The sequence below is a fragment of the Pelophylax lessonae genome (genome assembly GCF_965119305.1).
Source record: "Pelophylax lessonae genome assembly, chromosome: 4".
Classification (NCBI taxonomy): Eukaryota; Metazoa; Chordata; class Amphibia; order Anura; family Ranidae; genus Pelophylax; species Pelophylax lessonae.
Window position 1 is genome coordinate 197,238,920 of NC_138771.1, and position 288,358 is coordinate 197,527,277.

The following is a 288,358-nucleotide window of genomic DNA, read 5'->3' on the forward strand; positions in this document are numbered from 1 at the left end:
GTAGCCTCTAAGGCCCTTTTCACACTTGTGTGACCTAAAAGTCGTGCGATTGTGCCTGATTTTTACTGGACTTGAAGCAATGCTTATGTCTATGGACCTCAAAACGCATCAAAGTTGGACCAAAGTAGTGCAGGGAATACTCTGAAGTCATTGCAACTTGAAGTCGCACAGATATGAACGGTACTCATTGGAAAATATTGGAGTACGACTTGTCATGTGACTTTGCAGCTCCAAATCGCAGGACAAGTCACACAAGTGTGAAAGTCAATAACCTGAAAGAAGAGCAGACATGAGGAAGTGACACCTCTCCAGCTCTGCTGTCATTGCAAGGTATTGAGGACAGACATAGCCAGGCTAGAAGCATTTTCACAACGGCAGCAGCTATGACTGAGACTGTCACACGTCTATACAGGGATCACACTCTCACTAAACCCCGCCTACACCATGGGACGGAGCTACTCCTCTGACACACGTGACTAGAGACGGGAAGAAACTACAAGTCCCGGCATCCTCTACGAGCTGACACACCCCCATGCGCCTGCGCAGCCGGTGAAGTCCTTGATCCAGGGGAGTCCAGGCTGGGAGGAGAGTGTCAGCTACGAGAGGAAAATGCAGAGCTGGAGCCGCGTGTGCTGTACTTTGGGCAAGGTAACCCGGCACACCGGGGGAGGAGGGGGTGGGGCGGACAGAGGCTTTATTACAGTGTGATAGGAAACACTTCTCCTACTATAACACACTGGGAACACCAAGCCTGGGCCTAGAACAACGAGCAGTGCCAGGACCTGAGGACCTCTCACATGACACTGACCTTCATCACACCTGTGGAGGGAGCACTCTGCACTTCTCTCCATGGCAGGATTTACTACAACTGTGCATGGTAGCCAATCAGATTCTTACTTCAGTTTGTTCAACTAAGCTTTGACCAAAAACCCTGGAAGCTGATTGGCTACCATGCACAGCTGCACCAGATTTTCCACTCTCCAGGTTTAATAACTCAACCCCAAAGCTCGCCATCTACTGCAGGCTGCCCCCCCCTCACATGTGCTCCTCATCACCTAATCCCATCATCCTTCTACTGGGTGATAAAAACTTCTCCAGTGACCACCATTAGCCCCTCTAAAGCCCACATTCTCAGTCAGGGGTCATCCAAAGACTGTTAGGGGTTCCTCCAGCTACTTCTACCTCTCTGATAAGTAATCACTGACACCGGACATCTTTAAAGTTATGTGTAGGGGGCAGACTTCGCTCTGACCACCAATGTAAGGGGGACTTTTCTACTGACCGCCATTGCAAGGAGGTCGGTCTTCTACATAGATCACTAACATAAGAGGGCCCTTTTCCACTGACTGCCTGCTGGGGGGTCTTCTCCACTGACCACCAATGTAAGGGGGTATTCTACACAGATCACATGTAAGGAAGTCCTTCTCCACTGATCACCAATGTAAGGGGGTATTCTATACAGATCACATGCGTAAGGAAGTCCTTCTCCACTACCCACCAATGTAAGGGGGTATTCTACTCAGATCACATATGTAAGGAAGTCCTTCTCCACTGCCCACCAATTTAAGGGGGTATTCTACACAGATTAAATGCGTAAGGAAGTCCTTCTCCGCTACCCACCAATGTAAGGGGGTATTCTACACAGATCACATGCGTAAGGAAGTCCTCCGCTACCCACCAATGTAAGGGGGTATTCTACACAGATTAAATGCGTAAGGAAGTCCTTCTCCGCTACCCACCAATGTAAGGGGGTATTCTACACAGATCACATATGTAAGGAAGTCCTTCTCCACTGCCCACCAATTTAAGGGGGTATTCTACACAGATTAAATGCGTAAGGAAGTCCTTCTCCGCTACCCACCAATGTAAGGGGGTATTCTACACAGATCACATGCGTAAGGAAGTCCTCCGCTACCCACCAATGTAAGGGGGTATTCTACACAGATTAAATGCGTAAGGAAGTCCTTCTTCGCTACCCACCAATGTAAGGGGGTATTCTACACAGATCACATATGTAAAGAAGTCCTTCTCCACTACCCACCAATGTAAGGGGGTATTTTACACAGATCACATATGTAAAGAAGTCCTTCTCTGCTGAGCAACAATGTAAAGGGGTATTCTACACAGAACACATATGTAAGGAAGCCCTTCTCTACTACCCACCAATGTAAGGGGGTATTCTACACAGATCACATGTAAGGAAGTCCTTCTCCACTGTCCACCAATGTAAGGGGGTATTCTACACAGATCACATGCGTAAGGAAGTCCTCCGCTACCCACCAATGTAAGGGGGTATTCTACACAGATTAAATGCGTAAGAAAGTCCTTCTCCGCTACCCACCAATGTAAGGGGGTATTCTACACAGATCACATATGTAAGGAAGTCCTTCTCCACTGCCCACCAATTTAAGGGGGTATTCTACACAGATTAAATGCGTAAGGAAGTCCTTCTCCGCTACCCACCAATGTAAGGGGGTATTCTACACAGATTAAATGCGTAAGGAAGTCCTTCTCCGCTACCCACCAATGTAAGGGGGTATTCTACACAGATCACATGCGTAAGGAAGTCCTCCGCTACCCACCAATGTAAGGGGGTATTCTACACAGATTAAATGCGTAAGGAAGTCCTTCTTCGCTACCCACCAATGTAAGGGGGTATTCTACACAGATCACATATGTAAGGAAGTCCTCCGCTACCCACCAATGTAAGGGGGTATTCTACACAGATTAAATGCGTAAGGAAGTCCTTCTTCGCTACCCACCAATGTAAGGGGGTATTCTACACAGATCACATATGTAAAGAAGTCCTTCTCCACTACCCACCAATGTAAGGGGGTATTTTACACAGATCACATATGTAAAGAAGTCCTTCTCTGCTGAGCAACAATGTAAAGGGGTATTCTACACAGAACACATATGTAAGGAAGCCCTTCTCTACTACCCACCAATGTAAGGGGGTATTCTACACAGATCACATGTAAGGAAGTCCTTCTCCGCTACCCACCAATGTAAGGGGGTATTCTACACAGATCACATATGTAAGGAAGTCCTTCTCCACTGCCCACCAATTTAAGGGGGTATTCTACACAGATTAAATGCGTAAGGAAGTCCTTCTCCGCTACCCACCAATGTAAGGGGGTATTCTACACAGATCACATGCGTAAGGAAGTCCTCCGCTACCCACCAATGTAAGGGGGTATTCTACACAGATTAAATGCGTAAGGAAGTCCTTCTCCGCTACCCACCAATGTAAGGGGGTATTCTACACAGATCACATATGTAAGGAAGTCCTTCTCCACTGCCCACCAATTTAAGGGGGTATTCTACACAGATTAAATGCGTAAGGAAGTCCTTCTCCGCTACCCACCAATGTAAGGGGGTATTCTACACAGATCACATGCGTAAGGAAGTCCTCCGCTACCCACCAATGTAAGGGGGTATTCTACACAGATTAAATGCGTAAGGAAGTCCTTCTTCGCTACCCACCAATGTAAGGGGGTATTCTACACAGATCACATATGTAAAGAAGTCCTTCTCCACTACCCACCAATGTAAGGGGGTATTTTACACAGATCACATATGTAAAGAAGTCCTTCTCTGCTGAGCAACAATGTAAAGGGGTATTCTACACAGAACACATATGTAAGGAAGCCCTTCTCTACTACCCACCAATGTAAGGGGGTATTCTACACAGATCACATGTAAGGAAGTCCTTCTCCACTGTCCACCAATGTAAGGGGGTATTCTACACAGATCACATGCGTAAGGAAGTCCTCCGCTACCCACCAATGTAAGGGGGTATTCTACACAGATTAAATGCGTAAGAAAGTCCTTCTCCGCTACCCACCAATGTAAGGGGGTATTCTACACAGATCACATATGTAAGGAAGTCCTTCTCCACTGCCCACCAATTTAAGGGGGTATTCTACACAGATTAAATGCGTAAGGAAGTCCTTCTCCGCTACCCACCAATGTAAGGGGGTATTCTACACAGATTAAATGCGTAAGGAAGTCCTTCTCCGCTACCCACCAATGTAAGGGGGTATTCTACACAGATCACATGCGTAAGGAAGTCCTCCGCTACCCACCAATGTAAGGGGGTATTCTACACAGATTAAATGCGTAAGGAAGTCCTTCTTCGCTACCCACCAATGTAAGGGGGTATTCTACACAGATCACATATGTAAGGAAGTCCTCCGCTACCCACCAATGTAAGGGGGTATTCTACACAGATTAAATGCGTAAGGAAGTCCTTCTTCGCTACCCACCAATGTAAGGGGGTATTCTACACAGATCACATATGTAAAGAAGTCCTTCTCCACTACCCACCAATGTAAGGGGGTATTTTACACAGATCACATATGTAAAGAAGTCCTTCTCTGCTGAGCAACAATGTAAAGGGGTATTCTACACAGAACACATATGTAAGGAAGCCCTTCTCTACTACCCACCAATGTAAGGGGGTATTCTACACAGATCACATGTAAGGAAGTCCTTCTCCGCTACCCACCAATGTAAGGGGGTATTCTACACAGATCACATATGTAAGGAAGTCCTTCTCCACTGCCCACCAATTTAAGGGGGTATTCTACACAGATTAAATGCGTAAGGAAGTCCTTCTCCGCTACCCACCAATGTAAGGGGGTATTCTACACAGATTAAATGCGTAAGGAAGTCCTTCTCCGCTACCCACCAATGTAAGGGGGTATTCTACACAGATCACATGCGTAAGGAAGTCCTCCGCTACCCACCAATGTAAGGGGGTATTCTACACAGATTAAATGCGTAAGGAAGTCCTTCTTCGCTACCCACCAATGTAAGGGGGTATTCTACACAGATCACATGCGTAAGGAAGTCCTCCGCTACCCACCAATGTAAGGGGGTATTCTACACAGATTAAATGCGTAAGGAAGTCCTTCTTCGCTACCCACCAATGTAAGGGGGTATTCTACACAGATCACATATGTAAGGAAGTCCTCCGCTACCCACCAATGTAAGGGGGTATTCTACACAGATTAAATGCGTAAGGAAGTCCTTCTTCGCTACCCACCAATGTAAGGGGGTATTCTACACAGATCACATATGTAAAGAAGTCCTTCTCCACTACCCACCAATGTAAGGGGGTATTTTACACAGATCACATATGTAAAGAAGTCCTTCTCTGCTGAGCAACAATGTAAAGGGGTATTCTACACAGAACACATATGTAAGGAAGCCCTTCTCTACTACCCACCAATGTAAGGGGGTATTCTACACAGATCACATGTAAGGAAGTCCTTCTCCGCTACCCACCAATGTAAGGGGGTATTCTACACAGATCACATATGTAAGGAAGTCCTTCTCCACTGCCCACCAATTTAAGGGGGTATTCTACACAGATCACATGCATAAGGAAGTCCTCCGCTACCCACCAATGTAAGGGGGTATTCTACACAGATTAAATGCGTAAGGAAGTCCTTCTCCGCTACCCACCAATGTAAGGGGGTATTCTACACAGATCACATGCGTAAGGAAGTCCTCCGCTACCCACCAATGTAAGGGGGTATTCTACACAGATTAAATGCGTAAGGAAGTCCTTCTTCGCTACCCACCAATGTAAGGGGGTATTCTACACAGATCACATATGTAAAGAAGTCCTTCTCCACTACCCACCAATGTAAGGGGGTATTTTACACAGATCACATATGTAAAGAAGTCCTTCTCTGCTGAGCAACAATGTAAAGGGGTATTCTACACAGAACACATATGTAAGGAAGCCCTTCTCTACTACCCACCAATGTAAGGGGGTATTCTACACAGATCACATGCGTAAGGAAGTCCTTCTCCACTGTCCACCAATGTAAGGGGGTATTCTACACAGATCACATGCGTAAGGAAGTCCTCCGCTACCCACCAATGTAAGGGGGTATTCTACACAGATTAAATGCGTAAGGAAGTCCTTCTTCGCTACCCACCAATGTAAGGGGGTATTTTACACAGATCACATATGTAAAGAAGTCCTTCTCTGCTGAGCAACAATGTAAAGGGGTATTCTACACAGAACACATATGTAAGGAAGCCCTTCTCTACTATCCACCAATGTAAGGGGGTATTCTACACAGATCACATGCGTAAGGAAGTCCTTCTCCACTGTCCACCAATGTAAGGGGGTATTCTACACAGATCACATGCGTAAGGAAGTCCTCCGCTACCCACCAATGTAAGGGGGTATTCTACACAGATTAAATGCATAAGGAAGTCCTTCTTCGCTACCCACCAATGTAAGGGGGTATTTTACACAGATCACATATGTAAAGAAGTCCTTCTCTGCTGAGCAACAATGTAAAGGGGTATTCTACACAGAACACATATGTAAGGAAGCCCTTCTCTACTACCCACCAATGTAAGGGGGTATTCTACACAGATCACATGCGTAAGGAAGTCCTCCGCTACCCACCAATGTAAGGGGGTATTCTACACAGATTAAATGCGTAAGGAAGTCCTTCTTCGCTACCCACCAATGTAAGGGGGTATTCTACACAGATCACATATGTAAAGAAGTCCTCCTCTGCTGAGCAACAATGTAAAGGGGTATTCTACACAGAACACATATGTAAGGAAGCCCTTCTCTACTACCCACCAATGTAAGGGGGTATTCTACACAGATCACATGCGTAAGGAAGCCCTTCTCCTCTACCCACCATTGTAAGGGGGTATTTTACACAAATCACATGCGTAAGGAACCCCTTCTACACTGATCACCACTGTAAGCGTATTTTACGCAGATTACATATGTACAGAAGTCCTTCTCCAATGCCCACCAATGTAAGGGGGTATTCTACACAGATCACGAGTAAGGAGGTCCTTCTCCGCTGACCACCAATGTAAGGGGGTATTCTTCACTGATAACATGTAAGGAAGTCCTCCTTCACTGATCACCTGTGTAAGGAAGGCCTCCTCCACTGATCACATGTGTAAGGAAGGCCTCCTCCACTGATCACATGTGTAAGGAAGTCCCCCTCCACTGATCACATGTTTAAGGAAGTCCTCCTTTACTGATCACATGTGTAAGGAAGTCCTCCTTTACTGATCACATGTGTAAGGAAGTCCTCCTTTACTGATCACATGTGTAAGGAAGGCCTCCTCCACTGATCACATGTGTAAGGAAGGCCTCCTCCACTGATCACATGTGTAAGGAAGGCCTCCTCCACTGATCACATGTGTAAGGAAGTCCTCCTCCACTGATCACATGTGTAAGGAAGTCTTCCTCCACTGATCACATGTGTAAGGAAGTCCTCCTCCACTGATCACATGTGTAAGGAAGTCCTCCTTTACTGATCACATGTGTAAGGAAGTCCTCCTTTACTGATCACATGTGTAAGGAAGTCCTCCTCCACTGATCACATGTGTAAGGAAGTCCTCCTCCACTGATCACATGTTTAAGGAAGTCCTCCTTTACTGATCACATGTGTAAGGAAGTCCTCCTTTACTGATCACATGTGTAAGGAAGTCCTCCTTTACTGATCACATGTGTAAGGAAGGCCTCCTCCACTGATCACATGTGTAAGGAAGGCCTCCTCCACTGATCACATGTGTAAGGAAGGCCTCCTCCACTGATCACATGTGTAAGGAAGTCCTCCTCCACTGATCACATGTGTAAGGAAGTCCTCCTCCACTGATCACATGTGTAAGGAAGTCCTCCTCCACTGATCACATGTGTAAGGAAGTCCTCCTTTACTGATCACATGTGTAAGGAAGTCTTCCTCCACTGATCACATGTGTAAGGAAGTCTTCCTCCACTGATCACATGTGTAAGGAAGTCCTCCTCCACTGATCACATGTGTAAGGAAGTCCTCCTTTACTGATCACATGTGTAAGGAAGTCCTCCTTTACTGATCACATGTGTAAGGAAGTCCTCCTCCACTGATCACATGTGTAAGGAAGTCCTCCTCCACTGATCACATGTGTAAGGAAGTCCTCCTCCACTGATCACATGTGTAAGAGAGCCCTTCTCCACTGATCACATGTGTAAGAGAGCCCTTCTCCACTGCCCACCAGTGTAAGTGGGAATTCTACACAGATCACATACAGTATCTCACAAAAGTGAGGACACCACTCACATTGTTGTAAATATTTTATTATATCTTTTCATGTGACAACTCTGAAGAAATAACTTTGCTACAATGTAAAGTAGTGAGTGTACAGCTTGTATAACAGTGTAAATTTGCTGTCCCTTCAAGGTAACTCAACACACAGCCATTAATGTCTAAACTTCAACAAGTTTGCTGAAAGTTCTCCAAATGCTTTTTCAAATCTTGCTATTCATATTGCTCTTATACAAGGTGAAGCCCACGTGAAACAGCCTTGAAGTCTAGATCCATCAATTTTTCAGATGGATCCATACTGAACCACAATGAATGTCTCTGGCCTCTTTCACACTGACGCCTTCCATTCCGATCAGCAGATGATCTGTCCGCTGATCCTCTGCCGATCACAGGGGGTGCAGATAATCGGTTTGTGTCTGCTCAGTCTCTGCAGAGTGAGTGCAGACAGGCCTCACTCTGCTGTGTGAATGCCTGGAGTAAAAGGGCTTCGCTGTCTGGTTTACACCTGTCTACCTCTGATCTGATCCACACAAATGAAAGAGGATGCTGTTGTCCTCTATTTTTTCTGTAGTAGCCTGGTTGGACCCAGAAGTAGGCGGGAGTAAACAGACATAAGTCAGTTTACACGGGCTGGTCCATAGAAATGCATGGACCTTCCAAATAAGTCCGCCTGAAAAGCTGACTTGATCGGATTGCCCATGTGAAACGGCTGTATGGTTGGGTGGGTGTAAACGCATGATCATCCCTGTCCATTCCCGGTCCCCTTTTTTAAATGGAATGAGGCTGCATTCTATTCTATTCAGACAGATCTGACTGGATGTACACGGAAGCCATCGGCTTCCATCGGTTTAATTTAGATCTGTTTTTAGGCAAGAAACATTTTTTTTTTTTATACTTTTGTAACCTATGATTGGTCTCTGCCACAACTTAGAAAAAAACAGCTGTAGACTGATGTAAACTGATGTTAATTAAATTTGTTTTCTTTCAAAAAACATGACTGAACGGATGACGTGAAAGGAGCTTTAGGGTCACTTCTACACTGATTACCAATGTAAGGGGGTTTTCTCCATGGACCACCACTGTAAGGGCCACTTCTACACTGATCAGTGTAAGGGGGATCCTCTCCACTAACCACCAATGTAAGAATGATCCTTTCTACTGACTAAAAATGTAAGGGGACACATCTCCATGGACCACCAATGTAGGGGTCACTTCCACCGTGATCACCAATGTAAGGGGGATCTTCTCCACAGGCCACCAATGTAAGGGGGATCTTCTCCACAGCGATCACCAATGTAAGGGGGGTCTTCTCCACAGGCCATCAATGTAAGGGGGATCTTCTCCACAGCGATCACCAATGTAAGGGGGATCTTCTCCACAGCGATCACCAATGTAAGGGGGGTCTTCTCCACAGCGATCACCAATGTAAGGGGGATCTTCTCCACAGCGATCACCAATGTAAGGGGGGTCTTCTCCACAGGTCACCAATGTAAGGGGGATCTTCTCCACAGCGATCACCAATGTAAGGGGGGTCTTCTCCACAGGCCACCAATGTAAGGGGGATCTTCTCCACAGCGATCACCAATGTAAGGGGGGTCTTCTCCACAGCGATCACCAATGTAAGGGGGATCTTCTCCACAGCGATCACCAATGTAAGGGGGGTCTTCTCCACAGGTCACCAATGTAAGGGGGATCTTCTCCACAGCGATCACCAATGTAAGGGGGGTCTTCTCCACAGGCCACCAATGTAAGGGGGATCTTCTCCACAGCGATCACCAATGTAAGGGGGGTCTTCTCCACAGCGATCACCAATGTAAGGGGGATCTTCTCCACAGCGATCACCAATGTAAGGGGGGTCTTCTCCACAGGCCACCAATGTAAGGGGGATCTTCTCCACAGCGATCACCAATGTAAGGGGGGTCTTCTCCACAGGCCACCAATGTAAGGGGGATCTTCTCCACAGGCCACCAATGTAAGGGGGATCTTCTCCACAGGCCACCAATGTAAGGGGGATCTTCTCCACAGGCCACCAATGTAAGGGAAATCTTTTCCACATATCGATACTTCTACATTGAACAGCCTTGTAAGGAGGATTTTCTTCACAAACTACCAATGTAAAATGGGTCTTACCCCCCCCCCCCCCCCCCCCACAGATCTCTAATGTAAAAGGGCCCTTCTCTACTGACCACAAAAGTAGGGGGATTCTACAATTCTCTCTGGATTTTGCTGGATGTCCGCCACCATGAAATGGGGTGGGCTCCATTTGACTTTCTGCAGCTTGTGATGCACATTATGAGAAGCTCACAGTGTACAGTGAAATCAGAGTAAGCAATTTCAGTATAGAAGTTGGGCCTGTACAACTAACTGTAAGGCTGGAATTCAACTTTCGAGTCTTCCGTGGCTAGTTCTGCAAAGAAAGGTGAGCTAGAATTCTTATACAGCCATGTATAAAACAGAGATCAAATTTTAGGGTGAGTTTGGCTGAAGCTTAAAGTGGAACTTTAGTCAGTCCTGCTATATGACTTCAGGCTGGCCCCTTTTGCAGGTATAGCTACGTAGAGCAAAAAATAAGTCCCTATACTGTTTAAAATCCAGCAATACACGGTTCCACATTTCTCTGCACATGCTCAGTTGCTCCCCATTTTTGGGCACTGCTGAGATTATAGAGGCCGATCTTAACCCTCCTATCCTTACAGCAAGGAAGCTGCTTCTGTTTGAACTGCAGCTGCCATGGTGCTGTACATGTGATCAGGTATGATAACAGCCATTTGGTGGTTTGACAGTTTGGTTGAGGAAACAAGCAAATGTGACAGTTACATTCCTGGAATCCTTGGATTGCTAACTGTTTTTTTTTAAACAAACAGCAAAATGGCAGCCTCCAGCAAGAAGAAACCGGAACAATGTTAGAGACAATTTACAGCACACACTAATGTTGGTAGCATAATTATTATTGTGGAATGTATGAACAAACCTTGCTAAACAAAGTTATTTTCTATCAAGTTTTTTTATGGGTAAAGTTCCGGCTTTAAGATGATACGTCCTTCAGTGTAGAATAGCAATGACTTTCTTACACGTTGCCAGCAAAGTGGGATATATTTTTGCTTTGAATAAATCATGTAATTTAAAGGGAATCATCCCTAAGCTTAAAAAAACAATGGGAAATATTGCAGCTGTTCCATAATTTGATAAAAGCATTGTTTTTTTAAATGCCTTTTCTAATTAAAAAAAAAAAGTGATTTAATTTAAATGTATGGTTCTGTGCAATTAAAGCATTTGACTTTTTTGTTTTTATTATTTAGAAGGCTCACATCAGTCATCTCACCCCTGGACTGAAAAGAATATGTGCTGTGCCACTCCGTACCTATGCAGACCAAGCCTGTAAGTTATGTTTCTTTCTCCTTAAATGTTTGCACATATTGTACTTTTATAGCTGCTAGACTCACAATTTTACGTCTTTGGAAATCTAATATCACTCCTAACTTATCTTAGGTAATAGTCTGAATGCCCAAGGTAATTTTGAACTAACACTAGCATACAAAACGTATAAAATTAGTAGTGAAAAGTCCACAGAGGGACAAGGGGGGGGGGGGGGATTGGGACTATGTGATATCAAATATAGAAAATGTAATACAGAGTAAATGTAAATATTGAAAATTATTATTCTAAAAAAGAGATTTTTTTATTGATCCAAAACGCAGTAAAATACATCAATGAAAGATCATTGTCGGGTAAAATAAAAAACCATGAAAGCATACAAGAGGACTATATATATATATATATATATATATATATATATATATATATATATATATATATATATATATATATATATATATATATATATAATCTATATCTCAAAAGAGATAACCATACAACATTTAAATGGAAAATAAAGCAACAATGATAAAGCAAAATACGACATCCCATCAAACACTACTTGCAGTGAATAAATCAACATATAAAGAAATCTGTATATATGTTCAGGAAACCAACTGTGTCTCAGAGACTCCAAGAGGACCTCAATGGGATGATAGCCAGGGTTCCCAAAACCGCATAAGGGATCAAGAAGCAAAAAGACGACAGGGTCTCAAATTCTGGAAATTTAAAAATTACAAAAAAAAAATGATATATTGTAGTGCACAAAGGAGGCACCAAAGGTGTCTCAAATATGAACCAAAACCTCTATGAAAAATAAAACTGCACCAAATAGAAGCCAAAACCTCTATAAGGGGAAAAAAATATTTACATTTCCAATCTATTACATTTTTTCTTTATTTGGAATTGCATAGTCCCAATTCCCCCCTTGGCCCTCTGTGGACTTTTCACTATATTTTCAGCTACCCCCCCCCTTTTTTTTCGTATTAATACTTTCAAATTTTGGAACCTACTGTAGCTTTTTGGATTATAAAATTAGTAAATGTAAAGCACAATGGCAAACATGGCTTTCTCATCCTAAGACTGGCAAAACATGGGTTGAATTTCGAAAGAATTTTCTTGCAAAAATCTTATCTAAGAATCATTTTTTCCAATTTCACACCATTAGTGGGCCACAGCAATGGCTAATTTTCGTGCGGTCATCGAATTTGAGTGATCAGGCATGTTGGAATTATTTTGAAAAACAAACGATTTTCTAATCAATGCTGGGAGAATTGTGTGAGAAATATATTCGAAAAAGAAATGCGCACGAGTGCAAGAAAAAAGAAAATTCCCAGAAAGAAAGGAAGATTACCAGCCACAAAAATTCTTTTCTGTATCAATATGAGGTGAAATTAAAGGCTTGGTCAAATTTCAAAATCAATGGTGGCACCATCGAATCACAAAACACACAATTTCTGATTTTCGAACTTTGACCCATGTATGGCCAGCCTAAAGCCTCGTACACACGCACCGATGTTGGCCGACCGATCGGCCGTCTTCTGTCCGGTGTTGTTGTGTTGGTTGAAATGTGCTCTAGACTGCACACGAATTTTGTCGACCAACAACAACCAACTGCAGAAGTGATGTCATGTGCTGGTCTACTTTCCGTGTGTTTTTTCTTCTCTGAGCATGCCCAATCTTGCTCATCTGACTTTTGTCGGCCGAAATCTGTACTGACTGACGAACAATTGGCCGTTCTGGTGACGGCCAACAAAAATTTTATAGCATGCACACCAGATTTTGTTCGGCCGAAAAGTCGCAGTCGGTTGTCGGAAGCATCATACTAACAAGCCGATAATCGGACGTTGGCCGAAAATTTACGGCCAACAATCGGTGCGTGTGTACGAGGCTTTAGGCGTTAAAACAAGTAAGGCCTCATGTACACTACAGCTGCTAAACTGAAGTTCAGGAGCAGTTGGGCGTTTTATTTTTGCAGCCCCTGAACTCTCCTCTGTTATCTTAGGCCCCTTTCACACAGGCGGACTGTTCAGATCCGCCTGTCTGTTTTTCAGGCGGATCTGAACGGACGCCCCATGCACCTCTATGGGGCATCGGATGTCAGCGGTGACATGTCTGCTGACATCCGATCCGTCAAATCTGGATGGATTGGAAACCCTATTTTTTTATCAGTCCTGCGGATCGGATGAGAACGGACAGACGGTCCGTTCTCATCCAATTCCCTCATAGAGAACAGCGGAGGCCGGACAGCTGTGTCTCCGTCTCCGCACACAGCTCGGAAAAACAGCTGCCATCCGCCTGCTCAGCGGGGGAGAAAAACGGAGTTCGCCAACGGACTCCCCTGTGTGAAAGGGGCCTTAGGCTTCTTGCACACTGGTTTCTTGTAAACGCTGTTTATCCTGACAGGAGAAAATCGACGTTATAAACTCACCTCCACTGCATTTTTTTCAAAACAGTCTAGGTGAGTTTATCAGAGTTAAAGAGTTTGAAGTTTATTCATTTCATTGGCCAGATTTTTAATTTTATTTTTGCCATTGAAATAAACACTGAGGTGCTAAACGTGTCCAGATTTTGAGAGTTCAGCGGTTTTTGTGGTCAGAAGATCTGCTTTTGAACGAGTTTTTAGGGTGTTCAGACAACAGCCCGTAAACTTCCCTGCTGATAAACTGCTAAAAACATCCATGTGAACACATAGGGCTAACACAGAGGGCTGTTAAAAAACACTCAAACTTACAAAACCATGACATAACAGCAGCAGTGTGCATGAGGCCCTATGTGTACATGTACACTCAGTCATTTATAGTAGTTTAGAGGCAGTTGAGGTTACAGGCTTTTTTTTTTTTTTTTTTAAAAAGCAGAAAAATCGCGTTCAGCTGTAGTTTACCAGCATTTCAAAAGTCAAATGCTAGTAAACGGGATAAACCGCGTTTATGTGCGTTTGCATTTATAAGTGTTTTTTAAAGGGGAAAACATTTGTGGTTATTTTTTAACAAAAATGTTAAAAAAAAAAACACAAATTTCACCACTTACTTTTAACCTGCATCAATGGATGAGTCCAGGAGTGACAAACTCTGGTCCTCTTACGCAATTTTCAACGTCTGGGAGCAATGTCGGGAGCATTTCCTCACATGGTCATGATGGGATCCATAGTGAAAGCACAAAAAAATAAGACCGCTATTTACAAACACACTGTTCTCACAATGGCTGAAAGGGTTAATAATTTTCATGCATTGTGTGGATTTGGGAGGGTCTCCTGGGGATTTCTTTAAAAAACGCTTCTAACCTCAACTGCTACTAAAATCGCATAAACGCAGTATGTAAAAGCTATACTGTAAAACGTACATTTTTCACTGTCAGTTTTCAGCGCTCAGAAAAGGTTTTTAACTGCCCTGTGTGCTTTAAAAAACCTAATCTTACTCTTTCACTGCTGTTTATTGATGGTGAATTAATCTTCCATTGGGATTTTGTGTGGCTCTTCTACTGGTTATTCTTTGTATGTGAAATATCACTTTTTGTATTTCTATATTTTAATAGGGTACCTGTTACAGTCTGAGCCCTACTGGGGTAGCGGATATATTTTTTATTTTTTTTCTGATCTGCTTATCCCTGTAAACCTGTTGGTTACTAACATTGGATTACTTTTTCATGTTTGTTTTGATTACAACATTTAATAAAAACTTTACTGTATATAAAAAATGTATTTACAAATGGTTTCCTATGAACAGCATAGCTTGAATCAAACTTTTTGAGGAAACCTAGATGGTTAGACAGAAACGTGAGTGCTTTGCTTTTGGTATACTGTGTGAAACACATCCGGCAATACACTAGAGCAGGGGTGGCGAACAAGTTCGACAAAAGGAGCCAAAATTTTAAACTGTGAGAGTCAGAGAGCCACACCACGCAGTGACCTGCCAAAACAGACAAACACACATAAATGTCCCCCATCAGAGACCCCCACACACATAAATGTTCCCCCATCAGAGACCCCCACACACATAAATGTTCCCCCATCAGAGACCCCCACACACATAAATGTTCCCCCATCAGAGACCCCCACACACATAAATGTCCCCCATCAGAGACCCCTGCACAATAATGTCCTTATCAGAGACCCCCACACACATAAATGTCCCCCATCAGAGACCCCCACACACATAAATGTCCCCCATCAGAGACCCCCACACACATAAATGTCCCCCATCAGAGACCCCCACACACATAAATGTCCCCCATCAGAGACCCCCCCCTCCTCACCTGCTGCTGTTGATATGCGCAGGGGAAGATGTCAGCGGGCGGCTGTCTCGGCTGAGCTGAGCTCTCGTCAGTCACTCAGACACGTGACAGGCAGCTGAGGCGGGAGGGAGACACACGGGTCCCCACGCTCTCTGGCCCGTGCAGTGTTGGGAGATGGGAGACGTGATGTTGCAGCCTGGGGGCGGGACTACGCGCTTGGAGATCTCTCCTCAGAGATCCCGCAGCATCCAAACTTGGCAAAGACTACTAGAGCCACAGTATACCAAATAATAATGATAACCAAAGAGCCGCATTCAGTTTGGCCGGGAGCCGCATGCGGCTCGAGAGCCGCGTGTTCGCCATCCCTGCACTAAGGAATGCTAAATCTGTGACCAGCTGAATCCGGCAAGAATAGGTTTGGTTCACCTCTGAGTATTACTGGTTGTGATTCACATAGGATAGACTTTAACTCAAAATAGGACTCCTCTTAAGAAGTATATAGGCCTCCATGCATGTATACTATGTAGCAGTTATTTATGTACCTTAACTGATGGACTTCTCTTCTGGATAACTGGAATCCTAGTTAGTACCTGCACACAATATCAGTTTGTTTGCAGAGCGCCTGTGTAGGCTGAAATCCTGTGGTACGTTAGAAATTGGAATCACAGCTGGCATAGTTGCTATGACCATTCATACTTTTAGGTGCAGTTACTCTTAAAGAAAACCTCAATGGTTCAAGCTCTCTGCAAAGAACACATATAAGTTTGCTTTAAAATGGTTGTAAAGGTACAAGTTTTTTTTTTTTCCTTTCTATGCATGAAGGTAAAAAAATGTCTGTGTTCAGCAGCCCCCCTAATACCTGAGCCCCCTCTCAATCCAGCAATATGCACAAGAGCATTGCCTCTCTGGGGACTCACACCCCTGATTGGCTTTTGGCTGCAGCAAGAGCTATTGGCTCCCATTGCTGTCAATCATCTCCAGTGAGCCAGTTAGGAGATGGAGGAGGTGGGGCCAAGCCATGTCTCTGTGTGTGAATAGACACAGAGCCGCGGGTGCGGAGCATGCTTCCATCGAAGCAAGCAGTTTGCTGTGGGGGCACCCGGCAGGAGGAAGGAGCCAGGAGCACCAACGTGGAGCCCAAGAAGAGGAGGATCCAGGCAACTCTGTGCAAAGCCACTGCACAGAGCAGAAAAATATAACAGGTTTTATTTTTTTTAAAAACAAGGCTTTAATAGCGTTTAGGAGCTATCCATAATATATGTAAGCACTGCAAACACGTTCACATTCATTTCTGTTGTTCAGCAAGTTTTATGATGAATTTAATAATTTTAACTTGGTGTTTTATTCTTTATTGAAGTGGATGCTGATATCACTGTCGTAGGCTCTGGTCCTGGAGGTTATGTTGCTGCTATCAAAGCTGCTCAGCTGGGCTTTCAGGTAAAGTTTGGCTCTAATGTGTAAATTGATATTTGCATTAGTGGTGCACCAAAATTAATTCTGTATCAAAACTGAAAATTTAGGATGCACTTTGCCAAAAAACAAAATAGACAGGTTTTTAATAAAATATATATATTTTTTTATGTATAAATTGTATTCAACTCTTAATCAATAGTTTAAAAAAAAAAAAAAAAAAAAAAGCTCAAGAAAAATGCTTTCATTAAAATTTCTATGTATTTCTTCAAAAATCGCCGCAAAATGGTGCTTGTTTTTCTGTGGCCATTATTGGCACCTTTTTATGATTTTTATTTAGCAAAACGCAGATCACTTTTTTTTTTTCTGCTGATAAATATTTGCCGGCTGATAAATCAAAATCAAAAACAAGTAACAATATAAAGCTTCCTTTAGAGCCCATTCACACTAGCACGACTTGTGAGGCGACTTGTGTAGCCCCAGGTCGCTTGACATAACAAAAGCAATGTTAATCAATCAGTGCCGTCTTAATTGGCACTACTGAAGTCGCTCCGACTTCAGAAGGGTCCTGTACTACTTTGAGGCGACCTGTGATCCGACTTGTCCCATATACTTCAATGGGAGTCGCCTCCTTATCTTAATTGACACGACTTGTTATCAGACTATCCAGGAAGAAGAAAGAGATTAGCCAGGCATTCCCCATTGACAAAGTAGCCTGTCTCTTCAAAGTAGTGCACAAGTCTCTTCCAAGTCTCTTCAAGTCACGGGGCGACTTTCTGGTCGTGGTAGTGTGAACCGGCTCTTACTTTGCCGAAACTAGTAAAGTGTTTAAATAATTGGCTTTTCTTGGTGGTTATGAGTTTTGCATGCTCTTTTAAATCGAGCACCAGCAATATTTCAAATTTTGGTAATTCACATAAAGCAGATTAGTATAGGCATTGTGACAGACAGGTGGTCTGTCACTGTGTAAAAGCCCAGCCATACATGGATCGAATCTCAGCCAGTCCCTGCTGAACTGGCTGAGATTTGATACCTGTATGGGCAGACTGATTTTACCCAAGTTGATCCATTAATCGACTTGGGTACAACCAGCCTGTCACATTTTTTACATTTGATTACTGCCGACGGTTATAGTCGCTACCAGTGATCGTGTTTCTCCCCCCCCCCCCCCCCCCATTGCTGCTGGCAGAACACAATAGCGCTGCAGCTATTAGTGACATTGGAGGAAATAGGGATTGACCCAAGAATGATCCAACTAATCCAAAAATGATATTAAATAGAGAGGACCAATCTCCCCAATAGAGACACAGACAGCAATAAAACCCTGGCAAGCATTCTAATCCTTCTCAACTCTATCCACAATTTAAAAAAGAATAAGTTTTGCCTTTTAGTTATACATTAAATTAAATATATCACCCCTAAGATAAAGTATGGAGACCTAGATGGATGGGTGAATTTGCTTTGTGTGGCTGAGCTGTGCTGTGTGTTTCTATGCTGAGGGGGCACACATAGGGAAGGAGGAGCAGAGAACACCAGGGGGATTCCAGGAGAGGTGGTGACGGAGCAGATATGTATAACATAGAAAGAAAATTCCTGCGAGCAACCTCCCTATAACGGATATTTAATTGCTGCAAACACCTCACTTCTCATATAAGTGTAATGGTAAATGTAAAATATAATTGTGCTGCACAATAAAATACCTTTTAAAATAACTAGTGATCCAATGGTAAAATTACAGTGAGGGATATGTGCCAAGTGTATAAAAATTATTCATAAAAAGCACAATTATAAAATGTGAATATAATTATGTGAAAAAATGAATACTACAATAATCCATAAGATAAAATAGAAAACGGTACAAATGAGCAAATGAGTGCAAAGTGCAAAAATGGATAAAACCAATCAATAAAAAAGTCCAAGTGTTCAAAAAATATCAATATGTGCAAAAACAGATCCAATATCTGTCTTAGTGATAAGAAGTGCAAACAGCACACAGCAAATATCTTCTGTAAGTGCTCAAGCCACCTGCATGTGGCTGGTGTTTCCCAAGATAAGTGAGTGACCAGAGTGTCACAGATCAACAACCACTGTGCACCCCCTTGTGAATGGGTGCTCACCTCAATATAGACTCAATCAAGCATGTAAGCAGGGGATCTCATGGATAGCCCGTCTGGATGTCTCCACTTGAATTGCTCAAATCGGGTCAGTACGTGTAATCAGCCAACGTGATATGTAGACAGAAAAGGCTTGCAATAGTGCTTATACCTTTAAAAACTTTTATTCAAATGAGAACAGAGAATTCACACTCACATGTATCGGTGCATCCATGCACCTTTAAACCGCTGTGTATTACAGCTGCCAACCGCAGAGAAACCGTGGGGGTGTAGCGGGAGACCCCGCAGCCCTGTACTTCCTTCTATGCTGAAACAGCCCGACAGCCTCGCCACATTTGATCAAATCCCCCTGATGAAGACATGTGGTCCCTTGTGTCGTCACGCGTAGGGGAGGGGCAAGGATGGACGGAGCGCTTCGCTGTTCCATTGGCAAGACTGAAACTTCAGCTGCCTATATTTTTTGATATACTGATTTTTTGATTCTTGAATTGCACAGTATATGCCTGAAGAGTAACTCCACTTTTGTGGAGAAATAAAACCTTCCCTTCCAGGTGATCTATGTACATTGCAAGGATTTTAACAAACTTTGTTGCAGATTCCTGCCTTTTGTTGTTCTGAAGAAACCTCTGTGTGTTTCTGTGTCCGAGTGCACAGTAAATCTGTATGGTAGTGGTTTTATAATTCTCTCCCTGCGGCTGCACCTGCAGGGCTCTAATGAGGCTGGGTCAGCATCCCTTTTTATGATGGCCATACACCTATACAAAAAATCGTTCAAACTTATTTTCGAAAAACAAACACTCGGCTGTGAGAGCAAACAATAGTGCTATCATGTAATGACCGATAAATCGTTCAATGAGCATAAAGGAATAATTTTTTTCACATATACCTAGAGCAAACAGTTTGGATGAGAAACACATTAACTGTTCAGTTTATCGTTCGTTCTGCAGAAAATTTCCAGACTTGTCCTTGCTCAAAAACATCACAACCCATTACTGATTTGTGCCCATTAACTTGCCGAAAAACGAACAAACTATCCAAATGGCTGAATTTCGGCTGATTTTTCACATAGTGTATAGCCAGCATTAGACGTGATTTCCTGTTGGGAGTTTCTCACCAAAAATGACATTTATGTTGCAGGGGATGCCAGAAATCTGATTTTTATCTTAGTGTAGACTATCAGTGAGCCAATCACACAAGCAGGAAAGGTTTCTGGGGGGCATTCTGTGTACAGAACAGCTCCAGGTAGCCATATTGCATTGCATTTTACACAAAATAGCAGATTGATAATTAAAAAACACCCTTTCTTTTCAATTACAATATGACCTGTGGCTCAATTGTATACACTATATTCTTTTTTTTTTTCTTTATTTGCCATTTTTTTGCCCACAAAAGTGGAGTTACCCTTTAAACTGAATTGGATAGATTTTCTGTTAGACCTGCACAGTATTTGAGGACTTTATTCTAATAAAAGTTTAATCTTGCTTCATTAGGGTTATGCTAGAAAAACTGTGACATGGTCCTACTACTTGAATTTTGTTAAGAATTTCGGGTGCTTCCATATTTCATACTGTTCTGCTAGGTATTAATCTAATTTTGGGGCCTACTGTAACACTTTAACCCCTAGGTGCCGATGGTACATAAATTTGTGGCCTTGGCACTGAGAGGCTGCACCAATTTGCAGACAGCTATGTCGGGAGCGTGCTCCCAATACAGTTACTGGCGGGTAACGGAAAGCTCCTGATCATGTCTCTGCTGTGACAGTCAGTCCTGGCGGTCACATGATCATAAACCCGCCCTGCCTCCCAGCATCTGAAGCCCTTTAAAGGGCCGGGAGGCACATGCTCCAAGGGGTAAATAATAGCATAGGAATGTTTCATAGATGTGCTTGAAATCCTTTAAAATAGATACAGTTTTAGTTGGCAAATGTTAGTTATCGATGTAGTCTTGTAAAATCTTTTGTATGCTGTGAGAATATTGTTTTGCACAAGATTTTAAACTGCTTTCCTCTGAGTCCAGGCAACTTGAGTATATTTTAGGCTCGCAAAACAGGCCAGACCATGTTTGAAACATCGCTTTCAGTAATTTGGCCATTGCTGCTTTCCTTAGCAGCAATATTGGGCATCTCTAGCATTTTGTGTCTTTACCCTTCTGTGTAGAGAACAAATTAAGAAAATATTGCAGTGCGCTGCTATCACCACTGTGGGAAAAATCATGGCCGCTCCTGGTGCTGTGGTGGCGTGCTTGTAGATAAATTACTCTCTTCTCACATGTTGTTCTTAGAAATATATCTAGCTCACTTGAGGACAATCGGATATTTTTCTTCCCTTAATTTCTATAGAAATATTGATGAAAACGTGTTTTTTTTATATATATATATATATATATATATATATATATATATATATATATATATATATATATATATATATATATATATATATATAATATATATATATATATACATATATATATGCTTCTCAACAATTTTACTACTTCTTCTTTTTTTTTCTTTAGACTGTCTGTGTGGAAAAAAATGACACTCTTGGTGGAACCTGTTTAAACGTTGGCTGTATCCCCTCTAAGGTATGTAAAAATAAAAAAAAATAAAAATTATTAAAAATACACTGCAGCCGGGCATCAGTACATTGAAACGTGTAGTATGTAAATTGTGTTTTATTTACCAATATATTTGTGAAATTTTGTGTTTTTGTGTCCCACCACCTTTTCTTCTCTGCCGGATGGCTGCATGGCCCAAGGAGGAAGACAGCAGACTAAGCCTGCAGTTTTAAAGAGACTATGCCACCGCTCCTCTACCTGCCCATTCTATGCCCCATGAGTGAACACTCAGTGCTTTCTTCTCCCACTCAGCCTATGACACAAGCACTTCTAGTGCAAGCTGATTTCCTGCTTTCAGACAGTGTGATGACAACATATTACAAATATACTGACTAAAATAATTAAAATGCTAGTAAGCTCCTCCGATTGCTATTACAAGAGAGCTGACCACCAGCTATTAACAATGATACCGAAGGGATGCCTGCAGGCATCATCCCGGTACTACCACCAACATTCCAGTGACGTACGGGTATGTGGTAAGTGGTTGAAGGGAATATATCTATGAACTTTACCCGCCTTTTACTGCATTTTTTTTTTTTGCTGTGCACTTAAAAATTGGTCCCACGTTTTTTCTGAATTATTTTTAGTACTTTATCAGCACAGTGAGGGGTAAACGTAGAAGATCAATTTTTATCCAGAGTGTCTTTCAGACCAAGAAAATACGGGGGTTTTCAGCATATCATAATGCCATCAAATGATCAGTCCATATAGAAGGATCACTGAATACACCATGTAAGGGAAGTCTAATGGTCAAACTTCCTAGTCCTTCACCACACCACGTGCAGCCTCTCCCAATGGTCACACACTCACCAGAAGATAATGGGTTAAAAGCCTGTCATTTCCACATGATGTTACTTGGAACTCACTGGCTGGACCCTGGAGTGAAATACACTCAGCAGGATGGGATACACTCTCCTGGGCTTATCACCAATCTCCAAACAATCCCCTTCAAGCAGGTAGTTTAAAGAAGGGCTCCAAGATCTTTATCCCCAAGCTGGATCACACACTACACCAAATAGCATGGATCATATAGCATGCAAAAAGGGGAGGGAACAGCTCCTAGTGTAGTAAGCATGAACTTTAATAATTGCCAATTAACCACCCTTCATACAATGCACTTACACAGATCATAAAATCAAAGCACTTTAAAATAGCCGTAGTGTCGGCGGGACCTAAATCACCCGCATCTCTCACCCAGCCACTGGCCCGCAGTGTACCGATGAGGAGAAGGTGATCCTGAACGGTCCGTAGGTGTAACTAGAGCCGCGCAGTCACACCCTTCTGATAAAGAACGAAAAACTGATGTTGACTGAAAAAAACCGATGACAAAAAAACGTGACTGAACTGATGAAACGAACGGTCCCCGTGTCTGTGTGTGAAAGGGGCCTACAGCTTTGACAAAAAAAACCTGGAAGCTGATTTTGTTTCTTTGCAGAGCTGCACCAGATTTTGCAGTCCCCAGTTTTAGTAAATCAACACCATTGTGTCTACTACGAATGAATCAATGTGTGGACAAAGAACAAACCTCTTTTCTCATAACGTGTATATCTATAGGTATGGCTAGAAAAGGGGTCACACGTAATGACATCACTTCCTATTGTATGGTGGCACATTGCTCCGTATGCGGGAAGTTATATTCTGTCTTAAGATAATTTTCATATTGTTCGTAATTTACCCTTGGGTCCGATATGGTAGGGCTGGCATTCAAAAAAGACAATCTTTCGTACGCTTTTCTCATTGTGTGTACTAGACTTTAGGGAGATTCTCCCTCCCTCTCTCTCTCCTGTTTACTGTTATCACCAAAAGTGAGAAAAAATCCTCAAAGCTTTCGTGGTCACCAGAACAGCAATAAAGAGAGGTTCCAATGGAATCACTAATTTTGGTGACCCTGAAGACAAGAAGGGGTTCCCTCGTTTTCGTAGGATTTTCTTTCACTTTCTGTTTTGGTTATGGAGCAGGAAGTGAAGGAAAAATGTATACCAGTAAGACACAGAGGGCAAACAAAATACAAAGTTTGTACAGGGGTTATGACCCTCCGGTGAGATATGTTTGTATTCTGATCCTTTGATATCAGACAGCCATGGCTCCTTCAATAGATACAGTACATTCTCACCCCGGCATAGGAAGTGTTAAGGCTCGTACACACTTGACGAAATGTCCTTCAATTTTTCTCTCTCATGCTCAGCGGTCATAACCGTTTTTAGTTGACAGTGCATAATGTTCACGAAATTTCTTGTCCATTTTTTTCATTTTTTTATTTTGTGCCTAGACTTCCGTGTCGTCGGCAACTTCAGATCATGCGCGGTCTTTCGTATCTGAATTTTCGCGGACGTACTGCATACACATTAAACAAAAATTGGTCGTGCTGGGGACGGACGATAAAAATTTTGGTGTTTGTCCCTCCGTTTTTTTTTTTTTTGTTGAAAATGTCGCCATCGGCTGCTGAAAGTTGTGTACACACTAGCCGAAAATCGTACAATTTTACCTCGGATGGGAATTTTCGGCAGATTTTCTACTAGTGTGTACCCCACTTTACTGACAAGATCACCACGTGCAAATACAAAGGTGAAAAAAAAGCAAAAGCCTCAAAGGAGAGTACACCACAACTGAGGACTGGTAAGCCGCAACCTATTTAAACGTTTGATACTCGCCTGACATCTATCTAAATGTACATTAATTTCATTTGCTGCAACATCAGTGCTCCAGACCTGTATGTAAATCTGCAAATGCATGCAAGTTCTATTCTGTAGCTCTGTTTAAGAACTGTTGTATATGAAATGAAAACCCCCATTGATGCAGCTCCTATAAGTAGTAAATAGACTCTTGAATTTGCTTAAATGGAGTCAAAGTGGGTGAGCAGAACAATCTGAGGAATGCCTGTGATTCATTATATATCATGTCTGCTTTCTTTTTAACAACCTACTGTAGTGCATAAATGATACTTACACCTGCCTGACGGAATGCTTTCCTTAGTTGCATTTTCAATTATTTGTAATATTTTTAACTGTGCGGTTTCTGTCAATTTCTGCTTACAGGCTTTGCTGAACAACTCTCATCTGTACCATTTAGCTCATGGAAAAGATTTTGCAAGCAGAGGAATCGAAGGTAGGTGCTATTGTCTTTGTTAATTTGTAATTGGTTTATCTCTCGTGGTTTAGTTTGTGTTGTCTGTGAAAATGGGCTTCTCCATCCAAAACGGATAGATGACTACTTAGATTTAATGACGGCTGGCAGGGGGAATGACTGCACTACCTGACACATCTGAAAGTGCTGGATAGCCGCTGCACCTGTAGCTTTGCAAGAGGGCGAAGAAGCACCCAACAGCGCAGTATTCAGCATTTTTCTAGCTTACATTTGGCTACTGGATTAAGTTTTTTTTTTTTTTTTTTTTCCTAATACTAGAGCCAATGTTACTTTGAACTATTTTTTAAAGCTGGTCTTTGGTTGCAAATATCCAAGCATGTGGTGATAGGTAAGCAGCTTTCAAAGGATGTGTAGGGAGTAGAACATTAGACAGCTTTGCCTGAAACATTGGGGAGTAGCAGAAAGTAGCTTGGGGTTAGAGTGCACTTTAGGTCTGCCTTAAAGGAGAAGTATAGCCAAAGCTCTTTTGACCATACTGATGTAGGTCACAGGAGTACACTTAGTTCTGCTTTCCTGTGACCCAGATTCAGCTGACAGCAAGTGGCTGAGAGCCTGAGCCAGCTGCTCCCATCCCCTGCACTGAGCGCTGGAGGGGCAGAGCAGAGAGTGGTCACTACAGAGCAAACTCAGGAACTGAGCAATCGGCAGTCTTTGAGCTTTCAGTTCTCTGTGTAGAGACTGCATGGGACAGCTGCAGCTTCCGATTTATGCTGCATCTACCTAGATTAGTATATGTGTGTGTATGTATGTATGTATGTATGTATGTATGTGTGTGTATGTGTGTGTATATATATATATATATATATATATATATATATATATATATAATTTTTTTTTTTTAAGCTGATCTTAATGCTTCCTGTCATCTTAAGTAGTTTGTTTGAAACAAGTTGGTCCAAACAAATGATTTCCCTCAATAAGAGCTGCACTGGCTCTAAGCACTGTATGTAGCTTCAGCTGGGTTCCATCTGTGAGACAGACTTCCAGTCTAACACCCGAAACAAAATAAGAATCGGTCCCAGCGACACTCAGCCATTCATAGGCAGCTTTGTATTCTGGGATTGTCTGAGTCGGAAAGCATGATGTCATCCCGTCCTTCCAACTCACCAATCAGAGGAAGCTTTGTATTCATTCCCAGAATACATAGCTGCCTATGAATTGCTGAGGGCCGCGGCTAAGACCGATGACTCTGTTCTGGATGTGAGACGGGAAATTTGTCTCATAAACAGGACCCAGCACTCTGTACTGTGTGTGTATGTATGTATATATATATATATATATATATATATATATATATATATATATCCCGAAGCTGCATACAGTGTTTAGAGCCAGTGCAGCGCTTCGTAATGGAAATGGCTCATTTGGACCAGCTTGGTCCAAACAAACTATTTAAAGTGACTGGAAACATGAAGCTTTAAAAGATAACTAAAATGAAAAACTATATACATTGCAGAGTACTGGTCCCTAAATCTGGTGGCTGCATTCAATTTCTTTTTCAGGTTAAGAATGTTTTCAGTAAGTATTAGTAAACTGCTAATCATCACCTATGTAATGGAAATTAACAAAGACAGACATGTTTGCCTAGCTTGCAGTGGTGTTCCCTATAGCTACAGCAGAGTGAGTGAGAATAGACATTTAAGGCACTTTTCCACTGCAAGTACCGGCTCGGCTCCACTCGGCCCTGCTTGGCTCGGTTTGCTTTTCCACTGCTGGTACCGCATGGTACGGTACGGGTTTCTTTTCCACTAAAGTAAAGTGGGTGGGATAACAACGATTCTCTGACCAATCAGTGGCTAGTAGTGACAAACAGTCAAGGCTGCATGCAAAGGATTGTGGGATATGGTACCGGTACGGCCCTCTTGGAACCACAACCAAGGTGGTACTGTTTAAGCGAGCCGTACCGTTCAGTTCCATGTAGTGGAAAAGCGCCGCCGTACTGTTTCCGAACCGTTCCAACACCATACCATGCGGTGCCATGCAGTGGAAAAGTGCAAAAGCGAGCTGAACCGTTCGGTTCCATGCAGTGGAAAAGCGCCAATAGGGTCAGGAATTGTTTTTATTTGCAGGGTTACCAGGTTAGAATTAAAAGTAAAAGAAGCCTAAAATAAAACTAGTTTGGTTTATGTTTTGGATACGCTTTAAATGAGTGTTTGTTTTTTTCCTGGCTTAAAGAGGAAGTAAACCCTCCTCAGGAAGTTGTACCTATAGGTAAGCCTATGTTAAGGCTTACCTATAGGTACTGTAAATATCTCCTAAACATGTACCGTTTAGGAGATATTTACATTTGATGCAGCCAGTGACGTCACTGGCGCATGCGCTCTGAAGGAACGGCAGATCGTGCCGTTCCTTCAGAGCCCTGTGCCGTGACCGTTGGCTCCCGCGCGCGTGCGCGGGAGTGACGTCACCGCGGCTCCGGCCAATCAGATGGTCGGATGCCGCGATCCCGGAAGACGGGCGACTGTTCATGTCGCCCGTCATAGAGGTAAGAGAGCGGCGCGGCGAGGGCTCGTTCTAAGGTAAGTATTTGATAATAAGCTAGTATGCGATGCATACTAGCTCATTATGTCTTTATCTTTCAGGATGTAAAGAAAACAAAAAAAAAAAATTATCGGTTTACAACCTCTTTAACCACCCTCCTTCTTTTTTTTTTTTTTTTTTTTTTTTTTTTATTTATTTCTTTTTCCTAATAGTGACTGGCCTTCACTTAAATCTAGAGAAGATGATGGAGCAAAAGAGCGGTGCAGTGAAATCTCTTACAACTGGTATTGCTCACCTGTTTAAACAGAACAAGGTCTGATTTTACAGCATGCGTTTGCACTTGAATACAGGTCAAACATTATGCGCACTTTCCTGTGTCTTATTTTTTTTCCAATGTATATGCTGTCCTGTACTACATACTTTGTACCTTTTTTTACTTTCTTGCAAGTTAGATATTTTGCTAATTTCTATCTTTTTAGCCCCGGTTCACACTTATGCGATGCAGGAAGGCTGCGAATTCGCAGCCTGTTCCTGCATCGCAAACGCACCCCTGGCAGTTCACACTGCCATATGCGATACGCTAGGGGTGTCAATGTAATCTTAACGACACCCCCAGTTTGATCGCATATCGCAGTGCGATCTTGCAGTTCGCACAGGATCGGATCGCACAAGTGTGAACCGCTGTGGGATCCGATCCTGATGCGGCTGCAAAAAAGGGTCCTGTGCGTGTTTGCTGCGTGTGTGGTGCGAATTTAGCCATACAAATAGCCATACAAAGTGTATGGCTAAACTCGCACCGCACAGCCGATCGCATGTAATGAAGGAGCAGTGCGCTCCGACATTACATGCGATCGCCGCAGCCGCATCTCAGTGTGAACCGGCACTTAGTGAAATTGTAGTAATTGCTTGGTTTTCAGTTTACAATGGTTTCACCTATTACAAGGTTTCCGCTTATATTTATAGTATACTTGCTGCCTGTTGTCATGATGAGCGTTACTTCTGTGTTGTGTGTTGTTTTTTATATTTTATGAATTGACTATTATATATTTTATGCTGTTGGGTTTTACAAAAATTAACGCCAAGGGCCGCAAGGCTCCAAATATAAATAAAAATATCACTTTTGACTAGACTAGCCCTTTAACTACATACATGACCATAGCAAAAAAAAAAAAACCTTTTTGAAGGTCCATTTCTTGCATCCAGCCTTGTGTGCGCAATATATCTGTGTAATGTAAATGTGTTTAAAAAAATAAAGTTAAATTCGTTCCTGTTTGGGGGTCAGTACATGTAGGCACAAAGAAAAAAAAAACTCTGGCTGTTAGGATTCAGTGAAAATTGTGTTTTGCGTGTTTTTTTTTTATTTATGTAGTGAATGTAGAATGCTTTTTGCACAGGTTGTGCATGTCCAAGGCTTTGGGAAGATCACAGGGAAAAACCAAGTAACAGCAACAAAAGCAGATGGAAGCACACAGGTCATCAACACTAAGAATATCCTCATTGCTACTGGTTCTGAGGTTGCCCCTTTCCCAGGAATTGAGGTAACTTGGTTAAAATCCTGTTATTTCCTGTCTAGTGGTTTTTTGTTTTTTTTGATTTAGAGATACAGTGGTGTTTGAGGTAATTAGAGCTGTATCAGTGCACTTGGAAAAACAATTGAGTACTGTCCATGGACACTTTTTTTTATTTATTTATTTTTTCTTTTTTTTGCACTAACATCCAATATTTTAGCACAAGCTTTCAGGTTATGTCTGCTTCTTCAAGGTCCAAGCAGATAGTGGTGGAATGCTTAGAACCCCTTAGATCCATAACACAGGAGTGATTCAACTATATGGCTCAATCCTAACTTCAGTTTTCTATTGAGTTTTTGGCCATTTAAAGAGGCCGTACCTAAAGTCCAAGAACTGAAAGAGTTTGGATCATATGAATGCCCCTGAAAATACTGTTTAAAAGTAATATGGCATATTTCTCTGTTTTGATTTAATGAAAGCTCACCTTTTTAGTAGTAATTGCTGGAAAAATCTTATATATTTTTAAAGTGTACTCAAATTGGGTTAACATCTCCTATCTATGGGTGAACACAGACTGAGGATTGACTGGGCAGGTTAAAAATATGGTTTAATTTCTGCTCTTCCTTGTTGCTCTTCCTGCCATCTTAGCGCCTTTCCATTGATGTGAATGTGTGTTTGATTCATGTCTATAGATTTGAACATTCTAGTTATTAGGTTATTGTTCATTTATCAGTGATATTAAGACCCCGTTCACACTGGGGTGACGCTACTTGCCGGGGCGACCTCACAGGCGGCCTGCACAGACTTCATATCATTGAAGTCAATGCCGGTCGCCCCAAAGAAGCTCCGGACCCTTTTTCTAAGTCGGAGCGACTTGTGTCGCTCCTATTAGAACGGGTCCACAGCTTCTCTATGCCAGGCGACCTGTCAGGCGACCAGGTCGCCTAACAGGTCGCCCCAGTGTGAACCGGCTCTAAAGGTGTGTGTTTGTTTTTTTTTTTTTATATGATAAACATGTTATACTCCCCTGCTCTGTGCAGTGTTTTTGCACAGAGCAGCCCAATCCTCTTCTCGGGTCCCCCCCACTGGCACTCCTGCACCCTCTGCCTTGTCGAGTGCCTCCATAGCAAGCCTCTTGCTGTGAGGCCACTTGTATGTTCTCGCTCTTGAGCCGCCTTTGTGTCTGTAAGGCACATAGAGCATGTCTCGGCCCTGCCTCTAATCCCTCCTCATTGGCTGTGTTTGACGACAGTTGCTGTATCCCAGCTATATAGGAGGGAGAACAGCTGCTCCCATGCACATTGATGGATCGAGATGAGGCTCAGGTAAGAGTTGGGGACAGTGGGCTGGGGTAGTTGGTGCACATGGCAGGTTTTTTACCTTACTGCATAGAATGCATGAAGGTAAAAAACCTTTAGCCTTTACAACCACTTTAATGTCTGACTGCCTCTTAATGTCCATGGCCATTAGGGGTTCAGAAAACCCTGTTTCCGAAAACTGTATATATTTGAGAGTTTGTATTGCATATGTTTAGATATTATTATTTTACTATGCAGGTTTTTTTGTCTGTTAATAAATATGAAACCTAGGCATTTATGATCTCATGTATTTATTAATCTAATTCCAGATAGACGAAGACACAATAGTTTCATCCACTGGTGCATTGTCTCTGAAGAAAGTGCCTGAAAAGATGGTGGTTATTGGAGCTGGTGTAATTGGTGTTGAATTGGTAAATCATTTGTATGTTTTTCACTCGTTTCTCTAAAGTATATATTGTTTCATGTTAAAATGTGGACTTGCTAGTATACATTGATATAGATAGGTAAATGTTTCCTTAGATTTACATAGTACAATTATAAGAGCTGAACTAAGACTCTACCAAACCTTCTTTATGGTGCCTAAATGCTTTATAACTAGCTAAAAGTGTCAAACATATTTGGTATAACTTATCGTTGAATGCATATTGAAGGAGTTTAGAAAGCTAAGGCTGGTAGCAAGGGAGCCCAGCTTTTATTCCAAGCTTGATGCATGTCACAGCTACTTTAGGGTGATAAATCTCTACGTTTGGTGCTCTGGAGAGGAGTGCTTTTTTAATTAAAACATGTTGTAGTGTTTTTTTTTTTTTTTTTTTAAATGTATTGATAATGCTGACTTTTTTTTTTTTCTCTTGTCAGGGATCTGTGTGGCAGCGGTTGGGATCAGATGTTACAGCAGTTGAATTCTTGGGCCATGTTGGTGGGATGGGCATTGACATGGAAATATCAAAAAATTTCCAACGCATACTTCAGAAACAAGGTCTCAAGTTCAAACTGAATACAAAGGTCACTGGTGCAGCCAAGAGGCCAGATGGCAAGATTGATGTTTCGTATGTATTTTTTATTTTTTTTTCATTGATTATTGCATGCATTGTTTAACCACTTGCCGACTACGCGCCGCAGATATACTCCGGCAGGCTGGCTCGGCTGCATGAACCGCAGTACCTGTACAGCAGTTCGCAGGAGCGCTCCTAGGGGTGCGGGTGCCCGCCCCCATTAGGCAGGGGGGAAGCTAATCCATGGGCTGGCGGCCGCGATTGCCCCCCCCCCCCCCCTCGTGAAGATAGAACGCCGGTCTACTTTTGTAAAAACAGCAGACCAGTGTTCTCTCTGGAATTAACATAGAGCGCCTGTGATCCTCCTATTTAGGATGACGGGTCTCTGTGTTGTTTCCTCACGTCCTTCTCCCATACAGTTAGAAAACACTCCCCTAGGCTCACACTTAACCCTATGGTCACCCCTGGGTTAACCCCTTCCCTGCCAGTGTCATTATTATAGTAACCATGCAAATGTTTAGTACTGATTACTGTAGTAATGTCACTGGTCCCCCCCAAAAACGTGAGGTCCGATCTGAGCAATAGCTTTTGTGCGAACCAATCAAAATACGCTTATTGGGATTTTTTTTACCCAAAATATATAGCAGAATACAAATTGGCCTGAAAGGGTGAAAAAATTAGATTTTAGATTTTTTTTTTTGTTTATAGTGCAATAAATAAAAATCCCACAGGTGATCAAATACCACCAAAAGAAAGCTCTATTTGTGGGGAAAAAAAAGGACATCAATTTTTTTGGGGGTACGGTGTCGCACAACCGCGCAATTGTCAGTTACAGTAACGCAGTGCTGAATATCAAAAAATGGCCTGGTCATTTAGGGGGCAAAACCTTCTGGTCCAGAAGTGGTTAAGGACTGTAGAAAGGGCACTTAGGTTATGTTTATCTGGGCATTCAATCCCAGGCAGGGTAGGCAACTGAAGTACGTAGCTCAATACATTGAGTTATTATTGCGAACAATATACAGGCTGGTGTAATGCAAAGCTTGGCCTGGAAATGAATGCCTTTCAGGATTCCCCAGCCTAAAATATGACAAGGAGAATGGATGAAGTTTCTATTGTATGTATTATTTTGCCTGCATTTAGGAGATGTTGTGGTCTTGTAGAAGTTTTAATCGATTCATATAATACTTAAAGTGACACTGGTTTAACAAAAATCTGTTAATGTATGTATTCTTAACTCCACAAAGTACCTTCTGTTACTCTCAGCCTCCTCCAAACCTTCAAATTCCTGTTTATTGCTGGTTTGATTTGCCTTTCTGTTAGGGAGTGTCTATATATTCAAGCTCCATGATTTCACTGTATGAAGGAATGTAGTCACCCTCTCTTGCTGTCCCCCCAAAATGGACTAGGGCTGTGAGATTTGTAATGTGCATTGAGCAGTGCATATGACTGAAAATAAATGCGCACTGCTTGTTTCAAACAAACCGAAGTGAGGGGTAAAAGGAGAGTTCAGGAGTTTACTGAGAATGTTACAAAGAGACCTAAGAAACAATTTAATTAAAAATTGATTACAAGACTATTTATTGATGTTTATGGATTATTTTTGGAGAATAAGGGTAGCATTAAATCTCACTTTAAGTGCAGCATAAAATATTAGCAAGAATATTACTGCATGCTTTATGTGTTGTATTCTCAAATGGAGTTGTTACAAAAGTGAGCATTGGTTTTCCTCATGTAATTTCTATCTTTGTTGACAGTATTGAAGCAGCAGCTGGTGGCAAGGAGGAGGTAGTTACATGTGATGTCCTGCTTGTATGCATCGGCCGTCGACCCTTTAGCCAAAGCCTGGGACTGCAGGAACTGGGAATTGAGCTGGACAACAGGGGCAGAATACCAATCAACAGCAGATTTCAGACAAAGATCCCAAAGTAAGCCGTGCTTGATATTAAAAAAAAAAAAATATCAGCATACAATATTATGTCTAAAAATTCAAGTCTGTCCATTGGTGAGCACATGCAAATGCGGTTCCTTTGCAGCTTACCTGTCATTGCTAGATTGGAACTTAGGCAGATAAAGTATTTGTGCTTGTATACCCAGACTTCAGTAAGAGGAGTTGACCTGTTATTTGTTAAAATATTTCTAAATGTGTTTTTTTTTTTTAAAGCGAGACGAACTCGTGTGTGTGTGTGTGTGTGTGTGTGTGTGTGTGTGTGTGTGTGTGTGTGTGTGTGTGTGTGTTTTTTTTTTTTTTTTTTTTATACTCTTCAATGTAAAGAGAGGGTGTATGTCTGTTATGTCTTTATTTACAATAAAGATAATATAGATCTCTCTGGGCTTCTAGTGCTTTCAACTTTGAGAGCTTTCCATAGAAGACATACTGTTTTTTATTTGCTCCTCCTCTCTCCTTGCTCACTCATAGAACACGTTCTGTGACGCATTTACAGAATACAAGATGTCCTGTGAATGGACAAGAGGCAAGGAGGGATGGACAAACATCTCATTTTCTGTGTATGAGAGCCATAACTCTCCGACCTGAATGAAACAAACTATTTAGGGTGTAACATATTGCTAGGAACCACAACCCACCCCCACAGGGGTCCGGCAGTTTGTGTACACATTGCTAGGCACCGATGGAGTGTGTGCCATCCTGCAATGGTGCTATCTGATGCACGCATACGCATTACAGGAAATGGGCCAGATGCCAGGGTCATGGAGGCCAGTGACGCCGGTGTAATGCCAGACTCGGGGCGGTATTATCATACATACCGTCTATGAAATATCGCAGTAAAACAGGCCAAATAAGTGTAGGACATGATGCAGGAGGTGACTAGAGTGTTAAAAAAAGGAGAGGCAAACCCATCCGACTACAAAAAAAAAGTAAAAAATGAAAAAAAAAAAAAAGTGTGAAAAATTTAAAGAAAGGAAGAAAAAAATCAGAAATTAAAAGGAAAAATATCAAATGAAAAGTGAAATTAAAAAATAAAGATAGAAAAGAAGACAAAAGGAAAAATTAAAAAAACAAAAAAGAGGAAAAAAAATGCAAAGGAAAAAGAAAATAAGTAGACCAAGAAACAGAAAAAACGAGAAAAGAGAAAGTAAGCAAAGGAAGAAATCTACAGGCAAAAGAGAGGACGAAAGAAGAGACAAAAGGAGGTGTTAAAGGGCAAGAATATAGAAAGATGGCGAAACACTGATTGGAGCTCCAAATGTTAAAAGCGAAAAGGAAAATGGTATTAAAAAGGGGTTTGGGAGAGAGTGAGGAAGGAAAAGGGAATGATAGAGAGTGAGGAAGGAAAGGGGAATGATAGAGAGTGAGGAAGGAAAGGGGAATGATAGAGAGTGGGGAAGGAAAGGGGAATGATAGAGAGTGAGGAAGGAAAGGGGAATGATAGAGAGTGAGGAAGGAAAGGGGAATGATGGAGAATGAGGAAGGAAAGGGGAATGATGGAGAATGAGGAAGGAAAGGGGAATGATGGAGAATGAGAAAGGAAAGGGGAATGATGGAGAATGAGAAAGGAAAGGGGAATGATGGAGAATGAGGAAGGAAAGGGGAATGATAAAGAAGAGAACTGCAGTGGTGCATGAAAAAATGAAAACAAACTGTATACAAATTTATCCTAAAGATGTCTTGTTCACCAAAATCATCTGTCAAGTAAAGGACAAGTTGATGTTCAGGCCTCCTATGTGATCGCTGAATAAAGCTTTGGACCCGTTCTGGAGATCCTTGGTGTGCTGGTGACCTTTCTCGCCTTCAGAGCCCCCCATCTCCCCTAGTTATAGCTGGACATTCATTCAGAGATCTTGGAATTTAATAAAAGTCCTGTCTGCTGCAGTTATAGGTATCAAAGGAACACGAGTCAAGGCACTGGCAGTCAATTGAAACTTCCTTCATTTCTCTTCCCCGCAACTTCTGTCACTTTTAAAATTGTTGGGAATCTGACCGCACAACCACATCGTTCATGCACACATTTCTGTGAATGAATAAGCTGTAAGTCCCGTCTGCCACCGCAGTGGGATGCACTTGTATTTCTCAATGGAACACGTGTGCAGTATTCAATGCACTCATAGTCTATAGACTCTTCCTCTAACTGAAAGCCCTACAGAGGTATAGACAGAGAGCTTGATATTGCACCCCCAAACGGACAAAAATAAATGCACATACTTTTCCTGCAAAAATGTGTGCATTTATTATTTTCTTAGGTAAACCACCTTTAAGGAGGCTTACCCCTCATAAGACTTTTTATTTTTACACTGCCGATTTTTTTTTTTTTTTTTTGTCTGGAGTTCTTCTTTGAAAGCGGTTGTAAACCTGAAGGAAAAAAAAAACCTGCAAGACAAAGGCATAATGAGCTAGTATGCATTAGTAGGCGTTATCCGTTTGAGGAAGCCCTCCTTAAGAAATGGACAGTACCACCGGTGGTGGATTCACCAATTTCTAGATTAAATAAAGCCACGGTCATTCCATTGGAAGACGCTCCGTCTTTTAAGGATCCGGTGGATCGCAAGATAGAAGCTATGTCTCGCGCCATGTTTTCCTTGATTGGATCAGCTTTCAGACCAATAATTGCTATTGGGCTGGTTTCGCAGACTGTAACTGAATGGACCAAGTGGTTACGCCGGGACTTAGAAGATGTCCCTCAGGCGGTATCAGATTTGTTGGAACAGATGATACAAGGGTTACAGTTTGTTTGTGATGCGGCGTTAGACGCCACTCCATTTTTGGCGCGAGCATCAGTTTCAGCAGTGGTCCTCAGGCATACACTGTGGCTAAAATGTTGGTCAGCTGACCAAGGTTCCAAAAAAGCATTTGCTAATCTTCTTTTTCTAGGAGAGCGTCTATTCGGAGCCAACTTAGATGAGATCATCAAGGATCTCACGGGGGGGAAAGAGCACTTTTTTACCACAAAGTACTAAGGGTAAAGGACCTCGTCAAAGACGGGGGCCTTCTTTCTCCGCTCATAAGAAATTTTTTCGTCCACGGGTGAGAAAACAAAGTCCTCCAAAGCTCCTTCGGGAGGTTTCAGGGGACGCTGGTCGGGCAAGCAAAAGTCCGATTCTTCCAGACCTGAAGATAAGACTACTAAAGCCTGAAGGTGCGCCCCCACCCATTACTGGGGTGGGGGGACGTCTTCGCCGGTTTCCGGATCCATGGCTTTCCAGAATCTCGGACAAATAGTTCGCGAGGTCATACGGTCAGGTTACAAGATTGTATGTCAATCTCTCCCAGTGCGATTCCTCCTTTCCAATATTCGACTATCCCCGGATCGCTTAAGAGCTTACGGGGGGCAGTCACGGATTTAATGCAACAAGGAGTGGTGGTCCACGTTCCTTGGACAGAGCATTTTAAGGGTTCTATTCAAACCTTTTCACAATACCCAGAAAAGAGGCAAAGTGCGTCCAATTCTGGACTTAAGAGCACTTAATCTTTTTTGTCAGGGTACAAAAATTCAAGATGGAGTCCATTCGCACAGTAGCGTCCCCCCGGCATCAGGGGGATTTTCTGGCGTCCATAGACATCTAGGATGCCTATCTTCACTTTCTTATTTATGCAGGACAGCAGCGTTTCCTGCGTTTTTCCGTAGAAAGAGTATTATTATCAGTTTGTGGCGTTACTCTTTGGTCTCGCCTCGACTCTCCGAGTCTTCACAAAGGTGATGGCCCCAGTCTTGACGTTGTTACGACAACGAGACATATCGATTCTAGATCACCTAGACGATCTTCTGCTCCGTGCGGCTCTATTACTAAACTTAGAGATCACCATGACCTCTTTTACAAGAGTTCGGGTGGCTGGTGAACCTGCAGAAGTCATCTTCGGTTCCCACCGAGAGACTGGAATATTTGGGTCTAATTTTAGACACATCCAGGCTTGCATGAGGGTCCTGGGTTTGATGGTGGCTTCCTTTGAAGCAGTACCATTTGTCCAGTCCCATATCCGAATCCTTCAAGGAGAGATTCTTCTCAAGTGTAACCGGAATCCAGATTCCAGGACTATCGGATCCGGCTGAGCAAGCGGACCAGGGAGTTCCTGGTCTGGTGGCTTCGGTCTCCGATGCTCAGCCAGGGGAGGTCATTCCTACCAATATTTGGACGCTTATCACCACGGATGCCAGTCTATCCGGGTGAGGAGAAATTCTCGACTCGGGGGCTTGGGTCCCTGGAAAAGTCCAGGTTACCGATAAATGTATTGAAACTGAGAGCGATCAGACTTTGTCTGACTCACTGGACCGAGCAGCTCCAGGGCAGCCCGGTTCGGATCCAGTCGGACAATGCCACAGCAGTAGCTTATGTCAATCATCAAAGGGGCACCTGGAGTGTCCTGGCGGCCATAGAAGTGGCCAGCATTCTTCGTTGGGCGGAACGATTGTTCCAGCTCTCTCTGCGGTATTCATTCTGGGGGTGAATTGGCAGGCAGATTATCTCAGCCGTCAGATTCTGGATCAAGGGGAATGATCTCTTCATCTAGGGATATTCCACCAACTGTGCCTCCGTTGGGGCACCCCGAATGGGAGCTGTTGGCATCTCAGCTCAACAGGAAAGTGCGGAGGTTTGTGGCTCGCTCCCACGATCCTCTAGCAGACATGCTGATCACCCCGGGGGGGCAGTATCAGCTACTGTATGCCTTCCCTCCTCTCAAGTTACTGCCGAAGCTTCTTCGCAGGATAGAGGTGGAGGGAATCCCAGTTATCCTGGTAGATCAAGACTGGCCTAGTCGGGTCTAGTACGCCGACTTGGTCAGGCTGGTCGCAGACGTTCCTTGGCGACTTCCTCTTAGGGAGGATCTGCTTTCGCAGGGACCGATCTTCCATCCTGCTTTACGATCGCTGGCTTTAATGGCCTGGCTATTGAGACCCAGGTGCTGAAGGACCAGGGATTGTCAGCTTCAGTTATTCCTGCTCTAGTTAAAGCAAGGAAAGCGACTTCCAGAAAGAGTTATCATCGCACATGGAAGTCTTATATTGCGTGGTGTGAATCCCTTGGGTTCCCTCCACGTTCTTATTCGGTGGCCCGAATATTGGTTTTTCTGCAACAGGGAGTTGAGCAGAAGCTGGCCTTGAGTGTTATCAAGGGTCTGTTTTCAGCATTAGCTATCTTCTTTCAGAAGTTTTGGCTACTCATTCCTTGGTGCGGAATTTCATCCAGGGGATGCGACACCTGGCTCCGCCAGTGCGTGCGCCGTTACCATCCTGGGATCTTAATTTGGTGCGGTCGGTTCTTCAGACACCTCCCTTTGAAAATATCAGGGAGATTCCCTTGCTTACTTTATCCCAGAAGGTGGCCTTCTTGGTGGCTATCACTTCTGCACGCAGGGTGTCAGAACTGGCTGCATTATCCTGTTGTTCCCCAGATCTGGTGGTTCATAGGGATAAGGTTGTTCTTCATCCGAATCCATCCTTCCTTCCTAAGGTGGTTTCAAAGTTTCATTTGAATGAGGACATTGTATTGTCTTTCCTATGTCCTAAGCCCTATCATCCTCGAGAATTGCGTTGCATTCTTTGGATGTAGTTCGGGCGATCAGGATATATTTGAATACTACGGATTCATTTTGTAAGACGGATTCACTGTTTGTGATCACGGATGGCCCTAAGAAGGGGTTGCCTGTTTCTGCCGCGACCATCTTTAGATGGATCAGACAGATGGTGGTATAGGCTTATTCTATCTAAGGGCCGGGATCCCCCGTTCCCTGTTAAGGCGCATTCTACTCGGGCGCTTAGAGTTTCCTGGACCTTCCGCCATCAGGCGTCAGTGGTTTAGGTTTTCAAGGCGACTACCTAGTCGTCGGTTCATACCTTTACAAGATTGTATAAGGTTTATGTGAGGGCATCGTCAGATGCCTCTTCTAGCCGCAAGGTTCCTGCAGGCCGCTGTTTGAGGAGACTGTTGGTCTACCTCGAGGGTTTGTTGGGTAGGTCTCATCTGTTTGTTCGATGAGTCCTTTGATACTTCTGGTTGGCTCCGGTTGGGCCTTCTAGATTGGATTTTGATTTCTGTCAATCCCACCCCTCATTTGTGGCACTGCTTTGGGACGTCCCTATTGATGAGAATCAAAGAGGACTAAGTCTGTCAATGAGCGACAGAGAAAATTGGATTTTCGTAAGATCTTACCGTAAAATCCTTTTCTCTTAGCTCATTGACAGACGTAGTACCCGCCCCTCTATCATTGAGTTGGGTTGGGTTAAATTCTCTGACACTGCTTTGTGACATAACTGACATCCTGTAGCAGAGAGAGGGAGGATATACCCTCTGGGACTGCCCCTAGGGTGGAGCCAGAACATTTTTCTTTCTGCCTAGTCCTACTCCTGTGGAGGCAGCATAACCCTATTGATGAGAATCAAAGAGGACTACGTCTGTCAATGAGCTAAGAGAAAAGGATTTTATGGTAAGATCTTACAAAAATCCAATTTTTTGACCAGATACATCCCTTTTGTGGAAATGATTAAATGGCAGTGACCTTTTTCAGCAGAATAATGTACTCTGCCACACTGCAAATATGGTTCAAGAATGGTTTGAGGAACATGTGTCTGAAGTGTTGAATTGTGCTCCAAATTCTCCAGATCTCAGTCTAATGGAGCCTCTGTGGGATGCGCTGGAAAACCAAGTCTAAACCGTGGAGTCCCCACCTCACAATTTACAGCACTTTAAGGATCTGCTTGCTGATTGCTTGGTGCCAGATATAACCGCAAACATCCAGGGATCTTGTGGAATCAATGCCTCAATTGGTCAGGGCAGTTTTGGCAGCAAAAGGGGGACCTACTCAGTATTGGGCTGGATGGGTGACCAGTGTGTGTATGTATGTATGTATGTATGTATGTATGTATGTATGTATATGTGTGTGTGTGTGTGTGTGTGTGTGTGTGTGTGTGTGTATGTATGTGTATATATATATATATATATATATATATAATTAGGGCTGCAACGAACTATTATTTTCATAATCGATTAGTTGGCCGATTTTATTGTTTCGATTATTTGAATAAAAACCTAAAAAAAAAAAAAAATGCTGTATAATTTAGTTAATAATCTTGAATATCTATATACAGTGGTAAATATTTATCCACTCTGGGACAGATGTATGTATTATTGGAGGTTTAAATGTGGTACATATCAGACTCGGATCAAATTTTTTTTAAATTTGAAAAGACCTAAAACACTGTTTTTGCAAATTTTCAGACCAGATGTTTATATAATATTAATGTTCGACTCCCTTGTAATAGGCAGGTGGCTTGATACAAGTTTCCTGCCCCTGCTGTCACTTATGCTGGCCATACACAAACTAATTTTTCTTTTAGAAAATTTTTAGGAACATTCATCCGATTTTCTAACCATTAGTGGGGTCCATTTGGTGTTCGTTGTCAACCACGGTGACAGGAAAATTCGAAGGCGCAGAATAGAAAACTTCTCAATCAAACCAATCTTCAAATAGTATATGTGGTTTTTGCTCAGAAGTTATATTCATTTTTTAAAATTGAATGTTAAAAGCAAGTGGAATTTTCAAACACCACTTGTCCATTCAATGAACATACAAATAATTTTTGTACAAATATTCTTGTCCAAAAATCAAAACATGTACGGGCAGCATAAGACATTTAGTAGCAGCATGCTTTTTATTTTTTTATTTTTTTTTATTATTATTACTGGTCATGATGGGGTTAAATAAAAACAAAAATAGCCCTTTATAGTGCAAAAACAGCAGATCACTACTATAATATATTTTATAATTTCTACTGCGAAACAGTGAAAGTATTGTATTATAGCTTGTATCAGGTGTATGTATATAATAAATATGCCCAAAAGTCGGATATGAAGGGTATTTTATTTATTGTATTGAAGGGTGGAAAATACATTTTTATATTAAAGTAGTACTAAAAGCTTAAACTTTTTTTATTTAATTTTTTTTTCCCATGGATATTGTTTTAAATATAATGCACAATACTGGCAAACTTTTACTGTAAATGTAATTGTAATGCCTTATATCACCTCTAGTCTATCAGCCTCCACCTTCTCTGGGTTCAGATGCTGATCTTCCCTGCACAGAGCCCTTAAAGTGATTGTAAACGTTGGAGATATATATATATATATATATATATATATATATATATATATATATATATATATATATATATATATATATATATATATATAATATAATATAATATAATGTGTATATATCTCTATGTATATTTATATTATTAACCACAAACTTGTCATACTTACTCGCTCTGTGTAATGGTTTTGTGCAGAACAACACTGATTCTCCTCTTCCGCCCTCCCACGGCACTTCTGGCTCCTCCTGCCTTTAAGTTCCCCTCTGCCTTTAGAATCACTTGGTTCCTTCTATTGCCCAGGACTAAATTTCCCATGAGGCATTGCTCCTCACACATTCACAAGTTCTCTGCTATCTACTGACATTTATAGATGCTGTACTGAGCTGTATGTGCTCACTGTATTTTTTGATATGTAAACAAATAATGCTTTCTGTATGCAGGACAACTAATCGGCTGACCAACTAATTGATTATGAAAATCGTTGACAACTATTTTCATAATTGATTTTTTATTTCAGCCCTAATATATACACAGTGCATCTGGAAAGAATTCGCAGCGTTTCACTTTTTCCACATTTTATGTTCTAGCCTTATTCCAAAAAGGAAAAAGATTAAATTAATAATTTTCCTCAAAATTCTACAAACAATACCCCATAATGACAACGTAAAAAAGTTTGTTTGAAATCTTTGCAAATTTAATAAAAATAAAAAATGAAAAAATCCCATGTACGTAAGTATTCACAGCTTTTGCCGTGACGCTCAAAATTGAGCTCTGGCATCCTGTTTCCACATATCATCCTTGAGATGTTTCTACAACTTGATTGTTCACCTGTGGTAAATTCAGTTGTTTGGACATGATTTGGAAAGGCACACACTTGTTTATATAAGGTCCCACAGGTAACAATGCATGTCAAAGCACAAACCAAGCCATTAAGTCCAAGAAAATGTCTGTAAACCTCAGAGACAGGATTGTATCAAGGAACAGATCTGGGGAAGGGTACAGAAAAATTTCTGTCCCAATGAGCACAGTGGCCTCCATCATCCGTTTAAAGAAAGAAGTTTGGAACCAAAAGGGCTTTTCCTAGAGTGGGCCGCCCGGCCAAACTGCCCAATCGGGGGAGAGAGGCCTTAGTCAGGGAGGTGATCAAGAAGCCAATGGTCATTCTGACAGAGTTCCAGCATTTCTCTGGAGAGAGGAGAACCTTTCAGGAGAACAACCATCTCTGCAGCACTCCACCAATCAGCCCTGTATGGTAGAGTGGCCAGATGGAAGCCACTCCTCCGTAATAGGCACATGACAGCCCATCTGAAGTTTGCCAAAAGGCACCTGAAGAGAACAAAATTCTCTGGTCTGATGAAAAAAAAATGTAACTCTTTGGCCTGAATGGCAAGCGTCATGTCTGGAGGAAACCAGGCACCGCTCCTCACCTGGCCAATGCCATCCCTACAGTGAAACATGGTGGTGGCAGCATCCTGCTGTGAGAATGTTTTTCAGCGGCAGGAACCGGGAGACTAATCAGGATTGAGGGAAAGATGAATGCAGCAATGCACAGAGAAATAATTGATGAAAACCTGTTCCACAGCTCTGGACCTCAGACTGGGGGAAGGTTCATTTTACAACAGGACAACAACCCTAAGCACACATGCAAGATAACAAAAGAGTTTGCTGCATGACAACTCTGTGAATGTCCTGAGTGGCCCAGCCAGAGCCCAGACTTGAACCCGATTGAACATCTCTGGAGGCATCTGAATCTGGCTGTGCAGCGACGCTCCCCATCCAATCTGATGGAGCCTGAGAGGTCCTGCAAAGAAGAATGGAAGAAACTGCCCAAAAATAGGTGTGCCAAGCTTTTAGCACCATACTCAGACTTGAGGCTGTAATTGGTGCCAAAGGTGCTTCAACTAAGTATTGAGCAAAGGCTGTGAATACTTTTTTTTTTTTTTTTTTTTTAATTTTTACATTTATTGTTTTTTTCAATACATTACATATTAATTACATAAAATCCACCAAACATACATCAAAACCTACAAACAATACTCTCAAAAGCATATAGCAGTACTCTCCTGGCCTCCCCCTCCCACCCTCACCCCCCCCTAAAAAAAAAAAAAAAAAAAAAAAAAAAAAAAAAAAAAAAAAAAAAAAAAAGTGAGTTAATGAAAAAAATTACTACTTCTATGATCCTCACATCTTGAGGAAGTTACCTTGCATCGTGAAAAGAAGAAAAAGAAAGAAAAAAAAAAAAAAAAAAAAAAAAAAAAAAAACCCCAAAAAAAAAGGTGAATTAATGAAAAATTTACTACTTCTATGATCCTCGCATCTTGAGGAAATTACCTTGCATCGTGAGAAAAAAAAAAAAAAAAAAAAAAAAAAAAAAAAAAAAAAAAAAACCCCAATCGTGTTACAATTCCTTCCATTGTATTCCTCCTGCATATATATATATATACTGGAGTTATTAAATTATTGTGCTCTGTGAGAGAAAAAAAAAAAAAAAAAAAAAAAAAAAAAAAAAAAAGGAGAAAAGGAAAAAAAAAGGGGGGGTAATCCCCCCCCTGCACCATCTTAAGTGACATAATTATTATGTGCCACATCATGATACTCCCCCCTACCCTCCCCATCCAAATTCAAAAACACACATATAAATTACTTAACATCCCCCCCCCACTTCATGCCAAAAAAAACACAATACACAGGCTGTGAATACTTATGTACATGGGATTTTTTTTTTTTTTTCATTTTTAATAAATTTGCAAATATTTCAAATAAACTTCTTTCACGTTGTCATTATGTGGTATTGTTTGTAGAATTTTGAGGAAAATAATGAATTTAATCCATTTTGGAATAAGGCTGTAAAATAAAATGTGGAATAAGTGAAGCGCTGTGAATACTTTCCAGATGCACGGTGTATGTATGTATGTATGTATATACAGTTGTGCTCATAAGTTTACATACCCTGGCAGAATTTATTTCTTGGCCATTTTTCAGAGAATATGAATAACACAAAAATATAAACTTTTCTTTCACTCATGGTTAGCGTTTGGCTGAAGCCATTTATTATCAATCAACTATGTTTACTCTTTTTAGATCATAATGACAACCAACTACCCAAATGACCCTGATCAAAAGTTTACATACATCTTAACCACTTCACCTGGGCTCACGTCATATGACGTCATCGGGTTTAAGTGGGGATATCCTAATGATGCCTGCAGTTGCAGGCATCATTCAGATATCATTTTTTTCCCTTCGCCATAAGAACAAGCAGAGGCTGAACCACTGCTTGATCGTTCTTACAGGTGGCGGGAGGGGACGTCCCCCCCCCTCCCGCCGCCCTCCGGTGCTACGATCGGCGAGCTGTAGAAGGAATCGGCCACCAGGAAGAAGTGTACCATAGAGACTGCAAGGACCAGATGGTGTGATGTGATGACGTCACGCCTGGCCTGGCAGTTTCAATACTGCACTGATCTTGGCAATATAAAGAGGACCTGTCATTCACTGATCCTATTACAAGGGTTGTTTACATTCCTTGTAATGGGAATAAAAGTGATCAAAAAAAAAATGTAATGGAAAGTATAAAAATAAAATAAACAATAAAAAAAATCCACCTGTCCACATTTAGCTCGCACGCAGAAGCAAACTCATTACGTCGCGGCCACATATGTAAACGACGTTCAATCCATACATGTGAGGTATCGTCGCAAACGTTAGAGCGAGAGCAACAATTCTAGCCAAAGACCTCCACTGTTACTCTAAACTGGTAACCTGTAAAAAAAATTAAAGCGTCGCCTATAGAGATTTTTTGGTACGAAGTTTGGCGTCATTCCACGAGTGTGCGCAATTTTAAAGCGTGACATGTTGGGTATCTATTTACTTGGTGTAACATCATCTTTCACATTATACAAAAAAATTGGGCTAACTTTAGTGTTTTGTTTTCATTTTCATTTACAAAACATTTTTTTTTCCCCAAAAAACGCTTTAGAATAATTTCTGCGCAAATACCGTGTGACATAATAAGTTGCAATGACCGCCATTTTATTCCCTAGGGTCTCTGCTAAAAAAAATATATAAGGTTTGGGGGTTCTGAGTAATTTTCTAGCAAAAAAATTATTTTTACATGTAGGAGTGGAGTGCCAGAAATCGCCTGGTATTGAAGTGGTTAATACTGTGTATTGCCCCCTTTAACATCAATGACAGCTTGAAGTCTTTTGTGGTATTTGTGAATGAGGCTCTTTCTTTTCAGATGGTAAAGCTGCCCATTCTTCCTTGCAAAAAGCTTCCAGTTCCTGTAAATTCTTGGGCTGTCTTGCATGAATTGCACGCTTGAGATCTCCCCAGAGTGGCAAGAAGATTGCCAAGACCCTGAAACTGAGCTGCAGCACGCTGGCCAAGACCATACAGCAGAATAACAGGACAGGCTCCACTCAGAACAGGCTTCATCATGGTCGACCAAAGAAGTTGAGTGCACGTGCTCAGCATCAAATCCAGAGGTTGTCTTTGGGAAACAGACGTATGAGTGCTGCCAGCATTGCTGCAGAGGTTGAGGGGCTGGGGGGGGGGGTTAGCCTATCAGTGCTCTGACCATACGCAGCACACTGCATCAAATTGGATTGCATGGCTTTCATTCCAGAAGGAAGCCTCTTCTAAAGATGATGCACAAGAAAGCCCGCAAACAGTTTTCTGAAGACAAGCAGACCACTGACATGGATTACTGGAACCATGTCCTGTGGTCTGATGAGACCAAGATAAACCTATTTGGTTCAGATGGTGTCAAGCGTGTGTGGCGGCAACCAGGTGAGGAGTACAAAGGCATGTGTGTCTTGCCTACAGTCAAGCATTGTGGTGGGAGTGCAATGGTCTGGGGCTGCATGAGTGCTGCCGTCACTGGGGAACTACAATTCATTGAGAGAACCACGAATGCCAACATGTACTGTGACATACTGAAGCAGAGCATGATCCCCTCCCTTCGGAGACTGGGCCGCAGGGCAGTATTCCAACATAATGACCCCAAACACACCTACAAGACGATCACTGCCTTGCTAAAGAATATGAGTGTAAAGGTGATGGACTAGCCAAGCATGTCTCCAGACCTAAACCCTATTGAGCATCTGTGGGGCATCTTCAAATGGAAGGTGGGGGAGCGCAAGGTCTCTAACATCCACCAGCTATATGATGTCGTCATGGAGGAGTGGAAGAGACTCCAGTGGCATATGGTGAAACTCTGGCGAACTCCATGCCCAAGAGGGTTAAAGCAGTGTGGGAAAATAATGGTGGTCACACAAATACTTGGCACTTTGGGCCCAATTTGGTCATTTTCACTTAGGGGTGTGTGTTGAGTTATTTTGAGGGGACAGCAAATTTACACTGTTATACAAGCTTTACACTCACTACTTTTACATTGTAGCAAAGTGTAATTTCTTCAGTGTTGTCACATGAAAAGATATAATAAAGTATTTACAAAAATGTAAGTGGTGTTCTCACTTTTGTGAGATACTGTGTATGTATGTATGTATGGATGTATGTGTGTGTGTATGTATATGTATATATGTATATATGTGTATATGTGTGTGTGTGTGTGTGTGTGTGTGTGTGTGTGTGTGTGTATGTATGTATGTATGTATGTATGTATGTAAATATATATATACCTAATTTTTTTTTTTTTTTTAGTATATAGTAGGGCAGGAGTTGGAGGGAGATTTTTTCCTACATTTGTAGTATTGATGTTTTCCTAACTAAATAGAAAGTAAGGGGAGGTCCAAATTTTAGAGTTGTGCCCACAGGTAAGGAGACATTTTACAACGAGGGACACTTGTTCCAGGAACAACTGTCTCTAGGCTGACAATTCCCCTCACTTTGGAATATTTCCACGAATTGTTGCATCTCTGGGACAGGAAGTAAAAAAATTATTTTCCAATGGTACACCGATGACAAAAAAAATAACCTGGCAGAGGTTTTAACCCTTCCCTGCTCTATCACAAATCTACGTTTTGGCTATGCTTACATTTTTATCAGAACCATTTGAAACCAGAGTATTTTGTTGAATGGTAATTTTTATATTTTAATAAGTGTATGTGTTTTTTTTTTTTTTTTATAGTATTTATGCTATTGGTGATGTAGTGGCTGGGCCTATGTTGGCACACAAAGCAGAAGATGAAGGCATCATTTGTGTGGAGGGAATGGCTGGTGGAGCTGTCCACATTGACTACAACTGTGTGCCATCTGTGATCTACACCCACCCTGAAGTGGCCTGGGTGGGAAAAACAGAAGAACAACTAAAAGAGGAGGTATAAACATGGCTCTCTTGTGACGTTAAAAAAAAAAAAAAAAAAACACCTTTCTCTAAAATGATGTAAGCTGCTAATAATCTGGTTATTGAGAATTCAGTTCAATAAATGAATCAGGTCTGTAGCTAGTGGCATTTTTGGTGTGTGTCTAGATAACACTATCTTTCTATGAATTATGCAGGGTGTGGAGTATAAGGTTGGGAAGTTTCCATTTGCTGCCAACAGCCGAGCCAAGACTAATGCAGACACAGATGGCTTGGTGAAAATTCTCAGTCATAAGTCTACTGACAGAATGCTTGGAGCTCATATCCTGGGAGCAGTAAGTTTTATCACCTTTTTATTACTAGAAATGTATAGCGGGGTATACTTTCTTTATTATGGGAAAAAAAAAAATAATAATTTTTTAAGATGTGTAAATATGAAAAAAATTAGCATTTGTTATCTAGTCTTCAGTCTGGCCACAGGTTGAGCTCTAATCTAATTTTCACATAATTTGCATAAGTTCTGGCTGTGTTTAAATGAGCCTGTTTACAAAACACTGATTTAGGCATTGATGTCTGCCTTATCGGAGGACTAAAGCTGGGTATGCATGTAAAAAACTTGTCCAGTTCAGCAGGAACTGGCTAAATTTTGATCTGTGTGTAGCCCTTTCTGTTCAACAAAAGACAATCGCTAGACTGTCTTTTGTTAAATGGTCCTGCTGGGAAAAAACGCATTTGATTAGTTGCTTGGGGGGGGGGGGGGGGCCACCACTATCCCCACTGTTAGAATGCAATAGTTCTGTGAGGAAAGATTCCTGCATCCACACAACCTTTTATAATGGTGGACCAATGTGTTTCAGGTAGGAGGAGCCTATCTCTCAGGTGCTGCCCTGGAAGACGATTTGAGAAAAAACGCATTTGATTAGCTGCTTGGGGGGTGGGGGGGTCCAGAGGGAGAGTGTGTTCAGCCTAAGCATGCTTGACGGTGGTGTAGGTGGTAGAATACCAGGCTTGCAGTTGTGAGGTTGTGGGTTCAAATCCCTTGGCCAGCAGGTAATTTTATAAATGGAATTCTATAGTTAATAATACATTGCTGGCAGGGAGAGAGATTTTTGCTTTTTTACAGTTTGTTGAGATCAGATAGTGCAGTGTATACCACAAAGTTTTTTTTATATATATATATATATATATATATATATATATATATATATATATATATATATATATATTCAGTTTATATCAGTATTGCTGAAAAAAACGGCGTGGGATCCCCCCACCCCTCGAGTTGAGTGCTCAGGTGCAGTGAATAAAGTACATGACGTCAGTAATTTGTTTACTGCACCTGGGCAGTGCATTGTGGGGTGGCTTGTGACGTCAGATCCCTAATAAAAGAGCTGTCAAACTCAAACAGCTCATTAGCACGGGAAGCGTCAGAAGAAGCAGGCGCTTCTTTCTTTCTTTTTTTTTTTTTTTTTCGGGCGGGCGAGCAACTGATCATCGGGGGACACTTTTTATTTTTTATTTTTTTATAAAGGACTTGTCCAAAACTGGCTTTTGTCTTTGTTCTTTTTGTACATTTTTTTGGTGAATGGTTAGGGGTACAATGTACCGGATATCCATTCACATGGGGGGGGGGGCCGGGATCTGGGGGCCTCCTTGTTAAAGGGGGCTTCCAGATTCCGATAAGCCTCCCCCTCCCTGCAGACCCCCAAAACCACAGCCCAGGGTTGTGGGGAAGAGACCCCTGTCCCAATCAACATGGGGGCAAGGTACTTTGGGGTGGGGGGGAGGGGGCTGAGCCTTTCTGCATAAAATGCAGGCAGTAAGGTAAAAACCTGGCATTACAACTACTTTAACCACTTCAGCTCTGAAAGGTTTTATCCACTTAATGACCAGGCCATTTTTTTTTTTGCGATTCGCCACTGCGTTACTTTAACAATTGCATAGTTGTACAACGCTGTACCCAAATACATTTGATTTCTTTTTTTTCCCCACACATAGAGCTTTCTTTTGGTGGTATTTGGTCACCTCTGCGGTTTTTAGATTTTGCGCTATAAACAAAAAAGTGACAATTTAAAAAGAAAAAAAAAAAATAAAAATATATATATATATATATATATATATATATATATATATATATATATATTATAATTTTTTTTATTTGTTTTTTTTTACTTTCTGCTATAAAAGATTCCCAATAAAAAAAATTTAAAAAATCAAATTTTTTTTTATCAGTTTAGGCCAATTTGTATTCTGCTATATATTTTGATTAAAAATCCCAAAAAGTGTATATTATTGGTTTGTGCAACAGTTATAGCGTTTACAAACTACGGGATAGATTTTTGGACTTTCTTTTGTTTTTATTAGTAATGTCAGCGATCAGCAATTTTTAGTCGACTGCGACATTGCAGCGGACAGATCGGACCCCTAACTGACATTTCTGACACTTTTTGGGGACCGGTGACAATGCATTAATCAGCCCTAGATAGTATGCAATGTTACTGTATAAATGACAGGGAATGGGGTTAATACTGGGGGTGATCAAGGGGTTAAATGTAAGCCTAAATGTGCTTACCAACTGGGGGGGCTCTGTGACAGGCACACAAAGATCGGTGTTTCAGCTTACCTGAAACACACTCTCACTGTGCATGTGTGACAGGAGAGCCGCCTGCTTTGTTTACAATCAAGAAGGACAGATCCTGCACATGCTGATATACAACAAGTACAAAGAGGAGTACTTCACCAGCCCATGGCGCTGTCCATGTATTCACCACCTGAGGAAGGAGGCTCCGCCTCCGAAACGCGTTGTCCGTAGTAACAGCAGAGGCAGTGCACCCGTGTCTTGAATCTCCCACCTCGCAGCTCCGTACAACTTGTGGCTCCGGCTTTGGCTGAGGCTCTCCTGAGGCGCCGTAGATTACGTTGGTATAGTGCGCAGGCGCACTAGAACCGGCATCCGGTGACCAGGCAACACAGGAAGTGAAGGAGAGTGGGGAAACAGCGGCGGCAGCCGCGAATGAGGAGACCGCAGAGTCACCATCTGGAGGGACAGGAGGAGCGAGTAGCTCCTGTTGGAATGCTGTAAAGCGATTGTCTTAAAGGAAAAGTGTGAGTGCAATTCCAATGTACTGTGTTGTTGTCCTTTATTAAAGCGTTATTGCCCGAGGTTGCGTGCGCTTTTCTTTACAGATTTGAATTGTTTTGATCTGCTTTGTTTACATCCTGTCAGATTCCCCAAAGATCGGAGGAGGCCAGCGGCTCCTCCCGCGGTCTGACTTCCGCTGAGACTAATCGCGTGCACATAATCACATAAATCTACATGATTATGCCCTGCTGCTGTAAATCTGTGTCGGCAAGTGGTTAAGAGCCAATTTACACCATAACCGCACAGAAATATGCTATGCGTTTCTGTGCATTTCACACTGCATTCAAAACGTAGTCCATTTGTAATAATAGGTTAATGACATCCAATACACAGTGCGTTTGCCCACACCAGATCGGTTGGTACAAAAGCACCATGCGATCTAATTGCAGTTTGTTTTTTTAAAGTAATGCATGCACTACTTTTGGTGAGGTTCGGTTTTTACCCCATTAAAAAATGAATGAGATGAAATGGCACCACACAGAACCGCATGTGAATCGCACAGGGAAGCACAGAGTGCTCCTGTATGATTCCTGTGTGGGTATGGTGTGAACTGGCTCTCAAATGTACCTGTACTGAAAAAAACGAAAGCTTACCTTCCTCATTGCCAGCTCTTTACTGAGCCTTCTAAAACTCTCATTCAAATACAGCATTTCTGTTAATTAGGCAGTAGTAGCGATAACTGGTTGCTGTGGACACATGTCAGTTTAGCATCTGCTCCTTTGTTCAGGTAAGAACAAAAATATGGTAGCAGCCATTGCTATTTTTTTTTTTTTTGCATGGTCCTGGGCTGTCATCCTTGTTTTTACAATGCAGCGAATCAATGAACAGGAACAATCATGGAAGATAGGAGTTTAGCCTAACTATATACTTATAGGGCAGTGAAGCCGCTTCCGTATATCTGTCCTCACAGGTTCAATTTAAAATATTAGTGGAAAGTGGTTTTGTATTTATCAATTTGCCTGAAATTCCTGTTTATTTCAATCTACTTGTGTCTTAGCACAGAGCATAATAATATGTTAAATGTTTGTATATAAATTACAGAAGCAAAAAAAATTCCCCACGGTGTTTAGCTTTTATCATAACGTATTCTTAGTCATTTTTTTTCTAACCCGCAGGGAGCTGGAGAGATGATTAATGAAGCCACTCTTGCCATGGAATATGGAGCATCATGTGAGGATGTAGCCAGAGTATGCCATGCCCACCCTGTAAGTACTGTTCAGTTCTTTGCTGCTTACATGTTTCTATGTTTTCAGATGCTCATATAATATATATTTTTTTTTTTTTCGTTTAATCCATCAGACTGTATCAGAAGCCTTCCGGGAAGCAAACTTGGCTGCATCATTTGGAAAAGCCATTAATTTTTAAGTGGAAAGAACAATGCCTTGTGTGTACATAGTTATCTTATAAGGATCTGCACCTGTCACAAAACTGATTACTACAGAATTCAGCGGGACTGTTTGTCAAATCCAGCTATTTAACATAGTGTTTGGGATGTACAGGACTTAATATGTACTGCAACTGTTTAAATGCTGGCTGATACTCTACCTTTTCGTCCGAAATGTTATTTTGGAAGCCAGGTCTTTTAACAGAATGTTCAAAACAGAAAACTCTGTAAAGTAGCCATGCTATCTGTGATTTGTCTAAAGGAGATACATTCATACTTCCAGCTATTGTTTTTGTCTTTTTTATTTTTTTTATTTTTATATATTTATTTCATTTTCTTACTCTATTGGTGTTTTTTTTCCATTTTCAAACCTAAAGAAAATTGGGCAGGAAGACTGTGGGCTAGACTCCTTTTTGATCCTAAATATTGAGTACGCAGTGCAACATTCCTTTTGGTTGCTACAGAAACCAGTGGGGGGCATTTTATCAATTCTGTTGCACAGCAATGCAAGTAATCAAGTATAAAGTTATGCTGGCCATACACTATGCGAAAAATCATTCAAACTCATTTTCAAAAAACAAAGAACACTTGGCCGTGAGAGCAAAACGATTGTGCCATCATGTAATGACCAATAATTCATTCTGCCGAGTGAACGATAAATTGAAAGGTTAATGTGTTTCTCGCCCGAACTGTTTGCACTAAGCATATGTGACAAAATTAACGAAAAACTGATTCATTTATGTCCATTGAACAGTTTATCAAAATTCGGTCAATACTTGATGACACGATCGTCTGCCCTCATGGCCGCGTGTTCATTTTTCGAAAATGACTTCGAACAATTTTTCGTATAGTGTATGGCAAGGATAACTGTGAGCCAGATTTTACCGCAAGGCTTTAGCTTGATTTAATGCAGTACTTCAACAGAATAAACCTGACCCTGACCACTAGTTTAACCACTTCCTGCCCACCCTGGTTTCCTTGTTAAATCCTGGAACGGTTCGGCACGCTTTTGTGCTTTTCCACTGCTGGTACCGCATGGTATAGTGTCGGAACGGTTTGGTATGGTACGGCGGCGCTTTTCCACTGCATGGAACCGAACGGTACGGCTCTGAAAAAACAGTACCTACTCGATTGTGGTTCCAACAGGTACCATAACTGGTACCATATCCCACAATCCTTTGCATGCAGTCACTACTAGCCACTGATTGGTCAGAGAATCCCACCCACCCTGTTGTTATCCCACCCACTTAACTTTAGTACTACTTTAGTGGAAAAGCAAACCATACCGAACCGTTCCAACACCGTACCATGCGGTACCAGCAGAGGAAAAGCAAACCGGGCCAAGCAGGGCCTAGTAGAGCCTAGCCGGTACTTGCAGTGGAAAAGTGCCAATTGAGGCTACTTTGAAATCATGCTACTTCACCTGAAGTAGCATGATTTCAAAGTAGCAGGTCAGTGTGATTTCAGGTGCTACTTGAAGGACATCTGTGTGGTTTCATGTACAGATGTCTATTGAAGTCGCACCTGAAATCGGCAACAGTAGTGCAAAGTCGACATCACACCGATTGGAACGGTGCCTGTTGTCCTCTGGCAATAGGCTGCGGCTTGTAATGCGATTTTACCTCTCAAATCGCTCCAATGTGAACAAAGTCTAAAGGTTCTTAATACCCAGGGGGCTGGGAAGATCAGCAATCAGGACTGCTGTGATTGGTTGGCTGTCGCATATTTTTTTTCAGGAGGGAAAGCAGTTTTCAGCATCTTGGTCTTTGTACAGGAAGCATGCTCCCAGCACATAAACATTTCCCGCCCAGCATGTGAATGGGTAGTGTGTGAGTGTTAAACCCCAGCTTTTTGTCACCGCATATACGGGTTACTGGAGCATAAAGGGGTAATTGTACTTCTGTTTAGAATAAAAATCTATTTCGTCTTCAATGATATATCAGATGCATTTGGCTACCCAGGATTACAGGCCTTACAGGGTGGCAAATACACAGTAAACCTGTTGCATAGGCTATGCTAAAACAGAAGTGATCTGATTTGCATCTAATTGTCAATAATTTGCTTGATAAATGTCCCTGTGATGCCAATACATGAACAGGAAAAGGGAGGATACAAGCACTGCCTTGAGATATAAAAGTATGCTAATTTCAAAGTTAGAAGTACAGTAAAACCTTAGATTGCGAGCATAATTCGTTCCGGAAGCATGCTTGTAATCCAAAGCACTCTTATATCAAAGCAAATTTCCCCATAAGAAATAATGGAAACTCAGATGATTCGTTCCACAACCATTTATTCATAAATCCTTCAGTTTGTAGTCCATATAAAAATATTATAGCATTGCGATAGGTTATATAACCATAAAATGTCCATCCACAAATAGCCGCTTCCACAAGGGGATTAGAAGCAAAATCCAGCAGGAGATACAGAGTATAAAAGAGAAGAGAGGCGCCTCTAAGTGTAGCAATATGGTTCCATTTAATGAAGGTACAACATTTAGCAACTCACATGGTTGATGAATAAAACAGGCAGGCAGGCATGCAAAAAAAGTATGCAGGCATCCGGGGTAAAGCTGTCCACATAGACTATCTTCTGCACCGCCGGCTGCCAGTCTGTAATCCTGACAGGTAAGACCACCCTGCAGCGATCTGAAAGCGAGGGGCAGCATGGAAGGGATGATGTAGATGGCGGTGCAGAGGATGGTCTATGTGGACAGCTTTAGCCTGAATGCCTGCATCCTTAGATGTGCCTGTTCCAATCAACAACCATATGAGTTGCTAAATGTTGTACCTTCATTAAATGTAACCATATTGCTACACTTGGAGGCGCCTCTCTTCTCTTTTATACTCAGCTGTGACTTGAGGCTACTTGTATATCAAGACATCGCTTGTATATCAAGTCAAAATTTATTTGAAAATTTTGCTTGTCTTGCAAAGCCCTCTTAAACCAAGGTTTCACTGTATTGTGTTCCTTTAAAAAATAGCAAAGACTAGTTGTAAGTAACTACCCCAGTTAAACTACTCAACAAGTCGAGAAACCATATATTTAGTGATATCCTTTACTAACCTCCACAACACAATTGACGTTTGCAGCAATTTAGGGGTTACACTATTGCAGAGAAAAAAACACAAGGTGATGAAGAGGCCAGTCTCCACTGTATAAGCTGCTTGGAACCCAGCTTTTTTCTGGTGATGAATCGTGTTCTGCAATGGTGGATCAGTCCTGTTATACTGCATAACCGATGAAACCTGAATTGCAAGTGTGACTCGCTTTCCTGGGCACAATTACTAGAATTACTTTGAAAATTATTAAAATAGTAAATCCCAGAACACTGGGAATTTCGTATTGATGACTACTTGAGTTATGCTGCCACTTTCAAGTGAATGGACACTGGCAAAAGAAAAAGCAAAAATTCCCCACCTATGCATATCCTCTCCCAGCTCAGAAAAGCCTCTGTTTTTAGCTAGTTTCCTTGGGTGATGGATGTGCCTACAGGTGTATGTTAGATCTCCTTTTGTGGGCTTTAATCCTGTACTTTCTGGCCTGCAGAGCCAGGGTCACTGTCTGTTCTGATATCACTGGGGGTTATTTACTAAAACTGAAGAGTGCAAAATCTAGTGCAGCTCTGCATAGAAACCAGTCAGCTTCTAGGTTTTATTGTCAAAGCCTTATTGAACAAGCTGAAGTTACAAGCTGATTGGCTACCATTTACAGGTGCACCAGATTTTAAGAGCTTCAGTTTTCTAGTAAATTCTCCCCATTGTCTACACACTATGACTTATCCACTTTGTCTTTCGTGTGCCACCTCAAAGCTGTAGCTACCTACAATCAATTTTGGTGGCTTTACTGCAATTAAAAAAAATCAGAGTTGGCTATGGTTTGGAAATGGAAAATCCTTAATCATTAGTGAGTTGCCAATTGATTGACTTTTGTGGGAAGATTCTTCATTGCATGTCTCAGTGCCAGAGCTGACAGTTCTAAGCCCGATGACCATGTTTCAAACGTGTTCCAGTGATTTCATAGATTAAGCATAGCTTTTGTACTTTTCAAACACTGGAGACCACTAAGCAGGAAGACATTGCAAGCAAACTGTGGCTTTTATCCAGCCCTTTGGGCACCATTCCTTCCACTGCTATGAGGCACTATTCCTCCTACTGACACCAACGAGGAGGCACCATCCCTTTTAACTTACACCAACAGTGTGGCATAATTCCTCCCACTGTAAATGGTAAGGCACTATTATTCCCACTGACAACAGTGTAGCATAATTTCTCCCAGTGGCACCAATGATGGGGCACTATTTCTTCCACTGACACCAATGATGGGGCGCTATTTCTATTACTGACACCCAAGGATGGGGCACTATTCCTTCCACTGATGCCAATGATGGGGCGCTATTTCTATTACTGACACCCAAGGATGGGGCACTATTCCTTCCACTGATACCAATGATTGCACTTTTTTTTACATTTTTTTTTTTTTTCTCCCACTGATCCTGGGACATTTTCTACTCCCACTATCTGTTGTCCAGCCTAAAGTCTACAGAATAATGAACTGGCCATTTGATTATAAAGTTTGTAGACTCCTTTTCTAGCTCATAGCTCAGTATACAGGTACATTGCAAAGTCATACTGACTTTCCCATGATATAATGTGCTAGGCAGTATTTTAGGTGGCCTAAATATTAGCCTAGGGTAGACATCCTACAGCATTCCAGGTGTTGGCATTTTAAGACTGACAGCCAAAACCATGACTCCCAGAGGCAGACACATGATGGGATTTTTGGTTTTACCACAACTGGCAGGCTGATTGTTGCCTTCCTCTGCCTTGGACAAACCACCGGGTTAGTCTATTGACCTACATTTTCTGTACTGGGGCAGGCTTAAGACCTGATTCACACTGATGCATTTTTTTTCAGTGCGTTTTTAGTTTTGCAGAAACACACTATACTTGGTTACCATGTACAGGTGCACATGGTTTCCTATGGGTCACATTGACATCTGTGCATTGTATGGAAAGGGGCAGGGACTTTTTTCTGGTTTTTCTTTCCATAGACTTCAATGGATCAAAAATGTGTATTGAAAAATGCACCTGAAATATGCAAACTGCAGCTTGCGTAGGTGTGAACCAGGCCTTACTCTAGCTCACACAGCTTCACCAGAAGCATTATGCCTGATTAACCCACTGCATAAATATTTTTAGCAGTAAAGAGCTTGAGTTCCACATCCTCGGGTCTGGATGCTTCACTGCTTTTGGTAATCTGGCCATCCCACCAAGATCCCAGGCAGATTCCTTTTGGCCTTTCCATAAAACAATGAACATGCAACACCAGTGAATTTTTTTTTTTTATAAACAGCATTGCTCTCTGACACCAAGAGATGAAATCTATGACAGGTAACCTTATCAAAGTCCTGCATCATCACTGCTCCTACCTGTGTTTAGACAGGAATAATGCTCCTATACCTGCCACATGGCACAGAAAACCACTGAAGAGTTGTGGTAGGGCTGTACTGCATTAAATATACATCCTGTCCCATTTATTTGGCAACAGAGATCATTTAGCTTAAGAAACCTAAGCTGATAAAAATGTAGATGTTCTAAAAATGCTAGTTCCCTTGCTTTCTCTGGTGTAAAATTCGCTCACCTGGAACTAGTGTGTAGGTCAGGAAGGTCTAAGTCGGAAGACCTAATTTGCATACTTCTGTGTCAGTAATTTAGAAATTACTGAAAACAATGTTTCACTCTCATTCTATAAAAGCTAGCTCCCTAATTTTCAAGGTATATGTAAACATAGCATTTTTTTTTTATTTGCTCCCTTTCTTCTGTTAAATATACAGTACTATTGTAAGCATTTGATTAAATCTGTTTCATAAGTGAAATGATCCTTGTTCATCTGCCAAACATCTATTGAGTTTGTGATTAGCCGTAGTAAGCTGAAAGTGGTAATAAACCCAAAGCCAAAAATGTAATATATTGCAACTTACCAATCATTAGATATTGTGGCTGCATTTGCTTTTTTGTTTTCATGCTTTTTTCCCTTCTATTATCACTTGAGGACTGGGACTGTAACACAACTCTTGTATTAGAGTTCCCTTGCTGTGGCTGAAGTAGCATAGGGGGAGAGCAGCATTGTCAGTCTTGGGGGGGGGGGGGGGTTAGATGTACTAGCAGATTTAAATTCACTAACGCATTGAAGCCAAACTCCGGCTCACACTTTCTACTTAGTGACAGAAAACTGTTTTATTCCTTTTTGGGTAAAGATCTCACATGAATAAATAAAATCTGATCATTGTAAGCACCCTTGCAGTGTTAAATTGTTTCTCATCACTGTAAATTGATACATATGGAAGAGAGCTTGTTCTTTTGAAAAACACCAGACCTACTGGCTGGATCACCAAATGAAAATAGAAGAAAGAAACTCATGATTTCCGCAAAGGACAAGCTTACCCAACAACCCACCCTAGCTCCACCGCACTGTGGGAAGATAAAGAGCTAAGTGTCGGTGCTCTGGCTGAACGTCCAAACCAAATATTATATGAATAAAGCCGGCACACGAAAAGGTTTCTTCCAAGTAAAATTCTTTATTCCAGCATGGAATAAATAGTACGAGGAAGGCGTAAAGCCGAAATGCGTCAGCATTTGTCATGTGGTTATCGCTATCCATGCTGGAAAAAAGAATGTTACTTTGAAGAAGCCTTTTCGTATGCCGGCTTTATTCATATAACAGTCTAGTCCATTTGTAGAAGATACCATCGGTATCAGTACTAATACATTGATTCATCCTAAGGTCAAGCTTCTTAATCTTAGGTAATCTCAGCTCCTGGGTTTCATACCCTGTTGTACAGGTGATGGACATCAGAGAAGGACTCTGTGTCTCCCTGGGCTTTCTGTTAGTCTCCTGCAACAGGCATCCTCTGTTTTGAACTGGGAACAACTTAAGGATAAGTTGACCTTTACAAAAAAAAAAATAACAAATGCATTTTTTTTTTTTTGTTGTTAGGCGCTTGTAAAGCATTGCACCCTCGATCAGCAGATGGTGGGTGTAATGCCACAAACTTGCAGACTATTAGCTCTCTTCCTGTACCTCTGATACTGGCAGAAAGCTCAATGAACTACCTAGAGTACTCAACAGCTCCCTGTTAGTCCAATGAGAACTACAAGCCGCAAAACCGAGAAGATCTCCCGCTCACTGTCAAACGAGGGATCTGGGGGGGCCGGTGCATCTGTAACACTTTACCCATAACAACTTAATAAAAAAGAATGTTCTTTGTCAAGGAACATACAGACCACGTTAATAATTATGCTACCAAAATTAGTGTGTGCTGTAAATTGCCTCCAGGTTTTCTCCCGTTTTTCTTCTTGTCAGAGGCTACCATTTTGCTGCAGCCCAGAGCCCCAGCAGTAAATCATAAAACGGAACTAAACCCTCCTTGGTCAAAAAAAAAAACAAATGCTTATATTCTTGGAATGCTGGGACTGCTAACTGTCCCATTTGCTTGTGTCTGCAAACAAACTGTCAAACCATCAAATGGCTGGTGTCCTAACTGATCACTTGCGCAGCACCATGGCAGTTGCAGATTAAACAGAAGCAGCTTCCTTGGCTGTAAAGGATAGGAGGGTTTAATTCCGCTTTCAGGCTGTCAGCAGATCAGCCTCAACAAACTTGGCAGTGCCTAAAAATGGAGAGCAATTGAGCATGCAGAGAGCAGGGTGAGACAGTGTATTACTGGTTTTTAACCAGTATAGATCCTTATTTTTAATGATATAATGTTCTATACCTGCAAAAGGGGCCTGAAGTGATCTAGCAGGACTTCATTTCCCGACCAAAGTTCCATGTTAAGTTTTTTACAAGTGGAATTATTTTCTTTAAAGTGAATACAAACATTGCCATACCTAACATTTTGTGCTCTTTCATTGCAGTATAATTGTCCATATATATTTGTTTTTGTATAAACACAGATTAGCCATCTGTAGATGCTGAATTAATTGAAAGAAGCAGCAGAGAGCATGCATACTAGGCATAATCACAGACTGACAGTTATGAGAAACGGTTGATTAGCATCCTTCATTTTATTCAAGTATCTGGCTAAACTACATATTCAGATTATTTTGAAACTCCTTTGGTTTGCTAGACAGGTATACAATGATAAAGCATGCAATTTTTTGAGCTAGAATAGATATGAAAATGTAGCCAGTCCATTCAGTAAAAAATAATGCAAATAACACAGCTGGATAGTATTGTGTACCAGCTAATCCAATGTTCTTGTTCAGCAGTTAACCATTTTCTGGATAATTAAAGCTGTGGATTTAAAGCGGAACTAAACCCATCAATTTAACAATTTCAAAAATAGCACAACTGTCACATTGGTTGTACTCTTAACCAAACTGTCAAACCATCAAACGGCTGGTGTCATAACTGATCACATGTGCAACATCATGGCATTTGAAGATCAAAATGAAGCCAGGATGGCAGCTTCCTTGGTTGAAAACAATAGGAGGGTTTAGTTCTGCTTTCAAGCACTTGTCTCTTTGGAAAGGTTAAAATGGCAGGTATTCACATTTGCTATAAATGAATTGCCTTTCACAATGTTGTTATAATCTTAGTCTGCTATTTTCTGTCTTTTTGCATATAAGAAATCTCTACTACCAATGTTCAAATGAAGCATGGCTACGAGTAGAGAACCTTCTAATAGCAGCATCACACAGATTTAGGAGCCTAGGCACTGCTTTCCTTATGTGACTGGTTCTTGGAATGGAAGTGGTTTAGCCCATAAAACGATCGTTGTCTCTACAAAATTTGATAAATTCACTTTACAGTGAACACGAGTCTTGTCCACATATAAAGTAAGGCATAAGATTGTGTTAGAATGTGCTAAGTCTATATGTAATGTAGTGCAAATGGGTTAACAAAAAATACAAATACAAATTGTTGTACTAAATACAAAAGGCTTATTAATGAGATAAAGTGTAGATGGTTTTGGGTTAGAGAATAGAACACTTCATTTATTCCAAGTTATTTATTACTTGTTCATTTCTTTTGTAATAAAATAGACAATAAAAAAAGATCTCCAATAAATACAGAACTTTTGGTCCCGTTGATCAGATTCCCATTGGAGTGACTTGGTTTACAAGCATGTGCTGTAGACTGCTGCCTTCTGGCTGATAGCTTGTAGAAGTGTCCGGACTGTTTCTTCTAGATTCACTAACTGTTTTGCCTTCTCTTCTAATATTCTCTGGTTGTCTTCGTATGTCTTTTCTAATTCTGGATTTAAAACAGAGAACATGCTTTTCAATGCCAATACAAAAGAAATTGATTTGTAATGTATTAAGAGATAGTGGCAGCAATTTCAAAAACTGTCATGTTTAATTGACTACTATGCTTCCTCTAACTTTGCCTTAAAGCGGAACTTCACTCTCACTCAATCAACATTGCCTATTTTTTTACACCTTATGCTGTTGGCAAGAATAAATAGATAGGAAGGCACAATTGTATTTAAAAGTTTGCATACCCTGGCAGAAATGGTGACATTTTGGCATTAATATTGAAAATATGACTAATATTGCTAAAAATACACTTTAATTTAAGTATAGTAATCATATGAAACCATTTATTATCACATAGTTGTTTAGCTCCTTTTAAATCATAATAACAGAAATCCCCCAAATGGCCCTGGTCAAAAATGTACATACTCTGGAATATTTGGCCTTGGTACAGACACACAAGGTAATACACACAGGTTGAAATGGCAATTATAGATTCATTACCAACATCTGTGGCTTTTTAAATTGCAATTTGTGTCTGTGTATAAATTGTCAATGAGTTTGAGAGTTGGAAAGTTAGCTCTTACGTGAATGCACTGAGCAGACTAGATACTGAGCCATGGGGAGCAGAAAAGAAATATCAAAAGACCTGTGTAACAAGGTAATGGAACTTTATAAAGATGGAAAAGGATATAAAAAGATGTCCAAAACCTTAAATTTGCCCAAACCAACACCTCAAACTTGTCATTGTGTTCCTTAAATTCTTGCAGTGTAGCGGGATGCATTCTCCTGCTGAAAGAGGCTACAACCATCATTGAACACTGTTTCCATGAAAGGCTTACTTGGTCATCAACAATGTTCAAGTATGTAGTATGTGTCAAGGAAACCCCACATGAAGGGCAGGATAAAAGGTTTCCCAGCAAAATGCTGTCCAAAGCATCACATTGCCTCCGCTGGCTTGCCTTCTTCCCATACTGCATCCTGGTGCCGTCTCTTCCCTAGGTGAGTGACATACACATGCACCTGGCCATCCACATGTTGTAAAAGAAAACATAATTCACCAGACCAGACCACCTTCTTCCATTGCTCTGTGGTTTAGTTCTGATGCTCTCAATGTAAACGAAAAGAGGTTTGACCGCACTCCAGTGGATAAAGAAAATGATCCTTTATTAAGATTGTGAATCCATTTATGATTAAGCGTTCTTGAATCGTGAAACGCCTCCACTGTCTGGCTTGATTGTCTTGTTTTGTTGGATTTACAATCCAAATAAAGTATAATTTTATCTTCATCCACTGGAGTGCGGTCATACCTCTTTTCCTTTACAGTGAGTGAATCCAGACCAAGGACTGGACTTGCACCTAGTTGTTTAAGAGTTGGATTGTCCTCACCTGGAGTGGTGTACATTTCCTTTCAGTGAACCAGTTCTGATGCTCACATGGCCATTGTAGCCACTTTTGGCTGTGGATACGGGCACCCTTACTGGTCTGTGGTGTTGCAGCCCCAAGCTGTAATGCCCATTTTTTCTGCTCCCAATACATCAGCTTCAGAGACAATATGCTTGCTTTCTGCCTAATATATCCCATTGACTTTCAGATGCCCTTTTAACAAGGTAATCAGTGATCATAAAGTTATGACTGATGTGTGTATGCTCCAACAACAACTTTCTAAAATGGAAACTCCCTAATTTTGGAGAGATTTTTCTAACTTCCTGTTGTGTCTCCTATACAGGAAAATAGGGTATCTTTAGATCTCTGATGCATAACCTGTGGTTTGAGGGCCACATGCGGCCCTTTGGTGTTTGCACTGCTGCCCTCGGAACCCGGTAGTTGGTAATTGAAGCTTTGGTTTGTAATAGGGCTGTGATCACTTGTGATCACTTGCACTTTCATGTGACCCGTCTCCTACGGCATGATTCTAATCTCCAACCATTTATGTAGCAAATCTCCTCTAGTAAGTCTTCAGTCTTTTGCATCATTACATATTCTATATGGCCCCATGGTGATATCAGGCCCATATACCTTCTAAGTTTACAACCACTACTGTAGAGCAAGACACAGACAACGCAAAATTACCTGATAGGGATTTAACCCTTCCCTTTTCTATACAAAACTAAAAGAAAAACATTTTTTACATGCATACATTTTATTATCATTTTGTTGAAGTCTAAAATATAATATATATAGATTGTCATTTCCTTACCTTTTAGCAAGTTTAGTTTCTTGTTTGCTTGTGTTAACAAGGCTTTCGCTTCTTTTTGAAGTTGTTCTGCTTTCTTTCTGGCTTCTGAAGAATCTTCAGCTTTTTTTGTTATCAAGTCTTCAACTTCCTTATATTTATTACTAAGTTCGTTGTCTAGAACCTGCAGTATTGAAGGGAACCATTAGGGCGCAGCAATAGCTTGTTTAACAACACAAATACAAACCAAGAGGTGACTTCTTGGAAATGCATTTAAACACGTGAAAACTGATGCCACGTCTTACTGCAAGTAAAAGATCATAGACTTGAATAGATAAATGTAAAAACTGAAGTTAAAAACATAACTTTTGCTACTAGCGTGCTTTGGTGACGGCAGCCTGCAATCAATTAGCCCTTACTGCTTCAGAAATATTAAGCTTTAGAAAGATAGGTAACTGGCTTCAGAGGGGGGAGATTGCCAGCATCACAAGTCACATGACCAGTGCAGGGCTAGTTCATCAGTTCAGCATTCTTTATTGCTGAAAAATGAATAGGTCACATGGAATGGACTTTTTATTTATTTTTATACCCAAAGAACAGGATTGCCTATCACTTGCATAGTTGCATAGTAGTTGAGGTTGAATAAAGACAATAGTCCATCCAGTTCAACCTTTGTAGGTGTGTGTGGCCATAATCATTTCTCATACCCCTTAATGTTCTCATCCTTGAGATGTATGTTCAAGAGTCTTTTGAAAGTAGCCATACTTCCCGCAGTAACTACCTCTTGTGGTAGAGAATTACACAATCTTGTAGCCCTAACAGTAAAGAACCCCCTGCGTTGCCTGAGGTTAAAACGCTTCTACTCTAATCGCATTGTATGACCTTCGCGCCCTTATGCAATCCTTGTGACTGAATCGTTTTTTTTCTATCCTGAGATCACCATTGAGGTATTTGTAAATTGCTATCATGTCCCCTCTCAGGCGTCTCTTCTCCAGGGAGAATAAATAAAGCGATTGTAAACGCTCTTCATAATTAAAGTCCTCCAATCCCCTAATTACTTTTGTTGCCCTTCTCTGGACTCTCTCCAGCTCCAACACATCCCTCCTGAGGACTGGTGACCAGAACTGGACAGAATATTCCAGATGCGGTCAGGCCAGTGTTTTATGAAGTGGTAGCATTATAGTTTTATCTCTGGAAAACATCCCCTTCCTTATGCATGCTAATATTCTGCCGGCTTTGGCAGCTGCATGCTATTGCCTAGTCTATCCTCTACTAAGACTCCCAGATCTTTCTACATTTTTTATTCCCCCCCTAAAGTGTATTGTGCTTTTATGTTTTTAGTCCCCAAGTGCAAAACCTTACACTTCTCCACATTAAACCTAATTTGCCATTTAGTTGCCCACTTTGTTATCTTGTTCAGGCCATTCTTTAAGATATCTGCCTCATGTTGTGAAGTTATTGCCCTGCCCAATTTTGTGTCCTCTGCAAAAACTGAGATTGAGCTAATGATCCTGTCCTCAATGCTATTTATGAATAAATTGACTTAGGTTGGTCCCAGGACTGAACCTTGGGGGACCCCACTTACCACCCCAGACCATTCTGAGTATGCGTTATTTATTACCACCCTTTGGACACGCCCTTTTAACCAGTTTCGTATCCAAGAGCAAACCTTGTGGTCGATGCCTACAGACCTTATTTTATAAATTAGGCGCTTGTTGGGAACTGTATCAAACACCTTCACAAAATCCACAACCACTGGTCTCCCCCTCTCTAGCTCACAGCTCACCTCCTCGTAGAATGTCAACAGATTGGTTTGACAAGAACGCCCATTTGGTAAACCCGTGCTGATTATTGCTGATGATGTTGTCTTTAGCAAACTCTTGGATATAGTCCCTTATCATCCCCTCCAGAAGTTTACATACTATTGACGTCAGGCTGACCGGCCTATAATTTCCCGGGATATGCCTCTGTCCTTTTTTGAATATCAGTATCACGTTAGCTTTCCTCCAATCCCCTGGTACATACTGTCCGCAAAGATCAGGAACAGTGGTCTAGATATAGTTTTACTAAGTTCTTTGAGTACTCTCGGATGTATACCATCCGGGCCTGGTGATTTATTTGTGTTAATTTTATCCAGCCTTTCCCTGATTTCACCCTCTGTTAGCCATAGCGGCAAGTCCTGTGAAGTACTGCTAACCATACAGTCATGGTCAGTGTACCCCTCCTTTTCCTGTGTAAAGACTTATTTTAGTTTAGTGTAAACTTATGTGCGAACCACTGTTAAACTGTTATATCACATCTTTGTCCCTTTTTTTTTTTTGTGCATAAGCTTTATTTTAAACAAACCTTTTTCACTTCATCTGCATCTGCTTTCACATCTGCAACAGACTTTTCAATCGAATCTAAAGACTCCGCGTTGGAAGTAGACTTCTTCATTAGATCTCCCAGATTCTTTTCAAGTTCGCTCATACGTTCAGTGGCATTCTTTAATGTTTCTTCTGAGACTGCTGCTTCCGACTCAATCTGTGGGAAAAAAAAATAGACTCTTACAATGAGCCAAAGGAAATGACAAGGTAAAAAGGTCATACACATATTCATCAGTTTTGAATTGGAACTCCTCCAACTCTAGACCTTCCCTGTCCCCAGTCAACCTCACCACCTCTGGAATGTCCTTCTTGCATTTATTTATTTTTAAACATTTTATGGATACTTCTCTTTCTCAGTTGTCTTCTATGACGTCAGTGCTCTTCTCTGCAGCTTTGCACGCTGAGCTGGGGCCAACATGACAGAACACTCTAAGAGGATGAGTCCAACATACCCCGAAGCTCACTGAAAGAGGGTTGAATGATGATGGGGGCATCATCCAGCCAAGAATATTAACAGCACTGGACCACAGTGGAGTAATATTTTGGGTAGATTGTTAAGTGCAGTATAGTTAAAGCGTTTGTTACCCCAACACTTCATATTCCTGATATATGCCTGCTGTACCATGTACTTGTATGAGAAAGTATTCTGATCCCTTTGTATTGCTTCCTTTGTGTGAAATCCGTGGTGTTCCCACAAGTCCCCTTGCATTCCTTTTAACCACTTCCCACCGGGAGGACGTTCATGGATGTCTTCTGGTTTCAGTGGTTATACCAGAATAATGCCTGCACCTGCATGTCATTTTTAGCCGATGATTCTGTTTCAGGCAGAAGTGTCCTGAGTGGCTAATTAGCCACTCGATCTGCGGGTGGCGGAAGGGGGCCCACCCCTCTCCTGCTTCTTCTCCCAGGCTCTACCAAACGATTGCAGGGCCCAGGAGTCATGCGGGCAGCGGCAATGGCTGCCCTGAACATGGAACTGACATTGTTCCTCTCTCTCTGCAACCCCGGGAACAGTGAGTGACGAGTTATGTTGTCACTTCTCTTTGTTTACCTGGCCACCAGCAGCCAGGAAAGCAGCCGATCAGACCAATCTGTGTCTAATTGGCTGTATTGAGGCAATGGGAGAGATTTGGGGTCTAATAGACTCCAGATCTTTCCATAAAGAGGACCTGTCATGGCCCATTCTGTCACAAAGGATGTTGTTGTGATAGCAATAACATTAACCTATATAAAAACGTTTTGTATAAAATAAATATAAAAATCCATTTTTTTAAATCGCCCCTGTCCCACCATGCTTGCGCGCTAATGCGTTACTCCCACACGCATATTTAAACAATATTTAGCACCAGACCTCCTGTGCAACTCCAAACTGGTAACCTGTAAAGGCATCTAAAGCATCGCCTATGGAGAATTTCAAATACCGTAGTTTGCCACCATTCCACCGGCAGACGCAATTTTAAAGCGTGACATGTTAGGTATCTATTTACTCACTGTAACATCATCTTTCACATTATACAAAAAAATTGGGCTAACTTTAATGGTTTAATTTTTAAAAGTGATTTTATTCCCAAAAAAAAAAATACATTTGAAAAACCGCTGCGCAAATATTGTGTAACATAAAAAATGGCAACACCCACCATTTCATTCTAAAGGGACCTCTGCTAAAAATATATGTATATATGTGTGTGTGTGTGTCTATATATATATATATATATATATATATATATATATATATATATATATATATACAGTGGGTACGGAAAGTATTCAGACCCCCTTAAATTTTTCACTCTTTGTTATATTGCAGCCATTTGCTAAAATCATTTAAGTTCATTCTTCTTCCTCATGAATGTACACATAGCACCCCATACTGACAGAAAAACACAGAATTGTTGACATTGTTGCAGATTTATTAAAAAAGAAAAACTGAAATATCACATGGTCCTAAGTATTCAGACCCTTTGCTGTGACACTCATATTTAACTCAGGTGCTTTCCATTTCTTCTGATCATCCTTGAGATGGTTCTACACCATCATTTGAGTCCAGCTGTGTTTGATTATACTGATTGGACTTGATTAGGAAAGCCACACACCTGTCTATATAAGACCTTCCAGATCACAATGCATGTCAGAGCAAATGAGAATCATAAGGTCAAAGGAACTGCCTGAAGAGCTCAGATACAGAATTGTGGCAAGGCACAGATCTGGCCAAGGTTACAAAAAGATTTCTGCTGCACTTAAGGTTCCTAAGAGCACAGTGGCCTCCATAATCCTCAAATGGAAGACGTTTGGGATGACCAGAACCCTTCCTAGAGCTGGCCGTCCGGCCAAACTGAGCTATCGGGGGAGAAGAGCCTTGGTGAGAGAGGTAAAGAAGAACCCAAAGATCACTGTGGCTGAGCTCCAGAGATGCAGTCTGGAGACGGGAGAAAGTTTTAGAAAGTCAACCATCTCTGCAGCCCTCCACCAGTCGGGGCTTTATGGCAGAGTGACCCGACGGAAGCCTCTCCTCAGTGTAAGACACATTAAAAGCCCGCATGGAGTTTGCTAAAAAACACTTGAAGGACTCCAAGATGGTGAGAAATAAGATTCTCTGGTCTGATGAGACCAAAATAGAACTTTTTGGCCTTAATTCTAAGCGGTATGTGTGGAGAAAACCAGGCACTGCTCATCACCTGTCCAATACAGTCCCAACAGTGAAGCATGGTGGTGGCAGCATCATGCTGTGGGGGTGTTTTTCAGCTGCAGGGACAGGACGACTGGTTGCAATCGAGGGAAAGATGAATGCGGCCAAGTACAGGGATATCCTGGACAAAAACCTTCTCCAGAGTGCTCTGAACCTCAGACTGGGCCGAAGGTTTACCTTCCAACAAGACAATGACCCTAAGCACACAGATAAAATAACGAAGGAGTGGCTTCACAACAACTCCGTGACTGTTCTTGAATGGCCCAGCCAGGTCCCTGACTTAAACCCAATTGAGCATCTCTGGAGAGACCTAAAAATGGCTGTCCACCAACGTTTACCATCCAACCTGACAGAACTGGAGAGGATCCCCAAATCCAGGTGTGAAAGACTTGTTGCATCTTTCCCAAAAAGACTCCTGGCTGTATTAGATCAAAAGGGGGCTTCTACTAAATACTGAGCAAAGGGTCTGAATACTTAGGACCATGTGACATTTCAGTTTTTCTTTTTTAATAAATCTGCAACAATGTCAACAATCCTGTGTTTTTCTGTCAGTATGGGGTGCTATGTGTACATTCATGAGGAAGAAGAATGAACTTAAATGATTTTAGCAAATGGCTGCAATATAACAAAGAGTGAAAAATTTAAGGGGGTCTGAATACTTTCCGTACCCACTGTATATATAAAATGTTTGGGGGTTCTAAGTAATTTTCTAGCAAAAAAAAGTAGATTTTTATATGTAGGAGCGAACTGCCAGAATTGGCCCAGATGGCAAGTATTTAAAAACTGATCACACTAAGCAGGAGAGCACTGTGTGGTCAGTTTTCTAGCTTTGCTGGGAAATCAGTGTGCTCTCCTGCAATGATCAGACTTGTCCTGACACGCCCCCCGCTGCACAGCCATTCACTGATAAGCTCAGTGGGCTGCTGCTGCTTCTTCTCCCCCCAGCTGTTATGCAGCTGAGATTAGAGGGAATGTGATCATTTATAAAAAAAAGAAGGGATAAAAAGGTATTTATATATTTGTTTTTTATATCTATACAAAAATGTTTTGCCTTTTATTGCTATTTTAACCTGAATGAGTTGTTTTACAGGGTGATCGTTTACAATCAGAGTACTGCGAAAGTACAATGAAATATGCTTTTTTACTTTTCAGAGCTGCTGGACAACTTAAAAATAACTGAATTGGTTTTCTTCACATTCTATTTTTTTACTCATGCTTTTATTTTTGTAAGATGGTTTCCAGCCTTGATTTTCTCCCTGCCACTGATGCCCCATTCTCTGCCACTGATGCGGAGTTTCTAACTGAATGACATGAAGCATTCCACAGCTTTCCTGTCTGGTCTTAACATTATTTATTTCCCCCTGTAAACCTCCATGCTGCAGGGGTGCTATAACAACAACCATGACACCACAAGGGGGCGTTACTATTGGTGAAGTAATACCCACTAACACAGATATACAATTAGGCTCGGTTTCCACTAGTGCGACTTGCGGTGCGACTTGACACATGTCAAGTCGCACAGCAAGTCAAAACCCATTGTTTTCAATGGGGCACGTTTCCACTGCCGCGGCTTCAGTTGCCGCGACCTCAAAAGTAAATCGTGTATTACTTTTGAGCGCGACTTCCCTCTATATATGAGGGACAAGTCTAACTGAAGCCGCGGTTTACTTTTGCTACGAAGTCGTGCTAGAAGTAGCACGACTTCGTAGCCGCACTAGTGGAAACCTAGCCTTATTCTCTCTAGCCTAGGTGTGTCATGAGTGTTAGTAGCAGCAAGAGTGTAAAACCCTTTTCAGCTAGAAGTGCAAGAAATGATCATTTACAATTGGAAAAAAGGGGGCTTAATTGTTGTTTGATGTCTGGAGTTCCATTATAACTTACAGAAGTCAGCAGATCGTTCGTCCCTTTGATGTCATCATCTGCTTGCTTAATAGCTTTTTCAGCAGCACTCTGGGCTTTGCCTGCTTCCTGTAGAGCTTCTTTCACCATATCAGCTGTAGCCTTAACATCTGATGCACTCTGGCTGTAATGAGATAAAAAATAAAACATTTGAAGGGAATATTAACTGGACATAAATTATAAATACTTTCTACAGTCATGCCCTATTCTTTAAATCCTTTGGCAGTGATAAATTATGTAATGCTAGATCAGTCAATGAAAAATTGCAGTGCTAGATTGACTGTATTCTGTAATTACAATAAAGCAGTTACAGAAAGTCAAATGAATACAGCAAATACTGCAGCTCATGTCACCCTTAAACATAATCTATAAAAATGTACCTTTCATGGCCAGAGTTGAGCAAACAGTTCGAGTTTTTCCCAATCAGGGAACAGTGAAGAGCTGGTTGTTAAACCAACCAACCTAACAACGGATGAGTCATCAGCTGTCAAGGGCTTCTCTGCTGACAGTTGAATGGAAAAAAAAAATACAAAATTGCCAGCAATAGAAAAATGTTGAAAAAACAACAGTGTGGACCCCCCCCCCCCCCCCAATCCACACCAGGCTCTTTGGCAAGGGCCTCTTCCCCACAAACCTGGACTGCGGTTGTGGGGGTCTGTGGACAGGGGAGCTTATTGTAACCCAGAAGCCCCCTAACAGTGGGGCCCCAGTTCCCGACCCTCCCCCATGTGAATGAGTATGGGGTACATTGTACCCTTACCCATTCACCAAAAAAAGTGTCAAAAAGAGATAAAAACGCAGACAGTTTTTTACAATATTATCCTTTATTAAAAAAAACAAACAAAAAAAAATGCCCCCTGATGTAGATCTATCATCAATCACGACGCCCGCCTCCACTGCTGGACCAGAAAAAAAGGTCCGCCCACAAAGTTGGCTAAACTTCCGACTGCAGGCTCCGCTGTTTTGGCAGGATTTTTAGCCTACTTTTGTAACAAAGCTTTCTTTTAACTACCTCCCACCCGGCCATAGTATATATACGGCCGGGCGGGAGTCTCGTCCTTCTGAATGGACGTTCCGGAACGTCCTTCAGAAGGAGAGAGATCGTGCCGCCGCGGGCACGCGCAGCGGCGCGATCTCGATGTGCCTGTGTCCCTCGGACACAGAGCGACATCATTCGGCAGGAGGGCCCTGTGATTGGCCCTCCTGATCACATGACGGCTGTGTCCAATCACAGCCGTCATGTAATGTAAATAGAGCCGTTGTAACGGCTTCGATCTCTTCTTCTTACTGACAGATCCTGTCAGTGAGGAGAAGATCAGAGGATCGGTGCTGCTGCGGGGGTGATCAGTGAGTATTTCTAATTACTCACTGATCACAGGGGGGGTCTGTGCTGGTAATCAGAACATTGATTACCAGTGCAGCCCTGGGGGGGAGGGGTGCCACTAAGCCACCAGGGATGCCCACCCATGACCACCAGGGATGCCCACTATGGCCACCCGGGGATGGCAAGCAGGGCTCAGAGAGCCCCCCAGTGCCCTCCCTATCAGTGTTGCCCACCAATGGCATCTATCAGTGCTGCCCACCAGTGCCATTATTGCCATCTATCAGTGCCGCCCACCAGTGCCCATTATTGCCCACCAGTGCTGCCTATCAGTGCCCATCAGTGCCCCCCATCAGTGCCGATCAGTGCCGATCATTGCTGCCCAACAGTGCCACTATCAGTGCCCACCAGTGCCGCCAATCAGTGCCCATCAGTGCTGCCTATCAGTGCCCACCAATGCTGCATATCAGTGCTATCTATCAGTGCCACATATCAGTGCCCATCAGTGCTGCATATCAGTGCTACCTATCAGTGCCCATCAGTGCTGCATATCAGTGCCACCCCATCAGTGCCACCCCATCAGTGCCTGTCAGTGCGGCATCATCAGTGCTCATCAGTGCAGGAAAAAACATATCTATTTACAAAATTTTATAACCTAAACAAAAAAACTTTTTTTTTTTTTTTCAAACTTTTCAGTCTTTTTTTATTTGTGCACCAAAAAAGAAAAAACCTGACGGTGATCAAATACCCCCAAAAGAAAGCTCTATTTGTGGGGAAACAATGACACAAATTTGGTTTAGGTACAGCGTTGCATGACCGCGCAATTGTCATTCAAATTGCAACAGCGCTAAAAGCTGAAAATTGGTCTGGGAAGGAAGGGGGTTTAAGTGCCCTGTATTGAGGTGGTTAAACAAATGTTGCATTGATACTCTTCCCCCAGGGCAGTACATGGGCCCCCATACCCTTTCTATGGCCAATAACTTTTGTGATGTTTGGGAGTTATGCATAAACCAAACCGGGGGGTGTTCTGCCTAATTCTATTTATGGCATAAAAGTCTTCTTAGGTGGCCATTGGCTTTGAAGAGTCTAAATTAACAGAAACACTACGCCTAATGCTCATGACCTGTAGACACTCCATTTCCTTATGTAAGTAGTGTCCTAGGTTATAAACCAAAATTTGGACATTACTAATTGGGAATAAAGCTAATGAATAGACGTTATCTAATTGCTCTGAAAAGTTGTGTTGGGTTTCAGAATATGCAGTTTGTCCTAGGTAAAGCTTACAGGAATTCATATCTCATCCTTAACCTATTAAAACATAGTCTAAGAAGTGTAATGTAATAGTTACCTTGATTTTTTAGCTTCATCCAGCAGAGACTCTGCTCTAGCAATGTCCCCAGCACTTTGTTGAAGGATGTTTTCTACATCAGAAAGGCTTTCCACTCGTCCCCGTATATCCTCAGTAAGAGCCTGCAGCTGCTCAGGAGTAGTGGGCATCTCCATTTTCAATACCTCACTAGCAACAGCTTCAATACTATCTAGATCTGCTCCATCCTCTTTGTAAATAAAAGAACATCATGTATAGAGGATATATCATGCACAGCATTTTTAATTTAGACTTTAAACAGTCAAAAAGTATGTGTTTAATGGTACAAATTATTAATATAGGCAGAAACAGAAAACATTTTTTCAGTGATTCTTCCATAGAGAAAATAGTGTAGCGCAGCAGAAGAGAAGCAGAAACAAAAGGAAGAGGGACTTTGCCCAAACAAGCCCATTATTGGTTCTCTGTGCATTAATCACTTTAGTTCTGAAGGGATTTCTGCTGCCTACCCCATTCTTTGCTGTGATTCTAATATAATGTACAATCACAATCATAATTGTACAATCATAGGAACAGCAGTAGCATGAAGAAAATAGACAAAAGACCATTTCAACTAACTAACCGCTTTTCTGAAAAATCTGATATTGTCAGGCAGAGAACAAATGGTAACAGTGTAGTATTCGTGGTCTTTTTTGTGTGAGTGAAATATCCATTGTGCCGCATTGGAGGTGTTATTTACTGATCTTCAGATCAGTGATTTAGACCCCATGCAAGCTTTATTCTATAAAGAACACATTTTGAGTTATTTTTTCCATCATGTGGGGTGGAGGCTTTGCAGGCTAAGAAGTATGGCAGCAGGTAAATATTGCTTACAGAGTTGGCTTTTTGCCTTGGCTCAATATTAAAGGTGGTGTTACCCTATCACTATACTCGGACAAAGAAAATCCCACAGCAGCAGGAGGGCTTGAACTAAGAAACATTTCTTAATATGTATATAGCCCAGTGCATTGCATTCTTTACTTAGGAAAGCAAGTTCAGCACAGAGAAGCGATACCATTATATTGAAATGCATACTTCACCAGATTTGTATTCTCTTCCCCTCCCATAGGGGGTTGAATATAGTCATTATTCTGTTATATAAAAAGGCAGGAAACTCTATACATACGCATTAAAAAGTCCCGGATTTGCTTGATGAGATTTCTTAGGTCTTCATTGCTTTTGTCAACTTTTTCTTTTGTTGAGTTGGCTTTATTTAGAACACTTTGGGCACTTTGTTTTGCTTCTTCTGCTCTCAGCTTTGATTCAGCAACCTTGTAATAGGGATAAAAGAAAAAATTGTAAGCTCTCCACTATGCTACCCTAATAAATCCTCCAAATAAGATGTCTTGTTCCGTTTTGTTCTTGAACTGAGCCTAAAGCTGGCAATACATGGATCAAAGTTTGGCCATACGTGATCCGTGTATTCTGAGGGGGGGGGGGGGAGTCTCCCAGCTGTCAGAATACAAAGGCTCAGCAGGGAAGATTGCCCCATCCACATCGAATGTGTGGATGGAAAAAAAAGTAATTTTTTTTTCGATTCAACCCGCTAGTTGAAAAAAAAAAAAAAAAGGATCTCAATGGGTGCTTTAGTAAGCTTTACAGAAATCTGCAATCTATAGTTCACTGAAACTATTTGTGAAGTTCACATGGCTAATTCAACACTTAATAAAATCCTGTTGGAAATATTATTTATATATATATATATATATATATATATATATATATATATATATATATATATATATACACACACACACATATATTTAAATTGTATAGTATGTTTTTCAGCAGTCCCGATCTACGTTTGGCTTCTGTTGAACCAGGAGGGCCACACACAGATTGAAATTTGGCAGGTCAGTGCTGAACTGTCCACATTTTAATCTGTGTGTATCCAGCTTTAGAATTCAGCTATATGAATACAACAATATGTCATTTCAATTGTCATAATTACCAGCTTAGAGAGCTCCTCCACTTCTGTCATTGCACTCAGAATTTCTTTATCAAAATTCATAGCTGTTTTCCATGCACCGTTTGCTATGTCCACCAAGCCATTGCAGCCATCTCCTCCACATTTTCTCTTGCCATCCTCTGTTAAGCAGCCAAGTCCTCCACACGGTGAAACATCACATGATGCACCAACTGGTGTTCCACAAGTCTGGAGAGGTAAAAAATAAAAAGAAGCTTTTTAGGTGAATCCTTCTTCTGTCAGTACTGATGTTAGAAAAATGCAATTTTTCACTGTAACGAACGATCTCAGATTTTTCAATGAACTAAAACCAGAACAGTAAAACTGTATTTCTGATTTATTACGAAGAGTAACACTGGTCTTTCTACTAAATAGTAATTCACTAAACTTTCAGGTTCAGTGGACATAAATGCAATTTACAATTCTTCATTTAAAAACCAGAGGGGAAGACCGAGCTTGACCCCACTCCCTCCCCAAGCTCCCTATTGGTTAGTGAGGCCACTCATCATCATAAAGGTACAGCTGTGAGGTTCATTGGTAGAGCCAAGTTCAACATTTAGGCCTCATGTACACTGCTGTTGATAAATGGACGTTTAGGAGCAGATGGGTATTTTTTTCAGCAGCCCCCTGAACTCTCCTCTATGTTATATTATCTGTCCATGTACACTGAGACGTTTATAGTCTTTAGAGGCATTTGAGTTTAGTGTCTTTTTTTTTTTTTTAAAGCAAAAAAAATGCATTCAGACAGAAGCTTATTGGCATTTGAAATGCCAAATGCTTGTAACAGCGTGCAAATGCGTCTAAACGCGTTTATAAGTGTTTAGTTTAGAGGTGTTATCAATGGAGATACATTTCTAAACATTTTACAATATAAAAACACTTCTAAATGCAAGTGAAAAAAAAGTGTATCCAAACTGTGCTAACTAAAAATAATTAAATAAATGAATAGTGAGCTGCTGATACACCAACTGACATCATTGTCTCAATGCAAGGGGAAAAAAAAGTGCAGCGCTAAAAAATCAAATAGGGTATAACACAATAAGCGTATATATATGGGTGCTTTCAATATATATATATATATATATATATATATATATATATATACACTTATTGTGTTATACCCTATTTGATTTTTTAGCATTGCACTTTTTTTCCCTTACTTCTAAATACAAACGCCGCTAAACACGCATAAACACTGCATGTAAACGTAGCAAGACGAACACTTTTAACCGTCGGTTACTGGCTGTCAAGTTCCAGCATTCAGGTTTTTAAACATCCCATGTACATGAAGCCTTATAGGAAAAGTTGTAATTTACAAGTACCTAGTTGCCTATACCTACAAATTGGTTTGATATTTGCTTTTCACTGAAGGTAACCTGTCATTGCACGTTTTCAAGCTCAATTTGAATTGCTCTGGCTTATGAAAGCTTTACAGCTGTGTACAACATTGGACCATTGTGTGCTGGTTTTTCATAAACCCTTTGAATCTGTGTGCTGTAGAATTTACTGATAGTTTTAGCAGATCATTTACAATTTTAGAAATTCAAACTCCAAATAGTATTTTAGTTACAAAAATTGGCAAAGAGTTTTGGTAACATTATTAACCACTTAAGCCCCCGAAGATTTTACCCCCTTCCTGACAAGGCCCTATTTTGCGATTCGGCACTGCGTGACTTTAACAAACAATTGCGCGGTCATGCGAGGCTGTACCAAAACGAATTTGACGGGTTTTTTTTCCCCACAAACAGAGCTTTCTTTTGGTGGTATTTTATCACCGGCGCGATTTTTTGATCATGCGCTATAAACAAAAAAAAAAGCGACAATTTTGCAAAAAGAACAATATTTTTCACATTTTTTTATATGAAATTCCCCCAAAAAAATGTAAAAATCAAAATTTTTTAACATTTTAGGCCAACTTCTTTTCTGCTACATATGTTTGGTAAAAAAAATTGCAATAATCGTATTTTGATTGGTTTGCGCAAAAGTTATTGCGTTTACTAACTAAGGGAAAGATTTTTGTCATTTTTATTGTTTTTTTTTTTAACGAGTAATGGCGGCGATCTGCGATTTTTTTTGCGGGACTGCGACATTGCAACGGACAGATCAAACCCTTGACTGATATTATTGACACTTTTGGGGGTACCAGTGATATTACTACAGTAATCAGTGCTATACATATGCACTGTTACTGTAAAAATTACACTGGCAGGGAAGGGGTTAACTTTATTAGAAAAGGAGGGGTTAAATGTTTCCCTAGGGGCGTGGTTCTAACTGTTATGGGATGTGGCTGTTTGTGTAACTACAGAGATATACGATCCTACATAGCAGGATCGTATGATCTCTGCACTTACACAAGGGAAAATGACAGGCGGCTTTGTTTACATTAGCCGTCTGCCTTTCTCCCTCTGTACCGGACGATCGAGCGGGGGCGGGTGCGTGCCTCCGGCGGCGCGAGCTCGCCCCCTATTGGCTCGCAGGCGAGTGACGTACCCATACGTCACTTTGCCTGCACGGGGCTGACCGCCGCAGTATATGTACTTGCGGCGGTCGGCAAGTGGTTAAAGTTGTATGAAAGGCAAAATCAAAAATGACATATGATGTAATCAGTCACTAGCATTAACATAGCACTCTTTGTTTTTCTAGATCCCTTCTGAAACTTCATTTTTTATTGGTTGATTCTGCTGTTTTTTAATACTTCAACAGACCAAGATTTTCAGCAAAATAGGCAGTTGAAGGATTGAGACAATCCATTTAACATTGAAACGGGGGCTTACAATGATCAGATTTGATTAAATTATGTAAAACCTTTATTCCCAAAGGGGAAAGAGTTTCAGTAACTGCTTTTAAAAATTGTTAGCTGGAGTTTGTCTCCTTATTAAACAGAAATTGGTCTAACAATCTTTTGAACAAGCTTGTTTGAAAGCTTTTCGATCAGCAGCTGCAGGCACTGATCAGTGTGTTTTGACAGTAGAGAGTCCCTGCTGTCAGAATACATTGAGGTTTATCTGATAAAACTGGGTAGTGCAAAATCTGGTGCAGCTGTGCATGGTAGCCAATCAGCTTCTAACTTTAGCTTGTTCAATTAAGCTTTGACAAAAAAAAAAAATGGAAGCGGATTAGTTTCTTTGCAGAGCTGCACCAGATTTTGCACTCTCCAGCCTTAATAAATGTCTCAGTAGGGGGAATTGTTCTATCCACCTCGATAGTGTGGTTGGAGGAATCCATTTGTTCAGCCAGCAGATTGCTCTGAACACACAAACTAGGAATCTAAGACCTAGTAAGCTGCAAAATATGAAATTTTTTTGGGGGGGTTAACACCGCTTTAAAAGCATGCATCTATAGGTAAAATGATTCCCATTACTTGCACATTATAATACACAGTCTTTTGTACTATTCTGGTGTAGGAAGCAGCTCTCATGTCACTGCATAACATTTCATGTAAAAATATTTGGTATACTGGGATGCTTTTTCTGAATCCTTTTACAGTTTTAAGAATTTTCTTGGAATTTATTATAGCCTCAGGTGTTTCAATCAGGAAGCCAAGATGTTGTTTTCTTACAACATTTCCACATTCCTTTGGCCCGTAGAAGGAAATGTTGGACATTTTACATAACAAAACCAAGGACAGACAACATAACAACACTGGATTTAAACAATTATGTACATTAGGAAATAGTTAAAAGCATCAATGAAAGAAAAAGAATATTCCAAAAGAATGTGACTATGCACTTGGTGAACCAGATTTTTGCATGTCACAATACAATGAATAAAAAAATCTACCAAATAAATCTATAACAAAAACTGTAAAAAGTGTCCATATATTAGATCAGTCTTGCACAAGCTTAGGCTCCAGCTTTCAAGGTGACTTAAGCTGGCCATACATGGATCAAATTCTGCTGAACCAGCCAAATTTCAATCAATCTATAGCCATTCCTGTTCACAAAAAGTCAAATTATAGATCGACTTCTCACAAACGGTCACACTCAAACATTTTAGTTTGATCAGTGCTTGCAGTCAATGGGCTGCATCTTTGAGCAATGTATTCTGATGGTGGGGAAGTCCTGCTGTCAAAATGCAATGACACAGCAGACAGGATTCCCACATACACATCAAATGTGTGGATGGGGGAATCGGGTCAGTTTTTGTTTTTTGTTCAACCCGCTGGCTGAATGAAAAAAAAAAATTGGCTCATATATGACCAGCTTGGTATGATCCCATCATACTCTGTCAGCCAGATCATGTTTTGCATTTACAAAAGCAGGGGGCAAGATAAAGTGGAAAGCAACAGATTGGAGAGGACTGCACCAAGATGTTAATTGCTTTATCCAGCCAGATTACTAGAAAAATAGCATAATCCCACAGAAGATCATTCTCAGGTAGAAAACGTAATACATTTTCCTGACTCTTGCTGTTGTTCCCCATAGATAAAAGTTAGAAGATATCTGCTTAGAGCATAGTCATGTATGTTAGGATGATATGTAACACACCAAGACAAATCAGTGGTCACTGATTCTCATGGAAAGTTGAGAAGTGCTCTGCCATTGCTCACCTCTACTCTTGGAAATAAGAGCTTGACAGTCTTGCTGATCCTCTAACAAATAGTTTTTAGGTCACTTAAGTGGGGTACACACTAGTAGAAAATCTGCCGAAAATTCCCGCCCGATGTGAAATCGTCCGATTTTCGCCTAGTGTGTACACAACTTTCAGCAGCCAATGCCGACATTTTCAACGAAAAAAAACAGAGGGACAAACACCAAAATTTTTTTCGTCCGTCCCCAGACGACCGATTTTCGTTTAATGTGTATGCAGTACGTCCGTGAAAAATCGGATACGAAAGACCGCGCATGATCTGAAGTTGCTGACAACCCGGAAGTCTAGGAACAAATGTGCCAAAAAAAAAAAATCGGACGAGAAATTTCGTGAACATTTACACACTGTCAACGAAAAACGGTAATGAACACTGAGAAGACAGAGAAAAATCGGAGGATATTTCGTCCGATTTTCGTCAAGTGTGTACGGACATGGAAGTCAACTCTGACTTGACTTGTGGCATCTTTGCTCTGGGCAAGTGACTCAAAGCACTGAAGCCAGACACATTCAAACAGCACTTTCAGGTGAGATGAGCACTTGCAGTCTACATATTTTCTTTCCAGTATATATTTTTCCTTTAAATATCTTTGTGGTTTTTAATGCAAGTGGGCATAAATGGGTCTATGCTAAGCTTGAAGACCATAAGTTCTTTTAAGGGTTGAATTATTAGTAGCAACTTGTACCTGACTGAGGAGCATTTAATGCCTATGGACAACTTTAACCTTTCATGTCGATGTACTGTAAGTGAGGTCAGCATCTTAAAAATTAACTCCAGGCATGATATTTATTGCATAAATACTTTGCTACAGGCTAGTTCAATGCAAGTATGCATATCTCATACCCAAGGGACCACTGGATGAAGTTGACAATCACTGTAGAAGTTGGCACTACTACAATGATAGCTATGATCTTCTGTGTTCCACTCAGATGCCCCATTGAACACTGGCTAAATTGGGTTCCTTGCTTGGCACTGCTGCTATTCATAGATTGCCTTGTATTTTTTTTTTATAAATTAATACCAGGCATTCTCTGATTGAACAGTGTGGAGAAGGGGGTGGTGACATCACAATCCCCACCTCACTCAGTCAGAGAATGTCTTGTATTCATTGAAAAAAATACAAGAAGTTCTTTGACTGGTAGCAGTGCCTATCAAGCAACCCACTGTGGTCAGTTCAGCTTGCATAGGACTCAGAAGATTGTGTCTCTCACTGTATTAGCACAGTAGTTATGCTTACTTACATTGGTCAAAGCTGGACAAATGTAAGTATGCAATATTCATACCTGGAATTTAGCTTTAGGTTATTATTCTAAGAGATCATCTTTAAATGCAGTAATATCTACCAATCAAAATTCACAATACTAAAAGTCAGACTTGTAAAATAGTAACTCTAGACACTAATGGGTTTTGGCACTTACACATTTCACATGCATCATTTTCTTATTTTCTAATATTATTTAAGTTGGAGGGTAAAGCTCTGTTATTAGCGATTTTTCATACCTTTTCAGACAGCAATGAAAGATCCAAATTCTGGACCTCGCCAGCAAGTTCATCTAGAAATCGAGACTGCTCCTCTTGTCCTTCTTTAAATGCAAGATATTTTTCATCTATGAGATCTTCCACTTCCCGTCGTGTAGACCCTGAGTGTTCAAGAATGCTATCTGGGTTCACAGCGGAGGCGTTGACCTTCTCTTCTGCCTCTAGAGACATCTGGAAGTATTTATTGATGCTGTCCATAGCTCCTATAAACACAACATGAAATGTTTGTTTGTAACCATGTGAGCAGTGCTTAAGAATCTCTCTCAATCTTTCTTGATTCCATTTCTTTTTTTTTCCCCTCTACTTAGCACACAAATACAGTATCACAAGGACGAATATATGTGATATGACATATCAGACAAATGGGCAGATTATAGATTACAGATCTATGGACACAACAGAGAACCAAATTAGCAAAACAAAAAACTAAAGGGCCATACACACTATAAGATTTTCTGAAGAAATTTTCCTTCAGATTTACCTTTTCTATGTAGTGCAAGGGCCTGCCAGATTGCATACAAATTGAAAGTGTTTAGGTTTGACCTCATATTATATGGTTTTGGTAAGTCTAAAGGAAAAAGTCTTCAGAAAATCTTATAGTGTGTATGGCTCATAAGACTTAAGCTGGATACACACTATACAACTTTTGTTGATAGATTTCCATTAGATTTACCTTCAACTATGTAGTGCAAGGGCCTTTCTGATTGCATACAAATTGTAAGTGTTTAGGTCTGACCTCATATTATATGGTTTTGGTAAGTCTAAAGGAAAAAATCTATAGAAAATTGTATAGTGTTTATCCAGCTTAAGCCTCTAGGAATGCAAACTCAAAAATGCTCTTTGGGTACCATGTACTATGAATTAGCAATCACATAGATGTGTGCAACATATCTCTTTCACTATTCAGTCATGTTTTCCTAGTTACAGTTACACTGGTGACAAACACACAGTCACTTCTATATTTTCATCGATAGGTGTGCGCAGGGGGGGTTTCAAGTGTGCCTGGGCACACCCGAATTACCCTGTGCAGTGCCAACTCCCCCTACTGCCCCGACTTCCCCTCATGTTACCCACAACCACCCCCACAGTGTTTCTTACTTCCTTACTCTTGCTTTGGCTGCTGCGGGCGATGTTCAGGATGGAGAACAGAGGAAAAGAGCTAGTCAATATGTGATTTACTGGCTACTTCCTTTTCTAAATGAGCAATGTGAACACACTCACTCACTGTGTTCATTCATAACTGAAGCAGGTCTACTATTCTTCAGTTAGTGAATGATCAGGAAGCTGCTCAGCAGAGGGGCATTTCCCATTCATTTACTGTCGTGTGCAGCTGAGGCTGCCAAGAAAGGCATGTGTGTTTGAGCTTTGGGGTGCACACCTATGTTTTCATCTCAGGAGACAAATGTCACACTCAAGAAAGAAAGCTATGTCAAAAGGTAGGGCAAGCAATTCAGCAGAAATGGATGTGTTCTATGACTTAGTGTAAAACTGATTTTCCACCGGCTATTCTGTGTTTTTTAAAAAAAAGCCTTTTCTAATAAGGAATGGGAAAAACTTGTCTTTATCTGTACTGTAGAAATAGTTACAGTCATCACGTGAGCGCATTAGTCATGTGGTTTGATATCCAATTGTGGCCTGCTGAACATCACTTAGTATTGACAACTGTGTTTCATCAATGCTAATTTAAGTTTTCAGTCCTGTCACCAAACCCCAAGGACCCAAATCTTTCCTTTTCAAACAATTTTATTGAAGCCAAAATAAACTTGGTACAGTAAAATGCCAGTGTAAAGGAAAAATACATACCATATCAAAACAAGTCACAGTGGAAATACTATGGAAGAACATGACAATCATGTAATAAGTAACAGTTTGAGTTGAAAGAGAGGGTGGTCCTGGTACCTTGCTGAACGCGCTCAGATATCGAGCAGAAGGTATAGGAGTGGTCCAGGACACAACCCTTGCAGGTAGACATGAGTAAAACAAGGGAAGGAAATCTAGCCACAGTAAAAGAGCAAAACTAGCGCAGGAGTGCCAGAGGCACCTTGGAGGGAGGAGGGGGCAAGGAGGAAACCGGGGGAAACAGGAGGGGCCGAGGTAGAGAGGTGGTAGCAGTGGAAGTAGTAGATGCCCGGAGAGAGTCCCGAGCCACCAGTGGGGGCCCATGAGGGTACACGGGGAGAGAGAGTAAATGCATTTGGTCAAGTGAGTACAAGTGTGTCATCAAGGCCGGAGGACCCAAATCTTTATGTTGCAGTAAGACAGCACACATGTATGGCAAGACCCCCACACTGTAGCGCACCCTTAAAAACATTTATAACTGCATCAAATCATATGTTCTTAAATTAATAGATTACCAAGATAAGGGAGAGAGGTGGACTGGTAAATTACAACAACGTGTGGACAAAAAAGATATGTTGTTCTCTCTATATGCATAGTAAGGGCTTCTTTTTCAGTATGGACTGGAGTGTGCCTTTACAAATTAGGTATTTAGGGAATTTTATAATGTGTAGTCAGTTGTATAAGAGAAACACTACAAGTTATAAACTTACCTCGGACATTAGATATCTTCATGAACTCTAGTTGTTCTCCAAGCTCTTTCAGTGCTTTGCTAACACTATCTGCATCAGCCTGTAAATCATCCAGTTTGACTGACCCGTTAAGGTTAATTTCAGCTATCTTCTTCTCCACTGCTTCAACCTTTTCCCAAACTTCTGATTTCAATTTCCTAAAAGCAAGCCATACAAATAAAAAGTATTGAAAAGTGGAACCCCAGACAAACATTCAAAAAACACCTTTGTGTATTTAGTAGAAAATAAGCACATGCCTTTTTAAGCAATGCGTAAATGGCGGTCTAAAATTTGCTTCTCTAACAAACATTTAGGATAAGAATAGGAATGCTAGCACAATAAGGGTTTTTGTGCACTGTACACATCATCCTAACATGTTTCCATCATTGTGGCAGGAGGAGAGGATAAGGAGCGCACACCGAGGCTTCTTTTTTTATGTATTTCTCATTTACAGTCCAGTAAGCAGATGGGAAATTAATATATAAAAAATGCATATATTTAGATATATTGTAGCCTTTTGGATGTAGTACCAATCTAAATATTGCACAATCCAGCCTTCCTAATAAATGAAAAAGCTCAGCTGTGCTGTAACCAATGCCAACCATGATTACATTTCAGCAGCTTAGTGTGGGCTTGCTTTTTGATTGCTACCAGTTGGTTTAAACCGCTATATAGTTAGGAATACCCCAATCTGTTCTAGACCGGACTTGTTGAAATTATTTCAGCTTGTATTGGTGTTGTGAAAATCATTCTGTTAACAACGTTTAGTTCAAGCCTTGTGACACAAATACTAAAATACTGCAATAAATTGATTTTTCACAGTGTAACAGCACATCAAATTAGACTTTCTATACTGTCACACTCCTGCTAAAAATCTTTAAAGTTTATCTATACCCAAATTTTTTTTTTCGTTTTGGGTACAGTAGAAAATGGTTAAAATCCCTGTGTCTGTTAGTGGGATTTCCCTCACTTCGTGCCCTGATGACACAACAAAAGAAATCTCCACAAAGTGAAGGTGAAATCTCATTTTAAACCACCAGAGCATATTTCAGCTTGTATTGGTGTTAGGAAATACCTTCTGATATATGCAACTTGTAGTTCAAATTTAGTAATGACATCAATACATAAATATGCAATAAATAGATTTACAGTATAACTTTGCACAGCAATAGAATTCTATTTTATACAGTATATGGTTACATTCCACCTCAAAATCCTTAAAGTATAGCTATACATGAAATCTCTACAAAGTGAGAGTCCTTCCCCTCTTAGATTGACTAGATTATATGCCCTCATTAGAAGATTTCCCCTCTATCCTTGTTCTAGTGACAACCCTAGCATTTTGGATTTTCCATCACTTTTTCCTTTTTCTCCTTGGGGGGGGGGGGGGGGGAGGTTTGTCTTTCTAAACTTTCCTTACTCTATTTTGAACCGCCAAATCCGGCTCTCCAAGCCTTGTCAAGTGGCCCTTGCACCCAGTTTTGCAGCAAGAACTTGGCGGAACTTCATTCCCCCATTTCCGGCTCTCACTCTCTGCTCCCGCTCCCCACTGTCACTTGTAAACACAGAAGCCTTCTGTGTTTACAAGGGAAAGCTTTGCTCTCAATGACTCCCGAAGCTAATAGATCTGTGCACGCACTCACGGCAGGGACAGATCTCCAGAATCTGAGAGAGAGTATGATCTCCCTGCAAGATAAAGCAGAGCCACCTACACAGGGAGGTACTAGATCCAGACAAGGTAGGAGAGAGAAATATGAGGAAGGTTAAGTTTGAAAACTGTGCATAGTGCACCCCTAAAGCCTGCACTCTTCACACAGCTCACCCCTAAACCCTGCACTTTGTAAACACCCCTGAACCCTGCACTCTCTACGTAGCATAATTCTGAGCTCTGCGCACTTTATGCAACGCAGTCCTGAACCCTGTACTCTATACGTAGCACACCCCAGATAAAACCGGCCCTTTGAGGCCTACCATACTGCTAATGTGGCCCAAAATGAAATTGAGTTTAACACCTCTGCCCTGGTAGTACTACATAGCTAGTTATGAGATACTATCTTATCTAGGATATAACAGACATAAAAATATTTCACCGTGACTTACTCAGCCTCATCAAAAAGTCTGTCAAGGTTTTTGAGTGGCTCAACAGCAGGATTCTGGGAGATAATGGTCTGAATTTCCTTAAGTGTTTCCTGGACTTTGTCAATGATTTTCTGGTATGGTCCAATAACTCCAGTGATTTTCAGAGCACTGGCACGGTCCAGCAGTCTGTTGGTCCTATTGGACAGCTCTTTGATGATCACATCCCAAAGGGCAAAGCACTTGTGGCAAGGAACACAGTTTGGGAAAATTCCAGAATATCCTCGGGCACATTTATCACAACGGAATCCTTCTACACCCTCGTTGCAGATGCAGTGGCCATCTGATCGATCACACTGAGGTGTCTGTATACCCCTCGAGTCACAATCACAAGCTTAAAAAAAAAAGACACAATGAAATTTAAACTGAACAAACACTGGTGATTTCCTGAAGATGCAGTGTGTAAAAGGTTCAAAGAAACAATTACATAAATGTAATACTGAGTCAGGGTAACACAGCTTTAATACATTGTTTTATACAGTAGGTATAAGCATAACTCCAGATAATGTTATATGTAAAATAAAAACATAAAAAATTGTGTCTATTGCTTGAAATTGTAAAGAAATATTTTTTCAAAACATATACTGTAATTAACATTGTTTATTATTGCTTTGGAAGCTAATGCCCATTACATACTTTTGTAGGGGTACAGGAGGCAACAGAGCTCAGGCTGGGTGTTGGCAGAAAAGTCATTCAACCGCAGTTTAAAAAGCAGGCAGGAAGTGGGCACTTAGCAAGTGTCAACAGGAACAAAATAAAAAAAATAAAAATGATGTATTGCTACCCCCAAAGGAGCTGCTGGTTAGGGTGGAATTCCTGGCCTTGACCTTTTTAAAGATCTCAACCTCTCCCACATACATACCAGGCTGATTGCACTACACACAATATCACCAGAACTCACTGACAATAACTTTAAGTACCCAGCAATGATGCAGTTTCACAGAAATAGGCACCAAATCAGTTAGAGAAAACCTAATATTTTGCCACCCAATAAAGTTGATAACAAGATAGTAAAAGGAAATAGGATGACATTTGCTGTCCAGATCAGCATAAACAGTAACACCACCACCTGAAGTGCAGCAGTGAGCCGTAATGAAACTTGATCTGCAAACTACTGCGCCTATACTGCCAGACTGCAGTAGTGATGGCTATGCTAGTAAGCACTGTATATGAAACAGAGGGGGTTTGTGGACAGGTTCAGTAATAGGGGCAATCCTTAAGGTGTTTCTTCTGCCAGCTATTGTTGAGGTCCTTTAAGAAGCGTTGGTGCACTTAATGACGTTTCCAGTTAACCTGCATGCAGTATAGGTACAATAAAGTCTCATATAGGTACAATGTAGATGTAGTTCAGATGTGGTAAGGTTCAGTTTAATAAGATATAGGGTTGGTATAGGTGCAGTGTAGATGCGGGTCAAATGCAGTGACAGTTCAGTATAACTGCATTATTGGGTTGATATAGGTGCACTTGGTGATCTGCTCTCAGTGGCTCAGACTCCTCAAAGTCTACTGGGATCTGTAATCATCCCTGGGCTGTTCAACTGTCCCTCCACAAACTACACGTCCCAGCATCCCGTGCAACAAGTCCAAGTCCTCTTTCCTTACTGCTGATTGGCTCTTGATGCTGTCAGGGAGGGGGGTGAGAAATCCACTCAGAACTTGTTCGAATTACAGAAGCCCGGCCGGGGGGGGGGGGGGGGATGTGAACAATAAACCATATTATCTATTATAAAAATTAGGGCATTAAAGATTAGCTCTACCCTCCTTCCCTACCAGAATTTATGTCTGCTTTCATATTGCCTTTGTTTGGATATATTTTACATGGTATGAGCTTTTTTATGACATTACATTTTTATATGCAATGTATCATGAACTAGGATCTATTTAAAAGGATAACAAACTATACCACACTTGTCCCCCATTAGTCATCTCTCACTTACCAACTTACCTAGAACATCTATAGAAAACATTTTATAAAGAAGAAAGGGGGCAGAAAAAATTGTAGAATGTAGAAATATTACTGCACTTACTGTCGTTTTGAAATGTCATCCACCTGTTCAAGAACACATATATCCCATACACCCAGGTTTACCAATTTTCAAAATAACTTGCTCATCAGGCTAATTAGTACATTTAAAATGTTTTCATATATCTATATATACATCTACATATATAGATCTGTCCAGTATGCATAAAATCGACCAATTCTTCACTTTTGCCTAGAGTCCTAATTTTATCCTTTCTTTCAGATCAGACAAATCTGCATTCGAAAATACAATTACATACAGAATAATAAGGGATTCTCTTGAATAATTCATCACTATATTCATTACTATCACATAGCCAAAACAGGAAGTAAGAGGAAATCCTAGGAAAATCCCTCCAGGTCACCCTAACTAGTGTCCCTATTGGTAGATTTTCCCTCTATTAGTTTCACTTCCAGTGATAATGGTAAGCAGAACAAATAGGGTGAATCTCCCGAACGGGGATACAGATAGCATCAAAAGCCCAATAGGTGTTCTCATCCCTCTCCACTCTGTCCAAAACAACAAAAAAACGTTTTACCTTTAGTTATACTTTAAGTAAAACAATGCAAAGTAAAGTAAAAATGTGTAAAGTGTGATGCCATATTGACAATTAATTATTATTAATTATATTGATTAAGTTGTATAGTTTGCAACAGAATATTCCTTTGGACTCTCAGCTGTATAGTGAAGTCAAACTGCTTTTTCCTCTGGATATATAGCATGAGGTTTTCAAATGACTCCAGGACATGTTGAAACTTCACACAAGTGCTATATATTATACAAGAATCATATGCAAATGCTATGACTAGTGGAGTTCATTATATGCTCAACAATCCAGATCTCTTCCTTTTACTACAAAACCCAAAGGTCTGTGAACAAAATTCAAAGTGATTAGGCTTCCCTATGGTGGCTTTTTGAAAAGGGTACATTTCTTTTAGAACACAACAAAGACACTTGTCCAATGAGGGTCATTTAAGCTTCCTTTTAGATAAGGATCAAGACAGGGAGGGCCACCAAATACAAAGACTATTAAGAACCACAAAGAAAGGAATGCCAAGCTAAGATTAAACATACGTGATCTTTGATCTTTAGAAGACCCTAAAGTTCTCTTTTCAAACTCATGTTTGCAATTCTGGATAACCAAACAAGATAAAAAACAGATTTCCATCCAAAAGGTGAAATGCTATACTTCTTGGATTACTTTTAAAAGCAATCTGAAAAACAAATTGCTCTGAGTGATCTATAATATTACTGTGTGACAAATGTTAAGAATTGAGTCTGCTTTTTTGGGATGAAGTAGAATAAATATATATAGAGATTTGGAAATAGCCCAAATAGGAAATGAATCCTACAACTGCAATTTGATGTAATATATTTGCAATTATCTTGCCTTTCATAAAATTTAACTATGAATTATCATTAATATAGTCTTTGAAATAATAATTGTGATGTTACAAATTTGACAGTATGCAATAAAACACTCAAAAAAGAGACAGCAGTTGTCTAGGGCTAAGGGTACACAAGCACTGGGAGCAGACGGTACCTGTGTTTTAAGCAAGAACTCCACCCCTCCTCTACCAAAAATAAATGTGGCCAAGCTGCACTCTTCTTGCCCCACCTTTCTCCTCTATCTACCCCCTAGAAATGGGCCATCCTGAAGGCTGTGCTCACAGTACTCCCAGACTGAGCAGTGATCACACACCATTATGTTAGGGCTGTACAGAAGGCCCACCTGCCTGGGTTGGAAAAATTCACTCAACCAGTGCCCATGAATGTAGCCGGTTGAACGAACGAAAATTAATTGATTCCTCCATCCACACTTTTAAAGTGGATGGGAGAATCCATCCTGCAGAGCTATTTTATTTTGACAGCAGGGAAACTTCCCTGCCATCAGAGTACAATAGATCTGTGAGATGGATTCTCCCATCCACCTCAAAAGTGTGGATGAGAGAATTGATTTGTTTTCTTTCGTTCAACCTGTTGGTTGAACGAAAGAAAATTAATTATGTATAGCCTGCCTTAGAGGTGCGGGTTTTGGGAATATGCATTTTGTCTATTTTATCTAAATAATTATCGAAATAATATATTATTGAAAAACTGCATCTGTTTTTGTTTTTTTTTTTTGTGCTGAAAATGTATGCCAACCTAAAACAATTACAATCCATTTTTGCTGCAGAAAAAATCCTTCCAGTTTGTAGTAGTATATATTTTTTTAAATAAGGTAATGTACCATATTTTAAAAAAGGTCTTCATTTAACCAATTTCATTCTCTTCAGGAGTGCAGTTTGCATTTTAAATATATTGAAAAGAGTTTGCAAATAATATATACAGCAACACTAGGCCAACCAAATTATATATTAAAGACCTTTTCATGGAAACTGCAAGATGACCTTTACTCCTTCTCTAATCCAAAATAGATAACTTCAACTGTTGAAGTGTGCTGTGTGTGTCATTATCATAAAGAATTTGATACAGAGCAACAATGGGCTATTAGCTGATGCGCACATTTCAAATCTATATGTAATATTTAAAATCTCTAGCATGCACATCAAATAAATAGCAACATTCTTCTGAAGTCTATTCCCCCACTCATTATTGATAAAAATAAAAAGCCCCATTACTAAATGAACAGTTCAGACTTTGTTTCAACTTGGCATGTCTTCACTGACCGCTCATTACAAAGCTTTATCTGTTCAGCAATGTGTAGGCAACAACAGTACACAATGACTTCAATTATCATTGCTAACTACTTGACTATAATTAAACGCAAGATGAATTTTATACAGGCAAGCATGCCAAAATGAAAAAAAAAAACATGCTATGGCCGGCTTTTTAAAGGGTCTAAAATCAATGAAATCTACAACAAACATTTACTTCCTGGAAAAAAGTCCCATCATTCAGGAGATGTTTTAATAGATCATCTACTTGAGTGCATTTCCATAGAGGGGATTAATGACTTGTTTAGTTAGTAATTTAAGATGAGACTTGCATAGAGAGGAAAAAAAAAAAAAATAAATTGAAAGGCTAATGAAATGTTTGAGTTAAATAATTCGGCTTTGTATAAGAAATGTGAGTTTTTGTTATACTAGTTAATCCTTAGTGAATATGATTGAAAATCTTCATTTTTTACAACTAAGCTCCCATTTGATAAGATGCTTTGATCTTTCATTCCTGTGTATAGGCTATGTGCATTAACAGTAAACTTTTGGTGAAGGTTTATATAAGTTAGTTGGCAGCAGACATTATGAGCTGGTCATACTTGCGTCCATAAAATCGGACAGCTGAAAGATTTTTTTTTTTGGCTTATTATTTGTACCCTTGAATTGTGGAGTGTTTGCCTTAAATGAAGCATGACACACACCCAATCAATTTAGAGAGCAAATGATGAAAAAAGAAAAAAATCCAGAGATTAGGCTTCTAAAAACATTGCTTTTAGCTGCAAATATACTGCCTGGCCAAAAAAAAAAAAGTCGCCACCTGGAATTAACTAAGCAACTAACTAAACTAACCATGCAGTAACTATCCTTTTGGATAGTTACTGCATGTGCCAAAAGAATGAGGTCAGCTGACTACCTGAATATACTGAATGACCAGGTTATTCCATCAATGGATTTTTTCTTCCCTGATGGCACGGGCATATTCCAAGATAATAATGCCAGGATTCATCGGCTCAAATTGTGAAAGAGTGGTTCAGGGAGCGTGAGTCATCACCCATGGATTGGCCACCACAGAGTCCAGAACTTTACCCCATTGAGAATCTTTGGGATGTGCTGGAGAAGGCTTTGCGCAGTGGTCCAACTCTCCCATCATCAATACAAGATCTTGGTGAAAACTGAATGCAACACTGGACGGAAATAAATCTTGTGACATTGCAGAAGCTTATCAAAACAATGCCATAGCGAATGTGTGCCGTAATCAAAGCCAACAAAATATTAGAGTGTGTAACCTTTTTTTTTGGTGGCGACTTTTTTTTTTGGCCAGTGTATTACTCTTGGTCCTACTCCCTTCTACTCCCCATAATTTTGCATTATTTTTCGTAGATGACATGGGACAGTTTTATTGACTGTAGAGTGGCACTCTCAGGCTTTAAGACTGCAGAGGTATGGTTAACTAATGACAAGAGGACCAGTCTTTGCAAGCACAGATAGCATCACTGAATTATCAGTCCTTCTTCCTAGAGGAGGCGGCAGTGAATGACATGTAATGGTAGAATTAGGTAAGTAATAAAAGGTGTGGGATTCATGAAGGGTTTACGTTTGCTCAAGGACGAGCTTTAATATACTAGGACTAGTGATATAAATGAGATAATGATTTAGTGCCTTGCACCTCAGTGATGTCACTAGATTATGGCATGTTCTAATCTTAAAAAAATTGGGCAAGCTTGCCAGCATGCAATGGATTAATTTGTCATCTGGAGTGTGAGGTTTTACCTCATTCAGTTTCCTGCATACATTAAAGAACTATCACCGGAAGAAGAAAAAAAAGCGAGTTAAATACCCCAGGGCTCCCTGTGCACTTAGCACTTGTCCCATTACAATTCAAGCAATTAAATAAAATATTTATTTTCTCATTCTGGCTGTATTTCCAACTTCCTGAAGCCTCAAAATATATGCATTCCCATGGGAGGTTACAGATAGCATTGAGCCCTGCTCAGTACCATGCCTCCCTATCTCTCCTGTTCAGTATACACACTGAGTCGAAACCTGTCAACAGCTATTCGTGGGAACAGAGTATATACTGTCAGCTTATGTCGTCAATGATTGCATCTGAAGAGGCAGTCTAGTGTCTGAGACAGTCTAAAGTAGTAGCCAATGTGGCGCTGTTGCCAGCTTGTGTTTTTGTAAATGAAAGCGCTCTTCTCCCCCACAATCTTTCACAACACCGGCTGCTAGTTTATACTCTGTCTTTGTCCTGAATAGTTGGCGGGGGTGGCAGGTATGTAGTTAATGTACACTAAACTGGAGAGAAGAGGAGACAGCACTGCAGAGCAACATCCCATCTGCCAACTTGGGGGGGAAGTAGGGGTGGGCTCTGTGTGAGCTGTCAGTAAGAAATCCATCTCCTTTAATTTGTGTTGTTGGACTTGTTTTTTCCCTGTGTGTGAGGGTATAGTAGCAAATAGTGCCATATGTACAAATGCTTTAAAATGTGACTGCATGGATAAAAATTCAAAACCTGCAGGGCATGTATTGATGTAATGGAGGTGAGACAAAGAGGTAGAAATTTTGTGATGCTGGAGACAGGAATGCTAAATCCTGCCAAAATATAATTTACTTTTCAAAAGAAACAAATATACACTGCACCACTTTGTAAATGACTGTCAGTACTGGTTTAGAAATGCTTATACCCAAAATCATGAAAAAAAAAAGGAGAGGGGCATAAATAATTGTATATTACCTTGGCATTCCAAATCCGGATTACCCCAGTAAAGTTCTTGGCATTCACTGCAGTTCCTCCCTCCAAAACCAGGCATGCAATGACACTGTCCAGTGAACTATTTAAAATGTTATGAGAACAGTTATACACTCAAAATGCTTCAGAAAATTAAATTTTAGTGTCAACATTATTTAATATTTGGAATTTCTAATGTTTCCAGATGTGTACCTCATTACAAGATGGTCCCAGAGAACGGCCTGGATCACAACCACATGGCTCACAACCATTTCCACTGGCTAAATTCCAGGTGTTTGGTGAACAGTGATCACAGCTCTGTCCAACTACATTCTTCAAGCAAGGGCATTGACCGGTGGTTATATTACAGTGGCAATCAACATCTCCCTGACAGTGCTCCTGTTCCGTGCCCAGGTAATTACAGACACACTCTAGAAGGATTAAACAGCAAGATACATGTAAGATGGCTATCTAGCAAGCGGTATACCATTATGGTTTGAACAGTTTGTTACACAGGTACATAATAAAGTAGAACATTTCATCAAAAGATAAATGAGAATACCAGGATAACTTTTTGCATGAACATTAAAGTGAAGGGGAAATTTGGACAATATCCTGCTATTGAGACAGAAAACATTGAGGCAAATTATCTAGGAAAAAAGTAAGAATCATTTTTGATGCAGTATCAAGGTTCTGTGCTGCAAATATATGGTGGTTCTAATTTTAATATCTTCCCGTACTTGATTAAAAAAAAAAAATAATGTGTACATAGCAAACTGTTCTAAACATGCATAGCATATTAGTATTCTTTTTTTTTTCCATTCAGCATGAATGCTACCTTATGCATGGTAAGGATTTGTTGCTGGTAAGGATTTGTGGTTTCCGTGTGAATAGATACAACAAAAGCTACTGTAACAGAAGAATCCTGTACTGAAAAAGTATGGAGGCTATTGCTTACCTATTTCTAAAGAAGTTATTTGCCTGGCTGTCTTTAGTCTCAGTATAGAACCATATCAAAATGCTTATCACAAAACTCAAATTGAATTCAGCGCTACTAAACTGCATAGCCATCAGGTCAACATGACAAACGGGCAACTAGCATTTTCAGAAGTATAGGTCAGTAGTAGCAGTCTATACTTCCCCAGTACACAGTTTATTTAACCTACTGTATACAGATAAAAAAATATGTCTTTAAATGCTCTGGGTTTTGCTCTTTTGCAAAACACTTTTTGGTTCATTTTTTAAAATGGATGCTCCAATGGTATGGGTGTCGTGACCCTATGCTTTGAAGATAACAAGGAGTTCATCTTGACAGAATATGTTTATTTACTACAGAATTATTAGGATGGTACACCCTGTGATTGTGATTTTTATCTAATTTCCTTTGGCATACCCAACAGGTTTTTTATTGGGAATATTTGACTAGGTTGTTAAGCAGTTGATCGAGCTGTGCTATGTTTCTTAATAGGACTCCTATACCTGTAACACACTTTTTTACTTGTTCCAACCTTTGTATGGAAACCGAAATGAGGCAATACCATTGTAATTGTGTTTTTATATGTTCTGTTTACCAAAAATGTATTGAAACAAATAAGCTCTGGACTTTGAAGCCAAATGCAATAGTAAGTTGAAAACTTACTTTTACAATCCTGATGAATGGCACTGCCATAGTATCCCAGCCTGCACTGTTGGCAGTTTTCACCCTCTGTGTTATGGAGGCACTTTAGACATACTCCTGACTGTTTATCACAAGCCAATGGATCAGACATCTCTATGTTATTATTGCAGTTACAAGGCTGACAGACACCACCATTCTGTTCTGGGTTTCCATAATAGCCAGATGCACAACTGTCACAGCGAACACCTACAAAATAAAAAAGAACCGCATTAGTTCTATATAGAAATATCTAAGTGACCACTTGCAGAACATTCAAATATAATCAATAGTTTTTCTGACCTTAGAATTAAAAAAAAAAAAAACATTAAATGGCGTAAACAACTGTTCTTGTATCATATTAATTGTCTACTTACCAGAATATTATATTATACTTTGGTAGTCATTCCACTGATCATTAGTGACCTATTATTGAGGTTAGTGTATACATCTTTAACACAATACTTACAGACTTACTGTACGTTTACTAAGCGACTAAAATATAATAAAGACTTACCTGTATAACCTTTATTACATGTACATATAACATGCTCAGATGTAGGGTCTTTATAACATCCACTAGCGAACTGGCGTCCACTTCCGGGTCCATCTGGGCACGGGCATGGTCTGCAATGATCACCCGAACCAAGCCTGGGGTCTCCATAATAACCAGCTAAACATCTAGAAAATTAAAGAGACTATGAAGTAGCCCTAAACAATAATTAAGAAATAATACCTCTGCGCTGCCTCTGTATAGAACAAATTCACAGTGTATGAACTAATGTGTATAATAAGAAACTCAAACTATATATATATATATATATATATATATATGCCAAGTGTGGTTACTGGTGTTCCCACCAGTAATGAAAGAATAAATATGAAGTTTTGCGCATACCAGAAAAAATGAACTGATACTGTAAAACAAATAACCTCAAATAGTTCAAAAAAAGTAAAATGCACGTGTGCTAAAAAGGGAAGTGTTTAACTATTCTAATGCACTGAGTGTGAATTGATTTCATTTGATGATTTGATATATTTTTATCAGGGATCATTTGAGATTATTTGTTTAATAGTATCAATTAATTTTTTTTGGTACGTGCAACACTTATTCATATTTATTAGCTCTAGACAATAGTGCATGATCAAAACAACATTACACTAATTTCTAAACCAGCTGTATTTTATTTCCTGCACTTGCCCAGTTATAAATGCCCCTATAAAAACAGCATTAACAAAAAAGAAGAAAGAATTATACTACTGATAACTATATAGTGGACAAACTAAATCTACCTTTCACAGCTGTAACCTTCAGTGTGATCTCTGCAGCTGTTGCACTCTCCAGTAAGGGCATTGCAGTCATCAGTATGTCCATTACATTGGCACTGCTGACAGTTTGGGAATCCCCAGTAGCCAGGTAAACATGCGTCACATTGTCTTCCATAGGCACCATGGATACATGGACACTGGCCAGTCTCAGGGTGGCAGAAGGAATGAGAAGATCCTTTAAGATTGCATTCACAAGCTAAAAAAAAAACAAAAAACAAAGGTAAAACTATTGTGTATAGATTGAATATAATTTAATAACACATGTCCTACACAAACTTGGCATCCAAAATGAAGTGCCATCTATCTTGCGCATTGTAAAGAAATTGCTACTGTAGGGCATCTCAAGAGAGCCTGCCAAACATTAATCTTGGCATTTACAAATGTTGTGACGTGGCAGACTAATTATCAGCTGGAAATTGCATACTGCCAGGGTGTCCTGTAGGAAAGGAAAGCCACAGACTTCTATTATGTGGTGCCTAAGCAAATAAGTTTAGTTTGCAGTAGCAACAAATGTACTTTACATTTGGGAAACAAAGACTTTCAAGTTTAAGTCCAAATGATGACATACGTTTGCATCCACTAGGTCCAAAACCATAAGTTCCAGGTGCACATTTATCGCAATTCCGTCCAACCACATTTGGCCTACAATCGCACTGCCCTCCATTTGGGTCGCAAACAGCACTTAGAGAGCCTTGAGGGTCACACTGACACCCTGGATAAGAAATAAAAGATAAGAAAACAATGAGAATGCTAAATGGGAACAACAATATAAAACAGTATGATGTATAAAATAAGAACAAGACCACCAACAACAACCACCCATGTCAGCAAATGTTTGTTCTTCTAAAGCTGTTAAAATGAATATACCAATTCAGATAGTTACAATATATGACCAGTTTATCAGGAAGGATGTAGTTACACATTTTATTAAAGATACTAAATATATTGAGTTTTAGAGTTTCTTCATTACAAAATACTTTTCTTTTGCAGAACATGTTTATATTGTACTAATAATAAGTGTATTCTAGAGGGTCACACTAGTTTGATCTTAATTAACTCCTCTATAAAATGGTCCAACAGTCCTTCTATATTCCAATAACAAGTAAAATGTGCTGATGTAAAATAAAGTGTTGAAGCAGTAAAATGGAAGCACGATGGAATCCACAAAACAAACAAGCCTAAAGAAAGTGCCAGTCTGTCCACTTTGAAAAGTGACCTGAGCTACCAAATCCATTGATATCTACCTATACCAGTAATAGTAGTGAAACAAACACTTACCCAGGGCCCCCTCGTGTAGCAGGGCTGAGATGCTAAAGAGGAAGTCTTTGCAGACATCTGTGAGAGGAGTTTTCACAACACTTTGGCTGTTCTCTGTACATCTGTATCTCTGGAATGTCAGCCAGGCATTGCTGACATCATCTCCTGACCCTCCGGAGCTGAAAATGTCCAGGGACTTTACATGAGGAAGCAGGACAATCTGTAAACATAAATTGATATCTTCAAGCCAAGAGAAGGTAAAATACTGTACATCAGAGAAAAGAAATGTAATTGTGGAAATAAAGGTGCAACTATTATACGCAGATCAGATAAAACAGAACTAAGAGGTTATAAGAGAACACAAAAGCCTTAAACCACTTAAAATGAGGAAGCATCTAAGTAAAGACTTTATCCCTGACAAAATATAGGTTACTTTAAAACCTCGGCAAACAGTATACTTAAAAGTAAATCACAGTAAGCAATTTCCACACTAAGAGATGTACAAGTAGAGCTGTAAGTATAGAAATGAACAGTGACCGTAAAATCCCAACACAGTCATTTAAGAAAAGGGTATGGTGGCATGATCATATCACACATGGGATCCTACCCAAGTCCTAAAACACACTTACAAATTGAGATAACAATATCAATATGCAAAATTTTTTTAATTTTATTTTTTCAAGAAGACTAAAAGAAAATTCCTACCTGTTTCAGCACTCACAAAATACACAGGCTTAATTTTGTAAATGACCAAGTGGAGAATGAGGTGTGGACACAACCTCAGATCATTCAGGGCTAGGAGACCTGCAATGCTTACACCTGAGTTGTTGGAAGCACAGTGAAAGCTGTGCTAACCTCTGCATGTAGCAAAACAAGCAGTTTTGTGGGATGTAGAAGAAAGCGTAAATGAGAGGAGCTATTGAGGCAATGGAGAGTATAACAGCTTTAACCCTGTGCTCAGATTTGGGCTTCAACCATTCTTGTAATGGGAACTTATATCCAGTCCCTCAAATCCCAAATGGGACACATTGAAACAAACAGATAACATATTTGCCTGTTTTAAAGCTACTAAACCTAAGAATAAAGAATAAACTTCTGAGATCTTCTAGCTAGAAGTTACACAAGATTAATTAGCTATTCGCTTTTACGCTGCATAAATCAATATAGTAGAATACATGTTGCTCTGCCTCTACATCGGTCTTTTACAGCTAATGATTTTAGAGCATTTATACAGTGCAGTATTGGTGTCAAATATTTACTTACAGAATCAATTAATGTGTAGGGATTTTCTACATTAGAGTTAACTGAATACCGTGGCAACTCCAGACGTATGGTGTAATTCAGACCTTTCTCAAAGCATATAGGACGAGGGAGAACTATATACCTGAAAGTACAGTACATAACATGATTTATAAACTGTCCCACTTGTGGATCCAAATCACTTCAACACACAATAATCCTCTATTTTATTAACCTCAATAAAAATATTGATTTAATATGTTTTATTTTCAGGATTTTTTGACTGGTACGTATTAAAAAATGATTAAAAAGTTTGAAAAAGAGAGATTTTAAACAATTTCTACAAAACCCAGTTCAAAAACAACAGATACAAAATACAAACTCAATCAGTAATAATTAAGGTACATGTGCCACTGTATTAACATCAATATGATCAATATTTTATATAATCAATATATAATCAATATGATCAAGATTACAAACTGTTCATTTTGAATACTACTTTTCAGTGGTATACGTAGCATTTAATCACAGTGATCAAGTACAAATCACAAATATTCTATAGCTCTTAATTCCTGATCATGCATGATCTGTACAATCTCTTTATTTTTCCAATTACCTAGATCCTGGAGGTAATGCTACACTCTGGTTGTCATCACTTGGGATGGTATTACCACATCTACTGCTTGTGGGAATTTTCCCTGGACGAATAACTGTTAGCACTGCTTCTTCCCATTGTTCTGGGAGCTATGGATGACAGAAGAAACAAACATTCCAAATAAAACATTTAACCATTCCCAACGGATTATCACTGTTCACAGGAAGAAAAGTATGATGACAAAATTATTAATATTATACAGGATTTATATAGTGCCAACAATTTCCGTGAGTTATATTTTCATAGACCCGCCGTCGCTTTTACATTTTGGAGCCGAGATCAGGGAAGTCAGAGGGGTTGGAGCAGAGATGATTTAATGTTGCAGTGGAAATGATTTAATGTACCCGCGGCAACAGCTGATGTGGTGTAATGTTACAAAGCCCTACCCCGTGAAAATCCCCTACCCTCCGGAGCTGTGATCATGCGCAGTGGTAAGCGGCTCAGCTGTTCCATGACGTATGTGCACAGGAAGTGACGAGGGTAGGGAATTTTCACGAGGTAGGGTTTTTTAACGTTACACCGGCATTGCCAGGTTTAGCAAATAGATTGTTCAACTGACTTTAGTTTGTTTACAGAGTCTTTCAGATAATTGTCAGATGAACAGTTGCTATATCCATTCAGATGCAGGCACTGTGCGGGTATTCTGACAGATACACCGGCTGTCTGAATACAATAGCCTGAAAGGGGAGATTATATTAGCCTGCAGGCTGAGCAAACAGAAACTTATATGTGTATGGGGAAGGGGAGAAGAGGATGAAGTTCTTCTTTAAGTTAGGGGGTGACCACTGACATATAGAGACAAATTAGGTACCATCCAGCATAACAATAACTCATTATAACACAATACATGTTTTAACGTTTTGATTGACTAACCTGTGGTTCATAACGGATTAAAAGATCATACTCCATTGAGACTGGAATATTTTTAATGTGAAACTCCAAGTATCCGCCTTCTGGAACATGGGCAAATCCAGGTCCTGTCCAAGATGGGGTGCGATCCTGAGGGTGCATGCGTTCAATAGTTCTCACACCCTATTATTTAAAAGAAAAAAAAAAATTATAATTCACAGCTTGTAAACTGATATTATTAGTGATAAAGATAGAAATTCACAGGATACTGTAATTAGTGATAAAGAAAGAAATTCACAGGATACAGAAAAGTACTTACAGGGCCAAAATCTGCATCCTCTGCTTCATAGATGTAATGGTCTAAAGAGATGAAATAAAAGCCAGACTCCACTTCATTGCACTGACGACCAATCATGTGTGGCCTACAGCGACATTGGCCTGACTCAGGAGAACAGCTGCAAGGTGAATAAAGCAAGACAAATTTATTAGCCATGGTTCTATTATCACTAGAAAACTATGCAAGATTAAACAAGTGGGTTTTAGCATTTGGAAACTATCATATTATGGCAATGGAAATTGTTTTCTTTATTCTTTTGTTCTTCCATAAGACAAATGGGTACCCATATTCAGAAATGTAATTATTATAAAGAAATCAAAGATTTACCCTGGATGCCAAAGAAAAATATCAGAAATACTTAAAATATTTCTCTTTTCTGTACTAACAATAAAATCCATGCAGAAATTAGGTTTGAGGGTGTTGTGGATATTAATAAGCATTCTAAAAATCCACATAGGTATTTGATAGTAAAAGGGAAAAGTAAACCTATGGCTTACATGTTATCCAGTGCTCCACCACGGTCACAGTCACAAGGTCGACATCCATCTAAGTCATTGCTCAAACCCCAGAATCCGGGCTGTTTAAAAAAAAAATCAAAGGTTGGATGTTACCAGAATAGTTCCACATTCCTAAACATTCAGCATTAGACATGGACCACTGTGTTTTTAGCAAGGCATACAAAGCAATAGAATGACGTGTTTCTAGCCACAAGACCTACAGTAAGAGGAAACACAGTATGTTAAATACCTACTGCAACTTTTGTACAAGGGAACCTATGTGGATATGAAAAAAAAGAGCTGGTGTGGCTCACAGGGCAAGCTTCATGACTGTAATCGGATCTAGAGTCTAGTATGAGTCTATAGTATATTGCCATGAGCAATCATGTAGGAGAACAGTTTCAACTTTTCACACTACCTTGTGACAAAGTCAAGGATTTACTAGGTAGTGAAGCTTGGAGAGGGCAGATAGTTAAACAAGATTCTCTAAAATGTTGCATGCAACACGTGGGCCTAATGGTAAAGAGCACTTCAATTTCAAGCATAATGTAAATTACATTTTTAGAGAATCAGGATTAGTGGGGCTAGGTTTCTTTATGGCGACTACTTTTAATAACTGGTCAGCAGTGGCAAATACCAGATTTCTATCCCTTCTGAGTTGTATATTACAGGCCAGGCATCATTAAGTTTATTTGTACATGTAAATTGGCATTCAGTTTCATAGTACAGAGCCTAGGAACTCTGTCTAGCTGTCTATACTATAACTAGGTGTCTCTGTCTGTCTGTCTATACTATAACATCAAATAATTTTTTTTTTTCAATTTTGATGATATTGCATAATGTTTTTTCTTCTTGTGGAACATATTTGACAAGTATGTGATTATTACTTAAAATATTTTTTATAAGCTGTACTCATTGTACAGATTTTTGCTTCCACAATGATCCAACCTAATGTATTTTACAATGTGTGCTGCTTATTCAGTATTTTGTTATTCTTTGTTTTAGTGAGCAGTCATTGATATGGCATCAAACAAGGGGATTTAATGCAGTATATGTTGGTTTCCTCCACTTGCTGCCCTATGTTATTTATGAAAAAATAATTGGATTTAAAAGACCAAAAATAAAAAGCGGTCATTCAGAATATTTTTACTACCATGCATTGGTCGCACTGCTTCCCCATCACGAAACGCTTGCAATAACAGTTTCCGTCTACTGAGTCACATGAATTGCCACCAGGAATAGTTCCTAGAGGATTGCATCCACAAGCTATAAGACAGAAAACAAATACAGACGTTTATCAATTGTTTAATAGGATATCATCCAAGTGAGGGACATATTGAAAGAATTCTTACGCTGGCATCCATCTGGATCTTCTGCACTTAGGTCATAGTAGCCTTCCTTGCATCGGTCGCATCGCTCTCCCTCTATATTTGCCTTGCATCTACACTGGCCAGCAATAAGTCCCACAGAGAAATCTGAATAACGATCACATATGCCACCATTTTGGGATCCAGCTGGGTCGCAATTACAAGCTGGAAAAAATGTTGCCAACCAGTAACATTAGCTTTTGGTCAAAATCAGTTTTCTAGAGTAATACAGGTCAACAGATTTCAAGATCATGTTAAATTGCATGTATTTTGCAGATTAACCTATCGAATAGCAGTTTGCAGGCAGTTCATGTTTGACATTAGCATTTTTTTTTTTCATTAGGAAAAAAAATGAGAACGGCTCTAGGAAAGCTGAAAAGAACAGATCCTTATAAAGCCATATAGCACCTCTCTCCTAAGATGTCAACCAAATAAGACAAACAATAGCTGCTGTGAGTAACAATATGGAGGGCTGCCAGAAAAACAGACCAAAAGAAGTTTTCTTTTAAAGCATCATACTTACGTTGACAGATGTTTGGGTCACGTATGTCTTTGTCTGGATGCTGATAGAAGAATGGCTTGCACTGCTCACAGTTCCGTCCCATTGTGTTATGCTGGCAATCATCACACACTCCACCACTTGTATTTCCAGTTGACATGTATACAGCCATGTCAAAGTGACATTTTGTAGAATGCTCATTACAGTTGCATTCTGTAGGAAGACGATGCAGTTTAATGAGCAAAATGTTTAAGGGCAGACACAAATAAAAATAAAAGTGACAAAAGAAGAGCCAAGGAAAGCTGGTGATTATAAAGTCCTGTTGTTGGAGATGTGGTCTTTTAACAAGTGATTAACTGTGAAATTTCATTCTATTGTTAGTCAAAGGGGATCAAACTCCAAGAAAAAAAAGGTATTTCAGTGTAAAAAGTTACTAGATGCCATCCTATGAAAAACAAAATTTATAATCTGTGAACTCACTTTTACAAGCATTGCTGCTACGACCTTCTGCTGGTCTCCAAGGCAAATCATGATAAAAGTCCATACACAGTTCACAATTTAAACCTTTTGTGTGATGTCTACAAACACAGCGTCCATGTACCTAGAATGCAAGGTTAGAAAGAAGTGCTTATCTACATTCAAGCTTTTCATAGATCATTCTATATATTATTTTAAAAAATGGCCATTTTTAATGTCTGTGTTTAAAGCGAAAAAACATTTACAACACTCTCGTCTTTCAAGCTATAGGAATGCTTACTTATTTTAAAGTTTGAGACCTACACCACAGCATCTGGCATCTTTACAGCAACAGAGGATTTACTCTGTACATGCAAGCGTAATTTAGATCTTCTTGACTGAAGCTTGTAAACTGAAGAGTCATACTAACTTCACAAATAGAAATGCTGGGTTCTGCAAGTCCTAGAACAGTGGTTTGTTTTCCCACATCAAAGCTTAAGATACTCAGACATGAAAAGATGGTTGCTCACTCTGCTTTACTTTGCAATCTCAATTATGTGGGAATTACCAGAAATCTCATGAATGGCCATTTCCATTTTTTGTAAGGCCGGTTTCAGGAGTGCCTGAGAGGGGGATTCTCATTCTCTAACCAAAACATGGACATACATACCTGTCATGTTTATTGAGCTTATAGAAGATGCAGCAGCCCTAATGGGCCATACACACTATAAGATTTTCTGAAGACTTTTTCCTTTAGACTTACCAAAACCATATAATATGAGGTCAAACCTAAACATTTTCAATTTGTATGCAATCCGGCAGGCCCTTGCACTACATAGAAAAGGTAAATCTGAAGGAAATCTAACCACAAAAGTTGGATAGTGTGTATCCAGCTTAAGGCTGGCCATACAAAAAGCAAATTTATTTCCTGCAACTACAGGTTGCCACTCGATTCCCCCATCAACACAGATAGTGCTGACAGGGAAAATCAGCAGGGGGCAGGGGCATGCGGCAGAAGCTGTTCCTGCTGGCAGAAGACCGCGATCATCGCTAGCGGCTATAGTGGCTGCTAGCAATAATCACAAGAGAATCCGGCAGGCTGGTTGTACCCAAGTTGATCGATCAACTTGGTACATTCAGCGTGCCCAATAACAATTTGAATTTTGGACGGTTCAGTAGGAACCATGTATGGAGAGCCTAAGTTCTCACACATCTGACTCCCTTCTATTGTCTCTGGGCAGTGTTTAGTTTACAACAATGGATGATATCATTTTTAAAAACCAACTCCAAAATGATCGGCCAATTTAAACAATGCATATCTAGGAAAGAGAAGAAATTCCTTTAATGTTTGTTCACTTAGCATTCAGAAATAAAATGAAAAATGAGGGTCTCTCTTGAATAATTTTGGTTTAACACCACAACATCCTGGCAAACAAAAGGTTTATGGCCAGATCAATGCCTTGTGATTAAAGCCCTCTGCATGTCAGTAAGTCATTGCTTGGAACTTTTTTGATAGAGATGCTTTCCACTTTATAATACAAAAATGCAAAGTAAACATTCAGGAGTTCAGTGGAGTACAAAATATACGAAAAAAGCACTGACTTTGTTCTTTGAGAGCATTTTTTGAAGTTCTAAGTTTTTATTCAAAATGTTTGAGTCTTGATGTTTTATGCATGTAGAATCAGAAGCAGTATAGGCAAAAAAATAAATTTACAGCACGTTTGTTCAGTCATGCTCTATGATATGACTGTAAGACTGAATACTTAAAGTGATTGTAAAAGGTAAAAAAAAAAAAAAATGTAACAAACACGTCTATACTTAGATGATCTATGCAATGGAATTGCGCAGAGCGGCCACAAACCTCCCTTTTTTTATATCTCCCTCCGGCACCCCTGGACCCTCCTCTCTGTCCAGATACACTCGTGCGTGCTCGCACCGAGCCCTGCTGCTGAGTCCATTGACACAGGTAGTGGGACTCGGCCATGCCCTCTGCTCCCTCGTCACTGGCTTTGATTGACAGCAAAGCCAGTGAGACCCAGAAGTGTGGGGAGAGAAGAGCTGCAGACATGCACGGTGCTGGAATAAATGAGGGCTCAGGTAAGTAGAAGGGGGGGGGTGAGGGGGGACGCTGACACCTATACATTTTTTACCCTAATGCAAGGAATGCGTTAGGGTAAAAGATGTTTAGGCTTTACAACCACTTTAACAGACTTTAGTTTGTCCAGAATTTTTTTGTGTGTGTGTTTTGCACCCTGTTTTTTGAATAAAGAGTATCTTAGTAGAAAATCACACACCCAAAACTACAAAGTATGCTAAAAGTAGATCTATCACCCTCTTGAAAGTCCTGGCGAATGATGGAGTAATCTGCCCAGGTTCAATTTACTAAGGGTTCCGAAAATCTTGTTCAAAATTTGGCAAACCTAAACTTAGAGGCACATCCACATGGGGAAACTATTGTCTCAAAAAGACATCGGAGGCTGGGCACTGCCATTGGGGACATGTATCAATTTAAAAAAAAAAATACTGTAAAACAGAGATGGAGTCTTTACATGGCTTGGCTTTTTTTTGGGCAACAATGAAAATAGAAAAATCCTTTAAATAGGATTCTTGAGGAATGCCGTAAAGCTGTTCATGGTGTTATGGAACAGTGCAATTGTCATGGACAGTCTTGGCAACAGCACACACTGGCAGCACATACATGGCTGTGGCTGATTTTTTTTTTTTTTTACAATTAGCTTGACTCCCATAAAGCAGCAGTGCCCCGATCTCATTCTTTTCAGTTTGAAGAAAAAAAAAAAGATTTTTGTTTTAGGTAGCTTTAGCAGCAGCACCCGCATTTTCATCAATATGTGATAAATCTGCATTGACCTGCTGATAGAAATTGTCCAGTAGATCACTGTAGCTGTCCCTGTTCTCCTGCAGCTGCACAATTTCTATCAAGCCCTCATTAAGGGGCTGCAGATGATACACCAGTGTAAGGCTTGATTCCCACCTCTGCGTGCGGCTGCGGGTATCGCAGCATTTCGCACACCCACAACCACCCGCAGTAAAAAGGCTCTGTGAAAAGAAACTACTCTGTAAAAACATGCAGGGCTGCCATACATTCTGAATAGCAACCCCCACGCATGGAAAAAAGCAGTGCATGTTCAGGAACCTCAGGGAAATCGCATAGTCAAAATAGCCATGTGATTTCGCTTTTGAGAAAGGTGCATGCACCCTTTTCTCTGGGAAACGCTACCAAGAAATGAAATTTTCATTTCATGAAATGAATGGGTTGCCATGCCCGCGTAAATGCAGCCAACAGAATAGCACATATGCAAACCTAGGGTAAAAATGGCCAGTGGCAGGACATTTTTAATGAGAGAGAATTGCCTGAAATGTACTAGAGAGGCAGGTGTTTTACACAGCAGTTTCAAATTGTCCTGCTGCTGGCAAATTTTAAATAGCAAGCCTTGGTCTACATTTTACAGAATTCTACTACAAGAATTAAGATACTGTAGATAATACAAGTTGGCCAGCCGCAGGACAATTTTAAACATCAAGGCTAGGCTCAAATTTACTAGAGACAAAGAGCACAGGCTAGGGGTTTGTTACAAGAATAAAGATACTGCAAAGATTACAGCAGTGTAAAATTAGCCAGTAGCAGGACTTTTTTTAATTAGGAACAGTAGGCCTAACTGGCATATGCAGTGAATGTGTCCTTAATAAAAAAAGGAAGCAAAAAGGGTTGATTGCCCAAAGAGCTACTAATTAGAGTTAAGATGCAGTGTCCTAACTGAACCCAACCTCTCCCTATGCAGTTTTTCTTGAGCTTTCCCTATGATTTACCTGCAACAGCCCTAAATTCACTGACACTATGCCTGCTGGCAATAGTTCATAGACAATCAGTGCATTATGGTTTGAAAAAATATTCTCGCATCCTAGGTGACTACATTCGCCTAGGCTGCCAGACTCAAACCTGGGAGGATTTGCCCCTGGACCCTTGTAGCGGTGAACCTGAACCTCATCCCTAGTCCTGGCTCAAAGTAGCCAATAGAAGGAGTCTGCCATTACCTTTATTAACTTGATCTAACCCCGCCAATCATTGGCATGCTGCAACCAAAAGTGCTGTTGTATTATAAAAGAATGCATGTTGCCTATATCAAAAGCTGAACCACAAGCAAAAGATTCACATAAGATTGTTTTAAGGTTGATAAAGCAGATAGGAAGAGCGTTATGATGTCTAACTCTTCCCCGCTCTATCAAAAAAAAAAATTTAGTTTAATACCTTTGTGCTAACCAACCCTGGACAATACTAATATTAGAACATGTCATAAAGATAAGAGAAGAGCAAACTGTAGGCTGTAATTACCATTCCTTCCACATTGTCGGAATATCCATTTACAGGTGCGCATTCACTAGCGTGTCCATAGCAAAAACAGTTCCCACGAACAATCATATCATAAATGGCATAGTAGTACTTCTCTTTTATTTCAACTCGTGAATCCAAAAGGTTATCACCCAAAGTGTGGAGCTTTAGAAACTTTATTCTTAAGTTTGTAATTCTTAACAAGCCTTGGAAAAATAGAAAAGGAAAATGAAAAAGATGGTCATTAGCAGAATAAAATAAATACGAAAGGCAATGTTACCAGCATTTTGTTTATTTACATTGGCCCTGCTTTATTTTGCAATGTAAAAAGAAATATCTGCTAGAATCTGAGGGTCATAAGCAAGTTTAGGAATACATTTAGGAATATATAAATAAATATTTTATTATATCTTTTCATGTGACAACACTGAAGAAATGGCACTTTGCTACAATGTAAAGTAGTGAGTGTACAGCTTGTATAACAGTGTAAAATTGTTGTCCCCTCAAAATAACTCAACACACAGCCATTAATGTCTAAACCGCTGGCAACAAAAGTGAGTACACCCCTAAGTGAAAATGTCCAAATTGGGCCCAATTAGCCATTTTCCCTCCCTGGTGTCATGTGACTTGTTAGTGTTAAGGTCTCAGGTGTGAATGGGGAGCAGGTGTGGTAAATTTGGTGTTATCACTCTAACTCTCTCATACTGGTCACTGGAAGCTCAACATGGCACCTCATTCCAAAGAACTTTCTGAGGGTCTGCAAAATAGAATTGTTGCTTTACATAAAGATGGCCTAGGCTATAAGAAGATTGCCAAGACCCTGAAACTGACCTGCAGCACGGTGGCCAGTACCATACAGCGGTTTAACAGGACAGGTTCCGCTCAGAACATGCCTCGCCATGGTCGATCAAAGAAGTTGAGTGCACGTGCTCAGCGTCATATACAGAGGTTGTCTTTGGGAAATAGATGTATGGGTAATGCCAGCATTGCTGAGGAGGTCGAAAGGGTGGGGGTCAGCCTGTCAGTGCTCAGACCATACGCCGCAAACTGCGTCAAATTTGTCTGCATGGCTGTCGTCCCAGAATGAAGCCTCTTCTAAAGATGATGCACAAAAAAGCCTGCAAACAGTTTGCAGAAGATGAACTGTAGCTCTCTAGTGTGGGCAGCACTCATGCAGCCCCAGACCATGACAGTCCCACCACCATGCTTGACTATGGGCAAGACACACTTGTCTTTGTACTCCTCACCTGGTTGCCACCACACACGCCTGACACCATCTGAACCAAAAAGGTTAATTTGGTCTCATCAGACCACAGGACATGGTTCCAGTAATCAATGTCCTGTGGTCTGATGAGACCAAATTAACCTTTTTGGTTCAGATGGTGTCAGGCGTGTGTGGCAGCAACCAGGTGAGGAGTACAAAGACAAGTGTGTCTTGCCTATAGTCAAGCATAGTGGTGGGAGTGTCATGGTCTGGGGCTGCATGAGTGCTGCTGGCACTGGGGAGCTACAGTTCATTGAGGGAACCATGAATTCCAACATGTACTGTGACATACTGAAGCAGAGCATAATCCTCTCTCTTTGGAAACTGGGCCACAGGGCAGTATTCCAACATGATAACGACCCCAAACACACCTCCAAGATGACCACTGCCTTACTAAAGAAGCTGAGGGTAAAGGTGATGGACTGGCCAAGCATGTCTCCAGACCTAAACCTTATTGAAGCTGCATTTTTTTTAAAGGACTATCAGCTTGGGAAGATGTGAGTTTCGGATCAGCACATGAACTGGTAAATTGTGTTTGTGTCTAAACCCTATTGAGCATCTGTGGGGCATCCTCAAATGGAAGGTGGAGGAGCGCAAGGTCTCTAAAATCTACCAGATCCGTGATGTCGTCATGTGAAAGAGTGGAAGAGGACTCCAGTGGCAACCTGTGAAGCTCTGGTGAACTCCATGCCCAAAAGGGTTAAGGCAGTGCTGGAAAATAATGATGACCACACAAAATATTGACACTTTGGGCCCAATTTGGACATTTTGACTTAGGGGTGTACTCACTTTTTGTTTCCAGCGGTTTAGACATTAATGGCTGTGTGTTGAGTTATTTTGAGGGGACAGCAAATTTACACTGTTATACAAGCTGTACACTCACTACTTTACATTGTAGCAAAGTGTAATTTCTTCAGAGTTGTCACATGTAAAGATATAATAGAATGTTTACAAAAATGTGAGGGGTGTACTCACTTTTGTGAGATACTGTATATATATATATATATATATATATATATATATATGCACAAACACACACACACACATGCATGTGTTTGAGCTTTGGGGTGCACACCTAAATGCATTAGACACACCTATGCTTATATGATATGTGGAGCTCAGAAGAAGACAAAGAAAACTTTCAGTCTAGAATATTATTTCTGGTAGGATATTTTATATGTGATTTTAAATTACTTAGGAGTTATGGTAGAAGAAAAGGTAAATAATGAAACCATATTGCACTTCGTTTTATTCTAATACAAGGATAAGGGAACACTAGCAGATTAAAGTTAATACCCTATTATACCAGTGTCATGCTATCCAACCACAATTTATTTAAATATTGTCCACTTTAATTCCTGTTAAAAAATGCATTAGTAGCAGCTTTTCTCCTGAACGGGATTACTGGCCTTTCAGTTAAATTTAAAGTTTATTGCCTTTAAGTTTGTTGTCCTTTTAAAGTGAACAGTTCAGAACCAGCCAAAACGTTCACAACCTTGAGATCAAGGAATTATTTGGGCAATGGATATTCTAGTTTTACAGGTAAAGATAATCTATATGTTGGATGGCTTACTTTTAATCCTAAGACTGTATGGATCATCTATACGAAAAGCTGGATCCAAGACACGATATATAACCTGTGATACAAGTAGAGATGAGAAAAAAAAGTGTGTCAATTTAAGTTAATGTCAATAACATACTTAAAATTAAAAATAAAAATACCTCTCCCTCTGTAGAAGGTTCAATGTCAGAATATCGAGAGTCACAGATGACATCATCAACTTTTTTCATTGGCCCAACAGAGACTCCAGGAAATGACGACTCACAATCATATGCAAAATATCTGTAGACGTTCCATGTTTTACCAAAGTCGGATGATCTTTCAATTAACATTGCAGCTGGCCGGAAAGTCTACGGAAATCAAGATGTTTTCTATTAACATAAATATCTGCTTGTAAAACTTAAGTGTGCATAGTTTGACCACATAATAATACTTCTGGCAAAACAAAGTCCAACATGGTTGCCTGCCAAAAACACAAGAGTATTGCTAAACTATACTGTGCCTATAATGTAGCATAGGATCTACGAGCCATATGTTAATTCCAGACATCTGTTTGGAAACCAGACAAAGACATAACTTCTATGTCCATAAACAAAGAATGCTTACATAACAGATTGTCTGAAGTCAAATCAGATATACAATTAAATATCCTGCATCCTTTCCTGGGTATGTGAAAAAAATTACACAGTTATCGGTTTTTCACGCATGTCTACATTGTAGCTTGAATATTCTCATTGTATATTGTACAGTGTCCCTAACAATGGACCCTTCTATAAGCTAATTACACACTGGTAGCAATTGTGTTTGCTAGGGGAAGTCATGGATTCCTAACCTTAAAGGTCATGATGAGATGAGTGAAATGGAATTCTGCTTCAAGATCCAGCTGGATTGTGACATTTTCCACACCTTCATAAGAAAGAGAAAAAATCATTAGTGTCTGTTTTATGCCTTCTAAACCTGAATAAAATTGCTTAGTTTTCTTCTATCTATAATGAATCGTATTCAAAATTGAATATTAAAGTGGGGACTTGCCCCATTTCTCATTTATTTATTACATGTGTCTATATAGCACAACAAATTTACACAATACTTTACATATATTGTACATTCACATCAGTCCCTGCCCTCAAGGAGCTTACTACCTGAGGCTATGTTCACACTGATCTGACATGGAAGTTGCAGGACCTCCGATCCGACTTTGCCCTGCAAAGGATTGTGACTTGTCCTTTGACTAATTAAAACAAATCCTTTGCTTCTGGTATGGATGAAACCTCACACAAAATATATATTTAAAAAAATGGCGGGGGGTCCCCCCAAAATCCATACCAGGACCTTTGAGTCTGGTATGAATCTTGAGGATGAACCCCACGCCAAAATTTAGAAAAAAATGGCGTGGGATCCCCCCCAAAATCCATACCAGACCCTTATCCGAGCATGCAGTTTGGCAGGTCAGGAAAGGAGGGGGGATGAGTGAGCACCCCTCCTGAACCAAACCAGGTCACATGCTGTCAACATGAGGGGTGGGTGCTTTGCATTTGCTGTGGATGTTGATGGGGACAAGGGCCTCTTCCCCAAAACCCTGGCCAATGATTGTGGGGTTATGTGGGCAGGGGGCTTATCAGAATCTGGCAGCCCCCTTTAACAAGGCAGCCCCCAGATCCCGCCCCCCCCCCAATCTGTGTGAATGAGTACGGGATACTCCTACCCTACCCAATTTGAAAATTTTAATTAATCAGGAAATCTGGGACAGGGTATATGTCAATGAAGAGTTTTTCTTTCCTTTTTCAACTCAATACTAGACCAAGTAATTTAGGATTACCCTTACTGAATGAAAGTAGAAAAAAATAGAAAAATAATACAACAATTTGGGGATTAAAAAAACTCTACTTTATAAAACCAAGTCTTACCATTTTCTGACTGCCACCACAAATTAAAGCGATTCGGATCAAAAGTTGTGACTACGTTTTCAATAAGATGACTTTCTGTATTATCCACAGCATTATATAGTGCTCGCGAGTCACACGTGAAACATTTCTTTTCATCCTGGGAAAAGATAGACACACGTTTCCATGTTACTAGAAGCTAAATATAAAGACAGATCATTGGTCAATATTGTAGAACAACTCCACTTACCATACGCTGACAATGTGGGGCTGATTTACTAAAACTAGAAAGTGCAAACTGTGCCTGGTAGCCAATCAGCTTCTAATGTCATCTTGTTCAGTTAAGCTTTGAAAAAAAACACCTAGAAGACGATTGGTTTCTATGCAGAGATACACCAGATTTAGCATTCTCCAGTTTTAGTAAATCTACCCCCTTGTGTACTTCCAACCTCATATAGATAAATTATGAAAAAACAAGTACCAAAATATATAGCAAGAATAAGTGAGATACACCCAACTCTGAGAATAAAATCAACATCACCAGAAGGGCCCTGTCCTGGGAAATGGCCAGGTACTTGAATACACGTTTTGTCTTATTCTGTAATGTGTGTTTATACTGATGAAAGCAATGTTAGCAGGAAAACCTTTATGATATATGTGGTATTACAGTGCAGGAAACATTCATACTCCTTGTGAGTGGGCATCTCTTATTGCTGCTACTTGGCATTCAGCGGCCCTTCTACTTCAGCACATAGGATTAACTTTACTACCAAGATTCAACAGAAGATTTCACATTGTATTTCTATAATAGGTCAAGACCTTGAAACAGCAAATCCGCTCAATTTTATCTTTTCACAATTGTTTTATATCCAAAATTGTACATAAGTAATACTAGCAGTAATATTGCATTGTAAATACACTATATTGTCAAAAGTATTGGGGTGCCTGCCTTTACACGCACATGATCTTTAATGGCATCCCAGTCTTAGCCTGTAGGATTCAGTAAGGAGTTGGCCCACCCTTAATAGCTATAACTGCTTTAACTCTTCTGGGAAGGCTGTCCACAAGGATTAGGAGTGTATCTATGGGAATGTTTGACCATTCTTCAAGAAGCGCATTTATGAGATCAGGCACTGATGTTGGACAAGAAGGCCTGGCTCGCAGTCTCTGCTCTCATTCATCCCAAAGCTGTTGTATCTGGTTGGGGTTAAAACTCTGTGCAGGCCAGTCAAGTTCCTCCACCCCAAACTCACTCATCCTTGTCTTTATGGACCTTGCTTTGTGCACTGGTGCTCAGTTATGTTGGAACAAGAAGGGACCATCCCCAAACTGTTCCCAAAAAGTTGGGAGCATGAAATTGTCCAAAATGTCTTGGTATGCTGACGCCTTGAGAGTTCCCTTCACTGGAACTAAGGGGCCAAGTCCAACCCCTGAAAAACAACTCCACGCTATTACCCCCCGTCCATCAAATGATTTTGACCAATGCACAAAGGAAGGTCCATAAAGACATGAATGAGCGAGTTTAGGGGGGGAAAAACGTGACTGGCCTGCACCTCATCCCATTAGTACACCTTTGAGATGAATTTGAGCGGAGACTGCGAGCCAGGCTTTCTTGCCCAACATCAGTGCCTGACCCCACAAATACGCTTCTGGAAGAATGGTCAAATATTTCCATGGACACGCTCCTAAACCTTGTGGACAGCCTTCCTAGAAGAGTTGAAGCTGTTATAACTGCCAAGAGTGAGCCAACTCAATATCGCAGGGTCTGCTTCCCTTTAAATGTGATTTCCTATTGGGAGTATCTCACTAAAAATAACATTTTTGTTGCACGGAATGCCTGAAATCTGACTTGTATCTTAGTGTAGACTATTGGGAAAATCAGTGAGCCAATCACACAAGCAGGAAATTATGTTTCTGGGGGGCATTTTGTATACATTCTGTGCACAGAACGCCTCCAGGTAGCCATATTTCATTACATTTTTCAGAAAATTACAGAGCTGCAGATTGAAAAGAAAAGGACATTTTTAATAACATTCAATTACAATATGACTTGTGTTGCTAATGTATACGCTATATTATTATTCTTTTTTTATTTGCAATTTTATTTTCCCCAAGAAAGTGGAATTAAAGTCAGATAGGCTGTTTACGTTGCAGGGGAAGTTGCCCCAGAGCTTAGTGAATGAGGTGAAACTCTGCTGACTTCCATCATCCAATCATGTGCATGCAAAAATGCAATTTTTTTAAATTTCTCCTGCGCCTGATTGGGTATTCTTTCTTTCACTTCATTCACTAAGCTCTGGGGAAAATGATCTTGCAAAGTGAACAGACTATTTGCCTTTAGTAGATCCTATTGTTATCGACTTGTCTACACTTCAAATTAAGCCATTGGTTATCCATTAAAAAACACATTATTTCAGTTTTAACCATTTAATTTGTATATAAAGAGGGGCATACAAAGTTAACTTGGACAGGCATTCATCAAGAGATATGAGCATATGAAGAAGGACAAACAGCACCATGCTTAGTAAGTCATCAGATTTCATCAGTTATTGATACTGAACTTAAAGTGGAGTTCCACCCTATTTTTATACTTACCTCCATCTTCTCGCTCCGGGTCACCTGAAAAATAAATGGATAATCGCATATTTTTTTTTTTTTTACTTACCTCGTAGCGAAGAAAATATACTTACCTTACTTCCTTCTTCCTCCTTCCTCGGCCGCGGCCCGTCGTCACTTCCTGGCTCTGCAATGATTCCTGGGAGCTGAACGTCATAGCTCCCAGGAATCATTGCGCCTGCACCGGCCCCGACGTCAGTTCCGGGTCGCGCGCGTCATCCCCTTCTAAACAGCTTCTGGGCATGCCCAGAAGCTGTGGAGGGGTGACGCACGCGACCCGGAAGTGACGTCGGGGCCGGCGCAGAGCATCGTGGGACCACAGAAGGCGGAAGAAGACGCCGAAGAGGACGCGCTGGCTTCAAGCTGCCCACATCTGAGATGGCAGCGCTGGACAAGACGTTTGCAAGGTAAGTATTTCGTCTTGCAGGTAAGTGCAACCCGGGACAGATCAGAGGCTAGCCATTGTGGAATGCACTAGCCCTGACTGTCCCGGGGGTATTAAAAAAAAAAAAAACAAATCCTGGGTGGAACTCCGCTTTAACCACTTGCCTACAGTGCACTTTCACCCCCTTCCTGCCCAGACCGATTTTCAGCTTTCAGCGCTCTCACACTTTGACTGAGAATTACTCAGTCATGCAACACTGTACCCATACAAAAATTGTGTCCTTTTTTTAACACAAATAGAGCTTTCTTTTGATGGTATTTGATCAATACTGGGTTTTTTATTTTTTGTGCTATAAATAAAAAAAGACTGAAAATATCGTGAAAAAACGCATTTTTCTTTGTTTCTGTCATAAAATTTTGCAAATTAGTAATTTTTCTTCACAAATTTTGGCCAAAATTTATACTGCTACTTATCTTTGGTAAAAAAAAAACAAATAAGTGTATATTATTTGGTCTTTGTGAAAGTTATAGAGTCCACAAGCTATGGTGCGAATCATTGAAAATTGATCACACTTGATCACACCTGATGTACTGAAGGCCTATCTCATTTCTTGAGACAATAAAAGGTCAGGAAAGTACAAATACCCCCCAAAATGACCCCTTTTTGGAAAGTAGACATTCCAAGGTATTTAATAAGGGGCATGATGAGTTTTTTGAAGTTGTAATTTTTTCCCACAATGCTTTGCAAAATGAAGATTTATTTTTTTTTATTTTTTTTTTTTTACAAATTGCCGTATTAACAGGTTATTTCTCTCACACAGCACATGTATACTTGCAACTACACCCCAAAACACATTCTACTACTCCTCCTGAGTATGGCGATACCACATGTGTGAGACTTTTTCACAGCCTGGCCACATACAGAGGCCTAACATCCAAGTAGCAGCGTCCGGCATTCTAGGAGCACAAATTACACATATCATTTCCTGACAACCTATCGCACTTTTGAAGGCCCTGGAGCACCAGGACAATGGAAACCCCCATAAAATGACCCAATTTTGGAAAGCAAACAGCCCAACGTATAATTTTTGAGGCATAATGAGTCTTTTGAATATGTCATTTTTTTCCACAAGTTTTTGGAAAATGTGGAAAGAAAATGAAAACACATTTTTTTTACACAAAGCTGTCCATTTATGCAATATTTCTAACACATCGCATGTACATAGCAAAACTTGCACCCCAAAATACATTCTGCTATTCCTCCTGAGTATGGCGATACCACATGTGTAACACTTTTTCACAGCCTGGCCACATACATAGGCCTCACATCCAAGTAGCGCTTTACACAAAGTTGTCCATTTATCCACCTTAAGACTGGGCCTATTTTTGACACTTGGTGTTTACAAGCTAAAATCATTTTTTTTTGCTAGAAAACTACTTTGAACCCCCAAACATTATATATTTTTTTTTAGCAGAGACCCTAGAGAATAAAATGGAGATCGTTGCAATATTTTTTATCACACCATATTTGCGCAGCAGTCTTCCAAATGCGATTTTTTTGAAAAAAATTCACTTTTTTGAACTAAAAAATAAGAAAACAGTAAATTTAGCCCAATTTTTTTCCATAATGTGAAAGATAATGTTACGCCGAGTAATTAGATACCCAACATGTCATGCTTCAAAATTGCGCATGCTCACAGAATGGTGCCAAACATTGGTACTTAAAAATCCCCATAGGCAACATTTTAAAAATTTCTGCAGGTTACTAGCTTAGAGTTACAGAGGAGGTCTAGGGCTCAAATTATTGCACTCGCTCTAACGATCGCGGCGATACCTCACATGTATGGTTTTAACACCGTTTACATATGTGGGCGGGACTTGGTATGCGTTTGCTTCTGCGCGCGAGCTAACGGGGACAGGGCGCTTTAATTTTTTTATTTTTTTCCTATTTATTTTATTTATTATTTTTTTATTTTTACACAGTTTAAAAAAAAAATGTTTTGATCATTTTTATTCCTATTACAAGGAATGTAAACATCCCTTGTAATAGAAATAGGCATGACAGGTCCTCTTTATTGTGAGATCTGGGGTCAAAAAGACCTCACACCTCACAACTACACTAAAAAAGAAAAAAAAAAAAAATTGTTGAAAGAGGAAAAAAAAAAAGCAAAAAAAAAAAGCGGCCCTTTAAACCGGTTGCTAGGCAACATCTTTTGACGTAGCTCCGGTCCTCCAAGACCATAGAGTTGAATGAGGGCCATTTTGCCCTCACTCGACTTCCTGTCTCTGACGATCCGGGACCGGATAGTTTTCCCCGCTGCCGGCGGGTCCGGTAAGCTGGGAAAACGTCTGGGACGTGGCAGGAGGGGGGGGGGGGCACCTCTTCCCCTGCACCGTAAGGGTAATTCCGCGGCGAATCCGCCACTGGGACCACCCTTATATGAAAGCCGACCGCCCGCCGTTTCAAAAAATACCGGGGTTATGGGGGCTATCTGCTGCCATAACCCCAGTATTTAGCTTTTAATGGCCGACGCATATAGTCGTTAGGCGGTCAGTAAGTGATTGCATGTATATGGCAAACAGGTGACGATGACTGACGGGGTGACAGGTGACGATGACTGATGGGGTGACAGGTGACAATGACTGATGGGGTGACAGGTGACGATGACTGATGGGGTGACAGGTGACGATGATTGATGAGGTGACAGGTGATGATGATTGATGAGGTGACAGGTGACGATGATTGATGGGGTGACAGGTGACGATGATTGATGGGGTGACAGATGACAATCACTGACGGGGTGACATGTGACGATGATTGATGGGGTGACAAGTGACGATCACTGATGGGGTGTCAAGTGACGATGACTGATGGGGTGAAAGGTGACGGGCGATGGTCACTGATGGGTGACAGGTGACGGGCGATGGTGCACGGCGGTACTGATGGCAGTCTCTGGTGACCGGTGAACTTTAGGCTATGTCCACATGTGAGCGTAGCGATCACGGGCAGAATCACTGTGATTCTGCCCGTGATCCAGAAATCATTGCAAATCGCTGGACACCTGTGCGTTGCCCGTGATTTGCAATAGCACCCCAAATGATGTGCGATGTTGCTGCGATTTCCGCCTGCCGAATCGCGGTAACATCGCGCAAACAACGCATGACGCTCCAAAGAAACTCTTGTACCTTTTTTGGGCGTCATGCGATGTTTGCGCGATGTTACCGCGATTCGGCAGGCGGAAATGGCGGCAACATCGCACAGCGTTTGGGGTGCTATTGCAAATCAGGGGCAACGCACAGGCGTCCCGCGATTTGCAATGATTTCCGGATCGCGGGCAGAATCGCTGTGATTCTGCCTGCGATCGCTACGCTCACATGTGAACGTTATGGGTGTCAATTTCTGGGCACTGATGAGGTGACTGTTGGGTGACAGGTGACATTGGGGGGGGCTGAGGACTGTGTGGGGACCTTTATTAGTGTGATTTTTACTTTGTGACAGGTGTACAGAGCAGTAACTCACTATTTCTAGTTCTTCTCCCCTCATACTGGAAACTGTATGAGGAGAGAAGAGCTAGTAACACTGAGTTACTGCTCTTTGTTTACATTTTGTGATCGGCTGTGAATGGATTCACAGCCGATCACATAGTAAACAGTCACTGTCAGTGACTGTTTACTACCGCCGGTGACAGCTGTGTTCCTACGGAACACAGTGCCACCGACATGACCGCGCTGCGCGCTCCCGATCGCGCATGCGCGGTCATCTTGTGGGCGCCTTCATTGTGATCGGCTGTGTCATTGGAACACAGCCGATCACGTGGGAAACGGCCACGCCCGTTGGCTGTTTCCCCCCTGCCGGTGACGGGGGGTGTCCCGGGGACACCCCGACACCGGCAATGCAGGGCGGCGCGCACGCGATCGCGCGCCTGCCCTGCTTAAAGTGGCGCCGTCATATGACGGCGGCCCAGGATAATGGTCGCACCGCTCCGCCGTCATATGACGGCGGGCGGGCGGCAAGCGGTTAATTTGATTCCACCATTACATAGTTTTGAAGTTCAGATCTTCCTCGCCTTGGTAAACCACAATCAAATTATGAAAACAACCCACTATAGAAAAAGTGTCACAGTAAAGTGGGGTACACACTATAGGAAAATTGGGCGAACGATCTTTCCGATTTTCTTCATTGTTTCACAGCAAATTGTAACCGATGAACGAAAATTTGTATGAAAATTCTCCTACAACAAAGGCTTATTTTTTGTTGTTTATTGTTTCTGATCACGCGCAGTCTTTCTTTTCTGATATTCTTTTACAAATATCATACAAAAACAATACACATTAAACGAAAATCATTAGTTTTTTCCCGTACAAGAAACATTTGTTTGTCCCTTAGAAAATTTTCGTACAAAAATTTGGAATCGGCTGTCGAAAGTATGCACACACTATAAGAAAATCGTACAAAAATTACTTGGACTAAAATGTTCACCCAATTTTCTAATAGTGTGTACTAGCCTTAAGGGTAAAAATCAGTCTAAGCTACAGAAAGCCTTGAGAGAGCTTTTTTATCTCACTTTTTGCTAGAATAATGAAACATGTTGTACCACGTGACCATGGGTTACTGGGTCATGAATAATACTCTCCCTCCTATGTAGATAATCTAATGACCTCTCCACCGAGCTGCACTGTTTCTTCCCAGCTCACAACACCATGACCTGGTTTATCACAATAGCACATTTCTAGGTTAACTTTCCAATGAAAGGCGGCACATAACAGATATGGGTCTAACGGAAAGCAAGCAGTACACCATTTTAAGCATTTTCTTACTATTAAAAAATACAATGTAGGGTGCATTGTGTATAACATAAATGGGAGTTACAAGAGCATGACTGCAAATGTTTTTGGCTAAAAAAAATAATAGTTTGTGCTGCTGGGACACAAGATGAAAAGAAATTTAAGGATTTTCCACTTAGTGAAAGAAAGCAGTCCAATGTTAATTGGCAGAACTCTTCCTGTTTGGAATTCACTACTAATCAGTATAAAAACGCACGCTGTCTAGCGGTTTAGGTGAAGTTTATTGGAGTCTCCAACAATAGATAATAAAAGCTTCTTCATGCCATTTAACATAGGCTGGGTACACACGGGCCGAAAATGGTTGGTGTGGCAGGAACTGGTTGGCTTTTGGACCACGTGTACAGCTCCCCGTCCAACAGAAGCCGGTCACACGACTGGCTTCTGTTGAATGAACATGCTGGAAAATCAGCATCTGATCAGTGCTTGCAGTCATTGGCCACTGTATTCTGGCAGGAGGGGAATTCCCCCTGTCAGAACACAATAGCTCAGCGAGGAGATCGCCGCAATAACATGGTTGGTATGGCAATCTGTAAGTTTTTTTTTCATTTAGCCCACTGGAATGGAAAAAAAGCCTATAGTGTGTACCCCACAATAGCCACACTAGGTGCTTTACCAGCTTTCAGGCTGGGTTCACACATATACGATGCGGTAACCAGTGCGATTCTAGTGCCAGTTCCCGCATCGCATGTCTTTGCCAGGCAGTTCACGCAGCCCTATGTGAACCGCTGTGGGTGTCAATAAAAAGTTTATGACACCCCCAGATCGGCTCACAGATCGCAGTGCGAACTGCCAAATGGTGCATGAATCAGATCGTATAGGTGTGAACATCCATTTGATCCAATTCCAGTGCGGACCAAAAAAAGGGTCCTGCACCATTTTGGTGCGAATGTGATCCTAAATCAGCCATAAAATCTGTATGGCTGAATTTGCATCGCGCACACATCGCATGTGATCTGCACAGCAGTGCAGAGAGAATCACATGCAATGTCTAACATCACGCCAGTTTGAACCCAGCCTCAAACTGCTTTTTAAAGTGGTTGTAAACCCACTTGAAAGACTTTTACCTATAGGTAAGCCTATATTAGGCCCCTTTCACACATGCTGTCCGTTTGTCCGTTTTTCATCCATCCGTTGACGGATGAAAAACGGACATCAATGCATCTCTATGTAAAAACGGATGACAACTGATGATCATCAGTTAACATCCGTTTTCATCCACTTCCGTCAATGTCCGTTTTTTTGAACGGATGAATGCCCTATTTTTCATCCATCAAAAAAACGGATCGGACGAAAAACGGATGACAATGGATGAAAAACGGATGTCAACTGATGACAACGGATGAAAAACGGACGACAACGGATGAAAAACGGACGACAACGGATGAAAAACGGACGACAACGGATGAAAAACGGATGAAAAACGGATTACAACTGATGAAAAACGGATGACAACTGACGAAAAACGGATGAAAAACGGATGAAAAACTGATACATTTGACGTGACTGAACTGATGAACTGAACGGACCGTATGTGTGAAAGGGGCCTTAAGGCTTACCTATAGGTGCTATAAATATCTCCTAAACATGCACCGTTTAGGAGATATTTACAGTGCATGTAGCCGATGATGTCATCAGCACATACGCTCTGAAGGAACGGCCACCCGTGCTGTTCCTTCAGAGCCCTGTGCCGTGAACAGCGGCTCCCGCGCGCATGCGCGAGAGTGATGTAATCGCGCCTCCGGCCAATCAGATGGCAGGAGGATGCGAACCAGCAAGCAGGACGGCCGACCATGTGGGCAGTCCTGTCGCTGAGCGGGTGGCACTGCAGGGGCTTCATTTTAATTTAAGTACTTCATAATGAGCTAGTAAGCTATGCATACTAGCTCATTATGCCTTTGTCTTTACAGGTTTTTTTTTTCTAATTTTTTTGGCTGAGTTTACTTCCTCTTTAACCATACAAACAGTAAATTAGATGTGGTTTAAAGTGAAGGGATATTTTTACTAAGTATCGGACTACAAGTCCAGGGGAGTCAATTTTCTTCTTGAAAGTAGAAAACTCCTTAAAAAATAAGACATTTTTTTATTGTTGAGATCTAGTTGGGTTGTAAAATCTAAGAAACCATTTAATTTGCTACATCAAGAGGTGGAATGACATAAACATTTCCTTGAAGACATCAGCTGTAACACAGCTCAAGAAAATAGAAAGTGGTTATAATTAGAACTAATTAGGAAACTACATTTAGTTCAAACAGAAGCAAAGAGCTATGGAAATTCTACTAAACAAAGGACTATGGACAGAATCTCGGGAAGATAGTCACGTATTTATATGTGGAAGACAGTGAAATTTATAGTAACAGATGGCCTCTACAGGCAGTTTTTCATTTTACTGTTGAAGGGGCCTAAAGTCAATAGTATTACTCTGGTCATACACTGTTAGATTTCTTTTGTTCAGTCTGTGGACTGAAAGGGAAAAAGTCTAAAACTAGATACACACTATGCAAATTTTTTTTAGATTTTTTTCCTTTAGATGTACCAAAACCATATAATATGAGGTCAAACCTAAACACTTTAATTTTGTATGCAGTCAGGCAGGCCCTTGTACTACATGGTTGAAGTTAAATCTAAAGGAAATTGAACAACAAAAGTTGTATAGTGTGTATCAAGCTTTAAAGCTGTTCATACACTGATCGAAATTCAGCCGGCTCAGTAGGAGCAATTTGTATTCCAATCAGCGAGTGGCTTTCCCTGCTTGACTGAACTCTATCATTTGATTGACTTCTGTCAAAATGGCATGCTAGAAAACTTCTCCCTGTTGCCGCTGATCAGTGTATCAGTGTATTCTGACTACGGAATTGTCCTAATGGGGATTTCTCCCTTCACCTATTTTGTGTGGATGAATTTTTTTCTGAGATATATATATATATATATATATATATATATTTATATACACACACATACACGCCATTTTTTTTGTGGGCTGAATGAAAACAGTGTATGGCCAGCTTTACAGGCTACACAACATGGACAGACAACACCCCTGCTGGGCTATTGTATTCAGCCTGCCACTGCCAGAATACCTGAACACCTGAACCGCTGTTTGTTCAAAAATTTCCAGCAGGCTCCTTCAACAAAAATTGATTTAATGATCAACTTTAGTCAAATGAAGCAGGGCCATACACTGCTCATATTTTGTCCAGTTCTTCTGGAACCAACCAATATTTGCTCAGTATTTGGCCATCCTAAATCCCTCCAATTGGTTTAAAACTTTAGAGAACGAGTTTACGATTATTTAATACAGATATTTATGGAAATATATATATATTTATTTATACATTCACATTAGTTCCTGCCCTCAAGGAGCTTACAATCTAAGTTCCCTAACTCACATTCATACACACACGTAGGGCCAATTTACCTATGTGTGGGGGGGAAACCGGAATAACTGGAGGAAAGCTACACAAGCACATGGAGAACATGCAAACTCCATGTGGTAGTGTTGTATTTGGGATTGCTCCTTAAATGCAGTCTGAGGCCTGCTTAAAATGTCAAGCAAAAAAAGTTTTCTCAGTTTTGGGTAGGAATGGGGAAGAGTTACTGCCCCTGCTGAGATATCCAGGGACACAGTTTATCCTCACTGTCCCGCTGACAAGGTTTTACCAGACAGGAGGTGGATTAGCTAGAACCTCTGTCAGATTTGGATTTTGGATTTTGTCCTTGCAGGTACACTTTACATCAACAGCGATCGCCCATGCTTGTGCAAGGCCCCATTCACACAGGGTGATTAGTTCCGTGGCACATGCAGGTCCGTATTCTGCCAGCACAGGAATGCACAGGGTTTGCGTGCATCCATGTGCCAGCAGTCTATAGATGTGTTTTGGGACAACCGGCTGCACAGACAGAGTCACTGTGTGTCCCAATGTAACATTCGTGTGGGTGCATGTCCCTGAACCCACTCTGGGTGTGTTTAAGGCTGTGCACCCCCACCCATACAGATGTCACATTCGGGCACAGAGACTGTGGCCATGCAGTCGTGTAGGGACAGGAATACAATGTAAATCACATGTAACTGCATCCATAGCCACCTGCAAGCAAAACACACTGCTCTTTAGCATACATGCAGGGTGCCATCAAAGGCAGTAAACTGTAAAAAAAAAATTAGGCCTAGGGCAGTCAAAGTCATAATGTGCTAGTATGCATCGCATACTAGTACATTATGACAGACTTACCTACAAACAAAGCCCTCCAGCTGTGTGCTGCCACCACTAAAGGAGCTTTCAACTTTACTTGTTCAGTTAACCACTTTACCGCTGCTCACTAGAGCTCTACTGCGGCAAAGTGGTTCGACCTACATCGCCAGACATGCCCCTCTCTCGGCGGCGGAGGCTCGCTCCCGCTGTATTCAATCACAGCGGGAGTCGGGCCAGGGGAGGAGCGGCGGTGATCACCGCTGCTCTTCCCCGATCGTCGGGGAATCGAGTGTGGAGATCCGCCCGCTTGTGTAAACAGAGCGGGCGGTTCTCCTAAGTGACAAACAGTGACAGATTGCAGGGTTCAGCTTAGCTGAACCTGCGATCTGTCCCTGTGTCACTCAGTCACCTCCCCCCACACATGTCAGTAAGCACCAGGCATACATTAACCCCTCCCTCTCCAATAAAATTAACCCCTTCCCTGCCAGTGTCATTTTTACAGTAACAGTGCATATGTATAGCACTGATTACTGTAGAAATGTCACTGGTACCCCCAAAAGTGTCAAAAATGTCAGTCAAGGGTCCGATCTGTCCGCCGCAATGTCGCAGTCCCGCAAAAAAATCGCAGATTGCCGCCATTACTCGTAAAAAAAAAAAAACACCAAAAACAACAGAAATCTTTCCCTTAGTTAGTAAACGCAATAACTTTTGCGCAAACCAATCAAAAACGCTTATTGCGATTTTCTTTTACCAAAAATATGTAGCAGAAAACAAATTGGCCTAAAATGTTAAAAAATTTTGATTTTTACATTTTTTTGGGGAATTTCATATAAAAATATTTGAAAAATATTGTTATTTTTGCAAAATTGTCATTTCATTTGCGTACAGCGTCGCACAACCGCGCAATTGTCCATTAAAGTCACGCAGTGCCGAATCGCAAAATAGGCCCTGGTCAGGAAGGGGGTAAAATCTTCCGGGGCTTAAGTGGTTAAACTTTGAAAATGAAAGCTGATTGGTTGCTATGCAAGCTCAGTTTTGATAAATTCCCTTCATAGCTTTGGATAGAAGGAACATGCTAATTGTATGTAAAATGTAAAGGTTGAACAAAGTTAAAGAAAACATTCTTGTAGAGTGATGGCAGGGACGGAGGAGATAGCAGATGCTATTTTGTGTCTTTGTGGAAAACACAGAGTTAATCCAGAAAACAGAGGGCTGAAAGCAGTGTAAACATGGACAGGAAACACTATGCAGATGCAACTGTTCAAACAATGCACATGTGTGTGAATATTCACATTACACCCAGCCTCCTCTGCCAGATGTTTTTTGTTTAATGGGGAATGTTGAGGGGGAGAGCTTCATCCCTGCCTGGGAAGATTTGCAGATCCCCCTTAGGATTTGAGTGCGTCCATATTCCCTTTCTCAAATTTCATGGGAAAAAAAATCCTTACAAAGTGTGTGGGAAGGGAGCAGAGAAAGAAGGTTGTACCTGGAGATGGCTAACAATACAGAAGGAGTCCGGCTTCTGGAGACCACATGTAGAAGATGCACGGAGTTGCTGAGCCCGTCCGTTCAGCAGGTCACCAGTGGCTGGGTAGCAGCTGCCTTCGGCACATCCATGGCTGAAATCTGGTTCTTGAGAATGGGCAATGCCAAACAGTACGACTAAGTAAAAAAAAAAAAAGTTAGAAATTCTATTAGCGCACATCAGAGATTTAACTTAATTCAACAAGTTGGTATCAAGAAGACATCTGACTTACTACATTATTATTATTATTATAATGCAGGATTTCTATAGCGCCAACCAGGGGCTGACTGGCAACTTTCGGCCCAGGGGGCAAGTACAATCCAGAGGTCCCTGGTGCAGCGACTCGGCCCCCCTCCCACTCTCCCTCTTCCCGGCCTCCTTTTGACCCCCATTCCAAGCTAAAGCTCTGCTCTAGGTACTCTCCAACCCCCGGCCGAATCCAGGTTTCCAACCTGGCCAGCAGGGGGCGGTTGGGGGGAGCTGGGACAGCTTGGTTGGGGCTGGCCAGAGGAGAGTCTCCAGTGGGGTATGGAACTGGCCTCTGACACAGTTTACACCATCCATGCTGGGGGAAGGGGGCTCTATCCTTGTCTTCATCTTGCACGTAGTAGGTCAGCAGCGGAAATTTTTTTTTCCCTTCACCAGGAATAATTTAGGCATGCCTGTGGCAGCCTTTCAAAGTGGCCCAGGGGGCAATTGCCCCCCTGCCCCCTGGCCCAGTCCTCCCCTGGCGCCAACAGTTCGCGCAGCGCTTTACAACATACAACAAATGCTAAAGTTCAGTAAACCAGATCAATCAAATAAATGTATTATCTCTTGTCATGCATGGCATTAATCTCTGATTGACATCTGTATCTCATCCTTAACATAAGAATTTAAATTTGTGTAGATGAGCTAATAATCTGATTGATTGCTGAGACTGCCGCATGTTGTTCACCATATTTGTTCTTTGCTCTGCTACATTTATTTTTAGATTACATGTATTTATTTACACAGCACTTTACATAGTGAACCTTCACATCATTTTTTTTTTTTAATCAGATAATTTTTATTGAAAACTTTTTTGCACAAACAATAAAAAACAAGACCAAACAGAAAGAGAAAGAAAAAGCTGGTCAACAACTTGAGATAAAGCATCACTTACGTATGGTAAACAATGATACAAAGGTACAGGGGAGAGCATATTCATCGGTACATAGGGGTGTAAACATGGACCATGAGTCACCAAGGTGATCTAAATCATAAATGGCACGTAACACATCATCTTATCCCATTATGGTGGGTACTAAACCCAGCCTGCCCCATGTACCAAGGTGGTGATGGCATCTCAAGTAATACAGGATATAATAGGTGAATACCGATGAAATAACCAGTGGAGTTAAACAGCATTGTATTTCCCACAGCACAGGTATTTGCTACCTAGTAAACCTTCACATCATTTTTCTCCCGTTAGGCCCCTCTCACACTTGTGCGACTTGTCCTGCGACTTGTGACTGCAAAGTCGCATGACAAGTTATACCCCATAATTTCCAATGAGTACCGTTTATATCTTTGCAACTTCAAGTCTCAGTGACTTCAAAGTAGTCCCTGCACTACTTTTGACTTAAAGCGGAGTTCTGGCCTCAAAATCGACAAAATCGATTTTGGGCCATCCGCTTGCTGAGTGTCACCTGAAAAACAAATGGATAATTACGATTTTTTTTGTTTACTTACCTTGTTATTGAAGAAAATATACTCACCTTTCTTCCACTTCCTTCCTCTGCGGCCGCGGCCCGCGCCGTCACTTCCTCCTTGCATTGATTCCTGGGAGCTGAACGTCATCGCTCCCAGGAATCATTGCGCCTGCACTGGCCCCGCTTGTCAGTTCCGGTGCAGGCGCGTCATTCCCTGCTAAACAGCTACCGGCATGCCCAGAAGCTGTGGAGGGATGATGCGCCCGCACCGGAAGTGACGAGCGGTGCCGGTGCAGGCGCATTCTGAGAGAAGAGGACGCAGAAGAGGACGCGCTGGCTTCAGCTGCCCACACCTGAGATGGCAGCGCTGGAGAATAAATTTTCAAGTTAAGTATTTCTTCTAAAAGGTAAGTGCAACCCGGGACAGTTCAGAGGCTATCCATTGTGGAATGTACTAGCCCTGACTATCCCGGGGGTATTTTTATCTAAATTTCATCCCCGAGGCCGGAACTCCACTTTAAGGTCCTTAGACCTAAAGATTACACAGGCATTGCTTCAAGTCGCATCAAAGTTGCACAACTTTCAGGTTGCACAAGTGTGAAAGGGGCCTTAAAGTACCTTTATACAAAATGAAAAAAACATGGTATACTTACCTGTTCTTTGCTATGCTATTGCACAGAAAAGCCCTGATCCTTTTTTTTGTGGGGTCCCCCCGCTGGCACTCCAGGCCCCTCCTCTTCAGTAAATTCTCCCATAGGAAGCCGCTTTCTATGGGGGCACCTGTGCGGGTTCCCTCCAGAGCCTTCCTGTCTGCGTCTAATGATACAGACTGGGCAACTTGGCCCTGCCTCCCTCCCCCATCATAGGCAATTGCTCTCGCTGCTATCAATCTCTCCAGTAAGGAGGGACACAGCGGAGAGAGCTGCTGCTTTCCTGCACATTGCTGGATCCGATTGGGCTCTGGTAAAAATAGGGGGGGGGGGGGTGAATCCTGCAGCAGAGAAGGTTTTTTACCTTAATGCATAATGCATTAAGGTAAAAAAACCTGGAGACTTCAGAATCATTTTAAGGAGTTTACAATCTAAGGTCCCTACCTCACATACTTACACATACTAAGGCAATTCCTTGCCCACAAGGAGTGAACAATGTACTGGCGGCCAAGCATGCTTTGATAAATAATCAATTTCTTTCCGATCGATCTGTTCCAATAATTATTGATATATAACAAACCATTCAACTGATATTGTGCTTTGTGTGCTACACAGAGGAAGTGGATTGTGATCAATAGTTGGCTATAATTGTAAATTACCAATTGCATTTCTGTTTTCACCAAAATCTCATAATCTGACCGAAATACTGTTGTATTCATGAACAAAGCATCTAAATGCTGCAAACATATTCCACCCTGGCCGAACGACTCAAGTTTGATTGAAATGGAGTGTAAATTGATCAAAAGGTAAGCTATGTGGATTAGATCATGTTTATCGAATTAAAAAAAATAAAAATTAAGTCCATGTGGTCACCATGGGGGTCCTTGCCATTCCTTGCCCTCAAGGAGCTTACAATCTTTGCTCCCTAACACATGCATACACATTCTATGGACAATTTAGACAGGAAACATGTCTGGAGCAGGAAGAACATGCAAGCGTCATGCAAGTAGTGTCACGGTTCATATATGAACCAAAAACCACAGCTCAGCAAGGCAGGAATGCTGGCCACTAAGCCACTGTGCTGCATTTAAAATCATATATTTTATGTGCATTTTCAACACAGTAAGGAGAAGGTTCACAGCCAGTCCAATTATACAGGTCGACAGAAGCAAGAAAGGGTGGTGTATTGAAGAGCGTTAGAAAATATTACAGTCTGACAGTTACAGATGTTGTAAAATTCCTGGGTGGGTTCACAATTAAGTACCTTTAATTGCTGCTAGTCACACATACACAGACAAAGAGCACTCTAACACATCCCCTGCAGCAAGGAAATCGCACATAAACATACACAAAGGAAACAGTAAAAGGGTAAAATAAAAATGTTTAATTGTCACATAAACCCATCCGACACACACAAATTAGACACAATAGGACAATTCAGGACAACCAATAGGATCATTTGCTGTGTGTTGGTACTACGCCAACACAAACTGTGGTCCAAGATGTGTAATTAGGCAACTAATGTTTCTGGCAAAAAGTATTCCTCCTTATATATCATCACACAGTATAGAGAGGAATGATGTGCACTAATCTGAGAATATATATATATATTTCTATTGAGCATCGCCCCTTATAAGGAATTCACTATACTTGTTTGCCTTATTTGTAGCACAGCTACACACATTCCTATACTACTAAAAGCTTGATGCACACATTTGTGTGGATTAACAAAAAGTAGAGCTAAAGCCAACTTCTTTTTTTTCAGTTTGGATAGAGTAAGGGAAGTTTATTTCCATCTGTCAGTTTATTGCCATCTGTGCCCTTTGGCAATATATTTCCCCATCTGTGCCCCATAAGTACAACAGGAAAAAAGAGGAAATCCCTACACAGTAAGGGAATTACTGGTTGTCACTAGAACTAGTGTTCCCATTGGATGATTTCCCCTTATGGTGACAACCCAAAATTTGGGATTTTCTTTCACTTTTTGGTGGAACCCGTAAACAGGAAAAACAGAAGACGACGAATCTCCATAACGAGGACACAGACAGCTATAAAACCTGACAGAAGTTCCAATCTCTCTCCACTCTAAAACTGCCAAAACAAAAAGCCCTCACATCACCTCCAGGACTTCTCCAGAGCGTCTCCTTTCCTCTGGAACTCCCTACCCCAGTCTGTCCAGCTAACACCTACTCTACTCACCTTTAGGTGATCCTTGAAAACTCATCTGTGCTTTAAGGAAGCCTATTCCACCTCTAATGGTACTTTCACTTTTCTATCACCTCATCCCCCACAGTTATTACATTTTAAATCACTTGCACCTCTCTTTAGACTGTATGCTCCCATGAGCAGGGCCTTCCTATATCGAATTGTATTGTAACTGTACTCGCTTCCTTATTTTGAAAAGCCCTGTGCAAACTGTTGACATTATATAAATCAAGTATAATAATAATAATAATTAAACCTAGAAATGAAATTTTGTTGCAAAAGGCCTTGTTCACATCTGGCATTTGGGATCTTTGGCAGAAACTCTGCGATTCTGCCCTTGATCCCAAATTGCACTGCAATAGTGGCAAAATGCACCATGTGTGTTTGGGTGCCCTCCATTCTTAATGGTACATAAACGCGGTTCGGATTGCAAACCTCATTATGCGAAGCTTGTCACCCAAAAAGGAGAAGGAGCTTGAAAATGAATGGCACCCAAACATGCGTGGCGTGTTTTGCCACTATTGCAGTGCCGTTTGGGATTGGAGGTAGAAGCGTGGCAATTCTGCCGGAGATACCAAAACTACAGATTTGAACGGGGCCCTAAAATACTGAACAATGTCAATGGGCCCTACATTGTTAAGGGCCATACACACTATAAGATTTTCTGAAGACTTTTTCCTTCAGACTTACCAAAACCATATAATATGAGGTCAAACCTAAACACTTTCAATTTGTATGCAATCTGGCAGGCCCTTGCACTACATAGAAAAGGTAAATCTGAAGGAAATCTAACCACAAAAGTTGGATAGTGTGTATCTAGCTTAAAGTCTGCAGTACAGCAATTGTACCTTGCTTTCCATGAGAAATATTTGTAGAATGGTGAGGTCAGACAAGCACATAGCACTTAATTAGAATAGAAATAGGCTGCGTGTTTCCCTCCAACTGGGTTTAGAGGGTAGTTGAACACAGAAATGAATAAGAGGATCGGGCTATTGCCTAAACAAACATTATGGAGAGTGATCAACTTCATAAATCCTACATGTGTAAATTGGTCTCCGGGAGGGATCACCACTCATCTCTTCTGCCCAGAGTAAGGAGGGACCTAACAATGCATGCCCATTAGCTTATCAGTAGAGCAATAGGAACTGTACAAAATGTTGGCCAAGAGTCACGCTGGTGCTAGATGTATGACCATGACTGCACCTAACCCATGTACGTGTTCCTGTTCCAAACGTTTCTTTGCCACATACAGAATGGTTCCTATTCATTAGAGGTAGTGGTGATGCCTTTTGATGGGAGGCTAAAGCTAGGCAACTTCAAACACAATGTTCCCTTCAAACCTTATCTACAAAGCAGTTCAGACTTGCAGAGCTGATATTGCTTTTCTTTCCTACCCCCCACTGTTGGGGTAATTAACCATTTTAGTTCTACAGGATGTTAAGCTCTTTTGTTAAGCTTCTAGTACCCAAAAAAGGAAATGAATCATGTTTGAGCTATTTTTTTTTTAAACGGTTTGTAGTATATATTGTTAAAAACTACAGTACGCAATGTATGTACCACAAGAACAAAGAAAAGTACAATTTACGCAAAGTTGCACAAAGTTTATCAAGATAGAGAAAATACTGAAATGACAGGATCAAAGGACAACCCTCAGCTCTCCTTTCCTTCAAATGCAAGTCATTAAACTAGATGCAGTATTGTTTCATGTGGAAATTAGCTTAGCAAATTCCATAGGGAGTACCCCTGATAAAGTGGAGAAGTTCAGCAAAAAAAAAGTCCTAACACAGATTTATTGTATGTGCCTATACCATAAGAATGACAGATCATGTTCTTCAAACAGCAGTCACAGTTCACTGGCTTTGAAACTGAAAACTTAAAAGGACATGCTGAACTTAGTAGTTCCATAAATAATTCCAAAGACAACAATGCCCGTACTTGTCTGAATGTGAGCTATGAACTAATGTATAACTGTTTCTCATGGTGAAAATTAACTTTTCTCACTCTTTTCACATAGCTGAGATTGCTTCATGCATAATAAGAGATTCAGTTAGTTATTAACTCAGGACGCTGGGGTATGCATTTTACACAACTTAATTGGGAACAGACCCCTGCCTGACACACCCTGATAGTTTTCCTTTAATAAAGACCACCTGAAACCTCTCCGTCACACATGGAAGACAAGATTCATTTGCTTCATTATTAAAAAAATTCAACATCTTACAGTAACATTTAGGAAAGAACATTATTATTATTTCAGGTACTTATATAGCGCTGTCAATTTATGCAGCGCTTTACATATACATTGCACATTCACATCAGTTCAAACCAAAAACAGTATACAGTATATACTTGTTTGCATACCATCTAGGTAGTGCAATCACAAACTACATTTAAAATACACATTTCACGCAATACAATAAAGATACTGGGGTTAATTTACTAAAACTGGAGAGTGCAAAATCTGGTGCAGCTCTTTTGCAATGAAGCATTTTTTTGTCAAAGCATGACGAGCTGAAGTTAGAAGCCCATTGGCTACATGCACAGCTGCACCAGATTTTGCACAGTTTTAGTAAATCAACTTCAGTTCCTATCCTAAAGGTCAACCTAAAAGTCTTAAACTTATGAGGCTTACTGTAATAACCGAATTCTGTAAGCATCACAGTACAGTAGTTCTACATACTCTTCTAAGTGAGTCAAGATCACCTTCATTCAATACACACATATTCTACTGTCATTACCTAGGAAAAGTCCCGGCACCTGGATTAGCACCATTGTCCTCCTTGGCTGAGGACACACAGGGGAAATTTGCTTGATCAGCTATCTTCTGTAAAAATAAAGGGAAGATTAAAAAACAGTTTGTGAAGTCACAAAGCCACTATGTAATAAAGAGCATATTTGCCTTGTGAGCTGTGCTTCCTCCTGTGCCTCTTAGATGACTGTGGAATTTCTTTTTCCCAGACCAAAAAAAAAAGCTGGAAGTTGAGCTTCATGCACATGCTCAGTGCACATTACATGATAGCAGTCCCACACCTCCCTGTGCCTTACTGGAGTCCCACCCCTAGAGTGTGGGCTCTGCTCCGCTCATAGGAGGACCTGAACATCAATGAAATTCATGGACTATATGACCTTACCCTCACCCTGCTGAAATGTCATGTTTTGTGTAGAAAAAAAGCTTTACTTTTACAATAGCTTACATTCTACATGTACTCCTAAAAAGTACCGTAGTTTAAACTTTAAATCAAAATATAATGATAGAGACAAAACATTAAGCTGGACAAAGACTAGTAGAAATCTGTTTGACAATTTTCAAACATCTATTCCATTTTCTAATTGCTAGTGGACTCAAATTGGCAATTGTTTTTGACCGTAGCGATGAGAAAAGTTGAAGTAAGAGGATGGAAATTTTTTCTCACTTGAAACTAATTCTAACCATGGATTGTCTAGACACAAAAAGAAATGTGTTTAATATGCCTGGGATTCCATTCAAGGAGCAGGTCTGGACAAAATTTCAAGGACTTTTGTACAAAATTAGTGTGCTGAGACTAATGCTTAGTACACACATCCAAAGCTGGGTCCGAAAATCGTCCAGTTTACCCTCCGACTTTTGTCAGTGTGTACAGCAGCAGTCTGTCCAACGAGCACTGATGAGTGTGTTCTGGCGGGGCGGGGGGTTAGCATGTTCTGGCAGCGGGTGGGAGATCACCACACTAAAGCCTCGTACAAACGCATCGAAAATCGGCAGGGAATTTTCGTCCGACAACCGATCTGCCGATTTTCGGCTTGTTAGTATGATGCTTCCGACAACCGACTCCGACTTTTCGGCCAAAAAAAATCTGGTGTGCAGGCTATAACATTTTTGTCCGCCTTCAAAACACGGCCGATTTTCGTGCAGTCAGTACAGATTTCGACAGGGAAAAATCTAATGAGCAAGTCTGGGCATGCTCAGAGAAGAAAGAACACAAAGAAAGCAAACCAACACATGACATCACTTCTGAAGTAGAATTTTGTCGTGCGAGAAAATTTGTGTGCAGTCTAGGCACATTCCAAACAACAAAACACCACTCTGGACAAAAGACGGACGATCGGTCAGCCGATAATCATTGCGTGTGTACTAGGCTTAACATTGTGTGTGTTGGTATGGCACCCTGTCACTGGCTTGAATGAAAAAAACTGACAGTGTGTACCAGACTTAACAGGGAGGTGAAACCTCCATCAACCACTATTTAATGCGCATAAGAAAAAAGTGCAGCGCTATACTATGAATATTTCAAACAGTACTAAATCATACAATACCACAAAAAGCCACTCATGAACAAAAATGCTTGCTCTGAGCATACAAAGTGAATGGGGTCTACCAATACACTGATTATGCACAATGCAATCAATATGAGATTCCAGGTGTATAAAAAAGTTCATGAAATAAAATTATTATTAATATTATTATATTATTATACAGGATTTTATATAGCGCCGACAGTTTGCGCAGCACTTAAAAAATGAAGGCAGACATTACAGTTACAATACACTTGGTACAAGAGGAGTCAGAGGGCCCTGCTCATTGGAGCTTACAATCTAGGAGGGAGGATCAATGGATACAAAAGGTAATAGCTGTGGGGGATGAGCTGATGGAGAAAGTAAAACAGCGTATGAGTTAGAAGCAGGATAGGCTTCTATAAATAGAAGGGTTTTCTGGGATTGTCTAAAGATTGATAGATTAGGAGACAGTCAGACAGATTGGGGTAGGGAGTTCCAAAGGATGGGGGAAGCTCTGGAAAAATCTTGGAGGCGAGCATGGGAGGAGTTGACAAGGGAACTAGAGAGCAGGAGGTCTTGGAAGGACCGAAGAGAGCTGCTTGGTTGATATTTTTAGATCAGGTTAGTGATGTAGCTGGTTGGTAAGGTGGATGAGTCTTGCAGCAGCATTCATTATGGACTGAAGGGGGGATAGTCTATGTAAAGGTAATCCAATGAGGAGGGAGTTGCAGTAGTCGAGGCAATAGATAACCAGGGAGGGAATTAGACGCTTGGTGGTGTTGTTAGTTAAAAAGGGGCGTATTCAAGAGATGTTATGGAGGTAAGGTGGCATGATTTGGACAGGGATTGGATGTGAGCCTGAAAGGACAGTTCAGAGTCCAGGGTTACCCCTAGCACCCTGTGTGAAAGGACTAATAGTTGTGCCACGGGGGAAGGGGCACTTGGGGGAGGAATTATTATGAGCTTGGTTTTAGATAGATTCATTTTGAGAAAGTGGTGTGACATCCAGGCTGGTATGTGTGTTAGTAAATCAGTGATGTGTGAGGAGACTGATGGGGTGAGCTGAGGGGTGTCATCAGCATAGAAATGCTAGTGGAAGCCATGGGAGGCTATACGCTGACCCAGGGAGAAGGTATGGATCGAGAATAGAAGAGGTTCAAGGACAGAACCTTGGGGGACCCCAACAGTAAGAGGATTTGGAGAGGAGTAAGTGGAGTTGTAAGTGACACTGAAGATGCGGTGAGACAGGTAAGATTCGAGCCACGGAGGCCAAGCAAATTTATTTTTTTGAAGAGGAGGGGGTGGTCAACTGTATCAAAGGCAGCAGAGAGTTCTAAGAGTATGAGTACGGAATAGTGACCATCAGAGCAGCCATCAGAAATTTTGGGGCCCCTTAGACAGCTTTAGGCCTGGGCCCCTCTGGGCCTGACAACCAATATTCCCCAGGACCCGCCCTCTGGCCGTCCCACTGAGTCCTTTAGTGCACACAATTTTATTTTAACACTCTTACAACTTAACATAGGAAAATTATTCCAATCCAGCAAACATACAGCCCCAAATATTCAGCAAAGAGACATCCCAATCCATCAAAAGATGGCCTCAAATATTCAGCAAAGAGAAAGCCCAATCCAGCAGACATCCCTTTGGCTGCATCGGTTTACTCTGCCGCCCTGCTTTAGCAATTTCTAGTTACTACAACAACAACTCAATCTCGTTGGTTGGGGCCTGGGTGGCTGGGCCCCTCAGAATCCCTGGGCCCCCTACATGTGTATGGGCTGTCCCCCCCTGATGGCAGCCCTGGTGACCATTGGGTTTTGCTGTTAGTAAGTCGTTTGTGACTTTTAGGAGAGCAGTTTCTGTAGAGTGCTGTGGGCGAAATCCAGACTGAAGGGGATCAAGAATTCTCAATGAAGTGATCGCTCAGTCAGTTGTAGACTAGACGTTCAAGGAGTTTGGAGGTTAAAGATAGTAAGGAGATAGGTCTTAGGATATTAAGATTGGTGAGGTCTAGTTGGGTCTTTTTTGGTATGGGAGTGACTAGTGTATGTTTTAGAGGGTTTGAGAAAATGCCAGTGGAGAGAGAGAGGATGAAGATGTGAGTTAAAGAGGGTAGGATAGAGTCAGGAGGTGACTGTAGTATTTGAGAAGGAACAGGGTCCAGGGGGCAGGATGTTAGGTGGCCTTAGAAAAAAGTTTAGTGACTTCCTCTATAGTAGCTGAGTTAAAACAATAGTCCAATAATGAAAAGCATAATCTCCCACGTTATATAGATCACACTCAAGCTTCTTACTAGATTAAAAAAACTATACAGAACATAAAGGATAACTCAGCACGGGACTGTGTGTAGTAAGACAAGAAAGGTGTTCCCACACCAACATAAAACACTCCAGCTTCCTACCAGATCATGTAGAGCATTACTATTATTAAAAAAGCATAAAGGGTTAATCTTACCCATCAGCTGATATGGTTCATGCAGAATGGGAGCCACCAAAGTACTCGAGGTCCTGCCAGTTCCTTTCTTTCTGTTGCAAACTGAGCATGCAAAGCACGAAAGCAGACCTAGAGTTTTCTGTTCAGAGGTATGGGACTCTATGCACATATAAGAAAAAGGGGGAAATGAAACGTTTAGAAGGGAACTGAAATTGGAGCATGCCCAATATATGTGGCAATGGCAGGTCTACACAATTTCAGGCTGCAGCGGGGACACAGACAAGGAGGAAGAGACAGTAAACATAATGTAATATAGCATGCTATTAAAAAATATAGCATGTACTGGCAGTTTATAATGATTTGGGTTTAATAATACTCAATACAAGTTGAGGCATTTTTTAGCTGCAAAAACGTTCTTTGGATGTTACCCATCAAATGTACTTTTTTATCCGTGTGTTTGTCCATTTAAATACTTCTCATTGTAGTCTGTTTTCTGATCTTTGCCCTCCTTCATGTCAAATACCTGGTTGATCCTGCCAGTGATATAAACTGACAATGCCAAGAACAGAAGCGTATTCATGGTTATTTTGCATCTATTGGCTTGCTATTGGGAGGTACAGAATGCAGTGCTCACATATAGCATGCCTGTATCTCCAATAGTCTGTTTACCCACCATGCCTCCTTGACTAGCCCTAACCTGTTGATTCACAAGGGCTCCCAACCACAGCCTCACTGTCAAACCACAGTATCAGCCTGTAGGAACATGATCACCCAAAGAAAACTCCTTCTAAAATGCAATGTCAGTCCTTTGGAACCCAGCATACACAGTGGGGAACGTACTCCCCTTCTATGGATGACTAAACATAGTACCCAAAATACATAACATAGTACTCATGCTATCAGGAAGAAGTACAATTACGGCTATCATGTGACCACAAAATAAACCTACAAAAAAGGCACTTTATGTAATTGTGATGTAAGCACACTATTTACTATGTTACCATATGATATAATTTATGTGCATTATGTGCACATTTGACATACAGTATAACATAGTGAAATTTCCCCACTTACTTAGTGAAAAACACAGTCTGGCATTCTAAAACAGAGTGTGTTTGCTTGTCTCACTTCCATCACAGATCTAAAAAAAAAAGATTTATTCCTAATTCTAGAATAATGGGAAGGACCATACAAATAATTTCTTTATTCCCCTATGGCCAAATGTAAATCCAGATTTATAGTACATATAGCCATTTGGCACTATGGGCATAAATAAATTATGGGCATAAGCATGGCCCCACCCACTATCTTAAAATGAGGAATAAACGCCTTCTTTTTAGGATTTGTGGCGTAGGTGAGACAAGCATGTATCTCATTATTATTATTATTATTATTATTATTATACAGAATTTATAAAGTTCCAGTCTGTGCAGCTCTTTACAAAAATGAAGGCAGACATTACAGTTACAATACAATTTGGTACAAGAGGAATCAGAGGGCCCTGCTTGTAAGAGCTTACAATCTAAGAGGGAGGGTCGAGTTATACAAAAGGTAATAACTGTGTGGGATGAGCTGATGGAGAAAGTAAAACACAGTGTATTAATTAGAAGCAGGATATTCTTCTTTATAGAGAAGGGTTTTCAGGGATCATCTAATGATTGATAGGTTAGGAGACAGTCAAACAGATTGGGGTGGGGAGTTCCAAAGGATGAGAGACGCTTGAGAGAAGTCCTGGAGGGGAGCATGGGAGGAGGTGACAAGGGAATTAGAGAGCAGGAGGTCTTGGGGGGACCAAAGAGAGAGGTTTGGTTGATATTTTGATACCAGGTTAGTTATGTAGATGGGTGCAGAGTTGTGGATGACTTTGTAAGTTGTTGTTAGTACTTTGAATTTTATTTGTTGGGTGAGTGGAAGCCAGTGGAGGGATTGTCAGAGAGGGGTACTAGACATTGAATGGTTGGTAAGCTGGATAAGTCTGCCAGCAGCATTCATGAGGGACTGAAGGGGGGATAGCCTATGTAAAGGTAATCCAATAAGAAGGGAGTTGCAGTAGTCGGGGCGAGAGATGACCAGGGAGTGAATTAGAAGCTTAGTGGTGTCAATAGTTAAAAAAGGGCGTATTCTGGAGATGTTGCAGAGGTTAAAGTGACATGATTTGGACAGGAATAGGATGTGGGCCTAAAAGGACAGTTCAGAGTCCAGTTACCCCTAGCACTCCTGCATGTGAGGAGGGACTGATAGTTGAGCCATTGATCTTGACAGAGAATTTAGGGTAAGGAGCACATGGAGGAGGAAATATTATGAGCTTGGTTTTGGGTAGATTCACAAAGAACAGAGTAAAGGGATTTTTATGTGGCAGATTAATGTAACCTACTACATTATATTTTAAAAACCATATCAAATTTTATTAGATACATGTTAAAAATATATTTTTGTCAGAAAAAGGTTTGAATATAGATCACATAAAATCCAGGTATACATTACAGTGATTTCTGCTCAACAGGTTTCGCCAACAGATGGCTTCTTCAGGAAACTTTTGAGTTACTGTATAGGATATTCACTACAAACAGTGAAAATATGCATTTAGAAACAACATCATATAGGCTTAAAGCAGCCCTGTTGTGTATAGCTGTACATAATCAATATCATACACATAGTAGACTGTTCTTATCCTGGATGTCAAACCAAGTAAATGTGTGTCAGTGCAGAAGCCACAACTCCTGTCATACAGATATCAGTGTGTTATATGAGGACTACAACCTCATAACAAGAACCTATAAAGAACATCAAATATTGTGTTGAAGGAATCAATATGAATTCTCCTACATGGTAAATGCTTTCGTCATTGATGTGAGTTCACCAGGTTCCAACCTGTCATAAGAGTGAGGAACCAGATAACAAAGATCTTCCAAGGGTAAATTAAGAATCGGTTTTGGATAGATTGAGCAAGTGGAGTGACATCCAGTCAGATATGTCTGTCATTAAATCAGTGATACATGAGGAAACTAATGGGGTGAGCTGAGGGGTAGAGAGATAGATTCGGGTGTCATCAGTAGTGTCACCAAATCTTTTGTTTTAGAAAAGCTTTGCTGTGCTTCTCAATATTTAGTGGGGAGCTTTTTAGTTCATTTTAGCCCAGGTCACTGTATAGTTGTTCTATTGTGTCAGTCCACAAACTCAACTCCAAAGAAACCATGTTTTCCAAATACTCTATTTATGAGGGGCAACTAACCCAAAACAGCCATATCAAGTTTGAAACACATGGCTCTATATTTTAGGCTGTATCTGTACTATGTAGTCCTGGTATCCTGGATTTATATCGACCACGGGATAAAAAAAATGATTTGCATGGCTCTACCCATTATCCTAAAAAGATTTTGAAAATCCTTATTATTTAGATTTGTGATGAAAGTTGGAAGCAAATACCTTCTGTTTTATGAAAGCCATATTGTGGTTCTTAACTGAACATCACATCATCCATTTAGAACAGGTTTAAAATAAACTTGGTGATCTTATGCCAAACTGCAAATATTGTGGCTGAAAATCAATACATACAGCATACAGACATGGTCAAAGATTCTACCCAACCAAAGCTTAGAATGGAGAAAACTGCAAAGTGACAGTGATCATACAATAATTTAACTTGCTAAATATGGTGTCTGCTGCATCACAGAAACTGCTGACATTTATGGGATTTTCAAATGCCACAGTCTCCAGAGTTTACCAATAACAGTGAATAAGGGAAAAAAAAACAGCGATTGGCATTTCTTTGGACAAAAACAACTTGCTAATGAGAGAGGTCACAAAAATAATGACCAGGCTTGTTTGTAATGGGAGGTAGTGATCTCTGAATGATCAGCATGTCAAACAATGGAGAAAATGTGCTACAGCAAGTTAACTAAGAACCCAAAAGTGATGCTATATTTGGCACAGGATCACCAAAACTGAACATTTGAACCCTGGAAAAGTGGTGCTTGGACAAATCTCTAACTGCCTGCTGTGACATGCATATAGTGGCTCATAACTTGGCAATAACACAAGGATGAACCCTCTTACACTTACCTTACACTGGTTCTTATCTCTCATCTCCAGCCCCAGTGTTACATGGCTTGTCTGTAGCTCAAGGTGGCACCTGTATAGGGGCCTTGTATCTATTAAGCTGGCCATAGTTGGATCGAAATTCGGCAGGTTAAGCAGGGACTTCTGCACAACGAGCCTGTCCATCTTTTTTTTACTCGATCAGTGCAGTTGGCTTTAGCCAGCAACACTGATCATTGTATTCTGATGGCGAAGAATGCATCATCTATGGCCTGCTCTAGGATGTCTGTTCCTGAGCAGCCAGTCAGTAACACTGTCTTGGACTGCAGTAAAAAGTTGGGAATGGAGTTGGATTTTGCCCTGTGTTATGTAACTGTATGGAGGTGGGTCATTTTGGCACCTTAGTTTAAATCGAGTAAGGAACATTGGAAATGGGCTAGGGGCAGAAATGGGTTTAGCAGTACCCAGTACATTGGCCACTGAGTGTAGAAAAATGATCCACATAGAACAAAACTTTACCTGGATAGGCCTGATTTATGGCTCACACTTGTCTGGCAACCTGCTGGAGAATCTGCCAGTCCATTAATCATTTTTCCTTTTTTGGTTGTATTTTGCAATAAAACTATTACGGGCATGCCTGCTTGTGGAATGATTAAAATAAAGAATGGAGAAAGACGTTTGTACTTTGAATAATCAAGCTGCCATTTTCCTATGACCAAATATATTCATCATTATTTTACTATATACATCAACAAAAAATGAATGAAGGCATCTCTAGATAAATGCTTGTGGTGCATTGTGGTACTGAAGGTCATTTGCTGAAGCACAGGTGACACTGGACACGAGCCAGACTCAGAAAGCGTTAGATAACTTTTACTGAACTTTAGTAGCTTGAAATCATTTCAACCAAAGCAGATAGGAAACAATGGGAACATTGTACAGTAATTTTGTCAGTTTAGTGCCTAATAAAGTACCAGAAAATGGTATTCCACTCCTGCTGCTGACCTTTGTAGACTGTAAAAGGTATTTCCCATGATTCTAAAAGAGGCATTTTACATGAGTTCTTCATGGTTCAGTAGAGTCACAAGTTGTCTCCACACTTTGCACACCTGGGAATGTCTTCCATTTGGGTAGCCTCTTGCTTGTTGCTCCACACCAAACCTGGTGACCATTAAAGGAGTTGTAAAGGCAGAAGGTTTTTTTTTTATTGTAATGCATTCTTTGCACTAAGATAAAAAACTTTCTGGATGTAGCAGCCTCCCCAGCACCCCCTAATACCTACCTGAGGTCCTTCTCTGTCCAGCAATGTCCATGAGTCCCTGGGCACCATTGGCTCCCACGGCTGTCAAGTCAATTAGCCAATCAGGAGAGAGAGGGGGGTGGGGCTGAACGGCAGCTCCGTGTCTGAATGGACACACGGAGCTGCAGCTCGGCATGGGTGCACTCACAGCAAACTGCTTGGAGGGAGGGGCCAGGAGCAGCAAATAGGGGCCTGAGAAGAGGAGGATCCAGGCTTCCCTGTGCAAAACCAAAAAGATATCCCAAAAATCAAAGTGAAAAAATAATGCAGCAGGCTAGTCCATTTTGTTGAAATTTCAATGCAGCAACTTAAAATGATACTCAGTAGTTTGTATGGCCCCCCACGTGCTTGTATGCATGCCTAACAACGTCGGGGCATGCTCCTAATGAGATGAGAGATGGTGTCCTGGGATATTTCCTCCCATATCTAGACCAGGGCATTACTGAGCTCCTGAACAGAGTGAGGTGCAACCTGGAGGCGTCAGATGGACCAAAACATAATGTTCTATTTGATTTTGGTCAGACGAGCATGGGGGCCATTTATTGGTATCAATTCCTTTATCCTCCAGGAACTGGCTGCATACTCTTGCCATATGAGGCCAGACGTTGTCAAGAACCAGGAGGAACCCTGGACCCACTACACCAGCGTAGGTCTAACAATAGGTCCAAGGAGTTCATCCCGATACCTAATGGCAGTCAGGGTGCCATTGTCTAGTCTGTAGAGTTCTGTGCGTCCCTCCATGGATATGCCTCCCCAGACCATCACTGACCCACCACCAAACCGGTCATGCTGAATGATGTTACAGCCAGGCAGCATAACGTTCTCAATGGCTTCTCCAGACCCTTTCACGTATGTCACATGTGGTCAGGGTGAACCTGCTCTCATCTTTGAAAAGCACAGGAGGCCAGTGTCAGGCCTGCCAATTCTGGTGTTCAATGGCAAATGCCAATCGAGCTCCACAGTGCCAGGCAGTGAGCACAGGGCCCACTAGAGGACACGGGGCTCTCAGGCCACCCTCATGAAGTCTGTTTCTGATTGTTTGGTCAGAGACATTCCCACTAGTGAATGTAGGGTTCTGGCAGTGCTTATCCTGTTCCTCCTTGCACAAATGAGCAGTTACCAGTCCTGATGATGGGTTAAGGACCTTCTGCGGCCCTGTCCAACTCTCCTAGAGTAACTGCCTGTTTCCTGTATTCTCCTCCATGCTCTTGTGACTGTGCTGGGAGACACAGCAAACCTTCTGGCAATGGCATGTATTAATGTGCCATTCTGGAGGAGTTGGACTGCCTGTGCAACCTCTCTGTAGGGTCCAGGTATCGCCTCATGCTACCAGTAGTTACAATGATCCTAGCCAAATGCTAAATTTGTCAGGAAAAAAAGAGTAGGTAAAAAAATGTCAGTGGCCTTCACCTGTAAAACCATTCCTGTTTTGTAGGTTGTCTCATTGTTGCCCATCTATGCACCTGTTGGTAATTTAATTAACACCAAAGCAGTTGAAACTGATTAACAACCCCCTTGCTTAACTGACCAGATCAATTTCCCAGGAGTTTAATTGACTTGATGCTACACTCTGATTAGAAAGTGTTCCTTACATTTTTTTGAGCAGTCTATAGTTTTTTTTTTACTTTTAGATAAATTAGAGAAAGGTTAGAACCCAGTCTGGTTTTTCTGCTACCTGGGACTCAGTTAAAGAGATTTCCCCTTACTTCCTATGACAGTGACAACAGTTCAACCAGACAGGAAGTGAGGGATAATATGAAACAGGGACACAGACAGTAAAACAAAATCTGACAGGGGTTCTAGGCTTTCCTTACTCTACTAAAGCAAATCACTTTTATTTCTGACTTTGTTACTACCTGCTTGGTGAAACCATTGTCATTGGGACAGAAAGGGAGCCAAAATCTCTAAAACTAGGTATACACAGTTCTATTTTTTTTTTCCTGTTGTTCAGTCTACAAACCTTTCACTGCAGCTTTTGTATTCTGACTGTTTACATCAACAGCTGTCAGTATACCTAATCTGCTGACAGTATTCAGTTGAAAACCGGGTACACATTATTTTGTTTTTGGATTAAACGAAACAAAAAACCTGTCAGCTCTGGTTGAAGCCGCTGTATTAGCCATGCAAGGTTAGTTCAGCGATCCCCCCCGCTGGGTGGCTGTGTTCTGACAGAGGGGTTCCCCTCCCCCCTGCCAAACCCTTCAATCAGCGCTCTCTGTCATTGGCTGAGAGCGCTGATCGGGAGTAGGTTGGCTGCTGGTTTTCCAGCATGCTCGTCTGACAGAAGCCGGTGTTCTAAAATGTCGTCGGACCCATGAAAATTCCGGACCCTCGTCACTTACGGTCACGCTACGTCATAACCCAGCTGATGCGAGCCCCGGTGCGCATGTGCACAAGGCATTTTCAAGGTCCGATAAAATTCTAAGACTTACGAACAGCTGACTGAGAGGAGGAGGGGCTGAGGTGGGACGTGCAGAGCTGACTTAGAGGAGGCGGGAAGGAAGTGAATACTCATACTAAATAGTCATGATAAAAAAAAATAATAAGAAATACTAAACATTTTTTATCATGACTATTTAGTATGAGTATTCACTTCCTTCCCACCTCCTCTAAGTCAGCTCTGCGCGGCGGTGTTGTAACATTTTCCCGCAGCGGTGTGTGCGTCCCACCTCAGCCCCTCCTCCTCTCAGTCAGCTGTTCGCAAGTCTTAGAATTTAATCGGACCTTGAAACTGCCTTGTGCGCATGCGCACGGGGGCTCGCAGCAGCTGGTGGTGACGGAGCGTCCCCGGAAGTGACGAGGGTCCGGAATTTTCACGGGTCCGACTAAATTTTAGAACACCGGCCAAATGGCTGGCTTCTGTTGGACAGACCGACATACACACAGGCTGTTTTTTTTTTTTTTTTATGAACCGCCCGTTGTCTTTTAACATTCAGCTCGTGTGTACCTGGCTTAAGGATATTGGGTGGGAAGGTAATGACCAGGCCGTCCACAAACAAAATTTATATAATACATGGCCAGCTGAACAGAGCTCCAGATAATAATAAAAGCACAGCAGGGGGTTTAACACATTCCTACTCTATCCAAATGTAAACAGAAATGTTTTGGCTGGACAAAAACCTTAAGAAGTTTAGGCAACACTATTGTAGTAGATAGTCTGACCTGTCCCTAATGCAAATCTACAAATCTCTAGATTTAAAGCCTAACTCTGGGGAAGTTTTAAAACTACCATTATAGTAGGGACCACCACTCTGCAAAGCTTAAATACTTGTTTTTTGTCTGGGGCACCAGTAAATATCTTATCTGTTGTTTCAAAAGGTTTCCTCCTTATTGTGCCACAAGTCCACTGAAGTTGCTTCTCTTTTGTGCCCAATCAATTGCAAGTATTCTGACATGATCATTTACAAAGAAGGACCAGCAATCCTACATTGTAAAGTGGGGTACACACTAATAGAAAATCTGCCGAAAATTCCCGTCCGAGGTAAAATCGTATGATTTTCGGCTAGTGTGTACACAGCTTTCAGCAGCCGATGCCGACATTTTCAATGGAAAAAAACGGAGGGACAAACACCCAAATTTATATCAGCCGTCCCCAGCACGACCAATTTTCGTTTAATGTGTATGCAGTACGTCCGCAAAAAATCGGATACGAAAGACCGCACATGATCTAAAGTTGCTGACGAACCGGAAGTCTAGGTACAAAGGTCCCAAAAAAAAAAATTGGACGAGAAATTTCATGAACATTATGCACTGTCAACTAAAAACGGTTATGACCGCTGAGCATGAGAGAGAGAAATCGGAGGATATTTTGTTTGATTTTCGTCAAGTGTGTACGAACCTTAAGTAAGGACACTGAGGGCCAAAACCACAGCCTGGGGGAGCAATAGATAAGACAAGTAAAGTGGGGTACACACTATAAGAAAATCGGGTGAACGATGGCCCGATTTTCCTTGTTGTTTCACAGAAAATTGGAACCGATGAACGAAAATTTGTACGAAAATTCTCATACGACAAAGGCTTTTTTTTGTTGTTTATTGTTTCTGATCATGCGCAGTCTTTCTTTTCTGATTATTCTAGTACAAAATTCGTGCGAAAAATGGTACACATTAAATGAAAATTGTTTGTTTTGTTCCCATACGTGAAAAATTCTGGAGTCTGTCCCTTTGAGAATTTTCGTACGAAAATTTGGAATCGGCTGTCGAAAGTTGTGTACACACTATACGAAAATCATACGAAAATTCTTTGGACGAAAATGTTCCCCCGATTTTCTTATAGTGTGTTCTAGCCTTAAAACTGCTTTTTAAAGTTACTATAAACAAAAATGAGTGCTTTAAGCCCTGATTTCTATCCATGTATGGGAAGGGAAGGATGTATAGAAATCAGCCTACCAATTGACTTCCACCCTGTTGGATTTTCCCTGCTTATTAAGTGATCAGTGTATTCTGATGGTGGGGAAGCCTTCCCTTATGCTGGTTAAACAATAAAAACATATCCAACTATGGGCTGCTTTACCCTTGCAGTGCAGGGGGAGCACCACTAAAAGGGTCATTTTGAAATCCAGCATAGTTCAGCTCTAATAAAATAACAAAATCTTTATTAAAGTAAGTATGTAGAAATGTGAAAATCACACAAAACTACCTTCATGTAGCCACTGAAATATCGCAAAATGTGTGCTCACTGAAAATACACCATGCTTTATATATAAAAACTACAGCAATCATGTGATTTGGTGGAATATCAAAATGGAGATTTTTGTTAAATGAAATGTGAACTTTCACAGAGTCTGTCTAGCCTAGTCTTTTTGAGACCACAAGGAATGTGGCACCAAACATCACATATATAAAATAGTCTGGTCTTCTCAGGTGGGGGCAGGGAGCATGTAAGGGAACATTAACATAGTTCTGTGGGACTAAAGGTGCTCACAAACATGAGGTGTAAGTGCCCTGAAAAATCATTCTTTGGGACAAGCCATGCGTGTCAGCCAAGGTGCATAGATAATGTACAGATACCGCTCATACAATTTCAGGAAAACAGTAATGATAGGCTAGGAAAATTCTGGCAGGTCAGTGAATTCTTCCACCGAAATCAGTTTGTTAGGAATAATACTTATCTTATAAATATGAGCACCAGTTTACATTCTTTACAATAGCTGCTCTCCTTTATTCTGGTTAAAATTGCATTCAACTATTCTCTCTTAGGTATGTATATTACGCCTTTCCAAAAGTAACTAGAAGTTGTTTTTTACAGCCATTCATTTTTTATTACTGATATTATAATTAGCCTACAGGATTTATATAGCACTAAACATGCTCACAGCACTTTAAAATATAAAGGTAGACAGTACAGTTATAATACAAGACAAGAGGGTTAGAAGGACTTTGGTTGTGTAAGATTATAATCTAATAGGAAAGGGCAAGTGGTGCAAAAGTTAGTAAAGCAGGCCATAGATGGAGCAATTTTCCTGCAACCCGTGGGAAAATCACTCAATTCCGCCATCAACACTGACTGAAATCTCTCCCACGGGGAGGGGAAGGGAGGGGTGCGCAGAAAGCTGTCCCTGCCAGGAGAACACACCGTGATTATTGCTGTCAATCAAAGACAATTAGCCAATCAGGAGAGAGAGGGGGTGGGGCTAAACCGCTGCTCCATGTCTGAATGGACAGTCTGAGCTGCAGCTTGGCTTGGGTTCCCCTATAACAAGCTGCTTGCTGTGGGGGCACTCAACAGTAGGGAGGGGCCAGGAGCGCCAGCGAGGGACCCAAGAAGAGGAGGATCCAGGCCACTCTGTGCAAAACCACTGTACAGAAGGAGGTAAGTATAACATGTTTGGTATTAAAAAAAAAAAAAAAAAAACAAGACTTTACAATAAATTTAATGCTAGGCTGTTTGTTTGCGAGATTTTGTTTTCTATGGATGAATGGGTTACCCAATAATAAACACTGAAGTCTTATTAAACCATTAAAAAAATATATATTTTGTGTGTGTGTGTGTGTACTCATTTTAGGTTTACTATAACTATTGTTATTTGGGGCTCCCGTGTTTCATACCATGGCTGTCATGCAAAGTTTAGGTTGTGGGGGTTTTATCGCTGTGTTCTTTAGTAAACACTTTTATATCTTCCCCATCAGTAGGGAGTGTGAAATGGGTGGAGGGTGCATATGCTGGTATTGTTTGTATGTATGTATATGGATAAGGTGACATAAGTTGTCCTTGCAAACGTCCTCTAGCCTTTTCCTCTTGTTTTTATACGTTATTTTGTCACATTTATGAGCAAGATTTACAAGATTGTAAAAGTGCCAGAGCAATGAATAAAAATATAAGAAAGGCTGAAAAAAATGCATATGCTCTCTTACTGAAAATTAATACATTTTCCTAAAAATTATTCACTGGTTTATTTATTTTTTTTAGTGATATTAGCCAGTTTGGCACATTTCATCACTATTACCTATCCCTCATTTGAAGGGTTTGTCCCTCTTTTGGAGCCCAACTCTTCTGTACCTCTATCCTTTCGGATGTCCCTCTTTTGGAGCCCACCTCCTCTGTACCTCTTTCCTCCTCAGATGTCCCTCTTTTGGAGTCCAACTCTTCTGTACCTCTTTCCTCCTCAGATATCCTTCTTTTTGGTTTGATATTTAGTCCTCTCTAAAATAATGTACTATTTAAATACAAGAAAAACGTATATACCGTACTTCAGGAAACCTTTCGCCTCGTTTCCACTGAGCGGAACGGTTTGGGTCGGTACAGTTTGGAAGGGTTAAAATGGTCCGGCCTATTCAGGTGAGCGTTTCCACTGAAAGTCGGACCACCAGGGACCATGCTGGGTTCACACCAAACGTGGTGTTTGTTTTGTGCTTTTGTTTGACGTGAGCATTAACGTTTTCCTGTCCACCAATCAGTGGAATGTATTGTGTTACGCCAGTAGCTCCGCCCTAACCGCACCATACCATTTCCTATGGCCCTACATCTGAAGGAGGACCAGGAATGGTGCGGTTTGGTTCAGTTGTATGGGCCACTTTCATAATAAAAACGCTCAAAATAGCGTACTGTACCGAACTGACCCGAACCGATCCACTCAGTGGAAACGAGGCATTTGTGAACCTATGGGTATAACCAATGTGTTTTACATATTAGATTGAGGCTTTTTTAGGATTTTGGGATAGTGTTTGAGTTCACTATGCCATACTATGAGCCAACATTCAATGTATTTTTTTAAACTTACATGAATCCCCCATATAAAAAGTATTTCAAGTGTATTTTGTGTATGTACCAGAACCATATCATTGCTGTACTTACAATGGAAGAATGAATACAGGAGCATCAATTTGCATGAACTTGTAATTACTCTTTCTGTTAAAGATCTCAGGTAATACCTGCACAATGAATGCTGCAAATCCTTCCACAGCAATACAAATCATTTAATTCTGTCCGTGATACTTTTTTTTATTTGCACTAATACTTACGTTTTCAGGACAAATTTTCACGGAACAGAATCCAACCTCCTCAAATGAAAACGAAAATACCTGCACCTACACCGCTCATTAGTTGCTTCAGAGAATGGTCCAATACAACAAAGGATTACATAAAGAGGGTTGTTTTTTTGATCTGCTAATAGACACTGACTCTTCTTAATTTGTATTTATGTGTGAGTTGTCTTGTCTGTGTCCTGAGACAGGCAATAAAAAAGCAGTAAAGGAGAAGTAGTTATGTCAATTGCACCGTGGGAAAGGTTGTCCAAAGATGACTTAAGCTGGCTAGACATGGATGGAAATTCGGTTGGTTCAGCATGGACTGGCAACATTTTGATCCATGTATGGTCAGGGAACAGAAGTCAATCTACTAATCAGCATTTGTAAAACAGCCCTTTAGGATTATTCTCCAGTCTCCCTACTGTAAGAATACAATAGCTCAGTTGGAAGGCTTCACCACACCCCATCAAGTGTGTAGATGGGGTTATTGAGTCAGTTTTTTTCATTCCACCAACTGGTTGAACGTAAAAAAAAAAAGACTCATCTATAGGCTGCCTGAGTGTCTTTAATATGCAAATTGGCTGCAAAGGCAACAGTTGAAATTAGTTTTTTCGTAGAGTAAATCTAATCAAAATATCTGCATGAACCTTTTAAGTATACCACCAAATATTGTTACTTGTGCACTCCGATCAAAAAATTGAAAATGAAGCTGATGTGTTTATTAGTTCGGAATGCACCTTCTGTTGATGATGCTAGAACACCCTTCGTATAAGACTTATGTAAAAAATGCTAGTGTGAATACCATTTGTGATGGAGGAATTTACACAGCATGGGCTTTAGGAAATTTCTTCTGCCCTTCTAGTAAGGTACTGTATTTGGGTCAATGGAGTGTGCCAAGCAGTTCATGGGGTTCTGATCCACCAGCATTGTGGCATTTATTTTAGGGCATTCAGTTAAAGCGTTACTCCACCTTTGTTGAGAAAAAACAATCCCATCTGGGTGATCTCTGTACATTACATAGATTTTAAAAAAAACTTTGTTGCAGATTCCTACCTTTTGTTATTCTGAAGAAATCATTGTTTGTTCCTCTGTGCTGAGTGGGTCAAATGGGAGTGGTTTCATAATTATCTATCAGCTTTGGCAGCTGCAGGGCACTAATGAGTAAATATGCTGGGCCTACATCCCTTTAGAAGTGTTCCTATTGGGAGTATCTCACCAAAAATGCCAGAAATCTTACTTGTATCTTAGTGCAGACTTCAGAAAATTGGTGAGCCAATTAAACAAGCAGGAAATTATTTTTCTGGGGTGTGGTCAGTACACATTATGTGTACAGAACAGCTCCAGGTAGCCATATTGCATTGCATTTTCAGAAAATTACAACAGCTGCAGATTGAAAAGGAAAGAAAATATTTAAAAACATTCAATTACAATATGATTTGTGTCGCAATTGTATACACTATATTGTTTTTTTCTTAATTTACTATTTTTTTACCCCACGAAAGTGGAGTTACCCTTTAAGAAAGAATGCAGTTTAGAGCTGTATCCAATTATTTGTAACCAAAGTAAAACAGTAAATTAGTTTGCTATCTAAAAAAAATTGCATAGTTATGTTGGATAGCAGGTTCTATACATTTTGTCAAGTGAATTTGTTTGTAGAAGTACTGCCTATGCTATATTCTTCTACACTTCTACACTGCATTTACTTATGCAGCACAGTCAGTGCACTGTATATAGCCTCAGTTACAGTGAACTGTATATAGCCTCAGTTACATATGGTATACAGTAGTGATCGACCGATATCTTTTTTTGAGTGCCGTTACCGATATTTTGGTCATCGGATATCGGTATCGGCCGATATTGGCCGATATTTAAAAAACATTTTTATTTTTATTTTTCACAGGTACTGTTTTGGAGGGATCTGGGAGTCTAAAAGACCCCAAACCCCTCCTCTGCACTTAAAAGCATTCAAAACTGTCACAACATCACTTCCGGGCTTTTACATGGAGACCCGATCAGAGCCGAATGCGGCTTTGATCGGGTCTTCTCTTCGTCGGCGGTGGAGGTAGGATACCCAGGTCTCCTGGTGGGACGGGAGACAAGGGTGAGCCGCTGAAGGCAGGGGGAGGGGGGACGTCCCCTCCCGCTCCTTGTAATTGCAGCCAAATGGCTTCTCAGCCGCATCGGTTGTCATTACAAGACAGCCGACCGTCGGCTACGGACGCCAGTACTAGCTGCAGGCATCACTCCGGTACAGCACTTTCCTGGAATATCGGCAATATCGGTAACCTCAGGGGCCGATTCCGATTTATCGGGGAAAGTGCATATCGGCCCCCGATATATCAGCTTTGCCGATAATCGGTCGATCCCTATTATACAGCACTGCATTTCAGCAGCAGGATGGAGACTTCCTGTCCCACTCCTGGAACAAAACTGAGTCAGATTGAGGGCTGCTCAGCCATTCACAGGAAGTTTTGTATTTTCTGAATGAATACAAGGCTTCCTTTGATTGGCTGAGGTGAAGAGGTGGGTGGATGAAATCACAATTTCCACCTCAGAGAATCAGAAGAAGCTTCATATTCATTCGGAAAATATTAAACTTCCTGTGAATGGTGTAGTAGTGCTCAGTCTGATTTGATTTTGTTCTAGGAGCATGATGGGAGGGGTGCTGGAATACAGCAGTGTAAACTATATGTAGCTGGGGTTACATACAGTGTATAGAGGGATGACAGCGGGTGCCTCGGTTAGTTCATTAAAACATAGAGTTAGACTTTAACATCGGTCTAGAGTTCAGCTTTAACCCAAACCATAAAATAAATCTAATGCCATTTAAGTCTAGGGGTAATTTAAAATTGAGGAATACTTACCCTATTCTTTCAGCAGGCAGAACCCTCCTCTGCTCTCCTTTCCTGGTATGTGAGTGGGCTCTTGATGACCTCAAGTTTAATGTAAGACCAGGGCTGGGACAAGGGGTGGGCAGGAGGGGTGGCTGCCCTTGGCGCAGTTTGGCATCTTTGCCCTGGGTGCTGGATGACTTTGTCCCTGCACTGTGTAAGACGTATAAATGTTGAAGGTGAGTGGCTTTGTGGAACCAGTCATACAGCGAGAAGGAAGCCTGCAGGAGTAAATTCAGCCATACATATATCCAAAATCCAGCTGGTTCAGTGGAGATCGGCCAAATTTTGATGCATGTATGAGCACTGTAGTTGTTCAGAAGTCGATATATCAATCAACAGTGGCGGCTAGTGATAACATTTTTTGGAGGGGCGCAAAGCCCTCCAGGTCCCTACCTGCCTATCCTGGGCTGTCGTGGCTCCCGATACCCAGCGACTTCCGGGTTCCATCTTCAGCCTCTTGATTGGCTGGGACGTGAAACCGGAAGTGACGCTATGGCGAATTCTTATTCTATATAGTCAAAAGTGGGAGGGTTCGAGTGCAGTGCTCTGTGCCCCGAGCAGAATGTTAAACAAGACAATTAGAGCCTCAGGCTCTAATCACATGCTTGTTTTTGACAGACCTAATAGACTTCTATTAGTCCGGCGCCCCGTAGTGCACTTGCACATCCTTAGAATGATTTATTTTTTACTTTATTTATTTTTTATTTTTTTACTAACTTTTTTTTAACTTTAAGATGTTAAAAAATGTTATTCATATTATTATTTATTTAAAAATAAATAGTCTATGAATAGCTTTCCTATTGGTCAAAACTTTGGGGGCGGGGGAGCACCCCTGCACCCCTTATGGACCGACCGCCACTGCCAATCAACCTCTGTACAACCGCTCTGTCTGATTTTCCCCGATTGATCAGCACTGCAGGCTATAGCCTGTAACTCTGATCAGTGTATTCTGAATGCAGGGAAGGCTCTCTGTGGTCAAAATACAATAGTTCAGTCGGGAGGATCCCCCATTCGCATTGAGAGCGTGGATAGGGGAATAAAGTCTTTTTTTTTTCCTTCCAGCCAGCCGGTTGAATAGAAAAAGAAAAAAATGGACTCCTCGATGCTCAAGGAACAAGGTGTTTCTACTTATTCTTTACCTGTAGAATACATATGCACTCACAGTTTGCTATTTCAGCGTGTGTGTGGGGGGGACAACATATTGATTTTTTTATTGGCTGACCGGATTTTAGCTTTAAAGAGGAAGTAAACCATGCTCAGTTTTTTTTTTTTAAACCCTGCAAAGTAAGGGCATAATGTGCTAGTATGCATAGCATACTAGCACATTATTAAATACTTACCTTAGAAAGAAGCCCTTCACCGCCGTGCTGTCAGCTCCGAGAGATGCTTCCATCTTCAGCCGGTCTTCCTTCTGGGTTTGCGTCCTCTGGCCGCCTGATTGGCCGCATCGCGATGACGTCACTCCCGTGCATTAATGGCCAGCAAGATCAAAGCAAGAAAACAAATGCAAGCACCACACCTTAGGATTGGGAACCTGCAAAGTAGAATTTTATTATTATTATTAGTATTAGTAATACTGCTTCAATCTAGTTGCCTATATATACAGTGCCTTGCGAAAGTATTCGGCCCCCTTGAACTTTGCGACCTTTTGCCACATTTCAGGCTTCAAACATAAAGATATAAAACTGTAATTTTTTGTGAAGAATCAACAACAAGTGAGACAAAATCATGAAGTGGAAGGAAATTTATTGGATATTTCAAACTTTGTTAACAAATAAAAAACTGAAAAATTGGGCGTGCAAAATTATTCAGCCCCTTTACTTTCAGTGCAGCAAACTCTCTCCAGAAGTTCAGTGAGGATCTCTGAATGATCCAATGTTGACCTAAATGACTAATGATAATAAATAAAATCCATCTGTGTGTAATCAAGTCTCTGTATAAATGCACCTGCACTGTGATAGTCTCAGAGGTCGTTTAAAGTGCAGAGAGCATCATGAAGTACAAGGAACACACCAGGCAGGTCCGAGATACTGTTGTGGAGAAGTTTAAAGCCAGATTTGGATACAAAAAGATTTCCCAAGCTTTAAACATCCCAAGGAACACTGTACAAGCGATAATATTGAAATGGAAGGAGTATCAGACCACTGCAAATCTACGAAGACCTGGCCGTCCCTCTAAACTTTCAGCTCATACAAGGAAAAGACTCATCAGAGATGCAGCCAAGAGGCCCATGATCACTCTGGATGAACTGCAGAGATCTACAGCTGAGGTGGGAGACTCTGTCCATAGGACAACAATCAGTCGTATACTGCACAAATCTGGCCTTTATGGAAGAGTGGCAAGAAGAAAGCCATTTCTTAAAGATATCCATAAAAAGTGTCGTTTAAAGTTTGCCACAAGCCACCTGGGAGACACACCAAACATGTGGAAGAAGGTGCTCTGGTCAGATGAAACTAAAATCGAACTTTTTGGCAACAATGCAAAACGTTATGTTTGGCGTAAAAGCAACAAAGCTCATCCCCCTGAACACACCATCCCCACTGTCAAACATGGTGGTGGCAGCATCATGGTTTGGGCCTGCTTTTCTTCAGCAGGGACAGGGAAGATGGTTAAAATTGATGGGAAGATGGATGGAGCCAAATACAGGACCATTCTGGAAGAAAACCTGATGGAGTCTGCAAAAGACCTGAGACTGGGACGGAGATTTGTCTTCCAACAAGACAATGATCCAAAACATAAAGCAAAATCTACAATGGAATGGTTCACAAATAAACATATCCAGGTGTTGGAATGGCTAAATCAAAGTCCAGACCTGAATCCAATCGAGAATCTGTGGAAAGAACTGAAAACTGCTGTTCACAAACGCTCTCCATCCAACCTCACTGAGCTCGAGCTGTTTTGCAAGGAGGAATGGGCAAAAATTTCAGTCTCTCGATGTGCAAAACTGATAGAGACATACCCCAAGCGACTCACAGCTGTAATCGCAGCAAAAGGTGGCGCTACAAAGTATTAACTTAAGGGGGCTGAATAATTTTGCACGCCCAATTTTTCAGTTTTTTATTTGTTAAAAAAGTTTGAAATATCCAATAAATTTCATTCCACTTCATGATTGTGTCCCACATGTTGTTGATTCTTCACAAAAAATTACAGTTTTATATCTTTATGTTTGAAGCCTGAAATGTGGCAAAAGGTCGAAAAGTTCAAGGGGGCCGAATACTTTCGCAAGGCACTGTATATATATATATATACATACATTTTTTCCATGAATACATAACCACATTTTATTTTTTTTTTACTTTAAAAGAAAAGTATAGCATTTTTTTTTTTCCATATGCATACTTACCTAGGTGGATGTAGTATCGATCTAAAGCTGCATCTGTCCCCTGGCACCTCTACACTGAGAACCGAGTGATCCAACACCGCTGATCGCTCGGTTCTGACAGCTCCCCCAAGCTCTGTCCCCTCCTCGCTCATTGGTCGCTGGGCTGTGGTGGGGTGGGGCGGGGTGCGGCTGGCTCAGCCTCTCAGCGGCTCGTGGATCCGCGGATACCGACTTCCATTGTCATGATGACGTGGTGCCTGGACTGACTTCTGTGACGTCAGCAGAGAGCGGATCTCAGCCTGCTCTCTGCTGAAAACGGGTCACAGGAATGCAAAATGAATTGCACTCCTGCGATCCATAGGAGATGTACAGTCAAACTAGCTTTGGCTGTACTTCTCCTTTAAAGCGGAGTTCCACCCATTTTTAATAGGTTGGAATACATAGATCTTTGTAATCCCCTTTAAAATGGCTTTTACCAATGGAAACTTTTTTTTTTTTTTTTGCTAGTAAATACCTTAATTTTGGCTTTATTCCTCCTCTCCTCACTTCCTGGTCCGATCGGCGATGACGTCATTCGGCGATCCGCAGTGTCTGCTGGGATGTATTCTACTTGCAGTAGCTGTATCTGTACTGAGCCGTGCCTGCCCCGCCTCCGCCCCGCCTCCTCTCATTGAATTGCATTGTATGAATGTATTAAGGCCGTTCTCTGCCCAGCCTCCGCCCCGCCTCCTCTCATTGAATTGCATTGTATGAATGTATTAAGGCTGTTCTCTGCCCAGCCTCCGCCCCGCCTCCTCTCAATACAACTCAATGAGAGGAGGCGGGGCGGAGGCTGGGCAGAGAACAGCCTTAATACATTCATACAATGCAATTCAATGAGAGGAGGCGGGGCGGAGGCTGGGCAGAGAACAGCCTTAATACATTCATACAATGCAATTCAATGAGAGGAGGCGGGGCGGAGGCGGGGCAGGCACGGCTCAGTACAGATACAGCTACTGCAAGTAGAATACATCCCAGCAGACACTGCGGATCGCCGAATGACGTCATCGCCGATCGGACCAGGAAGTGAGGAGAGGAGGAATAAAGCCAAAATTAAGGTATTTACTAGCAAAAAAAAAAAAAATTTCCATTGGTAAAAGCCATTTTAAAGGGGATTACAAAGATCTAAAGTTCCAAAAATGGGTGGAACTCCACTTTAAGTAACTAGGATTCGGATTTGGAACCATCCTTTAATACAGATTTCTCTACCACGTGCAGTGAAAGTCATCAAGAGAGTGAGCAAAGTTTGCCGCAATGTCTGGGAAGCTGCTCATTACACGCTTTCAACAATATAAGCAAATTCTATAGTTGGAGAGAGTCCAGAGAAGGGCAACTAAACTAGTTAGGGGATTGGAGGACCTTAATTATGAAGAGCGTCTGCAATCGCTTGATTTATTCTCCCTGGAGAAGAGACGCCTGAGAGGGGACATGATAGCAATTTATAAATACCTCAATGGTGATCTCAGCAGAGAAAAAAAAGATATTCAGTCGCAAGGATTGCATGAGGATGAGAGGACATACAATGCGATTAGAGGAGAAGAGTTTTAACCTCAGGCAATGCAGGGAGTTCTTTACTGTCAGGGCTACAAGATTGTGGAATTCTCTACCACAAGAGGTGGTTTCTGCGGGAAGTATGGGTACTTTCAAAAGACTCTTGGATATACATCTCAAGGATCAGAACATTAAGGGGTATGAGAGATAATTAGGGTCACACACATCTACACAGGTTGAACTGGATGGACTATTGTGTTTATTCAACCTCAACTACTATGTAACTATATAGCTTGTTTATAAACTGAGCTTCTATAAGGCCCTGTTCACACCTGAGCGTTTTTCAGCTCGTAAAACACTCATCTCTGAAAACTCAAAATGCCCAACAAGCAAAATCCCATTCATTTCAATGTCCCCTGTTCACATATGAGCATTTTGTCGCCTGAAGCTCAAAAAAGTACAAGAGCTTCTTTTTTCACAGATTATAAGGGTTTATTTTAGATGTCAATGCTTGCCTCCAAACACCTGCAAAAAACACCTAAAGAACGCCTGAAAAACATCTGAAATAAGCCCAAAAAACGCCTTAAAAAGCTCAAAGAAATGCTTCAATACGATACGCTCAGGTGTGAATGGAGCCTAAACCACATTTTAATTTGTAACGAAAAAGGACAAACTAGACATGACAAAGCACAACGTTTAGCAAGTAACCTGAAACGTATTCTTCTATCCTGCCATTTTGTGAGCTCTTATGTGATTAAGTGCTTGGAATTTACCTCTTACATCTAGTGATTTCTAGGAATGTGCTTTGTGTCTTGCATCATCTCTTGATCTTATTGCAACAGAGCATTTCATTAGTAAATGCTGTTCCCAAGTTTAGTTTTATTTCGTTTTATTATTTTAAGCTTGAGCATTCCTCATATTTCCTGATCAGTTAATCAGTAATTGTAATGGAGAGACAAGTACATAGCTGTGATAGGAAGACAAGGCTATAGCTGTCCATAGACTAGCATAAACAACCATTTAATCAAGAGTCACCTATTGATAATTTTGGGTATCGTAATTTTACGCTATTTTCAGTTTTGAGGCTTGACATATTTGGTATTTCTATGACAACACCACCCAATGTCTTATTTTTATTGTGTTTGTGTGCACTAAATTTTATTTCAGTGTATTTGTTTCTGAAAAGTAAATTTTTTAAAAAGGTTTTGCAAATATTTTGTGACATAAAAAATTGCAACTACCATCATCTTATTTTACAGGGCCCCTGTGTTCAGAAAATATGTAATGTTCTGGGTAATGGGGGTTATGCAATTTTTTAGACAAGTTGCAGATTTTTTTTTTTAAGTTGCAGATTTTAATATGGATGCAAAAAATAAAAAAAAATTCCAGAGGAGAAATAGGTAAAATACATTAATGTTCTAGATAAATCTTTAAAAATCCAGCAATGTCCTTTTCATTTAAACAGGTCCTGCAGTGCTTCTTTTTATTCTTGTTGAACCTTAGCTGAAATATATTGTATTACATACTTTTTACATGGAAGATTGTGGGCACTAAATACAATTACTGTATACCAGCAATGAATCACCAATTTATTAAATAGAAGCAATGTGAAAATACCAATTTGATATTACGTGTTATTATTCCAGAGATACTGTATATATTAAGGGGGTTCTAAAGGCAGAAGTTTTTTTTAATTACCTTAATGCATTTTATGAATTAAGGAAAAAAACCTTCTGGGTGCAGCTCCCCCTCAGCCGCCCCCCCCCTAATACTTACCTGAGCCTCATCTCTATCCAGCAATGAACATGAGGTTCTCTCTCTCCTCATTGGCTCACACACCAGTGGAAGCCATTGGCTCCTGCTGCTGTCAGTCACAGCCATTGAGCTAATGAGGAGAGGCCAGGGGGCAAGGCCAAGCCGCGTTCTGTGTGTGAATGGACAGTGTGGCTCAGGAGCGAGCATGCTCGAGTGCCCCCATAACAACAGGCTTGCTATTGGGGGCACGCAGCAGGAGGAGGAGCTAAGACCACCAGCAGGGAATCAAAAAGAAGAGAATTGGGGCAATGGTTTTTCACAGAGCAGGTAAGTATAGCATGCTTGTTATAAGAAAAAAGAAGTGGTGTAATGGTTAGCACTTTCACCTAGCAGCAAGACAGTCACTGGTTCAAATCCCAACCATGACACTACCTGCCTGGAGTTTGCATGTTCTCCCTGTGCCTGCGTGGGTTTCCTCCGGGTGCTCTGGTTTCCTCCCACACGCCAAAGACATGGATCCTGTATATAAAAAAAAAAAAAAATTTGGCCCTACTGTGTATGTATGTGAGTTAGGGACCTTAGATTGTAAGCTCCTTGAGGGCAGGGACTGATGTGAATGTACAATGTATATGTAAAGCACTGCATAAATTGACAGCGCTATATATAAGTACCTGAAATAAAAATAACTTACCCCCTAGATCAAATAATTTATTACCCATGAGAGGCTTGTATAATTTGAATTAGATAAGATATAGAGTAGTGGTTAGCATCTGTGGATATATTTGGACAATGTTGTCCTATTTTTTAATGGATGAGCGAAAGGTGGTGGTTTATTTTGTTTAAGATGCTAGTAATTTAATAAAGTTAAACATTTCTCTGGGAATGTTTAAACTAATGCCTCTCTTTCTAATGTCTCTGTATCTTCTTTTTCTAATATATTATGTATTTCTTACATGAAATGATGGCGCCTCCTCTAAATTTGTTGGATAAGAGCCCTGTTTTGAAATGAGTGAGCCTCATCCAGCTTTATTTCATTACGTTTGACAGCAGTATATTTCTGTAACATTTTTCTTTGCTTGCTCATCAGTATAATGCACAAAATGATTAGTAGTGGAGGGTGAATCTGTGTTTCAGTCACTACAGAAGTCATAGGTGTGTTATTTTTGCAGTAGCTTTTGACTACATTTTGCTAATTCGCTAGCATCCTGTCCAGATTACAAATCCTGGCCCGGGGCTACACAGATGTCACTGCACAGGCAAGTGCTGGATGTCTGGAACTCAAAAGGGAAATATGTCTAACATGATTGCTCTGGTATATGGATGATCATAGAGATAAAAGCATCCATCAGTTCTACAGGGGTGGCGGGCAGATATTATGTCTTCTCCAGGTAGAACTTCTGTTTTTAATGACAAGATAACTGAACAGAAAAAGCTTTGTAGAAAAAAATGATGTCTCAGGCACGTACGATTCAGAGTTTATTTTACTACCTGCAAATTCCTCTAACTGATGAAACTTTTCCTTCTCTTTGATGTGGATTTAGATGAAAAAGTACATACAGTAGTAGTCAGGCTCATATAGGTTTTTGAACATTTATAGAGCCCAGGGGTAAAATAAAACTTTCGGAGTGTTAAGCCCTAGGGAGTGATAAGACATGAATAATATTCTTATCCTAAATATTATTATCATAGCGCCTGATTGAGAGCCGGTTCACACTACCACGACCAGAAAGTCGCCCCCATGAAGGAGCGACTTTTTAGCAGAGACTTGTAAGAGACTTAAATGATAGGCGACTTTGTCTGTGGGGAATGCCTGGCTAATCTTTTTCTTCTTTCTGGAAAGTCTGATCACAGTCGCTTGAAAATAGATAAGGATCCGACTTAGAGGCGACTCCCATTGAAGTCTATGTGCATAAGTCGGATAGAGGTCGCCTTGAAGTAGTACAGGAACCTTTTCTGAAGTCGGAGCGACTTCAGTAGTGCATATTAAGACGGCTCTCATTCATTTACATTGAATTTGTAATGACAAGAGACTTGGAGCGCCTTGAGGGCACACAAGTCGCGTCCCAAGTCGGAGTAGTGTGAACCGGCTCTAAGGGTTATATTTAAAATTTAGGGTAAGTAGCTACAATACTCTGACAAGAATTACAATGAAATAAAATATATATATACTACACAACAAGGGTGCACAGAATTTCTGAGCTACCAAAAGTTATTGTCAACGTTAATTTACAAATTAACTAAGTATATGGCCAAAAGTTTGTGGATACCTGCTAATGCCACCTACCTATGTAGGGCACCTTCCGAGTTAATAAGATCGGGTGTTTCTAGTGAAGGGTACTGTTAATTCTAGCATAAAAAGGCATTTAGGAGAATTTCATACCTCCCAACTTTTTGAGATTGGAACGAGGGACACCTATTAGCAAAAGTTTGTAGGCATATGACACCATACCACCTTGAATTAGAATTATACAAAACAAAAAGGTTAGTTAAACCCACAAGTGCCAACTAGTCTGCTTGCCAATCAAACTAACCTGTCTAACAATATGCATTGAAAACAGGGGTTTAGTTAGCACACATTTGCAAATACATGCGTAATCTGCAGAGCCACTTAACGATACCCCAGTATTATCTGCAGTCCTAACTCTTGTAAATTTATGGGAGCCTCCACATTGGAAGCACAGGCATTCTAATGGATAGATAGAGGGCAGGTGATCCGGAGGTAGCCCATTCCTCCTTAAAGGCACAGGGGCATACTGAACACCCAGAAAATAGCACAATGGCAGCAAAGGTGTCCAGTGTGTCCCCCCACCAGGGGAGGACTGGGCCAGGGGGCAGGGGGGCAATTGCCCCCTGGGCCACTCTGATGTCCTGTAAAAAGGCTGCACCGCTTCTGCCACAGACATGCCTAAAGGATTCCTGGTAAAGAGAAGTTAAAAAGTCCCCACCGCTGACCTACTGAGTGCGGGATGAAGAAAAGAACGGAGCGCAGCCCCCCCCCAGCATGGATGGTGTAAACTGTGTCTAAGCAGAGGCCGGTTCCATGCCACACTAAAGACTCTCCTCTTCTGGCCAGCCCCAACCGAGCTGTCCCAGCTCCCCCCAAACGCCCCCTGCTGGCCAGGTTGGGAACCCGGATTCAGCCGGAGAGAGTACATGGAGCGGAGCTTCAGCCTGGAATATGGGTCAGGAGGAGGAAGGGAAGAGGGAGAGTGGGAGATGGGGTTGAGTCGATGCACCATGGGCCTCTGGTTTGTACTTGCCCCCTGGGCCAAAAGTTGGCAGTCTGCCCCTGCCCCCCACCATTATTACATCAGTAACAAACAAATGGCCCCTGCCCCCACCTATAACTGGCCTTCACAGCAAGGAGCCCATGGAAGGGCAACACATGCAAAACAAAACCAGAGTAAATTCCCAGCTCAACTCATGAACCAGGAATTTTCTCTGGTTTTGTTTGGCATGCGTTGCCCTTCCATGTACTCCTTCCTTGCTATGAAGGCCAGTTTGTTACTGGTCTTTGAATGCCACCTGCCCTGGACCAGAGTCATGCATTGCCACAGTGTGGAATAGCTGGCTGGCATCACTATAGCAACAAATAATGTTGTGTGTCCTGGCCCTAAAGCATCACTGGTTTTTATGGTGCTGGCGGTCAGCCCATTTGCACCATGGCAACTCATGACGCTGATCCAGGGGAAACTAAGTCCTGTGCTCACAGCACTCTGGGGAACCCAATAAGCACTCTAGTGTGCTGCAGCACCCTGGTTGAGAAACGCAGATTTAGATATACCAATAATAGGGCTTTTGGATAAGCCACCCTCTCACTATAAAATGCTGGGTTCTCAGCAGCCATTTGTCTGTGTTGGAATAATTTAGGGAGAGGTGACAGTCTGTTTGTAGGGAGAGTTAAGCAGGTCATAAAGTTATCTAGATTCAACTACTTCAGGAACTGTACAAATTTTTATCCATGTATGGAAAGATGATCTACCAATCGACTTCTGTACAACAACCCTGTCGGATTTTCCCTGCTCAACCAGTCTTGCCGGCGATAGCTTGCAGTGCTGATCAGTGTATTTTTTAAAAGTGGGGGAAGTCTCCCTGAGGTCAGAATATGATAGATCAGTGTGGGGGTGGGGGGGTTGGGGGGGTTATGTGGATTCCCATATTCCCCTTTGAGTGTGTGGATGGGGAAGTTGAGTAATTTTATTAGTCCTGTTATCCTGCACAAAATGGATCCATCTATTCCTGATACCTGAGAGAAAAAGGAATTGGCAGCACTCCAGATGAGGTCAAAATCCAGATTTATTGACTGGACATCCAAACATGACAATAGTGACAAGGTAGACGCATTTCACACACTATACTGTGTGCTTAATCATTAAGTATAGTGTGTGAAACGCGTGTACCTTGTCACTATTGTCATGTTTGGATGTCCAGTCAATAAATCTGGATTTTGACCTCATCTGGAGTGCTGCCAATTCCTTTTTCTCTCATTGAATTTCCACGGAGGCGAGCCGGGGCGTGCACCGGTGTGTGTCATCAGGCATTTATACCACTGAATACCAGTGAGTTCTTTTTTCTTCGATATTCCTGATACCTGTTGGAGGTGTTTACGTACCCCAGGTTCCATGGCTTATATTTTGGGTACTTGTCCACATATCATCCCTTTTGGGAGAAGATACTACAACTGTATGAACTACTAGTGGGTGATACATTTCCACATGTGCCACACATCACAGTTTTATCCATGTAAAGTGGTAAAAATTGATCATATGGAACGCATGATCGCCTAGGACAATGCTAAAGCTGAATCCTATGACCTCATATGGACTGTTTGGTTCTATTTCTGCTACTGTTTACATTTTGAACCTTTCATCTCCCAAGAATTATGAGAAGATGACTGCCCTGGGGATTACTCATAGTGTAACCCTCCTCCCCTTTTTTTCTTTTCTTTCTCTCTTTCCCTCTCTTTTCTTTCTTTCTTTTTTCTCCTTCTGTTAACAATCTACAACGGGTATTACTTTTGTTTGTTTGTTCTTGCTAGAACCAGGGTTTGTCCACTGATACCTACAGCCCTATACATAGAAGTATATACTACCCCTTGCCAAGTGCCTATTTGTCAACCTTTTTCTACTATGGGTATGCTTGCTTTCATGGGAAGTGACAGGGACACTGCAATTCTGAAAAAAGCATCAGGTATTTTCTGTATTTGCTGAAAATATTCTTCAGTCCAGCATTAGTAGAGCCCACGGGTGCCTCATCTATAGACGCACAGCTGTCCATATTCCATAAAAGTGATCCGTACCACCGCTGCCACTCTTAAAATCTTATTTATTGTAGAAACCACAGAGTACAAGTAAAAAATGAGGTGAGTTGACGCGTTTCAGCCTACACGGCTTTAGTCATAACTCTGACAGACCTTTATTTTGTTACTGTATGACTTGGATGCAGTCTCCTTATTATAATTTTGTATTATTTTGTAATCCTTGAAAAAAGTATACCAAAAAGAGATTAAACATAAAGAAGCTGAAAAAAGTCTACAGATCTTCTTTAACTATCAAGTGAGGTCATTAGCACAAGCAGTAGTTTGGGAATCTTTAATTGTTTGTGAAAAAAACGCCCTACAGGGAAGTCTTCAAGGAGCTATTGGTCCTTTAATTACAGTCAATTACCTCTAGGTTACTATAAGAAGGAATGATGCAAGTGTCTACTTTTGGAGGTTTATGCTGAGACATGCAGTTTTACAGCAGCTGAAGGGCAACAAACTACTCATTCTAGGTTTAGATTGTCTTGACTGATACCTGTTAATGGGCCTTACATAATACATCACATACATATTAATTAAGGAAAAACAAAGAGCAACAATGATGCTTAAAGTGCAGTAAATTAATTCTGATTGTGTACTATTGACTTATTTTAATAAATAGTTAAACTTCTTAAATCCAAAACCATAATCAAAAATGAAATATAACGCATATTATCATCAGATGTGTGCAAATCCTGGAAATAAAACGCTTCTTGTCTCCTCATGACTAGTGTTGAGCGAACACGGACTGTATTATTCGTGTTCGTACCGAATAATTGGATTTTTGTTACCCGAACACGGACACTTTACTGTATGTTCGGGTAAAAATCCGTGTTCGGTCGTTTTATTTCCGGGTTTTGCATGCTTTGGCGCTCTTTTCATGGCGGGCTTTCAACAGCCAATCAACAATCGTTTAACTGGTGTGCCTTAAGCCATCCCAGCCATGCCTGCAAATGTCTCAGTAGCTGTGATTGGCCGTCTGAAGCATGTGACCAAGTCTTTATAAGTTCGAGGCAGCCGCAGCGGCGTCATTATGCTGCTTAGATCAGGGACAGAGCACACATCAACATGCTGGCTGCTGATTAGGGAAAGATAGGCAGGAAAAAAACATTTGTGTCCGGATAGAATTGAGGGACAGGTCGGAGTGTTTAGGCAGGGCGAGTTGTAGGCATTTTAGGGATAGAGTCTGCTGAATTATAGGGTCAGTGTCTTCTGCAAACTACAATCGATATTGCTGTGTGGGGGGTGGGGTCTGCACTCAATCCTGATCTACGATCTCTTCTCAATCCTGTTAGGGAGAGGCTGCTGCTGAATTTTAGGGTCAGAGTGTTCTACAAACTACAATCGATATTGCTGTGTGGGGTGGGGTCTGCACTTAGTTCTCCTGATCTACGATCTCTTCTCAATCCTGTTAGGGAGAGGCTGCTGCTGAATTTTAGGGTCAGAGTGTTCTACAAACTACAATCGATATTGCTGTGTGGTGTGGGATAGGAGATAGGCAGGTGTCAGTGATCCACATCCATTTTTCTGTGTGTGGGCTGCAGTGAACACAATCTTTTTGGGGTGCAGTGAACACAATCCTTTTGGAGTGCAGTGAACAAAATCTTTGTGGGGTGCAGTGAACAAAACCTTTGTGGGGGTACAGTGAACACAATCTTTGTGGGGTGCAGTGAAGACAATCCTTGTGGGGTGCAGTGAACAAAATCTTTGGGGGGTACAGTGAACACAATCTTTGTGGGGTGCAGAGAAGACAGTCCTTGTGGGGTGCAGTGAACAAAATCTTTGGGGGGGTACAGTGAACACAATATTTGTGGGGTGCAGTGAACAAAACCTTTGTGGGGTGCAGTGAACACAATCTTTGTGGGGTGCAGTGAAGACAATCCTTGTGGGGTGCAGTGAAGACAATCCTTGTGGGGTGCAGTGAACAAAATCTTTGGGGGGTACAGTGAACACAATCTTTGTGGGGTGCAGTGAACAAAACCTTTGTGGGGTACAGTGAACACAATCTTTGTGGGGTGCAGTGAACAAAACCTTTGTGGGGTACAGTGAACACAATCTTTGTGGGGTGCAGTGAAGACAATCCTTTTGGAGTGCAGTGAACACAATCTTTGTGGGGTACAGTGAACACAATCTTTGTGGGTTGCAGTGAACAAAATCTTTGTGGGGTACAGTGAACACAATCTTTGTGGGGTGCAGTGAAGACAATCCTTTTGGAGTGCAGTGAACACAATCTTTGTGGGGTACAGTGAACACAATCTTTGTGGGGTGCAGTGAACAAAACCTTTGTGGGGTACAGTGAACACAATCTTTGTGGGGTGCAGTGAACACAATCTTTGTGGGGTGCAGTGAACACAACCTTTGTGGGGTACAGTGAACACAATCTTTGTGGGGTGCAGTGAACAAAACCTTTGTGGGGTACAGTGAACACAATCTTTGTGGGGTACAGTGAACACAATCTTTGTGGGGTGCAGTGAACAAAACCTTTGTGGGGTGCAGTGAACACAATCTTTGTGGGGTGCAGTGAACAAAACCTTTGTGGGGTGCAGTGAACACAACCTTTGTGGGGTACAGTGAACACAATCTTTGTGAGGTGCAGTGAAGACAATCCTTGTGGGGTGCAGTGAAGACAATCCTTGTGTGGTGCAGTGAAGACAATCCTTGTGGGGTGCAGTGAACAAAATCTTTGGGGGGTACAGTGAATACAATTTTTGTGGGGTGCAGTGAACAAAACCTTTGTGGGGTACAGTGAACACAATCTTTGTGGGGTGCAGTGAACAAAACCTTTGTGGGGTACAGTGAACACAATCTTTGTGGGGTGCAGTGAAGACAATCCTTTTGGAGTGCAGTGAACAAAATCTTTGTGGGGTACAGTGAACACAATCTTTGTGGGGTACAGTGAAGACAATCCTTGTGGGGTGCAGTGAAGACAATCCTTGTGGGGTGCAGTGAAGACAATCCTTGTGGGGTGCAGTGAACAAAATCTTTGGGGGGGTACAGTGAACACAATCTTTGTGGGGTGCAGTGAACAAAACCTTTGTGGGGTACAGTGAACACAATCTTTGTGGGGTGCAGTGAACAAAACCTTTGTGGGGTACAGTGAACACAATCTTTGTGGGGTGCAGTGAAGACAATCCTTTTGGAGTGCAGTGAACACAATCTTTGTGGGGTGCAGTGAACAAAACCTTTGTGGGGTACAGTGAACACAATCTTTGTGGGGTACAGTGAACACAATCTTTGTGGGGTACAGTGAACACAATCTCATACTTCTGAAGCTTTGAGGGTGCTGCCTGTTCTATACTCCTCCTCCTCCTCCTCATCCATCCTTTTAGGTGTACAAACAATAGTAATTGGGGCCTAGTGTGCTTCTGTACGTGTGAAAAACATACACTTTTTTTGATCATATTTCCTATTCCGCTATTCTATAAAAACCTTTGGGGCTCAATTAAATTGCGGAATAGTCTGTGTCGGTACGTGTGAGATCCACCTTTCCAAGTTTTTGGGGTTCATCTCATACTTCTGAAGCTTTGAGGGTGCTGCCTGTTCTATACTCCTCCTCCTCCTCCTCCTCATCCATCCTTTTAGGTGTACAAACAATAGTAATTGGGGCCTAGTGTGCTTCTGTACGTGTGAAAAACATACACTTTTTGTTATCATATTTCCTATTCCGCTATTCAATAAAAACCTTTGGGGCTCAATTAAATTGAGGAATAGTCTGTGTCGGTACGTGTGAGATCCACCTTTCCAAGTTTTTGGGGTTCATCTCATACTTCTGAAGCTTTGAGGGTGCTGCCTGTTCTATACTCCTCCTCCTCCTCCTCCTCCTCATCCATCCTTTTAGGTGTACAAACAATAGTAATTGGGGCCTAGTGTGCTTCTGTACGTGTGAAAAACATACACTTTTTTTTGATCATATTTCCTATTCCGCTATTCAATAAAAACCTTTGGGGCTCAATTAAATTGCGGAATAGTCTGTGTCGGTACGTGTGAGATCCACCTTTCCAAGTTTTTGGGGTTCATCTCATACTTCTGAAGCTTTGAGGGTGCTGCCTGTTCTATACTACTCCTCCTCCTCCTCCTCCTCATCCATCCTTTTAGGTGTACAAACAATAGTAATTGGGGCCTAGTGTGCTTCTGTACGTGTGAAAAACATACACTTTTTTTTGATCATATTTCCTATTCCTCTATTCAATAAAAACCTTTGGGGCTCAATTAAATTGCGGAATAGTCTGTGTCGGTATGTGTGAGATCCACCTTACCAAGTTTTTGGGGTTCATCTCATACTTCTGAAGCTTTGAGGGTGCTGCCTGTTCTATACTCCTCCTCCTCCTCCTCCTCATCCATCCTTTTAGGTGTACAAACAATAGTAATTGGGGCCTAGTGTGCTTCTGTACGTGTGAAAAACATACACTTTTTTTTGATCATATTTCCTATTCCTCTATTCAATAAAAACCTTTGGGGCTCAATTAAATTGCGGAATAGTCTGTGTCGGTACGTGTGAGATCCACCTTTCCAAGTTTTTGGGGTTCATCTCATACTTCTGAAGCTTTGAGGGTGCTGCCTGTTCTATACTCCTCCTCCTCCTCTTCCTCATCCATCCTTTTAGGTGTACAAACAATAGTAATTGGGGCCTAGTGTGCTTCTGTACGTGTGAAAAACATACACTTTTTTTTGATCATATTTCCTATTCCGCTATTCAATAAAAACCTTTGGGGCTCAATTAAATTGCGGAATAGTCTGTGTCGGTACGTGTGAGATCCACCTTTCCAAGTTTTTGGGGTTCATCTCATACTTCTGAAGATTTGAGGGTGCTGCCTGTTCCATACTCCTCTTCCTCATCCTCCCTTTAGGGTAGGAAAAAATTTAATCGGGCCTAGTCTGTGTTTGTACGTGTGAGATACACAGTTTTTTATCCTATTCCGCTATTCAATACACACCCTTTTGGTGTAAAAAACATTAAATTGCGGCATAGTTTGCATATTTGACTGTGAGATACACCCGTGCGATACTGTTGTTCTTTTGTTCCGCTATTCATTAAAGACCTTTCTAGGGCAAGATCTTAAATTTCAGAAATATGAGGAGAGCGTCAAATAGGGGCCGTGGCCTGGGTCGTGGTGGTGCTGCTGCTAGAGCTCCTGTTGCAAGGAGAGGACGTGGTCGATCTGTGCCAGCTACACGCACAAGTGAAACACCTTCCTCAAGTGTGAGTAGGCGACAGAACCTGCATCAGTATTTGGTAGGGCATCATACGCTCCTAGAAGTGATGAGGCCAGAACAAGTGGAGGCGATAGTAGATTGGTTTGCTGCTGACAGTGCCTCCAGTTCCTTCACATTGTCTCCCACCCAGTCTACTGCAGAAAGGTCACAGTTGGCACCTGCAGCCGATGTCCAACCGTCTTTCACCTCACCCCCTTGCAAATCAGGCAAGCAGTCTGAGCCCCAAGCCATACAGCAGTCTCTTCTTCTTTTTGATGACTCTGTCAGCAGGGTTTCCCAGGGCCATCCACCTAGCCCTGCCCCAGAAGTGGAAGAGATTGAGTGCAGCGATGCCCAACCACTTATTTCTCAAGATGAGTACATGCAAGGATCATCGCAGCACATCTCCGATGATGACGAAACGCAGGTGCCAACTGCTGCGGCGTTCAGCATTGTGGAGACCGACAAGGAGGGCAGGGGTGAAGACTGGGTGGAAGATGATGTGGAGGACGATGAGGTCCTCGACCCCACATGGAATGAACGTCATGCAGGTGACCTGAGTAGTTTGGAGGAAGAGGCGGTGGTCGCACAGAGCCACCAGCACAGCAGAAGAGGGAGCAGGGTGCAGAAGCGGAGCGGCCGTGCCCTAGACACTACGCCCGCTACTGCCCAACGCAGCAAGGGAACGAGCGCACCAAAGTCAGCTCAAAGGAGTTCTCTAGCGTGGAAGTTCTTTAGAAAATGTGCTGATGACAGGACACGAGTGGTTTGCACCCTGTGCAATCAGAGCTTGAAACGAGGCATAAACCTTCTCAACCTGAGCACAACCTGCATGATCAGGCATCTAAGTGCAAAGCACGAGCTGCAGTGGAGTACACACCTTCAAAACCAAGAAACGTCTCTGGCTCATCCTGCTTCCTCTTCTGCTGCAGTCTCGGCCGCTCCAGCCACATCTGTAGTGATACCGGCACCTGCCACCCCGCAAACAGACGATCTGTCAGCAACACCACCACCTGGGTCACCAACAACCATCTCCACAATGTCCCGTGGAAGCGTTCAGATTTCCATCTCCCAAACACTTGAGAGGAAGAGGAAGTACCCCCCTACCCACCCGCGATCCCTGGCCCTGAATGCCAGCATTTCAAAATTATTGGCCTTTGAAATGCTGTCATTCCGTCTGGTGGAGACGCACAGTTTTAAAAACCTTATGTCGGTGGCTGTCCCACAGTACGTCGTGCCCAGCCGCCACTACTTTTCCAGGCAAGCCATTTCTTCCCTACACAACCAAGTGGGGGAAAAAATCAGGTGTGCACTGCGCAACGCCATCTGTGCCAAGGTCCACCTAACTACCGATACGTGGACCAGTAAGCACGGTCAGGTGCGTTATATCTCCCTAACGGCACACTGGGTAAATGCAGTGGCGGATGGGCCTGAGGCGGATAGCAATTTGGCGCATGTCCTTCCACCACCGAGGATTGCAGGGCGCTTCAGTTTGCCTCCTGTTCCTAACTCCTCCTACTCCGCTTCCTCATCCTCTACCGCCTCCTCATCCGGACAGCGTAACACCTTCACCACCAACTTCAGCACGGCCAGGGGTAAACGACAGCAGGCAGTTTTACAACTTGCCTGTTTGGGGGGACAAACCCCACACCGCGCAGGAGTTGTGGAGGAGCATGGAACAGCAAACAAATGAGTGGTTGCTGCCAGCGAGCCTCAAGCCCGGCCTGGTGGTGTGCGATAACGGGAGAAATCTCATAGCAGCTCTGGGCCTAGCCGGTTTGACGCACATCCCTTGCCTGGCGCATGTGCTGAATTTGGTGGTGCAGAGGTTCCTTAAAAACTACCCCGATATGTCAGAGCTGCTGCAGAAAGTGCGGGCCGTTTGTGCGCACTTTCGGCGTTCTCACCCTGCTGCTGCTTGCCTGGCAGCGCTGCAGCGTAACTTCGGCCTTCCCGCTCACCGCCTCATATGTGACGTGCCCACAAGGTGGAACTCCACCTTGCACATGCTGGAAAGACTGTGCGAGCAGCAGCAGGCCATAGTGGAGTTTCAGCTGCAGCACGCACGCGTGAGTCGCTCTGCGGAACAGCACCACTTCACCACCAATAACTGGGCCTCCATGCGAGACCTGTGTGCCTTGTTGCGCTGTTTTGAGTACTCCACCAACATGGCCAGTGGCAATGACGCCGTTCTCAGCTTAACTATACCACTTCTATGCCTCCTTGAAAAAACAATTCGGGCGATGATGGAAGAGGATGTGGCACAGGATGAGGAGGAGGAGGAGGAGGATGAAGAGGTAACATTTCAAAGGCTTTCAGGGCAGTCATTCGCAAGGGGCTCCGAGGGTGGGTTCCTGCACACACAAACGCCCGGGACACAATTGTCCAGCAGGGGCACAGTTCTGGAGGATGAGGAGGATGAGGAGGAGCTGGAGGAGGAGATGGAACCATGTTCACAGCAGGGTGGCACCCAGGCCAGCTCATGGCCATCACTGGTGCGTGGCTGGGGGGATACAGAGGACACGGACGATACACCTCCCACAGAGGACAGCCTTTCGTCGCCTCTGGGCAGCCTGGCACACATGAGCGATTACATGCTGCAGTGTCTCCACAACGACCGCCGAGTTGCCCACATTCTAACTTGTGCTGATTACTGGGTGGCCACGCTGCTGGATCCCCGTTACAAGGACGACGTACCGTCCTTAATTCACTCACTGGAGCGCGATCGCAAGATGCGCGAGTACAAGCGCACCCTGGTAGACGCGATGCTGCTGGCATTCCCATCTGACAGCGGGGCCACAGTGGAAGCACAAGGCAGAGGAGGAGGAGGAGGAGGTCGCCAACTCAACCAGGGCACCGCCAGCACCTCAGAAGGCATGGTTAGCATGGCCGAAATGTGGAAAAGCTTTGTCAGCACGCCACAACAAACAGCAGCACCAGCAGCTCAGATGGAACGTCTTAGCAGGAGGCAGCATTTTACCAACATGGTGGAGCAGTATGTGTGCACACGCCTACATGTAGTGAATGAGGGGTCTGCCCCCTTCAACTTCTGGGTCTCCAAATTGGGCACATGGCCTGAGCTTGCCCTTTACGCCTTGGAGGTGCTGGCGTGCCCTGCAGCCAGTGTATTATCTGAACGGGTATTTAGCACGGCTGGGGGTATTATAACAGACAAGCGCAGCAGCCTGTCCAGAGACAATGTGGACAAGCTCACGTTCATTAAAATGAACCAGGCATGGATCCCACGGGACTTTTCCGTACCTTGTGCAGAATAGCAATGGATACCGACCTTACCCAGCCATTGTTCCATTTTTGCTCTTTCTCACTCTTTTGGGGTGTACCCTCATTTAAAATTTGTGAAAAGAAGCAGTGTTGGCTACCTCGTCCTCCTCCTCAGGGCCAGATTAACGTAGGGGCTATTGGAGCTGCAGCTCCATGCAGGCCCCTACCTTTTATATAGGCCCCGGGTTGGCCATATTCACTGTGACCGCTCTTCTGTCACTTGTAAACACAGAAGTCTGGCTTCTATGCTCGCTTCCCCAGGCAGCACCCTCAGAACCTCCCCACACAGCGCGAAGGCCGGACAAGGAGGGACAGTTGCCGAAGCATGGATGTGTTTATGGGCTTCAGAGACAGCATCCCATGTTGAATTAGGCATGCATGGCTGCACCCTTCCTCCTCTGGGTGCATGCCAAGGCACGGCCCTTAAGGCCCTTCAAAATCCTCAGCACCAAGACCATGATGCTCTTAATCCGGCCCTGGTCCTCCTCCACCGCCGCTTCCACCTACACCGCCCATAGGTGTGCGCAGCCTATTGCATTAGGGTGTGCACCCCAAAGTTGAAATACACATGCATGTGTTTGCCTACATGTACATGGCCCCGATACATTACTCTACCTGCTGGCAAAGAGAAATAGAGCAGAGCAGGTGCGAGGGAGATCTTTCCCATCTCCTCACTGGCAAACAGAGCGATAATGCTATGTGCCCAGGTACACCAGGCACACCCTGTGCGCACGCCTATGACACCGCCACATCCACCACCACCTCAACCTCCCTCCTACTCCTTATGGGCCTCGTCCTTCAGAGATGAAGAACATTGTTTTATTTTTCTGTTTTTTTTTGTTGTTTTAAGTTATTTCCCTATCCACATTTGTTTGCAGAGCACTTGCCATGCTCTTAACTACGTTTTGCTGCCATTTGCAGCACTCTAGCCCTTTCCATTGGTGTTTTAGAGCCATTTTAGTGCCTTAAAGTTCGGGTCCCCATTGACTTCAATGGGGTTCGGTGTCCGGGAAAAGTTCGGTAAAAGTCCGGGACACGGACCCGGACTTTTTTTTAAAGTTCGGCCGAACCCGTCGAACACGGACATCTAGGTGTCCGCTCAACCCTACTCATGACCACACTGATTTCTCCACTCAAGGTTGTTGTCACACTGGCTGGATTTCAAACATGTATACGGTCGTTCATGGCCATTACATGGTGGATGTCGAAGATAAGTTTGAATTCGATACCATACTTATCCTAGCAGAGAAGGTTCAAGGTACAGCCAAATATATAATGCTGGGAAAACTGACCTTCACTTAAGAGCGCCTGTTTAGTTTCTGACTTTATTTTTGGATTGCAGCAATATTTTTTCCATGATCATTAATAATACATTTTAGGCGCATTTTAGGTGTTTTAGGATAATAGCATCTCATGCTATTAGATAAATTAAGAGAACAGCATTCCAAAAAAGTATGATAATCTCATAATGATGTATCTTTGGGTCTCAGTGACCCATATCCACAGGATGTAACTTAACCACTTGCCTACTGGGCACTTTTACGCCATTCCTGCCCAGGCCAATTTTCAGCTTTCAGCGCTGTCACAATTTGAATGAAAATTGCCCGGTCATGCAACACTGTACCCAAACAAAATTTTTTATCATTTTTTTCACACGAATATAGCTCTCTTTTGGTGGTATTTATTCACCACTGGGTTTTTTTTTACTTTTTTGCTAAATAAACTAAAAAAGACAAAACTTTTTTAAAGTATGTTTTAAAATTTTGCAAACTTTCACTCAAGTGTGCTGATGGGGCTGTACTGATGTGCGTTGATGAGGCTGCACTGATGGGTACTGATAAACTGCACTAATGGGCACTTATGGGCACTTATGAGGTGGCACTGATGGGCATTGATGAGCACTGATAAGCTGCACTGATGGTCATTGATGAGGCGGCACTGGCTGGCATTGATGAGGAGGCACTGATGAGGCTGCACTGATGAGGCTGCACTGATGGGCACTGATAGGCAGTAGGCCTGCGGAATATAATCGGAGCATCGATGCATCGCGATGCGACCCTTCGCAATTCTGCTTCGATTCGGGGTGCCGTCAACATCGATTAGGAAATGACATCATCGGGGGGCGTGGCCTGGCGCAGCATGTAAGAGGACGTGTGTGAGAGGAGCTCCGCCGGACCGATATCCTTTACCGCTAATCCTGCAGCCCTCCGGGCACGATAATCCTCCCTTCACCTCCCACACACCCGCGGCACCGACCTCCGCATGTCTCCGCCGAAGAAAGGCTCTGAAGCTGCGGCAAAACTAGCTGCATTCCGGAGGCTGGAGAAGGAGGCCCCGATCCAAGATGGCGCCGGCCCGTCGCTCGTGGTGGAGGAGCCTGAGAGCCCTGCTACATCCAAGGTATTGGAAGCGATTGCCACTTGCCAGACCATGCTGACAACTAAAATCGAGGAGGTGAAGGTAGATATATCATTTATTCGTCAGGATATGCAGAAGCTAAGGGACAGAGTTGGTGAGGCTGAACACAGAATTAGCGAGGTGGAAGACTCCCTCCCCCCATTGCAAAGCTCCTCAGACAGGCTGCAGCAACAAGTACACCTTATCCTTCAAAAACAAGATGACATGGAGAATAGGCTGCGCCGCTGTAACCTGCGGTTCATTGGCCTCCCGGAGGGCTCTGAAGGTGCAGACCCCTCATCCTATTTGGAACAATTGCTCACTCAGACATATGGCAGAGAATCCTTCTCACCCACTTTTGTTGTGGAACGTGCACATCGCCTCTCAGGGCGTCCCCCCCCCTCAGGGTGCACCCCCCGCACATTCATCGCTAAATTCCTGAACTATCGGGACAGGGATGCCATATTACGCCTGGCCAGAGTTAATGGGAACATTCCATTTGGAAATCACAAAATAGCGATTTTCCCCGACTTCTCTGCTGAGGTCCAGAGGCGCCGCAAGAGCTTTTTGGAGGTCAAACGCAGGCTGCGTATCAAGAATATCAAATACTCTATGTTGTACCCGGCCCGTCTTAGAGTGGAGGGTGCGGACCGAGCCCACTTCTTTGAGGATCCGGAAGCCGCCATCTCCTGGTTAGAAGGACTGGAAGCTAGGGCCTGACCACCTTGCCCTGGCGACTTCATGATACTTTCTCCCTGATTGCCTATGCCTTTCACTGCTGCAGAGGTGGAGGGGGTTTTGTAGATCCTGCGGAACTCAAGACTTTGCATCCCCCTTCCCCCCCCTCCCCCCTCATTTCCCTGAACTGCTGCTCATGTGTTTGACCGGCGGAGCGTCCTAGCTCCACAGATGGAACTGACTTTTCTGTTCTCTTCCTATGGATTTCCACCTGCCCATAGGCATTGCTACCCAGCGATACACCTGTTGGTTTTCGCCCCCTGCACCCGCTCAGGCGTGTGTTTGTGCCCAACTCCCCTGTTGCCCCTTGCGACTTCTGTTGGACCTGGGCCTCCGGGCCCCCTTGCTTATCCTAGTTGTATTTTGCTGTATTTTTGCTGACTATCCTGGGGGTCCCTGGCCTCCTGATTTTGCTCTTCACCAGTCGCATGTGGGCCTGTTCTGGTTGAGGCGCTTGTTTGGGAACATGCCCGCACAAGTTGGGGTTGGTGCAGGGCAGGGAGGGGGGATTGGGGTATTACCATTGTTTACAGTTTATATTTGGTACAATCTCTATACTGTTTCTGTTCTATGCACATTGACCTCAAGTAATAACTGCCTGCTCTTTTACTGCCGTTTATTAATGCTAGTGTATGACCGTGGAATTGTTAGTTCTGTGGCCTTATTGCCTGAGATCCTGGGAGCCTCCGCTCCACGCTCTGTATTACCCCTGCCATGGCCGCATTGAAATTGTTGACGTGGAATGTCAGGGGTATGCGCGATAAGATTAAACGGACGGCTGTCTTTAATGTTTTACGCCGTATCCGGGCTGACATTATAGTTCTGGTGGAGACACATTTGGAGGGCCGCGTACAGCAGTCTCTCAAACGGCCCTGGATTGGCTGGGTGCAGCACTCAGCATATAGCTCGCACTCCAGGGGTGTGGCGCTTCTGGTGGCCAAATCGGTACATTTCCAGCTCCTGGGATCTCAGGTTGACCCAATGGGTAGATATGTTTTTCTCAAAACGTCAGTTTATGGGGAATTGATGCTGCTGATGGCTTTCTATGTGCCCCCCCCTTACTCTACTGTGGTAATAATGGAGGGATTGGCGTTTATGGCACAATGCCCGGGGGCCCCGGTGATCTGGCTGGGCGACTTTAACAATGTGATGGACTCGGGTCTGGATAGATCCAGTGGTGCCTCCCAGGCGCCGCCGGGGTCGTCCCCGACCAGGTTCTCCCGATTGTTGGAGAGCTTTGGTTTGGCCGACTCCTGGCGCAGCAAATACCCCGCTCAGCGTGCGTACTCCTGCTTCTCGGCTGCACACCATTCTATGTCACGCATTGATCTGATATTGTTGTCTCGAACCCTGCTCCCCAGGTTACTGGCGGCGGGCTTCGCCCCACGGACTCTGTCTGATCACTGCCCTTTTTGGATACTGTTGTCCTTGCCCTGCAATAGACCTCCCCCGGCCTGGCGCCTGAATCCCGCCTGGCTCCCCTTGGTGTCTGATGGGAACGACATTGAGGGGACCTGGACACAATTCTTCTCTGATAATGAGGGCACTGCCTCCCCGGCTGCGGTGTGGGAGGCATTTAAACTGTTCGCCAGATCCACTATGATTTCCAAAATCAAAGCTGTTAGAGCGCGGGCTGCCGAGGAGATCTCCAGGGCAACGACAAATCTAATTGCAGCTGAACAGGCCTTTATGGCGGACCCGACTCCGACACATGAATCCCAGTATAAATTGACCTCTAAAGTCCTTTCCCAACTTGAATATGAGAAGGAAATGACATCATCAGCCGCGGCCACGCCCTATTGCGCCTGGGAGAAAAAAAGTCACAAGATCACAGCTGATTGGTGGATTAGTGCGGGAAGTCACAAGAACACAGCTGATTGGTGGATTAGTGCGGGAGCTTAATAAAAAGGCTCCGCCCCTCCTCTTCCCTCTCTTTGACCCGGGCGGAGGCGCAGCAAGAACATCCCCCATGTGTATCGGCGTCCCACCTGCGGCCTTGCAGCCAAGAAGCCAGCCAAGCCAGTCCACACTCCAGTCCACACAGGAGCCCCGAGTGTTGCAGCCATCTAGGACCTGGAGCCCCCATCGCAGCCAGCACCGCCCGCCTCACCGTGGTCGTCCCAGGCCCAGCCGCCACGCCAGTGACGCCACAATCCAGCCACCACTGAGCCCAGAGAGCAGCACCTGTCCTCCTCTGCAATGCAGTGCACAACAACCCACACAGTCACACAGCAGGTAAGTCCGAACGAATAATTGTAATCATGGGGGTCTCTCTGTATCTCTGGGGGGGATGTCTGTGATGGGGGGCCTGAGACAGGGGACGATCGGTGGGGGATAGTGTTCTGCGGTGGCAGGGGGGGGTCTCTGACTGTCAGTGTCAGTGGGGGTGGGGTCTCTGTCAGTGTCAGCTGTGGGGGTCTGGGGAAGGGGGGTCTCTGTCAGTGCTGTGGGGGATTGGGGAAGGTGTGGGAAGGAAGGTCTCTGTCAGTGTGTCAGCTCAGCTGTGGGGGCACTGGGGGGAGGGGGGTCTCTGTCAGTGTCAGCTGTGGGGGTCTGGGGAAGGGGGGGACTCTGTCAGTGCTGTGGGGGATTGGGGAAGGTGTGGGACTGGGAAGGTCTCTGTCAGTGTGTCAGGCTGTCAGCTCAGCTGTGGGGGGAGGGGGGTCTCTGTCAGTGTCACTGTCAGGCAGCTCAGCTGTGGGGGAAGGGGGGGGGGTCTCTCTGACTGTCAGTGTCAGTCAGGCAGCTGTGGGGTAAGGGGTGTCTCTGGCTCTGGCTCAGTGCATGCATAAGAGGGACTGACAGACAGAGATACAGTAATATTTTATGAAAGATGTTGCTTGCTTGTTGCGGCTTAGTTTACAAGTGCTTTTTTTTAAACACTGACAGAGTTTGGCAACTTACGTCATCCGTCTCTGTCACATACGTGGTAGTATGGTAATGGCAGAAGGAGAAAAAGATCGAGAGATAAAAAAATGCACCTAGCGTTTTAAGAGCAAACATCTGGGCACATTTCGGATTTTACAAACACACAGGGAAGCGTGAGTTGGACAAGACACACGCCGTATGTAAAGCCTGTCACACAAAAACTAAATACCTAGGGAATACTACGAACTTGAGAAACCATGTTAGCCATTCTCACTCTGAGTTAGCAACACCTGTCGCCATCAGCAGTGCCACCACTGCCAAGGAAAGACTGCTAGACCCAGATCAGCCAAGAATTGGTGCCATACTGTCAACTTATCCGCCCAACTCTGAAAAAGGGAAGAAACTAACCAACGCTGTGGCAGCTTTCATCGCCAAGGACCTACGGCCTTACTCAGTTGTGGACAACGCCGGGTTTTGCTACCTTTTGAAGATGCTAGAGCCACGTTATAAGATCCCGTCACGCAGTCACTTTACAGAAAACGTTAAACCTGCACTCTACCACGACACCAAAGCTCAGGTACTTGCATCAATGAACCAAGCCAGTCGAGTCGCAATAACGTGTGATTCATGGACTTCAGTCACAACGGAGTCCTATGTTACAATAACAGCACATTACGTTACTAAGGACTGGCAGGTCTTGTCACATGTGTTGCAAACGAGAACCATTTATGAAGTCTCACACAGGTGCTCATCTGGCAGAGCTACTGTCTCATGTCGTGGAAGAATGGCAGCTGTCTGATAAATCTGTAGTGCTTGTGACCGACAACGCGGCGAACATGATAGTTGCAGCTCAAGTTGGTAAATTTCCTCATGTTAAATGTTTTGCTCATACACTCAATCTTGCATGTCAGCGGGCACTGAAAGGGGCCACGCTCTCCAGGCTTCTTGGCAGAGTGCGACGAATATCCACATTCTTTCATCGCAGCACTAGAGCAAGCCACTGTCTGAAAGAGAAACAGAAATGTCTGGGCCTGAAGAATCATAAGCTAATAACTGATGTGCCAACAAGATGGAACAGCGCATATGACATGGTCGAGAGGTTCTTAGAACAACAACCTGCAGTTTGTGCCACCTTGCTGTCTCCAGAAGTCAGAAAAGGAGAGTCTGATCTCTGCACTCTCAATGAAACAGATGTGTCAAATGCAGAGGACGCTGTGAGTGCATTAAAGCCAATGAAGGATGCAACCTTGCTGATGTCAGAAGAGCGCAACCCAACAGTGTCTCTCATTGCCCCTCTAAATGCTCCAGAGCATGACAGACACCATGGGAGACACACCCATCACCCATGACCCCAAGGTTATAGCGTCTACAAACTATGGTGTATATGCTGAATTTACGCAGCTTTTACTTTCTGACTGCTTATCTAATTTCTTGAAGTGCTAAAATGGCAGGGCAGTACACCCCCCCCCCCCCAAATTACCCCTTTTTGGAAAAGCAGTCTAGCGGCTAATTAGCTGCTAGGATTGCTGTCACATGAAAGCCGACCGCTGGCTGTAAAAAACAATACCAAGATGATGCCCAAATATGCAGGCATCATTCTGGTATGACCACTCAAAATCCATTGATGTACCAGTATGTTGTTGGTCCATGTTGGGCATATATTGTGAGGTTATTTTATTTCGTGCAGCCTGTGTCTTCTGTGTCATGGGCAATGAAGGGTTTAACTTGGGGTGATCAGGAGGTTAAATCTTTATTAGGCGATATATGGTGGGTACCTTAAACCTATCTGGGACAGACACTGACTACCACTAGAGGGGGGAGAGAAGTGGCGCAAACAGACAGTGGAGTCACTGCAAAAATATACTGTGGACAGGTGGTGGAATGTAATCCAATCGCTGGACACTTGGATGGCTGCAGGCTTGTGGAGGGTGAAGCGACCCTGTATGGTTTCAGGAGAGAGAGATGTCTCTCCTGTTTTTATGGACCTCTTGTGAGTAACGATTTTATTGTGTGTCATTAAAATTACTGCTGTGCTACACTCAGATTGGCGCTTGGCTCTCTCTCTCTCTCTCTACTGACTACCACTAACTGCCTCTCAAACTAACTTGCGTCACAAGTGACACTAATACAGTGATCAGTAAATTATCTGTATACTGGATATAGTGACACTTTACAGGGAGTGAAAGGGTTAACTGGGGGTGATCGGGGGGATGATAAATGTGCCTATGTGTATTGGTGTCAGTGTAGTTCTTGTGTACTCACTGTCTGATGTTCTCTTCTCTCACGCTGGAACCAAAAAGGGCTCTAAGAGACAAGATTGCATCATTTCCTGTGCCTGTGTTTACATTACACAGGCACAGGATGCTCTGCAATTGGCCAGAACGGATCACCAGGTCCAGGCCAAAAATCATTGGCCTGGACCTGAAGACTGATCGGTTCTGAAAAAACAGCCCCCCCCCCGCGCGCAACCGTTGTACAGTCATTTCGCGCAACCAAGCTACCTTGCTGCAGTAAAACTGTGCCGGGTGATCGGCAACTGGTTAACCACTTAACGACCAGCCACGTAGATCTACGTCGGCTGACTTTGAGTGGTTATACCGGGATGATGCCTCTAGCTAGAGGCATCATCCGGTACCGTTGTTTGAAGCCGACGGTCGGCTTTCCGTCGGTAACGATCGATGTGGCTCGGGAGCTGCTCGATCGTTACCCGGGGGGGCGGGAGGGGACGTCCCCCCCTCCCGCCGCCTTCCGCGGCTTTGCTCGGGGCTCCCGTCCCACCGGGAGCCCCGAGCACCCAGCCGGCGCATCCACCGGCTGGATGGAGTCCCGATGAATGCCGGAAACGGCATCGATCGGGTCTCCGATGACGTAACCCGGAGGCGGCATCCATGACGTCACATCCGGGTTACTGTGCTGCAAAAGGTGGCAGATTTGAAAAACGGCTGTATGCAAAAATGCCGTTTTCGGCGTTTTGCATACAGGGAAGTGTAGTGGAGGGGTCTAGGGTTTTTTAGACCCTCAATCCCTCCATAAAGTGTACCTGTCACTACATATTGGTGTCACAAGGGATGTTTACATTGCTTGTGACAGCAATAAAAGTGATCAGATTTTTTTTTTTTTTTTAAAAACCTGTAATAAAGTTAAAAAAAAAGAAAAAATAAATAGAAAAAAAAAAAAAAATTTAGCCGCCCCCGTCACCGTTAGCTCGCGCACAAAAAAAAACGTATACGCAAGTCGAGCCGCAAATGAAATCGCTGTTCAAACCACACATGTGAGGTATCGCCGCGATCGCCAGAGCGTGGGCAATAATTTAAAAAAAAGAGCTACACTCTAACTCTAAACTGGTAACCGTTAAATAAATTTAAAGTGTCGCAGATTGAGATCTCTATTGACCGTAGTTTGTCGCCATCCCACGGGGGGGGGGCGCAATTTTAAACCGTAACATGTTTGGTATCTATTTACTCGGCGTGACATCATCTTTCACAATATACAAAAAAAAATGGGCTAACTTTACTGTTTAGTATTTTTTAAATGCAGTGAAATGTGATTTTTCACATTTTTTCCAAAAAAATGGCGTTTTAAAGACCGCTGCGCAAATACCGCGTGACAAAAAATTTTGCAATGACCGACATTTTATTCTCCAGAGTCTTTGCTAAAAAAATATATATAATGTTTGGGGGTTCTAAGTAGTTTTCTAGGAAAAAATACTGGTTTTAACTTGTGAACAAAAAGTGTCCGAAATAGGGCTGGGGTAAAGTGGTTAAATTCCAATCATCAGATTTGATGTCAAAGATGTAGTCTTCCTGCACCGCTCAACTACAACAAGGCCTGATGAGGATCACCAGACCAAAACACAGGCACAAGGAACCAAAACATAGACAGAAGTATGCAGTGTTCATGTGTCTTGTCACTTTTCTTGTAGCTCCCTTTTAATACTGGTATAAGACAAATATTGATAGACTAAAATCTGAATGATATTTCAAAAATGTAAGGCATGTGAATTCCAAGTACCAGTCACAGTCTGAGTCCAATCTGGCTGTTTAGAGATATGCAGCTATGAGTAACCTAAGTGATAACACATCTAGTAATATAGTTACACTATATTACCAAAAGTATTGGGACACCTGCCTTTACACGCACATGAACTTTAATGGCATCCCAGTCCTAGTCCGTAGGGTTAAATATTGGGTTGACCCACTTTACAGCCATAACAGCTTCAACTCTTCTGGTAGGCTGTCCACAATGTTTAGGAGTGTGTCTATGGGAATGTTTGACCATTCTTCCAGAAGCGCATTTGTGAGGTCAAGCATTGATGTTGAATTAGAAAGCCTGGCTCTCAGTCTTCTCTCTTATTCATCCCGAAGATGTTCTTTTGGGTTGAGGTCAATCAAGTCATGTTGGAACAGGAAACTGTTCCCCAAACTGTTCCCACATGAAATTGTCCAAAATGTCTTGGTATACTGACGCCTTAAGAGAAGGGGCCAAGCCCAACCCCTGAAGAGCAAACCCACCTCATAATCCCCCCTCCACTGAATGATTTGAACCAGTGCACAAAGCAAGGTCCATAAAGACTTGGACGAGTTTGGGGTGGAAGAACTTGACTGGCCTACACAGAGTCCTGACCTCAACCCGATAGAACATCTTTGGAATGAATTAGAGTGGAGACTGCAAGCCAGGCCTTCTCATCCATCATCAGTGCCTGACTTCACGAATGTGATTCTGAAAGAATGATCAAACATTCCCATAGACACACTCCTAAACCTTGTGGACAACCTTCCCAGAAGAGTTTAAGCTGTTATAGCTGCAAAGGGTGGGCCAACTCAATATTGAACCCCAGAGACTAAGACTGGGATGCCATTAAAGTTCATGTGCATGTAAAGGCAGGCATCCAAATACTTTTGGTAATATAGTGTATGTTGTACATGGTTAAGTTAAAAATGCATATTTTGCTCAAATTAAACCTTATTTGAGCTCAGCCGCTTTAGTGTATTTCATGCTACCGGTACAGTAAATATTAGTGTATTGAATTAGCATTTACTACTGGCTAAGTGGTCAGCACTTATACCTTACAGAACTGGGTCTATGGTTTGCACCCCGATCAGGACAAATTAGCATTGAGTTTGCACATTCTCCCTGTGCTTGCATGGGTTTCCTCTGTGTATGCCTATTTCCTCCCAAACTTCAAAGACATGCTGGTAGGTTAAGTGGCTCCTGTCCAAACTGGCCCTATAGTGTGTGTGAGTGTATGTATACATGTTTGATTGGGAGCTTAGATTGTAAGCTCCTTGAGGGCAGAGACGGGTGTGACTGTACAGTATGTAAAACAATGTGTAAATTGCTGGTGCTATATAAATACCAGAAATAAATAAATATACATAAACAGGTGTCTAATTGAGAATGACAGACAGATTCATTGGCAAGCCCCATAATGACTTTTGGCCCAGAATTCACTATCATGTTTTGACTTTGCTATTTGCTATTTGTTCAAATAAAATAAAAAGTGTTGTGCTACTACGAAAGTTAAAATTAAACAAAAATAATTACAAAGTGAAATACATCAGCAGTGCATGATAAAGCACTAAAAAATAATAATGTCCACCCAACTGTGAATTAACATCCTCAATAAAAAAGAAGGCCTTCCTTTCAATATCCTCCTTGTGCATGAATGTGATGAACCTCCTCAAAGCATAAAAAACACCACTAATGTGTTCCTCCATACATATACCCGCATACATATGTCATTTTAAGTTTGGTAGTAGCTCAGCTCTTTTTTTTTTTATAGCCATTGATTCTAATGGCACGCTAACAGCTTTTGTTCATTTTACCCATTAGCGTGGTTTCATGTTATATTTAATTGATATATGTTGACTGCTTCCATACCACTTTCTCTCCAGCATATCCAAAAAGACATACATGGAGAAATCTAAGAAAGCCTCCGAAATCTTTTTTGATCTTTTTGAAGCGTAAGTCCACCCAAAACTACTATTTCATTTCTAGTCAGAGTTTAGTGAACTCTGTCACCTGGTGGTTTCTTATATCTCTTTAAAACTCTTACAGAAAGATTTCAAGCATTGTTCCAAGCTAACTATACATAGAAACAAGGTTCTTAAGCACCAACTCCAGGTTTTGTAAAAACCCACCAAACGCTTCCCTCCACCATCCTTTCACCTTTAAATCTTTTGACATAACCATACCTTATTGTGGTGTTCCATGTGGTCTTGTGATAAGCATTGTCCTTCTGAACTTGCAATGTCAGGCTGTAGGCAGACTTCAGTGGCACTCACACATCACAACAACATTATGAATAAGTGCTAATCTATGCATTAGTACAATGTGAGCCCCCAGAAAGGGATTGGATGAAGCTGGAAGTCAATCAACTATGAAGTGGGGTAGCAACCACTGTGAAAGGAGGATGCAAACAGCACAGCTGGATCATGGAGAAGTCAAGTATTCTTACAACATTTTGCACACACAGTGGAGTGGTTATATATTGTAATCCCTTAAAATAATAAAAAAAAATATTACCCTTCAAAAATAACAGTACCTCTATTCTGTTATTATCAGAACATTGTTTGTTACTATCCAACCACACTCCAAAAGAGCACAAATTGTTTTTGTAAACCCCTTTTTCAATGTTGCCAGTTTCACCCCTTACTGAGCAGAATCTAAAGCCCCGTACACACGCGTCGATAATTGGCAGGGAATTTTCGTCCGACGACCGATCTGCCTATTTTCGGCTTGTTAGTATGATGCTTCCGACAACCAACTCCGACTTTTCGGCCGAAAAAAATCTGGTGTGCAGACTATAAAATTTTGTTGGCCGTCAACATAACGGCCGATTTTCGTTCAGTCAGTACAGATTTCGACAGGGAAAAATCTGATGAGCAAGTCTGGGCAGGCTCAGTGAAGAAAGAACACAAAGAAAGCAAACCAACACATGACATCACTTCTGAAGTAGAATTTTGTTGGGCGAGAAAATTCGTGTGCAGTCTAGGCACATTCCAACCAACAAAACACAACTCTGGACAAAAGACGGACGATCAGTCGGCTGATAATCATTGCGTGTGTACGGGGCTTCAGTCTCATGGGGTACTGAAATTTCAAAGTATGACATACATGACAACACTTTTTTTAAAATCTTTACAAGATAATCAGATGGCAACAATGGAGGTTGTGTAGCCAGAGAATAAAGCACATCTCTAGATGTCTAACATTGCAGAAAAAAAGTGTTCCACTGTGCATTTAGAATTGGAATAAATACAAACACTTCCCAAGGTAGAGTATCAATGCATGAAGGCATCTAAATTTGGGTAATGGGCTGCAGTTGTGGGATATGAAATGAAGCGGAAGTTGTTTCAAGTGTTACAGTGGTATCTCACAGGCAACCCATTGCATAAATAAATGATATAAATAAACATGTTAACAAGTAAAAAGTTTAACATTTTGAAAAACTTTATTGAACAACAATCATATCGAGCACATCACTAAAAAGTGCAATCTATCTATTAATTCAGTAATATCTACTCTCTACATGTAGCATGTCTGTTTTCTTCTGTGAGGATGTAATCTTTTAGTTCTATGGCTTTCTTCTCTAGCTCTAGCAGTTGATTAGCCTTTTCTTCATTTATCTTGTTCAAGTCATCAATCCTTTCTTCTAAATCTGTAAAGTCAATGTTGTACAGAAAAATTGTTATATAAAAACAATAAATATTCTTACTGAACAGCCTTCAAAGCAGTTAAAATTTGCTATATAATAGGGAACTGCTTAGGGTTTTCCTAAGCGGTATCCTGAAATGCTCCTGAAAAGTACCAGTACACTTCCTGGTATGTGAGTGTGCCTAGGTCAGGGCCATCTTTAAGGCGGGTAAAAAAGGGCAGCTGCTCCATGCCCAGTCCTTTTTTTGGGGCCCAAAGCGGCTGTCCCTTGAGCCTGCCATGGGCGTAATATTATAGGTTGCTTCTAGCTACAGTTGCCTGTGCGCTTTCCCCTCCCACCACTGCACGGGCCACTATGGGTCTCGGGTCAGTTGTGCTATGACAGAGGAAAGGCATCACTAGCCAATTTCCTGTGTGCTGTCAACACAGTCGCCCCCCTCTTCCTGTCAGCAGCAAGCTCTTTCTAATCGCTGCTCACTATTCCCCCTTCCTCCGGGTAAGCAGAACGAGCAGATAAACAGAAGAGATTAAAGGGGCATGATGGGACATGTAGTCTCAAGGAACAGACTGTTCATGGCAGTCCATGGGACCTGAACTAACCCCTGTTTTTAAAGGAGGAGGAGGGAACAAGATTTGCCTAGACTTAGAGGGAGGAACATGTGGTACAGTTCCTCCCCAGTGAGAGACTGAGCAGCTGAAAAAAACCCCAAGCAATTACTATGTGGGGGAGCCGACAAGAGTGAGAGGATGTGTTCCTGAGCCCCTGCAAGGATTTGGACCTTGCTGCACTGTCTACTGTAAGCAACCAATTAGTGAGCCGAAATGATGTGCTGTAACCTCTATTGACCAATAAGTAAGTAGTAATGATGCACAGAAACCTATAGCAACCAATTAGTGAGCAGTAATGATGTGCAGTAGCTTCTAGCAACCAATCAGTGAGCGAAATGATGTGCAGTAACCACTAGCAACCAGTCAGTGAGCAATAATAATGTACAGTAACTTCTAGCAACCAATCAGTAAGCAGTAATGATATGCAGTAATCTCTAGCAACCAAACAACAAGTGGTAAGGATGCGCAGTAACTTCTAGCAACCAGTCATTGAGTGGTAATGATATGTTGTATACTGTGTCTCTGCTGTAGTAATCTGATTTTGAGTCTAGCTGCTCTCAGAACAGGTGGAGAGTGAAATTGCATGGTGGGGGGCCAGTGGGGGGCTGTACAATAATAAAGATGGCCCTGGCCTAGGTATAATAAGAGTTGGAATTAATTTGGTGATGTCACTGTGCTCCTTGCTAGAGAGAAATCTCTGCTTGAGAACCTGAATTGTCTTGCTTTGTTTAATTTGTACTGTAGCACCCTCCTAGATAGGTGCTAGGATTAGTTAGGTTTATTGCTGGCTCACTGTGTTCAGTTGAGCTGTGTATGTTTTTGTTAGGTAAAGTTAGCTTTCACCACTGTAACTGGTGTGGTTGTGATTATTGTGTTAGGAAAAATTTAGTTGAGCTCACTGCAACCTGTGCAGCTGATTAATTAGGTCAGTTCAGTGTTCTCAGCTGCTGCTAGTCTGTTTACTCCCTCTGCTTTCCAGAGAGCTGTGAGAATTCTCTGGAACATACAATAGGTGTGAATTTATGCAGATGACAATATGAATATTTATGCAGCCCTGGCCAATCCCAGGAAGCAGGGCCCTGAAGGCTGCTGAGTAACTGCATAAATACTCTGAGACTCTGGGCTTCTAGGTCTTTTTCTGCAGCGGATCAGTCCAGCTTGGAGGGCTGCTGAACTCCAGGGCAGTGCTGCCATGTGCATGCTGTTTGTAAGGCCTCAGGCGGGCGACTTGTGGGCTTGGATGCTGAAACTACAGAGGGCGGACTGAGGTGCTGTCTGCTGAAGATCTGGTCCAGTACCACCGGAGAAAAGTGTTGCTTGGAACCAACTGTCCCTGGACATTTTGTGAGTATAGACTGCTGTAAGAGATATTAGAGACATTTGGGCTGCTGCCACCCCTTTTGTGTGTTTGCTAAACGAGACATCGGCTGGTGTCCTGAAGAGCTTAGTTATCTAATTCCTTGTGAAGGGACTATGCTCTTATTGCTCTAAAGAAAGAAGCCTGCTTTTAACTGCTTCTACTACAAGCCAAGTCTACAGATTGCTATATTCAAGGACTTCTGCTTCAGCTATATAGAAAGGAGATCAACTTCTCAACTTGTTCATAGTTTCTGTTTTTGGAGTATCCCATTCAGTTCCCTAAACCCTACCCAAGTTCTCCAAATATAAAAACAAAAGCAACACCCCTAGATTGGTTATTTAGGAAAAGTGTGTCTGAGATTGTGTGCCTGGCTGTGGAGCGTTCAACTAGGGAAGAACCTGGGCAAAATTCAGGTGGATCCTACGGGAGTAAGCGCTGCACATTGATTCTGTGGATCTGTGATTTTTGCCCCTCTCTTGCTGAGTTTTGAACATTTCCCGACCAGTCATCAGGGGGCCACTCTGACATGAGGAATCAAAACCCTGCTCCTCCACCAAGATGGCCATTTCCACACAGAGCCAGAGTGCAGAACAAGATATGGTAAGTCACCGGGGGAAAAGTAAAGCTGCATAAACTCAAGGCAATGCCTGTGATTAGTATAATGCCCTCTGCTTGCCTTTTCGAGCACAGCCTTCACAGTTTATGTCTACTTTAAAGGAAACCTGTACAGAGAGACATGGATAAAATCCTTCTAAACATTCTAATTGCCTGAATGTCATGCTGCATCAATGGCTTTTATACTTTTGAGTAGTGACAAGGAACAAAAATGTAGTTCGGGAATGTCAGAAAGAAGCAAGAGCTCCAAATCTAAATGACTGTTACAGAGAAGTGATTCCAAAAGTACCAATGTTATTGGAACAGCATGGTGGCCAGACATAGTATTTCCAGAAAGATTGGTCACCAATCATACCATGCACAGTTTCATACTATAAGCATCCTTTAAACACAGGGATTGCCCATTGATGTACGTTGGAATAGATTATAGTTTTGCTAGATACATCGTATGTCAAATTGTTTCCTGTTTTTTTGATGAGTACCAAAGATAAATACCTTTTAGATTTGCAATGCATTACTTTGTGAAAGGTCCCACAGCCTCCTGGGAAATGTGGCGTATCCCAGTAAGCTAAGGTAGAGGAGGGGGTTGGGCAAGGGATGACATCCTTGCTAAGGCGAGGACTGTGGAAGTGGAAGTGTATACTGATAAAAATTGGCCCTCCCCCCAAAAAACTGTATCTCTATTACAGGCTGGGGAGAATGATCCAAGGGGAATGAACCAGGGAGAAATCACTAAGTTCTGCTAAGAATAGCTGCTATTTTATGCTTTATGGAGAGAAAAACATTGGATAGTAATGTGGCCTGTTAACAACAACTTTATGCAGTTCATGTTGCTGGCTGTCCATTTGCCTTTTTTGATCTATTATATGTTTTTCTGGTACTCCTTCACCTTCCATAAAAAGATAATAGTAGTAATAAAAATAATAATATGACAATAAAAAATAAGGAAGGCAGAATTCAAAAAAGCATCTCCTTACCGTAACAAGAAACTATGGGTTCCAAATCAACCTAATTCTGGTAAAAAAAATCCACAATTCAGTGGAATAGTCATACTATAACCACTGACTTTTCACTCAAGTTAAATAAATAGAGTCATGATTACTGTTTTTCTTGTCCAGATATATTATGCTTGGTAATGGCAACAAATGTAATGTACTGTAAGTGCTGAGTGCACCATTATTTAATGCCATAGCTGTAAGAAATGCATGAGAACATCAAAAGCACAGAATGCACTATTTTACAGACTAAACTATCTCATTGTTTCAAGATAGCAGAAAATATACCCTTTGATGTCTGCTTTAACTGGGTTATGTTGTGTCTGTACATTTAGGAATATCTTAAGCCCCTAGACAGGAAAACCAGCAAGAAAGATTAAAGGCAGCCCTACACTGCACCAAGGTCTACAGAAAATTATTGAATGTTAGGATATTGCCTTTATACTTTTTTTTGTGTGTGTGGATAGATAGATAGATAGATAGATAGATAGATAGATAGATAGATAGATAGATAGATAGATAGATAGATAGATAGATAGATAGATAGATAGATAGATAGATAGATAGATAGATAGATAGATAGATAGATAGATAGATAGATAGATAGATAGATAGATAGATAGATAGATAGATAGATAGATAGATAGATACTTTTTGGTGGGGGAAGTTCACACCCCTCACTGGATGTTAAAAATCAACCTTCCTTGAGTGATTAGAATTATTTTTCTAAATTATTATTTTTATACAGTGTGTACATAATTTATCCAAAAATGTGGGGGTGGAAGGTGCGCTAAACTCTTGTGGGGGTATTCCCTAAAGGGATAAACCAAATGATGATGGAGTTATACAAGTGATAACTTATAATGAATCGTTAAATAGAACTGAACATAACGTGTCACAGTAAAAAATTGTGATAAACAAATAATGCAACAAAATGCAGATATAAAGACGAATGCAAAGTGAAGTGAATAGAGTCCAATCCAAACACACAAGGACTTTTGTTTGGATTGGACTCTATTCACTTCACTTTGCATTCGTCTTTATATCTGCATTTTGTTGCATTATTTGTTTATCACAATTTTTTACTGTGACACGTTATGTTCAGTTCTATTTAACTATTCACTATAAGTTATCACTTGTATAACTCCATCATCATTCGGTTTATCCCTTTAGGGAATACCCCCACAAGAGTTTAGCGCACCTTCCACCCCCACATTGTCATTACTTATTATTTTAGGTTGCAGCTTTACCACATTGTATCCAGCGCACTTTTTACACAACACAATTTATCCAAAAATGCCTTTTTGCTTCTACTTTTGCCAGAACATAAATACAAAGTCAACGACAGCAGAACATTATGATAATATCGAGAATAAAGATTTAGATAATTTGTTTTCCTGAAAAATCGGTGAGCAGGTATTGCTTAACCTACAAGTGTTCTGAAAATCTGGGAATTCCCTGCTGCTATAAACTGTGTTTAAACACATCATCTATATAATAATGCTGGCTCTTTCATGGGAAAATAATGGAATTTTTTTTACGAGATGGCAGTTATACCAATATAGTGTTGGTTTTACTAGTTCAGGATAATTAGCTTCACCACTTTCTTCTATTTTCATTAGACCTTGGCATTTGTCTCTACAGCCTAGGGCAAAGTATTACTGAAAACAAATCTCATTCTATTTCTGTAAACAGGATAGAGATGAGACAGAAAAGATAAGACATGCTCCTGAATATATATTCATAGAACAATCTAGCCATTTGCCCTCTTTATGGTCTGATGGTCATGTCTGGCTAAAGCTGGCCGTGTGTATACACATGCACTTATATTGCCATTTGAGGGTATCGGCAGAGAAAGTCTGTGAGCTCAATCTTGTCAATTGCTACAATCATTTTTTCACATATGTACACATCATGCAGATAAAGCAATGATCATTTAATGTCCATGGACAACTATAGCTGATTAACCGAAGGAGTGGAGAGTCTAAACACATAAAATTGTGTGAATATTTACTTCAGTTATCCAATATGTGCAGATGAAATAAGTAAACAGAAATTCGCTTTTCACATGGTTGGATAATTGAAGTGAGCATTCACAGAAGTTATTGTGTAAAGATTCTCAACGACTGTAGTAGATCAGTCTCCTAGTGTCAAGCATTAAGCATGTTCTTTGCATTTATCAATTTAGAAATATTAAAGAAATAAACTGTTCGCTCTACAAAGTGAAAGTTTACTTAGCTTGGTAAATAAGGTGAAGTTGTGTTCAATTCACTCATCCATTGTGCAAGAAAAACCTTCTATTTTTGATTTGTTTTTTCAATCTCTTTGCTTCCATTTGGGTAATAAAAGTGAACACTGCTTCAATTTATTTAGTAAGCTATGGCAACATGAATTCTGCATCTCATTTAGTAAATTACCCTAAATGAGTAAAGCGATTAAAGGTGAACCACAGGTAGGAACTTCATTGCATACTTACGTTGGTCAAGGATGGATGAATGTAAGTATACATACAGTACCTCATATCTGAGGAACTGATACCTGAGGCTGATATTCACTACTGTAGATGGTGCTACTACAGTGACCTGTGCAATCTTCCGTTCCTGTGCCAAGCTACTGCCCCACTGCACACAGACTACAGGGGTTCATTCCTTTAGCATCGCCATCATTCACAGAATGCCATATATTTTTTTATAAATGCAAGGCATTGATTAGTGGATAGGAGTGGAGAGGAGAGGGGATGACATCATAATCTCCCAGGAAATGCCCTGTATCCATTTAAAAATACAAGGTATTCAGTAAATGATGTCAGTGCCAAGCCAGTGACCCCATGTGGTCTATGTGCAGTGGGGCAGCTGATTGGCACAGGATGGTGGCAATCACTGTAGTAGCATCGACTACTACAGGGATTGTTGAGCTTTAAATATTTTTTTTCCTGTAAATAAAAAAGGGCTAATCACCTTCAAGGTATACAAATTTGATAACAGTTTTCATGTTCCATTTATCTAAAAAACTATGCCTGTCCGAAAAGATACACAAGGAAGCACAAGGAATTTTATTACAGTAGAAAATTGTACTCATATTTATTTTGTTGAAATTGTGTCATTTTTTTCACATTAACTAAAAGCTGGCTGTAGCATGTCAGGACATGTTCAGCAGTACTTGCTACCATGCGCACCCAGGACGCGCGAGGCACATCGCTATAGGCTGTATTGAGCGCCGAGAGCCTTGCCGGCTATTTAAATGCTGGCGTTGTGTGGTTGGGAGTCATGGCTGTGTCTCCTAGTGGTGCGCTTCCTTATGTCTCTTTCTTAATTTGTGTTGCTTGGTAACACATAAGCTGGCCCACGCGCGTGTCAGCGGACTTTGGATGTGTGACGTCATCCCGTTGGAAGTTTGGGGAACCTAAATAGGGCATCGGTTTATGCGTACACAGGAGGTTATACTTACCAGGGGGAAATGTAATGATTAGCACTGCCTATTTCAAGCCCATTATCAGGCATAATAACACTGACTTGTCAGTCCACACAGGACGGGCTGAGAGAAACATCTATGGTATAAGGTAAGCCTTGCACTATCTCTATATGCTAGGAAATGGAGGCACTTTTATGCCACATTCTTTTCATGTGGTTGTACCACATATAACTAGTTAATCATATTAGTTTACACTTCATATTTGACTTCATATATCTACCAGCAGACTGGCATTAACACTAAACAGGAAGAAATAAACATGTACCTGCAGTTTTTACCACATACATCCCTGTGTGTGTTGCCTGTCTTAGATACCAACGTATTGGGTATGTGATTCTCAATGTTGGATTACACATGGATGTTTTAAGACATTATATGTCGTTTCGATTCATACTCCTCCACTTTACATTTTTATTAACACCTTTCGTCTTGTTTCCGATGCCAGGTGGTTCCAGTGTCTACCGAGCAGCCTCTGCCCTGGTATTATTTAGTTTTTTCCACCTACTCCTTTTTTGTAAGTGGCCAGGGGTTTTGTTCATTTGTTTTTATGAGGTGACTGGTCAAGCCACAATGTAAGTATCATACCCTGAACCCACTCTTCTCTGTAGATACTGTCATATATATATATATATATATATATATATATTACTATGTATGTTGTTTAACCACTTAAGCCCCGGAAGATTTTACCCCCATTCCGACCAGGGGGTATTTTGCGATTCGGCACTGCGTGAATTTAACGCACAATTGCGCGGTCGTGCGACGCTGTACCTAAACGAATTTGACGTCCTTTTTTTCCCACAAACAGAGCTTTCTTTTGGTGGTATTTGATCACCTGTGCGATTTTTTGATCACGCGCTATAAACAAAAAAAGAGCGTCAATTTTGCAAAAATAGCAATATTTTTCACATTTTTTTATATGAAATTCCCCCCAAAAAAAATGTAAAAATCAAAATTTTTAAAAATTTTCGGCCAATTTGTTTTATGCTACCTATGTTTGGTAAAAAAAATCGCAAAAAGCGTATTTTGATTGGTTTGCGCAAAAGTTATCGCGTTTACTAACAAAGGGAAAGATTTTTGTCATTTTTGTTGTTTTTTTTTTTAACGCGTAATGGCGGCGATCTGCGATTTTTTTTGCGGTACTGCGACATTGCGGCGGACAGATCGGACCCTTGACTGACATTTTTGACACTTTTGGGGTTACCAGTGACATTTCTACAGTAATCAGTGCTATACATATGCACTGTTACTGTAAAAATACACTGGTAGTGAAGGGGTTAACTTTATTTGGAAGGGAGGGGCTGTGTGTGTCCCTAGGGGCGTGGTTTCTACTGTGATTGGCTGTGGCTCTAGCTGTAAGGACACTGATCAACGGATCTACATACCAGATCCGTTTTATCAGTGTCTTTGCAGCGAGGAGAATGACAGGCAGTTTGTTTACACAAGCTGCCTGACATTCTCCCTCTCCCCCGCCGATCGCCGAGTGACCGGCGGACATCGGGTCCGCTGGTCACACGCGCGGGGGGGTCCGTGACCACGCGGGAGCGGGAGCGCGCCCCCAGGGGCGCGCGCTCGCTCCCTAGACCCTCACAAGCAAGCAACGTAGCCCTACGTTAGTTTGCCTGTGAGGGGCTGACCGCCGACGTAGATAGTCGTGCGGCGGTCGGCAAGTGGTTAAGATGACACAAAAAAATTGTTATTATTTTTTTCAGACATTTCAGACCATATCAATATTTTCCTGAGGAAGGAGTCTCAGAACTCTGAAACGCTTATGCTGATCCATCCGGGTGGCGGACCTCCACTCAGTCAATATAAATGGAGTGCCCAAAGTTCCACTGAGCTTTCACACTGTTGAATTTCTTTTTCAACTTCTCTTTTGGCGAGTCCCTGTATGGCTTGGGGACAAACAGGAAATCCCAGAACATTTCATTGGCCCAGAAGCCTCAAAAATTTTCCACGATTCCCTTTCTAGGAGCATATGGATAATCATATCCATATTCAAGTGCCATCTTTTTCTGTAGCCACCTCTGCACCCGGGACAGCCGGGGAAGAGTTCTCCTGTTACCCCTCCCTGGTGGAGAAAATGGAGTGGACACTCGCTGGATCATACTTTCATAGGCTGCGTTCTGATCCTTTGCACTGACAATGTTTCCTGGAGGGGTGAAGTCTGGGATTCTCTCAACATAAGTATCACAAAACCCCAGTTTCTGAGCTAAATCCCCTCTCTCTAAGGCTTCCTTGGTCTCCTTATCAATGATGGAAAGATGGGGACCCGATGGGTACAAGGCCTGTTTCCTCCTCACCACTAGTGCTGGTGGGTGAGGCTGGGGTAGAAGCAGGCTTTTCAGGCTGCCAAATACCAATGGGGCGGATCCTGTCTTTACTGCGGGGGTGGATACGTCCTCCAGCCACCCTCCGGTCACTGGTGCGGGCATGTATCCCCTCCCTAGGGAGCTCTGCGACCGAGTCCCCCTAACACACATCGAATGCCCACTGGTTGCTGGCATGGCCTCCTGCTGCATCATCAGACGCAACATGCCCCTCCCGCCTCCGGACTCCCACGTAACATATAGCTTTTTGGGTCGGCCCTCGCTCTTTTATGCCTATAGCAGCAGATACCCACACTGCCCGCATTGGACCCACGCTTGCACCCTTAGCGTTACAGTGGCACACTGAGGACATACCGCTCCTGGGAACTCCCGGCCGCCTCCCGTACACAGCGCCAGTCCACCTTCAGGCACCATCCGGATGCCTGTATCCCAGACTAGGGATAGATTGGGCTGGTGGATCTGCTCCCGGGTCTGCCTGGCAGAGTCATCACCCATGGTGGCAGTGATAGCGAGTACACTCTTTGGATCTCTCACAAACGCCATGCTCCTACACGTGTCTCCCGCACAGCCACACCCAAAGGAGGGGGTATTAGTAGGGTCCCCTTGGTCACTCCTGATTGGCTGGATGTTCCCGCTATCTCCACCCTTTCGCCATGTTGGGCGATGACTCCTATTGCTAGGCAGGTCTGCATGTGGCACGCTTTCCCGTGCGGTGCTGTAACTCTTCCCCTGCCATGCTCCTTCACTTTAGCCCACAGGGAAGTAGCTGCTAAGCGGATCATGTCACTTGCCAGACATGCATCCACTCTTCTTAATTGCACTAGGGCCACAACTGCGCCTTCCTTCACTGAAGCCAGCTGTCCCTCCTTGCTTGGCAAGAGTAATATCCCGCTGTTGGTCGCACGGTCGATAGTTCTCTTCCTAGCCACACATGTGCAATTTTCATCTTCCATACTGTCTCTGAGGCTAGCCGCACTGCCTCTCCCGGCATGGCCGACTATGATCCTCACAGTATCGGTGCAATTACTATATAGAATAAATGTCCCACTGTCAAATGTACGGTCGACATCAGTCCATATAGCATGTACACACACCCGGCCCCTGGCACCTCTCTTCCCGTGCCCCCGGCCTCCATCTTCACTGTCCCCACTGGGACCACTGGCATCCTCTTCTCTGTCCCCACTGGGACCCCTGACGCCATCTTCACCATCCCCACTGAGACCTCTTCCTGTTAAGCAGTTGCATTTATGCACTTTCACACTTTTTCCCCCTGCTCTCCATTTTCTGACAGCAGAGTACATATCATAGTCCATCTCAAAGGTTCTCATTATATTGCAGGCTCTACTTAAACATTTGTGTTGCCAAAAGAACCTTCCATATAAACTTCTATCTTCATCCCACTCTCCCTGCCTCTCACAGATCTGGCCTCACACTTGGCTCGACACTTGAACAACAGTTCTGGGCACAAAAATGTACTTTTCCGACTTTTTCTTCTGCCGTTGCAAGGGGCAACTGGCCCAGTAACCAATGGCAAAATCCCGGACGAGCCCCCAAATGTAGCAGGTTTTCCAGGCATTGGGCCTGATATGGGTCTGCCATTGTTACCGGTAACACTTCCAACACATTTAAGTTGAATACTCCAGTGTGAGATTGGAGACAATGACCATTCCGGCATCTTTCGTTTGTTTTGTTTATTTTGTAATGGGGATGGGAGAAGGGAATGAGTGGGATACTCCTCTGGCTCAACTAGGTTTAACTAGGACTCCTTACAGAAAATGCCTGTTAGCGCTGTCTTTGACGCCAGCTGAATGCCGACCAACGCTTCCTGGTGCTTGAAGATACTGTTTTGCTGAACTGTGCTAGAACTTCGACTTTAACACTCTGGTTAACTCAGAAGATCCAGGAAGATCCAGGACTGTAATACACTTGACTCTTCACACTCTGTTTAGCTCAAAAGTCCGGTGAACAGCTCCCTCCAGCCCTTCACTGACTGAGGTAGCTACTTGTAACTGCTTGTGCTGCTGCAACTCTCAACACTATACACTGCACACTGCACGCTGTATACTTAACTCTTCAGGGCCCAACCGCTGGCGCCCCCTTTACACTTCAGGGTCCTCTAACTAGGCACCCCTTCTGACACTTCTGGGTCCTCTCACTAGGCACCCCCTCTGACATTTCAGAGTCCTCTCACTAGGCACCCCTTTACCGCTAGCTAGCTCCTGGATCTCAGGGACGTTTACTGGCGTGGTCCCCTTTAAGCTGGGCAGACCCCTAGGGGTAGTTCACAGTACTCACGAACTTGGAATGCTTTCCTGGAACTGAACCCCTCTTTCTCCGCTGGTCCTCGGCACACCGGATCCTCTCTGCAGCTCAGCTCAGAGACACCCGATCCTTCTGACAGGAGGAGAGACAGCCGTACTCTCCCTCCTGGTACTCTGCTTCCCACCAAAGACACTGCGTCATGCGCTCCCCTCAAACCTATACCCACTCCCAGAATCCTCTGCGGCAGAATCTGCCTTCTGGGGTAGATACAGGCCTGAATGTGCCTCTGATTGGGTTTCCTCCACTACCCAATGAGAATCCTCTCATAGAGCCAGTGGGGAGACTCCCCTCTTAGCAGCCACACCTGGGAGACATGACAGCCCAGCTGAAAATCATGGCCCTGCTGTTAGGCAGCCAAGGCCCACTATACTTTGCCCAGCACCTACCATGTAGGGTGCTACATGTCTATTATTATATAGTCATTGCCATGTTTTATAATTTTTTTTAACAAAATTTTACTCTATGATGTTATGCTGATATTGCAATGTGTTATTCTTTTTGTACCATCTTTTGACATTTTCTAATAAAAAAGTTTGTAAACAAAAAAAGAAAATCAGGGTTTTTTTTTACTTAACAAAAATTGTGTTTCTTTAATTTCATTAAGAGACATAGGATTTAGAGACAGTTGGGTTATACCGCTGCCTACAAGAGAACTTGGATGCTGGCAAACAAAAAAAAAAAAATGACCATACAAGCAATAACCCCTCCCACTCTGAGCATGCTTCAGGTTTTATAAAACAGCAGTACTAGGGGTAGATCATACACACAGAGGAGTGGGATTTGTTCCTCAATTAACACAAGAAACGGATTTTGCAATAAGCGCAAAAATCCTGCTTTCTTTCTTGTTTATTGAGGGACACAGGATCCAAAAACTGTTGGAATGTCCAACAGCAGTCCAACTAAGGGGTAGACTAGAGTAACAAAAGCAGGCACACATGACAAAACAATAAATCTGGGGCTGAATGCGACTAAAACACTGCCTGGAGTACCTTATGTTCAAAACTGGCATCATGTGAAGCCTAAAGATCCACTTGGTAAAACTTAGAGAACATGTGAACAGAGGACAAGGTGATAGCCTTGCAAACGTAGGAAACAGGTCAAATAAATGCCAACCACCCCAAACCTATTTCCAGCCTTTGCAGCAAGGAGCACATGGAAGGGCTAAACAGAAAAAACAAACAAAAATTCCCAGCTCACTCACTAGCTAGCCTGCAACAAAACCAAATTAACCCTGTCTAACAGTTCATGTTAAAAACAGGAAACAGTTGCATGATGGCAAAAAAGCCTAAGAAACACTCACAGATCTACATTACAGTAGAGTGCACTTTGACAGGAAATGGAGGAACCCAATCCTTAATGTGTTGGTAAAGGTATTACGATAAAAAAAACCTTCACTGTGCAGTAGCTCCCCCTTAGCCCCCCTAATACTTACCTGAGCTCATCTTTATCCAGCGATGTCGCAGGAATGTCTCAGCTGCCCGTAACTCCCCTCCTCATTCAAGGGGGCAGGGCCCGGTCACAACTCTGTGTCTGAATGAACACAGGGAGCTGTGACTCGTCTCAAGTGCCCCATAGCAAGCTGCTTGCTGTGGGGGCACTAAACAGGAGGGAGGGGCCAGAAGCACCAAAGTGGGACTTGAGAAGAGGAGGACACAGGCCAATATGTGTAAAACCACTGCACAAAACAGGTTAAATATAACATGCATGTTATTTAAGAAAAAAAAAAAACAAGACTTTACAATCACTTTAAGACCATAAGCTTAAACAATGATCTGTCTGCCGAGAAATGGTACAGAGAGAAGCTGGTTCCCCCCTATGGAGACCATCTGGAATAACAAGTCAGTAAAAAACTAGATCCAGATTTCGTTTTTTTTTTTTACCAGGCAACTAACACCCCACTCCCTGCCATCCTCATCCTTATCTTTATCACACCTGGCAACCCACTGATACCTTGCTAACACCCCACCCCCTGCCACCCTCATCCTCAACACACCTGGCAACCCACTGCAAACCTGTTAACACCCCACCGATATCATCTTCATCCTTATCTTCATCACATCTGGCAACCCTCTGACACCTTGCTAATGCCGAACCCCTATCCATCCTCATCCTCATCTTTATCACACCTGGCACTAATACCTTACTAACACCCCACCCCTGTCATCCTCATCTTCATCACACCTGGCAACTCACTGATACCTTGCTAACACCCCCTGTCATCCTCATTACACCTGGCAACCCACTGATACCTCACTAAAACCCCACCCCTGTCACCCTCCTCCTCATTTCCATCACACCTGGCAACCCACTGATACATTTCTAACACCCCACCCCCTGTCATCCTCATCACACCTGGCAACCCACTGATACCTCGCTAACACTCCACCCCCTGTCATCCTCATCTTCATAACACCTGACAACCCACTGATACCTTACTAACAACCCACCTCCTGTCATCCTCATCTTAATTACACCTGGCAACCCACTGATACCTTACTAACACCCCATCCCCTATCATCCTCATCTTCATTACACCTGGCAACCCACTGATACCTTGCTAATACACCACCCCCTGCCATCCTTAGCCTCATCTTCTTCACACCTGGCAACCCACTGATACCTTACTAACACCTCACCACCTATCATCCTCATCCTCATCACACCTGGCAGCCCACAGATACCTCACTAACACTGCACCCTCTGCCATCCTCCTCCTCATCTTCATCACACATTGCAATCCATTGATACCTTACTAACACCCCACCCCCTGTTATCCTCCTCATCACACTTGGCACCTCACTGCAACCTTGCTAACACCCCGCCCCCTGTCATCCTCATCCTCATCACACCTGGCACCCCACTGCAACCTTGAAAACACCCCACCCCCTGTCATCCTCATCTTCATCACATGTGGCACCCCACTGAAACCTTGCTAAAACCCCAACCACTGTCATCCTCATGTCCATTACACCTGACAACCCACTGATACCTTACTAACACCCCACCCCCTATCATCCTCATCCTCATCACACCTGGCATCCCACTGATACCTCACTAACACCCCACCCCCTGCCATCCTCCTCTTCATCTTCATCACACCTGGCAACACACTGATACCTTACTAACACCCCACCCCCTGTCATCCTCATCACATCTGGCAACCAACTGCAACTGTGCTAACATCCCACCCAATGTCATCCCTCTCTTCATCACACTTGGCACCCCACTGCAACCTTGCAAACATCCCACCCCCTGTCATCCTCATCCTCATCACACCTGGCACCCCACTGCAACCCTGAAAACACCCCACCCCCTGTCATCCTCATCACATCTGGCACCCCACTGAAACCTTGCTAAAAGCCCAACCACTGTCATCCTCATGTTCATCACATCTGGCACCCCACTGCAACTTTTATAACACCCCACCCCCTGTCATCCTCATCCTTATCACACCTGGCACCCCACTTCAACCTTGCTAACAACCTACCCCCTGTCAACCTCATCACACCTGGCATCCCACTGCAACCTTCCTAATACACTACCTCCTGTAATCCTCATCCCCCCTATAACCCACTGCCAGCTTCCAAACACCTGCATGAGAAAGCAGCTTATTCTGATGTTGAGAAGACAAGGGTCTCTTCCCCACAAATGTGTGGTGGTGGGTAACGTGGTTTGTGAAAGGGGGCATATTGAAATATGGAACACTATGTTAACAATAAAGATGCCTCCCCAGGTGAATGATCATGGATGTGTTACAAAATCCACAACAGTAAAACCAGTCTGTATATGCAGTAAAGCAAGCTTGTTATACCCCTTAATGTGGAACCTAAGAGGTAATCCTCTGCATTGTGTAAAAAGGCTGTTCGATCCTGTCTTCTCTGATCATCTCCTCCTTCCACAGACTCCAAAAAAATAACCTAATATTTACAAAGTCTTTAGAGTCAGGCTGCTCAGTTTAGTGTGTATTGCTAGAGAGTTTTTTTTTCTTGGGATGGTACATGTGATCAGCAAAGGGCCGATCAGCACTGTCCATACATGTTCAGACAGAGCATCAAGGGTCTTGAAGCCCGATAGGACAATTGTGGGAGAAATGAAAACTCCTCCCACAAGCTATCAGCACTCACCTATACAAGTCACAAGGTTGCTCTAACTGCTATACACAGCTGATAAAAAAGGTATTTATCAGTTTATATTTACTAAAAAAGTTACATTTCCATGTTCTTTGTACTGTGGTAGACCAGTTATAGTCAATGAAGGATCTGGGTTTAGTAAAACTTTAAATGTCATTTGCCATCACAATTCCTTTGTGAATATCAGTGCTTCTGGAGCACTTTCTATACATCACAGAGATGTGCACCGTCACAGGTTTGGTTAGGGCACCCCCACAGGCATGTTATTTAACCACTTAAGCCCCGGAAGATTTTACCCCCTTCCTGACCAGGGCCTATTTTGCGATTCGGCACTGCGTGACTTTAACGGACAATTGCACGGTCGTGCGACGCTGTACCTAAACGAATTTGAAGTCCTTTTTTTTTCCACAAACAGAGCTTTCTTTTGGTGGTTTTTGATCACCTGTGCGATTTTTTGATCATGCGCTATAAACAAAAAAAGAGCGTCAATTTTGCAAAAACAATATTTTTCACATTTTTTTTAGATTAAATTCCCCCCCAAAAAAATGTAAAAATCAAAATTTTTTAACATTTTCAGCCAATTTGTTTTATGCTACATATGTTTGGTAAAAAAAATTGCAAAAAGCGTATTTTGATTGGTTTGCGCAAAAGTTATTGCTTTTACTAACAAAGGGAAAGATTTTTGTCATTTTTGTTGTTTTTTTTTTAACGTGTAATGGTGGCAATCTGCGTTTTTTTTTGCGGTACTGCGACATTGCGGCAGACAGATCGGACCCTTGACTGACATTTTTGACGCTTTTGGGGTTACCAGTGACATTACTACAGTAATCAGTGCTATAAATATGCACTGTTACTGTAAAATTACACTGGCAGTGAAGGGGTTAACTTTTTTTTGAGAGGGAGGGGTTATGTGTGTCCCTAGGGGCATGATTCTAACTGTGATTGGCTGTGGCTTGAGGTGTAGGAACAGTGATCAACGGTCCTACATAGTAGAACCGTATGATCACTATTCCTACACAGGGGAGAATGACAGGCGGCTTGTTTACATCAGTCGCCTGCCTTTCTCCCTCTCCACCCGATGATCGCGAGTGACCGGCGGACATGGGGTCCGCTCCCTAGACCCTCACAGGCTAGCGACGTAGCTCTACGTCGCTCTGCCTGTGAGGGGCTGACCGCCGATGTAAATAGTCGTGCGGCGGTCGGCAAGTGGTTTTAAAAGAATTGGGCAGTTTAATGTTTCACGTTACACACTTAAAAAAAACCTGCTCCTGGCTGAATGTTTTTATTGTTTTTGGTACATGTTCCCCAGGGCAGTGCCCACCTCCTTCCCCCAAGCATTGTTTTGACAACCCCATTCTTGTTAGCCCAGAAAATTTGAATTTTTGGATTTTGCTCCTACTAATTTCACTGGGGTTAAGTTTTGGGATCTGAACTTCTTTAACGTTTGCCGGACAAGGCTCAGTCTGAATCCAGGTTAGTTCAGCTCATCCCTAATTGTGACAATTGATGCGTCAGTATTGGAGGCAACAGTAGAAAAAGCTAATAATTACATGAAGTACCTGCTATGCGATTCATTTTCTCATCAATCTCTTTTGCAAAATCTTCTGCATCTTCTTTTAGCTGCTGCAATCTTTCCAAAATTTCTGGAGGGATCTCTCTCCTTTTTAGCTTTTCCTTGAGTATCTCATACTTTTCTTTTAGGTTATTTAGGCTCTGTAATTCGATTATAAGAAGAAAAATATGAATAATGCATATATTGCCTTCTTTTCCATATTATTAGCTAAGCTTTGTATTTCAGGGACAGAAGTGTATGTACAAAAACCTCCTTTTTTTTTTAGTTTTGTATACCTTTGTTATCTAGGGAAAGATAACAAAGGTAGAACCCCTATCAGGGTTTTATTGCTGTCTGTATCCCCGCTAGGTAAATTCATCCTCTCTATTTGTCTTGGGGACCATTATCGTTGAGACATACCATGACAAACAATCCAACAATTTACTGTTACCACAAGGATAAGGTTGAAGGGAAATTGTGTAACCTGTTAATTTGATTAGATTTTTTTCTCACCTCATGTTCTGTGTCTGAGACAGGAAGTGAAGAGAAATCTCCCAAATGGGACAAAGACAGCAAAAAGTAAACCAACAGGGGTTTTAACCTTACTTTATGCAATTAAAAATTAAGTGTTGACTATACATACATTTTAAACATTAGAGACATAATTAAACAAAATGCACAATATAATCTAGGTACCAGTGCCATAATTTCCCAGATGGTGATCTCTGTCATTGATTTTTCTTTTTTTTTCCTTTTAAATATCCTTATCTATATACTAACATTTATAGGTAATGTTGATCCAGAGAATATCTGATTGCCTCTCGGTGGATCAGAAAGGAAATTTTCCCCCTGCTGGAGCAAAAAGCATCGTTCTTTGCTGTTTTTTTTTTTTTTTTTTTTTTATTTGCCTTCCTCTGGATCCACTGTGTTTTTTTTCCCTTTTATTGGTTGAACTAGATGGACTTGTGTTTTTTAACCAGACTAACTATGTAACTATCTGCTAATCTCTCAGGAAGACCGTTAAATTGCATTATGTAGCAAAATAATAAAATGGGAAAAAAAGCAATGACCTAAAGCAGATCTGTAGCTTTTGGTAAAGTTTAACTAATTTGTTTGGTCCAAGCAGGTCCAAGCAAAGTATGTTGTATCACCTTCACCAACAGATGCAGAAGCTGGGAGTGCAGTAAACACTGTATGTAACCTTAGCTATCTACAGTATATAGCACAGTGTTCAAGCAGCGGGGTGTGAACTTCCTGCCCCACTCCTGGAACAAAATTGAGTCAGTATGAATATATATATATATATTCTAACTTGTTTTTCTTCGTTTAGCATTTTCCTGTCTATGGCCAGCCTAATGCTCCACAGCAACACAGATTCAAGCTTTTAACATGTCTAGATACTTAATAAGGACTCATACATTTTCACTTTCAGCAGCTGCTTCTAATGCAGAGCTTGCACCCTTCTCTGCTTTGGCTGCTGCGTTCCTGTTCTGTAGCATCTTTTCTTGAAGCTCTGCAATCTTTGCTTCCAACTGTGAGTGAAGATCCTTTATTTCTTTATTTCTCGTATCAGTCATATCTGCCTTATTCTTAGCCTGCAAGAAAGTGAAAATACAATATGATTATATACATAAGCAAAAGTGTTAAAAAAAAAGATTTACCATGACTTAAACTTTAGTGATACAACTTATATGAGGTGAATTAAATAGATTGAGAACCAGTACGGCCTTTAAAATGTTATGGTAATTGATATGCTATGAATAAGCTCCAGGTGGAGTGAAATGCGTTAGCTTGTTAACTAAAGAAGGTAAGATCTCGTGACAACCTCCATTCAGTGGTATAACATGGGGGGTGCAGCCTGTGCGATCGCTCAGGGCGCAACATTTAGAGGGGGGCAGTCAAGGAAATCGCCCTGGTAGAAGAATGCTTTAAATCCAAGGATATAGTAGTTGGAGCAGTGAGCTACAGTTCCCTTGCTGCGACCGCCTGGTGATGCTGTTGTGCGCTGACACTCACCCCTCTTTCACTGTCTGATGTTATTGTATTGGAGGATTTTGGCAGTGGGTGTGTCCTGGCGTCAGTAGGAATTGGTTGCCAGGTCTGTCACTCACTCACTCCCCACAACGCTTGGCTGTTGTGAGTCCCAGACGATGATTGCTGGTGGCGGTGATCGGGTCCTGTTGGCTCTAATTCGACAATGGGTGATGACGAGTACACCTTCTCAGGGGAGGAGATCTCCGCCCTGGCCCAGGAACACATGGGTAACCATGCCCCCAAGTGGCCACTCTGAAGCCTGGTCAAATATTTGGGAATGTCTGCTGGGGAAAGGGGATGGGGGCCCCAGAATGGTTGGAGGGGAGTTCCAGGATGATTGGTAGAGGAGAAGGGGGCCCCAGGTTAGTTGGTGGGGGAAGAGAGGACCCCTGGGTGGCTGGGGGAGAAAAATAGGGCACCTGGGTGTTTGGAGCAGGAGGAGCAGTCGCCTGGGTGGTTGGCAGAGGAGGAACGGGCCCTAGGATGATTTATGGAGAAGATGAGGGCCCCAGGTTGGTCAGCAGTGGAAGAACAGGCCCTGGATTGTTGGAGGAGGAGGGGGCCTCTGGGTAGTCCTGGGTTAAGAGGAGAGGGCATTAGGGTGGTTGGTGGAGTAGAAGGGCCACCCAGGTTGATGTTGGAGGAGGCAAGGGTGGACTTGGTAGGAGGGAAATTTTGCCGCCGGGCCACTCTGATGCCCCAAACAAAAAGAGGCTGCACGGTTTTACCCGGTCAGTCTCTGCTTGCTAGAGACCCAGCCTTGCCCCTCTAGTGATGCCAGAGCTGGTTGCCAGGGAAGAGAGTGGAGTGGAGCCAGTCCTGCATATGACATCAGAGCCAGACATTGCCGAGCTGGAGCCCTTTGCCCTACACAAAGACAACACCAAGGTGCCTGGGACTGGCACGGCCAAACTGCTCATCTCCCCGGAGGGCACCATTCTGGTCTATTGCAGCCTGCTGGGGATGGCTCTGCTCCCCATCTTTGGGGCCACAAGGAATGTCAGCTGTGCCTGGGGTATCGGGGCTCTGACATTATATAGCATATGAACTATCTGTAAAATATTAGTAGTTTTGGTTGGAATTCTCCTTTAGATGTTTAACCCTGTGTTGTTTGTCCCCCAAGCTGTGGGGGACTGAAGAATGACAGCCCGCTATGCTGGGACTTGTAGTGTGTTAGACTGTGGGGGACTGAAGAATCCCCCACAAAGGCCACTAAAAGTCTCAGCATAGCAGGCTGCCATGCCTCAGTCCCCACAGAGGGCACTACAAGTCCCAACATAGCAGGTTGTCATTCCTCAGTTCCCTACAGAGGGCACTACAAGTCCCAAAATAGGAGGCTTCAATTCCTCAATGAGGAATGGCAGCCCACTATACTGGGATTTACATTGCCCTCTGTGGGGACTGGGGCATGGCAGCCTGATATGCAGGGACTTGTAGTGCCCTTTGTAGGGGACTGAGGAATGTCAGCCTGCTATGTTGGGACTTGTAGTGCCCTCTGTGGGGACTGAGGTATAGCAGTCGGCTATGCTGGGACTTGTAGTGCCCTCTGTGGGGACTGAGGTATAGCAGTCGGCTATGCTGGGACTTGTAGTGCCCTAGACTGTGGGGGACTCTGAAACCTCTTATGCAAGGGGGAGCTCAAATCACCACCCTTATATCAGAGTTCCCAGCATCCACCCTTACACCAGAGTCTGCAGAGTTCCCCCTTACATCAGATTCTACAGAGTTCCTCCTTACAGTGTAAAGAGGATCTCTGGAGACTCTGGTGTAAATGGGGCTTTGCCAATCCTGATTTAAGGGTGGTCGTGTGAACCCTGATTTAAAAGAGGGACTCTAATGTAAAGAGGAATTGTGTGGTCTCTAATGTAAGGGGAAATGCTGGGGATGTAAGGAGAACTCTGTAGACTCTGATGTAAAGGGAAACTCTTATGTAAAGGGGGCAACATGGGTGTAAAGGGGAAAACTGTGAACTCTGATTTAAGGAGAGACTCTTTGAACCATTAGCTATAGGGAAATGCTGGGGACGGTGATGTCCTGATGTGAACAGAGGGTTCATTCTGATAACTGCACTCTATATGCTCTTTTGTAGATTAGTTACTCCTGACCCCTTCACTCTATACATTTTGGTTGTACAATACATAGTCCGCAGGTTAGGGGTGCAAATTACTTGCCATGCCCTGGGCGCGGCAACCCATGCTATGCCGTGAGATCAACAGCGCTCATAATACCAGCCATCTGTGAAAGCTGTAATTTATGACACTTATATGCTGGAGGTTGAATTTTACCCTTAGCCCCGGTTCACACTTGTGCGTGTGCGGGGTTCGCATGTAATGTCGGAGCGCACTGCTCCGACATTACATGCGATCGGCTGTGCGGTGCGAGTTTAGCCATACAGTTTGTATGGCTAAATTCGCAACGCAGCCGCACCAAACACGCACAGGGACCCTTTTTGGCAGCCGCATCAGGATCGGATGGCATAGCGGTTCACACTTGTGCGATCCGATCCTGTGCGAAGTGTAAGATCGCACTGCGATATGCGATCAAACTGGGGGTGTCGTTAAGATTACATTGACACCCCCAGCGTATCGCATATGGCAGTGTGAACTGCCGGGGGTGCGTGTGCGATGCGGGAACATCACATCGCACATCACATCGCATAAGTGTGAACCAGACCTTATAGGTCTAATTTTAAGAAATGTTTACATTTAGGTGACTTTTCAGACTTAGCTTTTACATATTGAGCACTGGGTTGGATTTTGGATTAATTTGATAGTTCAGTCATTTTCATATTATCCTAAATATACAGTATGTTTAACCAAGATCATATTGCTGAAGAAATGCGTTAGCTTGTGAACTAAAGAAGGTAAGATCCTTTTTATTTCCAAGTATGTGGTTTCTTAGGTTTCCCTCTGTAAAGATCCTCAGCTTTTAGGTTCCAGTTTTCAGGTGACTCCACCTCCCCTACAGGGTCCCCTGGAGCCACCATTGTGTGCATGCTCATGGCTGGACAGCTAACATCTCTCTTTATGCTGTGTGCATCCTCAGCAGCACATAACCCCAAAAGCCCCAGCAGCACATAACCCCAAAAGCCCCAGCAGCACATAACCCTACTTTCCTTCCTCCCTTCTCTATGCACCTGCACTGTCCTTCCTGAGCTTCGGTAATAAAAAGATCGGGCATGCGCTCCCTACCTGGGTGTTCAAGGAAAGTGGCTCTGTGATCTTTAACAGGCGGTGATAATTTTTAAACATTGTTAGTGCCTTACACCAAAAAATATGTTGCATTGTTTAAAAGAAATGCATTTACTGAAAAAAATTGATTTAGTACTACTGCAATTTTTCCTAGGCATTTTACAGTATTATTTCATACTGTACATGTGTCTGTAAATGATTGTCTTCCTTAAAGAATAACTAAGGCTAAAACTAAACTAAAGCTAAACTTTGTTAATTTTTGATAGAATGGAGGGGGATTAAAACCCCTGTCAGTTTTTATTGCTGTCTGTGTCCCCATTAAGAACTTCTGGACCAGACAATTTTCTCCCTTAACCACTTCCAGGCCGCTTACGTTATATTTACTGCGGCAGGCTGGCTCCTACAGGCAAAACGACGTAGGTCTACGTCGCTCACCTGGGGGCAGCTAGGTAGCGAGCGCGCGACGCTGGCGGCGCGCTCCCGCCCCCAATCGTTAGTGGGGAGGCCGGTGCAGGTGTCAGACAGCTCCGATTGCCACCTGACACAACCGCGATCGTTCCCCCCTGAGAGAGAAGGATGGTCGGCTGTTATAAACACAGCCGACCATCCTTCTCCCTGGGATGATCACAGAGCTCATGTGATCCTGCTGTATAGGATCACATGTCTCTGTGATCATTTTGCAAGCCACGCCCCCCAATCGTTAGCGGGGAGCCCGATGCGGGTGTCAGGCGGCTCAGATTGCCGCCTGACCCAACCGCGATCGTTCCCCCCCTGAGAGAGAAGGATGGTCGGCTGTTGTAAACACAGCCGACCATCCTTCTCCCTGGGATGATCACAGAGCTCATGTGATCCTGCTATATAGGATCACATGTCTCTGATCATTTTGCAAGCCACGCCCCCCAATCGTTAGCGGGGAGCCCGATGCGGGTGTCAGGCGGCTCAGATTGCCGCCTGACACAACCGCGATCATTCCCCCCCTGAGAGAGAAGGATGGTCGGCTGTTGTAAACACAGCCGACCATCCTTCTCCCTGGGATGATCACAGAGCTCATGTAATCCTGCTATATAGGATCACATGTCTCTGATCATTTTGCAAGCCACGCCCCCCACAGTTAGAATCACTCCCCTAGGCTCACATTTAACCTCTTGATCACCCACAGGGTTAACCCCTTCCCTGCCAATGCCCTTATTACAGTAACAGTGCATATTTGTAGCACTAATTACTGCAGTAATGCCACTGGTACCCCCAAAAGTGTCAAAAATGTCAGTCAGGGGTCCGATCTGTCCACAGCAATGTCGCAGTCTTGCAAAAAATCGCAGATTTCCACCATTACTAGTAAAAAAAAAAAAAACAATAAAAATGACATAAATCTTTCCTGTAGTTAGTAGACGCAATAACGTTTATGCAAACCAATCAAAATACGCTTATTACAATTTTTTTTTACCAAAAATATGTAGCTGAAAACAAACTGGCCTAAAATATTAAAAAATTTTGAGTTTTACATTTTTTCTTTTGAGAATGTCATATAGCCGAATGTGAAAAATATTGTTTTTTTTTTTCAAAATTGTCGCTCTTTTTTTGTTTATAGCGCAAAAATTAAAAATCGCACAGGTAATCAAATACGACCAAAAGAAAGCTCTATTTGTGGGAAAAAAGAACATCAATTTTATTTGGATAAAGCGTCTCACGACCGCGCAATAGTCCATTAAAATAACGCAGTGCCGAATCGCCAAATAGGGCCTGGTCATTAAGGGGGCAAATCCTTCCGGGGCTGAAGTGGTTAATTTTAAGGGATTTCCTTTCATTTCCTGTTTGGCTATTGGACAAGAAGGGAAATCTTGCCAATGGGACACAGATGGTGAAAACCCATCTGACCAGGGTTATAACCCTCCCTTACGCTATCCAAAATGGAAAAAAAAACTGAAAATTTATATCAAATACTTACCATAATTTTCCTTTCCTGATGGACTCCATGGCAGCATACGTATCGGGTTTGGCCCCGCCTCCAAACCTACCCATAGGACATCACTCCCATAAATCTTTGCACCTGTTCAGCACACGTGTTCTGTAACTATCCTCCTCAGAATCCGGGAGGGAACTCCTGCTGCCATGGAGTCCATCAGGAAAGGAAAATTACGGTAAGTATTTGATATAAATTTTCCGTTTTCCTGACAGACTCCATGGCAGCATACGTATCAGGAAATAACTCGCCGTACACAAAAGGGTGGGCAGGTGCTGAACAAAAGTTTAATTTTACTCTGTCAAACAGACAGGACTTGTAAACCAAAGTCAACACAATAGTGAAACAAAAAAGTATTTATAGAGGACCAGGACGATGCTCTACAAATCACTTCAGGGGAGACGTGTCTGGACACTGCCCAGGACGTAGAGACACTCTGAGTTGAATGAGCCGTAATCGCCACTGAAGGGGTCAAGCCCTTAGCCCTATAAGCCCATTGGATAGTTTGGATGATCCAAGAAGAGATGGACCTTGAAGAAGCCCGAAGACCCTTGTTCTTTCCACTGAAAGTGACAAACAAATGATCTGACTGTCGAAAGGAGACTGTAGCTTCCAGATACTGCTTGAGGCAATTTCCAACATCCAGCAGATGGACAGAAGAATCTTCTTCTTGCCTAAAGGTAGGCAGAACTATTTCCGTGTTTTCATGAAAAACTGAAGTAACCTTTGGTCTAGCCTCCAGCATAGGGATTAATACTACCCTGTCTGGAAAGAAGGTTAGAAAGGGCTCCTGTGCCCCTAAAGCACCGATTTCAGAGACTCTCTTCGCCGATGTAATGGCTACCAGGAACACGGTCATCAATGTCAACTCCTTGATGGTAAGAGTTTCATCTGTGTCACGCTATCGTTGTGATAGAAAGTCCAGAACTAAGGGGAGATCCCATTTGGGAAACCTTGGCTTTTTCTGGGGCCTGAGTCTCATTGCCCCTTTGAAGGATTGTCGGACTAGCGTATGGGTAGCCCAAGAAATGCCGGTAAAGGCTGAAATAGCCGACACCTGAACTCTCAGAGAACTCACTGATAGAGGAAGATCTAGACCAGACTGTAGAAAGTTTAGCACATCCTGAATCCTGATGGATGAATGAGGATTGAACCTAGTGGCCAGATTAGAGGAAAATCTTGACCAAATTCTCTCATACACTTTATTAGTTGAACTCCCTCTGGCACTCAAAGTGTAGAGATGGCCTCTTCAGAGCACCCTAAGGCTTGTAGCCTTCCCCTCTCAACAGCCAAACCTTCAGATGCAGCCGGGCTGGACAAGAATGCAATATGGTGCCTTGAGATAGGAGATCTTGCATGAGAGGCAGCGGAATCGTTTCTTGAACGCTGAGAAGTGTTAGTAGAGGGAACCAAGGCCTGTTGGGCCAGAATGGAATCACCGCCACTATTTCCGCTGCTTCCGACCTGAGTCTCCGGAGAAACTGAAGGATTATGGGAACTGGGGGAAAGGCATATGCCCTGTTGAACCTCCAACAATCCGTGAGGGCGTCCAACTCCAGAGCCTGAGGATCCCTGAACCTCGCACAGTATTTTTTCAACCTGCGGTTGCGAGGAGAGGCAAACAGGTCTACCTCTGGGGAGAACCCCAGGCTCAGGATCCACTCGAAGACCTCCTCGTGGAGAGACCACTCGTTGTTGTCCAACTGCACATGAGATAGAAAGTTGGCTTGGACACCTTGGACTCCCGGAACATACACTGTTGACAGGTCAGACAAGTTCTTTTGAGCCCAGACCATAATAGGCTCCACCTCTCGCAGCAAGGACCAACTGCGTGTCCCTCCTTGCTTCCTTATGTATGCGACTGCTGAGGTGTTGTCCAGTCTTAGCATCACTGGAAGACCTTTTGTCAAGTGAGGGAACGCTTTCAGAGCTTGAAGGGCCGCCAGTAGCTCCAGAATGTTGGACATTATCCCCTGGGAGGGGAATTTCCATTTGCCCTGAGACACTTCCGAGAGGCAATGAGCCCCCCAACCTGTGCTGCTGGCATCCGATGTTATCACAACCCATGAGGTCTGTACAAGAGAATGGCAGCACAGAAGATGCTCCCGCTGCAGCCACCATGGAAGACTTGCTCTCATGGCTGGGGTCAGGAAGATGGTATGATCCAAATGCCAGGTGTCCCATTGACGAAGAAAGCCTTTTTGGAGATGCCTCATTCTCCATAGGGCCCACTTTACCATGGGAGCTACAGCCACCATGGTCCCGATTATTCTCAAGCACTGACGCGCTTGGAGGTGAGGTGATGCGAGGGCACGGAGAATCCTGTCCCTGACCACCGTGATTTTCTCCTCCGGAAGGGACACTGTCGCTGTTAGTGTATTGAAGAAGGCCCCGAGGTAGACGAGAGACTGGGTGGGAATTAGATGACTTTTCTCTAGATTTAGCAGCCACCCAAACATCTGAAGGGTGGACACCACCTGGTCCAGGTGCTTCAACAGCCGAGATTTATCTTGGGACAAGAAGAGCAGATCGTCCAAGTAATGATGTAAGTGAATGCCCTTTGTTCTCAATAGAGCTACCACAGCCAGCAAAACTTTCGAGAAGGTTCGTGGAGAAGTGGAGAACCCGAAGGGGAGGCAAGTGAACTGAAGGTGTAATTAATTGACGGAAAACCGGAGGTATTTCTGGAAATCTTCTGCAACAGGGACATGGAAATAGGCGCCCTTTAAGTCTATAGACACCATCCAGTCCGCAGGTTGGACAGCCTGTTGAATAGAAAGAAGAGTTTACAAGAGGGGAGTAGATTCCCTGGCTGCACTCTGGTTCTGGTACGGAGACGACAGCCCCTTGAGAAACTAGTGACTATGTAGGAAAATAGTGCCTGGCGCTTCTCTCCTGAGGGTGGCAGGGAGGTAGGAAGAAACCTTGATCTTGGATTTTCTCTGAAAATCCACTTGTGCCCATACGTGGCTGTCCTGACAGTCCAGGAGTCTCGGACTGAGGCCGCCCAGACATGCCGGAAGTGTAGCAACCGAGCCCCCACCCGACATGTCTTAGCGGGCCCAATCTCAAAAAGACTTGTTCTTATCACGTTCACCGGAGGGGACACCCTTAGAAGGTTTCCGCAAGGAGGTTTGTCGTGATCTCCAGTTGCGACCAAATTCTCTGCCAGGCCTATAGGTACGTGCTTCCCTGGCACGGTCAGGAACATACCTTCTGGGTTGTCCTTTCCTTGGATTGAGAGGGCGTCGAGCCTGAGGGAGAAACCCAGACCTGCTGCCCGTGGCCCTGGTTATCGCCTCATCCAGCTTATTCCCAAAGAGGGAGGAGCCTCCAAAAGGAATACGGCTTTAGACTTGTTTGGAAGCTGGGTCAGCCATCCAAGGGCGGAGCCACAAAGCCCTCTTGGCCGTTACTGAGGACAGCATAACCCTGGCTAACAGACGTATAAGGTCAATAGATGCCTCCCCCAGAAAAGACAAAGCCATCTTAAGTTCCTGAATCGGGGAACTTCTGGCAGCCTCCTCAGAAAGGCTCCGAAAGGACTCATCCACTAAGTCAGACCACAACTCCATTGCTTTGGATAATGAGGCTAAGGCCAGTGCCGGCTTGCAGGCCATTCCCGCAGTCAGGTAGATTCTTAAGATCAGAATCCATCCTCCTATCCAAAGGATCTTTAAAGGGGGCTGTGTCCTCTAGTGGGAGGGTCACATGTTTGACCAGCCTCATGACTGCGGCGGAGAGGGAGGAGATTCTAGATGTTTTACATCTTCTTCCTTGAAAGGATATAACCGGGACATTTTGGAAAGCATGGAATTCTTCCTTTCCACTTTATTCCATTCTTCAGTAATGATATCCCCTAATTCACCCAGAAAAGGGAAGTTGAGTCGCTCTTTGCAGAGCTGCTTAAAGAATCTCTTCTGTTTTTGGCGGAGAAAACAGCAGAGTCTTCCCAATTCAGGGTCTCTCTTACCGCTCTGACTAAGGTGGGGACGAGAGCATACTCAAATCCCAAGCAGGGATCTTCAATCTCTGAATCACTCTCTGACAGGTGACTAGGTTGAGAGGTTTCAGGATCTTCCCTAGGCTGTCTTCCAAGGGGAGGGCTTGGAGGAGTCACTTCTGGGCTCTGCGCCCGACCTACTCCCACGTCTGCCAGGGAATCCTTGACGACCCTCTTGACTAGGGCCTCCAGTCGCTGGTCTGGATTGCCCCTCTCTCCCGCAGCTTGAGAGAAGCATTTGTCACACATTGACTTGCTTTCAGGGACACGTGCACCACAACCCCAACAGCCCACTCTATCTGGGCGTCGCGAGGGGCCCACTGAGGCAGATGATTTCCCACGATGATGGGAGCCTGACTGTGACCTCCGAGCAGATCTCGAGGAGGAGTGCCGGTGGTGAGAACTTAAGCTATGCTTACTCTTGCGTGAGGAATGCCGTTCCGACCTAGGAGGGCTGTAAAACAAAGGAACAAAGCAAGACAAACAGGGAGCCAGGACATAAATGATGCCCTAATCCCCCCCTCTCTACACACCACAACCCCCAAGCCCCACATACCTATTAAGGGCGGGCTGAGGGTGAGGAGGCTTCCATCTGGCGCTGACCTGCAGGGATGAGCCGGACAACGGGATCAGAGAGGAAGAAAGAGGAGAGGGGGAATAACTCCCAAAAACCTGGGGCCGGTACTCACCAGGAAGACCGTATGGGCAAATGCAGAGCAGCAGCGGATGCCGCAGGTAGACACACCGAGAAACCGACAGCAAAATACAGACTTCCAACAACAGAGTATATGATCTACACACTCTGCTGACACCTGAAGGGTTTTCAATATGGCACCCGCTGACATCATCAAGCAGCGCCAAAAAACCCTACTGCACATGCTCCACATCGTCACTGAGCATGTGCGAGAACCAAGCCTCGTTCTGAGGCGCCCGCACATGCTCAGTAGCCCTAGCCACCAGGAAATAACAGGAAATAATGAAAGAACATACAAAACCAGCTGAAATAAAAACTTAAGCTGCCATGGAGTTAAACAAATATGACAGGCAAGGAGTACTCACGACCACCAATGAACCGCTAGCCACCAGGGATGGATGAGCATACAGCACACTCCGGACTTCATGATTCTTTCAGGGTACAGGCCACCCGCAGCAGCTGGGCTTTTTGGCCAAGGTGCACGTCAGAAGAATCTTTGCCCCTGCTCCATACCCCGCAACAGCTGGGGCTTATTGGAGAACTCAATACCCGAATGGTAGAGACATCCATCTCCTGGGATCCATCTTCAGGTAGGATACAGGTAATCCATTAGGAGGACAAAAAAAGAACACGTGTGCTGAACAGGTGCAAAGATTTATGGGAGTGATGTCCTATGGGTAGGTTTGGAGGCGGGGCCAAACCCGATACGTATGCTGCCATGGAGTCTGTCAGGAAAAAAGTTTTGCTATAGTTCTACTTTAAAACTTAGTTATAAATAAGACCTTCTACTACTTTAATGAAAATGATCTGTTTGCTGTAGCATACATTGTACAGTTTGCACAGCTTAACATTTCAACATCATTTGTTTGGTTTTGATCTTTCCTGTGTGTTTGGACTCGGAGGGCACAAAGGTCATTTGCTGCAAATTTGTCTGTGTCTGTGAATTTTATTTTTGTCTTTCTTCAGACATAATGCTGACCGCTGTCTGTAGGTTAAGTGTTTCCAGTAAATCACAGCGATATTGAACAAACTTCCTGAATTTATATGTATAAATAAAATGTAGCATAAGCATGGTGTGTCTGTGTAAGCTACATGAAGAATGCACTAAAAGAACATTAACACTTGAAATGTTTACAGCCAACAAACCGAGCATATGAAACTGTACTACATATATTTATTTTGCTTTATAACAGGGGTCTTCAGACTTAACAGTATGAGAGCCAACTGAATATTTTACAAATATATTGCAGACTGAAAAAAATAAGTTCTTTTAAAGAGTCAATCAAACTTATTTCTTTTGCTGCCAGAGCCGTTTTTGCATTTTTTGCACACGTTTTAAAAATCTATTTAGGCCGAAAGAATAAATAAAACCCCCAAACATTATATATTATATATTTCTGAAAGCAGACGCCTAGAGAATACAGTAGTGCAATGGTTTTTGAAACCCAAAATTTCAGTAAAAAAAAAAGACTCCAACATTAATTTTAGGGCACACATATGCAATAGATTACACTGAGTAAATATCGGCGCATGCACCACCACTGAATAAAGCTGCTGACACTCAAAAGTTAATCTACATAACTAAACAAAGATCAATATCAAAAGAAATTAGTGCAGCGCTAAAAAGTTAATAAAAATTATTAGAAGTGGAAATAGTCCATGCAGAAGAGGAAGGGGCCCGTGTGGATAAAGATGCACTCAAAGATGATTCTATAATCTTGCAACTTCTATAGTGACAGCAAATCCACCACCAGATAAGGTTGGCCTCTCACCTCAAAGCTCTGACCACAAAGGGTCAGAATAATTTCCACTTGCTACCGAAACCGATGATAGAACCTTTGGCAGGATGGATGGATGGGATGATCCCAGCTACTCCAGATACCTTCAGGTAATATCGACCAGACAATCCAAATACTTGCTCTCTAATGGTGTGTCTCAAAGAAAGGGCAAGGGATTGCATATGGTGAAGTACGTTTTAACACATTTATTAGGTAAAAAGAAGAAAGCCTCTTACATAAAAACAGCAGACAACAGCAATCAGCAAGCTCTCTGGCTGGATACAGCAATCAGACGATTCCTCGAGCGGCTCCGTGAGACGGCGGGTGACGTCACGGCTCCTCCCTTCCGCACGCGTGACGTCCCATAAGAGGAGGGACTTCCTCAGCGGCATCTTGCAATGCAATCCCTTGCCCTTTCTTTGAGACACACCATTAGAGAGCAAGTATTTGGATTGTCTGGTCGATATTACCTGAAGGTATCTGGAGTAGCTGGGATCATCCCATCCATCCATCCTGCCAAAGGTTCTATCATCGGTTTCAGTAGCAAGTGGAAATTATTCTGGTGTGTTTGACCCTTTGTGGTCAGAGCTTTGAGGTGAGAGGCCAACCTTATCTGGTGGTGGATTTGCTGTCACTATAGAAGTTGCAAGATCATAGAATCATCTTTGAGTGCATCTTCATCCACACGGGCCCCTTCCTCTTCTGCATGGACTATTTCCACTTCTAATGATTTTTATTAACTTTTTAGCGCTGCACTAATTTCTTTTGATATGCAATAGATTACCCGATTTATGGTAAAATATAAAAGACGAGGTTGCGCTGAGAAAATAGATACCCAACATGTCAAGCTTTAAAATTGCATGCACCCGTGACATGGGGACAAACTTCAGTACCCTATATTATTCATAGGCAAAGCTTTAAAAGCCCCTACAGGTCATCCATTTAACCATGGGCTATGGTGCTAGAATTATTGCTCTCACTCTGGTGTGCATGGCGATATGTAACATGTAGTGCAATCAAGATTTTCATGAATAGGCACCCCTGACGCATGTATTTACATTCGTATGTGTGTCTATGTGAGGGTGGATGAGCTCAAAAATTTGGGGAACACTTTTTAATTTTTTTCCAAACTTTTTTTATCACATAGGGGACAGCAGACAGTTGACCAAGAGTATGTGTAAACCCCCCCCCCCCCCCCCTGCTCCAGACGTGAATACATTTTAGTTGGAGTTTGTTTTCAATCATAAACTATAGTAAAACAAAGCCCCCCCACTTACATTAGTGTCCCCAACAGAGTCCCCCTTGCATCAGAATCCTCCCTTAAATCAGAGTCACCCCTTGTATAAGAGCCCCCAGCAGAGTCCCCTCTCATCAGAGCCCCTCCTCCATATCAGGATCCCCATCAGACTCCCCTCTACACTTGTGTACATGTCTACTGCTTTGTTTCTCTGCTATCAGCATGAATCACTTCTAACAACATTTCCTGACACCAAGAGAAAAAAGGTGACAGGGCAGGGACCTCCAGCTGATTGACAGACTCAGCTCTGTTCCTGTATGCTATGTGGAGGGGGGTGTGTCCTCTCCCTCCATTCAGCTCTCAGAGCTCTCCTCACTGAGCTCTGCAGAGTGTAACTTCAACTCTTCGCCTCCTGTTTTCTGAACTCAAGTTTCATAAATTCTAGACTTTGAATGGATATAGAGAAGAGAAGACTGCATATAGGCAGATACAACTTGGATGATTTGTTTCATCTCTGTGTATCACCTGAGGCCAGTCACTTCACTGGGTATTTGTGAGGGTATACAACCACTTTTAAGAGAATCTGTAATTTTGTCCAATCGGGTCAGAGTGACAAATTCCCATGATATGGGAACTAGGGATGATCGAACTTTTCAAAAGTTCGGTTCCACCAGAACACCCGGATTTCAGAACCCCATTGAAATCAATGGGACCCGAACTTCGGTAATCAAAAAACACCATTTTGAAGCCCTAAAACCCAATAAATGCCCCTAAAAAGTGCCTACGGTTCTGGGTCATGCCCCAGGGACTATTAATCACACAAAAAAAAATTCTTAAAAAATTGTCATTTTTGATAGAGAGCCAATTATTGAAAAAATTATTGAAAAAAATAAAAATGAGATTTCTTTTGATTTAGTGTCTGGGGGTCTAAAAAATGTACCTGTGAAGTTTCAGCTCTGTAGCATGTCCAGAACCAGAAAAAAAAGATTGTTTGTATTAGAACACTTATAGAACAGGGATATGGCTCCGCTATTTTCACACCTTGCCGGTTTTGTAGCAAGCGTTTTTTTGGGCATTTTTTGGGGGTTATTGGAGGCAGGCATAACATCAGAACTTCTGTGTAGGGGTATATATATGCACACACACTTATATGTATATATACACATACACATATATAGGTGTGAAAGTAGCAGAACACTATACTTGCGCTAATGAAATAATTAACACCAATATGTCTCCGCTCCTATCACACCTATATATGTGTATGTGTAAAATACATATAAGTGTGTGTGTATATATACCCCTATACAGAATTTCAGATGTTTTGCCTGCCTCCAAAGACCCACAAAAATGAACAAAAAAAATCCGGCAATAACACACCTGGGCATTTTTTTTTTGGCGCAGGCGTTTTTTTGGGCATTTTTTGTGGGTCTTTGGAGGCAGGCAAAACATCTGAACTTCTGTATAGGGGTATATATACACACACATGTATGCATATATGCACCTACACACATATAGGTGTGAAAATAGCAGAACACTATGCTTGCGCTAACGAAATAATTAACACCAATATGTCTCCGCTCCTATCACACCTATATATGTGTATGTGTATATATACATATAAGTGTGTGTGTATATATACCCCTATACAGAAGTTCAGATGTTTTGCCTGCCTCCAAAGACCCCCAAAAAAATGCCCAAAAAACCCCCCTGCAATAACACACCTGGGCGTTTTTTTTTTTGGCGCAGGCGTTTTTTTGGGCATTTTTTGGGGGTCTTTGGAGGCATGCAAAACATCTGAACTTCTGTATAGGGGTATATATACACACACACTTATATGTATATATACACATACACATATATAGGTGTTATAGGAGCGGAGACCTATGCCTGTTAATTATTTCATTAGCGCAAGCATAGTGTTCTGCTACTTTCACACCTATGTATGTGTAGGTGTATATATACATACATGTGTATGTATATATACCCCTATACAGAAGTTCAGATGTCATGCCTGCCTCCAAAGACCCCAAAAAAATGCCCAAAAAAATGCCTGCAATAACACACCTGGGCGTTTTTTTTGGCGCAGGTGTTTTTTTGGGCATTTTTTTGGGGTCTTTGGAGGCAGGCAAAACATCTGAGCTTCTGTATAGGGGTATATATACACACACACTTATATGTATATATACACATACACATATATAGGTGTGATAGGAGCGGAGACATATGCCTGTTAATTATTTCATTAGCGCAAGCATAGTGTTCTGCTATTTTCACACCTATGTATGTGTAGGTGTATATATACAGACATGTGTGTGTGTATATACCCCTATACAGAAGTTCAAATGTTTTGCCTGACTCCAAACCTCTCCTCAAAAAAGCCCTATGAACGCCTGCAGCAAAAAGCAGGCTGACCGGCGAGAAGCCATATCGCTGTTCTATAGGTGACCTCAGAGAAACGATCTTTTCTCTATAGCCATCACCCTGACATGGAAGGATTTGGTCACCCTGCCATAGCAGTCAGAGTCAGTTGACCCTACACTACACTAAGGTCACCCTGGCACTTAACACTTTCCGTACAGAAACTAGATATTAAAGCTAACTAAAGTGGAAAATAGCATCCTAACTACACTAGATATCCCTTTCCTCACACTAAAAATTGCTAAATGACACTTTGAAGCAGAAGTAACAGAACTGCTTCCACTCTCTTCCATGTCCCTGTATAACAATGCTAGGAATTTGACGGGGGCTATCTTATATACTGGGGGGCGTATTCACTAACGATTGGCCTCTGGACCCCCTAGTCACTCCAATCACATTCCTAGCATTCTCCTGCCCCCTCAATTGGCTTTTACTAATGGTTCTGGTCCAATCACGGGCTTTTAAAGCCCATTTCTTGTCCCATTGCATTTTGGTCGGTTCTGGTTGCCGAATTCCAAACTTTTTCAGCAAAAAGTTCGGAATTCGGCCGAACCTCGAACAGCCAATGTTCGGGTTGAGCCGATGGTCGACCCGAACCATTCGATCATCCCTAATGGGAACCCGATCCACTGATACTGAGCCACCCCAAGCTCCCACTACCCTACCAGCCTGTAGGAACACTAAATTTAATTTCTATGTAAGCTCTATTTCAATCGGTGTCAAAAAGGGGTAATGACCTTCTTCCCACCCTAGCATGACAGTGTATGGGTCTGTGCACTAACATTTTAGACTTAAGCTCTGTATTCTAAGGTGGAAGGGGAGAAGGTCACATATAGTTGCATACAATGGAAGTAGCTGCAGTTTCTGAGAGTTCAGACAAAAACTATGGTGGGACATTGCAAAAAAAGGCAAGCATTGCTGGTTTGAAGGAGTGCCTATAACTCTGAATAGGCAGATTGAAATATTCTCTAAAGATGTTTGTGTTTTGCATGTTAATGATATAATGATCTACTCTGTATTTTACAAAACTTGGAGTCATCTTAATATTGATATTTCATTTACAGTACCTGTGAAAGTCTGTTTCTAATGTCCATAATGTTCTTGTTTACATTTTTCAGCACAGAGCTTGTTTTTTTCTGTATATTTTCAGCTTGATTTAAATTATTTTTGATCTCATATGAACTGGGAAGGTTATCGACTGCTTTTCTAGAAAAGAAAAAAAATATAATTTAAATAAAACATTTTCAAAAATGCATGTCATCTAAAAAAGTCATTTTAAATAAACAATAATAAAGTAAATTAACAAACATCAAAGAAAAAAAAAAAGAGTAAATTGTATACGTTTTCCGTGTATTGTCTGCATATTGTCACTATGTTTTGTTATTGATACATTGTTATGATTGTCTTTTTGTCTGTATATTGTCACCTAATTACCTGTTTGTTATATATTGCCTCAGTTGTTCATTTGTTGCCTGCATTTTGTCACAATTGGCTGTTTGTTACGGGTAGTTACATAGTTAGTCTGGTTACCTCCTGTTCTGGCCAGGGATAATATAGTTTCTCTTTTCCTGATATATATCCTCTATATTTTATATTTTTTTATGTGTTCTATTGATTTTTGTTATTGGGGATTGATTCAATAGTTCCTCCTTTTCTTCTTAATACAGAGTACTTTTAAGATGATATTATTATTATTATTTTTTTATATAGAGTAGTTTAATCTAGCTGTAACAGATTGTTTGGTATTAATGTTTATATCAATCATTTTTCAATGAAACATTTGCACATCCTACGGATAATGGAGGAAATATATATATATATATATATATATATATATATATATATATATACACACACACACAGTATTTTCTATGATATCTCTATACCGAGTAATGAAAATAAGGTACTTGGAAGCTCCATTTATATTTGGGGCGTATATGATTGGCATAATATTTTGGGCCACACGATGGAGCTTATAGTGGGTCAAATCAGTATGAATATTTCAGAAGTAATAGCTTAATGTGGGTATTGAATGAAAGACTCCTCCTCCCTACTCTATGGGGTATATAGTGCATGGTGAGTTGCTGCTGTCCCCAAGCCCCCGAAGACGTCATTTTTTTAATGAAATGTGTAGGGGAGCCAGACGCTGTAATGTCATGCAGAAGTGCACTGATTGGGTTTCTGAGTTCTGAGGATACATAGCATTACTACTTTTATTGCTTTTGTTTTTGCCAACATGAATATAAACAATATTCAGATGCAGAAAATCATCAGTGTCTATCTTTTTTCTGCCCATTACCACAGACAGTGGTACCAGATGATGTGCCTGACAGGAAGAATAATGCAACAAGTAGAGCCAGCAGAACCAAGATCAGTTCCATAGAGATCCTACAAGAAACTCCTAAAGAACACCCCGTCTTCACTAAAGTGGTTTCTCTACAGGATAGCTGTGCATATATCTAAGGCCCATTTACCCCTTGGTATGTACTTTGTATTGTCTTGTCTCTGCTTACTCTATCATACAAACAATTCTTCAGCTTACCAAAAAACACTTCTGACCCATGCACCCCAGTACAACACACCTGACTATTTTTCTCTAAAACTTTGCAATAGTTGAGGCATTGCTGTGTGATGCGGAGCCCTGCATTTTGTTCCATTCTGATGCCACCCCTTCCAAATTTAAATTAATAGGTTTTAAATCATAGTTACCTTGCATTGTTTGCTTGCTGTGTAAGTTTCTTTACATCCTCCAGTTGCTTTTGGAGGTTTTTCTTGTTTTGCTGGTATTCATCACACATTTTTTTAATCTTGTTCAGCATATTGATCAATTCATAAGGCGCTGCTGGCAGCTTTATTGCAAGGACCTCATTGGCTATCTTTTCTATTTCTTCTGGGTTAATAGTAGCATCTAGAAAAAAAAAAGGAAAAAAACAAACATGTTAATGCATTGTTTATATTTTTCTTGTTCATAGAGCTTATCTGATAAATCAAGTTAATTTCTCAGGTTAAAGCATGGCCTGTTCTCTGAGCTTAAAAAAGTTAACATTTTAGCTCTTCATTTATTAAAACTCAGGATAGTCAAATTACTCTGTACCATTTTTTTTTTCTTCATTAATATTTATTTTAAATAAATTCATGCTCCTTTACAAATATATGCAGCATTGGTGCCAAGTGAAGTCTATTACTTCTTGTGGAAAATTAGTTAAATTTAAAATAAATTACTAGTTTTACACCATTAATAACCGGGCATTTTAATCATCATTTGCCTTCTTTTGTTTTGTTTGCTATTTATATTTGACTGTAATAGCAATCTGATTTTTAAAATAAATCAGTGTAAAAAAATGAAAAATTAGCGTAATAACAAGCAAATGGAAGCCTAGCATTGTGTGCCAATGTGAGTTATTTGAAGCTGCTAGACAGAAATTGGCCATGCTTTGATAAAACAACAAAATTCGATACGGCCCATATCTATTATCTACATAACCTCCAGTACTGTTCTGAATGAGTGATGGTGACAATACACTGGCATGATAAAACTTTGCTCATGTACACTAATATAGACTGGTATGCTTTCCTAATTGCAATTAGTAACTGAAAACACACTTTTTAAAGTTAACATTAAAGCCTCTATCCCTTTAGTAAATCAGCTCCTTAGTGCTTAAAAATGTGTTGGTGAAAAGTCTAAATCCCACTAAGCATATAGAGATTTTCTACCGACAAAATATGAATAGGAAAAGTCTTACCAACTTCCTGTGGCTTCTTAGGCTTGCGACCACCCAGTGCACTCTTTCCTTGACATTGGTATACAGGTATGCTGTCTGCAGATAAGCAGAGTCAGTGTAATGATAAGCAACTTAGAAATGAATTTGCACATTTATATATAAAAACCAATAACATTTTATGTGCAGTTTTTCTATACATGACCCATTAGAAGGCCTGATTGCTCACCACTGTGAGATCTATCATAGTTGTGCACTCCACCTAGAATATACAGTGGGTACGGAAAGTATTCAGACCCCCTTAAATTTTTCACTCTTTGTTATATTGCAGCCATTTGCTAAAATCATTTAAGTTCATTCTTCTTCCTCGTGAATGTACACACAGCTCCCCATATTGACGGAAAAACACAGAATTGTTAAAATTGTTGCAGATTTATTAAAAAAGAAAAACTGAAATATCACATGGTCCTCAGTATTCAGACCCTTTGCTGTGACACTCATATATTTAACTCAGGTGCTTTCCATTTCTTCTGATCATCCTTGAGATGGTTCTACACCTTCATTTGAGTCCAGCTGTGTTTGATTATACTGATTGGACTTGATTAGGAAAGCCACACACCTGTCTATATAAGACCTTCTAGATCACAATGCATGTCAGAGCAAATGAGAATCATGAGGTCAAAGGAACTGCCTGAAGAGCTCAGAGACAGAATTGTGGTAAGGCACAGATCTGGCCAAGGTTACAAAAAGATTTCTGCTGCACTTAAGGTTCCTAAGAGCACAGTGGCCTCCATAATCCTCAAATGGAAGACGTTTGGGACGACCAGAACCCTTCCTAGAGCTGGCCGTCCGGCCAAACTGAGCTATCGGGGGAGAAGAGCCTTGGTGAGAGAGGTAAAGAAGAACCCAAAGATCACTGTGGCTGAGCTCCAGAGATGCAGTCAGGAGATGGGAGAAAGTTGTAGAAAGTCAACCATCACTGCAGCCCTCCACCAGTCGGGGCTTTATGGCAGAGTGGCCCGACGGAAGCCTCTCCTCAGTGTAAGACACATGAAAGCCCGCATGGAGTTTGCTAAAAAAACACCTGAAGCACTCCAAGATGGTGAGAAATAAGATTCTCTGGTCTGATGAGACCAAAATAGAACTTTTTGGCCTTAATTCTAAGCGGTATGTGTGGAGAAAACCAGGCACTGCTCATCACCTGTCCAATACAGTCCCAACAGTGAAGCATGGTGGTGGCAGCATCATGCTGTGGGGGTGTTTTTCAGCTGCAGGGACAGGACGACTGGTTGCAATCGAGGGAAAGATGAATGCGGCCAAGTACAGGGATATCCTGGACAAAAACCTTCTCCAGAGTGCTCTGGACCTCAGACTGGGCCGAAGGTTTACCTTCCAACAAGACAATGACCCTAAGCACACAGCTAAAATAACGAAGGAGTGGCTTCACAACAACTCCGTGACTGTTCTTGAATGGCCCAGCCAGAGCCCTGACTTAAACCCAATTGAGCATCTCTGGAGAGACCTAAAAATGGCTGTCCACCAACGTTTACCATCCAACCTCACAGAACTGGAGAGGATCTGCAAGGAGGAATGGCAGAGGATCCCCAAATCCAGGTGTGAAAGACTTGTTGCATCTTTCCCAAAAAGACTCCTGGCTGTATTAGATCAAAAGGGGGCTTCTACTAAATACTGAGCAAAGGGTCTGAATACTTGTGATATTTCAGTTTTTCTTTTTTAATAAATCTGCAACAATGTCAACAATTCTGTGTTTTTCTGTCAGTATGGGGTGCTATGTGTACATTCATGAGGAAGAAGAATGAACTTAAATGATTTTAGCAAATGGCTGCAATATAACAAAGAGTGAAAAATTTAAGGGGGTCTGAATACTTTCTGTACCCACTGTATGTAAGAATATATATACCTATATAATGATGATCCTGTGAGCTACTATGATTTGAGGGTTAATGAATACTGCAGCTTTCACTAGCCACTCCCCAATCGGTCAGTGTGGATAGCTAAAAATATTTGTTTAAAGTGCTGCGCAGATTATTTGCGTCTAATGTATGACAAATCAGTGGTGAATAAAAATATATTAAAATTCCTTAATAAAAATAATTATAAAATTCCTTAATCATTGAAATATAAAAACATGCATTATTAAATCATATTAAATACATTTAAAACTGATAAATGTGATCATCGATAAACAGTGAGGAACCGATAATAAATAATGTGACAGAATGATAAAAATAATGATAAGTGATCCCAATCACCAGTGCTCTAAAGACAATCCGTTAATGACAATAAATATGACGTCTTGTCAGACGTGTCACCTCTTCTCTTGTGACCCCCCTAATGGGTGGGTCCTCACCTCACTGAGTGTGACCTCGCAGTTAAGCTTGGTCTAAAATAGCTTGGTAACCCCCACAGGGAAAAAGTAGATGGTCTCCTCCACAATCCAGGTTCCCAATCTGAGGTGTACAACTTCAACAACACTCTCACATATAGAGAAAACACATACCATGTGATAAAATGTAATTTATTGTAAAAAAAAAAACATATAGCCCTTACATGTTACTGGTGCCAGAGCATACCAATCTATCCAAGTAGGGAATAAAATACAGGGTGGTATGCTGACGAATTACAAAATTTGAGATTTTCTTTTACTTTCAGTAATAATAATAATAAACAGGACAAATAGAGAGTGTATATCTTCCTAATTGGGACATCAATAAACCTCACAGGTTTTCTAATCCATCTCCACCATATCCAAAACGAAAAAGATGTTTTGCCTTTAGTTGTACTATAAGTAGGTATGGCCACCAGAAGACATGTTGTGGCCCCTTCATGAATCATTCTATTTAATTTAGACTGCTGTTTCATTAGAGTTTGACATGTGTGATATATATATATATATGGCATATAACCAAAAACACAAAATCAGTTACATACAATACAATGGGCATATAAGTATTGGACATTGTATCAAAAAAATTATATTATTTTCTATACTCCCAGAAATTAGACCTGAAGAGGAAAATTAATCGATGGATTTTTTTAAATCCACAATTCCACTACATATTTTCTTCAATCCACTATATGTTTAATATGTGTTGAAATTTTTGTTAGCATACAAACAAAAACGTTTTAATTAAATCAATTGCAATGTACAACTTCCTTTACAATCAAAGTATAAATTTATATTTATCTCACAAAGGTGAGTACACCCCTTACATTTATGTAAATATTTGATTATATATTTTCATGTGACAACACTGAAGAACTGACACTTTACTACAATGTAAAGTATTGATTGTACAGTGTAAGTTTGCTGTTCCCTCAAAATAACTCAACACACAGCCATTAATGTCTAAACCACCGGCAACAAAAGTGAGTACACCCCTAAGACAAAAAGTCCAAATTGGGCTCAAAGTGTCAATATTTTGTGTGGCCATCTTTTTTTTTCAAGCACTGCCTTAACCTTCTTGGGCATGGAGTTCACCAGAGCTTCACAGGTTGCCACCGGTGTCCTCTTACACTCCTCCATGACGACCTCTGTATGGTCTTGGTCACCGTGCTGCAGCTCAGCAGCTCAGTTTTAGGGTCTTGTCAATCTTCTTATAGCCTAGGCCATCTTTATGTAGAGCAACAATTCTTTTTTTCAGATCCTCAGAGAGTTCTTTGCCATGAGGTGCCATGTTGAACTTCCAGTGACCAGTATGAGAGAGTGAGAGTGATAACATCAAATTTAACACACTTGCTCCCCATTCACACCTAAGACCTTGTAACACCAATGAGTCACATGACACCAGGGAGGAAAAATGGCTAATTGGGCCCAATTTAAACATTTTCACTTAGGGGTGTGCTTACTTTTGTTGCCAGCGGTTTAGATATTAATGGCTGTGTGTTGAGTTATTGCTGCAGAGGTTGAAGGGGTGGGGTTCATTGAGAGACCATGAATGCCTACATGTACTGTGAAATACTGAAGCAGAGCATGATCACCTCACTTCGGAGACTGGGCTGCAGGGCAGTATTCCAACATGATAATGACCCCAAACACACCTCCAAGATGACCACTGCCTTGCTAAAGAAGCTGAGAGTAAAGGCGATGGACTGGCCAAGCACATCTGTAAATGTAAACCCTATTGAGCATCTGTGGGGCATCCTCAAACAGAAGGTGGAGGAGTGCAAGGTCTCTAACATCCACCAGCTCCATGATGTCATCATGGAGGAGTGGAAGAGGACTCCAGTGGCAACCTGTGAAACTCTGATGAACTCCACGCCCAAGAGGGTTAAGTCATTGCTTGAAAATAAAGGTGAGCAAAAACATAAGTGAAATGTGAAATCCAAAAAAGTGACAAAGTGACAAAAATTGCATAAAAAATGATAAAAATATTATTAATCAAAAAATGAACATTGAAAGTCCGAATAAAGTGAAAAAATATTATAGTAAAAAATTAATTAAAAGTCCAACCATAAACATTCTATAAGCTGAAAAAGTGAACGAGTGAACATCCACCACCAAAGATCGTGTCGCCCACCACAAGAAAAACCTGCTTACCAAAGAGAAGGGACCCCAAGGGTCAACAACACTGGGGATATAATGATATTGTGGTGTCAGACGGGCCTCTGCTCAGTGATCCTCCAGATGGTAAGGGCTTATAACTGGATAATGATCTCCGAAAGACATAACAAAAGGTACGCCATAGTGTGATATTGTTTGGTACCTTATATTGAAAAAAAAAGTAACTTACTGTGTGTTGATGTAGTAATGGAGTGTCACCACAAGATGGCCTTTGTGGACACTTCAAGTATATGTGCCACGTCCCAATTAATCAAAATCTAAGAGAAAAATAGCTATTGCTAAAGAAATGGACTTTCTTGGCACAGTGATTGACACTAATGTCATAAAAGTTTTTTGATATTTTATTAGTAATTCATTAAAAAATTAATTTTATAGGTATACATACATCACAAAAATAGACACAGTTTATATAGAAATTGGACTAAAAACAGATCATAGCATTGCAATCATAATAGTGTGGATATCCCTCAATCACCGCTATACTTGGTAATGATCCTATAAAAGCCTGATACTTATTTTAAAGGTGATAGTAGATGCCAGTATTTATCCGGTGTTGAGGGAGCCACAATGGTATAGATGTCCTCTACATGTTTCGCGTTCGATCTAACGCTTCTTCAGGAGGATAAGGTAAATAAAAACATTTCTTATATATGAGAGATCAATATAAGATATATGAATCCAAATGACAACAGGTCACAGACTGGACTCAAGTTAGGCCAATTTATATCTGCAGTGCTGAGTGAATGGACATCCGAGGCTAGAATATCCTCTTTTATTCATCTGGAGAGTAGTAAGTTCATGTGGGTAATTTCAAGCAGCTTAGACACTTGAGAATATATAAGATATAATATCCCGTTCTGTTCAGTGTGGAGTGCAGTTACTCCCTCAGCCCTTGGAGAATAGGACAATATTTGGCAGTTCAATGAAATCTCAATATTTATCTGAGTATGTCTGTGATTCCACAAGACCGTTCAGGTGCAAGGAACCGCACTTGCTTGTATAATGTTTTTGTAAGATTGACCTAGTCCCAGAGAGCAGAGGGGTGGTATATCCCTGTTATCAGAACATCCACCACCAAAGATCGTGTCGCCCACCACAAGAAAAACCTGCTTACCAAAGAGAAGGTACCCCAAGGGTCAACGACACTGGGGATATAATGATATTGTGGTGTCAGACGGGCCTCTGCTCAGTAATCCTCCAGATGGTAAGGGCTTATAACTGGATAATGATCTCCGAAAGACATAACAAAAGGTACGCCATAGTGTGATATTGTTTGGTACCTTATATTGAAAAAAAAAGTAACTTACTGTGTGTTGAGTTATTTTGAGGGGACAGCAAATTTGTTGTCACATGAAAAGTTATGATAAAATATTTACAAAAATGTGAGGGGTGTACTCACTTTTGTGAGATACTGTATATATATATATGTATATATATATATATATATATATATATATATATATATATATATATATATATATTATCCCTGTGTGGCATAATCATAAAAGTCCTCTAGATGAACCAACTGATATAACCTGTGCTTCCATAAAAATTATTTGAATTGATTTAATATTTATGTTCATCTGTGTTTTCCAAAGGCTAAGGAAAGACTGAAAAGACAGGAGAGGGTAAAATAGGAGGAGTCAACAAAAGGTAAAATGTTATTTTAATATGTAAGGTGAAATATCAGAGGGCTAGAGTTCCTACAATTGTTGATCACATACCTAAAACAAACATGTTCGATTTAACAAAGTTTTGACACTAACAGTACCCCAAAGTGAAAAAACCCTGAGGTGAGTATAAGTATATCAGGCAGCCTTTCCCAGAAATGGGAACCAAGAAACTCTCATTGGATTTTGGGACATGAGGTCACACTTGAAGCTGAATTTATAAACTACAGATCTTTTAGAGAGAGAAAAGACTATACTGTTTTAACCTACAAGGCTACCTACATCTGTGTTGTTTTTCCTAAAATCCCCTGCTATTGTAAATAAGAGTTGGCTATGTGCTCTCAAGGATAATCAATTATGATTACCTCCAGGGTAAAAAAAAAAATCACATCTGGTTTTCAATGTAAGCTGTTTTTTTTAGCACATTGCTATAGCTTATTTGTTATTTTAAAAAAATAAATAAATAATGTTATATCCGATAAAAGCTTATGGTTAGACGTTTTTGTGTAAGGCATATTTTCTTTTTAACCTCCCTGGCGGTATGATTCTTTCGGATTTTAGGTGCTGAAAGCGGTACCATTATTTTGCTAGTAATTCTTAAGAATGAGCAGCCCAAACCAACTATTTACATATGATTTTTTTTATACTGTGCGTTCTTCTTTATAACATCTCGGGTATGATAATGTTTGAAACACAAAATCATAAATTATAATAAATAACTATAAATAAGTTAAAGTATGTATGTATACATATATATATATATATACTGTATATATACACATATATATATATATATATATATATATATATGTGTGTATACACATAAAAAGTACAGTAAAACTGCAGGAAAGGGCACTGGGGGGGGGCAATCTACTGTGAATTTATTTTATTTTGCAATGTATCAGTGTGTTTGGTGTGTTTTACTTTTGAATTTGCCGCCGGTTCCACCTCCCTTCGAACGTCACGTGGCAGGAGACGGAAGTCGGGGCACAGAGAGCATCGGGAGGAAGATCTGCCAGCAGACACCACCGGGATACATCGCTGGATCCCGGTGACAAGGTAAGAAACCCCTTTACCAGGATCCAGCGATCTTCCTAGCGGTACCCCGAGTGTGGCTCGGGGGTTACCGCTTTTGGCACTGAAATTTAACCCCGAGCCACACTCGGGAATACCACTAGGAAGGTCAAGGTTTTTTTTTAAGCAATAATGAATGTGTGTGGATACTACACTTACCAAGTAGAAAATCTTTAACATTTTTTATAAGCTCTTTAGAACGATTTTTATCTGCCTCCATACGACTGATGGCTTTACTTAAAGTTTTGTTGAGTCTTGAAGCTTTTATCTTTGTATCTTCTGCCAGCTGCCTGATGTGCTGAATCTAAAACAAAATAGACAATAGATAAATTTCAGCTTCAACAAAAGTTCTTATATTAAAGTTGCAATGCGAAGAACATACTCTTTTTGGTATATCCTGCCCTTTAAATACTACTGTGAATATCTTTGGTCCAGCGATAAAGCAAAATATTTAGCAACATCCTCATCATAGTTTAATTTAAGCTTGCCTCTTCAGTCATCAACTAATATTGTTTATACTGTGTCAGACAGGGATCAAGCCCATTCAACTTCCAGCTGTGCTTAGAGTAACCAAATCATGTTTCCGCACAAGCTTCACATCCACAAAAGTAATGGGTGCATATTGCAATGGGATGACTAGCTTCTGATGCAACCACTTGTCAAGCTAGCTATACACATGAGATGACATCTCTGACCACTGATCAAAGATCTTTCCATAAATGTACACAGTTAGCCTTTTCTCTGGGAGATCAAAGTCATCTCAGAAAATCTATTCCAAAGCATAGGTTTAACCCACATAATAGTAAGGAAGAGATTACCTGATGAGGGTGCAGTGTGTCCACAACTATCTTATCATTTTCTGATCTCTTCATTGTCAGCTAGATTGGGCAACAAGTTATTTAATTTCTGTGGAAGGCCTTAGTTACACATACACTCGATTGTCAAAAGTATTGGGACACCTGTCTTTACATGCACATGAACTTTAATAGCATCCCAATCTTAGTCCGTAGGGTTCAGTATTGAGTTGGCCCACCTTTAGCTATAACAGCTTCAACTCTTCTTGGAAGGGTTCCACAAGGTTTAGGAGTGTGTCTATGGGAATGTTTAAAGATTCGTCCAGAAGCACATTTGTCAGGTTAAGCACAGATGTTTGAGAGAAAGCCTGGCTCACATTCTCTGCTTTAATTCATCCCAAAGGTGTTCTATCGGGTTTAGGTCAGGACTCTGTGCAGGCAATCAAGTTCCTCCACCCCAAACTTGCTCATCCATGTCTTTATGGTTCTTGCTTTGTGCACTGGTCCAAATAATTTGGTGGAGGGGGGATTATGGTGTGGGAATATTTTTCAGGGGTTGGGCTTGGCCCCTTGGTTCCAGTGAAATTAACTCTTAGGGCATCAGCATATCAAGACATTTTGCACAATTTCATGCTCCCAACTTTGTGGAAACAGTTTGGGGATGACCCCTTCCTGTTCCAACATGACTTGAAAGCAAGGTCCATAAAGACATGGATGAGCGGGTTTGGGGTGGAGGAACTGGCATTGCACAGAGACCGAAACCCAACCCAATACAACACCTTTGGAATGAATTAAAGCAGAGACTGTGAGCCAAGTCTTCTCATCCAACATCAGTGCCTGACCTCACAAATGCGCTTCTTGAAGAATGGTCAAACCTTCCCATTGACACACTCCTAAACCTTGTGGACAGCCTTCCCAGAAGAGTTGAAGCTGTTATAGCTGCAAAGGGTGGGCCAACTCAATATTGAACCTTACAGACTAAAACTGCTATACCATTACAGTTCATGTGCCTGTAAAGGCTGTCGTCCCAATACTTTTGACATATATGAGGAATAATACTTTCTCTTCCTTAATAGAAATGTTTATTACAATGGCATCCCGTTTATGTGGATTTTGGTGTATTGTATGCGGATCCCTTCAACACAGCAAATTGATTCATGAGAAAAGGTCTATTGTGTTATTTTTTTATATTCACCTGTTTCTCAGCTTCAAGGAGATGAATTGCAACCCTCTTTAACTTAGTATCTGTTTCATTTGCTTTTTTCAGACCATCTCTGGCAATTGGCAAAGCTCCATTACAGTCTGGTCCACCACATTTCCTTCTGCCAAGCTTATCTCTGCATAGAGCACCTCCACAGGGGGAAATATCACAAGGAAAATCCCAAACAGTTCCACAAACCTGTGAGAAGACATGTTCTGCAGATGTCAGTATCATAAACCAATATCTACACATTTTAAAATATAGGTATCTGGTAAATAAATGACAATGGTGTAATTTTAACCCATTACTACTTTAAAAAATGAGTTTAGAACAATTTTTTCTTTTTGCCAGTGTTTACAGAAATGTTTTCCAGATATACACTACTCAACAGCTTAGAGAAGAATATTCAGTGATTAAAAATGTTGCTGAAGTCTGTTCATCTAGACACAATTTTCTGATTTTGTGCCACTATCTTTGACACCCACATAACATAGACAAGGTGAAAGCAAGGTGTCAATCACAGCTCACATGTTACAGACACCTCTGCCTTTCTTTTGACAGCTATCTGGGACAATAATAAGAGATGTACCCGACAGCTTAGCTTAGCAAAGTCTTCGTTTTGGAGGAAGAAGGAGTGTGAATAAAACAGTGAAAGAAATTGACTATGATGGTACTCATTTTTACATGCTTGAGGCATGAAATCATCTCTAACGGGAAACAGCTATTGCTTTAATCTGAATTATAGAATGATCTATTTATTTTGAACACCTGCAAAAAAGAAGACCCAATAGAGTTGATGCTTAGAGCTATGCTGTCCAGTAACTGACAAAGTAGGATTTCTTTAGCTCTGTGTCCCTTTATTTTTTGCTCACTCTTCCAAATTCCCAAAAACAAATGTGTAATTATTTAAATTCCTCCTTAACCATGTGATCACATTACAAAGCCATCTTGGTTCAATATCTGAGAGTTCTTAAAAATTAAGTAAACCATGTTTAAATATCCAGTTATATTCATAACAATGATTATACACCAAGAGTAATATGTGCTCTGCCAGTTGATTTTTTACATTGACATAAGTGTGTCTTGGAGCTGATAATCTCTGCTTGTGGTATTCAGTAGAAAACTCCCTGATCCTAGCACATATGCAGCGTTGTTGGGGAAAAGACGATCCCATTCAACAGAATTGCAGGCATAAAATTACAGGCATTATCTGGCCTCATGAGACATTGCCAAGGGACACATGAGAACTAGTAATCATTGCTCTAACTGAAGTTGTCTTCATTTGGTAGAACTCTCATCCCAAGTATTCAATATTCAACTAGATATCAGCCATGCATAACAGGAGCATACGTACATGCGTAAGGAGGGGGGTCACAATTGCGACCTGGTCCCATCCTTCAGGGGACCCATGCGGCTTCCTTGTATACCTGGACAGGAGGCGGCGGCATATAAAGGAACCGATCCAATCTATGTCCCCCTGTAGCTGCTGAATTACCCCTTATTCTCCTCACCCTCCCGCAGGCATTCAGTGGCTGCAGGAGTAACATGGACGAGATTGGTTCCCCTATATGCCTTCCCACCTATCCAGCTTCTTTCTGATTCCTTTGTGCTCTCTCCCAGACCCCCTCATCCCCCCACAGCTCTGCCAAGTTTCCCTATACCTTCCCCTCCCTCCCTCCCCTCCGGCTGCTGCGGGGGATGCTGTCAAGATGAAGAGCATGTAGGGGGCTAGTAAACATGTAATTTACTCTTCTGAATACTCTTCCTCTTCTGAATAGACAGAGCTAATTAATGGTACCGATCACTGACTTTGTTCATTCATAACTGAGCCATAGTAAACTGTGTTCATTCATAACTGTGTTTACTATGTTTCAGTTTGTGAATGAACATAAAGCTCTGTACGGAGCTATTTCATTTTGTGCAGCTGAGGCTGGGAGATTGAGGGCTGTGTCTCAATTTTTTATTTTAAAATAAATAGGAGGAACACAATTTGGATGGGCCACCTCCCAGTTACATAGAAGTGTGGTAAAAAAGTGGGTGTGGCTTCACTGTAGAATGTCACAACTTTACCCCTATGTTTTACTACATTTTAGACAAATCACTGAAGAGTAAGTGGGAGTAAAATAGCCCCTATTATTGGTGCTAATGGGCATAAAATAATTTCTGAATCATTTGAGACAGAGGCTGTGGAGCCTGCATGCATAAGGGGGCATGGTGCCACAAGTCTACACCCAGTGCAGCCACCAAAACAAACATAGATAAACAAGGACACCCCACACATGTACCCAAACACACATGAGCACACACACAAACACACACAGACACAAGCACTTGCTCTTCTCAACTAGGTGCAAGGCTAAAAAAAATGTTCTGACTCCAAATACTTACTACACTACTTACTATGCACAAGCATTTACTTGAATCAAATATATTTAAATGTGGCATGCAGCGCTTAGACTAGGAAAGCATTCTGAAACTGAAAAGAACATCATATATATATAGCCAGAGCAGCACTGAAGGCACTTCTTAAAAAAACTGGTGTGTTCAAGACCTGCATTTGTAAAACATGTGATTATATTAAAATCAACAGACCACTCAAAAAGTAGACACTTAAGTTGGGTTGCAAAATAAACATGTTTGAAATTATATTAAAAAGTGGTGCAGCGCTCCCAAATGCTAATGTTCTAGCATCCCTTTATATCTGTTTGCATAGCAATTTTCAGAATCAGCATATCATATCAAACCATATATAACATAAACAAAACAAACAATGCATCAGTCCATAAAGTGTCCTTTGGTATGAATTTGCTTGTATATGCTCAATCTTTCATAAAAAACAGGCTCGTGTTCACATATCCAAACGATATATCCCCATAAGGAAGCCACATGACCCTGTGGCGTAACGCGTAGGGGAGGGGCCAATCTGTCGTCCGCTGAGGCGCGCATTATGAACATGCCGTGGAAATACTGTCTGATTGTCTTATACCCGCACTGTGAGGAGTGCTTTTTACAGTTTGGTGCACTGTAAGCACCAGGAAAATGTGAGTGTTTTTATATTTAGTGTCCAGCATTCTCTCTTTATGATTTGGGCATATGGAGATAAGTGTAAGAGAAGCAGGATTCTAAACTCAAGATTACCACTAGTGTTGAGCGAACACGGACTGTATTATTCGTGTTCGTACCGAATAATTGGATTTTTTGTACCCGAACACGGACACGGACACTTTACTGTATGTTCGGGTAAAAATCCGTGTTCGGTCGTTTTATTTCCGGGTTTTGCATGCTTTGGCGCTCTTTTCATGGCGGGCTTTCAACAGCCAATCAACAATCGTTTAACTGGTGTGCCTTAAGCCATCCCAGCCATGCCTGCAAATGTCTCAGTAGCTGTGATTGGCCGTCTGAAGCATGTGACCAAGTCTTTATAAGTTCGAGGCAGCCGCAGCGGCGTCATTATGCTGCTTAGATTCAGGGACAGAGCACACATCAACGTGCTGGCTGCTGATTAGGGAAAGATAGGCAGGAAAAAACCATTTGTGTCCGGATAGAATTGAGGGACAGGTCGGAGTGTTTAGGCAGGGCGAGTTGTAGGCATTTTAGGGATAGAGTCTGCTGAATTATAGGGTCAGTGTCTTCTACAAACTACAATCGATATTGCTGTGTGGGGGGTGGGGTGAATCTGCACTCAATCCTGATCTACGATCTCTTCTCAATCCTGTTAGGGACAGAGTCTGCTGAATTTTAGGGAAACTGTGTTCTACAAACTACAATCGATATTGCTGTGTGGTGTGGGATTGGAGATAGGCAGGTGTCAGTGATCCACATCCATTTTTCTGTGTGTGAGCTGCAGTGAACACAATCTTTTTGGGCTGCAGTGAACACAATCTTTTTGGGCTGCAGTGAACACAATCTTTTTGGGCTGCAGTGAACACAATCTTTTTGGGCTGCAGTGAACACAATCTTTTTGGGGTGCAGTGAACAAAATCTTTTTGGGGTGCAGTGAACACAATCCTTTTTGGTGTGCAGTGAACACAATCTTTGTGGGGTGCAGTGAACAAAATCCTTTGTGGGGTGCAGTGAACACAATCTTTTTGGGGTGCAGTGAACAAAATCCTTTTTGGGGTGCAGTGAACAACATCCTTTTTGGGGTGCAGTGAACACAATCTTTTTGGGGTGCAGTGAACAAAATCCTTTGTGGGGTGCAGTGAACACAATCTTTTTGGGGTGCAGTGAACACAATCTTTTTGGGGTGGAGTGAACAACATCCTTTTTGGGGTGCAGTGAACAAAATCCTTTTTGGGGTGCAGTGAACAAAATCATTTTTGGGGTGCAGTGAACACAATCTTTTTGGGGTGCAGTGAACACAATCTTTGTGGGGTGCAGTGAACACAATCTTTTTGGGGTGGAGTGAACAACATCCTTTTTGGGGTGCAGTGAACAACATCCTTTTTGGGGTGCAGTGAACACAATCTTTTTGGGGTGCAGTGAACACAATCTTTGTGGGGTACAGTGAACAGAATCTTTGTGGGGTGCAGTGAACACAATCTTTGGGGGGTACAGTGAACACAATCTTTGTGAGGTGCAGTGAACACAATCTTTGTGGGGTGCAGTGAACACAATCATTGTGGGGTGCAGTGAACTCAATCTTTGTGGGGTACAGTGAACACAATCTCATACTTCTGAAGGTTTGAGGGTGCTGCCTGTTCCATACTCCCCCTACTCCTCATCTAGCCTTTTAGGGGTACAAACAATAGTAATTGGGGCCTAGTGTGGTTGTGTACGTGTGATATACATACACTTTTTTGGGATCATATTTTCTATTCTGCTATTTAATCAAAAACCTTTGGGGATCAGTTAAATTGGGGGATAGTCTGTGTTGGTACGTGTGAGAGAGATCCACCTTTCCAAGTTGTTGGGGTTCATCTCATACTTCTGAAGGTTTGAGGGTGCTGCCTGTTCCATACTCCCCCTACTCCTAGCCTTTTAGGGGTACAAACAATAGTAATTGGGGCCTAGTGTGGTTGTGTACGTGTGATATACATACACTTTTTTGGGATCATATTTTCTATTCCGCTATTTAATCAAAAACCTTTGGGGATCAGTTAAATTGGGGGATAGTCTGTGTTGGTACGTGTGAGAGAGATCCACCTTTCCAAGTTGTTGGGGTTCATCTCATACTTCTGAAGGTTTGAGGGTGCTGCCTGTTCCATACTCCCCCTACTCCTAGCCTTTTAGGGGTACAAACAATAGTAATTGGGGCCTAGTGTGGTTGTGTACGTGTGATATACATACACTTTTTTGGGATCATATTTTCTATTCCGCTATTTAATCAAAAACCTTTGGGGATCAGTTAAATTGGGGGATAGTCTGTGTTGGTACGTGTGAGAGAGATCCACCTTTCCAAGTTGTTGGGGTTCATCTCATACTTCTGAAGGTTTGAGGGTGCTGCCTGTTCCATACTCCCCCCTACTCCTAGCCTTTTAGGGGTACAAACAATAGTAATTGGGGCCTAGTGTGGTTGTGTACGTGTGATATACATACACTTTTTTGGGATCATATTTTCTATTCCGCTATTTAATCAAAAACCTTTGGGGATCAGTTAAATTGGGGGATAGTCTGTGTTGGTACGTGTGAGAGAGATCCACCTTTCCAAGTTGTTGGGGTTCATCTCATACTTCTGAAGGTTTGAGGGTGCTGCCTGTTCCATACTCCCCCTACTCCTAGCCTTTTAGGGGTACAAACAATAGTAATTGGGGCCTAGTGTGGTTGTGTACGTGTGATATACATACACTTTTTTGGGATCATATTTTCTATTCCGCTATTTAATCAAAAACCTTTGGGGATCAGTTAAATTGGGGGATAGTCTGTGTTGGTACGTGTGAGAGAGATCCACCTTTCCAAGTTGTTGGGGTTCATCTCATACTTCTGAAGGTTTGAGGGTGCTGCCTGTTCCATACTCCCCCTACTCCTAGCCTTTTAGGGGTACAAACAATAGTAATTGGGGCCTAGTGTGGTTGTGTACGTGTGATATACATACACTTTTTTGGGATCATATTTTCTATTCCGCTATTTAATCAAAAACCTTTGGGGATCAGTTAAATTGGGGGATAGTCTGTGTTGGTACGTGTGAGAGAGATCCACCTTTCCAAGTTGTTGGGGTTCATCTCATACTTCTGAAGGTTTGAGGGTGCTGCCTGTTCCATACTCCCCCTACTCCTAGCCTTTTAGGGGTACAAACAATAGTAATTGGGGCCTAGTGTGGTTGTGTACGTGTGATATACATACACTTTTTTGGGATCATATTTTCTATTCCGCTATTTAATCAAAAACCTTTGGGGATCAGTTAAATTGGGGGATAGTCTGTGTTGGTACGTGTGAGAGAGATCCACCTTTCCAAGTTGTTGGGGTTCATCTCATACTTCTGAAGGTTTGAGGGTGCTGCCTGTTCCATACTCCCCCTACTCCTAGCCTTTTAGGGGTACAAACAATAGTAATTGGGGCCTAGTGTGGTTGTGTACGTGTGATATACATACACTTTTTTTGGATCATATTTTCTATTCCGCTATTTAATCAAAAACCTTTGGGGATCAGTTAAATTGGGGGATAGTCTGTGTTGGTACGTGTGAGAGAGATCCACCTTTCCAAGTTGTTGGGGTTCATCTCATACTTCTGAAGGTTTGAGGGTGCTGCCTGTTCCATACTCCCCCTACTCCTAGCCTTTTAGGGGTACAAACAATAGTAATTGGGGCCTAGTGTGGTTGTGTACGTGTGATATACATACACTTTTTTGGGATCATATTTTCTATTCCGCTATTTAATCAAAAACCTTTGGGGATCAGTTAAATTGGGGGATAGTCTGTGTTGGTACGTGTGAGAGAGATCCACCTTTCCAAGTTGTTGGGGTTCATCTCATACTTCTGAAGGTTTGAGGGTGCTGCCTGTTCCATACCCCCCCTACTCCTCATCTAGCCTTTTAGGGGTACAAACAATAGTAATTGGGGCCTAGTGTGGTTGTGTACGTGTGATATACATACACTTTTTTTGGATCATATTTTCTATTCCGCTATTTAATCAAAAACCTTTGGGGATCAGTTAAATTGGGGGATAGTCTGTGTTGGTACGTGTGAGAGAGATCCACCTTTCCAAGTTGTTGGGGTTCATCTCATACTTCTGAAGGTTTGAGGGTGCTGCCTGTTCCATACCCCCCCTACTCCTCATCTAGCCTTTTAGGGGTACAAACAATAGTAATTGGGGCCTAGTGTGGTTGTGTACGTGTGATATACATACACTTTTTTTTTATCATATTTCCTATTCCGCTATTCAATAAAAACCTTTGAGGATCAATTGAATTGCGGGATAGTCTGTGTCGGTACGTGTGAGAGAGATCCACCTTTCCAAGTTGTTGGGGTTCATCTCATACTTCTGAAGGTTTGAGGGTGCTGCCTGTTCCATACTCCCCCTACTCCTCATCTAGCCTAGAAGGCAGGGTTAGCATGGCCGAAATGTGGAAAAGCTTTGTCAGCACGCCACAACAAACAGCAGCACCAGCAGCTCAGATGGAACGTCTTAGCAGGAGGCAGCATTTTACCAACATGGTGGAGCAGTATGTGTGCACACGCCTACATGTAGTGAATGACGGGTCTGCCCCCTTCAACTTCTGGGTCTCCAAATTGGGCACATGGCTTGAGCTTGCCCTTTACGCCTTGGAGGTGCTGGCGTGCCCTGCAGCCAGTGTATTATCTGAACGGGTATTTAGCACGGCTGGGGGCGTTATAACAGACAAGCGCAGCCGCCTGTCCAGAGACAATGTGGACAAGCTCACGTTCATTAAAATGAACCAGGCATGGATCCCACGGGACTTTTCCGTACCTTATGCAGAATAGCAATGGATACCGACCTTACCCACCCATTGTTCCATTTTTGCTCTTTCTCACTCTTTTGGGGTGTACCCTCATTTAAAATTTTTGAAAAGAAGCAGTGTTGGCTACCTCGTCCTCCTCCTCAGGGCCAGATTAATGTAGGGGCTATTGGAGCTGCAGCTCCAGGCCCCTACCTTTTATATAGGCCCCGGGTTGGCCATATTCACTGTTACCGCTCTTCTGTCACTTGTAAACACAGAAGTCTGGCTTCTATGCTCGCTTCCCCAGGCAGCACCCTCAGAACCTCCCCACACAGCGTGAAGGCCGGACAAGGAGGGACAGTTGGCGATGCATGGATGTGTTTATGGGCTTCAGAGACAGCATCCCATGTTGAATTAGGCATGCATGGCTGCACCCTTCCTCCTCTGGGTGCATGGCAAGGCACGGCCCTTAAGGCCCTTCAAAATCCTCAGCACCAAGCCCATGATGCTGTTAATCCGGCCCTGGTCCTCCTCCACCGCCGCTTCCACCTACACCGCCCATAGGTGTGCGCAGCCTATTGCATTAAGGTGTGCACCCCAAAGTTGAAATACACATGCATGTGTTTGCCAGCAGGGAGAGTAATGTATCGGGGCCATGTACCTGTAGGCAAGGAGAAATAGAGCAGAGCAGGTCCCAGGGAGATCTTTCCCATCTCCTCACTGGCAATGCTATGTGCCCTAGGTGATTAGGGTGTGCCCAGGCACACCCAGCACACCCTGTGCGCACGCCTATGTCACCGCCACATCCACCACCACCTCAACCTCCCTCCTACTCCATATGGGCCTCGTCCTTCAGAGATGAAGAAGAACATTGTTTTATTTTTCTGTTTTTTTTTTGTTGTTTTAAGTTATTTCCCTATCCACATTTGTTTGCAGAGCACTTGCCATGCTCTTAATTACGTTTTGCTGCCATTTGCAGCACTCTAGCCCTTTCCTTTGGTGTTTTAGAGCCATTTTAGTGCCTTAAAGTTCGGGTCCCCATTGACTTCAATGGGGTTCGGTGTCCGGGAAAAGTTCGGTAAAAGTCCGGGACACGGACCCGGACTTTTTTTTAAAGTTCGGCCGAACCCGTCGAACACGGACATCTAGGTGTTCGCTCAACCCTAATTACCACCAAAGGAGTGAAACAGCATAAAACAGATTCCCAGAGAGGGACAAAAGCGCATGTAGACCATTGGTTGGTCTTATCCCCCGGGTGAGGGTACATCGGATGAGGGAATTATCACTAATGTATATGGATGATTGGAGCACATAGTGGTGAACACTAATTAAGGTAACAGTCATTTGGATATGTGAACACAAATCTGTTTTTTATGAAACATTAAGCATATGTAAGCAAATGTCTTTTGCAAAGCCAACCACTGGGAGCAGAGAAAGATTCCACAGAAGAGTGAACAAAATCCTGGGACTGCTCCGCAGGATCCAGGACATTTGACAACTGTGTAGTGTAGTTCCACAAGGAACACAAAAAGCAATTCAAATTTTGGACATTGGGACAAATGGACAGATATTCCAACCCTTTCTATTCTAAAATTATAAAATTTTATGACTGGAATCGCCTTTTCATTAAACCATACTTATGAATGAATATTTAAAAGACTATATTTAGGAAACCATTCAAACATCATATATAATATTACTTTTCCAGATTCATTTTTAAAAATAATTTCTTGTAATAATGACTCTTACCATTTCATTCATTCTACCTATTTGCAGAGATTTCATTTTGTTTAACTTTTCTAAATTATTTTTGTCTTTTTTATCTAGGTTGCTGAGTTCAGTCAGAATATTTTTTCTAGTTTTGGATGCAGTCCGGATAATAGATGTAGCATTGCGTGCCTTCTCTGCTGCAGATAACGATGTTTTATAGTGTTTGGTGATCTTGTCAAAAGATGCTTGGATGTCTAATAGGAAAGGAACAAGAATGTAAGCCCTCTTGTCTTTGCTACATAATGAAAGCACAAAATAAATGATAAAACACATTACATGGATATCATACTAATTCACATTTCTTGTAATGTTGAAAAAAAATGAATAGAGTGCAATACAATTTCAATTCATCTTTAGTAAATATTAGAAATTTTCTGGGATGCATGTGCAAACGCTTCACAAAGCTCATAAATCATTCATATTCTGGCATGTTCAGGCAGGTTTATTTTTAATCACATCTTCAGTTTACTACACTGTATTTCTACAGAAAATACTGTTCTGGTCGTGGAAGCAATACGTTTGTCATATACAGAAAGAGCCCTATACCAAGATCAGGGACTAATGAAGGATCTAATGTAACCACATATTTAAATGGTTGAATTGTCATTAACTACATATGAATTCACATTAAACATTTTAATCTAAATGTTGGATCAAATAACAGACACCATCGTGGTGAGAAATTGATGACTGACAAAATCAGTTCCATCGGGGAATTGATTAATTTACAGGCGCAGAGCGCTTTCGCATATATGAAATTTTGTATATGATTTTTACATATGTATTGATTCACAGATATGGAGCAATTTTTTATATGATGAATTGATTTATTTATTTGCTTATAAGCGATACTGAGTTTAGCACCTTCCACTTTATTGGTTCATATGCACGTAGTGGTAGACACATTCAAGCTGTAGCACTGCATGTACCTGAATATGCCTGGTGTAATTGGTTAATCATACACCTAACTCTAATCCTACAAAATCCCTGACCTTGTGCAAGTGTACAAAGTGTGCAAGTGTAAGAATTGATGCCGGTTTGAAGCCAAAGGGTAGTCACTCCGAATTTTGATTTGATTTAGATTTTTCTTCTGTTCACTCACTTTGCATTTTATAAATTGATAAAAAATAAACAATTAAAAAATATATTTTTGAAAGTAATCCTACTTTACAGCATTTCTTCACACCTGCCTAAAACTTTTGCACAGTACTGTATATATGCCTGTAATAAATAAATAAGTAAATGCTACAGTTCTTACCTTTAACTTTGACTATATTTTCCTTCTTCTTCTTTATTCTTATTATGTCTAGGTCTTTAAATAAGACATCAATCTCTTTCTCCATATCCCATATTGTTTTATTCAGCTTTGGTATCTCACTGAACTTTCCCAAATCTGAAATTCTGATTTTATTTACTTTATTCCTGTAATAAACATTTATACAATTGATTACAACTTTTCAATAATACAATTATTTTTAAGTTTCATTGTCCTCTTTATCCTCTTTACTCTGGCATTTACTCTGCCATGTTTTTATTGCTGTCTGTGTTGCCATTGGTGAGTTTTTCTCCTTTTCCTGCTTTGTGTCTCAATAACCATATAGGAAGTGAGGAGAGTCCAACCAACAGGGACACTGACCACATGCAAGAAACTGACTTGGGTTATAACCCTTGCTTGCTGTATTATAAGGTGTATAATTACTGTTTATGTATGTGGTCAATGTGTCTCATTAGCTCATCAGCCAGGACTGTGCTGGCCCCCTAAGGGGGGAGCAATTATTACCGTGCCCCCAGCATGGGGCATCTTGCAAGGGAAAGTTAATACAGATTGTGTGAGGGAAGGGCTTAATCTAAAACTGCTTTGAATTTGCAAATACCAATATTCTAATTGTCACAGGGGTACTTTCCGTTCTAAACCATAGAGTTGTAGGTTGCCTACTGTACCTCTAATATATTATATGTTGTAGGCATAACTGTTTGTTTGAAGGTCAGCGAAAAACAAATTATTTTTCTGCATGCCTCACTAATATCCTATAACAATCTAAAATAATAAATGAGTAATAAACTTAATCGTTTGGATCATTTATTATTTATCAGATAGTTTGTAAAAGTGTTAAAGTATGCCCAAACCCCAAAACAAAAAGTTAATTAATTGAACATTACCAGCCCTTAAATGTTAAGGCCTGCAAAAGTTCTCTTTTTGCAGGCTTTTTTCCCAGTTCTGAGAATAATACACTTCCTGTCCCTGTATGGCTACACTCACTTCTCCACTGTATAGAGACAGCCATAGTTGTAACATAGGTGGGACTACAAACAGGGTTGCCATAAATCATCTGCATCAATAGAAAAAGGTAAAGGGGCAAATAGTTTACACTATAATATAATGTTTTTGCTGTCTTTTCAGCTCACAAGAAGCACCAGTGACTCTGCATTTATGGCCACATCATCAGATATTTTTTTGTTGTTGCTATAAATATGTTTAGAGTGAAAAAAGAAATATAAAGCAGGCATCACATCTAACGCTTGTTATGCTGCAATATATTAAATTTTTGTTTTTGGTGCCCTTTAATGTTGCCCATTTCAAACAAGCAGATTCTTTATTTTAGATACCATTTCTACCCTCGGAAAAGGAAAGTATAATCATAAATAGTTGCTAAAGGCAGCACAGCTATTTTTCTTATTCAAATTATTTTAATATATAGTCCAAATGCAAGAAAAATTGTGGTTCGAATACATTCAGCATTTCTAGATGTCTTTGCAAACATTTAAACATAGAGAGATGGCCTAACCATGATCATTGAAGATTACCTTATACTTTCATAGAAGGCCTTGACTTTTGCATATTTGTCAGGAGAAAGAATTCGGCTCTTAAAAATTTTCTCAATAGCAGAAAGTCTATCCCGCAGAATGCTCATCTGAACATCACAGCCCATTGGCGATCTGGTGGGGCCAATGTTGGCAGCTAATCTAACCAAGTCATGAACAGAGTCAGCCAGGGAGGATACATCTGCTTCATATTCATCAAAGCACATATGGCATCGAGGGCAGGCAGGGAACTCTTGCTTGAATTTAGGAGCACATTGGTCACAGTATCTTCCAGTAACTCCTACTTTGCAGTTGCATGCCCCAGTGTCTTTATCACACATAGGCTTATTACTGCCTTTCACATCGCACCTGCAAGCTGCACAAATCACAATGGCATGAGATAAAAAACGTGTTCTATCACAATGAAACTTCTTTTTTTTTTTTTTTAAGATTAAAACTAGACTTGTCAAGAAATCCACTTATGAGAACTCCTAAGAATGGATGAAACATACATATCCATGTGGAATGCTTGATACGAACACTTAACAAGAAAGCTCAAACTATCAATATGTAAGGAAGATTTGGGCCTATTCTGCAAATATACTCCTGGCCATACATACATACAATGTATTGCCTAGATAATATATTCTCCAAAGTATTCACATACACTGTACCGTATGCTCTTATTTGAACAGAGTGAACATGCTATGAAAGACTGGGTGCCATTTACAGATTTTATAGCAAATTTAATATTTTGTGCAGTTGATCTGAAAAGTGTTTTCTCCAATGGAAGTCCCCCAGAGCTGTGCTCTGGAGTTATTACTGTGTGCCCCTTTGCTAGTTCAATTATCATCACCAATTTTGAAGTCCAATTGAACTTTCAGCTCAAACTACAGGTGTGGAAAGTCTAGGGTATCTTTGCATTTAGTTTATGTAGGAAATGTTACAGCTGATTTTCTTATAAAAGACAAATACCAGGTAATCAATATAAAAATATGTGCAGCGCTATATCATATTAACAAACAGGACTGAAGTGATGCAACAACAAGAATGAAACAAAATACAAAGTAATACTAATAGTGAAAATGTCTAAGGTGTAAAAATGAAGTTGCCAAGTCCCAAATTTCAATCCAGAGGTCACCCAAAAGTATGTCTGTGTTGAGCAGAAAATAATCAGTAAATTTTCCACTACCTCATATAAATGGTATACCCTTACCAGAAACAGACTCTTATACAGTAAAGTAAGAGTGAGATGCACTTGGGTGGAGTCTGTGCCTGTGACATCATTGCGTACTTTGATCAAGGAAGTGTCCTGCATGATCCCCAGGATTGATTGTTTGTACGCCGCTGTTTACTGCATACATTCTGTGAGTGTTTTAGCATTTTTTAAATAAACTTTATATAACGGTTTTACACTATAGAGTTTTGTCCCATTTCCTTTTCAATGTGCTGATTTTATGGGACATTGGTGGCTTATTATCCCAGTTACTTATGGAGAAATTATATTGAGGTAGTCCTCTCCAGGAGTAAAGGTTTTTTCAAGTGGTGGTCTGCCATTACACAAGTGCATCTGACTCTTTACTTTACTGTATAAGAGCCTACAGTTTCTGGTAAGAGCATACCATATATGAAGTGGTGGAACACTATTTACAGATTTTTTCTTCACTTACCAGAAACTGTGGACTCTTATACAGTAAAGTAAAGAGTCAGATGCACTTGTTTAATGGCAGACCGTCACTTGACAAAACTTTCACTCCTGGAGAGGACTCCCTCAAAGTAATTTCTCTATAGGTAACAGGTGTAATCAGCTACCAACGTCCCATAAAATCAGCATATGGAAAAAGAAATGGGACAAAACTCCATAGTATAAAACCATTATTTATAAGGTTTTTTAAAAAATGCTAAAACACTTACAGAATGTATGCAGTAAACAGCTTGTACAAACAGTCAATTCTGGGAAACATGCAGGACACTTCCTGGAGTACGCAATGACATCTCAGGCACAGATTTCACCTAAGCACATCTCACTCTTACTTTACCATATAAGAGTCCACCCAAGCACATCTCACTCTTACTTTATCATATAAGAGTCCACCCAAGCACATCTCACTCATACTTTACCATATAAGGGTCCACCCAGGCACATCTCACTCTTACTTAACTGTATAAGAGTCCACCCAAGCACATCTCACTCTTACTTTACCATATAAGAGTCCACCCAAGCACATCTCACTCTTACTTTACCATATAAGGGTCCACCCAAGCACATATCACTCTTACTTTACCGTATAAGAGTCCACCCAAGCACATCTCACTCTTACTTTACCATATAAGAGTCCACCCAAGCACATCTCACTCTTACTTTACCATATAAGAGTCCACCCAAGCACATCTCACTCATACTTTACCATATAAGGGTCCACCCAAGCACATCTCACTCTTACTTTACTGTATAAGAGTCCACCCAAGCACATCTCACTCTTACTTTACCATATAAGAGTCCACCCAAGCACATCTCACTCATACTTTACCATATAAGGGTCCGCCCAAGCACATCTCACTCTTACTTTACCGTATAAGAGTCCACCCAAGCACATCTCACTCATACTTTACCATATAAGGGTCCACCCAAGCACATCTCACTCTTACTTTACTGTATAAGAATCCACCCAAGCACATCTCACTCTTACTTTACCATATAAGAGTCCACCCAAGCACATCTCACTCTTACTTTACCGTATAAGAGTCCACCCAAGCACATCTCACTCTTACTTTACCGTATAAGAGTCCACCCAAGCACATCTCACTCTTACTTTACCATATAAGAGTCCACCCAAGCACATCTCACTCATACTTTACCATATAAGGGTCCACCCAAGCACATCTCACTCTTACTTTACTGTATAAGAGTCCACCCAAGCACATCTCACTCTTACTTTACCATATAAGAGTCCACCCAAGCACATCTCACTCTTACTTTACCATATAAGGGTCCACCCAAGCACATATCACTCTTACTTTACCGTATAAGAGTCCACCCAAGCACATCTCACTCTTACTTTACCATATAAGGGTCCACCCAAGCACATCTCACTCTTACTTTACCATATAAGGGTCCACCCAAGCACATATCACTCTTACTTTACCGTATAAGAGTCCACCCAAGCACATCTCACTCTTACTTTACCATATAAGAGTCCACCCAAGCACATCTCACTCATACTTTACCATATAAGGGTCCACCCAAGCACATCTCACTCTTACTTTACTGTATAAGAGTCCACCCAAGCACATCTCACTCTTACTTTACCATATAAGAGTCCACCCAAGCACATCTCACTCATACTTTACCATATAAGGGTCCGCCCAAGCACATCTCACTCTTACTTTACCGTATAAGAGTCCACCCAAGCACATCTCACTCATACTTTACCATATAAGGGTCCACCCAAGCACATCTCACTCTTACTTTACTGTATAAGAATCCACCCAAGCACATCTCACTCTTACTTTACCATATAAGAGTCCACCCAAGCACATCTCACTCTTACTTTACCGTATAAGAGTCCACCCAAGCACATCTCACTCTTACTTTACCGTATAAGAGTCCACCCAAGCACATCTCACTCTTACTTTACCATATAAGAGTCCACCCAAGCACATCTCACTCATACTTTACCATATAAGGGTCCACCCAAGCACATCTCACTCTTACTTTACTGTATAAGAGTCCACCCAAGCACATCTCACTCTTACTTTACCATATAAGAGTCCACCCAAGCACATCTCACTCTTACTTTACCATATAAGGGTCCACCCAAGCACATATCACTCTTACTTTACCGTATAAGAGTCCACCCAAGCACATCTCACTCTTACTTTACCATATAAGGGTCCACCCAAGCACATCTCACTCTTACTTTACCATATAAGAGTCCACCCAAGCACATCTCACTCTTACTTTACCATATAAGGGTCCACCCAAGCACATATCACTCTTACTTTACCGTATAAGAGTCCACCCAAGCACATCTCACTCTTACTTTACCATATAAGGGTCCACCCAAGCACATATCACTCTTACTTTACCATATAGGGGTCCACCCAAGCACATCTTACTCATACTTTACGGTATAAGAGTTGGTTTCTGGTAAGCGCATACCATTTATATGAGGTGGTGGAACACAGAGTAAGGTCACTATTTACGGATTATTTTCTGCTCATCACAGACATACATCTGGGTGATCTCTGGATTGAAATGTGGGACTTGCCAACTCCATTTTTACCTCTTGGACTCTATTCACTTTACCTTCATCAACTTTATTACATTTTCACCATTATTAGTATTACATTTTATATTGTTTCATTATTGTTGTTGCATCACTTCAGCCCTGTTTGTTAATATTATATAGCGCTGCACATATTTTTTTATTGGTTCTTTAACAACTTTTTTCAGTTAGTGTGTCAGCAGCTACACTTGCTCTCCATGCGCAATTCATTTTTGTATAAAATACCAGGTGATATCTACAGAAATTATAAGAGAATCTATACATTTTCATTGCAAGGTCACATTAATGCACGATCTTGCACATGCTGGCAAATATTTGCTGGCCTCATAATTTCTATGATCCCTGAAATGTATTCAGTAACCAAAATTATTGCTATTTTTTGATAAAGTGTGTTGCCTAACGACTACTGGAATCAATCTGTTACAAACATACTCACGTATGCATTTCACCTTTGGATTTCCATAATGATTTTCTTCACATTGGTCACATTTCTTTCCTTTGTATTGTGGTTTGCATTTGCATTGACCTGTAAACTGTTAAACACTATAAATAAAACAATGCTCCAGGGCCTTGCGCAGAACAGATGTTATTGTATCAGATAATATTTATTCATGCTTTCATGCTGCAAAAACATGTGAAAGGGAATCTGGATCTGAATCCAAATATGTCTGTGATAAGATGTAGCAGTGAACAGACTTCTCTCTGACTCCTCCTGGACTGCACAATTGTTCCAGGGCAGTAAAATTGAACATACTCCGCTTCAATTTGGGTGAACTAAAATACAGTCCAGGAGAACAGCAGCTTCCATCTAAAGGTTATTATGACTCACTTATGGATTCATGACCAATTCCCCCCCCCCCCCCTCCAGGTAAAGGCGGGCGGCGAGCGGTGCGGTAACCCCCCTCCCTCTCTTGTTGCGGGCGGCAGTAAATCCTCCCTTGCGGCGAGCGGTGCGGGAACCCCCTCCCCCCCACAGAGAGGAGCAGAGGAGACTAGCTGACCGGGAAGTGACCGAGGGAGGTGGGTGCAGAGAGGAGACTGACCGACTGAGGGAGGAGGGAGGAATCACCGTCAGGAACTGCAAGTGACAGGCTTAAAGGGACACACATTAGGTAAGTAAGACTGGTGACTGAGATTGAACACTGACTGAGGGTGTAGTGTAGTACCTGAGTGTTGGGAGTACCTATTACTACCTGAGTGTCTGGGAGTACCTATTACTACCTGAGTATCTGTGAGTACCTATTACTACCTGAGTATCTGTGAATTCACTGTAAAGCTTCAGGCAAACTTTGAAATACACAATTAAAATAAGTATATGTAAATGTAATAACAATAAATTGGGATGTGAAATAGTACATTCCATGATTAAAAGCTTAACTCCAGCTTTGATAGACATTTGATAATGTAGTTGGCAGCCCGAGTTAAAAAATAAAAGCAGCTTCATCTGCCATACTCATCCTTTCACTGGCACTTTCCCCTACAGACTCGCAGCTGTGCCACTTCCATGTTTAATGACACACAGCTACATTTAGCCAACTTCCTGTGAGCCAAGGGTGTCAGGGCTCTGCCCATCACTCTGCACTCACCGGAAAATACAGCAGAGAGTGGTGCCACCTCAATACTTTACATGTCTGCAAAATTTCAGATATTCTCAAGGCCAAAAGAAAAAGAGGACAAATAGGACTTGTGACATCACTGGAAATTGAACAATAAGGAAAGGATGATCTGAGGACTGTAAAAGTTTATTTTAAAGCTTATTTACTGCTTGTGGACATTGCCTAAATATATTTGAATGCCCATAACCTGGTAACAGGGATACTTTAACTTCTTCTCTCCCAGCCTATAGCAGATTGATGGCTGAGCGGGCCTTTTGTCTTTCCGGGTGAACATCATATGACGTTTCGCCACTCGTGCGCACCCCAGGGGGAGAACAGTGCAGCGATCAGTGGTAATCGAATCATAGATAAAGAGCCAGTGACATTTTCTCTTTACCACATGATCGCTGTGTCCAATCACAGCCAATCACAATGGTCAAAGACAAGTAACTCACTGTTACCAGCTTCTTCTTCTCACACACTGATCCTGTGTGAGGAGAAGAATTCAGTAACAGGGAGTTACCTACGTAACCCCTTGTTTACTGTGCCCGTCACTCTCCTAAATGCCCGATAATAAAGAGTACCTGTCACAGCAGTCATCAGTGTACCTGTCAGCCATCAGGGCAGCCTATCAGTGTACCTATCACCACAGCCGTCAAAGCAGCCTAAACAGTGTAAAAAAAGACAAAAGTGGGTGCACCCATCTAAATAGAACTGTTGCAATGGAATAAACTGAAAAGAGTTTTGCATTCACTTTGTGGCAGGTAGTGGCACTCTGTTTCAGGTACATTGATGTGTAGGCATGTTTCAGTGAGCTGTCTTCTCCTGCAAAGTTGGACGGGTTCTCAGCTGGTGTGTGTGGCGGAAAAATGGGCAGTTGTGCAGCTGTGTCTGTGGGGCAGGACCGGGATGCTGATGAGCTGGGTTGGGGAGCTGTCAGGCTGTCGCAGCTGTGGACCAGAGGTGTTAGCTGTTCTTTCAGGGTGTGGCAGGTTGGTGCCTGGTTTATGAAGCAGGGTCTGGCCAGTAAGCAACTGTGTCTGCAGAATGGCCTCAGGATGTGGTTGGGCTTGAATGGGAGAGCTGTCAACAGCTGGTGGAGCGCAAGCCGCAGTGCATAACTCTTTTCAATTTAATCCATTGCATCAACAGTTACATTTAGATGGGTGCGCCCCCTTTAGTCTGTTTTATATTTGTGTAATAGGTTATTCAGGACCTACTATAGGGGAGCAGCCCTATCTTGTTTTCCCATTGGCATTCATACACATACCCATTTTTTGGATCTTATCACCCTCCAATAATAATAGAAACTATAAAAAGCGTTTTCATACTTTGCTTATATCGCAAAAAATTAAAAACGTAGTAGTGATGAAATATCACCAAAAGAAAGTGCAATCTGTGCAAAAAAAGTGTAAGAGCACTGAAAGCTGAAACTTGGCCTGTGCAGGGTATAAGGGCAATGGGGTAAAAGTGTCCTGTACTGAAGTGGTAAAAGTTTATGGCAATAAGTGGCTATGATGTTACTATAGACAGTTAATTTCTAGTATGAAGGCCAAAGAAATTAGATCTGGACAAATAGTAGATATTTATATGTTTAAAGTAGCATGTAACTAAAAAAGTTTGTGTTTTTGTTCTAGCAGGGTCGCAGCCTCAGCTGCTTTGATATGTAGCCTTCAGTTTTAATAGCAAAAGGTGTACAAAATGGCCCTTGAGGTTTCATTTCTTTTTTTTTTTTTTTGTGAGATTGGGCCACTGCTATTTCCAGGCGTCTAGTCCCAGAGCTTGGTTACATTTTAAGGCATGCCTAACTATGAACATACACTGAAAAAAAAAATTAAATTCTTGTTGCTAAGAATTCTAAGACTGGAAGGTTGCCAGGGGTATTTCTTTTCTCTTTAGAAAGCTAAGGGGCTTATTTATAAAAACATTTGCTATGCGAATGCCTCACCATTCAAGTAGCTCTTGTGAAATAGTCCCGAATGTGTCTAATATGTTTATTTCCTATCATTCTCAGCTCCATCTAGTGGCAATAATGCAGGATTGTCCTGAGTTATTTCAGGAAAATATCGCATTTTGCTACTAAATGTAGCTCACGATCATAGGAACTAAACATATTAGACACAGGGATTATTCCAAACAGATAATATAATATTCTGTAATAACATTTTCCTAATATATATATATATATATATATATATATAGTATAACTGTACTATATATATATACATATTCTTCTGAACAAAACCGTAGTTTCACTTTAAAGCCACAGATAGAGAGGTATGGATTAAAGGGAAAATATAATGGTTTTTGGTCAATACATACTATTTGAAAATGAAGACTAAATTTTTGTGATATTCAATATTTCATATTTACCTTTTAAAATGTTTTACATTTTTCATTTTATAAGTCCCTATCATCATAAATAAATACATTTCTGCAAAAAGACTCTACATTCCATTTAATAAACTCATTTATGGGGTATGAACAGTTGTTTGGAAATAGCTGAGATACCACAAGTACATCTCTTTAAAGTGGCAGTGTCTCTTTCAATATAGGTATGAGGTTTTATCAAATGTTCTCAAACAATTGTTCATACCCCCTAAACAAGTTTATTAAAAAGAAAGTTAGATTGGTTTTGTAAATACCTCTTTATTTGTAATGATGACGAGAAATAAGGCATGTTCTGCAAAGGGTATCCCCTGACCCCCATATACTTGCCTTACCTGTACTAGCCCATGGCTCCTTCCTCCTTCATGGCCAACACTGAAATCAGCTGTATTGGTGACATGGGTGGGCAGTGACATCATTCCCCTAGTCATGTGACAGTGCTCAGGCTTAGTAATTGACTGCTAGACCAGGCACCATCACAGGGGCACAGGTTATATACTCTCCCTTACATATTCCCCCAAACACATTTCTCCATACCAGGAAGTACTTTTTTCAAGGGGCTGCAAGAGAGTGCAGGTAAGGCGAGTACAGTACATGGGCGTTTGGGATGTCCTTCCAAAGTCCTTCCTGCTTAAGAGTTCAGTAATGCTTATGTACTTATAAAATGCAAGGAACAGTGATAATTTATAAAATATATTACCAAATACTATCCAGACGTTTTTCACTTTAGATCATGTTAGTCAATACAAGTATGACTGGTCATTAGTTTATATTTTTATTAAATTCTGCACACTGCTATTTGTTACAATTATATACTCCACTAATTCTCACTAAGTTGTCAGTTCTCATAATAATGCAGTCATTTAAAAATAATTTCAGAAATATTTACCTGATTGCATTGATTTTCTAGGGAATTATTTAGGGAACAGTTGCAGGGTTTACATCCTTTTCCACTCGAAAAGCCCCAGTAGCCAGGAGCACAGTTGTCACACCGAATCCCAATTACATTAGGCAAACAAGGGCACTGTCCTGTAGTTCTATCACAAACGCATTCCCCCACCTCTTCATAATTTGAGCAGTTCTCATCCTTGGTTCCCATGGAGTTGCAGACACAGCCTTCAAAAAGAATTAAAAAATAAATAAATATATATATATATATATATATATATATATATACCGGTATATAAATATATAAATGTGTATTAGTAGGAAATCTAGTCTATTACAGCAGATTGTCAGCACCTAAAAACGGTCAAAACTATTTTTTTGGGATAGGGTAGGAAAGGTTTTTAAATGACTCACGTGTCTTTTTTTTTTTTTTTTCTCATTAGAGAGATTTCCCTTTACATTCTGTCCTAAAGATTCAACAGGAAATGAAAGGATATCTTTCTAATGTGAGGGAGAAATCCCTTTATAATTAGTTGCCACAAGAACGGTTTTCCCTATTGGAATATTTCCCTGGTATCCTGTTCTGGTGGCAATCTACAATTTTGTATTTAAATCTTTTTTTCTGGTGACAATGGTGACAATTAGACAGTGTGAATCTTCCTAAGAGAGACAAGCTGCAGGCAGCACAGTGGCTAAGTGCTTAGCACTTCTGCCTGACAGCACTAGGGTAGTTGGTTTGAATCTCAGGCAAGGCAGTTACTCACCTGCAGTTTGCATGTTCTCCCCGTGCCTGCATGGGTTTCCTCCCACACTCCAAAGACATGCTGCTAGGTTAACTGTCTCCTGTCTATATCGGCCTGTTTATGCATGAATTTGAGTTTGGGATCTTAGATTGTAAGCTCCTTAAGGATAGGGACTGGTGTAAATGTACACTATATATGTAAATTGTTGGTCCTATATAAGTATCTGTAATAAATATAGTTTCTCTCTTGTTACAATATATAATATACTGTATGTCAAGGGAGTCACTTTGGGTGGGGGGCCCATGGAACCCAGCTTACCTTAGAGAGGTTGGGAAAACACTTTCTCAGCTCCCCAGGTCCCTCTTATGTGTAAGTCACATTGTGTCTAATATGGGCACAGGGTGACTGAGAACATGATGGACATATACTTAATGGACACTAAGAATGTGGTTTGGATTACTTCAAATGGGACATTGTATGAGCTTTGCCATATAGCCAGCTGTAGACCATTGCCATGCTGTCTGCAATTTCTGAAAAATCAAAGCCTTGCTTAGATGTGGATGCCATGGTAATTGTTAATTTGAACACCTATTGTCTATACAATTTGTATTGTTTGTATTGTTAGGGTAAAATGATCAGGAGGAGGATGTCCTCCTTTGTGGTATATATTCTGTGTGAGATATCATACAAGTTTTTTGTTGGCTAGACTTGTATGTTATGCGGCTATAATATCTGATATCAATGTTCAGACTGGAGGAAGCGGTATACTGATGGAAGCACTCAAGCACAGTGTGGGTCGGTTCCGTCACATTGGTGGCAGCAGCAGAACAATATAAAGTGTAACCAAAAACATAACTAACATTAATTAATTAGTCACTTATCCCAGCCTGGATGGCTAGACTATTCGGCCCCTACAACAGTGAATGCAAAGGACACATCATTACAAGCATAAACAGATCCCACAAGGGTTTGCTAGCAGAGACCATAGGTGTTTCAATTAACAATTACCATGGCATCCACATCTAAACAATGCTTTGAGGAAGCAAATTAATCAGGAATTGCAGACAACATGGCAACGGTATACAACTGGCTATAAGGCAAAGCTCATACAATGTCCCATTTGAAGTAATCCAAACCCCATTTTCAGTGTCCATAAGTAGTAGTCCATAATTTTTGGAGTCACACTGTGCCCATAATAGACACAGGGTGACTTACACATAAGAGGGACCTGGGGAGCCGAGACAGGGTTTTCCCAACCTCTCTAAGGTAAGTTGGGTTCCATGGGTCCCCCACCCAAAGTGACTCCCGTCACATTGTACTTTACTTATAACCTGCCACTATTTCTATTTTAAACAGAAAAAAATGTTTGTGGAAGGTTGCTGCATGATATTGGTTCAGTGTATCATCATTGTATTGTTACATAGTTTCATAGTTAGCGAGGTTGAAAAAAGACACCAGACCATCCAGTTCAACCTATGATGTGTGTGTGTTTGCTGTTAACAGTACATTGTATACCAGTGCATGTTGTGGTTGTTAAGGTGCCTATCTAATAGTTTTTTTAAACTATCAATGCTCCCTGGTAATACGACTGCTTGTGGAAGAGAATTCCACATCCTTACCGCTCTGACGGTAAAGAACCTTGTTAAGGTTAAACCGCTTCTCTTCTAATTTTAGTGAATGGCAACGTGACTTTTTAAATTCCCTTTGACTGAAAAGTTTGTTCCCTATGCTAGGGTCACCAGTACGGTATTTGTACATTGATATAATATCCCCTCTCAAGCGTCTCTTCTCCAGAGAGAATAAGTCCAATGCTTGTAGTCTTTCCTCATAGCTGAAGCCCTCCATTCCCCTAATTATCTTTGTTGCCCTTCTCTGGACTCTCTCCAGTTCCAGCACATCCTTCCTCAGAACCGGTGCCCAAAACTGGATGGCATACTCGAGATGCGGCCAGAGCAGAGTATTGTAGAGTGGGAAAATTATCGTTTTATCTCTGGAGGGAATCCCCTTTTTTATACATGCCCATATTTTGTTGGCTTTGCTTGCAGCAGCTTGGAATTACATACCATTGCTGAGATTGTTGTCTACTAGGACCCCCCAGGTCCTTTTCCATCTTAGACTCCCCCAGAGGTTCTCCCCCTAGCAAGTAACTTGCGTTCGTATTTCTGGCACCCAAATGCATTACCATATATTTTTCAACATTAAACCTCATTTGCCATGTAGTTGCCCACCCCATTATTTTGTTAAGGTCCTCTTTTCAGGTTTCCATTTTCTGTGTAGAAGTTATTGCCCTGCTTAGCTTAGTATAGTCCGCAAATACTGAGATTGTGCTGATTATCCCATCCTCTAGATCACTTGATTACTACTGATGATACTGTTTTTATTACCAAAATCTTGTATATAATTCCTTATCATCCCATCCAATAGCTTGCAGACTACTGATGTTAGGCTAACCGGCCTTTAGTTCCCAGGGATATATCTCAGCCCTTTTTTAAATATTGGTGCCACATTGACTTTTCACCAATCAACTGGTACCATTCCCGTCAGTAAATTGTCCATAAAAATTAGGAACAACATTCTGGCTTACACCTGACTGAGTTCCTTAAGGACCCTCGAGTGTAAGCCATCTGGTCCCGGTGACTTATTTATGTTCTTTTTCAAGTCTAGTTATTTAACTATTAACTTTAACATTGCAGTCTAGGTTACTGTATCTCCCCAATTCTTTTGTGAAGGAGAGGAGGAGAAGAATTTATTTAGAACATCTGCCTTCTCTCTGTTGTTTATAGCCAGATTCCCTTCATCATCCTTTATGGGGCCAATAGGTTCTGGCCTCACTTTCTTACAAATTATATGCTTAAAGATTTTCTTGTTTTTTTTTTTTTTTTTATTACTCTCTTGCGCTCTGTGCCTTTCGTATTCTATCTTAGCTGCCTTGATTGCATTTCTTATTACATTCTTTGTAATGCTGAAATGCTGCCAACGACCCCTCAGCTTTATATTTCTTGAAGGCCTTTTCTTTTATTTTTATATGCATTTTTTACATTGGAGTTTAGCCACCCAGGGTTTATTTGAGCTCTTTTAAACTGATTCCCTGTCGGAATGCACTGGCCAATACACTTATTAGGTATGTTCTTAAAGCACTCCCATTTTTCCTCAGTGTTGTTTGTTCTCAGGATTCCATCCCATTTAATATCGTCTAGCATAGAGCGCAGTTAGGGAAGTTGACTCTTTTGAAGTTCAGTGTCTTTGTATTACCCTTATGTTTCCTATATCTGTGATTTATACTGAAACTAATTGACCTATGGTCACTGTTTCCTAAGCTGCCCCTTCTTTCTACATCCGCAATCAGGTCTGTATTATTCATAATCAGTAGGTCTAGTAACACATTGTTTATCGTTGGTGCGTTCACCATCTGACCCATGAAATTGTCCTGCAAATTATTTAGGAAATGGCGATCCTTAGACGAATGTGCGGTTCTTTCTGCCCAGTCTATATCTGGATAATTAAAATCCCCCATTATAATGACATTTCTCATCCTTGCTGCCATTCCAAGCTGTCATAGGAGGTCCCCCTCCCCCTCCTCCTTGTTATATGTGCCATTTAAGAAAATAACATTTTCAGACATTATGGACAGAAAAGACAACAAACTCTGTTGATAGAGACTCAAGGCATTCTGCAGTTTGAATTGCCATCTTCACAGTAAGTTTTTTGTCATGGTGATATTTCTTTGGATATTAGTGTTAAAAAGTATTTGCCAATGTATAATTGCTGGCATTTGGAGATTGGGCAATACCAGAGTGTTTATTTATATCACCAATGTTAGGGGTTGCTTGCAATGTATGGGTTGTCTTTGGTCTGACTTGACATTTTAATTCCTAATTTTATACTATAGTCCAGTGTAAGGATTGAAATACATGGCCCAGGGCCGTCTTTTCCATTGGGCACGCCCGGCGGTTGCCCGGGGGCCCCACTTTCCAAGGGGCCCCACACACAGGGTGGCAATTACACTGTCCCCCCATGCCAGTCTCCAGATTAGTTTACCTGGTGGTCTAGGGCCCCCCCCCCCCCGTTGTCCGACGTGCCCCCCCCCGCTGTCCGCCGGTAGCTCTGAGTCTCCCTGCAAACTGGTAGCTAGAAAGGCCAGCCGATTGGCATCTAGCAACCAGTGATGTTGGAGAGCAGACCCATCATGCACAGCGGAGGAGGATCCTCCTCATCGGCTCGTCCCTCTCCTCTCCGCGCCTAGAAGACTGGCTCCACCCACCTCCTCCCTTCATGTGCAGTATGACTCAAGCAGCGAGCCGGTGTGAAAGGTAAGGCAGCCAGGCTTAACCTCCTCACCACCAGCAGCTTAACCCTTCTCCTCTTCACTGCCAGCACCCCAACCTCTCTCCTATTTACTGTCAGTCAGGAATGCAACGGTTGCTCTTGCAACCCACCCTCCTCCTTACATTCCTCTTCTTCTGCTTCCTGCTGCCCCATGGCATTCCACATGCTGATGGAGGGAATAGATGGCATTCTGTGCAGAGTAATGGCAATTGGCATATGGTCTTTCGGGCAAAATCATGGCATCTGAGTACCTAACATTTTGGTGCAGCACAGGCCAAAAAGATGGCGTAAATCAGGTGTTTGATGAAGCTGAGATTAGAACGCTGGGAATGGGGATGATTTGGGCAACAATCCACAGAATATAGCAGAACAGAGGTCTGTGGTATAGCAACCCTGAAAAAATACAGCTAACTTATAGCCAATAGGTGTGTATATGGTAAGATTACTGGATGAGAAGGAGAAAAAGAGCACAGAAGAAGCAATAGCAAATGTCTGCTCTGTACTATTGATGAGGAATGGATTCAATTTGCGGGCTGTTGGGATGAACTCATCATAAATTTTGGGACTTAAAGTTAATAGGTTGCACAGCTTGAAAAAAATTTCTGGCAGTCAGCCAGATTTTTTTGGTCTCATCTTTTAAATTTCTTGGGATCCAAGTTTCTTCTAGATTATCAGAATATGTTACTTTGAATATAGAGCCATTATTTATAAAATGGAAGCAGAATCATGCCACTTAGTGTAAATTACTCATCTCTGTTGTGGGCATGGTTAATCCTTTTAAAAGGTCTGGATGCCACAAGCCCAGGCTGCTTTATTTTCTTTTTTTTTTTCACTCTCTCTCCATCGACACTGTCACAAGAGAGTACAACTACCTGGAGGTCGGATATACCAGGGGACACACTATATACTACAAGAGAGTACAACACCTGGTCCTGGAGTATATACCAACCTTACTATATACATATTACAGGATCAGGGACCACTATATACTACAAGAGAGTACAACTACCTGGAGGATATACCTTACTATATACATATTACAGGGAACACTATATACAGTATATAGTGTTCCCTGTAATATGTATATAGTAAGGTATATCCTCCAGGTAGTTGTACTCTCTTGTAGTATATAGTGGTCCCTGTAATATGTATATAGTAAGGTATATCCTCCAGGTAGGTGTACTCTCTTGTAGTATATAATATACTTTGCATTTTTACTCTCGTGGGTGATTGTGTAGGCAGGGGGCCCCAGTGCACTGCATTGCTCTGGGGCCTATAAGGCTCTTAAGATGGCACTGACATGGCCTGATTCAAGCACAAATCAAGCATCACCTCTGACATTTGGGAAAGAAGGGAGGGTATATGGAGTGATTTTGACCTGTGAAGTAATAGGTTTTGATTCTTCTACATTGTGTAGAGGAACAGAAAGGAAGTTTATTACAATATTTGAATTAGGCAGAGTCACCTAGAGGATTGCTTGGTGGGTTTAAGGATGCAGTGAGGTCTACCTGCCAGTTTTGGTAACACATATGCCTGTATCGTCAGGCATTTCCATCATTATATTATATACATAGGAATTTGGCACTCACATTTGCTTGTACATATTTGGCGTTGACACACTGTATGAACTTTGGCAGAAGCACTCACAAAGGTTATCAGTAATAGTATGACAGGAATTTGGCTTTTGCAGTTTCTGTTTTGTGCACATTAATATATTATTAAGACATAAGTTTTAAAGAAAACCTGTACAATGGGAAGTATGTATGCCATTGCTGACTTATCCATCTGAAAAAACTAGTGTTTCTAGTTGTTGTGCTGATCTAATGACTTCAATACTGTTTGTTATTGAACAAGCATGCAGATCAGAGACTCTGACTTGCCACATGCTTGTTGGAGGCAAGTGACTCAAAAGGTGTTGAACCCTGAGGCTGCCAGGTATATAGCTTTTTCAGAAGTAACGCTCTGTATCCACTAGTGCGACTTGTCATGTGACTTTGGACACATAACGTTACATGGCAAGTCACAGCCCATTGATTTTAATTGCACCTGTTTCAATCTCTGCGACTTAAAGTTGCAGCAACTTTGAAATGGTAAAAAAGAGACAGTCCTTGCCCTCATTTATAACTGGCCTTCACAGGAAAGAGCACATGGAAGGGCAAATGCATGAAAGACAAAACCACAGAAAATTCCCAGCTCAATTCACCAACCAGTCTGCTTACCAACCAAATTAACCTGCCCAACAGTATGCATTTGCCCTTCCATGTGCTTCTTGTTGTGAAGGCCAGTTATAGATGGGGGGCAAGGGCCATCTCTTTGTACTGGTGTAAATATTGTTAAGGGGACACACTGGACACCTTTGCTGCTGTTGTGCTATGTGCTGGGTGTCCCTGCACCTTTAAGGAGGATTGGGCTACCTCTAGGCCCATCTGCCCTCCATCTATCTATTACATCGCATGTGCTCCAACTGTGGAGACTCTCATAGTTTATAAGGGTTAGGACTGCAAGTAATACAGGGTGCCGTGAAGGGGCCTTGCAGCTTACGCATGCGTTTGCAAATGTGTGCTAATTTAACCCCTGTTTTTAACGCATACTGTTGGACAGGTTAATTCAGTTAGTAAGCAGACTGGTTGGTGAGTTAAGCTAGGAATTTTCCCTGGTTTTGTCTTTCATGACTTTAAAATGGTGCCTGCACTACTTTGATGCAACTTTTAAATCAGAGAGTGTAAAGTCAAATCAAACTTGCATTCAAAGTTAAATCAGAGTTGCACTGCAAAGTCGCACTCTAAAGCGGGCAACTTTTGCCTCGCACTGGTGGAAACGTAGCCTAAGTTAGAAATAGCTGCCTAGGTATTTATTTTCCCTATGTGTTTCCTCTAAAAGATAGGTGACAAGGTGCCCAAATACCACTTGCTGTATTCTTGTTTAAAAATATTTTCAAATGCAGGTATGGTACTATTAGGAGAACATTTCTCCCTTGATTGTCTATGTGTTGTTTATTGTAAATAATTGCAGATTATCTGGATACAGAGGAGAAGAATATAAAGTATGAAAGGACATCATGCATATCATGATAATGAGGTAAGCTCCCGTGGAGGGAGTGAAACGCGTTGGGGATGTAGCCTGGCGAGGGCCCAGGCTGAGACTGCCATTTGTCTAAACACCGCAAGTCTTGTTCTGATCTGCGGCTCCTGAGATCTTCTGCTCTTATCTGTCATTGTCTGGAGCGTGGGCGGGCTCCTTCCCAGCCAGCACTCACAGCATCAGGCACAGGACTACATTTCTTAGCAGCTTGAGCGGCTCACATACATACCATGAGTTCACAATGAGGAAAGGTAACAAGCTTTATAAAATAGCATCTGATGATTTGGAAGTTTTATGCTAAAGGGGCATACACACGGGCCAAATATCGGGCATTATCAATTGGTTCAAAAGAAGCCGGCTAACATTCAGCCCGTGTGTACGGCAGCCAGTCCGACAAAAGCCAGCAGAACGTCTGGCTTCTGTCGAAGTGGCATGACCAAAAAAGGTCTGCCAACCGACTCCTGATTAGTGCCATCAGCCAATTGCTGAGAGCACTGACCAATGTGTACTGGTGGGGGGGGGGGGTGTCCCCCTGTCAGAACACATTAGCTCAGCAGGGGAGATTGCTGTGCTAACATCAGATTGTTAGTACAGGATCTCCTCCCAAGTTCTTCAGTTTTTTGTTTTCGTTCAGCAAAAAACTGCTAGTGCGTACTAGGCTTTAGTCTTGGGATACAGATAATGATCAGAAACAGCAGCCAGGTTTATAACAGTGGTGATTATCAATTTACTTGATATAGGGGTGGAAAGTGTGCCCCCCTACAAAGACATGCAACAGGACATGTTGGAGATTGCAGGCATGCTATAAGAGATGGTCAAAGGCAGCAAAAGATGATCAGAGATTGCAAACATGTCTTAGGAGTTGTTGGGGACTGGGGCCATGCTTTAGGAGATAGCCTAAATCTGGCCATACACTGATAGAATTTTTAAACAGTGTTTGGGCTACCCCACTCACTAGTCGATTAGACTGATAATGTTGAGAAAACACTTTAAGTTGCCATTATGTACACTTTCTGACCTTTTTCTTTTTCAGAGACTGTTTTGCTGTAACTCTCAGCTGTATTTCTGAAGCAGTATTTAGTACTTTTTCCATAGCCAGGCCAATAACCTGTTAGAAAGCAGTGTCAGACTCGTAAAAAGTCCTATCTGCAGCATCTTTCCAACACAGTCTGAAACCAGTATAGTTTATGTAGTATGCAGAAGAATGGGTCCTGTTAAATGGGTTACAGTCTCTTTAAGGGAGATGAAATGAATACACTTTTTGAGTATTTAGGGGTTCTCATCCATGAAGGGTGAGGGCTCCAATTAGTGAGGAAAGGACTGATTTACATTTTTCTCAGGTTTGGTATGTCCTCATTTGGGACCCAGAATTAGGAGGCTTGGAGGGACTTTGAGTGGGAAAGAGCCTCCAACCCTGATTACAGGGACCGAGACAAAGGGGTGGACTGCTGTGACTGAGACACTGCAAAGCGGCTGGTAACCTGGCCTTGAATTATAACTAAATATATGACAGTGCTATCAATCCCTCTGTGTTCAATACAAATATGATGTGAATAAATAAATAAAACGTATATACTCAATTCATATGTGGCATACATAAATAAATATAATCATTGAACTATAAATTAATAAAACAATATGATGTGATAATATTATTTGTGATACTTTAGTGACAGTAGCTGCACACTTATTTCAATGTTATTTTCATGGTGCAAACTTATTGGTTATATCAGCCTAGTCTTTGAATCCTTGAGGCAGGCAGGGACATAAACCTGTTAAGGGAAAAGTTTTACAGGCGGTGAGCCAGAAGTTTGATTTCCATACCAGAATTATGGGCTGTTTGCATTTACTTTGCTAAAGAAAGTGGTTTTGTTTGATTTGAAAAAACATCAAAAGACAGTTTACTTTTACTACCGGCTGGCTGGTGGTCTTGAGCATCTCGTATTACACTGTACATACCTAGGAAATCATTACTCAGGCCCCGTTCACACCTGAGTGATTTTCTGCTTGAAGCTTGTAGCTCCAAAATGCTCAACAAGCCAAATCCCAATAATTTCAATGGCCCCTGTTCACATCTATGCATTCTGTCACCTGAAGCAAAATGCCTTAAGCTCAAAAAAGTACACAAGCTTCTTTTTGGCAGATTACAATCTTTTTGGGTCAATCGAAATGCCCGACTTGAGTGTTCTACGAGCGTTTTCTGCTCAAATAGCAGCTTTCCACCCCTAATTTCCTCTCTCCTCAACCTATTACTTTCTATTAGCTAAGCAAAAATGCCTGAAGCTGTAAAACGTTTGTAATACACTTCTAAAATGCTTAAAAAGCTTGTAAAAAGCTGCAAAAAAAGCTTAAAATAATGCAAAAAAAAAAAAAAAAAACCCAGTAAATTGATACGCTCAAGTGTGAATGGAGCCTCAACAACAGTTCCTGTCTGTTCACTGCAGAACCAGAATCCACATCTCTAAAGAGATACTGACAAGCCTGTACTAAAGTGCCTAAAAACATCTTTGGTACGTTCAGTGCCATATTTGACACTAAGCCTCATAGGGAATGGCTACCTAGGTAATCTAGTGTGTCAGAACAGTGTTGATTTTACTGGATCTCTGCGGAAATATTTCTGGCTTTGCCAGTACAGTACTGATTTGCCTCTGTGGAAATATTTCTAGCTTTGTTGGTATTGTACTGGTTTATCTCTTTGGGCATTTTTCTGGCTTTGTTGGTATTGTACTGCTTTGCCTATGTGGACATATTTCTGGCTTTGTTGGGATTGTACTAATTGTGTCACTGTGGACATGTTTTTAGCTTTGTCAATACTGCAGTGACTGTGTCTCTGTGGACATGTTTCTGACTGTTTCACTAAGGTACTGATAATGTCAATGTGGACATGCTAAAACTGCCCCTGGGTGTATTACAGTGCAATGGTCAGCTATATAGGCAAAAAAAAAAAAAAATTGAGGATAGTGGCTGTTAGAGTTTAGGGAAATTGAGAGTTTTTCCAACATTTCAGCAAAAATTGGGAGATTTCAGCCAAATGTTTCTATTTTAGGAATATGCATTAAAATCTGCTGAGACGGCAAAATAAAACTGAGCTTCAGGTAAGAACTTCATTGCATAGTTACATTGGTTTCGTTTAGACAAATGTACAGTAAGTATGTCATGCCTGTGGGACCACTGTGGAAGCAAAGAATCACTGTAGTAGTCGTCAATACTACTGTGATTGCCGATATCTTCTGGATCCCATGCTGATGAGCCTCCATGCTGCACAGTAACCCAGGGAGTTGCTACCTCAGGATGGGTGCCATGCTGAGGGAGTGATTGGTGGAGGTGGAGAGGTGGGACAGTAACATTACAATCCTAAAAGAAAATGGCTTGTATTCAATGAGAAAAATGCAAGGCATTCTGTGTATGGCACCCATGCCGATTGGGCAACCCTCTGTGGTTACTATGTAACAGTGTAGTGGCTTGACACAGTACTCACTGTAGCAGCAAGGATGCAATGGGTTTAAATGGTTGCTGAGGGATATGGGCGCTCCTTTACATATTTTGGACCTGTTCAGCCAAAAAAGCCACTCATTAGCTCCATTGTTTTAATTTTTTTCCACAATAAGAAAAAAAGAAAACAGCAAAAATACACAATTACTGCAAGTAACAATCAAATATACTTAAAAAAAAAAGAAAAAAAAGAACACTAGATGAACTAATCAACCCTAAAGCCAAATGTAAAAATGAAAACATGTTTTAATTATATAACCTTTCCCTTTTTTTTAAAGGGGCCACAACTGAATTCTGATCTGGAGTATAATATTTCAGCTATATATTTTTTACAAATCTGTGATATAAATGAGGCATTGAGAATAGCATTACAATTAAATAAATAAATTATTTAATTAATTAAAATTAAACAGTTGATGTACATGGTAAATGGAGAGGACAGAACTTCAATAAGTAATACGCTTAGTTATAACTCCCTTTTATTTGTAATCTGTTGTTAAAGGGTAAAATTATAAAATCATAAAATCAAAATAGCGAACAAACTAGAGCTTGCTTACTTGTACAATTCTGATGACGTCCAGATCCAAAGTATCCTGGTAGACAGGAAGCACAATCAGGTCCATATGTGTTATTCAGACACTTTAAACACTCCCCTGTGACACTATCACATGCCTCCGGATCTGTTATATCTATATTATTATTGCACTGACATGGTGAACACTTTTCTCCTTTTTCTATATTTCCATAAAAACCATCAGGACACTCATTACAGTTCTTTCCTAAAAGAGAAAACAATTAATATTAAAAACCACTTACAGTGTATATTTCCTAAAAATATTAACCTTTATACTAACATTAAACTACATTCATACATGTACTATACTCCATGACTACTAAGGGGATGCTCTGTTGCTACAATAAAGGGTAAAAATTAGTGAACATACAGCATTTATTTGTGTGGAGACAGCAAAAGAGGCAATTCAACTGACCAAATAATGATTTTTACAAAATTTGTAAAAAGGTAAAAATTATATTAGGAAGTAAAGGATATATACATATAGGACTCACTATAGCAATTTTACAGATCCTCTAATAGGGCAAAAATGTCCAGAGGAACTACAAACAAAATGCAATCTGTTGATCCTGATTATCCGGCTGTGCAATGATAATAATTCAGTAAGTGTTCTTAAGTAAGGGTAGCCCTTACTCAAGAAAATGTTTTACATCACCTGAGACTCCTCTTAAAAGTTTACAATATCCAGATATCTCTAATGGCCCAGCTGGTAGCACTGTACACAGTTTCCCTTTACCCCTATTTCTCTGACAGATTCTCTCTCAAAGTGAGAGTATGATCTATTCGTATTCTGGGTCTATAAAAACTCAGGGTCTATAAAAAAAAACTCTAAAAGGAAACATCCAGGAACAAATAAAACATTCACGTGGCTGAAGATTATAAAAAGAAGGTAGCCGAGTATTCATATCTACTATTTATAGGTGCAAAGCTAATGGCATATCCAACCCTGACCCTTACAACTGCTGCTAGCTAGGTAGATAACCAGTTTAATGCTAATGTACATCAAATTACAATGCAAAAGCTCACAGCAGAACTATGCTTATAGCCCAAAAGCTAAAACTCCACCTTGTAAAGTAAAAAGCTTAATGATCCTACAAAGATTAGCACACAAATCGAGATGATCTTGTGCCTTCAACTGCCATACTTTTCCAACCCTGTACCTATTCATGCTTGCAGACTGAACCCAAAGCCACACTGGCTCCAAATATTGCTCAAATGAGATTCCTACATATTAGGATTAGGAAGCCTTCCTGGACACAATGGGCATACAAGCATGAAAACCACATCACATCATCAGACAGTCACTTGGCCTTTATACGAACTGTAACTCCTACCTGTACATCCATTATTATTTACAAAGCTATTTGAAGTTGTGTGTTTTTTTTCTTCTCCTACCTGTGTAACCTTCTAGACAGTTGCAGGTCACCTCTAGGGTTTCAGGGTTTTGTTGACAGGAATGTGCAAAATATTGGTTGCCTGTAGGAGAACCTGGACACATACATGGACGGCAAGGCTGTCCTTTTAATGGATTCCCAAAGTAATTATCGAGACACCTGCGGTGCAAAGATTTAAGGAATATAAAGTCCATGTGGGTTAAACATAACAAGATTATTTAACTAGTCTTTCAGAGTTAATTTTACTACTCTAATCTCTGTGCTGTTTAAAAAAAAAAACACAATTTTCTAGGCAATGCCAAAAAAAAAAAAAAAAAACCCTGTATGTTAAATCTCATAGAGATCTGTACATATTTTAACGACTTTCTGTCGTGGAATTCCTAATACCTTCCTAATTCAATAAAAACATTTTAAACAATTGGCTCTTCAACATTATTAACTTGTAATTCACTATGACTGTGTCAATGCTAAAAATCCATTCTTTTATTGTGCATAATATGCAAATATGATTAAGGTTTCCGTACCGCTCACAGTTGTTGCCAGTGGCAAATCCTTTGCAGCTCTTGCAGGCCCCAGTTATTGGATCACATGACTCTGAATTGCCATTACACTGGCAAGGTCTACAGTTTGGATATCCATAGTACGCAGGAGGGCAGCGATCACAATGACGTCCATATGTGTTTTTTAAACACTTTAAACACTCCCCTGTGACATTATCACATGCACCAGGGTCTTTTATATCTATATTGTTATTGCACTGACATGGTAAACATTTTTCTCCTTTTTCTATATTTCCATAAAAACCAACAGGACACTCATTACAATTCTTTCCTGTAAGGGGAAACAATCAATATTACCAGTGAATGATATATTTTCAAAAAAGAATAATTTCATACTAATAAACTATACTCAAGCACATACTATACACATACTATATTCTATGCCTACAGAGGAGAGGCTCTGTGGCTACAAAAACATAAGGTAAAATCAGTCCACATATATAATCATGTATAGTCAATATGTCAGCTTTTTTTGGGTGCAAACAGCAAAGGAGATAATTCGATTTACAAAATAATGCTTTTCACACTATCCATAATAAGGTAAAACTGATGTTAAGGGGTACAGGACATATACATATAGCATACACTCTAGAACTGCGTTAATTTTACTGATCCCTATTAGGAAAAAAAACAGTCCAAGGGGGACTGGAGACACTCTTATACAAAATTGTTCTATGCTGACCAAGTCCTTTAAATATGAAAATTGTAATGATGTTCCTGTGTCTAGAGCTACAATACCTTGACAACTTACAATAGCAATGTGTAGTAGGACAGCCCTTATACAAGAACGCTTCTCTACAACATCAGAAACGCCTCTTGTAAGCAGTCTCCCATCTCCAAATAACTCTGGCAGGCCAACAGGTAGTGCAGGACTCAGGCAGTGAGAGTATGATCTACTCTTACTCAGGGTTTAGAAAAACTCCAGGAAACACCTAGATATGAAGCGTAACCAATTCATAGGGGTCAATTTACTGGAGCCCCCACAAAAAACACAACCTTAGTAGGATTACCTCTTTAAATACTGAGCCTAACCCAGCTTAGAGTATTGTGAAACTGTGCAAAAAAAAAGCTTATATAAGGTGACTGTATTTTTGCTGATGATGGGAAAAAATGTGTAGCTAAAGACTATACAGTCTCTACTGCTTAAAAGGTTCAAAGCTAAATCTAGTCCTGACCCTCACAGCTACTGCTAGCCAGGTAACCAGTTTATTGCTGGAGTACACCAACCTACAATAAGAGGGCTAACAACAGAACTCCTTAAGTATCTCAAAAGCCAAATTCCTCTCTATCCAGGATGAAAGCTTACTTTTCCTGCAAATAGTGGAAAAAAATCTCTTAAGGGGAGAGACTTCTGTGATCCCTGACATCAACACCCACACTTGCCTACTCCTATGTTTATTCGTGAATGCAGGCTATACCCAAGACTAGGCCACCTCCAACTGCCACTCAAGAGAGATGTAAAGAAGCTTTCTTGGACACATAGGTCACATAGGCATGTAATCAGCCTGCAAAGTCTTGTTTTTTTTTTTAATACTAGCACAACTGCATTATAATGTGTGCGCAGCTGAATCAGTACAGTCATTTGCATTCACAAAAATATTTAAAGTATGGATTTTATACCTGTGTAACCCTCTAGACAATTGCAGGTCACATCTAGGGTATCAGGGTTTTGTTGACATGAATATGCAAAATACCGATTGCTTGTAGGAGAACCTGGACACATACATGGCTGGCATGGTTGTCCCCTTAATGGATTCCCAAAGTAATTATCAAGACACCTGCAGAACAAAGTTTCAAAGCATATACATTTTTATGAGTTAAATATCCACTTTTCAACCTTCAGCATATCTTAGTCACTTGCTATATATATTTATGTTTTTTTTTCTAGGTTTCCATACCGTTCACAGTTGTTGCCAGTGGCAAATCCTTTGCAGCTCTTGCAGGCCCCAGTTATTGGATCACATGACTCTGAATTGCCATTACACTGGCAAGGTCTACAGTTTGGATATCCATAGTACGCAGGAGGGCAGCGATCACAGTGACGTCCATATGTGTTTTTTAAACACTTTAAACACTCCCCTGTGACTTTATCACACGCATCAGGGTCCTTTATATCTATATTGTTATTGCACTGACATGGTAAACATTTTTCTCCTTTTTCTATATTTCCATAAAAACCAACAGGGCACTCATTACAATCCTTTCCTATAAGAGGAAACAATCAATATTACCAGTGAATTATATATTTTCAGAAAATAATAATTTTCATACTAATAAACTATATTCAAGCACATACTATACACATATTATACTCCATGTCTACAGAGGAGAGGCTCTGTGGCTACAAAAACATAAGGTAAAATCAGTCCACATATAAAATCATATATAGTCAATATGTCAGCTTTTTTTGGGTGTAGACAGCAAAGGAGATAATTCGACTTACAAAATAATGCTTTTCACACTAGCCATAATAAGGTCAAATTGATGCTAAGGGGTACAGGACATATACATATAGCATACACTCTAGAACTGCATTAATTTTACTGATCCCTATTAGGGAAAGAAAACAGTCCAAGGGGGACTGGAGACACTCTTATACAAAATTGTTCTTTGCTGACCAAATCCTTTAAATATGAAATTTGTAATTATGTTCCTGTGTCTAGAGCTACAATACCTTGACAATTTACAATAGCAATGTGTAGTAGGACAGCCCTTATTCAAGAACGCTTCTCTACAGCATCAGAAACTCCTCTTCTAAGCAGGCCAACAGGTAGTACAGTACTCGGCCAGTGAGAGTACGATCTACTCTTACTCAGGGTTTATAAAAACTCCAGGAAACACCTAGATATAAAGCGTAACCTATTTATAGGGGTCAATTTACTGGAGCCCCACAGTGCACCTTGGTGAACAAAAAACACAACCCTAGTAGGATTACCTCTTTAAATACTGAACCTATCCCAGCTTAGAGTGTTGTGAAACTGTGCAAAAAAGCTTATATAAGGTGACTGTATTTCTGCTTATGATGGGAAAAAAATGTGTGGCTAAAGACTATACAGTTTATCCGCCCCGTCTCCGTCCAGAAGCCAGGAGTCTTTGGATTGGACTTGCAGGAACACCGCAGCAAGTGCCTTTTCACTATATGCTGGTTTTTAATCGGACATGATGTGAGTGTTTTACTTTACTCTATTAAATAAAGTTTATATGTTTAATGCATTATGGGAGTATTTCTGCTTATTTCCCATGCACACTGAGGGGGATTACAACTGAAGAATTGTTTCCCAATTATCTGAATGAGTGGTCCATTTCCATCATGGGTCCCAGCTCTGGAATCAAGGCTTAGTTCTGGATTACCTTATAATTTAGTGGTTACTACGATCCGGTAAGGAGACATCTCAATCACATTGGGTATAATTTTCCTCCTCTGTAATTTCCAATTACACCTTCATCTACGTGTAATTCTGTCTTTGGGAGCTTTTTGGTGTTATTCACTAATTCCTTTGGACTCTATGTGCTATATATGGACCTTCATATGACTATTTAAAATTTGTTTGATTCTCTGTGATTAGCGCTTCACTATTTTGTTTAACTTTGTTTTTTTGGAAACTAGTACTACTGTTCCAAGTGCTAGCAGCTTTCCTCACTAGCACAGCGTTCTTTTTGTTTAATTTATATACAGTCTCTACTACTTAAAAGGTTCAAAGCTAAATCTAGTCCTGACCCTTACAGCTACTGCTAGCCAGGTAGCCAGTTTATTGCTGGAGCACACTAACCTACAATAAGAGGGCTAACAGCAGAACTCCTTAAATATCTCAAAAGCTAAAATCCTGCCTATCCAGGATGAAAGCTTACTCTTCCTGCAAGGAGTGGGAAAAAAAATCTCTCTAGGGGAGAGACTTGTGCGATCCCTGACATTAACACCCATACTTGCCTACTCCTATGTTTATTCATGCATGCAGGCTATACACAAAACTAGGCCACCTCCAACTGCCACTCAAGAGAGATGTAAAGAAGCTTTCCTGGACACATAGGTCACATAGGCATGTAATCAGCCTGCAAAGTCTTGTCTTTTTTTTTTTAATACTAGCACAACTGCATTATAATGTGTGCGCAGCTGAATTAGTACAGTCATTTGCATTCACAAAAATTTTTAAAGTATGAATTTTATACCTGTGTAACCCTCTAGACAATTGCAGGTCACCTCTAGGGTATCAGAGTTTTGTTGACAGGAATATGCAAAATATTGGTTGCTTGTAGGAGAACCTGGACACATACATGGCTGGCATGGTTGTCCTCCTAATGGATTCCCAAAGTAATTATCAAGACACCTGCAAAACAAAGTTTCAAAGCATATGAAGTTTTATGGGTTAAATATCCACTTTTCAACCTTAAGCATTTCTCAGTCACTTGCTATATATATATTTATGTTTTTATTCTACGTTTTCATACCGTTCACAGTTTGTGCCAGTTGCAAATCCTTTGCAGCTCTTACAGGCCCCAGTTATTGGATCACATGAGTCTGAATTCCCATTGCAATTGCAAGGTCTACAGTTTGGAAATCCATAGTATCCAGGAAGGCAGCGATCACAACGACGACCCTGGATATCCTTGCGACAAGCACATTGTCCAGTAAACTGATCACACAATGTGCTCATTGAACCATTGATATGACAATCGCAACCTAGGAGACAGGGCATCAAACAGGGTTATACACATTATTTCTTATTGTGCTACTCAACATCTGTTATTGACTCAAATTTATGGCGGGAAGCATAGGTTTATTTCTTAGAAAGACAAAAGGCTGTCACAATCAAATTAAAATATATATATATATGAATTTAAATATATACATGATATACATGATGCTATTAACTAGAGAAAAACGTGAAAAATGAGCATCATTTCTTTCCAGAAAAATGTGACAGACATTAAACTTCTTTGGGCCAAATTCCAAAATATGTAAAATTACATATTTAGTATTGCTTCTACAGTATATTAGGCATGCCAAACTGGTGTTTTATGGGCCACCGGCAGCCCTCTCACTCTTGATTTGTGGTCTGTTGTGAGTTTAAGGATTGAAATTAAAAAAATATCACTAAAGGCAATTTTGCTTTAATTTTTCTATCAATTTGGATAGAGTAGGGGAAGGCTATAACTCCTGTCAGTTTATTTTTTAAGCCTTCTGTGCCCCATTGGGGAGATTTCCCTTTATTTCCTTTCCTATAGCCAAAACAGGAAGTGAGAAAAGTTCCCTCCAAAATGAGGGAATCCCCGAATGTCACTAGAACTAATGTTCCCATTACAACGTGACAAATTACACTCCCTGGTGGTCTAGCTCCTCTGCCCCTCCCTTCACCTCCCTACATAACCTTTTATGTAGCTGAAAGGGAATACTATAGATCAAGGATTCCCAAACTACGGCCCTCCAGTTGTTCAGGAACTACAATTCCAATCATGCCTAGCCATGTATGTGAATGCCAGAGTTTTACAATGCCTCATGGGATGTGTTGTTCTGCAACAGCTGCAGGGCCGTAGTTTTGGAATCGCTGCTCTAGATTGTCAGTTGAGTGACAACACTGTGCCTGGTGGGGCTGCTGAAAAGTGGGCATTTTACATGTAAATAGCATGCCTAAATATGATAAATGCACCTGAAATAAATGGTCTGGCTGCAGGGTTTTTCCCAGGTGCTCCAAGTTTCGAGTTTTTTTTTTTTATCAGACTGCTTGTGCCTATCCTTAAACATTAAATGGTTCTAGTTTTTATTTATTTCTTAGTCTTATGATATATAGGAAATCAAATATCACAGTTGTAAATCAGAATATGGGGATAAAGGTCTGGGGGATAAATATTAGAATTTGAGTATGCATTGAATATTTCATACCTTCACATCCACTGGGACCAAATCCATAGCTGCCCACAGCACACCTATCACAACAGCTTCCAACAACATTGGGCTTGCATTGGCATTGACCGCCGATCTTGCTGCAACGATTGTTTAACGATCCTTCGGAACTACAGGAACATTCTGGAATAAATAAAATGTTTACAGTAACAGTCAATATTTATTCCATTAAACTTGGGAATCCGGTGGAAACAGTCCATGAACTACAAAAGCTACCTACCTAGTAAACACAGCAATTGAAAAACAAAGAAATGTCATTAGGTTTATAATAAAGTTTATGTAAAGCCAAATCGTTTTTCTACTTTTGGTTGCAGTAGTGAAGGGCTAGAGCCGCTGTCATGTACTGCTGTCTGTTTTCCCACTCAGGAGATTTACCTTCTCTATTTGTCCTGGTGACAGGTCACAGGGACAGGAGGTGAGAAAGAATCTTCTAATGAGTAAACTTTTTCTGGAGACAACTACCTAGGAGGAATTATCCTTGTGTTCTCTAACATCTTGCTGTGTCTCTGAGACAGGATGTGAAGGGAAATCTCCCTGACATGACAAAGACTTCATCCAAAACTAAAAATAGATTTGGGCTTTACATGCACTTCTATTTCAGTTCTGTGTAATCCCCTGCAAAATAAGCACATACAGCTCCATACTGCGCCATCTGAATGACTAGTACATGCTGAATTTTTACCATCCTAATGTGAGTGACATTTTATGTGTTATTTTAATAAAAGTATTTATACAGAGACCATTAGATCCCCTATTGCCCCTATTTTTTATGTCATATGGGTATGGCCAGTTTGTGTACTCTATGAGGAGGTCCTTGGTATCTGGAAGTGGCTGCCTAGATCCTGTTGTGGAAATCCCTTTGCCTTGTTTCCACCATCTGGATATGTGTATTCAGTCGCTTATTCATTGATTTAAGGTGAGCGCGGTGTATACCTCACCGGTGGAGGGCTCTTTTGGTTTCCATCTCCTTATGCACCTTTTGGACCTCTTGGGACCCTGTGACTTTTTAGGGTCAATAGAAGCATAGAAGGGGTACTTCATGATGTTTGCATTGTGTAACTTCTACTCTCATTCTAAAATTTATTTTTTCAGTATGTTTGTCAGAATGCCTCACAATAAGCAGTGTTCTTAAACAATTTGTATTTTGTGAACCTATTGTCATTTTTGTTTATTTAGAGATCCTATCAGTAACAGCATTTCGGGTTTTAGGGGGACAACACTAAGCCACTGCTTTTAAATTAACAGCAATATTGTCAACCTGCCCTGCACACTCAGTCAGCTGGCACTGGGCTGCCTATCAGGCCAGCAGAAGGCATTTTCAGACCTGATAGGCAGCTCAATGACCAACTGAAGGAGTGCACATCGTCGGCAGACAAACCCTGCTGCTAACTGCAAGGCAACAGCTAAGTGTTGTCAGCCTGAAGCAGGAGGTTTTGTTAGGCCCCTTTCACACAGAAGTTATGTTTCTTAGTTTTTAATCCATCCATTGATAAATGAAAAATGGACACCCATGTATTTCTATGGGCAGGCAGATGTTAGTGGATAATCATCCGTTGACATCCGCTGACATCCTCTTTGGTTAACATCTGGTTTTTGGAAATGGAAGAAAGCCCTATTTTTATTCTGTTTAAAAAAATGGAAGCAGGCCTAAATGGATGTCATTGAACAAGCCGTCTATTTTTGCATCCGTTGTTAGGGGGTGGCATCCCCTCGTGTCCTAACAACCAATGACTCTGAATGTAAAAACAATTGGCAGCAATAAAAAAATTGTCAAAAAAACAGCCCGGGGGTCTGTTACTGCAGACGAAGGCTCCTGCTAGGTGACAGCTCTGCATTCTGTCAGTTGTTAAAAAACTAAGGGGCAGGGCCATGCAATGACGTATCCAGGTGACCCATCAACCAGGGGCATGTTGGGTTGGCGGGTTTGATCGGCGGTAGCAGTGAGCATCAGGACTGCCTACTGTTTTCTTTTACACTACACTTTTTTTTTTGGTAAATTAGTAGGGGTACTATGTACCCCCCATACTCATTCACATGGGGAGGAAGGGATATGGTGGCCCCCTTATTAAACCACCAGCCAGAGTTATGGGAACAAGGCCCTTGTCCCCATCAACATGGGGACAAAGTGCTTAGGGGGGATGGCAGAACCCCCCTGCCCCAAAGCACCCCCCATGTTAAGGGCACATGGCCTGGTATGATTCAGAAGGGGGGCGCTCGTTCATCCCCCCATTATCTGGCCTGCCGGGCTGCATGCTCGGATAATGGCTTGGTGTGGATTTGGGGGGGGGGGGCGGCCTCTATGCTGGTTTTTTTTCACAATTTTTTTATTGCCGGCAATTTTTCTTTTACATTCAGCTGTCAGCGGTGAAACTTAGCAACCAGACATTCTTCAAACAGAATTTGGATCAGTTAAAGAATTTTCGACCGATGCGAATTCCAATTGTTCCAAAAATCAGAAATTTGTTAGAAAATGGATGTAAAAAAAAACGGATGTACACAACAGATGTAAAAACTTAAGTCCGGATCCATTTTTCTTCCGATTCTCTAACAAAAAAAACATGACTGAGCAGATGAGAAAAATGAAACACCCGTGTAAAAGGTTCCTTACTGACAAACTCTACAAGCAAGGGTCCTTACTGACTAACCTCTCGCAAACTACCTGCCGTAAGGTGGCTCGGTTGCATGAATCGCCATACCCATACATCGCTCCTTGGGAGCGTGCGTGGAGGCGCGCGTGGCAATTCACTATAGGGGAAGCTGATCCGCATGACCGGTAGCCACTATTGCTGCCGGGCACCCGCGATCACTCCCAGGGAGATAAACAAGGCAGACTCTTGTTCTGTCAGCAATCAACACAGGGCTCCTGTGTTCCTCCTATTTAGGAACACATGTCCCTGTGTTGATTCCATATGCCCATTCCCCTCACAATTAGAAAATACACCCTAGGCATACATTTAACCCTTTGATTGCCCCTGGTGTTAATACCTTCCCTGCCAATGTCATTAGTACAGTAACAGTGCATATATTTAGCATTGATTACTGTAGTAATGGCACTGGTCCCCCAAAAGTGTCAAAAATGTCAGTTAGGTGTCAAATCTGTCCGCCGCAATGTCGCAGTCACACTAAAAATTGCTGATCGCCACCATTACTAGTAAAAAAAAAAAAAAAATTATCAAAAATTACATAAATCTTTCCACTAGTTTGTAGATGCGATAACTTTTGTGCAAACCAATCAATATTCACTTATTGGGATTTTTTTAATGAAAATATGTAGCAGAAAACATATTGGCCTAAAATAATGAAAAATTAGATTTTTACATTTTTTGGTTGGGAATGTTATACAGCAGAAAGTAAAAAATATTGCTTTTTTTCCCCAAAATTGTCGCTCTTTTTTTTGTTTATTGCACAAAAAATAAAAATCGCAGAGGTGACCCAATACCACCAAAAAAAAAGCTCTATTTGTGGGGAAAAAAAAGACATCAATTTTATTTAGGTACAGTGTCGCATGACCACGCAATTGTCAGTTAAAATAATGCAGTGCCGAATCGCAAAAATGGCCTGGTCATTAAGGGGGTAAAACCTTCCGGGGCTGAAGTGGTTAAAATTGTTCACAAAAAAGTTGCCTAGAAAAGCTGAGACATAAAAAAAAAAAATAGATTTTGGGTTTACATCAAATTTAAATTAATGTCCTACCTAATGTTCAAAATGAACAAGCATATTGACAAGGATACAGATTGACAAGCAAAGGTAAATTGCCATTTCACAATGAATCCTTCGAGTCTCTCAGGTCCACCTGTCAGTCAGAATATGGAAACATAGTCTAACACCTAGTCTTTTTCCAGTTAAGATTTAGGAACAAGTGCTTACACGTATGTGTCTATCATATCATGCTTATTAGGTACCAAATGTACCTTAATTCATTTCAGGTATATGTACCTGAATATGTACAAAACTATAATGAATAAACCTTTTAAGGGTTTTTAAAATACTTTTTTTTTAATCTGAGAAAAGAAATGCAAATATCTTCTTCCTTACCACCCACCATCTTACATTCAGCTTATTTTACCTAAGGTAATTCCTCTAGTCTAAAGTGTTCAAAAGATAATATGCTTGAGAATGCCTGTCTTCGAGGTTAATGTCAGGTTGGAATGCATTGTTTTAATGGAATGTTAAAAGCTTCACTTAACAAGTACAATTGATGAAATACTAGTTTACGGAGAATTATTTTGTGGACCTGAAAGTAACCAAAACTACAATTTTCTGACAGATAGGTTTATACAGATTACAGTTATCGGTCCTAGTGTATATATATATATAGATATATACACACTCACCACATATTTTAGTTATTTGAATTATTCATTTATGAAATCTAGATAGGAAAATACGTAAAATTTTATTTTACTCAACAGTTAAAAATCAGGCTTGTTAGGTGTGCAAAGATGGTGAGATATCTCTCAAAGAATAAGTGTAAGTAAATATTAGTCCATCCTTTCATGACTTGAAGAACTGCCGGGACCCTCTGATCCTTAACTGACACACACACAGTAATTTGGGTTCTTTAATCTTCTATACAGGCGTGAAAGATCTGAGCTGACCACAGGGAGGCTTTCCAATTTTCCCCCTCTCTCTAGGATAATGAAAGCCTGTCAGTGCCTCAGGCTCTATCATCCTCAATGAAATTGATAATAATTGCAAGTGTTGCTAGAAGTTAGGAGCATTACTTGTTTTTACTGAAATATCTATGGCCATATTTATTATAAAACCCCTGCTTAAAGTTGAGCTAAAGTGACACTATGTATTACTCTTGTATATTTATTTCTAGCTGCCACAGTGAATCTGTGCAAGAGTTTGAAGGCCACCCATCTCCCAATTTTGCCAGTCTCAAGTCTGAAAACCCTCAGCACCTTAAATTGCTGTTTAACTCAAACCAAAGAGAGAAGAGTGGTGGTGAAAATATTATAATTTTAGGTTGCTTTGCTGCTTCGGGGCCTTGCATTTATCAAATCAGCTATATCAGATCAAAGTGTACTTGATAAGAATGTAAGGCCAACTGTCCAAAAATGAAAGATGAATCGTAAAAAGATCTTTCAACATCCTAATCATCTGAAACCCACTAGAAAATCCACCAAGGAATAACTCAGAAAAAGAAGAAATGGAGGCTTATGGACTTGTCTAGTCAAAGCCCTGATTTGATTATTATTGAAATGTTGTAGGGGGATTTGAAACAGGCAGTTCGTGCAAGAAATTCTGCAAATATCTTTTAAATGATAGAAGTCTGCATGTAGTAAGAGCTGGGGTTAGGGGCCAATACCAGTTTCTGAAGCCAAGGGTGTGCTTACTTTTTGCACAGTATAGCATTTTTATTAGTATTTTTATTAAATAAATATTTGAAAAGGTAGAATTTTCTTGTGTTTATATTTAAGTATATCGCCTTTATCTGTAGGCAATGTTTGAATGCAGATCTAATGTTTGCCTGTTCACATATGTTGAAAATGCCAACCATTTTAATGGGTACTTTTTAAGTAACATATATATACTACATTACCAAAAGTATTGGGACGCCTGCCTTTACACGCAGATGAACTTAAATGGCATCCCAGTCTTAGTTCGTAGGGTTCAATATTGAGTTGGCCCACCCTTTGCAGCTATAACAGCTTCAACTCTTCTGTGAAGGCTGTCCACAAGGTTTAGGAGTGTGTCTATGGGATAGTTTTACCATACTTCCAAAAGCGCATTTATGAGGCCAGGCACTGATGTGGACAAGAAATCCTTGCTCGCAGTCTCCTCCCTAATTCATCCCAAAGGTGTTCTATTGGGTTGAGGTCAGGACTCTTTGCTGCCGAGTCAAGTCCACTCCACTCCAAACTTACTCACCCATGTCTTTATGGACCTTGCTTTGTGCACTGGTGTGGAGTCATGTAGAAACAGGAAGGGGCCATTCCCAAACGGTTTCCACAAAGTTGGGAGTATGAAATTGTCCAAAATGTCTTGGTATGCAGACGCATTAAGAGTTACCTTTACTGGAAAAAGGGGCCAAGCCCAACCCTTGAAAAACAATCCCACACCATAACCCCCTGCTCCACCAAATGATTTGGCTAGCTCCTCCTCTGCCTCCTATCCCCACATCGCATAGAGATGAACTCAAGTTGGGACGTTCCCCAAGGCAGTGACGCATTTCCAGTAAAAACCGGAAGTGACGTCAAGTATCCAGTGTGGCCTCAACCCGGAAATGTATTTATTTATTTTTTTCTCCTCAAATCTCACAATTATTATAGCTAGTAAGATTCCGTAAGATATTTGGTGATGTTTTTGAATACATAATGTTTACACGTGATGATTCTATCATATACAGTTTCTCACAAAAGTGAGTACACCCCTTACATTTTTGTAAGTGAAAATGTCTAAATTGGGCCCAAAGTGTCAATATTTTGTGTGGCCACCATTTTTTTCCAGCACTGCCTTAACCCTCTTAAGCATGGAGTTCACCAGACCTTCACAGGTTGCCACTGGAGTCCTCTTCCACTCTTCCATGATGACATCACAGAGCTGGTGGATGTTAGAGACCTTGGGCTCCTCCACCTTTCGTTTGAGAATGGCCCACAGACGCCTAATAGGGTTTAGGTCTGGAGACATGCTTGGCCAGTCCATCACCTTTACCCTCAGCTTCTTTAGCAAGGCAGTGATCATCTTGGAGGTGTGTTTGGGGTCATTATCATGTTGGAATACTGCCCTGCGGCCCAGTCTCCTAAGGGAGGGGATCATGGTCTGCTTCAGTATGCCACAGTACATGTTGGCATTCATGGTTTCTTCAATGAACTGTAGCTCCCCAGTGCCGGCAGCACTCATGCAGCCCCAGACCATGACACTCCCACCACCATGCTTGAATGTAGGCAAGACACACTTGTCTTTGTACTCCTCACCTGGTTGCCACCACACAAACTTGACACCATCTGAACTAAATACATTTATCTTGGTCTCATCAGACCACAGGACATGGTTCCAGTAATCTATGTCCTTCCTTAGTCTGCTTGTCTTCAGCAGACTGTTTGCAGGCTTTCTTGTGCATCATCGGTAGAAGAGGCTTCCTTCTGGGGTGACAGCCATGCAGGCCAATTTGATGCAGTGTGTGGCATATAGTCTGAGCACTGACAGGCTGACCCCCCCACCCCTTCAACCTCTGCAGCAATGCTGGCAGCGCTCATATGTCTATTTCACAAAGACAGCCTCTGGATATGAGGCTGAGTACGTGCACTCCACATCTTTGGCTGACCATGATGAGGTCTGTTCTGAGTGGAACCTGTCCTGTTAAACCACTGTATGGTCCTGGCCACCGTGCTGCATCTCAGTTTCAGGGTCTTGGCAATCTTCTTATAGCCTAGGCCATCGTTATATAGAACAACAATTCTTTTTTTCAGATCCTCATAGAGTTATTAGCCATGAGGTGCCATGTTGAACTTCCAGTGACCAGTATGAGAGAGTGAGAGCGATAACACCAAAATGTAACACTCCTGCTCCCCGTTCACACATGAGAGAATCACTCTGACGAGTTCCATGACACCGGGGTGGGAAAATGGCTAATTGGACCCAATATGGACATTTTCACTTAGGGGTGTACTCACTTTTGTTGACAGTCGTTTAGACATTAATGGCTGTGTGTTGAGGTATTTTGAGGGGACAGCAAATTTACACTGTTATACAAGCTGTACACTCACTACTTGTGAGGGGTGTACTTACTTCTGTGAGATACTGTATGTGAGAATATATGTACTTTTGCACTTTTTGGAACTCATTATTGTCTGTATTATCAATTAGCTATAAGATCTAAAAACATAGAAAAACGTGGATTCAAAAGACGCCCATTGGTTGTATGACACGTGTCGATCCAATAACCTGTTATCCATTGATGTACAGACATTTGTATTATATGTCTATGGCTATGATATATACCTTTTAGGTAGCTTTTTTTTAACTCTGTATAAATAAAAATGTTGTCATTTTATGTGCTGTGCTACATTGTTTACTGGTCTTTGGCACTTAGAAAATCCCCATTCCCCATAATCTCCCCATCTGGAGAGGCATAGGGATTATCTCTTTACAATTTTTGGCTCTATAAAGGGGATTGTGCCAGATTTTTTAAACAAGTTCTCCCATCTAATATTACGGGTTAATGCATTACCTCTGTGTGTAGTGTGAGAACTGAACTTCCTGTGAAGAAACTATGTATCCCACAATCCCCGGATCTCTTAGTCTAGCACAGGTGCAGGTGAGGGTCAAATAGCAATTTGTTTTGACACAGGCACAAACAGGCAGAACATTTACCACTAGCACTCTTACATTTGTGATGCAATACAAAGGAAATGGCTAGGCATTGAATGGACGCTGTGTGACCCAGAACAAGAAGTAGCTGCAGTAACACATAGACATAGGGAAATCAATGAGCCATGACACAAACTGCAGCCACAACGTGTATGCCCATCATTACAAAGTAAGGCAATAAAACAACCCAGGGAATATAACTTCACTAATACCCTGTACCTAGTTAAAACAATGAAACTTTTTTTAAAGGTTGCAATACCTTTAACATCATTTTGTTTCCTGCTATTCCTACAAAAACATCCATTATTTTTCCACTTCCTGGTATGGGGTGACAACACTGTTCATTCTAAAGGGGAAATTACACTAGATTGCTATCACCCTGAAGACAGTGTAGTTTTAGATAAACTTTATGTAAAAGACAAAACAAATCAAATCCCAAATCTTGCTATCAATTTTAAACTGTCATAATAACACATTTTTTATTTTATTTTTTAAATTAAGCCATATATATATATATATATATATATATATATATATATATATATATATATATATAAAACCGACTTCTGTAAGCACCCCTGCCAGTGCAGCTTTTGATGGACAGCTTTGTCTGTTACAGAATGAAAAACAATAGATCTACAAGCAGATTACTAATAGGTAACATAAAAAAAAAAAAGTTAAAAACTGTTGTATTAATGCTAATGACAGAGTGTATGACATACATGATTTTTAATTTTGTTCATAGTTGTGCTTTAATTGCAGATTGTCTAACGGCAAAAAAAAAAATCTTATACTTACTAACAGCACCATTATGGATACGTGCAGACATACTAATAATAAGCTTCTCACAGACATCTGGCAGAATTTCTGTTCCAATGTCAGCAGCAATTTCTATGCAGTTATAATAATAATATTCTTCTAATTGCTCTTCAGTACAGAGATTGCTTAGAGATGAAATCTGGGGAATCAGTCCAAGCTTAAAGGAAATAAATTGTCAGATAAAGTTACAGAAGAAAGTGTATAATCCAAGAGTCTCATTATGCAACACTTACCGTGGTTTTTAAAACAATATATTAAATATTGTAGAATGTATAAAAAATACACCAACCCTAAATGTTAAAAACTATCACATGGAATGATAAAGACCTACTAAGTTTCAAAATCTTATAACACTAATGTTTGTAACATATTAAATTAGATTTGAAAAAAAAAAGGAAATCCTAAATAACATTTCTTATGCATTACACCATACAATAAACATTCCTACTCTCAGCAGGTCATGGTTATGCATGACCTACATCCTACCCTTGTTTAATTATACTTTCCTGATATCATCCATACACAGAAGAAAAAAAAAAAAAAAAAAACTACAAGGAATGTGTACAAGACAGGACTTGTGTGTAGTTTATACAGATGACTTACTTTTTTTTCCTTTGTAAGTCATGGATTATGTTGTGGAATGTAAGGCATACATGTCACTTGTTTATGGTATATACATACATTATCTATCTATCTATCTATCTATCTATCTATCTATCTATCTATCTATCTATCTATCTATCTATCTATCTATCTATCTATCTATCTATCTATCTATCTATCTATCTATCTATCTATCTATCTATCTATCTATCTATCTATCTATCTATCTATCTATCTATCTATCTATCTATCTATCTATATATATATATATATATATACAGTATCTCACAAAAGTGAGTACACCCCTCACATTTTTGTAAATATTTTAATATATCTTTTCATGTGACAACACTGAAGAAATGACACTTTGCTAAAATGTAAAGTTTGGTTTAGCTTAGATGGTGTCCAGCGTGTGTGGTGGCAACCAGGTGAGGAGTACAAAGACAAGTGTGTCTTGCCTACAGTCAAGCATGGTGGTGGGAGTGTCATGGTCTGGGGCTGCATGAGTGCTGCCGGCACTATGGAGCTACAGTTCATTGAGGGAACCCTGAATATCAACATGTACTGTGACATACTGAAGCAGAGCATGATCCCCTCCCTTCAGGGACTGGGCCGCAGGGCAGTAGTCCAACATGATAATTACCCCAAACACACCTCCAAGATGACCACTGCCTTGCCAAAGAATCTGAGGGTAAAGGTGATGGACTGGCCAAGCATGTTTCCAGACCTAAACCTTATTGAGCATCTGTGGGGCATCCCTTAAACTGAAGGTGGAGGAGCACAAGGTCTCTAACATCCACCAGCTCTGTGATGTCATCATGGAGGAGTGGAAGAGGACTCCAGTGGCAACCTGTGAAGCTCTGGGGAACTCCATGCCCAAGAGGGTTAAGGCAGTGCTGGAAAATATTAGTGGACACACAAAATATTGACGCTTTTGGTCCAGTTTGGTCATTTCCACTTAGGGGTGTACTCATTTTTGTTGCCAGTGGTTTGGACATTAATGGCTGTGTGTTGAGTTATTTTGAGGGGTTAACAAATATACACTGTTATACAAGCTGTACACTCACTACTTTACATTGTAGCAAAGTGTCATTTCTTCAGTGTTGTCACATGAAAAGATATAATAAAATATTTACAAAAATGTGGGGGGTGGAAGACTTTTGTGAGATACTGTATTTCAAGCATTGCTTTCTTTTAATTTTGATGAATATGGCTTACAGCTAAGGAACACCGAAAATTCAGTATCTCAGAAAATTAGAATATTACATAAGACCAATTATAAAAAAAAGATATTTTTAATGCAAAAATGTTGGCTTACTGAAAAGTATGTCCATGTACAGTATAATATGCACAAAATACTTTGTCGGAGCTCCTTTTGCATGACTTATTGCATCAATGCAGCGTGGCATGGAGGGGATCAGCCTGTGGCACTGCTGAGGAGTCATTGAAGCACAGATATCTTTGATAGCGGCCTTCAGTTCATCTGCATTGTTGGGTCTGGTGTCTCTTATCTTCCTCTTGACTATACCCTACTGATCCTCTATGGGGTTTAGGTCAGGCGAGTTTGCTGGCCAATCAAGCACAGTGATAAGATGATCATTAAACCAGGTATTGGTACTTTTGGCAGTGTGGGCAGGTGCCAAGTCCTGCTGGAAAATGAAATCAGCATCTCCATAAAGCTGGTCAGAAGAGGGAAGCATGAAGTGCTCTAGAATTTCCTGGTAGAGGACTGTGCTGACTTTGGACTTGCTAAAACACAGTGGACCAACACCAGCAGATGACATGGCTTGTGAAACTTCACACTGGACCTCATTGAACTTGGATTCTGTGCCTCTCCACTTTTCCTCCAGACTCTGGGACCTTGATTTCAAAATGAAATGCAACATTTTCCACATTCTATGATGATTTGGGGAGCCATGTCATCTGCTGGTGTTGGTTCAAGGGTTTTATCAAGTCCAAAGAAAGTGCAGCCCTCTACCAGGAAATTCTAGAGCACTTCGTGCTTCCCTCTGCTCACCAGCTTTATGGAGATGCTGATTTCATTTTCCAGCAGTATTTGGCACCTGTCCACACTGACTGGCCAGCAAACTCGCCTGACCTAAACCCCATAGAGAATCTGTGGGGTATAGTCAAGAGGAAGATGAGA

The 288,358-nt window shown here is 41.6% G+C and overlaps 3 protein-coding genes across 3 annotated transcripts in view; 1 reads left to right on the top strand and 2 right to left on the bottom strand.

Annotated features, from left to right (window-relative positions):
- The first annotated feature begins 490 nt into the window (after positions 1-490).
- On the top strand, positions 491-52,386 carry DLD (dihydrolipoamide dehydrogenase). Its single transcript, XM_082257141.1, has 14 exons — positions 491-648; positions 11,384-11,462; positions 17,050-17,129; positions 21,731-21,799; positions 24,868-24,937; positions 27,670-27,770; positions 28,852-28,995; positions 30,593-30,694; positions 31,140-31,330; positions 33,031-33,201; positions 47,405-47,594; positions 47,776-47,913; positions 51,836-51,925; positions 52,020-52,386. Exons 1-14 carry the CDS (start codon positions 610-612, stop codon positions 52,083-52,085), a joined length of 1,530 nt encoding a protein of 509 aa, XP_082113267.1. The 5' UTR covers positions 491-609; the 3' UTR covers positions 52,086-52,386.
- Positions 52,387-61,102: 8,716 nt separating this feature from the next.
- On the bottom strand, positions 61,103-133,669 carry LAMB1 (laminin subunit beta 1). Its single transcript, XM_082256717.1, has 34 exons — positions 133,566-133,669; positions 133,405-133,490; positions 126,100-126,275; positions 112,606-112,741; positions 111,531-111,604; positions 110,860-111,048; positions 110,711-110,774; positions 107,877-108,079; positions 103,550-103,670; positions 103,094-103,282; positions 102,556-102,735; positions 102,357-102,469; positions 101,204-101,283; positions 100,689-100,824; positions 100,394-100,552; positions 99,482-99,609; positions 98,887-99,007; positions 97,645-97,843; positions 96,935-97,078; positions 96,331-96,562; positions 95,555-95,718; positions 95,023-95,247; positions 93,597-93,814; positions 93,390-93,486; positions 85,933-86,302; positions 83,815-83,990; positions 81,227-81,468; positions 75,124-75,327; positions 74,299-74,443; positions 73,158-73,365; positions 70,471-70,612; positions 65,884-66,060; positions 63,562-63,721; positions 61,103-61,362 (listed from the first exon to the last, which is right to left on the bottom strand). The coding sequence occupies exons 2-34, from the start codon at positions 133,436-133,438 to the stop codon at positions 61,226-61,228; spliced, it is 5,343 nt and encodes a 1,780-aa protein (XP_082112843.1). The 5' UTR covers positions 133,439-133,490; positions 133,566-133,669; the 3' UTR covers positions 61,103-61,225.
- A 53,283-nt stretch (positions 133,670-186,952) lies between these two features.
- The window catches only part of LAMB4 (laminin subunit beta 4), a gene marked incomplete at both ends in the record, with an annotated part of 184,994 nt that continues 83,588 nt past the window's right edge, over positions 186,953-288,358 (bottom strand). Inside the window, 22 exons of the mRNA XM_082256455.1 lie at positions 186,953-187,092; positions 204,480-204,633; positions 205,891-206,067; positions 222,858-222,996; positions 224,500-224,698; positions 225,534-225,608; positions 232,998-233,142; positions 234,828-235,031; positions 244,420-244,634; positions 245,699-245,862; positions 247,246-247,618; positions 251,968-252,064; positions 256,404-256,630; positions 268,602-268,823; positions 270,014-270,171; positions 270,537-270,843; positions 272,193-272,350; positions 272,471-272,777; positions 274,740-274,897; positions 275,019-275,250; positions 276,451-276,594; positions 285,589-285,766. Coding sequence (XP_082112581.1) covers positions 186,953-187,092; positions 204,480-204,633; positions 205,891-206,067; positions 222,858-222,996; positions 224,500-224,698; positions 225,534-225,608; positions 232,998-233,142; positions 234,828-235,031; positions 244,420-244,634; positions 245,699-245,862; positions 247,246-247,618; positions 251,968-252,064; positions 256,404-256,630; positions 268,602-268,823; positions 270,014-270,171; positions 270,537-270,843; positions 272,193-272,350; positions 272,471-272,777; positions 274,740-274,897; positions 275,019-275,250; positions 276,451-276,594; positions 285,589-285,766 — 4,173 coding nt within the window. The remainder of the gene's footprint in view (positions 187,093-204,479; positions 204,634-205,890; positions 206,068-222,857; positions 222,997-224,499; positions 224,699-225,533; positions 225,609-232,997; positions 233,143-234,827; positions 235,032-244,419; positions 244,635-245,698; positions 245,863-247,245; positions 247,619-251,967; positions 252,065-256,403; positions 256,631-268,601; positions 268,824-270,013; positions 270,172-270,536; positions 270,844-272,192; positions 272,351-272,470; positions 272,778-274,739; positions 274,898-275,018; positions 275,251-276,450; positions 276,595-285,588; positions 285,767-288,358) is intronic.

Excerpts from the sequence above, each read along its gene's own strand:
- DLD (XM_082257141.1), top strand. The coding sequence starts at position 610 with ATGCAGAGCTGGAGCCGCGTGTGCTGTACTTTGGGCAAG. Across the intron at positions 28,996-30,592 it reads CCCCTTTCCCAGGAATTGAG|ATAGACGAAGACACAATAGT; the intron begins GTAACTTGGTTA and ends ATCTAATTCCAG. Across the intron at positions 47,914-51,835 it reads GAGCTCATATCCTGGGAGCA|GGAGCTGGAGAGATGATTAA; the intron begins GTAAGTTTTATC and ends TCTAACCCGCAG.
- LAMB1 (XM_082256717.1), bottom strand. The coding sequence starts at position 133,438 with ATGGTGCTAATCCAGGTGCCGGGACTTTTCCTAG. Across the intron at positions 99,008-99,481 it reads GCATTACCTCCAGGATCTAG|GTATATAGTTCTCCCTCGTC; the intron begins GTAATTGGAAAA and ends CTGTACTTTCAG. Across the intron at positions 75,328-81,226 it reads TTTCATTGCTGTCTGAAAAG|ACTTGTGGAACACCAGTTGG; the intron begins GTATGAAAAATC and ends TTACCTCTCCAG.